The sequence below is a fragment of the Saccostrea cucullata genome, unplaced genomic scaffold (genome assembly GCF_032062105.1).
Source record: "Saccostrea cucullata isolate Sc308-1 unplaced genomic scaffold, CSIRO_AGI_Scuc_v1 ctg293, whole genome shotgun sequence".
Taxonomy (NCBI): domain Eukaryota; kingdom Metazoa; phylum Mollusca; class Bivalvia; order Ostreida; family Ostreidae; genus Saccostrea; species Saccostrea cuccullata.
The window spans coordinates 1-255693 of record NW_026925189.1 but is presented as its reverse complement, the minus strand read 5'-3'; the positions used below and the strand labels follow the sequence as shown (position 1 = coordinate 255693).

The window sequence follows — 255693 nt, the reverse complement described above, 5'->3', positions numbered from 1 at the left end:
GCCCCCAAAACCCCCCTTCAGGGGGAGGTCCCCCCCCGCACCTGCCCCCTTTCGGCGCTTCGATCGCGCCTCAGGAAAGCCTTCGGCTTCATTTTCTAGTGCCTACACAAAAATTTTGAGGCACGCTACGCCACTGCAGTTGTAAGGTTACCTTTGTTGTCTATAGTTTTTTTTTATTGATTGATGTATGACCATAACATGTCAGAATCAAAAAACGTCTCCGTTCATCAGAATTTTTAAAATAAGTTCAGCTTCATCAGAAAAAATCAGATATCATTTGCAGTTTGATATGAAACATATGCTTAATGATTTCAAACTTCAACTCCTTCTAAATTTGGTTTCATTATAACGCAGAACAAAATTCATGTACACTACAGTTTACTTTAATATACAGTGTACATGCTTTCTGCATTTAGGGAACAGTGGTACTACATAAAAACAGAATACATATTTTCTTCCAAACACAACTCTCTTAATTCCTGTCTACTCAGCGTCAGAATAAAGGATTTGAAACTTGTACAATTATGGGAGAAACTCTCTCTCTCCCTCTCTCTCTCTCTCTCTCTCTCTCTCTCTCTCTCTCTCTCTCTCACACACACACACACACACATACACAATAATCACCATTAGAATATTGCACAATATCAAACTATCTAACATTGATTTTCATGTTTTCCCCCCTCCCTCCATTTTGTCCAATCTTCATTAGATGTTTCGAAATTTTCAAAAAAAAAAAGAAATAAATTACCACCAGAAACATTTCTTTCTTTTCCCAAACAGCTCAACAATCCCCCCAAATTTTCTCAATATAAATATAGGAAAGCATGTACATGTACAATGTACATGTGCATTGTTTGAGATAGCTGTCAAAGTAATGTTTCAAGTTCTGATATATTTGATTTGGTAAATATCAATTTGGAATAAAATATTTGTTTTAAACATGGAGACTACATTTTAAATTGTGTATTTTCATATGTTATCTTACAGCCACTCTTCAAGTGAAACTCTAAAGATTCACCTGTTCTAAGTTCCTTTCTACAGCGAAGACACATCACCCCGCTTTTTCTGTTGTGAGAAATCATGTGTTTTTTCAAGAAGCTTTGGTATGGGAACATCTTGTTACAAATTGTACACTTAAAATTAGACTTTAGACCATGGACAGCTGTCATGTGATACTTCAGGGCGTAAAAAGAACTGAATTCACGCCCACAATCCCAACAAAAATCAACCTTTCCATGAAATTTCACTTCTTTAAGGTGACTGGAGAAAGCAGCCTCGTTTAGAAACTGTTCCTTACAAATTAGGCACGATCTTTTCTTTTTTTGCAGATCCCTTCCTCTTCTTTCTGGAATTAAAATTTGAAAATGAATATTTTTCAAATGTTATTTTTCAATGAATCATTGATTTAAAATAGTAGTAAGCTTTTTGCAATGTGTGTATATATATATATATATATATATATATATATATATATATATATATATATATATATATATATATATATATATATATATATATATATATATATATATATATATATATATATATATATATATATATATAAAATCCAAATTCAAATGATAAACTCAAACTTTTATCTAAAGCGCTTTCGCCCCATGCGGGCTCATCAGTAGATTTGGTATATATATATATATACATACATATATCACCATTTGCTTACATGACATATTCATTAGATTTAGTATATATATATATATACATACATATATCACCATTTGCTTACATGACATATTCATTACCAAAACAAATCATGTGAATGGAACAAAAAGTTTACTTTTGAGTAAAAATCATTCTTATATTCGTTGTTGTTCAGCGTCAAAGGAGACTACATTCTATTCCAATAACTTTACTATATGAGTGAAATACATTGCGAGGGATTTAATTCCATCATGTTCACAATTAAAGATATTCCCATTTAATTACCCCTCATATACGATATACATCGTATATTGTCAAAATATCAATGTAGCATTCATTCTTCTATTCACTTTTAAATCCTATTTTGCTATTTCATGACAACTTAAAAAGCAAATATCATGTATTTTTAAACTGATGATAAAATAATGATCAATGTTCATATTATTTAAGGGCTATCATTCTACCCAATCTTGACACGGGGCATACGGCGGGTGGACTAGTACGTAATAGATACTAAGACTAAGTTCATTGCTAAGAAAAGAATCGATTAGAAGCTTTTTTAACATAACTGAAAGAACAACGAATTCTAGATTTTATCCTGGTCAAGAAGTATAGTAATTTCCGAATGAAAAGGGTTTTTTTTTTGCTCGTAAGAATTTTTGACAGTTTTCCTTAAACAGAATACAAATGATAATTATGATATAAACCCTTCAAACAACCACAACAAAGATAAAAAAAAAAACAATTTCAAATACTAAATCTAACAGTTCAGTAGCTATTGCAATAGATTTGGACACTCATGGCAACAAATGAAAAAACCTAAACATTTGCTAAAAGTTCAGCAACAGCAAAGAAATCATAGATAAGTGACCACAAACAACGTAGAATGCACGGTTCATTTTAAACCTTGTTGCCAAAGAGAGCATTTCTTTTAACATTATAGTCTCTCTAAATAATTCAGGAGTTGAAGAGCTACAAGATTAAACCATGTTTTAATACTTGTAATATATAGAGATAACGAAAATTAATTAGATTCAAAGAACCATTAAACAATACTAAATAGGAGCAGAGCAAACAGGGACCTCTAAAAAAATTAGATGTTGGACCAGGTACCATGGAGGAGTGAGCATCCCCTGTCCATCGGTCACATCCTATGTGTGCACCTTGTCATGATCGGGAAATATCGGAAAATCGACAATTCAGTTAATATAACAAACAGTATGAAAAACGTCAGTCAGCATTTGACTCGATGATAACTTGTATTTGCTACAAGATCATTATATCGACCATAGAACGTACGAAATGATGATTTTAAACCAGACGGCTGATATTCTAATTTCCTAAACTTGTTTGTCAATACGTTTTCTCGTTTTACAAATCGTACATACGTAGAGCATGTGTATCGAATCAACTGAGATAATCTCTATATACAATTGATGAAGGTATATTGCTGCATAAGTAAGTGAAGTTGACGATTGAAAAGTTAGTCATTACGTTAATCATAGAGCTTGGTTGTTAGATTACAATTAACATCCTTTTCCGAGTAAAATATCCAAAATATGAAACAGATGTATCAGACTCCGAGGTCTCTTTTACCTCAAGCTCATCGGGATGTATAGACATAAGAAAGGATATTTTAACAATCTTTTAGACAATACGACGTCAATATATTTAAATGTCGAGTTGAAGGCCACAGCAAGTTATTTCTTCCTTTCATGTTTAAAGCCGCTTGGTCCGATTCTACTCGCTAAAAATATATTCGTTTTTCTTCTTGTAAAATAATTGTCCATAAGTTGTTTCACTTTTTGTCAAATCATATCCCGAAAGTCTTTTTCTTTCAACAGATATCAAAATTCAAAAGTTAAAAAAATAATTTTTGTTAGGTCACACAGAAAATAATCCTATGTTGATATCGTGTGAAATCACCTTCGAAAAATTAAATTTATCGCTTACCTGTATATCTAATGAAGAACGAACCTGAGCATTTTTTTTCACATCAAAGTTCTAATACCTGTACAGAGACAATATTTCAGCCTACGTTACTAAATTTACTTTAAAATAAATATCTGATTTTCGTTTATTCTTTAAATATGCATATAAATATAAAAATTACTATGGATAATATTCAGTGACTTAGGCTTCTACTAATGTAAAAAATACCCGGGTTTGAATTATCTTCATAATTAGATAAAACCGATAAATTTATTTTTTTCAAAGATGACTTCACAACAGATCTTTACTTCCTGTCAGGAACTTCTGTTTGTCAATAAGGTTTTTGATCAATGTTTTCCACGTAAGGATTGTTGTAATAAACTATTAAATCAATCTTATAATTTATTTATATATATTATCTATGTAATGGCGTACTTTTATTGTCTAAGATAATATGTGCCTGTTTCGGATTAAGCGGCTTTAAGACTTTGGACAAATTTTGCTTCATATGAATACAAAAATAGATCTGATAATAACGGGCGCAATTGGTACCAATGGGAATTCCAATTTATTGTTGGAAGACCTCTCTGAATACCATATAGATATTGTCTAACAGAGACTAAAGTATCTTTTTGATGTCAACTCCAGAGTACTTGTGTGATCTAAGAATATTTTAACAAAATAAATAATTTTGCAAATGATCAATGAGTAGGTACATGTAAGTAAATTTACGAGTTCCATTTTTTATTGAAAAAACGGCTGTCAATAATATCAAAAAGCCTGGTCTTTGATTCATCGTGATGAATGGTTGTGTATAAAATTGAAAAGTCATAAGTTTTTAAGCTGTTGATTTTGGTTAAATCTTGATATTTTAAATTTACAAAAAGTTCCTTGAAAATTTTAAGCATCCGCATCTGATTTACACCACTTCTCGAATATTTTGTTGCACAGTACTCTTGAAGTTTCTCCTTCACTTCTGTTAATACCTTAGTGAGGAGTTAAGAAAGAGAATTGGTAGAACATTTACCGGAACCCGCTCTTTGTTTGTAAGGATTTTTATGCAGTTTCGGAATCCAGTAAAGATAATTCAAATTCATGTTGGTTGTTTGGGATATTAAAAATATTCAAAACTGACATGTGAGTATAAATAATTTCTTCCTTAGATAGGGGACTGTGAGTAAAAGTTGGATTATCACTTGTAGAATTAAATCCAGTTCCTTCTAAAATAAAATTTATATGAGCCTAACAAACGAAGACAAAGTTGTTACCTGCTTTGTCAGAAGAGACTAGTACGTCCTTATCATGTAATATATCTAATTTTCCACTTCTGGAATATTGAATACAGAACGATAGATGGCTTTCATATAGTCTCTCATCTTTTTCTTATGTGGTGGTAACAAGGATCTGATACATTTAATCAATTCTGACATATTGTCAACGTCTTCCTTTTCATATCTGGCCCATCACCTGGCTTAATCTTGTACAGAATCCATAATATTTATGAAAATTCGACGCATATTGAAGAATTGGGGTTGCCTATATTTAGGACCTTTCAAAATTATTGACCTAAGATTCTAAGATCGATTGCTATTATTAACTTGTTTTCTATTTGCTTAGTCTTTGAATGAAAAATAAATCATTTTAATAACTGAAAACATTCATTGAAAAAGACTATAACAAGAGTATGTATGTATGTATGTATGTATGAAGTATGTATATGCATTTCCTGTTTCAAAACCCTTCCACGTGTGTACCGTTTTATGACGTCTCGATCTTGACTTTAAGGTTAACCCCAGAGACTTTTTCAATTTTTTCTATATTGTTATTAACTTTTGATTGAAGAAATGACTTTCATATTTCGAATGCATTTTCTCAATAACACTGTAGGAAAGCCGATGACCGTAATAGTAATATATAATACAGTCATCAAAACATGTCGGCCGCGGTCATCGGTAAGAATTTTCAGTCAAGATTTCAAACATTTGCTAGCTTATCTGTGTAAATTCTTGCAAAAGAAGTCGGTTCACTTTATGCATAAAATGGCCCTGTAGATATATTAATTAACTGATCAACACTTGATTTTCTATTTGAAGCATTAAAATAAAATAGAGACTTGGTGCTTTTATATCCTATTAAAAAAATTCTTCTAAAAGTCCAGGTTTAAGAGAACTGGCTTTATGAAATTGCAATGTTCTTGAATTTTTAGGTAAACAGGTATAATTTCATTGAAGAAAAATAATATGAGCGCATTCTCTGATCTAAAAAATAAAATATGTCCATCAATCCTCAGAAACAATTCTATCATTTACTAGTTGTATATTTTAGATCAGAGGTTGCGTTCTATATTAAATATAAAAAAATAGCTTTTAAAATTGGCCGTTTTATAGACTTTTTCAGAATATGAGGAAATTGACGCATTTCGTGACGTCATAATGCATTGACTAGCCAGAAATGACGTCATTTTTGATAGATACGCAGTCACCAAAGATCTAAGTGATATTTAATGCATTATTAACTAAAACTTTGCAGTGTCAGTTTTTCAGAAATTCACAGGGCCAAATAAAGCAAAAGTGAACCTTGTTCTTTCAATGCATATGCTCAGATTAAATTCCAAGATTAGATGCTCTTTAAGAATGGGAAAAAGCAATCCTTTTACTGGAGAATAGACTTGAAAAATGGACAGTGGAGATGTTTTTAAAATCCGTAGATGGTACGCACATCCAATCGTTCTTCAAGAAAATTTGGTGCAACCAACTATGGACCCACATCACATTTATGTAAATACATGTAATAGAGTAGCCTGCTGCTCCAAGGGAATTAAGGACGTTGGCAATTCACCAGATGCTTGGTGGAAAGTCGCAAAAAAACGAACAACACGGGGTTATCAATAGAAATTGACTGTAATTTACAAAAAGAAAAAGTAATGAATTTGGACAAACAACTTTTAGTGAGAGAGTGGCAAAAATAATGGAAGAAAATGGGGATTACAATGAAGCAAACTGGTGTCATTTGATAAGAAACTGCTACAACGCTATAGACACAGCTACAGTCTCTCTAAAATTTAGAGTTGAATAACTTTTAGCCATAATGACTCTTGGATCATCTCAATGTTGGACACTTTACTTCCCCATGTGTATTTGTACAAAAAATTATGGGATATCGACAAATGTAGATCAACGGTTACAGATGTATGCAGTTGTTATAGACAGCACATACAACCAACGTGCAGTTACCAGTTTAGATTCTGAAACATTTTTTCGGCATTCAAGGTAACAAAAACACTTAAACACTTTTTACTTAAAGAGTAAATTAATATGTGTTATATGAAATATTATAGGTAACATGTTTAAAATCGCATATTAAGGATTACGATCTAAAAGGAAGCGGTGTGTTGCGACCAAAAGATGTTTCAACAGCCCTTGGATCTGCTGTTTGCATAGTTTCATAGCTCATCAACGCTTAAACCCAACAAGATTAAATATTAAACTATTAAACTGATAAAGACTGTTAATTGTATGTATTCTTCAGAATAAATTTATTATTATTAAATGCTACTCCTAGTTTCTGAGAACAATTCCATTGAATATTGAAAAATACTCAAGCCTTTTGAATTACAGACTGATTCACATGAAACTACTCATAAGAAGAGAGTTTATCCTGTTCACCAGAGGTATTTAGCAACACCATCTCCTCCAGCAGAAAGCACTGAGACTTCGGAAAAGGAAAATCACATCATGCTCGGGTAAATATAATAACAGTATACTAGTTATTATTTCAAACTATTATGCAAATGAGATGTCTGATATTGGTGGTATAAAGACTGCCAATTTAAAGCTCGTCAATTTAGAAATCACATTATTTTGATTTACCTGAAAGAAAATCAACAAGAGGCCCAAGGGCCTTGAATCGCTCTTCTGATAAATTGTACAACCTATCACTTCTATTTGAAGCCTCTAACCCTAAGTATTCTAAGAGCCAAGTTGCATCAACTGACAAAGTTTGATGATTCTTAGCCAATTATAACTGAAGATATTTTAATAAAGCTATAAAAAAAAACCATAAGTAGGTCACAATGACCTACTTTAAGATTGAAGTTTTCTGAGGACTCAAGATGTATTAATAGACAAAGATTGAAGATTCTAAGCCAATAAGTATGTGAGATAGTCAAAAGTAAGTCACTTTGACCTACTTTTTCATCTACATTCTTAGAAAAACCAAAATGCATCAACTGACAAAGTTTGATTATTCCAAGGCAATAAGTACTGGAGATACTTAATTATAGCCATAAAATGTTAAAAGTAGGTCACTGTGACCTAATTTTTAGTAGGCGATTTTCGAAAGGCCAAAATACATCAACTGACAAAGTTTGATGATTCTCAGCCAATATGTATCCGAGATATTCAAAAGTAGGTCACCATGACCTACTTTTTGGTCATCACTCTCTGAAAACCCAAGATGCATCAACCCACAAAGTTTGATGATTCTAAGCTTATAAATACCTAAGATACTTAAATAAAGCTATAAAATGTCAAAAGTAGGTCACCGTGACCTACTTTTTGGTCGTCACTCTCCGAAAACCCAAGATGCATCAACTCACAAAGTTTGATGATTCTAAGCTTATTAATACCTAAGATGCTTAAATAAAGCTATAAAATGTCAAAATTAGGTCACCATGACCTACTTTTTGGTCGTCACTCTCCGAAAACCCAAGATGCATCAACTCACAAAGTTTGATGATTCTAAGCTTATAAATACCTAAGATACTTAAATAAAGCTATAAAATGTCAAAAGTAGGTCACCGTGACCCACTTTTTGGTCGTCACTCTCCGAAAACCCAAGATGCATCAACTCACAAAGTTTGATGATTCTTAGCCAATAAATACCGAAGATACTTAAATAAAGCCATAAAATGTCAAAAGTAGGTCACCGTGACCTACATTTTAGTCAACATTTTTCAAAGTCCCAAGATGCATCTGCTGACCAAGTTTGATGATCGTAGGTCTGAAGGTAATCAAAATATGCTTTTTAAACAATATGAAAACATATGCCTGCAAAATTCAAAAAGTAGGTCACAGTGACCTACTTTTTCATAAATATGTTTTATGGTCCCAAGATGCAGCAATTTACAAGATTTGATGATTTTAACCGTCTCAGTGGCTGCAATAATGGGATTAAATGTTTTAAAAAGGATAAGTCATAAAGTTCAAAAAGTAGGTCAAGGTGACCTACTTTTAAGTTGATGTTGTTCAAGGACCCAAGATACATCAACTAACAAAGTTTGATGATCATAGGCCTTAAAGTGTCCAAAATATGCCTTCAAATCAATTTGAAAACAAATGCCCGCAAAATTAAAAAAAGTAGGTCACTGTGACCTACTTTTGATTTAACATGATGTGAAGTCTTAAGATGCATCAACTTACAAGATTTGATGATCCTAGTCCTTATAGTAAGCAAAATATAAACGTTTTTATCAATTGTAAATTTAGGTCAACTTTGAAGTGATCTTGAGACCACGCCCTTTGCCCCAGGGTCATGCCTTGCATAATTTTAAATTTTGAACATATCCTGATCTTTGTGTATAAGTTTGGTGAAAATCTGCCCGGTGGTTCTGGAGAAGAAGATTTTTTAGCAACCAGTACTTTTGGTTTTGTTTTCCTGATTATCTCCCCTTGTTTAAGGGTCCCAACCCTTATTTTAGTACAAATGGTAGCCCTTGGGCCAAGGATACCCTGTGACAAATTTGACCCTGATTGGCCAAGGCGTTCTTGAGTTATGGCCCATTTTCTAAAAAGTTAACGCACACCGCACGACGCACACCGCACAAATGGCCATAGCATTAGCTCTTTGAGCCTTTGGCTCAGAAGAGCTAAAAATACCTAAACAAAAGAGTGGCCCCATACAACAAATAAAGAAAGGATTTTACCACATATACGAGTCTGCCAAAAGGGTGTCAATATTTTTAATATTTGACGTCTTATTATCAATTATTATATAATAAAAGCATAAACATAAATTAAATCAAAATTGGTTTTCATTGAAAAATGTTTTACGTTTAAAATATTCAAAACCCAAATAAAGAAAAAAGGATTTTAGAATGAGGAAAGACAAACACATATATCCAAAAATAAAAACGATATGGACTTGATGATGATTATGCTTTTTGATCCATAGCCAAAGGAAATTCCAAAAAACAGAAGCTATATAAACCAATAACCACACACAGAGGAGATACTAAAGTGAAAGATTTATTATTTAATACACATGTGACTGTATAATACATATTTATCCCATTGTTTACATATATGCTATATATACGAATTGCACAACTTTTCTATTACATTTCTTCAGCAAAGAACAATTTTTCAGGACTGATTTGAAAAATTATAGCTAAAGTTTGACATTCAACCAGTTGTAAAAAGCAATTTTCTTCCGATTAATCATTAGGCTTCGTCACACATGAATGAACATGACCATTACTGGGAATGTTTCTTCTTTAAGTGTCTCTTGTAGTTACTTTCATATTTAAAATCTTTAGCACAGATCATACATTTATATGACTTACATTCATGAATTGATTTAACATGTCTTCTTAGACTCTTTTCATATTTAAATAATTTGAAACAATCTTTGCATTCAAATTCCTGTTTTAGATGGACAGCTTTCAGATGGATCACTAGGTCTTTCTTGTGTGTAAACTCTCTTGGGCACTTATGACATTCAAACTGTTTGATCTAGAAAAAAAAATACCAACATATAAATTCAATGAAGTCAGTGTAATATGGCTGTCAATTATTTATATTCAGTTGAACCATGAATGACAGTGCTAAAAAAATTAATGAAGTTATTGAACAAATTTATACCTTTTTCATGTTAAAAGAAATAGATAAGACTTATATATATTTTTTGCAGTTGCCTAATGACTATCTGAAATTGTACCAGACCCAAACTTTTTTCAGTTATTCTGAGTTACTTTAAGTTTCCAGGATATTGAAATTCTTTCCTTTTCTGTTTTTGTTTTTTAACCCATTCAAAGACTTTTCGCAAGTGTAGATTATTTATGTTTAGTTCCTTTTTTTTTAGTTATTTGTTATCTAAGAAAAAGTCAAAAAACTTTTTTTTTTTCGAGAAAAAAAAACAATAAAAAAAAAAAAAAAAAAAAATAATAATAAAATAAACATAACAAGAGGCCCATGGGTCATACCGCTCACCTGGGAAGCTTTGACTATGTTGTTCTTTACCAGATTTCCCCCTTGCAAAATCTACACTATCCCAGGATGCTTCCACATAAGTTTCAGCTTTTCTGGCCCAGTGGTTCTTGAGAAGATTTTCAAAAAATTTTTCTATATATTTCTATGTAAAAATTTGATTCCTTATTGTGGCCCCGCCCTACCCCCTGGGGTTAGGATTTTAATACTTTAAATTCTATACTACCCAGGATGCTTCCACATAAGTTTAAGCTTTTCTGGCCCAGTGGTTCTTGAGAAGATGTTTATAAAGATTTTTCCTATATATTTCTATGTAAAACTTTGATTCCCTATTGTGGCCTCGCCCTACCCCTGGGGGTCATGATTTGAACAATTTGAAATCTAAACTACCCCCAGGATGCTTCCACATAAGTTTCAGCCCAGTGGTTTACAAATGGACAGACGGACGGACGACGGACAAAATGTGAACAGAAAAGCTCACTTGAGCCTTCGGCTTAGATGAGCTAAAAGTATATCAACCAAACTACCGGCTAAAAAAATTATAGGTTGATAACTACAAATAAAGATTATTTTCAGTTTGTTCTTACTCACCCCATAATGTTTCAGGATGTGATTTTTGTGCATTGCTTTTTTGAAAAATCCTTTATTACACTGATTACACTTGTAAGGATAGTCTCCAATGTTATGTGCTATTGTCTTGTGCATGACTAGCATTTGGCTGGATTTATACAGTTTACCACATAGGTCACAACAATATCCGCCTAAAAGTATATATAGAAAAATTTAATATGCAATATAATTCCATGTAAGATATCTATACATTATTCATAACATTTCAACTTGAAAAATAATCCTCAACAAAGTTTGGTAACTCTATAAATTTTGCATTTGTATTGAAGATACGAATTTATTTCGTAGTATCTCAAACACTGATATCTCAAGTACTATGAAAATATTACAGGGGATTTGAATTCCCAATGGACAATTCCTTAAATATTACACACAGGATATCTTGAACTCTTGAATATATATCTCGTAGTTGTTTTTACGGTCCTATCATGTTTGAGATAATGGGGCTTGACATTTATATACAGGAATTAGAGTTGATATATGCTCAGTGGTTTTTTGCATTTCAAAAGCAGATCAGATTTATAAATAAGGCAATTTTGTTCTGAGTTTATAAATGTCTAAGTACCATAATAGTAAAAAAAACATTAAAATATATGATGTTTTTGAAGAAAAAATGAAAATTCTTTAATCTAAGTTTTAGTCCTTGAGTTGACAATACATTTAGTACATGTGCTACCTAACATATATTTATATCTAAAATGAATATTGTACCTCCTTTCCTAGGTGCAGTTGTTGCCACTGGTGGGTCCGGATCAAGCTTCAATTCCGAACCATCATTACCAGGTATCTCTGTAAATTATAGCGAAGTTCTGTATGAGAATCACTACCTAGTGCATATTTAAATAATTTTTTTAATTCTTCAATTTAAAAAAAAATCTTAGTTAATTTTTGCTTGAAGTGTAGTGGCAAACAAAGAACTAATTTTATTAACATTATACATGTTAAGTAGTAAAACATCCAATTATTTTCAGTGACTTTCGAAACCTAATGTTTAAAAAATTCAATAATAACACTGATTTTTGTTTATTAGAATACCTCTGCTATAAATTAAAGCCACTGAATGGATGATGTAAGACAATGAAGAGTTCAAGTCTTGTAACACAAGGGTTGTCCGGTAAAATCGTGGAAAAGGCGTTTTTCTCAAAAGTAATGGACTCACTAAGTTGAAACAGTAAATATTTATTTATCATATTTAAGTGCATTATATTTTTTTGGTAATCTATAAACAAAAAATAAAGATTTTATTATGCTTAAATGTGCACATGGTACGGTCTTACGACGCACTGCCAAAAAAAAATCAAGGTTTTATTAGAGAATACAGTACACAAGTATTAATTCGAAATACAAGTTTTAAATGCATAAGATTGGGATAAAAATTATTCCTATTCGATTTCACAATCTATTTTGTCTTTTTAAAATTTTCAGTGCATTTGGTATTTTTTTTGGCAGTTTCCAGAGAATTCGAAATGGGAAAGTGGTAAACACAATACACAAAAGATGGCAACGTTTGATGACGTTACGGCGCATGCACCGATAGCAGTTTAGTTTGATTTGGAGGTTGAAATGACATCCTATTAACGGACAAACTGCTATTGTATTAGCAAAAGACGCTGTCATTGCCGACCTTCGATATGTTCGTCTATTAGTTGGACAATGGTGAGAATATTGTCTGTAACTAACTATTAAATCTTCATATGTGTTGTCAGATTGGTTCCTCAACTGTTTATGTAGACCGAAGTATGTGCATCAATGAAATTCATAAATTTAAAAGGGACTTGTCCAACTTTATTTTTAGCAAAAATGAAACATGGTGCTGCTTTTGACATTATCATCCAAGCGCCATAAGGCGATACAACATATAACATAAAATCTCATAATTTGTTTATTTATGCATATATTTATTTGAAATTTGTTATGTAAATTGATGAAATATGTTCTAAAGAGTAGTGAAAATTTAGGAACACAGTGATGATTATTTTTCACACTACACAGCTTGTCAACGATTTTACCGGACACCCATCAAATATATTGTAAAAAATTTTGTTAGTAAAATAAAGAAATTAAAAATAATTATAATGCGGTTTGGCATAATAAAACTAAATTAAATTAAAAGAAACCTTGTAGACATGTAACAAAATAACAGTATGCCAGAATGTTATATCTAGTGTAGAAAACATTTTGCTTTCATTATAAATAGGAGCTGCAAATTGATTTTCTGAGAAATTAACTCGTGTATAATTCTTCCATTGAATGTCTACTAAATAACTGTCGTTAAATTAACACACACCCTTTTTCTCCCTGTCTCAAATGAATTAAAAAACACTAGATTAACTTATGCCAATTTACCCCTATTAATTATATTTGATGTATCCTGAATTATATAAAAAAACTTATAATAGATTTATTATCATAATTACATAAAATCCACATTCATTGCATGCAGTTGTAACTTGTATGCACAGACATACTTATAAATAGAAACTATTATGAACAGGCATATATACACAGAATGTATAGGCCTATATATATATTTTTTTATCAAATTAACTTTGACAAAACTTCAAAAATATATAATTCAGTACTGACCATTGGCTTATTTCCATCTAAGAGATTAACGACTGTACATGTACATCCAACGAACATGGGTGAAGGTGAAAGTACAAAATAAAATTATTAAATGTCCAATCTTAAAACGTTTTTATTAATTAGGTCTTTTTCAAAAATACTTTATGGATATATAGGTGTTCACAATTTACTTACAAAAATTTAGCAGTGATGTAAAATAAGATATCATGTTTCTTAATGAATGAAACAAAGGTGCATCCAAATGAAACATCAAAACTAATACATTGTAATTCCATTGTCATCATTTTGTTTTAATGTGTTCATTTTATTTTTTTTATTACTGCATTAAAAAAATATATTGCAATTATGATGTTATTTTCTCTGCAAACTGATTGTTAAAAACAAACCTTTTTTTCAGAAATCAGCAATATTTTATATAGATTTGACATTTGAATTGGTCAAGCTGAATAATGTTTACCAAGCAATAAATTAGAATTAAAGAATTTGAGAAGAGAGATCAAAATTTGTGCAAAATTTTGTGTGGAATTATATAACACAGCTAATCAAAGTCTCTTATCTACCTTAACAATTTCTTTATCTTTCAAAGATTTATTATTTATGTCATTTCAAATCAAAATCAGTCAAAAAATATATACCAGTATCAATGTAAAAATTGTTTTTTGTTTGTGTTTCTTTTAGTTATAATAACCAATAGGAAGTTGTTATGAGCGTACATTCAAATTTTGCAAGAATTTACACAGATATCTAGCAACCATATGTTTGAAATCATGAACTTAAAAATTCTTAAAAAACCTGTAAAACCTCGCAAAAAAATTTTGAACCATACTATATATTACGGTCATCAGCTTTCCTACAGTGAATAACAACACCTTTCAGAAAGGTAAACAATCTTTCAGAAAGGTAAACAATCTTTCAATATATGACATTGATCTGTAAATTTTACCTACTTATCACAAATGTAAATTTTGGCCACAATTTTCTATCATGGAACTTTTGTACCCTTTACTTGCAAAAACACCTTTCGGATTGTATTATATCTGACCTTAAGGCCTCGATCTTGAAGTTTGATGCAGTTTTAAGAAGCTTAATCTTAGTCGAATGATTTATTTATTCAATAATTTATAGTTTCTTATGTGATGGACAGTCAAGTCAGGATAAACGAATAAAACAGTTACAATATGCCATAAATACTGTCACCCAGTCATAAATACACCAAAAGCGCGGCGGACCACAACTACAAGTTATTGAAATTTTTTGTGCTCTATGACTACAGATTATTCCGAAATTGTCCAAATTCAAGAAGATATTTTTCTCAAAGAAAATCGTGAAAAGATTGTTTATTAACTCTTCACCAACATACATTTTCATTTCAACTCAGAAATGCTAACTTTACAATATTTTTCAAGTGGTATCCTAAAGATTCCTTTGTTTTAAGTGCCTTTCCACAACGTTTACAAATAAATCCAGCTTTTTCGTTGTGTGAAAGTATGTGTTTTTTCAGAAAACTTTGGTATGGAAACCTTTTGTATATTTCAAAGATAACAGATTGGACACTTGAAGTTGGACTGTTGTCCATGGACAGCTGTCACGTGATACTTGAGGGCGTTCAAATCAAAATCACAGAATATATACCCACAATCCCAACATAAACAAGGTCTTCCGTGATATTTCTCTTCAAAAAGGTGTCTCTTGAAAGCAGACTCGTTTTGAAACTGTTCTTTACATATCATGCAAGATCTGATCTTTTTACCAAACTCTTCTTCTCTTGTTTCTGAAACTAAAAGAAATTAAAAAGAAATCAAAATTTATTCAATTTAATTGTTGCATTTTATAACCAATTAAAAACTCTTTGCTATAAAGATCCCTCTTTTCATATTTTCGAGAAAAAAAATGTTTGAATAATGTGTCCTTAAGTGCGTTCTTTGGTCAATTTTAAGACATATGCTGATCAACATTCCCTGATAATGCCCATCACAAAAATGAACCTAACATGATATGAAGCAAACCTATGAAAATATATCTATTTTTTGGTTTGTTCTGTAACGGTATTTCATTAGGTTACTAGTATTCGAATTTTGTTTAAATAGAACAACACTCTCTTGAAATTTCTGATTTTATTACTTTTGGACGATAGGCATTTCTTTTTCTTGTAACTTTTATCCGTACCAACTTTTTCATTTGATGAAATTCAAGAAAATATATATCATACTTATCAACTAATAATTTAGCAATGAACTTCGTATGCATTTTCCAGGTATTCACTTATAACTTCATTTAAATAAAATATAAAGCAAACAATAAACACTCTACCAATCCAACAAAGCAACTTAAAAAGAAACTCAGAACATGAAATTCTTGAAAATTAGTGACAGTACTTTTTTTCAGAAAACTTGAAAATAACCGTTTGTAACACATATGATCTTCATTTTGGTACAGTATACATGCACGTCATTAAGTTGTTTATAGAGAAATACTGATAAACGAGAATATTTAGCGTACAATTAATTTTAGCGCCTTTGGCGCGATTACGTAATGTCGAAGGGCAGTTGGATTTTAAATATACACTAGCACTGTTCGCTTTCCTTTTGACAATTTTTTTTATCCATATGAAGAGGAGGACTGCAAAAAGTCAAACTCGGCACTGTGAACATTTGAACATTTAGGGATCATTTAATGTAAGCATCGACTACCTTTGAAAATCTAAATAATATTTAAATCCATGAATAAATAACAAATGTGTTTCACTTATATTTTTTTTTTATTGAATTCTAATCGTTTTTAACAAATCTACAGCATTACAACAACCTTTACCAAGAAAAATGAAGATTGAAAGGAATCAAGGAAGATACAAAATTCTCCTTGTAAAATACACTCTTCAAAGAATCTTGGAAGCTTTAACATATATACATACATTCAAAATTACACTCAACACTATAAAAGTACAACATTGAAAAAATAATGTGATCTACATAGAGGCTTACAAGCATTCAAACTGGTTTTCATTACTAGTATTTGGCTTTTTCATATAACATTTACGAATAAGCTAGGTCTATACATGTCCGTAATGGAACCTATTGCCATGAAAACATGCAAACAATGAGATAAACTAGTGCTAATTGTAACGGGGACCGTTACAGATGTTCCCCAAACGCTCCCCAACTCCCTTTTGGTGCCATATTTCCTATAAGCTTCATTAAATAAGACAAACTCTATGCATTTGAGACTTTAACAACGTTTACCCAGAAGTGCACCAATTTCATTCAAATTTTAGTATTGCACGCGTGCGCATGTGAATGCACGTGCGTAATGAGCATATAATCTTGTCTTCACAATCTATAGATTTTAATATACTAAATATCAAAGTATTTAATCCAAAAGTATTAAAAAATATGCTAATTCAAGTGTATTTTTGATTTTACGCACGTGCTCACATGAGCATGGCTACCATACTTTCTTGTAGAAGTCCATTACATCTATCTATGTTCTAAATCCCACCCCGTTTGGTTGAAAACCAAGGGAGTTATAGCTGTTCAAAGTTTCAGCCAATCAGATTGCAGCGCACGTACATGCACGTGTATACATGTGCATGGTGACCATATCTTCTTGTAGAAGTCCATTATATCTATCCATGTTCCAAATCCCATCCTGTTTGGTTGAAACCCAAGGGAGCTATTTAAAGCATAAGCCAATCAGATTGCAGCGCACGTGCATGCACGCGTTTTCATGATAATTGCTATATATCTTATTGTAGGATATCCTAATATATGCCTATGTTTAAAATTTCAAAGGATTTCGTCAAAAAACAAGAAAGATATTGAGACTTTAGTTTCAGCCAATCAGAGAGAAGCGCACGTGCATGCACGTGAGATCTTGCTTTTTTGACCATGTCATCTTGTCTATGCTTCTAATATATACTTCTAAAATGAGTTTTAAAGCATACCATCAATAATTTAAATAGTTACGTCTGTATCAATTATATTGGACATTTCTCATGTTGCACGTGCTAGCTCTTGCAAGCACACGTGCATGCACGTGCTTTCATGATATTTCTTTTATTACGGGCTGTAGATCTCCCTAATGTATGACTATGTTCAAAATTTCAAATAATTTTATCAAAAAACAAGAAAGATATTGAGACTTTAGTTTCAGCCAATCAGAGCGAAGCGCACGTGCTTGCACGTGAGATCTTGCTATTTTGACCATGTCATCTTGTGCATACTACTCATATATCCTTACATTATGAGTTTCAAAATATTTCGTCTAAAAATAGAAAAGTTACGGTTATATCCATTATATATTGGTCATTTCAAGTTTTGCACGTGCGCGCTCTTGCAAGCACGTGCGCGCAAAATGACCTTGATTCCGCAAATCTACATAACATGCCTACTTACCCTAAAAAGGTTTCACCTAAGTTGAATGTGTAGTTTACAAGATCACTTGAGGACAAAATTTTCCCAGGAAGAAAAATAATAATAATAAGAATAACTAGTGCTAATTGTAACGGGAACCGTTACAGATGTTCCCCAAACGCTCCCCAACTCCCTTTCGGTGCCACATTCCCTGTAAGCTTCATTAAATAAGACAAACTCTGTGCATTTTTGACTTTAACTACGTTTTCCCAGAAGAATACCAATTATATTCAATTTTTAGCATTGCACCCAAGCGCATGTGAATGCATGTGCGTTATGACCATATCATCTTGTCTACACTATTTATATATTTCAATATACTATATATTAAAGCATTCAGTCCAAAAGTAATAAAAATCACTCATTCAAGAGTATTTTTATATATATACTCGTTTCAAATGCACGCACGTGCGTGCACGTGCATGATGATCATACCTTCTTGTAGGAGTCCCTTACATCTATCTATGTTCTAAATCCCATCCTGTTTGGTTGAAAAACAAGGGAGTTATAGCCATTTCAAGTTTCAGCCAATCAGATTGCAGCACACGTGCATGCGCGTAATTTCATGATTTTTTATATCATATTGTAGGATATCCTAATGCATGACTATATTTTAAATTTCAAAGAATTTCGTCAAAAAACAAAGGAGAAATAGCCATTTAAAGTTTCAGCCAATCAGATTGCAGCACACGTGCATGCGCGTGATTTCATGATTCTTTTTTCTATATCATTTTGTAGGATATCCTAATGCATGACTATATTTTAAATTTCAAAGAATTTCGTCAAAAAACAAAGGAGATATTGCCATTTAAAATTTCAACCAATCAGCTTGCAGCACGCGCACATGCGCATGCTTTCATGAAACTTCTTATTAATCATGCGGTAGATCTTCATAATGTAGGACTATGTTCAAAATTTCAAAGGATTATGATAAGAAACAAGAAAGTTATTGAGACTTTAGTTTCAGCCAATCAGAGCGAAGCGCACGTGCATGCGCGTGAGATCTTGCTATTTTGACCATGCCATCTTGTCTATACTACTAATATATCCTTACATTATGAGTTTCAAAAAATTTCATCAAAAAATAGAAAAGTTACGGCAATATCCATTATATTGGTAATTTCACCTGTTGCACGTGCGCGCTCTTGCAAGCACGTGCGCGCAAAATGACCTTTGTTTGGCAACTCTACATAACATGCCTACTGACCCTAAAAAGGTTTCACCTAAGTCGGTTGTGTAGTTTACAAGATCACTCGTGGACAAAATTTTCCCAGGAAGAAGAAAAATAATAAGAATAATAATAATAAGAAACAGAGTAAAAACAATATGTTCCCCAACTTCGTTTGGGGAACATAATAATAACTAGTGTTAATTGTAACGGGAACCGTTACAGATGTTCCCCAAACGCTCCCCTAACTTCATTTTGGTGCCTCATTCCCTCTAAGCTTCATCAAATAAACTAAACTCTATGCATCTTAAACTTAAAGCACGTTTTTCCTAAAGTATACCAAGTATATAGCAAATTTTTGCATTGCACGTGTGCACACTTGCATGCATATGCGGAATGACCATATCATTGTATCTACACTATTAATTTATTTTAATGTACTTAATATCAAGGCATTTAATGAAAAAGTATTCGAAAATACGCTAAATCAAGTGCATTTGTAATTATAAGCATTGCACGTGCACGCATGTGGATGCATGTGCATGATGACCATACCTTCTTGTAGGGGTCCATTAAGACTATCTATGTTCTAAATCCCATCCTGTTTGGCTGAAAACCAAGGGAATTATAGCTATTTAAAGTTTAAGCCAATCAGATTGCAGCACACGTGCATGCGCGTGATTTCATGAAAATTATTTTTTATCATATCGTAGGATATCTTAATGCATGACTTTGTTTTAAATTTCAAAGTATTTCGTCAAAAAAACAAATAAGATATTGAGATTTTTGTGTCAGCCAATCAGAGCGAAGCGCACGTGCATGCGCGCGAGTTCATGATAATTTGACCATGTCCCCTTGTCAATAATGCTAATATATTCTTATATTCTGAGTTTCAACACATTTCATCAAAAACAGAAAAGTTACGGCTATATCAATTATATTGGTCATTTTACATGTTGCACGTGCGCGCTCTTGCAAGCACGTGCGCGCAAAATGACCTTGATTCCGCAAATCTACATAACATGTCTACTTACCCTAAAAAGGTTTTACCTACATCAGCTGAATAGTTTACAAGATCATTCGCGGACAAATAAGTACCCAGGAAGAAGAAAAATAATAATAAGAAACCGAGTAAAAACAATATGTTCCCCAACTTCGTTTGGGGAACATAATAAGAAACAGAGTAAAAACAATATGTTCCCCAACTTCGTTTGGGGAACATAAAAATATACCGTCTCCTTGCACTTCAAATTCAAATATATTTATTTTACATATGAATATTTTTACATCAGGCATAACAACTGTCATCAGATGAAAGCAAAATTTCTTGTGGACATTCTAAAATATCACCCATTTTCCAAAAGTCTAAAATATCACCCATTTTCCAAAAGATTGTTATTTTAATTTTTACCAACGAAAAAAAAAAATTGGGTCGTCAATTTAATAACATTTGTGAATCCAAGACAGCATGACACCAAAAACAAAAGCTATTTGGAAACCAAGGGGGCACACTATTGTTGTCAAAAAAAAAAAACAACAGCAAATTAAGTTTAAAATTGATGACGTCACTTCTTCTGGTGTTGTCTTCAGTCTTTATGATAAAATGTGTGTAACGGACAGTGTTCGAGTTCAAAAGTCCATTAAACAATATAAAATTGGAACAGAGAAAATACGGAAAACCAAAACATCTGGTGCCATGGAGAAGTGATCTAAGCTCGAATAAAATTTGGTAAGTCGTAATTATTCTCTTTTTATATAACTTTTTTGGATCCGTCCTCTTTTTCATCTGAATTATCATGTTATTACGTTCGTAAGTCATTATCTTGTCTGTAAATTTGTGATTTTTAATATCAAAATAACATTGACTGATGAATCTATAAAACTGGAACAAATCAACTTTATGTATTCCGCAGTGTTTTAATCATGACACGGCATGAGCTTAAAGGACAACTTGACGTCTAGTTGATGGATAATAATAATGAGAAATGGAGTAAAAAGAGATTTTAAAAAGGTGGTTGATTCCATGTGCGAAGGAGTAGTAATTAATCAAGAAAATACGTTGACATTCAAAGTCCAACGTTGTAACGGTCGTATCTTTGTAAAGCTTTACTAAAATGAATCAGCTTTTATACTTTAAACTCTCTTTAAAAGATAGTTTCATTCACTACTTTTGAATTACATACAAGTACAAACAATTCAAATATGTATTAATCACATGAAAACACTTTACAAACTTCAAGCATCAAGTTTACATCACTTTACAAATCTGAGAGATTTGAAAACATAATTGTAAAACCGATTATTACACACCTTTAGTCCAATATCTATATTTAACTTCAAACAACCTGACATCCATTTCTAATGCCCACAAATCAACCGAAGAATAGAACATATAAACCGGTTTATGCTTAACAGCAATAAGCTATTTTCCCAACGAATTTGATACTAAGTGGTCGGGATTCTTTCTCAAATGTGAGGAGAGATGAGTGTGAGATGGAAATCTTTTCTTGCAGGATTTACATGGATACTTATTGTCACCCACTAAGTGGGTGGTGCCTAAGTGGTATTTGAGGGCGGTTTTGGAGTTGAATGGTTTTCCACACAGGGAGCAGACGAGATCTGCGTCAAAGTTGTGGTAATTTACATCCAGTAGATGTTGGTTAAAGTTGGATTTCTTGAATCCTCTCCGACAGGTATGGCAGATGACCTCGTTTCTTTCTTTTTCTTGGAGATTTTTCTGTTTCGTTTTCTTCTTCTTCTCGGGGTTTACCTTAGACTTAGGCAGGTTGTACACTTCATTTGTTTCAAGGAAATAAACTGAAAAAATAATGGAAGCAATTACAACCAAGCATTTAAAATGCCATAAAATTATTATCTTCTATACTGTTTAAATGAAAAAAAAAGCTAGGGAAATGAAGCCAAAACAGTTAAATAGAGTAAATCTTTTTTTCCGTTCTTATACATGAAAAATTTGATATATTCAGATTCTAATGAAAGCTCGCCGGTATATGGCGAAATACCGGACTCTCGGCGTAAAATAAGAAATCAATCAATCAAAATAAATGCAATACTTTTACAGGAGACTTGTTTCTTTATGTATGAAATGCTACTGATTCACATTACTAAAAGGCGACTGGTGCTTTACATTCGTCTCCACAACAAATTCTTTAAACTTAAACACCCCTTAATATCACAAGCTTTTCGTATTTATCAGTTACAATCTAATGTCAACGAATAATCCTTATTGAATATCCTAATCAAAACATAATAAAGTTAATGTAGAGACAAAAATCCAATTAAAAATACAGAAACAGAAATACTTTGAATTAGTTACCACAAATGGAAGATCACTTAAGCACCAAAAAGAGCCAAACTCTTGATGATGATAACGAGAACCTCGCTGCCCTATATATTTCTAAGTTTTCCATTCACTTAATCAATACCAAGTCAGCTTTTTTTTAAATCAAACTTTCCTTTGAAGCAAATATTGACGTCCAAAAATAAACCATTCCGAATCTAAAGATGACTGTAAATATCATTTTTTTAATTTTCCCCTCTATATAAAACACGCTTTATTCGGTTGAAATTACTGGCTTTTCGAAACAGATCCTGAAAATGCTCAACAGATGGCGCAGGTTGCCCTAGCAGGATTAGAACACACAGGAAACAGATGACACATTTTTCACTTACGGAAAAGACACCAAGTTCACAAACATGGCTAAATAGAGTTGCAAAGAGTACTTATTCATATTAAATTTATCCAAATGAAGAACAATAAGATAAAAGAAGCTATCACTGGATAAATACATTTAATTTATATCTAAAAAGAAAAAAAATCAGACTACACTTTAAGGATCTGAGCTTCCGTTTCTTAAAATTGATTTTGAAGCATCTCTGTATTTAAATATTTATTGTTAAGCTAAAGTCATGAAAGAAAAATTCCATCTTAAATCATGGAGAATAATGAAGAAGAAAAAAACTTTGAGAAAATATGTACAATGAAGCGCATTGAAGTGGTAAAATTTTCCGTTCGAATGGAACGTTTTGAATTTTAAAATGTTTATTGTCATCCAAATTTCTTTAGAAATGGATAAAACGAATTTGTTTATTCGAAACCTGTAGAACAGGTTTTCCATAAATATAATAGCCAATGAAATTGAAGGTCTAAATAAACACTGATTTTTTTAAAACATGTGTTGTGGTAACTTCGATACGATAAGTTCAAAAATATGTACATATTCGTTGCAATTTGTGTTTTACAGAAGCGGAGAGTTTCTCTCTCTTACAATCTTTTTAAAGCTCCATTTCAGTGTAACTCATATTGCTTGTGTGGGATGTCCTAAAACAAACGAATATTTCTTTCTCGTTTCTAAAAATATGGGCGTGTCATTATGTTGTAATTGACGTTCAAAACCTGACTCAGAACGTTTCATCCGAACGGAAAATTTTACCACTTCAATGCGCTTCATTGTACTGAATTAAAAAGAAAATCTAAGGAAAAATCTATTGCAATAGTTGATTTTTTTTTAATATTAACAATCAAAGGGCTTTTTTCAATACCGCATGTGTGACGGTTTGTGTAAAAAAAATTATACATATCGTTTATATTTTCTTGGCATATACAAGGCACTAAAATGGATTGCTTTTAGTAGAACTTTGTCATTGGCAACAATGAAATTTATTTCATTTAGTATACCTTCTATTATAGACTCACTTTTTGAATATATTAACCCACCACCAGTATTTTTATCGAATAGAACATCCTTCTCTTACTTTCTTTCCAGTTTTCCATGTAAACATATCTTAAATAAATGCCCTTATATTACTGGTAAACTTGTACAACCTGGAACATTTTCTACTGGGTCTCTGTATGAATCTTCATGTGGATATTGAGGTGTGTTTTGCTTGGATAACTCTTCCTACATAGGTAACAACAGTGGATTTCTCCTCCCTCATTGTGAACAGTGGAAAGGTGATATTTTAAAGCCGTCTTCGAGTTGTAAGGTTTTCCGCACCTCATACATATGATCTTGTAACCATGGTAATTAACCTTTTCCAAATGTTTCCTGAAAGCATGACGGAATACCTCTTCATCACATTCGTAACACCTTATGCGATCTCCGCTAAATTGACCAGTATTTCCACTAAATTGACCAATATTTCCGGTTATCGTTGCTGTAATAGAAGAGAAAAAAAAGATAAAGACATCATACTACGCCTATAACAAAGTGCAAGGGACAGAAGATTTTGCTTCGTTATAAGTGTAATTCGTTTTATCCGACAAGTTTATTATGAAACATATGGAGATAACAAAAAGTATTCAAGACCAGAATGTCCATAAAAACAATACAAAATAGGAGCAGAGTAAACACAGACCACTAAAACATCAGAGGTGGGATCAGGTGCCATGGAGGAGTGAGCATCCCCTGCCGACCAGTCACACCCCCGTGTGCTCTTTGTCATGATCGGGAAATAACGGGAAAATCCATCGTCAATTCAATGTTTAAATAATGGACTATCAATTTGTAAGAAAATCGTCAGTCAGCATTTGACTCAATGATAAATTGTATTTGCTGACAAGAGTATTGTATCGACCATAGAACTTACGAAATGATGACACTGGGGTCACTGAGAATGAAAATCACGTCGTTGGAAGCGTCAATGCGTTGTAAACGTGTTTGGCATAATCGTGTTCTTCTTAACGTTTATGTCGTGCGTATGTATTTTTCAGGATCGACATTTTGCATTTATCATGAATGAGTAGCACTCTTATTCCCCCAAAATATGCAATTTTAAAGTTTTGATTTACAATAACCTTCCACGGTCCTGTCGGTTACTTATTTTCATGTTATAAAACAGATTATTAACTGTTTTTAAAGAAAATAATAAAAAATATGAAAGAACTCACCAAACGTATAAGAAAAGCTCACAAGAATATTTAATGTAACATTAGAATGTTGTCAATCCCTTAGAGTGGCATACAAAATAAAAATACAAAAGCTTTGTCATGTTTAATTGTATACTGTGAAGTCAACTTCACTATGTTCAGATGATTGTAAGCAAATTTGAATGAAAAGAACACTTTGAATTTGATGTACATTCAAATTTATTTTTGGATGGTATGAACAGCAATACATAACTAATTTACAACATTTATTTATTATACAATACAAATCTAACATTAAAATTTATTCGAACTCTTTTTCACAATGTTCAAGTTTGCAATGTTCTCACATTCCTTTATCCGGAGACTTTCCAAAAAACAAACCGACAGATGAATTCTATCACGTCATTCCATTCACTGCTTATTACATTTATTATATTTCAGATGAACCCCCAGGTTTGATTTATGTTTGTATGACTTTTTACAGTGTGGACATGTGAAGCAAGCCAGGTCGGAATGACTTCGGGAGTGGTCCACAAGATAACTCTTTGTTGGAAAGGTCCGATCACACTTATCACATTTAAAATTGCTGTAAAACGAATGAGCAGTTGAAAGATGATATTTCAGTGCTGATCGAGAATTAAATGGTTTACTGCACTGTAAACACATCTTCTTGTAGCCGTGGAATCGAACACTATGGATGTGTCTTGTCAAACCCTCAATGGATTGAAAATATGTATTACATACATAGCACTGAGGGGGTACGTTGTGTTGGACAGCTGTCCTTTGTACCAAAGGTGAGTCTTCACCTAAGAATAAACGAAGTTTTCATTAAAGTCAGTGAAAATCATATTTTTAAAAACTTGTAACTAAATTATTTTAAGCATTTTTAACTCTTCTGTGGATAATTGATTTTAAGTTGGCGGGTATAAAAATGTTTCATTAATCTTAAATGTTCTCAAATATGTAACCAATACATAATCTACAAACACATATTGCAGAAAAACACAGAGAATTTTATTTAAACTTTATTTTCTAAAATATTGAAGCATATAAAATACAGCTCAACAAACTTTTTAAGCTCACATTGTTTTTCGCACAAATTAAGGTCATATTTTTGTAATAAAAATTACTATTTTCGAAACTCAGAACGATGACATAGCCCTACGTTATATTACATATACAATGTCAAGTATAAATGTCCTTTTAAAGTATTATCTTAAGTTTCTAAAGTGGATGTTTAAGAGGGGAATTTATCAATAGATGGTACGATGTTTCTACTATAGGCCTTTACCATAGGTTTTTTTACAAATAATATAAAACGTGCTTTCTTTGATACAATGTAGTTGAAAATTTCAAATTTTCTTCTTAAAGGTGAGTAACTTTTAGAATTCTTTGCTCATTTACCATACTCATCTGAGTTTTGTCGAAATGTAGCACCGAAAAGGGATAACATTGCAGAGAGAAATCATACTTCATGTACAGGGTAGGATAATGAAGTATTGTTTATTTTTTTTAATAGTAAATTTTTTCTATGATAAGGAAAATTCTTCTGCATTTACGGTTTGAAACGCTAAAATTTTGCTGTGGAATGAATCTTTCATGATTCTAGATTTTTAGAAGGTGACTCTGAAAAATGCCACCTTAATAACATAAAAAGCAGTCAAACAGATCAAATACTATTATCACCCTGCGCTAAAGAGTCAGAATGTACAGAAAATACAAGTTACAGTAGTGTACTGTGCCCGTGTCTATGTTTCTGCAAAGAGCTACTGCTTTCAAAACAACGGATAAAAAAACAGCTGCACTTGGCAAGAAACTACAAAAAATCAAATGGAAATAATTGTTATTTTTCAGCCAAGAATATATTAAAGTTCTAGCAATTGATTTGTATGAATTATGTTTTAGTAAATGAAATAAAACTCAAATAATGTAAACAAATACTTTTAAAATGTATTTTGATGTCTCAACACACACTATTACATTATAACAATGTGACCTTAATTTGTGCGAAAAACCATGTGAGCTTAAAAAGTTTGTTGAGCTGTACATGTAATTGCATCTCAAAATATTTGGGGAAAAAGTTTATATATGTCCAACACATGTTAAAAAAGAAGCAATTCAGCTTAATGAAAAATAAGAGTTCATTCCAGTTCTTTCTTACTACACTAAACAAACTGAAGTCAGTCCATATATGCATATTCCTTATTTTGAATGTTTCAACCTACACGACTTTTCATGACGCAACATTACGTGTTTATGTTTGAATTCTTTTTTACACAAGGAACACTTCCACGGTCTGTGATCAGAATGGACCTTCTTGTGTACCATTAACGCGGACTTTGCAGAAAAACCCTTATTACAAATCTCACAACGTGGACAATCTCTCGTGACTTTGTGTTCTATACGCTGATGCTGCTGATGACCTGTGATGGTCTTAAACCCTTTACCACAAACTTTACATATCACTGCAAATCCATGTTTGTGCGCGAGCTCATAGTGTCTTAATAAGATCTGGGTATTTGGGAAAACTACCAGACAATATTTACAGACAGAATTGTCAAACTGGGCGGGTACATCTGTCCTTACTGACGTTTCTTGTTTTACAAGTATGTCGCGTTTTCCTCTGCCCCGTAGTCCTGTAAATATAGAAAATAACCAAATGTGATCATCATGTATTGAAGGGGATCTTTATTCACAGTATACATACACGTCTTTGAAGTCAAACGGCAATCGTTTTATTTTATATTGAAATTCGATTTTTCGCCTGTACAATTTGTTTTTTAAAATAACCCCCCCCCCCTTTACAAGAGTATTTCGCATCTAATGATTACTGTCTTTTATAATCAAATAATTTCAGGCAGTGGTCTTCTTAGATAACTTCTTTAAAAAAAATTTGAAATATTGAAACTACATACATTTTGTGCTGTTTTTAGAATCGTTATAAGATTCAATATTTTCCCAGACATTTTAGTGTTTAATTTTCACCACTACTCAAATAAATAATGAGAAATGCAATTTTCAAAGCGATGACAATATTTAGAATAAGTACAGTAACATTATAAAAACGACACTTTGTGCAAAAACCCACATTTGACAAACTCTATAAGTTGTTTGAGATGTATTTTTCCGAACACAAAAGCAGATTATAAACAAGCTCTTTAGTCCATATTAAAGTAATTCCAAAACAATAAGACATCATTCAATCCATCATATTGGTTGCAGAACTTTTTTTTTCAAGTGCTATGGCTCTGATTATCGCTATTCAAATATTTAAACATTCGCATCAAAATCTAATCAATTTATAAAATTATAAATCCGTACATGTATATGAATTTATTAGAATCACTTTTAAATCCAACAATATCTCAATCCTTCTTTATACATTTTGAAAGTATACATTTGTACGTCCACAAACGTGCAATTTTTCCCCTTGAAAAGTCCTTTCCATTTTTTAAACACAAAACAGTGTTTCATAAAGGTTAAATCTGATTTCATTTTGTCTTCCTCTGCAGCTGTGAATATTATTGATCCATAAATTAAGATTTCTGAAATTTCTCATTGAAATCAGAATTTGCAAATAAGATCTACTGTTGCTTTTATGACTGCATATTTTACTTTCATAACTGTGTAATACCATCGGGAACTATTTACTAACACTTTACTCATCCACCCCTGTGGCATCCATGCCTGTGATTTTTTTTTACTTTGCAGGATTACTTTTAAAAGCTAGAAGAGGGGAATGGGTCATGTAGTATTTTATAACCCTTTAGTCATCATGATTTTCAACTTTATGTATAGTTTCATGTGGTATCAATAACATTTTAACAATGAGCAATTCTTTACATAAAGACGTTGACATCAAAAAAAAAACATACGGTTTGCACTGCAAATAGGCTACAATATACACCATATAAATGTTTCCTAATGTATTTATATACAATAGTATACATGTATGTTTGATCATGTGATTAACTTAATTATTTGTTGACTGCTGGTTTTGTTTTCTTAAGCACCTTGCTATGTGGTCTTTTAAATTACTTTTATGCTTGAATCCTTCAAAACAATATGAACAAGTAAAATATCTTTGCTCTGAGTGTCTTTTCATATGTCTTGCAAGATGACTCTTGCTTTGATTTGCTTTGCCGCAAATGGAGCATTTGTGTTTTTGGTCGATCATCCGGTTATGATACACATCCCAGTGAACTTGAAAACTATTTATATTTGCGTATCCTTTCACACACACAGGGCATATTTTCGCAAACCCATGATTGTCAACCTCTTCAAAGTGTTTTCGCAGATCCACGGAAGATTTCTCACAATACGGACACCTTGTTGACGCATAGGAAGCTCTCCGTTCTAATCTGTCAAGCTGTTGCACACCTACATTGAGAGAAAACTTGATAAGACTAATTTATCAATAATTATAACTTATCCAACAGGTCATGGGTTTAAGCCCTTAAATTTACAGGAACATCTAAAGTACTTGAAATCATTTGATACTTAAACTTAAAATCAATTCCTAATGAATCTAAAGTACCGACAACAGCAACAACAACAATTATCATAACTTGCACTCGAAAACATCAAAGGCTATGTGTGTAAAAATGTCATTGTATCTTCGTTTAAAGATGTTTAATACATTGTTGAACCACAAATTTTTTTACATTTGAAAAACAAATTCATTCTTGCCTCATCCACCGAATCATTTCATGAATATTTTTCTTCAGGGGGTACCCGTTTGCAGCTTCTTCTGATGTGGTCTTTTAGACTCGATTTGTGCTTGTAAGTTTCACCACAGTAACTGCATACAAAGCTTCTCCTTGTGGAGTGGGTAATCATGTGTCTCCGAAGATGAGCAAAACTTATCTGTGGTTTCCCACATACATTACACACAAATTTTCTGCTTTGTGGGACAACCCTTTGATCCTTTGCATGGTGCTTTTCTTCGTAGTGTTTTACAAGCTCACTCGTTGGCAATGTGATCCGACAATAATGACAAAAAGTTGCGGACGAAGGATCATTTCTCTCAGTGGTGTCTGTAATATACAGTAAAACAGGTGAATAGTCTATTCCTCGTGTATTTCTTTCCTAGTTAAGCGCTATTCAGCCAAAGAGGGAATACTTATTCTTAACGAACGATTATGTACCAAATGTTTAAAGATTTACTAATTTTTCTAACTGCCCAAAACCTTTCTTTCCGCCTTCTCTTAAAGCAAAGTTTTAGAATATGATTAATGAAATGCTAAGATATTAATTGCAAAGAGCTGTGTTCATTATCTTCATATTAGGTACTTAACAAATTTTTTTTTCAATTCAGCCAGGAAAAAGTTTTTTATTTTTATTTTTTGATTATTTTATAACTGCATTCAAGCAAAAAATATAAAGTGTTTATTTTGTTCTCAACACTTAAAACTAGACATGTTTCAAATCACAGCAAAAGTGAACGAAATTTTTTTAAAATTTTTTTTAAAGGTACTGCTATCATCGACAACAAAATATGCATCTACTTTGTGTAATTGCATGAATGAGGCCTTACTCAAATCTGACCATCTTGTTAAATTTGAAGAATAATGCAATAGACTTCTATTTCTCCTGAAAATTGGATATAGAATCATAGTTCTTTTAGAAATTGACCATAGCACCAAATCCTACTGAAACAATAAACAAAATAGAACAAAATATCCCTGTGTGAAAGCTTGATTACAAACAGAAAAACTTATAATACACGACATAATTCCAATATATTAAGCTTTTTTCAGAAAAGTTAATAACTCACTGTTCTGATTAAAAGAAAAAAATATGCTTCCCATCATAAATTTGATTCGATTAAAGTTAGGTATTTCAATTTATGAGTACTTTGCTCTTTGGCCAATCCTTTTCTCTTGAACAATTATGTTGTTCCCCTCTTAACTGAAACAACGTAAGCACTGTCGGACTTCTGAATATAAAACTATTTTATGGAAAACAAGTATTCTGTTTCGATAAGTAACTAGTGCTAATTGTAACGGGGACCGTTACAGATGTTCCCCAAACGCTTCCCAAATCCTTTTTGTGCCTAATTCCTGTAAGACATTTTACGAAATATGATCAGTATCGAAGGATTTCATCAAAGAATTATAAAAGTACAATGATATCAACTATATGTCATTTAACGCATTGTACGCGCACGCACGTGCATGTACATGCACAATGATTACAACATGTTGTCTAAACAATTAACGTATCTATATATCGTGAGAATAAATAAAAAAAATTCTTTACAATATACATTTTAATGTTTTTAAAAGATATTGGCCCTTTTGCGTATTTCGCGTGCGCACGTGCATGAAAGAATGTTCGTGCATTCAATTTTGATAGTACCATTATATAGGAATCCAAATACCTATTCATATTCTAAATTTTATCCCGTTTCGTTGAAAACTAAGAAAGTTACAGACAATTAAATTTTCAGCCAATCAGATTGCAGCACATGTGCATGCGCATGCTTTTCATGATAATTCTTATATACCATGCTGTAGATCTTTATAATGTATAACCATGTTCAAAATTTAAAAGGATTTTGTCGAAAAACAAGAAAGATATTGAGACTTTAGTTTCAGCCAATCAGAGCGCAGCGCACGTGCATGCGCGTGAGATCTTGCTATTTTGACCATGTCGTCTAGTCTATGCTTCTAATATATCCTTATATTATAACTTTCAAAACATTTCATAAAAAATTTAAATAGTTACGTCTATATCAATTATATTGGACATTTCTAGTGTTGCACGTGCGCGCTCTTGCAATCACACGTGCATGCACATTCTTTCATGATAATTCTTTTATATCAGGCTTTAGATCTCCCTAATGTATGACTATATTCAAAATTTCTAAGGATTTTATAAAAAAAAACAAGATATTGAGACATTAATTTCAGCCAATCAGAGCGAAGCGCACGTGCATGCGCGTGAAATCTTGCTATTTTGACCATGTCATCTTGTCTATGTTACTAATATATCCTTATATTATGAGTTTCAAAACATTTCATATAAAATTCAAAAAGTTACGGCAATATTCATTATATTGGTCGTTTCACGCGTTGCACGTGCACGCTCTTGCAAGCATGTGCGCGCAAAATGACCTTTGTTTCGCAAATCTACATAACATGCCTACTGACCGTAAAAAGGTTTCACCTTAGTCAGATGTGTAGTTTACAAGATCACTCGCGGAAAAGATTTTCCCAGGAAGAAGAAAAATAATAAGAAGAAGAATAAGAAACAGAGTAGAAACAATATGTTCCCCAACTTCGTTTGGGGAACATAATAAAGTACACTGATTTAATCTTTTCTTATTGATTCCATCATTGCCCCCCCCCCCTTATTTCCCCGTCAACAACCAACACATATTACATGTAGAACTTGAGAACTTAACAATTAAATCCACTAATCAATAAGCAAATATAGGTACACGTATATTTTACATTGTTTTTCTTAGTTTTCTCGAGAAAATACAATAATGTTAAACATATAATTAAACAATTTTTCCCGATTTAAGCCGCTTTCTTTCCTGAATTTTATCTTATTTTATTTGCACTTATATCAGCATATAATCAATGCATATAAGAACTTTTCTTCTTTAATATATACTGACACGCAAAAGAAACGCAACACCCGACTTTAGGGGAAATAAATATGTAAAGTAAAGAATTTTGTATCTTAAAATTATGAATATCTTCAATTTGTTAAACATCAGTAATTTAACGCTTGAACGACTTTCATACCATAACCGGAAGTCAAGTTTGAGTTCGCTTAACAGAAATTAAAAATTGCAAGTTTAACAAAACATTTGGCAATATTATTGAGTTTTAAGGGTTTTTTACTGTTCATCATAAGTAATGCAGCAATAGTTCAAAAAATAAACTCTCCTTTTGTTTCCCGTAACGATGCTAAGGATACTTAAAAATGGCTTGTGTACGCATTTCCATTGCTCTAGCTGGAAAATTTCAATGTAAAGGTGATGGAGAGTTGCTGATGCGAAATTTCACTACATTACGCCTCAACAGGGTCTTACGTATCATATGCATTAAGGAAAGGCCTTGTACCGGAAGTCCAACACTGCTCTAAATTAGAGAAAAATCGACCTAATCATCTGAAAAACGGGCATTTAAAAATCTCGATATTAATGAACCTATTGTATCGTAGAAATTAAGCTGCAATTGTTGTTTAGGGCAGTCTTGCGCGTTTTACTTGAATGGCTGTGAGGGGGGTGTTTAACAGTCATATTTTACTTAGTAAAGTAAACAGATAAACATTTATGATTTTTATCAAATCTCTGATGTTCTGAAAAGTGAGTTAAGCCTTACTTTATTCGCTTTTGAAAATCATGAGATAAAAAATCAAACATTTGTAGATTACTGCTAGTTGCGTTTCTTTTGCGTGTCAGTATATTTATGAACAATTTTTCATTTCCTTAGTGGTATAGGCTATCTTTGAAAAAATTGTTTGGTTATATCAGGACACGATATTTTTTTCTTTTTATTCCTATGATATCATCCTGTTAACAAATATTTTTGAAATTTTCTGGAAAACAGATTTTCACACTTACCTACCGACCAAATGATTTTACCTTGAGTCGGGAAAGGGCAGTTAAAACTTTAAAGATGACCTTAGATTAAAGTTTATTAAAATTCTTGCCTATGGAAGACAGTAAACTGTATTAACAGCCTTCTTGCGGTAAAAACGAGACTAAATAAGAATAAAACTCAATGTGATTAAGGTAAAACTGGTTTCAAGGGAAAACAGATATGATGAGAATTACCGCCCAGTAGTGTTTCATTTTAAAACAAAAACTGAAAATACGAATGAATACACTTTATTGAAAATTTAAAAATACTCCTTATATACAAACACACCAGACAATCAACTTTTACAACAAAATGACACACATTTAATATAACTATAAAAACGTTCACTTTATGCAAAAAAAAATTCTTTTAAGAATAAAAAGGACGAGCTCAGCTTCCCCTTTGAATGAATAAGTTGTATTAAAAATCCTTCCTAACGAACCTTGCTTTTGCGTGAGTTAACAAGTGACGCTTCATGACATCATTTCTTTTGTATGACTTGTTGCATATTGGACATGTAAAGGGTTTCTCAGAGGAGTGCGTTGTCATGTGCCTTTGAAGATGAGCAAAACTTATCTGAGGTCTCCCACATACATTGCAAGAAAATTTTCTGCTTTGTGAGACACCCTTTTGGTCCATTGCATGGTGTTCTCGATGGTGTTTTTTAATCTCATTTGCTGGAAATGTGATCCGGCAAAGGTGACAGAGGGTTGTAGAAGCTGCATTTAACCTCACAGTTGTGTCTGTAATATACAGTAAAACAGGTGAATAGTATACCCCACTTGTACTGACCGTATTCAATATCAAAACTAATATTTTTTCTCGATATGTTTTTTACACAGAAAACAAAATCAACTAAGTTTTGTCATCACCACTGAACGAATTTATCTTAAAACTGCCTAAATGAAGCCACCATCACATCATCATATCAACAAATCCCTCTATTTAGTCAAAAAGCATTAGAATCACAATAAATAGCACTCTTCCTCTTTCCTACATAATACAAAAAGCACAAGAGAACTATGTCGTCACTATTGAACAATAGATCATTTTTCTTTCTCCTTGTGTGCAAAATAAACATACATAGTTTTGCACTAGGAAATTATTTCTTAACATAAAATAAGTTCTACTTAGCGTAGCACAATACCAGTATTATGAAACAAAGCATCCACCTCCTCATTTCAAATCTAAGAGGATATTTTGTCGTGAATTAACAAATGGCGCTTCAGTACATCGTGCCGTTTGAATGACTTATTACAAAATGGACATGAAAAGGGTTTCTCAGATGAATGCGTTGCCATGTGGCGCTTCATGTTTCCAGAATACTGAAACGATTTAAAGCAGACAGGACAAATGAACTGTTCTGAAGTACAATGTATTTTTTGTATATGTGCATCTAATACTACGCGATTTTGAAAATAATCTCCACATTTGCAGCAATTCAGTACACTCCGAGTATGCTTTTCATGTTCTAGTAGATCATCCACATTGTCGAAAGAGGTTCCACATATGTAGCATTTCACAAAAGAACCGTCGTGAGTCCTCGTCATGTGCTGTTTTGATCCTACGGAAATAAAACAAACGGAAATGGTTCACAAAACACAAATGCACATCAAAGATTAATATGATATTTAATGATATAAATCCGATAATCTACACAACCAAGAACAAAAACACACTTAACCACCAACTGCAAAATTACCATTTCTGATACAAATCGTTACTGAACAAAATAACATTTCACATGCAATCCAATGGCATGGCAATCTACTTGCCATTTAAGCACAGCACATATCCATTTTAACAAAGAAAATGAAGTCGACAAAAACTCTGCATAAAATACTTTTTGAACAACTTGAATAAAAATGGCAAACTGTCTTTAAATGCTCATTCGTCGCAATTCCAAAAAAGTTTTTCAATGTCTGAACACTTTTTGTCCCATGTGATACAGTTCTCCGTCTTTCACTTCAAATTTGTCTTTATTCCGCCAATGTTGTAGGTATGCATTCTGCTGTTCCCTATTCCTCAGCTTTTGGGGAATTCTGAACCTTCCTAACACCAACTCAATTATGGTATCGTAGCGTACACTCCTCAAAAATCGAATTGGGCGTGCTTTTGGCTCATCCAAAACACGAAGCGTATCTGTTAAAATAAAGGCATACTTTGTGTAATTTTTTATAAAATTCACTAGTTACCTTAATTTATCTTTTTTGATCACGTTATTGACTAAGAAAAATGTAGGCTGTATTTTAAATGTGATAAAACCTTCTATTACATCAGGTTGGGTTTTCGTCTAAAATATCGCCGAATCGGCATTAAACCAAATGCATACGATATTGTCCCTAGATAAAATTTCCTGGATCTTCGTACGCTTATAAGCGTATAAGCCTCATATTCTTCAATGATACACATTTATTTAATGTGTGTTTTCTCGAGAATGAGCATAATCTCCAATACCTATACCCTGCTAAAGAGGCTAGTCAACCCTTGAACTTTTGAACAAAGAATCAATTAATTTTTATTCAGTTTATTCTTTTTCTGTAATTTGAAACCTATCGGTAAAATCTTATTGAAATATATTTACAAAAAGTCCATATATTGATATTTAAAATTCACAATATAAAGTATTTCAATACAAATGTGTCTTGAGGTTTTAATTGCAACTTGCTTGTCAAAATGATCAACTTAATTTGCTTTGCCAGAAAGTCTCTCAAATGAACTAAGCACTTCATCTACACAGCATACACATTTTTTAATAAAAACCATCAATGGTGTCACTTGTGAGGCATGCTTGACATCCATCTCTTTACACTGAAAGCACTTTCACAAGAAACATTTATTTTATCATTCATTGCACCATCCCCAACTCCTGATATTCTCTTGTATCAACAAACTTTCGCTTCAGAGAGCGCAAAATCACCTCTCTACTGAATCGTTCGTCCTTTCTAGGAAGTTTGAAAAATAGTACCAGGATGCAGTTTATGCACACCAATAACGTGTTGGTTGAGTATATCTTTACGAGAAAAATTTTTGTCGCAAAATGAACATTTGAACGGTCTCTCAAGCGAATGACGTGCAATGAAATGACGGCGGCAATTTCGAAGATTTTTAAATTCTTTTCCACAGACTGGGCAGTACAATTCCTTTATCTTTTCTGCAACAATTCTTTGAATACTGCTTTCGTCTGTGATTTCAGAATAATCCCCCATGTTTCCTAGAGAAGAAAAGGCACTTTTTAGTAAGAGAAGATAAAGTAATTTGTACTTTATAACAGTTTCATGAAAGTAATTTAAAAGTTTTCTCTTTTGTTCTTTGTCTGTGCACTACACAATAATGCTGTTTCAATACATCCTTTCGTTTGAAAGATTTATCACAAAGAGAACATTCGAAAGGTCTTCTATTTGAATGAATATCACGTATGTGTCGTCTCATATTGCTTCTATTATGAAACAATTTCCCACAAAGAGAGCAACACAGATCCTCATCCGAGACTCCACTCCTCATAGGGACGCCTACAGAAAGAAAACACCACTTTAAAAATATGTTGATTTTATTTAGTCTACTTCTTATTCACATACTCAACAATTTCTTCAACTTGCTTAAAAATGTACATATCACATCTAATAAAAGTCATAGACACTAACGCAGATCCTACAAAAGGTAAACAGTAAGACCTCAAACTAAAAACAAGAGATGTCTGTAAAACATTTATGCCCCTCCCCCAAATAATAAGATTTTTTTCAGTCCAATGAACATAATTCTGTCAAAAATGGTTCGATTGTACCCAAATCAGAACTTGACACAGATATTCTTGTGATAAATCTGTATACTGAATTTCATTTCAGTATGTGCTTCCTATGCAAATAAAATGAACAGAAACTGCATATACATGTACTTGGAATGTTTCTATTGCAAGGAGCGTAACTCTGTCCAAAATGGCTCGATCATACCCAAATCAGAACTTAACCTAAATATTTTTATGATAAAACTGCATACCAAATTTCATTTTAATATGTGCAACCTATGCAAAGAAAATGAACAGACACTGCAAATAAATAGAAAAAATTCGAAGTCCAAGAATCATACATCTGTCCAAAATGGCTCTATCGTGCCAAAAATCAGAAACCTAGACATATTTATCATATGATAAATCTGTTTACCAATTTTTTTTTTCACTATGTGCAACCTCTGCGAAGAAAATGAACGGAAACTGATGGTGGACCAACAAAAATGCCGACCGACTGACAGACGACAACAAAGCAATATTCCACCCTTCTTCAAAGGGTGTATAAATATTTAGATAAAATATTTACACATATATTGTAGATAATAATTAAGTATGTTTTAATTGCATGTACCTATTTCTTTAAATATTTTTTTAATGACAAGAAAACTTAAAAGTCATTGTTTCTTATATCAAACGGCTACATGGACATCTTTCCTCTCTTTATTTTATGCACACAATACAAATGCTGCGTCAACACATCTTTTCGTTTAAATGTTTTTTGACACAATGAGCAACTGTAAGGACGTTGTTCAGAATGCGTAGCTGCCATGTGACGCTTCAAGCTAGTTAGATGCTGAATTCTCTTAAAACATATCGGACACTTGAAGGGGTGCACCTGTCCACCATGATCTGATTTACAATGATGTTCGTATGTTGATATGGATTCAAACCTTCGTCCACATTCACAATTCAAGACATTTGAATCCATGTGCAGACCACTTTCATTCCCAAAGCCTACGAAGAGAAAAGGCAGATATCGTAATTTTATTGCGATTCCAACAAGTTTCATGTTAAAATAGTATATCAAGACAAAACATCGTGATGACAACACTTCCAACCACTGAAATATCACGAACGGCGTCCTTAATCAAACCAATAAATCTCTTCCATTTCTTCCACAACTTTGAGAACATATTAATCAACTGCTGTTCCACAGAAATCAGATACAATCCTTGATAAAAGAACTTTTTCAACTTTATGCCACAAAATTAAAGTGCTGTTTATATTACATATGGCAAATAAGAAAAAAGCTTTTCTTTAAAAAAAAAAAGCATACATGTATGGCATAAGTTGGTATGACATTAACTATGTAGAGTTCTCCAATGGTTTCGTAATGAATCTTTTCTGAAGAAACTTTTGTTACATTTACTGCAATGAAACATTTTCCTTTCAGTGTGAGTTGCCATGTGTCTTCTCATGCTGTGGACATACTCCGAAGTAAGACCACATATGGGGCATTTGTGCAGACTTCGATGCGTCCCATGTTTAACTTTATAATGATATCTATAGGCGTGGGCGCTTTTGAAGAATTTTCCACAAAAACAAACAGAAGTTATTTGATGTTCTGTTCTATAATGAATTTTAAGTTGTTGCTCTGTCGTCATTATTTGACCACAAACTCGGCAAGGGAACTGTTGGGGTGGAATTTCCTCTTTTAGATCTCCTACGAAATAAGAAAAAGGCTGTAAAACTTAATTCCTATCTTGTGCTATGTAAATTTCACATGATGTGAAAGTGTAATATTCTATAATGCGAATAAATACCAGACTACAACAAGAAACTGTGAACTTAACATCATTTATTGAGAACATGAATATTACCAATGACTTGAACATATCAACACAAAAACATTTTAACGTCTAAAATACATTAAATGTATTATCTTATAAAGCTATAGTCTTGTCAAAGAAGTGCAATTCAATTCATAAAGGCTGAATTTGCATTCTTCTTTATGTAATAGAGTTCAAAGACATCGCTGGCAAATGAGAAAAAAAAATTTAAGAAAATGAAGCAAATATGTACGACTTGAACTGATGTGACATTAACTATGCAGAGTCCTCCAGTGGTTTTGAAATGAGTCTTTTCTGAAGAAACTTTTGTTACATTAACTGCAATGAATCATGTTCCTTTCAGTGTGAGTTGCCATGTGTCTTCTCATGCTGTGGAAATACTCCGAAGTGAGACCACATATGGGGCACTTATGCAGTCTTCGATGCGTCCCATGTTTAACTTTATAATGATATTTATAAGCTCGGGTGCTTTTGAAGAGATTTCCACAATAACAAACAGAAGTAATTTGATGTTCTGTTCTATAATGAATTTTAAGTTGCTGCTCTGTAGTCATTATTTGACCACAAACTCGACAAGGGAACTGTTGGGGTGGAATTTCCTCTTTTAGATCTCCTACGAAAAAAGAAAAAAGCTGTCAAACTTAAATCCTATCTTCTGTTACGTAAATTCCACATGATGTGAAATTGCATTATTCTACAATGCAAATAAATACCAGACTACGCCAAGGAATTGTGAACTTAAAATCATTTATTGAGAACATGAACATTACTAACGACTTGAACATGTCAATACATAAACATTTCAACGTCTAAAATACATTGAAATATAGTCTATAGTCTTATAAAGACATATTCTTGTTTGTCAGAAAAGGGCAATTCAACTCTCTTAAAGGCTGAATTTGCATTCTTCTTTATGCATTTGGATCCAAAGACATCAATTCATTCATGTTTGATGCACGGTCATGTGCAATTTTAAATAATCTTTTCTCTTGAAGTATTTTCCACATTCATGACATTGGAATCGTCTGTGAGAGTGGTGTGTGGAGATGTGTCGTATCACGTTACTCATGTATAGAGATGTTCGCCCACACAGAACACACTGGTATCTGTTATCTTCCAATCGAATACACGAATCACTGAATTTCTCAGCATATCCTACATCGAAAATAATTAAAATTGAACATTTTTTAACGTACTTTTAAAATCAACTTACAAGCAATAATATTTAAATGCGTTAATTACATGCAGCAACAAAAGATGTAACATGTGCCATATAATAAGAAATACAACGTCATCCTTGCCCTCCAGTAACTACAGATGTAAACAGTGAAACCCAATGAACAATAGCATCTACCAATAAATTTTTAAATACACACACAAAATATTCAAAGAAAGGACAGCTCCATACAAGCCATTCATTAGAAAATCTCAACAAAAATCCATGGAACAGTTATTTTAAGTCCTTGTACTATCGGTCTTATTTTTGTCGGGGAAATGCAAATACATGTGTTGGGTTAAGTAGTCTTTTCTCTTAAATGACTTTGGACAAAGATTACACTGAAAACGCCGCTTAGTTGAGTGGCATGCAATGTGCCTCTTGACGCTACCACAATATATAGACGTGAAGCCACATATTGGACACTTGTAAGATTGATCTCCGTGAGTTCTTATTGGATTGGGGAATATCTCTTGCTCCATTTGTGGTCCTAAAGAAAAATAAGACGAATTACAATGACGAATATTAAAATTTTTATTACTGAATGTTAAAATCGTACAAATATATTACAACAAAAAATGTTTTTAGGTTGACATGAACCATTTAGTGATAATAAAAGTCCCTTGATAAAATTTAACAAAACAGAGCAAAAATATATGTAAGTATACGCAAAAAGAAGTCTGAACCAACGACGATTTGTACATCAATAGAAATTTACTCGAAAAAAATTAGGTCAGACAGCCCCGGGCTGATACAGAGGATGTGTGACATCCTTATGATATAAAATGTGTTGCTTCAGATAATCCTTTCTTTTGAACGTCTTCAAGCAAAATTCGCACTTGTGTGGTTTATCCTCAGAATGATTGGCCATGTGTCGGGTTAAATTAGTTCTATATAAGGTTCGGAATCCACAAATTAGACAAACACAGTGTTTTTCGGAGTTGAATGAAGTGGTTTGTGGGATTTGGTGCCTGTTCTGTCCTGCAGAAGAGATAACCGGTTATTTTATTATGTTTTAACATGAATACTCTTTCCTTAATATAACATTTTACGCATTATAAAAACTGTAAATAAATATGGTATCTTTGTTCAAACACATCATTCTTTATCATGCTTTTAATAATTTTACTCACAACCCTATTTAAATCACACGTGTACCAAAATGCACATCATTTTAAAATTAAAATACATTTATGTATCTTCAGACAAATGGTCAAATCCTAAAATACACCTCAAGAACTCTTTTTAAGATGCACAGAGTCGACATGTTTCTTTAAATGATCTTGGCGTTTAAAAGTTTTTTCACATAAACTACATTGGTGAGGTCGAGCAGATGAATGCATGACCATGTGTCTCTGATAGTTTCGTTTGGTTTTCAGCACAGTTCCACAAAGTAAACATGTGAAAGAGTACAAAAACGATGTTCTAGATTGTGTCGTGAAGAAGTCCATGCCAGGCTCTCCTACAGAGAAAGAGAAAAAACATATCAGAGATACATGTTTCCCTTCAGTTATTTTTCTTTAAAATAAAATGAACTTTTCTCTAACAGTAGACAAAATTTCAACAACTTCCAAAGCTGTTCCAATGTTGTTATTACCACTGAGTTCCAAATCAATCCAACTCCGTATATAGAATGGTGTTTAAAATATATAGAAAAATAACCAATTTATTTAACACAATCACAATACCAACAAAATTCATCAACGAAATATCTTTTAATTACCAATTAAAAGTGAACATTTTCACAATGTACAAAGATCAGTTCAAAGTTTCAAAAGCTATGAGTAATAGAACATTCATGTTTTTGTTTCGTCAAATTATTATTTTGTTTTCCGATGCGTACGCATGTGCGATTCCAAATAGTCTTTCCTCTTAAACCTCCTATGACATATTGCACAAACATATGGTCTTATGTCGGAATGTTGAATCATATGTCTTTTAAGACTCGCTTTGTGAAGTTGTAATCCACACAATGGGCAAGTGGTGTAGGTGGAAGAGGAAAACTCGGTTACACCTATTTTTCTGTGCATCACCTTTAAAGATCCTACAGAAGACAAAAGATATTTAAATAGTTTCCCCATTACCAATTTATTTGTAAAACAAGATCTAAGAAGGGTTTTTATCAAGCGGGAGTCATGCTTCATTAAATATGTTGATGATGGACATAAGTTTGAATCTATTTCAGGTTAGTGAAATACTTCATACAAAGTATTTCTTGCAAAATGTCAACCCAATTTGGAGAGAGGGGCTTCTGATACCAACAAAAGAAAAACTACTTTCCAATGTTTGTATTCCATGACGTACAATCTCATAATTACTCAATCATACTAGTATTTGACAGCATACTGACTTTAAAACATTACATATTGTCCTTCGTGAGATTTTATATGTCTCTTCAAATTATCTTTCCTTTTAAACGACTTTTGGCAGATATAGCAACTATAGGCTACATCTTTATTATGAATGTCCATATGTCTTTTTAAATTAACTTTCTGTACAGAAACGCCACAAACAGTGCAAGACACAACATCTTCTTTGTACGTTAAAAGACATTTCTCCACATGTTGCCGATCAATAAAGGCAGAGCCTACGAAGAAGAAAAAAGAAATATTTAACGGATTACTTTCCAAGTAACTCGAAAATATAGAAACATAACATCCCAAAAAGTTGTGTCTAAGTTATAATGTATAACCTCCAAACGCATGCAAATTTTTATTCTTCTTTCGGTGACCCCCCCCCCCCCCCAATAATAATCAAACATATACCAAAATAGATATAATTCTTAAAACCATCATGCACCATTTTAATCATTCAAAAGATAATCAGTGGGCATAAGACACCTCTGTATCAATCATTTACAAAAGGCCGCACGAGAAAAACACTTGCGTCAGAATTACTTCGAATTATACAGTCAAATCAGTTTATAGATTGAGATTTTTCTCCGCCGCTATCACTGACACTGAACACCTTGTGAACTGACATAACATGTCTCTGTAAACTGTCTTTCCGTGTGTAAAACCTGCCGCACAAATGACAGACATGATTTTTAATGTTGGAATGACTGTCAAGATGCCTTTTATAACAACGCCTTTGAACTACTATTCCACATAAACCACAGGTCACAGGCTGCTCTTTGGCTGGGCAATCCGTCATCATAGATCCAATTTGCATCTCTGTGGTCAACCCTATCATGAGAAAACGACCAAGGTTAAAGGGTAAGTCCTTTGTTCTTGTATTCCACAATAAATAGTTTATAAAGCTTGTCAAACTAGCATACAGTTGCATCTCCTCAGTTAAAAAAAAACACCCACAGCTATACAACTAACTTTCTAGCAGCCTCTTTCCAGAAATTCATTTCTTACTATAAATTATCTACATGATGGAACATATGCCTGCTTAACCCCTCCTTCTTCGTAAACGAATGTTTACAAATGTGACATTTAAACAGTTTATCGCCAAAATGTTTTCGAATATGTCTGGCTATGTTTTTCTTGTGTGATTTAAATCCACATATGAGACAGGCAACCGCATTCTTATCTCTGTTACTCTCATCTTCATCACACCGAACATACATGGATTGGAATCCTACAGAAGAAAAGGAGGCATGTGTCAGACCATCTCTGTGGTGCACTCCTAAATGTTAGCACAGCATTTGGAATGTTGAAATTTGAAAGTTTTATTTCAACCTCTCAAGTTCTCTTAAAGACGTGCACAACTAAAGTATGTATTTTATTTTTTAAAACCTCTCAGCACAATTGAAAGACGTACACAACTAGAACATATTTATTCTTTCATGACTCTTTTGTTTTGAATTCTTTGCACAATCATTACTAAATTGTCTTCGTGAACTTGCATCAAATATGAGTTCGATGCACCTCGATTTCAACTCTTTGTGTTGTTTCCAATTACTTGCACAATCATTACTAAATTGTTTTCGTGAATTTAAATCAAATATGAGATCGATGCACCTCGATTTCAACTTTTTGGGAATTGACACTGCTCCCTGGTATGTATGGTTTCGTGCCTCGCCAAGTTAAGTTTAGTTTTGAACCCTTTATCACAGATCTTACAACGGAATGCACGAAAATCGGAATGAACATGCATATGTCTAGCAATATTTTTCTTGTTAGTCCAAACTCTGCAGATGGGACACTCTCTCATTTCAGAGGGATCTCGATTCTTACTCCGCCTTGAAAACTGAATGTTCCTCCAGAGGGGCGAGTGACTACTACCTAGAAAAGGGAACAGGAAGTCAAATACGGACGAAAACAAAAAGAGGCCAACAATTACATTTCATTTTTCTGTGTCAAGAGAAATTTGTATTACTTTAACACTTTCCATAATATTTAACATAATGTTTGTTACATATCTTTTTAACAGATTTTGCTAACATTTTTCTCATGATCTGTATTCGTCTTTTTGTATGTTTTTTTTCATGTCAGGTGACTGCCTTTAAACTAGTTAAGAACATTTCATATCTTCCTATCATTCTTCCTACTTGTGTGAGTAGCTTTCCCCTTGTCTCTCATTTAAATATATGACAATACTTTCAATAGGAAAGTATTGAAAATTAAATATTTTTTGTAAGCCCTTATTCAGTAAAATTTTCCTTTTTGTAATATGGAAATGTAGAATAAAATTTTACCAAGAGAAGTACATCAAAATATATCCCAACCAACATGAAAACAACAGAAGTATTCAATGAGAGCAAAGCTCTGCAGACCAAAAAAATGATATAAAGGTACATGTAAACAACTTCTATATCTTTATTTGCATATAACATCTGTTATATTGTAGATTTTATGTACAATGATAAGTAAGAATGCCAAATCTTCATATTTATTGTCATTTATTTCAAATGCTTCTCAAAATATCATGTTGATTACTGAAGGGAAAAAGAAACCAAAGAATCATTTTGAATAAAATACTTCTTTTTCTGAACTTTTTGAAACAATCAGATAAAGAGACACATGAATCAAGTTTTGACGAAAGACAGTAGAAGACCTTTTATCTATAAGAAGTAAAACCAACTCCTAGAAAACTTGACTACTAGTATATCACGACATATCTAGTTGGATACGTCCTCTCCGTGCACAAACATATGCTTTTTCAAACCTTCCTTCCTAGTATACGAATTATTACATAAATGACATTTATATGGTTTATCCCCAAAATGTTGTCGAATATGTCTCGTTATGTTTTTAATGTGAGACTTAAATCCACACATCAGACAAGCAACCATGTTGCTAGACGAATTATCTCCCTTTATATCATCTCCATCACGAGGACAGCGGACATACATGGATTGGAATCCTGAAGAAGAAATGAGGATCCTTTGTCAACCAGTGTATATTTTTGATTTTACCTTTCAACAAACAGATTTATGTTACATTTCCTTTAAGCTATCGATCACCATAAGAAACTGAAGTACCAATTATTATGAATTTGTAATCAAACTTAACAATACCCTAACTTGAGGTATTTAATTTAGAAAACATGATCTTTAACCGACAGGATTTTTCAAGTCCACCTTTCCTCTTAAAGTTCTTTGACATTTTTGTCGACTTTTAAAGAGCGAATTCTAGGTCTTTAAAAAATTAGCTTTCTGTATTAATGCATTACACAAAGACTTCATTTTGGAGGAATCTCTGATTTTTGAGAGGTCTTTATTCTAGAGCTTCTCCAATTGCCAAGAAAAAATACACTCCATCACACAACTATTAGAATTCCCTTTGCAAATCGAAATCCGTGTATAAGCGAAATTCTTTTCGCCAGTTAAAGTAAGATGTAAGCCTGATATTAGACCTAGAGTTACTCCAACTAAAGTGATTGTTTGGGCCTTCGAAAACTAGGATATACACTGGTTCTACATTTCAAATAAATGCAACAAAAATGAGGTACTGTAAAAATATATTATTTCAGCTTTGTTATCAGCATTACATACATAATTTTTACGGTCTGCCAGCAATCACAAATAAAACAAATTTAAAGTTATTTAGATTCTGAATTTTCAGAGTGATGAAACGTAGTGTGACGTTTCCAATAGTCTTTCCTTTTGAAGGACTTGTTGCACACTTGACAAGAAAATGGCCGTGCGTCAGAGTGAGTCTCAATGTGCCGCTTAATACTACTTCTATGACATTTCATTCCACAAATCGGACACGAACGGTATTTGGAAACTTTTTCACCATAACCATCATCCTCAGTAGAGTCAAGTTGATATCTATACGTTCCTACGATAAGAAATAAATAATAATTCATCGGAATGTTTGCAAGCCAGTTTTGAAAACTTCTGAAATATCCCTTATAATTTAGTATACAAAAAAATTAAAACCAAATCTGGCACATTTATACACACTTTTCTCCTGAGGAGTACACAATAAAAATAATCAAGAATTCACTTGGCGATTCACTTTTCCCCATTGTCAGTGCAACTCTTATCCTGATTTGAAAATCTGTCTTTCATAAAATGATACTGCAAATGCTGCTTCATATAATCTTTTCTCTTGAAAGACTTGTGGCAGACTTCACATTGATAAGGCCTTGCTTTTGAGTGATTTGCCATGTGCCTTTTTAAACTACTTTTAAAAGAGGACGTGAGTCCACATATTGGACACATGAAGGTTGGTTTGCTGGACCCCGGATTATCAGCATTTGTATCACAAAATGGCGAAAGAAGAACTGGTCCTAAAGAAACAAGAAAAACAAACATCAATTCATGATCGATTAGTGTTCTCTAGTTTTCCATAACTTTCTCCAGGAATTCATGGTTTTGTCTCCAAGAATTCATGATTTACTGGATTCTAACATTATTTAAACACTTTTGTTAAAGTGCTTCCGATATCGCAGTTTTGTTATGCTCTTGCATATGTCTCATCAAATTATCTTTTCGGGTGTAAGATCGGTGACAAAGTGTACAGTAGAAACGACTCGTGGAAGTTGAATGCCTCATCATATGCCTCTTTAAACTTTTTCTGCACCCCATTATCTGCCCACATGTAATACACGGAAAGCCTGCTTTACTCGACCAAACTTTGTCAGTTTCACCTAAATGAATAAAAATACGAACTTAGGAAAAATGTCAGAATTAAGGTTCTTTTTTCCCCTTCAAAAAATAATTAGGCGTAATTCTTTGGGTTTTTAATTTAATGACATGCAAACAACTAGTATAAGACCTTGCAGAAAAACTATCCATTTCATCAAAAATTGATCTTATTAAAAGAGTGGTCAAAATCTCAATCACCATGCTTATTTAATGTTCACTGCTGCAAATACATATTTTTTACGAGTATGATACATTATCATCAACTGCATATAAAGAATCTTTATTTGAATGTGTTACGTCATTGATCCTAACATCTTAATGTATTCCAGTACAATTTAAATGGCACCAATCCTATAAAAGTCTTTCAGTACGAGATTTTTCTACAAATGGCAATAAAAGACCAGACTAGCGTCACATGAATGTGGAAGAAATTTATTTCACCAAAATGCGACAATGCCTTCTACACTAAAGTACTAGTGGCTGTTAAATCCAAATGTTCCCTCATGTGCCTTTTCAGAGTATCCTCTCGGCTATACGATTTCTTGCAATAATCACAAATATATTTCGGACGGTTTTTGGAATGTGTCCAGATATGTCTGTCGAAATTCTGACGAACGTAGGTGGAATAAACACAATCTGGACATCTTAACAAGGTTCTTGTTCTCTTCAATCCAAATAATGTCGCTTCACAATTTCCACCTAAATTGACAAAGACGATACATTGTAGGTTTTTATTTGGAGAATTTCTCATGCATCTTGGTTAAATCCGATCAAATGATACTCATTTTTAAACATATTATTGTAGTATATGACCAATGAGCTCGTAGAACATGCAAACGTCTATCAAATTATTTTATTCACCAGCTTGATATTTTTTATTTAATTTCAATTAAGTGGTTTTAATTCATCATGTTTATTTATACATGCATGTCTGTTTTAATACATAATTTCTTCTATTTACAACTTGAAAACAAAATTATGTGTCTCTTCATATTTTTTGTGCTGAAAGGTTTATTACATGGGCAATATAATCGGTTTTTTTTCAAAAAGTAAACTGTTAAAATGCCTTATAGTGTTTAACAGACTTTACGCTGAAAGCCTTGTTGGGACAAGGTATTACCATTTTTTATCAAGTGATAATCTGTTCCTCCTGACACTTGACAACTCCATTTTTTTTCTTCATCTAATATTTTTCATCTCTGAATGATAATCCACGACATTAGATATATTTCTGAACAGTATCTGAGGCAGAGCAAAGGAAAATCTTTCTTAGACCCATCGCTTTACATCACCTACCTTTTCCCAACCCATTTCTACTTTTTTTTCTAAATAAAAGCTTCAGATCAATATTTTATACCACAATGCTTTTTTTTACTAAAAAAACACACGTAATGGACCAAACACTGCAACAAATCTGATCTTCTAAAATTTTTCTTAAAATGCCAGAGTTTCACCAAAACCAAACACAGTCTCTCATTCATACACTTAAATTTTCTGACCATAGTTTCTTGGACTCGAGAAAATATCGCACGCCCATGATTAATCAATTCAGTAATGCTTAAGTCGTAATTCAAAAGTCTTCCCAAATAGCCAAATGAAGTAATCAGACAAAATCTGTCACAATATTCCAATAAATTTAAGAGTAATATGATACGTAATTGTTGTGTAATAAATTCACATTTCCAATCACTTACTCTTTGATTATACTTTAAAAGTTAAATGTGTTGATTACTTGATATCAACAAATGCATGTAAATTGATTATCAAGGAATTATAGGCATTTCAGTCTTCCTAGGCAGCTTTTTTGTCTGATAACAGGGAGCGGGACCATAGAAATTAACAGAATCTGTTCAACTTAACAACTTATTTTATGGTATATTCAACCACCACCTCATCGGCGATTCTTTCAATCGTACCTTTGCTATCTACTTTAAAGGTCGTTATGCTCATGATTCAAGCAACACTCTCGTTTCACTTTTATTCATCTGTTATGCTCATGGAATTATAAGCAAAAATCATATGTTGATATTTTACTACTAGTAAAATGCATGCAAATACATAACTGATTGCAAAACAGTGGAACGGAATAGATAATTAAACTTTAATTATAAAAGCATGCATACGACGATCATTTCCTCATTTTACACGAAAGAAGTATATGTCTCTTCAAATGGGGTTTATGCTTGAAACTTGTATTACAAAATGGACAATATAATCGCTTTTCCAAAAAGTGAACAGTTCTTAAATGCCTTATTGCCGTGTTCTTCGATCCAAATATCTTTCCACACACTTTACACTGAAAGCCTTTTTGTGACAATGTATCAATTTTCACTATGTGATGTTCTAAATGACCTGGCATAGAATAACTCCCGTCTGTTTCATCTAATAGTTTCGCTATCTCATCTCCTAACGATAATCCACCAACATAAGAACTATTTTCTGATTGTATCGCATGAAAGGCAATAGAGGGGATGCTTTTCTGGGTATCATCGCTTTGAATGTCCCTCGAAACTTCCACTGATTTTTCCTTCCATCCTGAAGAAAAGAAACAGAGAATTTTCAACCACTACACTTCCCTTAAATGAGCACATTTGATGGACCATATCCAAACAATGATACCAGATTTCTTCCATTTTCCATCACCAAAATGAAAGCCCATCCCTGAGAAAGTACATTCCATATTAAAATCAATATAATTTCTTTGATGTAAAAATTGAAGAAAACGCAATGCACACCTACAGGTTTTCAACTAAGTCAAAGATGTACCAGATGTTCCTTCATATGTCTTTTTAAATTATCCTCTCGAGTATAAGTTCTCTGACAGATCTGGCATGAAAATTTGGGTCGAACTTGAGAGTGAGTCAAAGCATGTCGTTCAAAATTCCGACGAAGGTATGTTGAATAACTGCAATTGTCACACACTAACAGAGTCTTTGTTTTTCGTGATCCAAAACTGTCACTGATATTCCCACCTAAATTGATAACGAATACCGTAGATTATATTTTTATTTTATTTTTACTGAACAATAACAACAAGTACAATAATGTTAAATCCTTAACCAAAAAAATTCATGATGCATCTACAACATCTGTACATTTAAAACACCAATAAACCTTAACAATACCACAAAAATGAAACACATACTGGCATCAGTTTTTTTTTCACCCTTGCTAATCCGATTTCTTGCAAGATAACTCCATATGATTCTTCAGGTGATACTTGTGTTTAAACCCTAAGTTACAGTTTGGACAGTAAGTCCTCTTTGGCACGAAATGGATAGATTTAACATGCCTAATTGCAGTTCCTCTTTGAGAAAAAGTTTTTCCACATATTTTACACATGCTCCCCTTAAACTTTCCACTTTCAACTTTGACAACATTTTGAGTTATTTGAGGGGATGTGACTGGTTTAATGTGTGGTAATGGCAACATTTCTTGTGTTCTTATTTCAGTTACAGCAGACAATGGGAAATTTATCACAGTTAAAGAGCTGGGTCCCAAACTGCTTCCTAGGACTCTGTTCTCTGAGCCTAGAGGGAAAACAAAGGAATAAAACCTGAATTATTCACTTTAATCATTCATGTTTTAAGAATACTCAAAGAATTCTAAACAAAGGCACAATGTCAATCTTATCCAGATGTGGAGATTTCGAAATTTCCACTTTCAGAAAAAAAAAAATATGTAACAAAATCAGACCAACACATCAAAAAGTTTTCCAAAATAATATTCTATCCATGTATATGCTTCTGAAGATGCAGTTTTAAGTGATCGCTTCTCTTAAAAGTTAATTTACAAATTGAGCACATGTAAGGTCGAGCATCGGTGTGTGTGTTTAAATGTCTTGTCATATTGCTTTTGTAAAGAGTTGAAAATGAGCATTGTCTGCACTGAAGCATTTTGGGGTCACTGGATGGTCCTTTTGTCACTTTGGAACTGCTCATCTCAGCAAACACCCCTACATACAAAATAAAAAATAACCAATCAACCTTTTTACCTTAATCCCTTTAAGATTACAGAAAAATCAATTAAACTGAAGCCAGATCAAGACATGACCAATTCCCCAAAAAACATGTAAAAAAGCAAAGAAAGTATGCCTTCTTCACATTCTTCATTTCAAATGATATCAAAAAGTAACAGAGATACCAGGTGATTAGATTTTAGAAAACCCTCAACTTAGAAAGGACACAAGGATGGAAAACAATATGCCGAAAACTATTTCAACCATTATGCAAAACTATCTATTGGGAAAACCAATTCAGTTAGTTTGTGAGGTGAAAGATTTAGTAGTGGTTGCAATAATTTAGATACTAGTTTTCAAGAATGCCAAATATGTAGTCTGAAACACTGAAACATTTGAAAGGTAATTAGGAATTTTACTTCCATCATTGCTTTAACACAAAACGATCGTGTATTGCCAAGTTTTAAACACATCATAAGGAAAACCTTTAATACTTCATGTTTTTAATGCACAGGGTAAGGGTTAAAACTTATCAAGTTTTGTTCTAAGAACAGGTAAGAAGCACTGGTTTTCACTTATTTCACTATACACTGTAATACTATTTGTACTTGCTATATTTATTCAAATATTCAAAAATTATAAAACTAAGGAAATCTTTGAGCATAGACTTCGAAATTAACACCAAGTTGATGGCAACCATGAGCAACAATGAAATACAAGAGCTGATGAAATTATGTTCTGTAATGCACTTGCAATATGGTATCTCTCTTAAGAGAGACCAAATATTTTTTTCAGATTTTAGATGTGTGTTTGTCTTACACATCTTGATCATGAAAGAAAAATTCTTTGATTTTACAAATGAAATCACATCAAAATAAAAGCAATTTTTTACTTGAAAGATTAAACCAGATTTTCATAAATTAACCAATCAGCCAGCAATTAATTCACCTTTTTAAAATGATCATTCTAAAAATCACAGTGAAACAAGATGCCAAAAGACCTTTTAAAGAGCCTTTGAACTAAAGGTTTCAAAACCCATCTTATTCAACAAACATACAACCTTGTCTTAAAACCTTCTTCCAATTACAATCATCACAGTATTTTTGTCTTTGTTTACATTTCTGAATTTATATTTTGTATCTCTTCCTCTTTTTTGATTTTTATTCAAATGACCATTGCATTTGAATAAAGTTTTTGTGAATACAAACTGGAATAATATTTCTACTTCTAAATTGCAGGATATACATGGCTCACTTTGAAGTAAGTGTAGAAATCACAGTAATGCAAACAAAAGACAAAAATATCTGTGAAAAACTTCTTACAACCACTTAACAATTTCAAACAAACTAGAGAAACAATAAAAGCATGTGTAAAGCCTATTATTATCATGTACTACTTTAAAGTGATGAGGTCATCATTTATTGAATTAAATTGCTTTTTTCAACTTTATTTAGTCTAGTATTCATATGCATTATAAAATAATTGTATATAAAAAAAAAATTACTTTTTTGAGTATGTGTAACAATGATTTCTACACTTACTTATGTGGTAATACAGATAAAACAAATATCACATCTTTCTGCATCTTAAACAAAAAATCTGACAAAGTTTAAATTAGAAAATGTATATATTTATTTGTTAAATTTCAAACTTTTAGTGATATTTGTGTAATCAAAATTATTTTTTGTGTTTATTATGCAGCAGATATGATATAATTTAAAACAAATAACAAATATGGAAATTTCATCATTTCAATGTTTCATAAAACTACAAATGTAATCTTATGAACATCTACTTCATGCTACAATCTACATCGTATACCTACCCTAACTTACCTTGTTTTACTGCAGTCATCCAGCATCATGGAAGATGTCCATGTGTGTGTGTGTGTGTGTATGTGTGTCTGTTAGGTGTGTATGCGTGCAAGCGGGTAGCTAAAAATCATCAAATCTACCTTAAGGGGTTTATTTATTGGCATACATAAGTTGTTTTACCAATCCAACTAATCAAATTTTTTTTATAATCGCAATCATAGACACTGTCAATAGATAGTTTTCAGTACGCCAAAATAAACTAGAGTTATTTCCCGTTGACAACCATTGGAGGTAAACATGCTAATATTCCTTCAATCAACTTTTTATACTGGCAAGTGTGTGGCAGAAAGCATTGTTTTTCTGAAAAATATAATTAATTAAAGCCTCCTTTGTCTAATAATTTTTATTCCATAAAGATTTTTTTCCTAATAACCTCTTAAATTTGTAAGGCAAAGAGGAAAAATTACCAGGTTGACCACCAAGATGGCAGCCAAGGGAAATAACTCATAGGGAAAATGTTATATGAAAACTATCTTTAGAAAGTAATGTTTAGCAGTAGCCTTTTGCAATTAAAAAGTTTCTTGAGACTACATCATCCTTCAGTCATGAACTTAACCAATTTGGTCAAAATTAGTAACAAGTCTCAATTTCATGATTACATAATTCCCCTGTTTTGATTTTGAAAACCATTCTCAAAAGTGATTGTAATTTTAACATCTTCAAGTTGTAGGGAATAACTGTTTGAAAGAAATATGGCCACCTTTAAAAAAAATTTTTGTTGCCCTCTCCCAGGAGACAGACTAAAAAGTGTCCCAACTTAAAACTTTATTTACCTCAAAAAAAAAAACAAGAGGCCCATGGGCCACATCGCTCACCTGAGTAACTTGGGTGATGCAGATCTTTACCTGATTCCCCCTCTTGCTATACCTATCATGTCCAACAACTCCCTTCCCTTTTTTATTTTAAAACTTTAGAATCTACACTACTCAAGGATGCTTCCACATAAGTTTCAGCTTTCCTGGCCCAGTGGTTCTTGAGAAGAAGAATTTAAAAGATTTGTTCTATATTTTTCTATGTAAAACTTGGAATTCCCTATTGTGGCCCTCCCTACCCCCGGGGGTCATGATTTTAACAATTTAATATTTGCACTACCCAAGGATGCTTCCACATAAGTTTCAGCTTCCCTGGCCCAGTGGTTTCTAAGAAGAAGATTTTTAAAGATTTGTTCTATATATTTCTATGTAAAACTTGGATTCCCTATTGTGGCCCACCCTACCCCCGGGGGTCATGATTTTAACAATTTAATATCTACACTACCCAAGGATGCTCCCACATAAGTTTCAGCTTTCCTGGCCCAGTGGTTCTTGAGAAGAAGATTTTTAAAGATTTGTTCTTTTTATTTCTATGTAAAACTTGGATTCCCTATTGTGGCCTCGATTTACCCCCAGGGGTCATGATTTTAACAATTTAATATCTACACTACTCAAGGATGCTCCCACATAAGTTTTAGCTTTCCTGGCCCATTGGTTCTTGAGAAGAAGATTTTTAAAGATTTGTTCTATATATTTCTATGTAAAACTTCGATTCCTTATTGTGGCCCCGCCCTTCCCCCGGGGGTCATGATTTTAACAATTTAATATCTACACTACTCCAGGATGCTTCCACATAAGTTTCAGCTTTCCTGGCCCAGTGGTTCTTGAGAAGATTTTTTAGTGACCCCACCCTATTTTTGTCTTTTCTTGATTATCTCCCCTTGTAAGGGGACTTGGCCCTTCATTTTAACAATTTAAACTCCCCTTCACCCAAAGATGCTTTGTACTAAGTTTGCTTAAAATTGGCCCATTGGTTCTTGAGAAGAAGTCGAAAATGTGAAAAGTTTACAGACGGACGGACAGACGGACGGACGATGGACAAAATGTGATCATAAAAGCTCACTTGAGCCTTCGGCTCAGGAGAGCTAAAAAACCCAAGTTTTTTTCTCTTCTAAATTTTTTATTATCCAAAGAATAACTATTTATCATTATATTCCCCAGTATTTTTGAATTATAAAAAATTTCCCCTACCTACCCAGGCAATCTTTAATAGAATGTTTGCTTCCCCTATCCTGACTCAGGGTATCAAAATTATTGGGTCACTAAGTAGGTGGGAAAATCTTTTTTTCCCAGAAAATTTTTTTGATGAAAGGAATAAAAAGAAAAAAGAACATTGTGTCCAGGAATGTAACAGAAATGTTTGAGTCAGGCCATTTTAGTTAGTTGGGCGGGAGAGGGCAACAAATTTTTTTTTAAGATGGCCTGACCCAATATTTTTTAACCCTAGTTGGAAGAGGGTAAGCAAATATTTTTTAAAGATAAAGCCCAAGTAAAAAAAATATTTTACATTACTGTAGATAAAATGTAACACCTCTGATGTTTTGGCAGCCTATGCTTGCTCTACTCCTGATTTGTATTGCTTGGATAGACTTTTGTTCATTACTTCCATATTTTACATATAAGTTAAGGTTTGGTTGCCATGGTTCCCTGAAATGACAGCATTCAATGGCTGAAATCGATATTAGATTTTTCAGGATTTTGGGTTGGGTATGGTACATCAGAATAAGGATTGGATTATAAATAATGCAGGCAAAATTTTGCACTTTTAAATGGCATAGTAGATGTAACCACTGAAGTCAAGAAAACAAAGTCATCGTGGCCATTTTTTAAGAGTAAATTAAGTGATTTTTTTTTTTTTAGGTTTAATTCATGAAATTAAAATATTAGATATAAATATCCAAAATATCCAAACTGAATATTACTGAAAAATAAAAAATTTACTGAACAGACCAACCAAAACACTTTTGGAACCATGACATCCCTAGTTACAGAAGGCAACTGCATACATGATAAATGACAAACAATTTTAGAAAGATTACTTCCTCTTTATTAGAACACATTACAATGTCTAGTTAACACACCATAAAAAATTTTTACTGAGCTTTGCCTGGAGTTGGGGTCTAAAAATTCTTGTAGCTGAATCAACTATTGCTATGTGGACCAAACTCAAAAAATATTTGGGTGTTTGAGTATATTTGCATTCATCCTCAAAGTGACTAGCAGTTCAGAATTGGATTTCTCGAGAAGTTATGAAATTGGTAAAGATAGTGAACAGTGAAATCAACTAACTTTATTCTTTAGTAAAATACTTGTTACTTCCGGGTTTCTACAGCCAGTAATCCACCTTGGTGTGATAAATCTTGAAACAAGAAGATCTGGCATTACAACATAGATTCGCATTACACTTGATGCATTTCATTGTCGTTTTTGTTCGCTTACATGGATTTTCTGAGAGTGTGCAGCCAGGATGGCTGTCTCTGTAAATAGTATGTTTTTTGTTACACACAACACAAACTGTATTGGTGCTTCCAGTAGGACCTGGCCAGTGGCCCTTCTGATCTAGACGATCACCATCAGAGAGATCCTGGGCTCTTGACTGTTTGACTTTCAGAGTTTGCCTCTTTTGTTGGTAATTGCTGACTGGGTGATGGGCAAGATTGAGATCCCTCTCTCCCTTGATAGCAGGGTAATGATCAAGGATTGTGCCCTCTACAACATAGGCAGTGTAGATTGAAATATTCCTCAATTTGGACTCTATATTGCATTGTCAGCAAAGATCTTTTTTTGAATTTGCTCTCTTTTCACAAAGTAACTCTGTCAGCTCAAGTAACAACTTCCAATTATGGATAAAAATAAATTCGAACCAATTTTAACCATGTTTAATCTGATTTTTTTTTTACCATTCAGTGTTGAAATGGTAAGAAGACATAGGAGCAATATAAGAACGCAGTTTGGAACTAATCCAAATGTAATGTACAGGTACATTAAAATAAACTATCAGTTAAAAACAGTAGGATGGGAAGCAGACACCTTACAAATGCATAAGCTATTCTTGTTTATGACCAGAATAGCTGATAAGTAATATATATGCAAAATATATAAATAAACCAGCAAAAAATTTTAAAAGAAGGAAACGAATTTTTTTTTTTAATAAGATTTTATAAAGGGTCGTCGAATTAGCCAGGCACGTGTCTTTAAAAGTGTGGGGGGGGGGGGGGGGGGGCAGCCAAAGAAATATGTTTTTTCTTACCTGGAAAAGTAGACATTGCCCAAGGTGCCATATAACATTGGCATTATTTCCCTTATATAACTTTACTGTAGTATAAACTGTGTGTGTGTTGGGGAGGGGGGGGGGATGGCATTTTCAAGAACATTTTCAATAGAAAAAGTAAAACATGATAACACTTGATGTTTTCCGTTATTATGTGGTTTACCATACCACAAAATGTGTATTTTCCTCGAATATGTTACAATGCTTATGCACTAAAACTTTGATTAAATGCAGCTCAGACTTTATACGACATATGTAACACGAATTCAGGTCGATGCTATTTTAATTAGTTTTATTTTTCTATGGAGTGAATCAATTATTTTTAAAAAATTCTGGAAGAAATAGAATTGTCACCAAATGTTTTTTTTTTATTTTATGACATACAATCGAGCAAAAACACAGTTTCCTGGTATTTTACAAGAAATCCATTTTGCAAATTTACATTTGTTCTCACATTTTGTATAGTGATGATCGATCCACTGAAAATTTTTTTTTTATTTTATGAATATAAATATGTTTTTTTAAATTTGTCACCAATCAGCATTTTATCAGTAATTTGTTTCTTTTCTGTTTTTTGTAGAATTTTTTTTACTACTATACAGGAATTAATTTAAAAAAATAGTCAGTTAAGATTTCTTTTTATTCACAAACACAATAACATTTTTCCATATGACAGAGGCATTACACCATGAACATGTTTACATCAAAATTTTTATTTAAAGCGCATGCGTATTAAACACAGTAAAAGAGTTCCCTTCAGGGGAAATAACTCACCTTTTGAAAATGGGGAATATGCAAAATATATAAATAAACCAGCAACGATAATGACGAACAATAACATACTCTGTGTGTTATGATTGTGTTTACCATACCACAAAATGTGATGATTGGCCCTTATTCTATTAGTTTTATTTTTCTATGGAATCAGTATTTTTATAAGAGATTCATTTTTTTTTTATTTTACAAGAAATCCATTTTGCAAATTTACATCCTCAAATAGTTTCGATCCACTGATATTTTTTTTATTTCATGAATATAAATATGTCCTCAAATTTGTCACATGTAAAGAATTAATTTTCAGGAATTAATTAAATAGTCCCCTATCGGACTAAATATTCAAAAATTTTTAAGTAGAAAACCCCACAGGGAGATATACAGATTGAACAATTACTCTGTGTGTTGTTGTGTTTTGTGATGATTGGTTCTCCAGTAATGTGTTCTTTTTAAAAAACTTTGTCTCTCAAGCACAGATATTTTGTTAAAGTATAGTCTCTTATTATATATTTTGAACTTTTCTCCATTTGAAGAGAGACACATTATGTTCAAGTATCTAGAATTTATGATGAATAGCTGAAATAGTGAAATTGTAACTATTCATGATTTACATTTTTTGTCAAGTTGGAACGAATTGAGGCCTTTATGATAAAATTTGAATAACACACAAAAACACATTTCATGATTCTGTGAAAAACTGCAAGAAATTTAACTTATTTTGGGCTCCTAATCTGTGCTTAATCATACATATTCTCTCATTCTCAAAAAAGATTATGATGTCTGCACAATGTACAATCTTGTTCATGTTAAATTTTATGCGTCTGAAGTAAATCTTAAATTTTAAGGTGTTGATCATGTTCACATACACCTTTTATCTGGTGATTTTTTTTTTGTCTAATTATTAAAAATAGAATGGTGGCATTTGAATTGGGTTGTTTAGCTTAATTCTTTCCCTTTAATCCTTTTAAATTATTTCCGAATCTCTCTTCATGCTCTTCATATAAATTCTACCTGTCTGCAAAAGAATCTTGCCAGAAAGGGGGATAAATTTAATTGTGACAAATTTAGCAATTTTTGCAAGGGAAAAGGGCTAAATCTGAATATTTATTGACTTCATGTGCAGATATCATCAGGACTATATTTAGATGAAGGTGCAACTGAGCTAGAACATCAAAAAGAAATCTGAATCTTAAATTACAAACTGGAAAAAAATGTCAATTACTGATAATTTTTCATTGATGATTGTTTAAAAAAAATGTTCTAACTTGGATGCACATTCCTCTAACAGCAAATGATGAAATTTCCATACTTAATTCACAAGAAACATTAAAAGGCAAAACAAACCCACCTTGAAATGCTCCTTCCTGACCGAGCATGGTTCCGCTTTGATCGCCACTTAAATTGCTGCCTTCGTTGGATTCATCGCGCGTCCATTCGATGGGAATTTCTCCGGTATCCTCTTCACCTTCTTCCTGTCCACTTAAGAGCCCTCCTTTCGCATCATCTGGAATGTCTACATACATGTCTAAGCCACCAGTGTCTGACTCCTCCACTTTGATGAAACTAATATCAGGAGCCAGGTCTGAGGAACTTGTGTCTTTGACACTAAAATAAAAAACCGAAAATCACCTTTAAACACTTATTTTTTTCTTCAGATAAAAACAAAAATATTTCATATCTAAATAATTGAGCAAGTTGAAAGCTTATTATTGATTTTAAAAAATTTCAAAATGAAGGTTTACCCTTGATCTGAAGTTCCTTCGCCAGCCAAGAGCTTCTCAACTATTTGAATTGTCTGTGAATTGGATACATGCTGCTGTACTACTTGGCTGCCTCCACTGGCTCCTTTATTTTGAAACCTGTCTGACGTTCGACTGTCCTGACTAGAGCTGGAACTTGGGCTCTGTTCACCTACAGGCTGCACTGCAGTCAGGGTGCCCGGGATTGGGACTGCTGGTCTAATGGATGAGGGCTGAGGTATGCTGGCGGCCTGCACAGCACTACCAACAGCAAAAGGCTTTGGCTGAAGAGGTGGCATCTTTGATGCGAATGATGACAGAGGAGGAGGATTTATATTTGGCGTTGAATGAGATTGAGGGGGTACTTGAGGACGCTTTGATGAACTTGGTGAATACGATTCTGATGGGCGGGAATGAACAGGTGCTGATGGATGACTTCCAAAATTTGAAATGTCTGAGTATCTCTGCTGGTCACGTCTTGCACTAGGAGATTCAAAGGACACTCTGTCTGATGATGATGATTGTGGATCTCGATGAGGTGATGGTTCATGGCGGGAACTAGAGGAATGTGTAATTATATCTGCTGAAGAACTTGAAGCAAGAGTCTTTGGTTCTCCTTCTTCCACATTCACTATTTGAATGTCATTTGAATTTGTAGAGATTTGACTAGATGCTACAGATATTGATTGTGAAGTTCTAATAGGGGGCAAGTCTGATTCTTTTGGCCATCCTTCGGAATCTCTCAGAGCCGGCTCTTTGTGAACTACTTCCAAACTGTCTTCTACAATTTCTACCACATCGGCTGCTGAAGATCCTCTACCCCTTTCAAAAGGGTCCGAGTTATAGCTGTGGCTCATGGAGGTTCTATCATCCATTCGTTGTGATATCCTTGGTCGCTTTCCACTGGGACTCGCGGAATCAACTGATCTTTTCACGCCGACATCCTGTACCATTTTCTGAAAATCTGATGTCCTCACATGACGAAACTCAACACTGTCCTGGAAATTCATCTGAGGTCCAGATGCCATTTTCATGCCCGTTTTCTCACTTAAACACTTATAAAAGTCTGAGCAACATTTGACAACACTTTCTACTTGTAAGAGCTTTCCCATTTTTTCAATGTCTTTGCAGTTTTCTTCTGTGAGAGTCATAAAGCCCTCATATAGGTAACGCAGGAAAGAAATGACAGAAGACTGCTTGATATCAGCAGCCATTCTGACTTCCAAATGAGATCCGAGTGATGCATTTTCTAGATGCTGCAGCATGGGGCAGGCAGCTATAAGTACAAGTCTGTGGGCCTAGAAGAATAAGAAATGGGGGAAAAAATCATCATAATGAATCATAATGAATCAATACCAACAAAAGGAACAATCTCCTTTGTGCTTTTGATTGAACTGTTTAAAAACTAACATGATTCATTTTGTTTTTACCTTTGTATTGATGGTCCCTGTTTTGATGACTGCATCACACAGAAGCTGATTTTTCCACATGTTTGTCAGATAACTCATGGTGGAGCTTGAGTAGATCTGATTCATGTACATTTTTTGATAACTCATTTTGGAGATGTTTGGTTTCCACTATCTTCTAACGTTAAGTTGCTGAGCTTTAAAATAACCTGGACTTCTGTAAAGGAGGAAAAAATGCTTTAAAGAGAATTTATATTCAAACTTTGATGCCCTATTGTGGCTGCACCCTACGCCCAATGCGACTATGGCATGTGGCACAAGCCCTACTTAGGCTAATCAGTGGTACTAGAAATTTTGATTTTATTAACCATAATATGAAAATCTTTGTTATTTTATCATACATTAAAACACCTGAAAACTAAACACTCCCCCCTACCCCCCAATTAAATGGCATATATTGCAAATAGCATGAGTCAGAAATTTTATCAATAAAGTGAAAATAAATTGCATTGCGCCAAATAGACATAAACTTCGCTTTCGTGATAAATTACGGCAAAGTTTTGAGCCCAAAAGCGACTATATCACCTGAGTCGCCCCCTAGGTTAGTCCTTGGATCATTATATGATAAAAGTATTGGACTGTCCAGTGAAATTTTTTAAACTGTCTGCCCGAATGTCCTGTGATGATTTTTCTTCTTCACAGACTGCCATTGTCCATTCCCATCCTGTTTGCTCGTGAATCTCACTGGTAGTTGTTATGCCTGTTTATCATTTATTTTTGCTTTAGGCCATAATAAAAATATTAGTTGTTATGCCTGTTTATCATTTTTTTTATTTTTGCTTTATTAATAATAATTAATTTCGTTTTACTCCTGATTTTGACAGCTAAAAGATAATTGCTGTAATACATGCGTATATATTTTAAATAAGGGTCTTTGTTAAAATAAAATTATGAACCTTTACCTTGACTTTAAAAACATTGACCAGGTCAACTTTGAAAAAATAAAAAAAAATAATGTCATTTTTAAAAAAAATTTGGATGAGAATCTAGCAATTTATTTATTATGGCCTTATTAATAAAATTAATGACTCCTGTGCATACAGATAGCAGATAAAAAGTTCTTTGTTAAAATAAAATTATGAACTTTACTTAGTTTAAAAAAATGCAACTTACAAAAGTAATGTCAAATTCTCGACAATCCAATTAGAAGAGATAGATCTTAGTAAAAATTCAGAGTAGTACAACTGCTCTCGCTCCAACGCACGCCTCGTCAACATATTTTTTTTATAATATGCCGAATAAATTATCCCCCTTGATAGCTCAATTTCAGGGTCTCGAAAGTGATATATGCAAATCTCATAACAACTACTCTATTAATTGGTAAAAATAATTCATGAATTATTAAAGATTAACCATACGTTCGGTATATACTGACTACACTTATTAATAAATTCTGTCTGGCCTTGCCGACATGGGCATGGCGGCTAGCCGCTAGCTTCCTTATTCCGTTTACGCCTGTTTACAAGTTTATTAAACGTTTGATTGTAATGAAAACACAACATTTTAACCCCTTGAATAACTGTTACACAATGTGTAAGGTGCTAAAATATTTAACCTACCCTTTTCTTTATAAATTTGACTGTTTTGGTATCACGATTTTCTCTTTGTCCTGTCGGCCATTTGCAATCTTTATGGATTAAAAATCACGTGATAGTACGTCACCACCCTGCATGAATATTTTAACACTTTGGCCCTACATTTACAAAATATTTTACATCTACTCACCACACCAATTATTTTTTTTAATTATTTCATATTTAAAAATTTTAAGAGAGAAAACTATCTTTTTCCCACAATGAATAAATGTTTTCGATTTAAACAACCAGTATATATCATATATTTTATGAAAAATGTACGTACGCTTGCACTGTTCTTTTAAAATTAAATGTGTTGATATGGTTAAATAGTAAATGTCATGATTTGTACTTCGACGGCACAAAAAAGGACTTTCAAAGTATAAATAATCAGTTAAATGAATAAATTAAAATTTCATTTTATTTTTTATTAATCCATAAAGCGCATAATTAATTTTAAAATTAATTAAAAGAAACTTAAAAGAATATAGAGAAACAATCGATTAATCGGTATATTTCAGAAATTCATATCTAACAGTTTCCTCACTATTTCAAGAACAGGCTGTTGTTATCAAAATATATATCTACCAAGAGTTGTCCTGTATTTTAAAATCTTAGAAAATAAATCAAAAGGAGTTATAATTACAAATCAATTTAATATTTCATTTATTCAAAACATGTAATTACAATTTTTTTAATGAATTTCATATATACTGTTTTTAGTACAATGAAAAATTATTTAACAATAAAATTCTAAATTTTATAAAATCAAATGGCAAAGATATGGTGAAAACGATTACATTTAAATTTTGGTTTGAAAAAAAGGCATTGAAAACGATTACATTTAAAGTCTGGTTTGAAAATATTAGACACTGATCGATATTTCGTCGAGAAGGGGGTAAAAGTAAATGAAACGTACATGACACGTTGTAAAAAAAAAAAAGATGATTTTTGGATTTACTGTAAATTATTTCGTAACTATTTTAGATATAACACTTTTTTTCCATATTCTTGCGATTTTGTTTTATTTTGTAAATTCCACACAAGAGTCATTTGTGTCATGTAAATTTTACCGGATGACAGGAAATGCAATATTTGCAGGTTGTCATATCGTAAATTTCATAGTCACTGCCGCCGGGTTGATTCAAAATTTACAACATGACACACTGACGCACAAAATGTGAAGAAAAAATAATTTAAGACACGACTTCAGGTTCGAATTCCTTGAAACCTGGATGTCCAAGGCCAGGTTAATATCATGTCATTTACACGGCCAATTCTCTCCGTTTAATGACCATGACTTGTAATATTAGCCCAATATCAAAATCAAATGTATATTAAAAAAAAAATCAACGTGCTCTAAAGTTTCTTCGATTCATCGAATAGAAGTTTAAGAATTTATTTTTTTCTATTCGCCAGAAAAGAAAAATATAGAGACTGGTGTCATTGGTAAAAAATATCCAAGAAAAAGTTTTTATTATTATCCTGGACAATGCATATATGTATATTTAGGTATTTATACTTGGGATAAATTTATCTATATATTTTTATGTTCAAACTTGGAACATTCGCAAGTCACTATAAAACCCTTATTATGACTAAACATGCATGGGTAATGCATCTAGGGATGCACACCACTAAAACACCCATCTGATATTGCATTTTGTTTTATTCGTAAAACATATTCGTCAAGGTGGACTCGTAATGTTGATTACCTCTCTTTTCATTAACTAAAGGTGGAATATTCTCTATTGCCTTTTTTGTTATCTTCCTTTACTACCAAATTCCAAAGAAAAAATGACAACTGCAAATAATATTCATAACAAATGAAACAAATGCACCCTTTTGCGCTTTTTAAGTAGATTCGGCGCGTATATATCTATATATTTTAAATGTAAGTTGTTGTTACTTATTATTTACCCTCAAAATGACGATTATATGGATAATCTAAACGTTGTAAATAATCAAAATACAAAACATATTTAGCAAGCCCAAAATCTACCTTTTATGGACATCACATCTAAAAAAATCGCATTATTTTGCAATAAAAAGGGTATTCATTATCTCCATTGATAACATAAATGATACCAGAATGCATAAAATATTATCACAATAGATAACAACTTTGTCTTTTTTATGTTCATAAATGTGTACATCAAGGATTTTCGAGAAAAAATGTCAACAAAGAGGTATTTATTTCTGGATAATGCTTTGGACAAACTATAATGATACGATTCATAATGACGGACCACTGATTTATGATATTGAATATCTAAGAATTGCCAAAGAAATAAAAAGGAAAAACAAATAAAATATGGCAAGAGATTCAAAAATATGGGGACATCAACGAAAGATTAATCTAATAAAATCCGGATTAATTTTATACAAAGAGATGAAAATGTTAATAAACATTTTATACAAAGAGAAACCTAACAATGATAAATAAATCCGTAAACTATAGGTTTACGATTCGTTAAGTATAGTTTTCATCTTTTTAACTATAGTTTACGTGAAATATAATAAACGTTAACAATAGATTTTATTGATAAATTCATCACATGTACATGTTTCACAAATCGGAAACTATAAAGGTTAGCCTATAGTTTACAAATCGTGAAACTGTATGTATAGTTGAAACAAATGATTGTTTTCGGTAAATAGTTTACGGTTGTGAAACATAGATTATCGCGTTATATATATGTTTACAGTCCGTAAACTATAGTTTACAACAGGTTTATCGACTGTGAAACTATGTTTATCTCATTTTTGTGAACTTGGCGTGCCATATGAATCTTTTCTGGTGAAATACACACGCAGCGTATTCATTACATGTAGGCTAAAAGTTAGCCAGCGTCATGTATGCTTTTATAGTGATCTGTTGACGGGGATGCTTGTTTTTCTGATCACGATTTTGTATAGTTGTTTTAACGATTTTGTGTTGTTTTAATCGGCCTCTAAACTCTCCATTTAATGTACATGAAATGAGTAAGGCATCATCATTGAAGGTACACAACAAATTTACAATTTGGTAATTGAGGGTATATAGGCAAAATGAGGATATGTGTAATACTGCAGACAATTTAGCAAAAGATCTTCTAAGATTGTATTGCAAAATTTCAGGCACGTAGCAACGGGGGGGGGGGGGGGGGGGGGGGGGGGGGGGGGGGGGGGGGGGGGGGGGGGGGGGGGGCTCTTTTCCAGACATAAGTTTTACTATTGAACATGTTCATTGAAATGCTGGATGGCTCCCCCACTTTTTGCTACAGTAAATTGATATAAGGTTTATATAAGGGTAATGTGGTATTGTATGCAAAGAAATTGATACTAAAAGAAGTTGGTATTGGAAAACGTTGGGCCTCTACCCCGTAGTAACCCCCCCCCCCCCCCCCCCCCACTAAATTGGATTTTTTTTGTTCCCTTTTTTCTGGTAAACATTTTTTATGTAAAAAAAAAATCCCTTTTTTAAACGATGCAACGTCACTGCAAATAAAATGAAAAAAATTAATGGTAAAAATTTTAGCTTTTTTTTTAGGTAAGTAAAAAAAAAAATTTCTGTAATTCCATGTACATCCATGATCTTCTATAGCCCCCCAACTTTCAAAAACGATGCTACGTCACTGCAAATAACTGGGTACGATAGACTTTTAAAGTGAGACAAGCTACGTACTGATAAGCTGATGTTACAGGAATTTCATCAGCCTGGTTTAAATCAATTTTATGGTCGTTATATTGACCTTGTTTGACCCAAATATAATCTCTCATTGGATCGTATTTTGGCTGGCTTTTTCCATACCAATTGTCAGAACTTTGTTTTTATACTGAAATGACTATGGATAGTTCCGTCTCCTGGCCAATGCATAGCGGTGGATGTGACCTGTCAACAGGAGATACATTTTAAGGAATCGGTATTGTTTCTTGGATATTCCGGGGACATTATCCTCAGTTAATGTGGGATAATTTGCATTATAACGGACATCGCCATTAAGCAGCAAATTATAAAGAAAAGATAAAATAGATGATTAAGAAGATAATTAATTTTAACTAATAACCACTGTGATGTATCTATATAGTGCGATATTGATTGTGTGCTGAGAACATAATTTAATGTAAATGAATTTTAGATCATGTAAAATGACAATGGTATGTTCGTCCAATGGTCTTAATAAATAAGAGAAGTACAAACTTTGCATGAATCACCGCTTTTGATTCGGTTGGATTTGGTGTCATTTTTTAACGGTGGTCACCGGTTATTTACGTTGCATTTGTAAGTCAACGATTCTAACAATATAATTCATGTAGAGTAATAGTCGGACATAACGTATGATTTATTAAGAATCACTTTTGGCTATGTCAGGACATTAACTTTGAAGAACCCTCTACGGGTCAGTTTTCTACATGTTCAACCTTCAAGAAATTGAACCCCGTTGAAGAAAAAGACCCTTCCCCTACCGAATGATAAAAAAAGTTTGCAAGGGTTTGGTGACGCCAAAATTCGGATTTCAGCGTGTAATTCTTATGCTTTTTAGATCACCTGAGCCGAAGGCTCACGTGAGCTTTTCTGATCACATTTTGTCCGTCGTCCGTCCGTCTGTAAACTTTTCACATTTTCAACTTCTCAAGAACCACTGGGCCAATTTTAACCAAACTTGGTACAAAGCACCCTTGGGTGATGGGGAGTTTGATTGTTAAAATAAAGGGCCAAGTCCCCTTCTAAGGGGAGATAATCAAGAAAAGACAAAAATATGTGGGGTCATTAAAAAATATTCTCAAGAAACAGTAGGCCAGAAAAAGCTGAATCTTATATGGAAGCATTCTGGGGTAGTGTAGATTCTAAATTGTAAACATCATGACCCCAGGGGGTAGGGCGGGGCCACAATAGGGAATCCAAGTTTTATATAGGAATATAAGGGAAAAATCTTATTCTCAAGAACGAGTGGACCAGGAAAGCTGAAATTTATGTGGAAGCATCCTGGGGTAGTGTAGATTCTAAATTGTTAAAACCAAGACGAGGTTGGTGTGGGAGAGGGGGTTAGGGGGCCACAATAGATATAAGAAGAGGGGAAATCTGGTAAAGAACTGCATCACCAAAGTTACTCAGTTGAGCGATGTGGCCCATGGGCCTCTTGTTTCTGTAAAGCATGAATATCCATACAATTAAAATGTCATACAACATTTTATGTTAAGATACTGTTTGTACATAGAAAACACAGATATATTTTGATAGAAATACTGTTGTGACAATGTACCTATACAGACACTCCATGCATTAAAAAATCATTAAAATTAAAAACGCAAACTGTTGCATTGAATTTATACATAGCCAGTATCAATTATGAATCTTTGGCCTGTTTATGTATTTAGACATATAAAAAATGATATTGATCTTTTTTAATCAACATTTTTTATCGTCATTAATTTTTGGAAAGTATAAAAACTAAATTGAATCAGCGGAGTCATGTGAAGGGGGTGTTTTAATTGTCTCTAGTATATAAGTTCCTTATTTTCCCCTGTATATCAGTCGAACTTCATATGCTGGACAAAGAACATCTCTGTCTAGACAAAACACAATTTGTCTATAAACTTCAAAACCATCGAACCATTAGGCAGAGGGTCTATCATTCGAAGTGGTCTGGATTAAAGAAGGGGAAAGGCTCATTATCTAAAAAAAAAGGTAAACTCATTTTTATTCTGTAATAATCTCAGAAACTTTCTTCTTTTTCTTTTTTTTTCTTTTTTGTCATTTTGCTATAATTAAAATGCATAGCTATATAGACATGATAGGATCTTATAAAGAGAACCTCGATTTGTCAAAAAAAAAAATTTGTTCTGTCATCACGTAACAAGGCATTAATATGGCGTATTGAAATAAAAATAATTTGTCCGTAATTTTTTTTTTTAATATTACCTCTCATTTCCTTCAAGTTTTATTTAATTAATTCATGTTGATCACGAGGAACACCGAGTCTTCTAGATTTTGTTTTATTACTAGATAATTTCCGCCCTGCATAATCCAATTTCAAAGGAAACATTTTTATTTTAATATAAAGCTCGCATTCATTTATTTTCAGTAGCTGTAAGACAAAATTATAATTCGAATTTCTCGTGCTGAAGTAGTAAAACGACCTAAGAAAACTTGCAAATTCCTTTAAACTTGAAGTTTTAAGTATATTTCAAAACTAAACAATGTTTTGAGATTTTATGATCCTTTTTCTATCAAAAACTTGGTTTTATTTAGCAATTAATAAATATATACTGTACTTTTCTGATTTAATTTTTATACGTTAGGCCTATTACAAATAACACAAGAAAAAGACAGTTATCAAAGGAAATTGATTGTTTTATTGCCAATTAAATTAGTTGGCTGTTTTTTTTTTTTTTTTACAAAATGATGATGAAAAGGATTTCTTTAAGGACATACGCAACATACTTTACATGTACCTATCTTTCCTTAGACATTCTTATTTCAAGATTGTATTGCTATCATGATCAGATGTTTGAAGACAAAAAAATTAGCATGTATTACCAGTGATTTTGAAAGGATATCATATAATGAAAATTCTTTTATAATGGAAATAAAATACGCAAAAAAATACTAAATATTATATATATTCTAGATGTTTCCAAACTTGTTTAAAAGTGTAGAACAGCAACATCACAATGTAGAACATAGTTCCTTTATGTACTGTTACCGTATTGCAACTCTTCAACTCAAGGGAAAAAGACAATTAAGATGAAACTACGAGGGGTCATCAAAAAGTTCGCGAACTAATTGAATAACTTCCATAAAAGAAACAATATTTGGTTTCAATGTTGATTATATTTTAAATGAATCCTCTCCGATTTTAATGCACATCAACCACCGTTCTGCGCATGCGCGAATCACGTGATATTGACAGTCACATGACCCCCTCCCGTAGCGTTCTGTCACAAAAGTTGAAAGATTTTTCTGAGTTTTATATTTTTTTTTCCATGTGAGTTAATTTTTATGACAAGAACAGTTCATTTGTCAGAAATTGTCAAATCTCTGCATCAGAATGGGTGGATAAGAATATCCTTTCCAAAAAATAAGCATGGCGGCCATTAAAACACAAATCTTCTCTCTCGGGAGAGACCTTTATTCAAGGTAGATAGAGAATGGGTGCCCCCTTTTTATCATATCTAATATGTTAAAAATCTAAAGTAAACGATATCTTAGGTATTTAATAATTATATTATCGTTCAAATATTCAACTATTTTTCAAAGTGTAAATTGGAGGTCTTTGATAGCAAATTGCTTAATTAAAAACACATATCTTTTCAAACTTGCTTACACTGGGCAAGATGACAAGTATCATTTTTAACCATCTGCCTTCCTTCACTAGAACGATCAATCCAATCATTAATTGAATTTATACGAACACATTTATCTTAATAAATTGTGAACAAATTATTATATGATACTGCAGAGGGATTTCTAAGATATACAATAAATTGTACAGTCGTTTGTTGAACGAGTTCGACTGAGACAACCATTCTTCGTCACAAGTGACCTACATAGTGACGTTATTTTCACATTCTGACGTCACAAACAAGGAGAAAAACTTTATTCAGCATATGCTATTTATATACCTTGTGTATGGCTATGTGCGTACCGAATTTCATTCTAATCTGAATTGTGGTCTTGTAGATATAGAGATAGTTCGCGAACTTTTTGATCACCCCTCGTACGTTGCGTATGTCTTATCATAAGTCTGTAAAATCTTTTTAACGAAATTTTTTCTATTGTACATAGAAGAAAGCCTAAATCATGGAGAACTCCACGTCTGATGCATCTCTCCTCTACATCTTTCGACCAAATGTCACCACTCCAGAATATGAGATCACCTTCTGTTCCATCAACGAGTTCACAAATCTCCGAACCTGTTGGTTAATCCCAACATGCACTGTTTTAACAATCATTTCCTTGGCGGGAAACATCGCTACTTTCGTCAACATTCTTCTGAGTCGTCTGTATAAAGATGTAACATACATGTGTATCCTGTTGGTGGCTCTGAGCGACTTTTTCGCCAGTGCTGTAATTTACATGCCCGTCTTTGTTCCCCAGATCAATGAGTTCAATTTCGATGTTGTCGGTTGTATTGCGTCTTTCTGGGCCACCTTTACCCCTATTATGTGGTCGGGTGGTAACCTTGTTCTCATGGCCTACGAACGCTATGCGTTGATCTCAGACCCTCTTCATTTTCATGTTTCTCATACAAGCTGTCGAGTGCTCAAAATTTCTCTCGGTATGCTCTTAATCATGAGTTTTCTCTTCATTTTGTATGCCTGCGTCATTTCTTTTATCAGAGGATGCCCCGACTTCATTTTGTTCATAAACTACTTTACTTACGTTAGTGTACCTATGATTTTAATCATATTTTGTATGTTGCTGTTCTTACATTGTTCCAAATTGATGAAATTGAAGACCCTTCCCAAAGTCTCTCTCAGCGAAGTTAAAAAACGCCAATTTTCAGAACTGACCATTAAAGTTTATCTCATTTGCATAACGTATGTTTTTGGCCAGTTGCCATTCGTGATAAATAACTTGATGGTTCTTCTAATCCAGTACAATGTTATGGATTCTAGACCAAGATTAACACGTACCCTCTATCACATAGGCACGGTCGTCATGCTTGCCAACTACACTGTCAACCCTTTTATATATTTCCTCTCTTTTCACAAAGTCACCTCATTCTGCAAGAAGAAATCGACCAACAATTCTTTTAGAACCAGCATGGCACAAATATCTGATTTGAAATGAAGGGATTTACTTTCAATGACTTCAAAACTATACAGAATAAAGCCTTTTTTTATGTTTAATTCAAGTGAAAAAAAAATTGACATCCCTAGCATACCCAACAAACTAGACATTGATTCCTTATATTTCCATTTCACTGTGAAATGAAATTGTAATTTTAGATTTTTCAAAAAATGTTGTCTAATAGATTTAGATTACAAGAGTGCTTGTTTTCTCATAGTGACACTGTACATTTCTTAAATTTTTGTATAAGCAAAGAATATATACATAGTGGTTAAAAAAACACTTTTTCATTGTAATTTCTATTGTAGTTTGTTTTCATTAAAGATTGAAATAAAACGAATTAATCTAAGAAAACGAAGTGTACATAGGTCTTCTGCTGGTTCTCATGAATGTCATATAGTTATCCTCTACTTTAAATTTTAATACATTCTTATACATTGTATACAGTCTTCAATTAGGTTCAAGAAAGTTAAATTAAATATTGTTATATTTTCTAAAAACATTTTTGATCAAAGGCTAAAGTTACGTCTTGTCTCTATTTCAATGGCATTGCCTTTGCTTTTCCTTTAAATTCTTATGTTTATATACTAGTAATCCACAGTCAATAACAATTACAATGTACTGCATTATTGAGACAGAATAAGTTCATTTTAAATACATATGTAAAGAATTTTTAGTCTTATCAACTGATTGTAATTCTAATATATGTATAGTTTTGTAAAGATGTTTTCAAGTGTATGATTTGTATTATTCAAAATGTGAATGCGAGTGTTGTTGTATTAAAGAATGAAACCAAAGCATGTTGCTTGATTATTTTAAAATTCTGGAAAGTAGTTTCTTTGCTTTGTTTGATGACAAAAAATTAGTTGTGTTCTTTTTTTTTCATATTTATAACGCAATATCTTGTGATATGAAAAGACGAAATCCTTTTTTTGCGCAAACGGGTTTCTTTTTTAATTAGATCCATCAAAGGACTCGAGATTCTAACATGTGAAAAGTAATCTCGATGAAAGTGTAACTTATTCTTTGAATCTCCATGAAAATCATCAGTATTTTTTAAAATTTTCTCCCTGTGAACAATTGACAATTGTTATGCCGATTCTGTATATCTCAAAGAACTTTGAGAAGAAATGACTTCATTATTTCCACCTTCAACTTACTTTATTTATGTAGCCATATTTCACTATCGTCTTCATATGGTGTTATGTCTCCAAACTATTTTCCGATTCTGACAAGCATGATCTAATTCTGATCATTTTTAAACCGAGCCAGGTCTCTGACAGAATTGTCTTTCACTAATTAACAATTTTTAATTGCCAATGAGTACATTATAATTAGTCATGTACTCATTGGCAATTAAAAATCGTTTTAAATTAGTGAAAGACAGAATAATTAATGTGTTACCGGAAATTAAAAAACCTCCTTTATAGGTAAATATTTTGTTAATTTTCATGGTCGTCATAATGGCCATGTTGAAAATATAATATAACCAATCATTGGGTCGTATTTGACTGACATATTTCATACCTATTGTTATATCTTTGTTTTTACATTAAATTGGACTGTAGATTCTTCTGTTAACCTGATTAAGATACAAAGGGCTCACGGCGGTTGTGACCGTCAACAGGGGACGCACACTCATCTAAGGCACCTGATCCCACCTCTCTATCATTTCCAGGGGTCTGTGTTTCATCCGCTACGGTTTACAGATTAGTGCTGTTTGTAGAATTTTTTACATTCTTTATTTGTTTTTCTATCAATTTCATCTTTAAATCCTTTAGAAGCATTTTGAGGCAATGTCAGCAGTTGAATCCGTGTTTTAGTTTTGAAGTTTTTTTACCAGTAAGAATAAACATTAGATTTTTTTTCGTTAGATCCCATAATATAGGACGATTTTACCCTATCTTTGGACTTTCAGTAGGGCGTGACTTTCTCGACGCTACTTGTTTACCGCCTGTCAAATGGTGACGTTGATTCTCATTGGTTGCATCAGCGATGTAGCTGATGACTAGCCCCACCTACGAGCTTCCTGGTTTTTTTTTTTTTTGGTTTTTTTTTTACACTCTATGACATTTGCGCTAGTTTTTGATGTATATTTCTCCTGAGAGAAAAGCAATTGTAAATTTCAGTTCAGAAAAATGTCAGTCGATCTTATGTAATTTGACCGATTTTAATCATAGTGAAATAGTGATCATTTCACACAGTCAATCATTGCAGATATAGCACTAAGAAAAAGAGCAAAATGATTTATGTGTCGAGAAACCCAGGGTTGGGGTTTGAGGAGATATTTGAGTAGAAATAACGATTTTCAATCAGGTTCAATCACTTCAGTGTCTGATAAGTTTTCAACATAACCACTTTAAATTTACTTAATTTCCATGATCTTCCAGTATGTCTTTATATGACCCGAATTACAGGAAGTCCCCGTTTTATTGCAAATCGCTGCTTTTACGACGGTACCCGCTTTTGTTAACTCAGTTACAAATTTTAACGCAATATTTCTACCATAAAGATATTACAGTCATTATGTAAACTGTGAGGAAATGCAAGTGTTGGTTGACCTCTTTTAAATACATGTAGCATCGTTTTTGTGTCAATTATATTTCGTTTGTGGAAATAGAATGGAAACAAAACCATGGATATCGAGAATGATTGTGACATAAAAAAATTAATACTGAGTAATAATATATTTCTTGGATCCCGACGAAAAGTCCTACACTGTATGTACAAATTGCATTATATAATGGTACAAATTGATTCTTTTTTTTTTTTTTTTTGCTATATACATTTAGTGCATGTGTAAACGTGTTGTAAATACACACCATGTATAAATATAGTCATGTGCCTTTTCCCATCCGCACAGAAAAGCACGAAAAGTAATAAGTACATGTAATATTAACAAAGAGCTCTTTACTCCACCGGGTATGTTTCATCTACTATTTAAATGAAGAAAAAATAAATCTCACAACTTTCTGCTGCTTCATTAAGTTGATATACATGTATTTCATAAATGGCTCAAAGGGGGGGGGGGGGTGGTATCATTTGATTTTATTGAAAGGGTGGTCCCAGATTACTAGTATTCCTGTTTTCAATTTACAGTCTCTTTTTGTCCTGAATAACCAATGACAAATGTCCTGAATGACCAATGACAAATTTACAATTTTTTATTCTGGGCACAGTTAACTAAACCTGGAAAAGTTTGAAGAAAAAATGGGGTCGAGAACTTCCCGCACACAAAATCCTTGGGGTGGGGGTGGGAGGTTAATGGACTAGCACCATTTAACTAGATCTGATTATGGGGGGGGGGGGTTGCATGGAGACGTATTTACTTCTCAAGGTTTCAAATTAAATTCAGCTTGCTCCCTTCACAGAATCCAAGGATCGTCCATACGTTTATATCATTATGTAGTTCAACTCTGTACATAACAATGTCAACTTTTTGATGCTTTCGATGTCTGTACTTGGTATAGAAGATGTTTTGGGTTTACTGCGTGTTTTATACGGCAAGTTCAAATTGGCAGATGTTTGAAAGGTGTAATTCAATCCTTTTTGAAGCTAGATCTCGCCCGACACCGGTAGGAAAAATGTAGACATTGATGAAAACTAGAGGTACTGTGAGCAATGAGCTCACTAAATGATACCCCCCGCTTCCCATATGAATATAATGGCAGTGTCCATGTTTTGCTCTGGAAAATCCAAAATATATGTCACATCAAAAAGTAAAATAGGAAGTGCACAATGGCAATATGTGATAAAGATTCTGTGAAAGTTTCATTAAATTTCCTACAGTGGTTTGAGAGGAGTTGCGGATAAGAGATGGGTACCCCAAATCGTAACAGACGGACGGACATACCGATAACTTTATACCCTCCCGCTTTTCAAGCGGGGGTATAATCAAGTGTGAACCGCCTATGATTCTAGATGGCGAGTAGTGCTCCTTTCTTCTTTTTATACAATGTATACAGTCAATATGACATTTTTTAAAACGTGTTAATTTCGGAGAATTTTTTTTTTTATGAGGGTATTCAAAGACACATAGAAAAACACATAATGCACAAAATATACCATCCTGTAACCAAGCGCCTACATATATGTAATCAACAACGACAATTCAAAGCGCCCACCTTGTACCCCAACACAGGGAAACCCGGCGAAACGTATGCTTGAAGAAAACACAATTTTTCCTGTGAAGTTTCCCAACATTAACACTGGTAAGAACATTTCTTATGCTTTCTTTCTTTTTAAATAGAATTAAAACTAGAGGTACTGTGAGCGATGAGCTCACTAAATGATACCCCCGCCTCCATATAGTTATAATGGCAAAGTCCATGTTTTGCTGTGGCCGGGAAACCCAAAATATGTGTCTGATCAAAAAGTAAAATAGGAGGTGCACAATGGCAATATGTAATAAAGATTCTGTGAAAGTTTTATCAAATTTCATTCAGTGGTATGAGAGGAGTTGCGGATAAGAGATGGGTACCCCAAAGCGTAACAGACGGACGGACGGACGGACAGACGGACGGAATTAACGATTACTATATAACCTCCCACTTTTCAAGCGGGGGTATAAAAAAGCAGTCGTTAAATTCCATTTTACATGAATATAAGACCTAAAAATCGATCGATCATTTTATAATAATCGAAAATCAGAGTCCCTTGTTAAAATATATTTACGTCTTTTAAAATATTTAAAACATATTTTGACTGTTTAATTTTTTTTGTAGGATCTCAACATGTTCACAGCGCAACTGCATGTGCCCCCACACGAGGAACTCCGAATTGTTTGTCCATTGCCGCCGAAAAAACGTTAAGAATGCATGTTGATATTGAATCGACTTGAAAATTACAAGTTTTGTAAACTATATGGGATGTCTGATAACACATGGATAGTATTGACTCTCAATTTGTTTGGGGTTTTTTTACTACTTGGATGAAATAATACAATTTTCAAACTACTTTGTGGTGTTATTTTTATTCACGTAGGCAATGCTATGAACATTGATGAGTTTATCTGGCAACCAATGAGAATGAACGTCATCATTTGACAGCCGGTAAACAAGTAGCGTCGAGAAAGTCACGCCCTACTGAAGTCCAAAGATAGGGTAAAATCGTCCTAGTTGTGCTACTGGTCCAATATTGAACCATAGCGGTCGAAAAGTTTGACCCTTAAGTGTGATATTTAAATAATTACAAATATTTGACTAAATACTTGGTATTCAACAGCATTCAAGCTCAAAAGTCCATTAAACAATACAAAATATGAGCGGAGCAAACACGGATCACCAAAACACCAGAGGTGGGATCAAGTGCCATGGAGGAGTGAGCGTCGTGTGCTCCTAGTCATGATTGGGAAATAACGAAAAAATCCGTCGACAATTCAGTGTGTAAATAATGCTATGGCTTAACCTAAGTATGAAAAACAGTAGTCAGCATTTGACTCAGTGATAAATTGTATTTGCTGACAAGGTCATTGTATCAACTATAGAACTTACGAAATGATGACTTTAAACGAGACTGCTGATATTCTTGTTACATCAACTTGTTTGTCAGTAATTTACCTCGGTTTGAAAACTGTTCCTATTACGTAGAACATCTTCTTGCGTATCGAATCAACTGAAAGATATACATGTATATATACCGCTGCATATGTAAGGAAAGTTGACAAATTAAAATTGTCATCTCGTTTGTCATAAAGCTTTGTTGTTAGATTACAATTAACGTCCCTTTCAAGTAAAAGATCTAAATATGAAACAGATGCGTTAGATTCTATGGTATCATAAGAATGGAAATAACCACTGTTAATTGACAATGTACGTCGTCGATATATCTAAATGTCGAGTTAAATGCCACAGCAAGTGATTTCTTCTTTTCACATATAATATTCATATTTTCTTTAGAATATTTTTTTTTTTTTTTTTGATTTTCTGAAAATCTTTAAATGATTTCACATTTTAAAATAAAAAAAATACATGATATATATTTTTGGAATTTCCAAGACATCAAAGTAAAATTTTCCATGTGAATACACCAAATTGTTTCCAAACATTGATTAAATTTCCTTGTTCGACTTTTAACTTTCATTCCAGCGAAAAGTTTGCAACAAAGGTGTAATCTAATATCTGATTCCAAGATTTTTGTTTCAAAGAATTATCAGATACAATTAAGTTAAAAAAATTGGACGGAGCTTATCTTAAAAAAAATGTGTTGATGGAATCCCTAGTTTTTAAAAATATTGAATTGGAAGAACGTGTTTGAATTCTCTTTGAACTATAATTGATGAACTCTTCTTTTTAAAAAAAAAAAAACATCGTAAATTCTTTAAGTTTAATCAGGTGCCTAAAAGGAGAAATTATGCCATTTAAAAAAAATGGGTGCCCAAAAAGCCAAATTCAGGCAGAGTTTTAATTCTCGCGTATGTTTTACGTGCATTTCTTGAATGATAAGTTGAGGGAAATGATAATAGAAGAAAATGTTTCATTTTCACACTTAAAAAAAATTCTTAGCAACACATCATCGAATATGCCAGCACAGCAGAGGCTTAAAATACTTGAATCTTAGCGTATAGAAATAATTTCAGTAAAAATAATATCAATACATAATTTATGTAATCTCTAATCTTAATCGAGATTTCAGGATTAATAAGAATCAAACCTCATTTTCAAGCCATTTTAATTTCGAAGAAAAGTAAAGCCACAAGGATTAAAGTTATCTATAGTTACATTGCATTATACACTTCATGAATATTCATAGAAATTGATTTACTCAACTTAAAAATTCATTACGTTTCCATCGATAATCCCAGGTACACTCAACAGATAATGTTTTTGAAAAGTTAAGGTATGACAATGGGTAGCAGTAACAAAGATTTTTTCCCCACATGAATTCTATAGTAATTAATATGCATATATATCAGCGTTAGACTTTATTTTATTTATATTGATTCTGCATTAATATTTTTCTTTCTGGTAAAATGTGTTGGTAAAAAGTGAATCACAAGAAGGCATACAAACTCCAAGAAGAAATTGTTCAAGCATTACAAACAATGCTAGAAAAATACAAATGTAGGCAATGGCGCTGATCTTTCAATATTTCAACTATTCAATCTTTATTTTCCATCATGCTCGTGTAATTTGCATAATACAGATTTTGCAGTAAATCGAATTATTTAGATTATTTAGTTTTTATCATTAAATGCAATTTCAACATACATGTTTTTACACTTGAATTATTTTTTGGTTAGCTCTCGATCATTGAACCCTCCCATTTTTTTTAAATTTAAAATATTGAAAAATAAAAAAAAAATAAATAAAACCATCAATGTAAGTGGTGTCAAGAAAAATACATGTTTCATATGTAACTTAGTTGTACGTATGTTCTTGATTAAATTTTAATGATCTATTTCAAAGCGTATTAACAATTTTTACTGTGTTTATCATATATAGTTCTTAAAAAAAACAACTTGTTTAGAAAAAAAGCACGTATTTTATATTTTGCATATATTTGCATGATTATGTACAGAAGTGTATTAAATGTTTACTGCATACTAATAATTTCGAATTATTTTTAAGTTTTTTTGTAGGACGAAGTCTTGATTTTAAATATTGCCTTCAGTAATGATTTAAAGGTAACATATATGGGTCATTTTCAAAAAAAAGTTCATTTTTTGAATGACATATTTTTGAAAAATGAAAGTGGTTTTACTATGATTTTTTCAACTTTATTTGAATAATACAGTAATAAACTACTAAAATCCACTGCATTGCAGAAAAGAAAATATTTCTTTTAAAAAATATTGACATTTTATCTGAGATGTATGGAATGCCATATACGACAGCCAACTGCTTACTGCCAACTGCTGACTGCTTACTGCCAACTGCCACACATATTTGAATAAATTTTATTTTAATATTAATATTTATGTAATTAAAAAAAAATGGCGTGGATCTATAGACCATTTCACCAAGAGGGTCACTCTGGTAAAAAAAAAATCCAGCCCAGAAATTTCTTGACAAGAAAAAAATACGTAAAGTCCTTTACTAAATGTGAAAATTTATTTCGGCCGTCCACATTTTCGGTTGGGGAGGGGGAGGGGTCTAAGGTCCCTTTCATTTGATTTATTTTATAAATAACTTTTAGTTGGTTTAGTTTGCGCATTAAATAACATTACAAATTTCAGAGGGGCATTCTGGACCCCTCTCTCTAGATCTATGCATGTAAAACATATTTTATTTGTACAAACAAAGAGATATAAATGTTTGAACGGCGTTTTCTAAGTGGAGGGTCCAAGGTCAGTTATACCAGTGTTTCGTTTAGTTTATTTAACGTATGACTGCATGTACAAATTTTAACCCCCCCCCCCCCCCAGATCTATGCATGTGAAACATTATAACACACAGAGATATACATGTACATCTTTAATTTGAGGAAATTTTTAACTATATATAGAATATAATGGAAAACGGAAATTAATTTTCAAAACATCTTTCTCTGCGAAACGACAAATCTTTTTTATTATTATTATTCTCTCTTCAAAGGTTTTGTTGTCTCCGGGGGAGGGGGGGGCTTCTTTAAAGATTAAAAGCAGAAAATGAGCATTTTATTACCTATTTCAAATAGGAAAACAAATAAAAAAAATAAACAATGTACTTTATTAACCGCACATATTGAATATTACATAAGATAAAACATATTGGTCATTTTATTCAATTCAATTTTACCAAGGTGACCCCCTTGGAAAAAATATCCTGGATCCGAGCCTTTTTTTTCCTTTGTTTTTGTGAAAATTCATATAAATATCAATACAAATATAAAATTTATTCAAATATGTGTGGCAGTTGGCAGTAAGCAGCTGACAGTTGGCAGTAAAACAAAAAGAGATATAAATCTTTGAGAAAAATGTTCAAAGGTTAAAAATTAACGGGAAATTGAAATTCATTTTTAAAATAACTCCCCCGTGAATCAACAACAAATCCCTTTTTTCAGTTTTTATCCTTTCCAAAGATTTTGTTGTCTCATGTGGGGGGGGGGGGGTTAAAAACAGGAAAATGGTCATTTTATAAGATAACAAATAAAAAATAATATATTGAATTTTACATTAAAAAAAACATTAGATGAGATTAAGGAGTCATTTATCCATTTTCAATAGTATTTGAAGATCTGATGATATGTTCAGTCTGATTTCAATTGATAAAATTTTCTACCCCTTATTAAAGGAGTTATACATAAGAACAATTAACTTTTTGTGAATGGTTTTTAGAATAAGTACTTAAAACTGACCTTGGACCCCCCCCCCCCCCCCCGAAAACGCGGATCTGTATTAGGTTAATTTGTATGAAAAGTCATAGATATGAAGATATGGAGCATAACCCACCAACATCGCCAAAATTATTTTTCACGTTTACGAAAGGAGATTACGTTATTTTTCTTGTCAAGAAATTTCTGAGTTCGATTTATTTTTACTGGGGTGGATCACTCCTGGAAAAAATCCTGGATCCATGTTTTTTTTTATTTTGATTTTTTTGACAATTCTCATAAATATCAACGAAATTATGAAAATTTATTCAATTATGTGTGGCAGTTGGCAGTAAGCATCTGACAGTTGGCAGTAAGCAGTTGGCTGTCGTATATGGCATTCCATATCTTAGTCATTTAAACTTTAATGTCCTTCCTGTTACTTTCATAAAAAGAGCTGTGAAATTCTATTTAAAAATTTTCATCAAATACACTGTAAAAAATGATGTTTAACTTGTGTTTAATTTTAAACAGTCGTGTTTTACAATTAAACATGGTACGTTTAAATACAAAACACTTGCGTTTTATATCTAAACACTGATGTTTAAACTGGTGTTCAATAAGTAGGGTGTTTAATCATCCGTCTTAAACACGTAATATTCATATGCATCAAATCAAAAAATAAATTAAGTGTTGCTTCTTAGTACTTGCTGTATGAATTTGTCATGTTACAATGTCTTAATTTACGAAGTAATTCCGCACATAGTATCAGATATTTATCGACACAGAAAAAAATACGAATAGCAAGGCAATATGTTGACTTTAGATCATACCAAACGCATTCACAATTAACATTAATTTTAGTAATTTTGTGCCAAAATTTCAAAATTTTCAGAAACTGTTAAAGAGGAAATAGAAGCAAATATCATGATATTTTCTATAATTGTATCGTTATTTTAATCACCGGTGTTTAACACGAGTGTTCATTTCTTAATCATATATATTTATAAATTAAACACATGGCATTTATATTGAAATTGCAAATTTTATTTCATAAAACTGAAGTAAGGTATAATGATGTATTCTCCCTGGCTTCCGGTAATCCCAGCCTATTTAAAGAAAGAGATCTCGCGAGATCTTCCTTCTTCCGTTTGGCTTCGTTGATATAGCAGACGAAAATTTTTTATCTATTACCTATTTACTTTAATCCTTGTGGATTTTGCGTTTAACCTTAGTATTTTTACTTACTTTGGTGCAGCCTTTTGATTTGGACATGGATAGTCCTGTTTGTAGCCCAGATGGGGCAGATGTGGGCCAAGATGGCAATTCTGCAAATCATGCAGATAAAAAACTCTTGTATGGCCAAGATGGCGACCCCAAAAAGTGGGGAAGTTATAGCATCCCTAAGAAAAGACTGAAAAAGGGAGCGATAGACAAAGATCGTTATGAAGACGACAGTGATTCGTCCGATCCTTATGAAGATGATAGCTCATCAGAAGAGGAGGGCGAAATTGACGATTTCACTTACAAGTCGCCATTGACACAGTCGCATAGCCGTGACGAGCCGCAGGCCGATTCTGGTGATGAACTAGACGCTAAGCGTTTTGATCCGCTCAGTGATGAGACGGAATACATGCTTGATAAAAGTAAAGCAAAGTATGCCAAGAAGTATTTCAAACTTCATTTATCTGAGGAGAAAATTCGCTCCCGCATTTTAGAGGACGCGCCTATACCAGGCAACCAATTTTTGAATCCGCCGGATGTCGACGATTATCTCGAGGACTTGGTGGCGGATCACAAGTCTATGAAGTTCTTGAAAATGCACGATTCTTCACTGAAATTTGTACAGAAACGAGTTTCTCAGTGCATGGGACCCTTATCTAGAATTTGGGACGAAATGGACAAAGCTCATGAGGGCACTACGTCTAGTATGGAAATCGAGGAAGTGGTGAACTTGTTGGAAAAAACTATACTCATGATTGGTCAAGTGAATGTTGCGTATCTTTATGAACGAAGACTGAATTTACTCGCCAAAATTCTCAAAAGTACCAAGAAAGCAAAGAGCATGTTGCGTGAAAACGAGACAAAATTTCAAGACGAGTCGGTCTTGTTTGGGAACGACTTTTACACGACCCTGTACAGGAAGTCGAAAGACAGAAAGCGTGCACGAGAGATGTCGAGGGACATCGCCAGACCTGTCAACAAGAAACCAAGACAGAGTGTTGACCAGCCCTTTCGGCAGGGACCCTCTGGTGATCAGAGAAAGTCCAGAGGGTCGAGCTACTCAAGAGGCACCGGCAGAGGCGCCATTACAAAGAAACAGAGGTATGTTAAGTTTGTCAATGACGTCACATGTAAACATACCGATAGTAGTAGAACAAATGTCAAAAGTTCTGAGGGATCATCACAATCTCCACCCAGGTGTAGAAAAATTAAAATTAAGAGAGATTGTACAAAATCATATTATACCTTACTTCAGTTTTATTCATAAAATTTTAATTTCATTGCATGCGCTAAAGCGCACTTATAAAATTTTTAATTAAACACCAGTGTTTAATACGTTATGATAGAAAATGACGCAGTTGATTATGTCATAACATGCCATTTGAAGCAGAAGATGCAGAATCACGCACATACTGACAAGAAACGCCATATCTAGTAAGGAAATAAGAGGTATATTTATACATTTCTTTACGTAAAATCTTTTAAAAAAGAATGCTGAATACGTTAGAGATCTAAAATGTTTTTCATTTATGAAATGCAGGATTGTTTCCTATAGTTAGTAATCGTCTGAGTGCAATCCGGCCATGCGCAGAGGTAGACAAATAAATGCTTATGTAGTCTTGATATCTAATTTTAAAATTTGCAGGGACATTCATCTGGTACTGTGAATCCTGAGAACGAAGATCATACTTAACCGTGAGAGGTGAGTCTTAAAATAAAAACGCCCCCCCCCCACACACAAACACCATTGGTTCCTGATAAATGAAAATAATCCAATTAGGAACCTACCCTTGCTAATATTTATGCTCCTTAACATGCAACAATACCACATTCGCACATGTACTAGCTGCAGATCTGTAGCGTTATGGTTTTTATGTATTTGCCTTTGACCATAACTAATACATAAAACTATTACGCTACAGATCTGCTGCTAGCGCATCTACCAACAATAATTTCATCTCCAGCCCGTGCATGTATTCTTTAAGGAAACTTTACTTTTTTTGAGGGGGTGTTATACATGATAGAAAATGCCTTGGGACAAGGTAGCCCCCCCCCCCCCCCATTCTCTTAATTTTTGCTGTTGGGTTGCTCCTACAGGTACATGAACATTTATTTTTTTTAGTGTACAGCCTGTACATGTACGCTTATACATGTATGATTTACAGGTATTTGAATTGCAGATTTTTTTTCCAAACTTGTTTCTCAGTATGTATAGTATAATTTAAATTGGCGTGAACAATAACAAACATTTTTTTTCGACATTTATGTGGATCTATTCTTTTACAGATAATTATCTGAATTTGCATAGTGAATATTTTTTTTCATCCATCTTTCAGGATATGAAGAAATTAGAACTACTTGGGGTGAATGCAATTTTGGAGAATGGAAAACTGGAGATCATCATCCGTTGTAGAAGAACCTGAATTTTACCCGCAACCAGAGGAGCTAGACTGTTAGAATATGATATGGATATTGAGTGAGTGATACCCCGGCATCTCTTGTTTAGAAGCAAGAATTGGTCCTTTACAATTCAAAACTGGAAAAATTTCTTTATTTGGTTAAAACTCTGAATAATTGTGAAAGTATAAACTTGTAACATTTACAACTAGATTTATTAGTGTAATACAAGTACATATTATTCATGCTGTACCAAGACAACAAATATCATTTGCAGTTTTTTGTATCATATTTATTCATAATTTTGCTTGTTTTATTTATTAAAAAAGATGTAAAGGATGATTTAACCTTTTTTTTTTAAAAATGTTTTAAATTTTACTGATGAAAAACATTTCATTTTATTAAGCGATTATGTTTTTTTTAATATTTCAAAGACCCACCCCCGCCCTCCCGACACCAATTTATTGGAGTTTAGTTTAAAGATGCAGATTTTACATCTTCATGCTAGTTTATTTTGAGAATGCTATTTTTTTCAACCAAAATTGAATAATGTGTCCATGTGTTGGTAAACGTGTTATTTAATGTTTCAGTTGTTTATAAAGTTTGAACCCTCAATCAACATTAAATCAATTATTAATTAAAAATAGCTTTATGTACAACATTATCAACCGCAGTGTGTTTTGTACTGATTTATATTTGTTTCAAATAAAAATGTTGAAAACTTATAAACACATTTAGGTATTTATTTATTTTGTAAAATAAACACGTTGAAGTGTTTAAAAATTGACCTTTAAACATGTTTAAGTGATTATTATCTGTTGCATCAAATAAACATGTTTAAGTGTTTAAATGTTTAGGTTGAACACGTTTATTAATTAAACATGAAATGTTTAAATTTTAAACACTCACGGTGTTTATGTAGTAAACTCTAAGTGTTTATTCAGTGTTTAATCTTTAAACATTTTGTGTTTTTTAAGTGTTGAATATTAAACCTCATGTGTTTAGAATTTAAACATTCTAACGTGTTTATTTCTTAAACACTTCTTGAGGTGTTTAAATTCTAAACGTGTTGAAGTGTTTATTATCTGTTGCAATATGGTGTTTATTTATAAAACACTTATTTTTTACAGTGTAATCTTTGGTATATTGTTAAAAAATGAAAAAATTATCATTGAATGCCAAGATGTTTGACATTCATCTAATATATGAGCGTTTAAAAGCATTTCAAACTACCATATACCAAGCAGAAGCAAAATCTACGGGGTTCTCTTCATGAAAAACCTTATTGCGGAATGTTTATATACTATAGTTGAAAAAAATAATCTTGCACATTATTTTTGTGATTAGAAGAAACAATTAAAGAAAATTATTTAAACAGGTGCTCTGCCAAAGCAATTTAAACTCGGAAAATATACTGGTAACAGTAAGGACTCGGGTAACAGGAAGGACAAAACAGTAACAGAATGGACAAAACAGTGTAACAGGATGGACAATGAATTCTACAATTTAAATAAAAATGACTTTTTCTAACTTTAATGGTTAAGAAAAGAAAGAGAAATGTAGAATAAAAACATGATTTTGTCAAATCTGGCAAATTCGAGACAATGAAAGACATTTATGTCCATCCTGTTACGAAATTTAACTGTAAAGTGCTATTAAAATATTTATCACTTCATTTTTTGTTTATTAAAGGTACTCTATGCTGTTGCAAAACTAAGAATATTTCATAATTTCAAGAAAAACAAATGATAAAACTTAAATAGGTATATAAATACACGGATAACTTGTCCCTCCGGTTACAATTTCTGTCCATTCTGTTACAAGAGTGCATGTTTAAGTTATAATGGCACTATTTGAAGCACAAACATATTTCAATATGATTTACGAAGTTTTTTAACATGTGTAATTAAACTTTTATTACTTAGAAAAATAAAGGTAATTGTTTTCGTGGTTAAAACTCAAGATATGAAGTCCAGTTTTCCTTACTGTTACCATGTTAATGGTAACAGGAATGACAGTAACAGGATGGACGTTTCTCATATAAATCACCCATTATTTAGTATAATGTACTCTTTATGCATCATCGAGACATTGAAACCATTTCTTTGTAACTTAGTTCATCTAATTGTTTTAGCAGAATAAACAATTTAAAGAGTACTTGCATATTATGAAGGTAACAGATAGGACATATTTTCATTATACACTACCAATAAGACAAACTTATCGACCTTTGAACCCTTTCTTTATTCACTTTCAAATCATGGCGTTCATAAACTTGAGACAACAGAAAATGATGATATATTGAGGATCGTGAAAACAGTTCCTAGGAAAGTGAGATAACTTTTATTTTAACATTTTCTTTTTGGTAACAGGAATAAACTGGTAGGACATGTCACTTCCTGAATGTTAAATGCACAATACTATAGTATTTAGTGGGCGGCATAAGTAAAACACCCATACTAAATTAATCTGTGAACGAATTCAATTAATATGAGGTGCAAAATTTGTACATATCTACACAGGATAATATTTTCCCTATCATTTAACTAAGCGCGTTATAAAATTTCTATTATAATAATAACTTATAAGCTGTATGACCATGTATATTAACCAACGGGAAAAAAAATTTAAAGGATATTTTTCCTATTATTCTGATCAAAAGACAAAAAAGTGAACTTTTTTTGAAAAATGACCCATTTATACTTCGTGCCACATTTAGAAGACCATAATGGAACCGACCATGCTCAGAAATAATCTTCAACAAAATTAGGGTAAGAAGACAGTGAATATCCCGTTTAATTTACCAAAATTATTACTATTAATAGCAATCTCTTTCTCCCTCTTCCTCTCTCCCTATCTCTCCTGCTTAAAATAGACTGTAAAGAGAATTTTCATTGATTTGTAGATTTATTATGCCGAAGGACGACAGTGCCGTTGTTGTAATTCATAATGGATCGGGTGTTTGTAAGGCTGAAATTGCTGGACGGGATTTCCCAAAGTTCGTTTTTCCAATGCTCACAGGAAGACCAAAATTCAAGCTCGATATTTCAAATGTGGCTTGCTATAAAACCTGGCTTGGTCCGTTTGGCCTGGACTGGCTTCAAAGTTGGCTTCAACCCAGATTTTGGCATGATGTCGTAATGGTTTATTTGAAACAAACTAGTAATCTATTTCCATTTAATAATGCTTGATTTAATGTCAATTTAACACGACAACCATTTTTTAGATGGCAGTGGTGGGGATTTGCAACAAGGATTCTTATATTGGGGACGAAACTCAGACTCCACAGGTGGCATGCTAGTAATTTTAAAGTTTGAAGCATGTCAACATTCTATACATAAAAAAAGAATACTTACCATGAATTTAACCCGGTTATTCTTTATCAATTTATAAACAGTTCGCCTCTAGGACAACGTTCTCTTGTCCACTTTTGAATTCTCCCTAAAATTCAGTACATTTTTTTTTTGGTTTAGATTTAGGCGTATCCGAAATCCTTTTTGAAAGGCACATGTTTAAATCCATTTCTGTATTTATCGAACTTTTTTTAATCGTACCCAATCTTTCCTTATTTACAGATAATGTTCGAATGGTTTGACGTTCCCAGGTTGTACGTCAGTGTGTCACCAGTTCTTTCTATGTACGGATGTGGGCGAACGACGGGAATCGTGCTCGAATCTGGAGTTTCTTAAATTCTCCCTATTCATGAAGGCAAGTTCTTCGTATGTAAAGGGTCCTTAGGAAAAACAACATGTAGCACCTCACAATTACTTTAATGCTTCAAAAAATGAGATGAAAATTTTTGTTTTATTATTTTCTACAAGGTACGTGTGCTCTACCGCATGCCATGAAGAGAATTGATCTTGCTGGTAGAGATTTGACAAAAAATTTACAAGAGCAACTTGTAAAAGATGGAAACAACTTAGTTAATTTAAGTAAATTTTCAAATCCATAATCCCCCTAATTTGTCTAGACATCCATTTTCCTTTATTTCCAAAAAAACCTCTCTTTTTTTATTTCAGCCGACCAAGAAATCGTTCGTTGCACTAAGGAGAAGCTCTGTTACGTTACCATGGACTTTGAACAAGAGTTATCTGCCTCAAAACGTTGTTCACGGCAGGAAAACACTTATGAACTCCCAGACGGACAAGTGATCACAATTGGTAACAATTGTTTCAGGTGTCCAGAAATACTATTTCAGCCATCTTTTGTAGGTAAGCCATCCAATATATTTTAAATCCTCCAATATATTTTAAACCTTCCGAACCCTACTGTTGTTGCTGCAACTTTTTAATTATAATGAAATTTTACAGCATTACAGTACACTCCGACTAAAAACAAATCTTAATTTTTATGAAGTACAGAAAAATAATGGGTAAAACTGAAATCTTAGTTTTTTTTTATTATTTCCAGGTTTGGAAGCCAAAGGGATACATAAGCAAATCCTAGACTCCATCTTAGAATGTGACAAAAATATTTGGAAAGACATTTCCAATGTTATCCTTTCCGGTGGATCAACCTTGTTTCCAGGATTTATTGAAAGATTAGAAAAAGAGCTGAAATCAGACCCACCAAACAACATGAAGGTGAAAATCACTTCAAGTACTGCGCATGACCGGGAGTATTTAGCGTGGAAAGGTGGATCCATCTTGGGTTCTCTCTCCACTTTCGAACAAATGTGCATCACTAAACAGGAGTATGATGAAAATGGCCCAACTATCGCACATAAGAAGTGTTCCTAATCCCGATCTATTTATTAGTTACCAAAAGTCTTTAGACATTTACCTCAAGGGCAGCTAGGCATCTCAGCATTTAAAAACTCATGTTTACTATAATTGCAAACAACAGTGCATGCCCTCTCCCCCGAATTGACCTGTCTCCACTAACATGACAACTGAAGCAATTTTGAATATTGCATGCTTAATGATACTTAGTATCAATTTAATGTTTCAATAAGGCTGTTGTCGACATCTGAGGAAAGTTATGAATCACTCTATATCCTTAACTGTTTAAGGAATGGTTGATGTAATTAAACAGCACTCTAAAGGGATGCTGAATTCAGAGTGCTGGCAATTTAGTAAATACATTGTTTTTGTTAAGAACTTGGACCTAATACATCCCTTTGTACATTAAAAAGGTGTTCCAGATTTAAAATTGATAAATTAAAAGTCAGATTTCAGACCAGTGACAGTGATTTTCTTTTGCTTAACAATTGTGTTCCATAGATAAACATACATATTCTATTAAATCAAAGTATGCATACAGAAATAGAACAAAAACATGTAAATATAAGACTTGAACAATTCTTTATAACAGTATTTATTATCTGGAATGTAGTGCACATGTGCAACATATACAATGTCATGTATAATAAAAAAAAGAACTGATTTAAATTGTAAACCCTGTGCTAAAAAGTCATAAATTTTCATGACTGTACATAAAAGCTTAAGTGTTTAAAATATATTTTTTAGTTTTCATTTAAAATGAGTAAAAGCTAAATTAATTTTAAATAAAATGAAGTAAGTCAATTAAATATTTTCTTTTCTTTACAATGTAACATTTTGTTTGTTGCAAGTAAATGTAGACTAATTTTAAAGGACTTTATTCGGTAATAACCAATATTTGCCCCCAAAATCAAACCTTGACAGAGTAATATTTAATTATGTTTTAAAACAGGGGGATACATGCTGACTTCAAAGCACTGAATGTTTTCATTAGCAATGACGTCATATGTTTGAAATGACGTCAGGAAAAGGACGTAAATTTAAAAATTCCATGATTTCTACAGAAAAATGTAAATATTGCATCGATATTTTGAGTAAAAATCACCGAGCGCAGGTCTGATCAGGCTCAATATTTTGATATAATGTGTAGAATGATAATATCAATTAAATATGCAAATATTGTTCCTGAGCAGACCTGCGCTCTATAAATTCTATAGCTAAAATTGTTGAAATTTTGTCCATTTTGTCCTTTTTTCTAAATTATAATGCAAATTCCGACTAGTTTGTGATGTCATAAAAACAAAAATTGTCAATAACCTACTTTGAAACTAGAATATGTTTTGTTAATTTATATTTTTCATACAATTTATACATTTCAACACATTTTAAAAATTTTTCAAAATTTGACTTTAGTGGGGGCAAAGATATGCAGTATACCGAATATAGTTCTTTGCTTTCAGATACCAACTTTTAAATAGTATAAATTTTATAAATACTATAAACAATTTTATATATACATATAGTACAAATTAAAATACATTTCCCACAAGCATCATTAAAACATGCTTTGTATGTAGAATGCTCAATCAACAAATAGAACAGAAGCTACAATGTAGCAGACATCAACATTTATTGCATAGTTCAGGAATGCTTTATGGAATTGTTGTAGTAAAACATGAAACATTGTATGGATACAGTGTAAAAAAAATATTTTGAAATCTGTATACATGTTCTGATCTATGAATCATGAAAATCAGCATTTTTTTTTAAATGCAGGATTATGCGCAGATCATGAATCGAAAGAAATAACGCCAATATGTACACCATTAAAATAATGCAAGTGTTCATAAAATTATTTCCTATAGAGAATAAATAAATAACAACCAAGGATTTATTATTTCCCCATACATAAATTATAAAACATAACTTATGAAATAATGAAACAAGTTTGCAATTGTGTATATCATAAAAATATGAAAATAAAATCTAACATATATTGCACTAAAATAATAATGGATTTCTATAACCAAGGAGATCAGTTATTATGGGATAGTCAGAGGTATATGCAATCAGCATATTTTTAAAAAATAAATAGAATGTTTGTTCTTAGAACACTGAGATCAAAGAAGGGACTTTCCAAGCCAACCACTTTGGATAATGTCTGTAAAATCAAGACACGTACTGGAAGCAGCAAATTTAGAACAGCAGCACTGTTCTGTTTGTGTAAAAATAACATTTCTTATGGATTTACTAACGAGTTATGACATAGTCAACCGAAACCTCACTTTTTCCAGGAAAGAGTTGCTTTGTTCAATGGTAACGATGAGTATTCCTTATTATTATGATGACAAGTTAAATATATCTATCAGCTACAACATCCCCCTTTTTTCTTTTTCTCAGAATCTTCTAAATGTACAGCTTTCTCTATTTCATCGTCTTCCTTTTCTTTTAAAATTCTAAAATGGACAGTATTATCACATTATGTAATTTAATATTACCACATTTTTGTAAAATCGTAAAACACACAACTGTAAAATATATATCAATCAATTTTCATAATTAAAGAAGAATTTAAAACAATAGATACATGTATACATGTATTAAAGTGAGGGAAACTATTAGAAAAAAAAAATTCAGCTTAGGATTGCATGAGTAAGGTTAACACAGTTATAGTACATATTTTCCATTTCACAAACAACAATGATCACCTTGCTAAAGCTTCCATGCATTCCTTGATGTTTGTTCCAGACTTGGCACTGACCTCAAAGAAGGTGGCATCAAATTCCTGAAGAAAAATATTTCCACTTAGTAAAATAACATATTTCTTGAAAATAAAATTCCATTACTAATGATTTCAATTTCTTTTCTTATAATGGATTTTTAATAGCATAATTTGGTTTCAAATTCTAAAATCCAACAGCTCTAAGACTTGAAAATATTCTTCATAATTCAAATTTCACATATTATAGTTTGCAGCTAAGTGTAAAGTTTCACATTAAGTCACGATCTAGTTGACAGCTGCGCTCAAGGTAAATTGTACCGCCTCCTAACCGCAAGCTTTACGACTGGAACTTTCTTCTTATCCCCGATTGGTTGCTCGTGCAACAGACTATTTCCGTGTCAATGTTGATAATTTGAGTTGACCAATTACGAGAATTGTTTACGCTGGATGCATCTGATGAAAAAGATCGTGACGTAATGTAAAACTTTATACTTAACTGCAAACTATAATATATGCAGTGAAGCCTCCAAAACCCTGATGCCAATACATTTACATCTACCAATTATAAAATAATAAAAGATGCATTTCATCTGGATACTTCATTAATCCAGACAATATGATTGGGATAACAAGCACTCAAATTAATCTTAATGAGAATCAACTGCAATAAAATTGTTCCATCTCTAATAGATATACAGAAACAAAACAAGACAGTATAGCAATGTAAACATACAGCAGCGAGTTTGTTCCCGTCCTTAGCTTTGACGGCTCTTCTGTCATCCTCCTCAATCAGATCTGTCTTGTTACCGACGACAACCAGGGCTGTTCCTTCCTCCACCCCCTCTTTTATGCTGGTCATCCAGTTCCTGACATTGGTGAATGTGGCCTCTGTGGTGACATCATACATCAGTATCACACCATCCGCTTTTCTGAAATACTGCTTCGTGATACTTCGAAACCTAGTAACAGATGAGCAAGATTTGGTTTGAAATCACTCATATGTATATTCCTAGTTTTGATTTACAAAAAAAAACTATACAAAAAACTAAACAAACATTGTTTTAAAATTTATCTCAGCTGAAAGAAATGTAAAAAAGATTTAATCACACGGTGACGAAATGCTTAGAAGCAGGCTGCTGATTGACATATTTTAAGACTTTCTGTCCGTGACTTACCGTTCCTGGCCAGCAGTGTCCCAGAGCTGTAGAACAATCACCTGTCCCTCCATCACCAGACTCTTCACCTGGAAGTCCACACCTGGAAATTAATGTAGAAAAGATTATGAACTACCCAAAGAACACAATAAAATTCACTGCAGTTCTGAAATAGCTACTAATACACTCTTTCTTATACAAACTGAAGATGACATTTAAATTTTGCCAAAAAAGCATATAAATTAATTGTGTGTTCAAACTAAAATTTCTATGCCAAATATATTCTGTCCTTACCTATAGTTGCACTAAATGTGGGGTTGAACTGGTCATTACAGAATCTGTGTATGAAACTGCTCTTGCCAACACCTGAGTCTCCCACAAATACGACCTTAAACAGCCTCTGTCTGGGGGGAGGGGTCACCTCCTCATCAGTCTGTATCACAGAAAAATGGCATTAATATACATACACAGCAGTGAATGAAATAGGGTATAGTTATTTTTTTCTTTTAATCAACAGGCTTATCAGATTTATAACACTTCTACAACATATGCTCCACAGTCCAAACATAAATATTTTCATTCAATTGCGAATGTTTTAAAGATACATTCTCTCTCCTAAATTATTTAAATAAAATGAATCAACACCTTTCATTAATAAAACTTAATTGAAAGATTCTATTTTTATGCACCCGGATCGAAAGATCCGAGGCGTATATTGTTTTTGTCCTGTCTGTCTGTCTGTTTATCTGTTTGTCTGCAAACTTTAACCTTCACTATAACTTTTGAACGAAGAAAGATAGAGACTTAATATTTGGCATGCATACTCCACTAATAAAGCTCTTTCAAATGACACCAAGGTCAATGAACTTGTGACCTTGACTGTGACATATAAGCTAAAAATAGTTTTTTCTGCAAACTTTAACCTTTACGATAACTTTTGAACCATTAAAGTTAGAGACTTCATATTTGGTATGCATACACCACTGATGAAGCTCTTTTAAATGTCACCATGGTCAATGACCTTGTGACCTTGACTGTGACCTGTATACTCGATATAGCTTTTTTGTCAGTAAACTTTAACCTTCGCAATAACTTTTGAATGAAGAAAGATAGAGACTTAATATTTCGCATGCCTACTCCACTAATTAAGCCCTTTCACACGACACCAAGGTCAAGGACCTTGTGACCTTGACTGTGTCCTATATGCTAAAAATAGCTTTTTTGAACAATCATCATTACTTTTGAACCACGAGAGATAGATACTTCATATTTGGTATGCATTGTCCACTAATCAATCTCTTTAAAATGACACCATGATCAATGACCTTGTGACCTTGACTGTGACCTACATACTAAAACATGTTTTTTTTTTAACTTTGTTGCCGCCGGGCGCATAGTGTTTCACAAACACATCTTGTTTTCTTAATTATAAGACTAGTCAAAACATACATGTAGAACATACCTTGTCCTCTCCGACAGGCTGTCCTCTGGGAGTTTCAGGGACAATTCCATTTCTGTTTGGTTAGAAATTAAAAATTCATCCTTTCAATACTTTTTTTAAAATAAGTAAAATCATTTAACATGATGTAAATTCTTAAAGTATCAAAATATTTAAATACATCAGCTGATAAATAATAAAACATCATGTACCTAAAAGATGTTTCATTAGTGTCCTCATAATTGTTAGTATCAGTATCATCCCTGTAATTAAATGTTAGTACATGTTGATTAATTTAAATTCAGTTATAAATAACTGCAGGTTTGAATAAAGTACACTAAAATAATGCATAGAAAAGTGAATAAGCAATAATTAAATAAGCCAAATACCAAGCCCAAAAAAGCTCCATAATCACCTGTACTGGAGAGCCGCTACCTACACCCTTCACCACCAGTAAATAAAATAACCCCCCAGGAGAATGACCATAGGCAGAGAAATGTGGAATCATTCCAGGAATATCTGAAGGTCAGGCTGCATAATAACAAGCTCCCTCCTTAAAAGTGCATTCTCAAGGATGCTTTTAAACCATACACAGGTATCATATATGACTGCTCAAAGGAAATTATAGGCCACACCCTCTTTCCAGAATTTCCTCATCATTTTCAGTTAAAGCATCGCCTTCCGTCTTTGGTACGAAGCGTTTTGATTTTTCTTGCTGAATGGAATGTTGATTCAGTCGCTTCATATAGTCCTCTATGGTCTCCACAAAGATGGATTCTCGCCTCTTGCTTCCGCCGAACAAATCCTCGTATGCCGAAGCCACCTGTAGGTCAATGTTGTCGCCGTCTTCCTCGATGTCGTCTCTGAAACAGTTTCCATCACCAGGAACACTAGTATTGTGCACACTAAGCAAAAACCAGTGAGATTAGTGCTCTATTTCTAATAGTACTACAATGGCTAAGAAATAAAATGTTACAAAACATGATATGAATGGTGATTACTTTCTTCTATCAATTAGGATTTTTAAATCTTTTTTCAATACTTGCTGGATGGTTTATATTTTAAAAATTAACCATGTTGAAGTTAACTGATGAAATAATGCTCTATTTTAATTCCATTTCATATGTAACAGCCCCTATAAATTGTTGGCAAAATGCATGTACTGCTTATACATGATTTTTTCAGTTTCATGAAATGGCCCCAAATTGTTGGCAGAATTTACAACCCTTTCAAACACCTTGATAATACATGTATCTTTGTTACTGTATGGTTAGTTTTGTTATTCTGTTACACATTTCACCTCAGCTCTATCTCAGCATTTGTTTTTACCTATTTTCATCAACCACTGCTTTTTGTCCTTTTTTTCTCTGTCTCTTGTGCTGCTTGTGCCTCTGTCTACAAAAAAGACAAAATTCCCAGAATTCCAAAATTACTCAAAAAAGTCTCTGTCCTAATTGATTTATATCATCACATTGACGACTTCTTGATTGTAATCCTACCTAGAACTTCTAACATTTATTTCCCCATCACTGCTTGTAGTTTGATCCCTGTTCTGGCTCTCAGTGACCTGTGAACCCTGCCCACCTATCCCATAATGACTATCTACATGATCAAGTGACTGTGTGTGCTGAGTGGTCATGACATCATCATCGCATTCAATGTCATCAGCGATGTCTGTGATGTCATGAAGTGAATGATGATGTGGCTGCGATTGCTCTAGATCCTCGTCGTTCGAAAACTCCGAGATTGATTCTTGGGTGGAGTCCATTCTGCCTCTGAATGAAAGAAAAATAATATACTGGTACATTATATTTTCAATTTTAAATAATTTGTATATGCAAGGAATAAATTTTTTAAATTTGTTCTTTTATCAATTTTGATCAAAAATTTCTTCCCTCGTTTTTCAAGTAAAGTAAGTACAAGGGGATGTTTTTCTTTTTTGCTGGTGATTCTTTTTTTCACAAATGCATAATTCAATATAATAAACTTATATAAAAAAAATTCAAAACAATTATAATGTATTAAATTTACCAATTTGTAGTGAGATAAGTTTAAGAGTATTTTGTTCATTTTCCCCGTGGTTTTACCTGCTTGGAGGGAAGTAGTTGCCGAGGATGGATCCTCGTTTGGACGGGTCCTGGTTTCTGAAGCATTGCCTCTTCGCATTTGCTTCTGACTCCAAAATCTATAACACGAAAAATCTTAATGAATTCCTTCATTCATAAATTAAGCTGGTAAAATTTTATTTTCAATGTTCTATACCTTGGTAATACTTAAAACTTATTTGTAAAAAATTTAAATGGATAATATTTTTCTCTATAAATCTTTCATAAAAAGAGTACTTTTAAGAAACTACAAATAAAATGTGAGGGAGCTACAACATAAAATCAGCTGTTTGAAGACCACCTCTACAAGACTTCTGCCTCCATGAAATCTACATTTCCCCTTCAAAAATTATTTCATGTAACTTGTGGCTGATTGTGACTGCCAAAATGTCTACATTTTTATTTTTACATGTTTTCTCTCTCTATTTTAAACAACTTGTGCTTAAAACAAATTAATCATTGAACTAACATGCAGGATAAAAACATTTAAGTAAAACAAAAAGAGTGCTAATTTGTGCTTCTTAATCAATTCTTCTTTTTTATGAAAATCAGCTCCATCGTTCATTGCACCATGCATAAATTCTTTTTATACATTACTGTCATGCACTGAAACATTCAATTCAAATTAAGCAATTAAAATAAACAAAGGTATTTTAATAGGAACTACAAAAAAAGAAATGAAATTCCAACAAAGTAGGTCAGTGGGTCAGTGTCATGGTTACCTGGTGTAAATCATCTGACATCTCGGTGTCACTGACGGCACACTGACAAAATGACAAACTTACTGTCAGATTTCTAGGCAATATTTAATGTAATATCCAATTATTATTATCAATGACAGAAGTAGAACTGCTGTTTCTGATTTCTTCTAATGACAACTACATTTTTTAACTTAGCTTATGTTAGATATACGTTTGCCAGATTTTATTTTTTTTTTTACTTATAATTCTGATACACAGTACTTCATCCATTGCATCATATTGCAAAACACTATATTCGGTCATGAAGATAGAGTGAGAGAAAAAATGTTTAGTTTCGTAATGTACAAGCTAGTACTCAGAATTATAATTAAAAGTTAATTAGGCTTAGCCACTGTAATACTCAGGGTCTGAGGAAATTAATTCACTGAGAGATATAAAATGTTCATATAGATGCATTGTTTCTGCTTCCTAATTTATCATTAATTCAGCTTTGTGCTTTTAAATCTCATGGTATATAGATAATAAGGGTCAGATATAAAATATCTATGTACCCGCCTTGTTTCTGCCTCATCCTTGTCATCTCGAAGCTTCTTGTTTACATCTCTGTGGACAGAAAGGAAATCCAAAATTAAATATGTACAACACAATAAACAAATCTCAAACTTTTTCAGAATTAAATTTCAAAAACTACCTGAGTAAATCAAGCTGTTTAACCAAACTTTCTCTTTCCAAAGCAATGTTTTCTGTTAAACGCAATGCTGCCCTGAAAGAGTAAAAGTATATTACATAAATAAATTCCTACATATACATGTACGAGGGTTGTTAGAAAAGTTCGCGGACACATTGAATTACGGAAAATCTATTGTATACTGTGAAGCATGACCTATGTCTGAATAAATACCTGCATTTTGTTTATCTGTATGTAAAAAATCAGGTCCATTTACTACAATCTTGAAAATTTACGACGATTTTTACTATGAGGTCATGGGATTCACGGAGCAATCACTTGACGTAAGGCAACGTGACAGCCAGATTTCAACCCGTTAAGCTTTGTCGCAGTTCATTAAATCTTTCATTTTTTCCATATTTTTTTTATCTTTTTTCTACTCTAAATTTGAATATCTATATCAAGACATGTTACTTTTATACTATAATGTCTTTTGTACTGATTCGGATATTATTGAGATCTTTGGGAAAAAAGTCTATGCAGTAAATCGATCAGGTATGGAAACTATGCAAAACCATAAAGGCACAACGTCAATGCAATAAAGGGGCATTGAAGTATCGATGGGGTTAATCATTCAAAATTTTAATCCTTACATTCTTATAAAGCTACAACCATTTGAAAACTTTTGTCCTTTGTATGTGTAGGAAATTCCCTGCGGCATCTTGCACATTTTAATCTTTTTTTTAGACATTTTCCTGTCTGCATACATAATTTTTACGTAGTGCAGTGCTCCATGACGCTCAATGACGTTCCGATTTTTGGCTGTGTTTTTATGCGTTGATCACTTACAAATGGCTATAAAACAGTTATATACCCTCCAATTTGATCCAAAATTTCTCCCAGTGATGTTTCATGAATACTTTTGCGACAGGTAAAATATCACAAATCTCTTTGCGCTACAAATTTGCAATTTTTAATTTTGATAAAGGGTCTATGTGATGTAAACGTGCCAAAATGTAGCATGCTCCGTTAAGCAAGATTTATCAAAATAAAACACCTGTATATTTTTCACTGAGCACCAGAGAACACCAAAGTTTTGTATATTTATTGGAAAATAGGTTAAGATTTTATCTGAAAAGTTTGACTGGTTTCGTGAAAATAGCGCGCTCACAATAGAACTTGTCCGCGAACTTTTCTAACACCCCTCGTATACACAAATCAAATCTTTTAATTAATCTTAAACACTTCCCTATAAACATATTTCTTCTGTTTCTTAAAAGAAACTGGTGACTAAGAGATTATCTTGAACTTTGACCTCCTACCATAAGGTCCTTGTTCATTTTTCCTCAATTACTTAATTTACTCTTAATCCTTCAAATACAGATTTCCTTAGATTAATTATTTCTCACAGTACTTAAGAGATCTACCACTGTGTTTCTGTAAAATCCTGTATACTGTATACAGGGTTATTTTCGCCCCATGTTATTTTCGCCCTTTTGCACTTGCGAACTATTTTGTCCCGTTTTAAATTCGCCCAGTCATAGTTTTGTTTAAGAAATTATGCTGCGTACTTTGAATTCGCACCGTTTTAAATTCGCCCAATCAGGAAGAGGGCGAAAGGGGCAAAAATAAAACGGGGGCGAAAATTTCCCCGTATACAGTATCTGCATGCAGATGCAATTTTTATGCCCAGTGTATGCAAAAACCCTATCCTTAGAAGTTTAATAGTTGTAATGACCACGATATAATGGACCATTTATCAAAGTTGTACATGACACACATTACATGCTTATCATTAGAAGTGGAATTGCTTGTTCTCCAATTAATGTGTTATTCATTTTTCTATCTTCAAGAGACCCTGTAGGACACATACCTGGCTCTTTCTCGTTTTTCGTCTTTTTGTTGAGACCGTAGCTGACCAATGTATGATTTTGATTCTTCCAGACTCTCTTGAGATTTCTCTAGCATTTCTTCTAAGGCTTCTTTCTCCTGAAAAAAATGTTTTCAAGCTCAACAATTTTCCTCATGTTCTTTGTTACATTTGCTGCATACATTTTTAAAAATAGCACATATCCAAATTTCTTTCACGAAAAGGCATGAAAAAATTTATGAAGTGACTGTATATATTTATACTTAATGATTGCATATACCGGTATATATTGCAATTCAGATAAAGGACTTGTGAAGAATCAACAAACCTTCATTAACTTGTCATTTTCCAGTTTGGTTTCCACCTCTGTTTGGTTTAATTCACTCATTCTTTTTTCCATCTGAAAGGGAAAAAAAGAAAATTTGCTTTCAGTGTCTTTTTATTCTTATGACAAAACAGTCAACAATTTAAATCTAATTTTTAGCTAAACATTTCATTGTTTTTATCATTTTATCATAATGATTCAATTCTGCAGACGAAAGAAAAGTTCTTGAAAAAATCTGTGAGCAAATGCTCACTAGAAATATCCCTGCTCTGATGTGAATATACCCTAGCTTTCATGCTGACAATTATGAACAAAAATGAATCCCACCATATGGCATGCTTACACAAAAAGTGTGCTAAAATTTCAAGCTTCTGCAATGGCTAGTTGCTGAGAAAACTGCCACAAAAATTTATAAGTGGCGGAAACAGAGACACACAGATGGACAGCTAAACAGACAGACAGAAAGACGCACGAGGGTAAAACAGTATGGACCCCTCTCTCCTTTCGAGTTGGGGTATAATTATTGTAAAGCTTGGTGATTTTGTGCTGCTGAGAGGGCAGAAAGTTTATGATGGTGAATGCATGTGACTTAATAACTTTATAATCTTTTTAAAGATATTTCTGTAATACAAATGTGCATTCCTTCTTTTTTTTTTGGACTGTGCTTTTATAATCTTTTTAAAGATATTTCTGTAATACAAATGTGCATTCCTTCTTTTTTTTTGACTGTGCTTTTAGAAAATTATTTGTCTACTGATTTCAATATAATTCCATAATGATTTGATATTTGTTGCTATTATAATCAAATTAAATAAATCCACTAATTTGTAAATGTGTTGTAAAGAATATAAATTCCAATATTATTTTAAAAAATGCCTGACAAAGACTTTTAAATTCAATTATTTAAAAATTCAGATATCGGTCCACACATAATTCTTTTTATAACTGTTTTAACTTCTTTAAAATTAATTTCACTGCTCATTAACAGTATTGTGCAACAATTTTGTTAGTAGTTCTATTTTTCTACTTTTTTACCAATACATCAGTAAAGTCAAGTCTCCAATAAATCTGATAATTTTATGAAAGATAGTTAAAATTTTACTGGCTCAAAAATAGTTTTCTTTTTAATTGTTTAATTAAAACAAAACATTGGTGAGTGATGACTTCATAATTTAGGTATTTAGAAAAGTGATGCACATTCACATATAGTATAAAAAAAATATTATTTTTGCTAATTTAAAAAAGTAAATATTAAAATCGTCACACAAAAATGTACCTCTTGGTGTTTAGCAAGGAGATCCTGTAGCTGCCTGTCTTTTTCTTTTAATTCTTCCTCCATTGCCTCTCTCATCTGTCTCTCTTTCAACTGCTCCTAAAAGTTGGAAACAAAAAGATTTAAGTCTTTTCAACCCAAACCCATTAATTGAAAGATTTTGAATCAATTAAGACAAAGTTTAAATCAAGAACTACATTTCAGGTAATTACAGCTGAAATATTTCTGATACCACTAAGAGGATTTCCAGAGCTTAATTTTAAAGAGATACCTTGAGCTCATTAAAACATAACTGTCCAGGTAAATGATTATCATCCAAATCCATCTTGAAATCTCTTTAAATTCTAGTCACAACAGAAATTAACACAAGGGAACACAGTTACAACTAAAAGAAAAACTCCCAAAATAAATGGCTGCACATTTGTAACAGTTGTCCTGTGTAAGCATACACCTGTGGACAGGTAACGCAGAATAATGGATGACCATTGAAATAAATTCAGATTGTGTGGGTTTAAGCTGGACAAGTGGACATGTCTACATGCTCCGGTTTGCATTAGAAATTTTTCATGGACACCGATGTGATAAACACCTTGTCATCAATTCATCATAGCTCTGCCGTATAACACTTTAATATCAACCTCCTCTTAACCATCACAAACTGTAAACGGCTTTACAACAGCATGTATAGCTATAAAACTTGTGTCTGTATGGAGATATGGAAAATAATTCACTGTGTCATAAATCATGCTAAATCTGATTAAAAATCTTTGGAAGCTTTTGAAGTTTCTTTATAAATCAAATATTTTATGTAAGCTTATTCAAAGCCATATACATCTTCTATACTTCATTGGAAATAAAATCTTCCTATTGATATTTTCTTCAAGTGTCTTGTGGAACACAGAATATGAATACTGTAGCAATAAAATATAGGTATATAAAACTTAACAACAAAGCAAAATGTTGATGACCTGTCATAAACTTTTGTTGTAAATCTGTCATTCTGTTATGCTTTGAACATTTCAAATCTAAAACAAACTGAAACTTCAGCAACAGTTCATTCTTTCTGGACTTAATGCTGCCTTCTATTCTCCAAACCACTCCATCCCTCCATTCAACCTTTATTCTAATCACCACTATTTTTCCATTCTATAACTACCATTCTTTCCCACCTAAACTGGGCATCATTCCATTTTGACCACCAGTCAATTCCCTTTTATTCTGGCAATCTACCCTCTCCCCCCCCCCCCCACCCACTCCCTATTTTATTGACCACCACCCTATCCTCCTTTTTTGTATCCACTATTCCATCCCTAACTCTAGTCACTACTATATCTGCCCTACCTCTGTCAGGATCTTCTGCTTCTCCTGTTTGATCTGATATTCCATTTCTTCATACAGTTTCTGGATTTCCTGGTCGTGAGCCGTGTTTTTACTACGAAAAAAAAATTGAAATCTCATTAATTTTCCACCTCAATGACAGTCATAACACCAAACATACTTAAAAAGCATCAAATCAAATCATTTACCAGTTCAGCTAACATATGTAAAAGTTGTTTTTATACAATCCAATGTTTATAAATCCTTTTTACCTTGCTGTATAACAGGTTTTTATAGGGGACCCACCATAACAAGTATTATTCTTAGTCATTTAAAAATTTCTCCACAGCTTAATAAAATCTTTGTTGAAGTGATTATGTCAAGTCTGAGGGAACTGACGGCTTGTAAAAGAAAGTCCCTGTTGTGTCAATCTGGGTCATTGAATGTCAGACATCAAACATAAAAAGGTTATTATCCCTATATAACTGTAAAATGTTCTGCACTAATTAGAAGTGAATCAAAGTTAAAATATGTGTGCTATCCCTACATCTAAAAACTCATTACAAGATTATGTCACCAACCTACTAATGCATGTACATAGCAATGCCTGTGGGCATTTGACTGATTCTTTTTCTAGTTTTTAGTAATTTTGCAAAATTCACTTGTAAATTATCTCATATTTAAAATCTTACCACTGCTTCATTGAGAACTATAGAAGGTTTCTTAAGTGAACATAACAAATGAACAACATGCAGTGAACCATTTTAAATTACAAATCTTCATTTGTCCCAAATTATTTTCAATTTAACAGAAAATTTCTGATACCCGCTATACAAATAGTTCACATCTACTACCTTAAGTCTGTCACACACATCTAACCATTTGTTTATGCTCATCTCTAATGTCTGTCATCATCATAAACACTTATTTTACACAAAAAAATGTTGAATCAAAAAGTAAAATTTAATCCTAACCTGTTCTTCGAAATCATACACACAATGAACACTAAAAATTCCAAATATTCTCTGAATAAATTAAATATCTAAATTGACAGAGAAAGAATTATGTCACCTTTTTTGTATTCCAGAATCACACAGGTTACGCTAATCCAAATGTCTAATTATCTATGCATTAAAAGTTTAAAAAGCACTGCACCGGGATACTCTAGGTAAATACATCTTTTTAAAAATCAATAAAGTAATGGGAGTTTCCCCTTAAAACGGTTCTTCTTATCAGTATTTTAGGTTTTGTTGTCAGCAACACCCTAAAACAGCCAGGTACCAGGTATGTAATAATATCAGACCCCTGGTGGTCTCATATTGATAAAGGTAGGCTAATAATCAGGTACTTTTACAATGATACTTAGAAATGTAGCACAAGTGACACAAACTATTTACCTCTGACATCTTGTTTGAATGTAATAATTAATCCATTTTTTCTAGAAATATAGTTCTAAACAATTCTTTTTTTTTTAAATCAATTAACATGAAAATTTCAGATGACTATAATCATGAAAAGTTGGGTATGAGGCATTTAGTTCCAGTTTTAACTTTTGAATAAATCTTTTGCTTAATGGATAAGAAGGGTATCATAAGAATATACAAGAACACAGATCAATTTCTCCATTATAGCCAACCATACCAAAGAAAAAAACTGATTATTTTCAGCAACAAGTACAATACATTGGTCCCTATCAAACCATGTACATGTGTAATGTTAACAGTGCATGAACATGACTTGAAATGTGGATGTAATACTAAAATGACTAGAAAACTGACCAGTCAGCAAGGGCCCCGCCATGGGGTAGAATTAATAGGGTGCAGCTTATGGAATGATTGAAAAATGTACGAAGAATAAGCAACAGCAACTGTATTCTTAAAATTTCAAGATAATTCCTGAATATTCAAAAACCTGAAAATAATATCCTTGTATTTACATTAGGCAGTAAAGAACAACTTAAAATTGAATGTATATTTAAACAATTATGAAGCTTGTGTTATATAAAATGCCAGCCTTCAATGAATGCAAATATCATGAAGGCTTGACCTTAACTTCAAACAAACAGCAGTTGCAGACAAAGGTTTTCATTAATCTTAAAGTGACAGATAAAGAAAAGCCTACTAAATTTTCTGCAGCAGGCTAGATAATTAATCCCAAGGGATTAATTGTACCTCTCTCATCATTTTCTTCTTAAGTTACAATAAGAACTTTTTCAGTATTAATGATAGAATGGGGTTTTTACACAACTATCCTAAAAATTAATAATATTCTTGAATTAACATAAAGTGAAAAAAGTAAATCTATTTCTTGTTATTAGAATTCAATGAAATCATAACTATTAAACAAAAATAAATTATAAAAATTTATATTTTATAAATCCACATTTCAGAGTGTTCATAGCATTCCAAATTGACTTAACTTCAAAACAAACTTCATTTGCAGACAGAGGTGGTAATTCATCTCAATTTGACAGATAAAGATAATGCTCTGGATTTTCTTCAGGAGGAAAGCTAATTAATCCCAAGGGACTCATAGCAGCATTCAGTTTACAATGGGAACATCTTCAGCAGTTATCTCTCTTTGCCAATGCTTTCGTATATAAAGTTAAGGAATCTACCCCACCACCCCAGCTCCAAACCAGGGGACATAGAGAACCAAACTTAGCATCAAAATATGTATTTCTGCCTACTGAACTAACATACCAAATTTGTACTTGAATGGGCAACCATAAAAAAGTTGCCCATTCATTCTTATGCATAGTTAAGGAATCTACCCCACCACCCCAGCTCCAAACCAGAAGACATAGAGAACCAAACTTAGCATCAAAATACGTATTTCTGCCTACTGAACTACCATACCAAATTTGAACTTGATTGGGCAACCATAAAAAAAGTTATTAGAAAAAAACAGAAAATTTGTGGACGGAAGAGTGACAGACGGACAGACATTTAGACAGACAGACGGACGGACAGAGTGATTACTATAGGGCACCCGCAAATCCTTGCGGGGCCCTAAATATCACAATATTTCAGTATTTTCCAATGAGGTAATTTAAACTATGTCCATAAACATACGCATGTACCATATTTTGTGTCATATAGACACATCATGTAACAGTATATTGCATGAATGCTTCCTTTCTCCCTTCATCACTAATCATGCTGAAAGTCAATTAAATAATTTGACAATAAGTAAAATAATCCATAACAAATGTCAGTCAATATGTTTTGAAAATTAATTTTCCTATGTAAATGTATAGGCACAAATTACTTTAAAATATTTTATTGTTTTTCCTAGAACACAATGTGTTCTCTCTCTCACCCCCTCTCTCTCTTATGCTTTGACATTAAAATTATTTACACAACATAGGAGAAGGTACCATATGTCACACACTGCTGTTGGTGAATAAAAGTTGATTAACACTGTATTTAAAATGCTCAATAAAAATCTCTCCAATAAATCAGCAGCAGTCTGTATATTTACCTTTTGAGAGCGTTCTCCAGTGACTCAAAGTCCCCCCTGGCTCTCTGGATGTCATTGGACACCTTGTACAGGAAGTCCTCAAAGTTAGACATCAACTCAGGTTCTTCATGTCGAATCTTCATCCACAGAGTCTTCACTGTGGCCTGACTACAACATAAAATAAAGCATGCTTGCTTTATAATTCAATTGACAAATTTATATACACTGTATCTAACCCTAATTGTTGCAACCTTATAATCATGATTTAAAGTTTTCTGAATCAAGTCTCTTTTAATAATCTTGAAAGAATATATGCATGCCTAAAACATGGACCATACTCATTCAGTTTACAGATCTGCTGTGTTATGTTTTTGACAGTGAGTCAAGTCACAAACGTGCCATAACTGTAGGTCCTTTAATTACTGTTTTACATTTCACCACATACATTCACGTTGCTATATATATACTTACTCATCGATGACTTTGTCTGCTCCTATGCTCTCCATCATGTTACAGAACTGTTTTTCCTCCTCTTCTGCCTTGTCCCCCATTTCTTCTTCGTAATGATCACTCAGATTCAGGCTGTCATTGTCGTTAACGGGAGCAGATATTCCCAGATAACTTCCTGTTTCATACATATTTGACACATTAGCCATTGTTTTTCAAAGAAAGATAACTCTTTTTTTGCTTAAAACTGAACATTTTTTATTTTTAAAGATAAGACATGCTTTAGGACATATAGACCTGATCTAGAATAAATCAATATATTTTTTAAAAGTAAAAATATATAGATATCTTTATTACATTTTCAACAGTGAAATACTGTAATTAAAGTAAACATATGCATTGATATGTGTTTTAAAAAATTAACTTTTAAAAATATATGTGATATTTTCCCCAAGAAAAATATTTAAAAATATGGCAAATTAAAGCTTTTTATTTTCTTTAATTCTTTCATGAAAAACATTACTTACAAATATATTCTTTGTCAAGGTAAAGCAATTAAGAGTAATGAAAATATCTTGATGCAGACTAAAATGAAAATCCTTTTAAAGTTGACCTATTCGTTTTTAAAATTAATGTTTTCAATTTTCATCTCTTAATCTCTTAATTACCTCACACACAATATATGTCTCTGCCTTTAACACTATTACTAATGACAGATTTTTCCTAAAAATTCGAAAACCATAAAAATAGAAAAGTCAACATTGTATAGTTAGGTATGGGATCATTATTTTACAAGGAGATGTGATCTTATTTAGATTTACACTTAATATTGAACCTTGCACAAGTGAAAAAAAAATATCCCCAACATATGAAAACTCAACTACAAAACAGTTTTATCCTCCACAATTTTAATTCCATGAATGCATGATTTTCCCTTATAGGGTAATAGTGGCCCAAGTTTGTTATATCCTGATTATAATACTAAGTATAAAAAGATCAAACAACTTACCAAAGCCTGATGTGAACTCCTCTAGCGTTAAATATCCATTTTTATCATCATCCAGAGAATCAAACACGGCCTCTAGCTGCTCTGGGTCAAGGTTCAACTCGGTCTGCAACCTCTGCATGTCACGCTTGGTGATGAAGCCCTTCTCCTCAATGTCACACACTGTGAACAGCTCATGAGCTTTCTGTTTGGCCAGGAACTCCATGTCTTCCTGAACGGAGGGGTCACCTCCTACACTCTGATGCATGATCAAAAGACTTCTGCAAGAGAAAATGAAGGTTTAATTATTACACATCTTTACAGAACGTTAGGGAGGATATTTTGTATCATTTTTGTGCAAAATGGTTTTCACTTCTGCAACTGTTATGGGACAGATTGGCTAATGACACATGGAAGTGTGCAAAACATTTTTTTTGGATCCACAGTCATTGTAGAGGGATGAAGGAAATATTGTAAGGCCTGGCCAAGTTTTTTTTTTTTTTTTTTGGGGGGGGGGGGGGTGGTCAACATAGAGTTTAATCATGATAATATTGACAGACATTTCTCTTAATTTATTGAACCTTTTTGTATTCAGATATTACATATTCACTTGCTTTTTTATGTAATTGTTAGAAGAAACTTGGCCTATTCAATATATATAAATAAGGTGAAAAGGGGGGTAACTCAATTTTCTTTTTCAAGTTCTAAGATCTAAGTGATAGTTGCATTGCTGATGAAATTAAATATGAAATTTTTTTTAACCTCTAATATTGATTAGACTGTTAAAATCAAACATTTTCTAGCCTGCAGACAAGTTTTAACTTTCAAAAATTAATACATGTAGTAACTGCTACAAGTAGAGATGATTTTTGAGCTATAGTTTGATCAACACACTTTAAAAAACAAAGTCTTTAGAAGTACCCGTAATTTAATGTATCCATTAAATCCACATTTATTTTTTAGCTAATTAAAAAGAGAGTGAAAATCATTTGGCTGTAATCATCATTTCATTATAAGCTTGTTTGCTAAATCCTGGTTGACTATACATGTACAGGGTATACCTTTCAGCCAAATATTTTTTGTTTGTATGATTTGACATTTGCCAGGATTTCAGCATGAAAATTTGCAGATCATGGAGGGGGGGGGGATCTTACATTTGATTTTTATCATGAACTGCTAAGATATCATACAAGATAAAAAGATCACCATGCAATGATATAATTCAGTAAAGGTAAGCATGTGAAGACCTATCTTTGCCTTGTCTAAATTCTTACAACCTTATGTTCTGTCTCAAGTGCAGCAAATCAGGATTACATGTACTATCAATTCAAATATAATTTTACATGTTGACACAGCAAGGAATGTTATAACATTACTAATTAATGAACTTTTAACCACTGATTTATACATATAGAATAAAGATATTTGATCATGTCGATAAACCATTTACAAAAATCACACTATTTTCAGTTTTCAAAACATCCCTTCACTTTAAAATGAAGAAAAAATAAATAACAATTAAACAATAGTTATATAGGTAAAAAATATGTTAACTTGATGTATTAATCAAATAACTCAATTTCAGAGGTAGTTGGTACGTGAATTATTGATATATTCTATTAAAATCAATTCAATGTTACAAAACATGTATTTTATTTCATTTTCAACAAAAAAATCAATAAACATATCCATCACACAAAAAGTAAAATGAATGTATATTGTCACATCAAAACAACTAAGCTTAATAAAATTAAGACATTACAAAAATCATGAAAAAATTTCAAAAACCCATTTATTTTGTTACTTTGATGAGTTTTACTTTAAACTTACCTGTACACATTAAAAACCTACAAAATATTCCTCCTCCAATTTCAATGCACCTGCTCACAAATGCACTTCAGAGTTTCCAAGAAAGGTGAAACAGTCCTTCTTAAACTTGAGAACAAGGCAGCATACCTATTGTGATTGCGAATCAAGGCTACATTGAAGTGGGTTATCAGTTTTATGATAGTCTCCCCCACTCTTATTATGTCATTGAGAAGGGTTTGAACGATTGGATATCACCATAGGTATATATAAAAATATATCGATTTTTAAAAGAATCAATCTGTGAGAAACTGAATTTTTACTTCCTCCCAAAAACTCAAACTGATAACAAATGCATCTGTATTTCCTGCCGTCATTGACTGCTCTTGGAAAGGGAGAAAGATTAATTTTATCATTGTGCAATGGTACCTAAAAATGTGGTACATGTACTTATTTCATGACTGCAATTGAAAAAGGAGGCAGTTTGGTTTAACCACTGTGCAATTGTTGCTCAAAATGGAGTACATATATAAAATTTATTTCATGATTGCAATTGAAAAGGAATCGAATCAAAATTTAAAATTAACCACTGTGCAATGGTAGCTCTCAAGTGTTAGTTAGAGATTTGTTTCATGACTGCAGTAGTCAAAGTCTTTTCTAACAAGTTTATTCTGTGCCTCACCTGCAATAAGTTTATACGGTTCGCAATGGTTTGATAATGAACTTTTCAAAAGTTCCTATATAGCCTTGCACACATATATAGCTACATGATGTCCAATCAAAATGATTGATTATAATCTAAAAAGGGTTATCTTACAATCCATTTTAGTTAAAGTAATTAATTCAGAGAAAAAGAATCCAAAAACAAATCTATCTTACATTTTATGATTCAAAGAAATCCATGAATTCTCAGAAAACACCTGAGATTAGAGAAAAATCAAATTATCCAGAATTCTCAGTACTGGTACATTCCTTACATACATTAGTCCTTTAGACCCATGTTGACATTCCAATAATGTCAGCAAGACTCAAAACAAAGAGGGTGGAGACTTCCACATTAAATATTACAAGTTCCTAAACTGTAAATCGTACAGGAACATACAACATCCATGAAAAGTTTATATGTACCGAGAGGATTGTCATAGACATAGCCTGTTGCCCAATCCAATCAAATTTCATGAATAAACATTGTTTAAAGAATAGTTTTTTTATATTAAGCAATTATAAAACTAAAGCAGAGTGTGAACAGTTTCATGGACATGAACTAGCATTTGTCAAATAAACTATCATATATTTATAAAGAAGAAAAAATAATAATCCCTGATTGCTTCATTTCTTGCACATTGGACATTATAATGTTATGACATTATTCATCAGCTGTTTTGTACAATGCTGATATTTCATATGCATGTATGACCATAACTACAAAATATACCTCACCTAACCATGCTGACTTCCCAAACTCAGAAAAGCTCAAAACTTTCACTAAGTATTTAAGTCCCATCCCCACCCCCTTTTTCTTCTTATAAGAGCAAGAATAAAAAAAATCTAAAACATGGCCATACAAAATGAACTAAGACTTTTTTAACAGAAAATGATAGTGTATGTGAGTATATCTTTATCTAAAACAGTAGTTTACATTACATAAGTTATCAAAGTTTATCAAGGTATATCACATAAACCCCTGCTGATTTTAATCAGTAATTTATGTACTCAGTCTTACCTGTAGCTATAGACCAAACTCCCACAAGCATATACATAGGTACACATTTAACATTTGAATTTATGTTAAACTTGCATAAACGAAGTCCTCAAAAGGTATAATTTGTCAATCTCAGTGCACATACATAATGCTTCTATGTAGAATATATAGGCATTTTATTTCAGCAGTTCATATATGCAAATCTAAAACTGGAGAAATTTGTAACATTTATGCTGCATAGGGAAGGAAGACAAAATGCTTGATAAACACATGTAATGATGTACATCAATTCATTTTGAAAGGAAATATTTATAACTATCATAAATACCACATGGTACATTACAAATTTTACTCCAATAAATTGGTATTAACACCAAATTACATACTTTTGATCAATGACCAATATCTTCCTTTGGCCCTACAGACTTCATCTACATAAAATTATTCTTTTTTTAAACATTTTTCACCTAGTACTTACCTGGTCTATATTATCTGTGTTTTATTTGAGTCTCCTTTCTCTAGAACTATGTAACATTATAGTGATAGGTTATGTAAGGTTGCAATGACATAGCCACTAAAGAAAGGTCTTTTCCATTGTGTCCAAGTCATAAAACCACTGACAAATGAAGAGTACTGTCCTATAGTCATTGATATATAAATCCTAGCTCTTTTGCCCTTGGTATTCACAAAGATTTGATCTTTACATGTCTATAACTAAGGGGCTGAAAATAAAAGTTATCAATTTCTAAACTTTATCCATTCTTATGCCTGCCTATCAAAAATAACTGAAACTTCCTGCTCTACATGAAAATAGACAGGGGATCTAAAATTTTTAGATGTGCCCCTGTCAATGAAAAGCCACATATGGAATTTTAGGACACACTGTGCATCATTCCTCAAGATTATTTTTATAATTTTAGAAAAACAGGAAATAATGGAAATGAGCTACAACTAGTAGCTGAGGGGGAAAAGGACTGGTCAGGAGAGTTGCATCGCTCAGCACCAAATCTTATGGTACTTGAGAAAGAAAAGAAAAAAAGGTTATATTAACAAATACTTGAAACAAGTTAGTACCATAATACACAGTACCCATAAAATAAGATATGCTTACCTGAATCTATGAAGCTACATCTGAAGGGATCTCTCTAAAAACTCTGCCATTTGTTGACGGCTCTCACTCTAGGATTTCAGTCTACAAGAGACATATGTCACCTTATTATAACAATTTAGCGGGATATTGTCTCGCTCTACTATAAAGTTCTATTGATTAATTTGATACAGCTGTTCCCACTTTTTTTTTCAAAAACCCTTCAGCATAAATCAATCAAGATTTTACCAAACATTCTGTGTATTTAAATGTGATTCATACCAGTTTGTTTGCTGTAATTTTATAACAGCCTGCAGTAAAGTTTTCATTGAATTTCCATTATTATTTTTTTGTGACTAGCATTTTTATCTCAAATATCTTAAATTGAAAGAAATACTAAGAGAGAACATGTACTGAATCAATAGTTTATGACTGCATTTATATCATATGTGCACTGAGCTATGAGGAAATACATGTACCGTGATGACGTACAAACAAACAAGATGCACTTTTACAATGAGTTTCTATCAAAAGTATTAGATACATTAATTTGATTAAAATATATCTGAATGAATCCCACAATCAAATAATCAAAAAACAAATTATTCTCATAAAAGATTATCATGAGTATTCATTTTGATATTTTATCTGCAATTAAATTCTTAATCTACCATACATGCTCTAAAAGTTGCAAAAATTATGCAAACTAAATCATACACTTACATATTAAAAGACAGCTAGTGAGCAGAAATCTAGAAGATTAACTTTTTCTAACAATCAAAAGCACATAACAACTTATAAGCCACAATCAGAAATTTATTCCTATGTTCATCCATATATATATACCTGTTGTCAATATTTGTTCCTATTGCCTTCTACATATATTCAACATATATGCAACACAAGGTTACCTTATACCAAGCCAAGAAGCTATTAATGTCACCAACCTCAATACAAAGCCTAGGTTTATTGTTGTCCATACATCGATACACAACATATGCAAGCTGGGCTTCAAAGAGCTGGGGCCCATCAACAAAGTGAATTACCTGAATCAGAATCCCTGACGCACAAACTCCTAGGATCCTCCCCGTACGATCGGACGCAAGTGCCGCGGCAGCTGTTCTTTGTGGCGGCCCTTTTGTACGTACAGGTTACAAATAAAATGATGGCTGACTAGACCTGAGGGAGAATAAAACACATCAATATAAATAAAATTCAAATATATTTATCAAACTCGTAAGAAAATGTATTCTATGGGCAAGTGTCCAATATAATTTGTTAACATAAGCAAAATTCAAATGACTGTATATTCATCAAACTCATATTAAGAAAATATATTCTATAGGCAAGAAACCAATGTAATTTGTTAGTTTTAAATATACCATTATTTACACGAGTTTCAAAGATTTTAATCAAAGGCTCCCTTTTAAGTTAAGAGTGTATTCTATCAAAATTGGAAAATAAATTAAATCAAGAATTGTTTGCTTGGATGCAGTCCATAACAAAAGATATAAATCTAGAAATACATTATATTAAATGTACTCTAGCTACCTCAATTTGATTAATAAAGATATATAAAACCCACCTTTCAGCAGAGAATATTAACTCTACTATTAACAGTAGATATCCATACCATCAAAAAACTTATTTCATATACATTTCAATCAACCATGAATCAACAATGAACAATTACTTTAATTCACATACATTTTTAGAGCTATTTCTATTTGTTTTTTCTTCTTTTAAAAGCTTAGCATATAGATCTACACCTGAGTGAGCCCTGGTCAAATTTCACCTGAGAATATACATTATACCTATAACCACCTGAGTGAAAAGTTTAAAGGTATACCTTACCTGTTGGAAAAATATTTGATCAATACAAAACAAATTACTACTACACATAAACCTGTACTTGTCAACTATAATTCACTCAACCATACAAAAGGGACACATATTGGACAATAAAAAATTTAGTTGATCATTTGATTGGATGCATCATACATGCAGAAGAAAAAAAAAACATACACATGTACCTTTCTCTGCCCAATTCAAAATTACAATCTGCCTGGCTATATTCTGCACATTTATAAATTTGTTGACAGGAGCAGTAAATATATAATTTTGCTGGATAGTTGCAAAGAAGTATTACTAGAATACATTTTATGTATTTAATGTGGTACTAACATGCCTAAAATACTGGTATATAGGTACATGTTTAATCTATAGAAACCAAATATCTATTTGAAATTTGTACAAGAAGGAAAGTACTGTTGTTTTTAATTTCTTCTTTAAAACAGTGAGGTTATGGAAAGAGGTTGTTTACCTCACAGTAAATAGGCTCAGAACTATTAAAAGCTCATAATATCACACTTTCAATTAAAGTTTGCTGTAAGTTCAGTGGCTATAAATATTATTACATGTATTGACAAAATATATGAACGATATCACATTACATACAAATGATTCAACATGATTAATAAAAAAAGGTTAAACCTATTATAATACATGTTACTTATACACAAACAAATACAAAATTCTACAGCTAGATTACATGAACCATTACAATTGCATGATTCTTAATACAAAATATTCAAATATCTTCAGAAAATTAATATGAATTACCTTTTCTTTACAAAAAATTCTAAACCACCCATGACAATATGCGATTTCACTTCTGCGTAAATATAAACAAGCTTGAAATTCAACCATATACTAAAATTTTTCCATTTCTAAGAATCTTCGTTCTTTTTTGACTTGATTAAGAATAAGTGCCCGTAAATTACAGACAGAGGTTGGCAGATATTGCAACCCAATTATACCAAGAGATGAAAGATATTGTATTAATTGTCAAAATGTTCTTGAAGACGAATATCATTTTTTATTTGTATGTCCTCTTTATAAACAACTAAGAAGTGAATTTTGTACGCTTTTTAATAATACATGTAAACCTTATGAAATTCTTAATCCAGCAGATGTTAAATCTACAAGAAATATTTGCAACTTCATATGTGATGCATGTAATATAAGAAAATCTATGTGACTATATCTTTTATATATGTTTACTGTATGTATGACTTGCGCCACATGTGGTTTTTTTGGTCAAATTGAATAATAAAATTTTTAAAAAATTATGACAGTACCAAGTTCCACAAAATATTCACTGTAATGTTTGATTGTCAGTAATTTAATTTATTTTTTTTTTGTTATGCATGAACAGTACCATTGACAAGACTGGTTCAAAATTCCTTTTTGTCAGTTTTTATTCAGTATTGGAATGATAGTACATGTACATGCAGTGTATACAATTTGCTACACATCTCTTTACCATTTTGTTTGATATTGAGAAGTTGTTATGTTAGTTAATTGCCAATAAAAAGTGATTTAATTGTACAGGGTGTCCCATAATTATATATGATATCATTTTAAATTATTGTCAGAAAGAGAGGTCTTGACCAATTTCTTTGAAATTTGTCTCATTAAATATTTGAATAAATACAATTTTTAGCAACACATAATTTTAGTTAAAACTTTTCACATAATTGGAATAATGTGGCCACATAATTACATCAAAAATTGCTAAAAATTGCATTTCAAGCAAAATGGATGTATCAAACAAGCTAGGTATACCCTCAGTTCAAAACTAATTATCAAATCCAGTCTTAAGATATTGTAACTAAACCTAAATCTGAATCTCTAATTTATCTAAAAAGGCATATTTCCAATGGAAATCCAGGTTACAACTAAAGAGAAAATGCGCTATTATCCTAGGTTATAAAATTTTGTGCAATGCCTAGACATGATCATTACCCAGATTGGACGTCATTTCGGGGACATAATTTCAAAACGATAGCATTTTTCAAAATGAACTCATTATTTCGTGTGCCATTCAATGTCCATCAAATTGTGTGAATAAAATTGGACAGTATATACAATGTTTATGGAGCAGTAGTCGTAATTCTATATTCATTACATTTTATTTTATATAATCATGAAATGGTATCATATATTATGGGACACCCTGTATTATTACATTGGTAATCATAGAGATAAAACATATAATTTTCAGGGGGGGGGGGGGGGGGGTATGAAATAATTAAATAAGACAATATTGCAGGAGTTATTGATCTTTGTCATCATGCTATTGAGCAAAATAGGCATTATTTTGTCCTGGTATTAAAATACAGCATTAATTGAAAGTATTTATATCATGTATAACGTTGATTCAATTACGTTATAGGCCTAATTGTCAAGCTTTTTTAAATTTCCCTGCAGGGACATATTCGGATTTCCGATGTATGGCTACATATAACTAGATAGTGAAAAACCCAAACTATCTCATTACCTGATTACTTCTGCCAGTTACATTTTTGTCAAACAGATACAAGTGAAAATGGCTGGTAAATCAGACAGGTGAACGTCACAAAGACTGGCAAGAGTTTCGGTCTTGATTCTACTTTCAGTTTGTACTGTTCGTGTAGCGCATGTAGTATATTTACATCTTCTTCATAAATTCCATCATCATCAGTTCATTTTCTTGTTAGATGAGCTGAGCTTTTGACAGATTCTTACTTTTGTTGGGTTATCATCGGGTGATACATGTATTTACAAATTACTGCCATTGAATATTGGCGCCATTTTACAAAAGTTCTTGTTAATCCATACCTCGTCTTATTCGTACAATTGTAGTGCATATATACATCCCATTTGTAGTAAATTTAATCAGAGATCCTTAACCACATTCAAAAGTCTTTCTCTCTTTTCATTTTCCTGTCTTTTATTTTTTTAAAAGAAAAAAATGCATTTTGATATTTTTACCTACAAATCATTTTTCAACCACTGACAGTGCTCTATAGGCTAGTCGGAAAATTTATCAGAATCACTTGCAGAACTTACTTCATTTATCTGGACCCCCTTTTACAAAAGAAGCTGAATTTACGCATATGACCATTTGAAATCAATGTAATTTTGGATTTAAGACTCTTTAAACAAGGATTTATAGGAACATTTTTTGTAGCAACGGAAACATTAATGTTACAAGATTTTACAATCAACCTAAGTTTTTGGCTTTAATTGCAAGTTCTTGTGTAAAACGGACCACAGTTCTCTATTAAAGAATATCAGTTACAGGAATAAATATATTTATTGATTTTAAAATAATCAACCACCACCCGCACCCCACCCCACCCCCAGTTGGCACAGTGCACCTCTCGAGGCTAAGGTGAACGAAATGATCTTCGAATTCGAAGGATGGAAGACATACATGAACGGGTGTACCTGATTATGCACATGGAACCGGTGTTTGGACGTAAAGGTAGACGCAGTCAGGTGTAGAAGAAGACTAGCTGTGAATAGAGCCGCATGACAATTATCGTGGATGATTTTTTAAGTCAGTTTAAGGTGTAGAAGTTTAGACCGAAGCACATATTAATTAATTCTATGTGCTTATGAATGGAGAACCTTTACTATTACTATATATATAGATTGTTACACAGATAGATACCCATGGGGTCGCGCAAGGATGAATGTGTTCTGGATGATTTAACGAGGCCCAATCTAGTTGGATATTACGAAAATGGAATGATAAAAAATTTTGATTTTAGGAAATAAATTTGTATGTATTATGCTAAGAGCAAATAGAATGAAATTTTGTTACCTTGCCTTTATTGTAGTGAAATGGGGGCACTGTCAAGATATGGACCTCTTGTCGTGTTTTTATACACAATTACATACTAAAACTCTTCAATAAACAAAGAAATTTATAAATAAAAAAAAATACATTATGAAATTCTTTGTTTTTCACATATATCATGCAATTTTCATTCTTCTTATAAAAAACGAAAAGAAAATTGGAGGTAGCCTTTATTGCAGTGAAAAGAGGGCATGTCAAAACACAAAATTTGGATTTATTCTATCCAACTACGTATTTTATAGGTCGCAATGGGTTTACATAACACCAACAAACGATTGCAATACTGTATTAATTTCTAAAAAAATAAAGAATTCTTACATTATGAAATAATTTTCTCGCCATGCTTTATTTTTCTCTTAACACGCGACGTTGTTTAACGTGGAGAAAAGGGGTAGAGGGAGGAGGGGGGGTAAAGGCGACAAAATTGCGATTTTTACTAATATCATGTAATATATAGAAAAATAAAATATTTCGGGGGTTCAATTTAAATGATTTATAGATTTATTTTATTTTTTAAAACTGAAGACAATCCATGCATATTTCAAACCGCAATAAAAAGAGTGTGTATAAACACTTCAACATGTTCAAATAGAAAGAATAAAATCGTTTACTTTTAGTTAAAGTGTTTGTTTGTTTTTTTAAACTCACAAATTGAAATAAAACGGGATAAAATTAATGAATCTGTACCAAAAAATTGATCCCTCAAAATAAATTAGGTTCCAAAGTTGTTTATTAATTTAAACATTTAAAAAAATAATAGAAATGCCAGATTTCAATGCATAGTCTATAGAGCAACCATGTAAGCAAGATCAGCGAAACATTTTAGCGCAAATTGACGTCATTTTAATTGTGACGTTATTATGTTCAATTGTGACGGCAGTCCAGGGTACTGTGACGTGCCTGAGTCGACGCTGCGTTAAAACGTATGCGCAGATCAACTAGATCGGGCCTCGTTAAAGGATAGAACATCAGACTGACTATTAGAAGACTTAAAGTGAACTTGAAATTTGGGCTGAAGATAAACATTGGAAAGATTGAAGCTCGCATATTCAGCGACTGAACCAACGACTTGACGATCTGGTAAGACGAAGGGGAGGTATACATGACTTATAGTTAAACCAAGTCACGTGCCAGACAAAAATGAGAGAGCCAAAGAGAGTCTACAACACTATAGAAGAACAGCAAGCTCAGCTAGCCCAAATTGTAGCAGTCAGAACCAGTTACGAAAGCTAAGATCGAGATTAAGTGGACACATAGTTACAAGAGGGCGAAGTTGGAAAGTTGTTTAAAGACGATACCATTTTCAACCCATCATTCACTGTCATTGGCATGCCAGAAACAAAGTTTTGACCAAGGTTAAAGTTTTTAAACGTAGGTCAAACGCTTCGGTCAAAGTCAAAGGGCCAACGTAGTTGGTTTCTAAAGAAAGGTATTGTCACATGGACCACATACATGTACATGTATTTAAAGTATGAAAGCCATAGCTGTAACCGTTTATAAGTTATGGCTAGGGTAAAAGTTTTTAAATGTAGCTCTATTTCCTAGGTCAAGGTCAAAGGGTCAAAGTTGTTGGTATCCTAGGAAAGGTCTTGTCACAAGGATTACATTTGAGAAGACCTTACCGTTAAAAAGTTATCGCCAAGGTTAAAGTTTTTTTAAAAGTAGTTCAATCTACCAAGATCAAAGGGTCAAAGTTGTTGAAAGGCAATGAAAGGTCTTGTCACAAAAAATACATATGAGAAGTATGAAAGTCCAAGCATCCACCGTTTAAAAGTTATGGCCAAAGTAAAAGTGTGGTATTTTTTTGTAAAAGTAGGTCAAACTCCAAGGTAAAGGTCAAGAGGTCAAATTTGGTGGTACCCAAAGAAAGGTCTTGTCACAAGAAATACACCTGTGAGATATGAAATCCAAAGCCCCACCCAATCAAAAGTCATGGGTAAGGTTAAAGTTTTTGCTGTCAAACAGACAGACAAATGGACGGGCCGGACAAAATCTATATACATGTACCCTAGAAACTTTGTTCACGTACGGGGGCATAAAAACGACAAGATTACCTGGTATAGAGAGGACTGTATACAATGTAGGTCTGGGCATATTTGGAATAAAAATTAGGCAACACGAGCGAAGTGAGCGTATACATGACAGAATGAGGATAGAGATCGAGCATCTTGATGCTAAAAATGAGACATCATTAAGGAAGCAGGATCTGCTCGGGCCAGATGATGAAAAACTCAGAGAAATAATGGAAATTCTTGAGAAGGACCACTCAGGACAGAAAGATGAAAAAAGAAAAAGATAAGCAACGATCGAGTAAAGACATGAGCACACCTTACAGCCAATATATTCCAATCTTTAACAATTTAAAAAGCAGAGGATCATAAATGTTTTCATCATCTTTGTAAAAAACCTTCCGTTAATGTAAAAATGTAGTATGACGATACAAAACTTTGAGTGTCTTCGAAATTCCATCTTTGCAATGAAACAGTCCTTGGGTTGGTGCGTGTCAAGAATCGCTTATTGTTCCCTTTTCCATCCGATTCTTACGTGTTTATTTGTCAATCTTAACAGTTCATGAATGCTTTCTATGATATTCCATTGGGTCTTTGTGACAATGCTTTATAGCCTTCATCATGAAATCTTTAGATTCTGACATCTTTGGATCTGTTTCATCAAACAGATGTTTGGTTTGTCTGATTAATTACTTTAACTTCTTAATTACAATCGCCAAAATCCTCGTCTCTTCAAGTATCCTTAAATGTATAGCCTTTTAACTTATGAATTACGTTGTCCAATAGATATATAGAGTTTACAGAATGGAGGAGTTACAGGCATTCTGCAATTGTATATACCAGTGTCCAAGCAAAATTTATCAGGGAGGATGAAAGAGAACTTACAGTGATGTGTTTGGATCTAACCAATGTTTAATTGCAAGCTTCATCATTTCGTCGAACGTGCACTCCAGCGATACCATATAACAAATCAGGTCAAGAAGATGCTTATGAGAAACTTTTACAGTCTGCTGCTATAAAGGTATCAATACCTGAAGGTATATAGAAATAGGCTGTACAGTTTCAGAAATCTTGTTCTTGGCGGATATGTGTTATTGAAGTAGCGATGCTTAGAAATTCAGGCGTACGGATGAGAGTAGAAGCCCCCTGTCAGAGCATTTATAAGGAATATGGGAACAACCAATTTTAAGGCCGTTATCGAATCGAAATAGAAACTAAAGAAAACTATCATTTATAATTTCGGCTTCGGTGAAGATCAATACAAAAGAGACATGTATTGAAGAATGTAAAATTATTCTGAAACATTTGGGGGGGGGGGGCAGTCAAGTGCCTTTTAGAAAAAATACTTTGAATATACTCTGTATGACAAGGAGTACGTCAGTGAAGGCAACAAGCGATAGGAGAATGGTATGGGCACATAGTCAATATTTTTTGACAGGGAAATACAAGGCATGGGTTTACCAACAAGATGTGCAAGAGTCACGGCTTCTCTTTTGTATATTACACCTTGTTGAAAATATTGAAGACAATGGAGCAGGTGCTTAGTTTTTACCCTAGAAGGTGGCTTCAAGTTTCCAGGAACTTTTGTAGCATTGGTTTGTACAGCATGGGAATCAAGCTACAGTTACCAGTGACCATTTATGGATGAGATTAAAATCAACAAGGCCTGATTTTTATTTTTCTGCTAAGAGTTAGATTAGGTGTCATGGTATGATTGATTAATTGCATGTTGTTTAACGTCCTTCTCAAGAATTTTTCCTCATATGGAGACGCCACCACTTGCCGGTGGAGGGCTGCAAATTTTGTCCTATGCTCGACACTCGGGGCCATCGAGCAGGGAGGGATCCTTTTCGTGCCAGCACCCACTGCGGCACAGGGCCTCGGTTTATACGGTCTCATCCGAAGGATCGGTCTCCACGTCCCACAGTGAGATTATCATAGTCTGAGATGCAAGGGTGAAATTCAAAATACACTAAATTGGCCAAAAAGAGACGGTGTTAGAGTCACGCTTGAAGTTTGTTTCACAACGTTCATAAATATCCTGTTTAAAACAACAAGGGAAGTATTTTATCATTTGACAAATAAAGCTAAATTTGAAATATAGACCTGTCCCCAGCGATATGAAATCGTAGAACTTAAAGTTAATGAGAAATATTGAAAACATATACGTGATAATCGAAGACCGGAACTAATTATTAATACAATCCAGACAACATTAAAAGATATTGGAAAAAGTATTACCTGATCATAATTCTTTTGAGACTTCTATCGAAATTGTTGTTAAAATAAGAAGATCAATGCATGAGAGAGTTTATTGCACAAATCTGGAGTGCTTTGAAATAAAAGTATATAGTGCACACATCATTAAAAAGATGCAGCACTGTAATGAAGGAGCTTGATCTATCCAGATGAACATCCCGGAGTTATTTCTAGCCGAAATAGTAGTTTTGGCAGCTATAGCAGATGGCTTTCATTCGCAACGAGAATTTGGTAAGTACATGCTTTAGTACGATAACATGTAACATGGAATACTGATGAAGTTCTTTGCAATTTTAAATTTCAAATTATTTACCTAGTCAAGTAAATACAACACGATGATTTTTTTAAAAGCTGAATCTTCTTCTGACGATCGTTGCTTCAACGTTTCTGTTGTAATGAAGTAAAAAACTTTTTGTGCGGATGCCTTTTTTTTCAAAAAAGGGAGTTCCATATTTATGTAATACGGTGAAGATAAGGAACAGTGATTGATCTAAAACTGAAAACAAAAAACAATGCAAATCTATAAAAAGGGCATAAACACGGACCCCCGGGAAATCCAGGGTTTGGATCGGATGGCTAGGAGGAGAAACCATCCCTATGGACCGCTCACATCCTCCGTGAGCCCTATTTAAATTGAACAAGTAGACTGAACATTGCGTTGTCAAATTATGTGTAAAAAGTCCTAACAATTGAAATGAAACAAATCAACCAAATTACGACCCAATGACAGGTTTTATTTGCTAATGAAGTAATTATAACGAGCTTAGAATTAACAAAATGCTGACATCAAGGAAGCTCCAAACACTTGCAGAAAGTGCTTTTTGGACTTTGAGAAAATATATTATATAAAGGAGTGCATATTGATAATAATGATAATCATTAATAACATACAATACTTGCCTTTCTTTCCGCAGGAAAAATGTTCACAGACAATGGATTATTTATGAACAGAAATCCCTGATGTAATTTAAAATGGGAAAAGTAATGAAGATAACGAATTCAATAACTTATTCTTGGTTTCATATAATACTAAAAATTAAAATTAGAATCTATTACAAATCGTGTAATTAATTGTAAATAACATTTTTTAATCATACTTCTAAGGGCAGATCACTCTATCTGCATAAAACTACCTTATAAGTGGAGCTCTTTAGCGTGCACTTTTAGAGCTTACTTAATCGATATTGTTGAAATCCCTGTAACATCAACTTATCTGTGCGTATCTTGCCTCTTTAAAATGATACTAATCAAACATGTTCCGGCAATTGACCAATAAATATATTACATAAAACGAATAATTAGAAACATGAACATACTATTTTTATGAAATAAATTTAAACAAAAAAAAGATAAATAAACAGTATTCTTTTCTTATTTGCTGATTTGAAAGACTTCTTTATCGCGAATATACAGTCCGTTGTTTACTTACTTTTACATACTAATTGCTAGGTCATTATTTTTGCATTGAACTGTCCGAATTTTTCCGTTTGCCCGACACTCAGAGTGTGACCTCAAAAGAAGATGCTTCATTCTCAAAGGAACCTGATCCTATCTCTGATGTTTTTGATGGTTCATTTTCGTTCTGATGAAATATGTATTGTTTTTAGTGGACCTTTGAATTAATTGCTGCTGGAATTTTAAAAAAATATTTTTATACATTTTCAGAAATCGTTGGAGAAACACATAACAGAACATTGGCAGCGTTAATTTGCAGCAAACAACCCGACTATCGCTTACTGTTTTTTCAGAACTTAAAGGATTTCGACAGCATTGATAAAAAATTAGACAGGTAGGGTAAGAGAGAGGGAGCGGGAGAGAGTACTAATAGTCCACTCCTGTGACGTTTACATATTACAGAATAATATTTGCAGAGATAATCTCAAAATTTCCTCAAACTATGTGATACCGGAAAATTATGCCAAGTAGGATCAAGTCGCTTTGTCTTGATTACTACGAAAACCTAGAACTTTATAAATCTGAAAAATAATCCAGCTTCTGAAACTATTCTGTTAGCGCCCATTCCTAGATCCATCAACCACGTTCTTCTTGCAAGTTCAGGGGATGACAAATCCTACTGCCCGATGCTCGAGGCTAGTGAATTTTAGGGGTGGGCAAGTGAAATTTTATCAACCACTTGCCCGTGAGCAAGTGACTTATCCAAAAGAAAATTAATATGTAAGCCAGAGATTTAAAGCTGGTCATAGGGGCTTGCATGATCTACTCAGTGCAGTATTTGTCTTCCTCTTTATATGAAATATTTATAAATACATTACATGTATTTATGGTAGGGTAAACAACTCTTCAGGTCAGGGCAAATGAATTTTGACCTTGTACTGCACTTGGACAAGTACCTTAAAAATCTATTTGTCAGCCCCCGAAGTTTGATTTTAGGTTGGGATAATATTCGTTTATACATGTATGGAAAAGATTGGTCAAATGCAGCATCTTAGGCAGGTCAGGTAGTGGGCATCCCATATGCATAATTAATGCGAATCCTTAATAGTTTTGTTTAGGTAATGCTAATAGTTTCTTGGCAAATGTGCCCCGAATCAGCTAGCAGATTTTATGATTGATTGTATGTTCTTTAACGTCCCTCTCTCGAGTTTTTCACCCATATGAAGACGCCACCACTTGCTGATGGAGAGTTGGAAATTTTATCCTATACTCGGCACTCAGGACCATTGAGCAGGAAGGGATCTTTTTCGTGCCAGCAACTACTGCGACACGGGACCTCAGTTTAAAGCTCTCATCCGAAAGACCTGTCTCCACGTCCCACAGTGAGATTCGAACCCACGACGTAGGGATCAACTCCGTACATCTCGACTCAAGAGTAGACGCTCTATACCCAATGCGCTACGCGAATTATAATTAGCTGGCAGAAGTTAAAGTAAAGCATTGGAAATTAAGTGGTCTTGAATGTGGCATTCCGCCTCGATCTCATGTCTTTCATTTTCTGTTTTGTTTTCCCTGACCAGAATACGGACATCAACCATGAATAACGTTTCTTCGAGAAATATTCATTCATATTAAGACGCTATTACTTGCCAGTGGAGGACTGCAAATACAGAATATTTCAACAAACATGTCTTGGCTTTTGGATATCTATATTTTTGCCAAATCATAAAATATGATTAAACAAAACTGCATTTGAAAGTAAAGTTTACACCAAGTGTATTAAAATATGAAAGTAAGATACTACGACTCCATAATTACTTATTAAAGCTTTGATGACATCATCAAAAGTTACCTAGTCAGGTACATGTATTTTAAAAATGGAAGATAAAAGAGATCTCTACATTGATAGGGTCAAACTGTTTTACGCAAATGAAAAGTCACCAACACTTGTGAGAAAGATTTTGAAAATGAAGTATCTTGATAAAAAGCTTCTCTCTTGAAAATTAAATTTTTGGTTGTGTCAAAATTTGATCAGTATTGGGATTACTGGCGACAGAAGAAAAGACACGCCTATAAGGCCAAGGACTGAACGGTCAGATAAAAATATTGAAATGGTAAAGGCAATCGTCAAAGAAACATCACAAAGAGTATTTAGGGAATTTGATTCAAACATTATTTCCTCATCAGTTTTTTAAGTCGCCCGCGTGGCGCAGTGGTTAGAGCGTCTGCTCTAGAGTCGCGAAATAAGGAGTCAATCCTTACGTCGCTGATTCGAATCCCACTGTGGGACATGGAGACCGGTCCTTCGGATGAGACCGTATAAACCGAGGTCCCGTGTCGCAGTAGTTGCTGGCACGAAAAAGATCCCTCCCTGCTCAATGGCCCTGAGTGCCGAGTATAGGATAAAATTTGCAGCTCTCCACCGGCAAGTGTGCCACGTCTCCATATGATTGAAAAGTTCTCGAGAGGGACGTTAAACAATGTACAATCAATAATCCTCGTCAGTTTCTACGATTTAAAATTATCACCCTATAAATTCTGATAATGCAGCATCTGAAAGATGCTGATATTTCCTGTCCTGTTTGTTTTGCTTTATATACGGCATATTGTTCTCTCATGATGGATATTTTATACTTGATGGACATGTAAACTAACAAGTAGTCGATTTTTGGAGAATTTCAAAGCCTGACTTCAATAAAGAGAGGCCACTACAGACCCAGAAGGTATCAGTCCGAGCGCCAATGTCAGAGCAGTATCGGTATTAGAGGCCTTTTTTCAATGAAAATGATGGTGAAACTATACAACGGTAACATCTCAACGATACCTGACTATTCTGACAAAAACTTTTCTCCCCGAGCTAATTAGAAGAGAAATAGAAATTAACAAAGTATGGTTTCAGCAGGATTGACCACTCCTCACACCGTAAATATTGTGCTTTAATGGCTTTCTGACAGATTGGAGAAAAGTTTATATCGCTTTGTTCAAATACTGAGTGGCCACTTCATTCACACAATCTTAACCTTTTAGGTTATATTTTTATGTGGATATCTAAAGGGTCGTGTTTATTCACCGCTCTCATAAGATACAAGTGTGCTATAAAAATGGCTATCAAAAGAGAAATGAAAGGTATATCCTTGTACTCTTGCAGAAATGTTATCAGGAACAGAATGAAACTGATGACGTTAAAAAGGAGGACATTTGGGACACGTTATAAAATGATGTCACTTAATTTCGATCTTGTGCAGTAAGGGATCTTTTTGTGCAAGCACCTACTGCTTTGCCGGACCATGGTTTATACTTCTCATCCGAAGGACTCGTCTTCAAGTCTAATTTTTAACACTGTTGTTCGAACACGCAATACATGTTTAATGGATCAATTCCCTACATCATTACTGTAGATCAAACCAATGCACCAAGCAGACGACTTAACTAAAAATAATGAATAGTCCTGGTTCCTTCTGATGAAAAATCAAAAATGTTCCTAACGAAATCGACGATAAACAATGGATATTGGCATCGATCTTACGCACGATTTGACAAATGGAAGGAATAGGTACTTATTTCCTGACCTTTGGAATGAATCTTTTTAACATTGTGAAATTAAATGTACATGTATTAGGATTTCCAATAAAAAAAAATAGCTATATTGTATACAGGGAAATTTTCGCCCCCGTTTTATTTTCGCCCCTTTCGCCCTACTATCATTTGGGCGAAATTAAAACGAGGCGAATTCAAAGAATACAGTATAATTTCTTAAACAAAACTATGACTGGGCAAATTTTAAACGGGGCAAAATTGTTTGCAAGTGTGAAAGGGCGAAAATAAGACGGGGCGAAAATAACCCTGTATACAGTAGTTAGGTCGGTGCCGAATTAGCCGCTTTCGACCGGTTATTCTTCCGAGCATTACCTGTGTCCAGTTAATGGACATAACCGTATAATCAAGAGGGAATGGTTATGTACATCGCAAAAAAAACGCATTTTTGAGTTTCGAACAAAACGCAGACCTGTGGTACCTTAAATGAACTTCTCTCCAACTTAGAGAATAAACTTGGGCGAGCATTGTGACAAGGTATTATAAGCAACTCTATTAAGGTTGCATTGCAAACTGGGTCAGCATTGAGCCAACATCGGACTCTTAACTTTCTTAGAAAACATAGATTAACGTTGGGCCAACTAAAAATCCTGCCATTTTGGTACTAGAGAGATGATTGACTCGGTAAAGTTTGTCCAACATTGGTTCAGAGTTGTTTACCAAGGACACACCATACAACCATTAATCAACGTTGGCCAACGTTATTATTATATCTGAGAAAGGACGTCAAGGTACTTGTAAAAAGAACGGTAAACTACTGGAAGATGTACATGAGTTGATGCAAAAACGATGCCGTTGTTCGTGGATCTTTATGGTACATATGTACATGTATTTGAAATTATACATGATGTGAATTATGGAAAGCTCGCCGAAATTTATAATTCTGAAATACAGACAGGGATGTCAAAATGTTAAAGTACTTATGAATTTATTTTGATGTCACAAATGTTGTTCAAAACATCCTACTAGGATGTTTCCTACTAGACACCACAACTTGACGATGGAGATGTAGACCTGCATTAGGACCTTTGAGAAAAGGGATCGTACCAGCACCTACTGTGACAAGGGAACTCTCAGATTAATCTCTTTACACGGTCTCGTCCATAGGAATGGTATCTGCATACATTCCAACCCAAAACCCAAACTAATGCTTAAACTACTGTGCTGTGGACCAAGTGTAATGCAATGCTGTGAAATCTTCATTGTTCATGGGGAACCAATGTTCACAGGTCACCCTTACCCACAAATTGCCACCCCCACAAACGTGAATTTTAATATGACACCGTTTATTGAATGTGTGTGTAGCGTTGCCTTCCATTATAGGAAATAATGAGACAATTTCACAATTGAAGGTTCCAATTATTTCTTGACAAAGAATGATAATTAATGAAAATGACCTGTTGTGAAAAATGTCTATATTGCGTATCCATGCGGTTATGTCTTGAACCATTACAAATTTGATTATACCCTATAACATTGACACTCAGACAATTAAATTCTGATAATCCCAATTGTAAGAAAAAAAATTACAGACATGGTCTACTTCCCGGTATGGAAACAAAAAAGATTTAATGTCAAATATAAAATCAAATGCTCACTTGTGTTTTTGTACTTATTGTTAGTTCATTATTTACACACTTATTTTTTTTAAACGTTTTTCCCGAACATGACAAGAAGCACACGGCAGATGCGACCGGTCGGCAGGGGATGCTTACTCCTCCAAGGCCCCCGATCCCACCTTTGATGTTTTAGAGCTCCTTGTTTGCCTTGCTCCTGCTTTACACCGTTTGCATGGACGCGTAGACTTGAATTCTTTTCGTTATCTCCATATTTCATTGAGTAGCATTTTTTTCACATTTGAAATGTCAAAACATTAATTGACTGCTTTCCATACAATTTTTATAACGTGCTAAGACGAGTTAGATTTTTGCAGTTCTTACAAGAAAGCATCATAAACATGAAAATCACAAATTTCAGGTTAAACCTCATCAATTCAATGCTTCAATCTTGTATTTCAGGACTATTCCTGAGAAAATAGAGATTTGGACCGATCTAGATGTATTGAATACCACAACGCTAAAAAGCCAAGTCACCGGATCTGAGTACAGCTATCAGTTTTCCTCGCTTTCGTATGTCGTCCTTGTTTGGCATCCCGGGGGACTTTTCTTAAGGAAGTCAAACTGCGAGAATGGCTGTTTATTTATTTGTCGAGGTTAGATAATTTTTTTGTTGAGAAATAACAATTCTGTCTTATGCTTACAATTCATTTCCGTAAATACTCAAGAAAACAAACTATCTATTCACTATGTTAAAAAGTTTTTTTTCTTAATTTTTAGGGAAAAAATCTAGCGATGAAAACAGTAGTTAATACAAGTTATGTAATTAATCGTTTTATGGACATCAATGACATAACTTTATGATTAAAAAATTATCCACTTACTACATGTGCATGTTCAAAAATATCTTGTAATGATTGCATGTTTAAACTGATACATGTATATGTTTTACTAATGGCTTATATATCATTAGATGTTACTAAATGGAACTCAACAATCGTTACCAAGAAAGAGACTATCGACAGATTAGGTAAGTAATTACATGCACAATCAAGTATTCTCAGCGAAGAGTAAGAAGTATTAAAGTAATTACAACATTCAAACAAGTATTCGTCGAAAGCAGAAAACTAGTCCGAAATATGTAACGTTTTCCAGGCGTTTTTCACAGTTTTGATATCTAACACGTTTTCTTTGACCATTAAATATCAAAATTGATTAAAAACGCCTGAAGAAAAAGATTAGATATTTCATTCAAGTAAAAACATGATAAAAGTCGTAGGCAAGTTTTAACAGTTCACTGCTTCACATTAATGTAGTTAGACCACTGTCAAAAAAAAGTATACTAGTATTAATCAAAATTCTTGCAATACTAAATGAGTCAAAGGAAATGATTTAATTATGGTATATGTATTTTTTTTTTATTCATTTATTATTTATTTTGGTAACAATATTCATAATTTACATTAGATACTAGTACAACAAGGTACCCCAATGACGGCAGAGGAAGCCAGACTACGGACAACCCTGCTCAGAATTGTTCAGTCTGCGACTGTAAAACCCGAACTTTTGCCACAATGACGACAGAGGAGGTCCGAGGCGCAGTAAACCGTATTCGAAAAAATCTTACCGTCGTGAAGGCGAATCTTTCGTCTAATATAAGGAAAAGAGTAAGTGCTAGTGACCCCCGAATGTCCAGTCAGATCATCGGAATGACCTTGGGTGTCAGTATTTTGAGCTTTGTAAGCTGTCTGCTTGTTATTCCAGACATCATTACGTTTCTGAAGTTTTTGATTTCAAGAGTATGCTGTTGAAAGACAACCAAGAAGAGAAACGAACCAGTTTTATGCTTAGATTATGATTATGTATTCTACGAGTTTTATGTTTATATTCGGCAGTTAACATGTTTCGTTCATGAAAGGTGTTTTATATTGCGCTATTTGCGCATAAACAGTGTAAATATTATATATATTAAATGACGCGGGTATTGAAGTAATCAAATTCCTTGTAACATCAACTTATTTGTGAGAAACCCGTTTTTATTGTACTCATAAAGGGCAAATTTTAGACTATATTCTTTTTGGGAATTATATGTTAAATAAATTGAATTTACATCAATGGTTATCGTGGAATTGCATAGTAGAAGTGAAATGCAGAAAAAGGTGTATTCCATTTCGAAATAAGCCTGTGAGTGTCCTTCCCCTCTTCTTTCTTATTACCTGTACGTAAAAAGTTTACTCTACACTTCAAGCTATACAATTTTTACATGCAGAAAACTCAAGATGATACTTTTGTACGATCGATTTTTTTTAAATGAAGCAAACCATTAATCAAAATGTTGATACATGTAAAACAAATGTTGATGATTTTTTTCCGCATCCCCAATCATGTCAAGGAGTGCATGGTGTTTTGACCAGAGGAAGCTTACTCCTACATGGAATCTAACTCAAGCCCTGATGTTTCGGGATATCAATATTCTGCTCCCAATTTTGACTTTGACTGTAAATACCGTGTGTTATTTCCATATTTTATAATTTTTTTGTCTTAAAGTAATTTGCAATGTATATAATCTTCATGAAGTCGCGGTTGCCAAACAATTTTAGCATAATAAGGCATACACGTTAATAAACATATGAACGCATAATACAAACTAGAACTAAAATCTCTCCGAAGAAATGTTTGTTGTTTTCAAATTATAAAAGTACCCTTAATTTCTTGTGCTTAAAATAATTGTGCCATAAAGTTTTGAGCGATATTGAAATCTTTTTGAAGAACCGCTATGTAGGCAATAATCTTTGATAAATGTTTTATAAAATATTAATTTTATGTTCAAAGAAGAATTATTTTCGGAAAATCATTAATAAAAGTCATATTAAATATGCCAAAGAACTACAAAATCAATTTCTATTAACATGGAAGGATGAAACATATAATAATACCGCTTATTTCTTAAATTATCTGTAAAATTATCGACAGGAATGACTCGTCTCGATATATTCTCTTTTTATCTACTGCTTGTAAAGAATTGCAAGGGACGAATGATTTAGTTTCGAATCAATATAAGCGTAATTCTTATTTCCTTCAAGTTTACAATACATAATAAATTCACGTAGAATGAAATTCACTTTGCAATTTTTAAAAGTAAAAATTCATTATAAGAGTATCTGCTATAACCGTGTTTTACGGCACATGAATATACCGGTAAGCTTCAGATGGAAGGAAAACGTGAAAACATCGGCGTTTTGTAATGATGGTACCCATGTCCTCTTGTTTACATCTGCCCAGTAGGTCTTCATTTGTAATAAAATCCTAAGTATTTGACGGAGGTACGTAAAATAGAAGAATCGTAATTTGCTAAGATTTGTTTCTGTTATTCTCCAGCATTCCGATCCAGATACACACAGAAAAGTTGATACAAAACAGCTCTGGTAAACTTTGGCTTGGTTCTGGTGATGTACAGTGCAGTGTGGCAACGCACTTTGAAAAAAAAATTTTCAAAGTGCGTTAAGTTGGGACAAAATCACCGCACTTTGAAAAACGTTTTCAAAGTGCGTTAAATTTGGGACATTCAAATTTTTTTACCACATATTTTGCCACGGTGACATTTTACGCACTTTGAAAAAAAATATGTATAAAACAAAAATTTTAGACTTAGATTTTAGTAATTGAGAGAATCAATTTGTAATAATTATATCTTTACATGTACTCATTTAACCTCATTGAGAACAAGGAGAAGACGAGTAGAAGGTCTCTCAGGTTAACATTTTTTCTTGTACATTGTACAAAGCCGTCGGTAGCAAATTGAAAGTGGATCCCCTCCCAAGGTAAGCCCAATTTTCAATACCTATACTATGTGTATCTTTGCAAAACATTTGTGTGCCGAAGGCCCCTCCTCCACCTTCCGGTACCGATGCCTATGTTACACCCAAATATATGTATTTGCATAACTGGTATGACGTTAAAAACTTTCAATAAATTTTAGGTTACATAAAATTCATGAAAAAAAAATAATTACAGTAAAACATTCAGTAAACTGGAAAAATTTACATAGAGTAAAACATTTAAGAGAGAAATCAAAATCGCTCACTTTCACATCCTGAAGTGACCTCATCACCAAAGAGTTATCAAACAGGTTCAATTATTTATCACTCCTAAGATTTGCAAGAATATTGACCAAGCCATACACATTTTTTCAAAGTGCGTTAATATGGTCGATATTAACGCACTCTGAAAAGAAATTTTATTTTTTCAAAGTGTTGATTTGGTCCCAAATTTAACGTACGTGTACTTTGAAAAAATTTTCAAAGTGCGTAATTTTTCAAAGTGCGTTGTAACAGTGCAGACAAGGCCGTAACTAGGCTCAAATTTTTAGTGAGGCAAGGGTGCTGGGCACTAGTCCCAGACGGAGCAACTGTAGTACCTGATGATCAGTGACGGGGGTTTCCAGGGGGAGGGAGGGGGATCCTGAAACTTGGGTACATAAAAGATTTAATCTTAGAAATACGTTTGGAATTGTCGACCGAATGGCACAGTGGTTAGAGCGAACGCTCTAAAGTCGCAGAATAAGGAGTTGATCCTTACATCGCGAGTTCGAATCCCATTGCGGAATAGTCCGGTCCTTCGGATGAGATTAAAAACCGAGGTCCTACGTCCCAGTAAGTGATGGCACAAAAAATATCTCACTGTTTCATCATCTTCAGTGACCCTGAAAGCCTAGTGCAGATGTAAAACTTGCAGCCCTTTACCGACAAGGAGTGATGTCTCCATATGAATGAAAAAAGCTTGGAAGGGATGTTAAACAATCAAACAATTTACAAAACAAACATTTTGGATTATATTTTTCTAAAATTTTACATTCGTTCTAGCTGCAGATCTGTAGCTCTCCGAAAAAAAATATATTGATAGACCGGAGAGCTACAGTGCCACCCATTGAAAAAACTGTATATTTATTGCGCACATAAAAGTGCGCTCGGTTCTCGATTTATTTCTCCATGTTTTCAAACTGTAATCTCAAAATATTACTAACCGTGTGTTCCTAACATATTCTTTCGCTTTTTCCACAACCAAAAATTCCTCATAATTGTTGTTAATAGTCCTCCTGACCATGGTATTGTAATCATCGAACATTTCGCTTATTTATACTGCCATTTTGGTTTCAAAGATAATTCGGTCCAATATGCTTCGTTCGGATGTCAACTAAGAGAGTACTTGATAGAAGATAAAGGAATTTTTTGAAATCTTTCCTTATTTGCAATTGAGGTAAGAATTTGCAAGAATTAATTAAGAACCGAGCGCACTTTTCTGTGCGCAATTAATATACAGTTTATTCAATGGGTGGCACTGTAGCTCTCCGGTCTATCAATATATTTTTTTCGGAGAGCTACAGATCTGCAGCTACATTCGTTCTAAATGACAATGAGGCACCGGGTGAGATGAACGATGTACATATATTGAAACAAAAGTTGAAAATATTAATTTAGTACGAAGACACACATAATTTATAAGTTCAATGTAAAACTTTTTCACTTTTCAAAAAAAAATAAATATCTAAACATTTAGTGAGGCATTTGCCTCACTTGCCTCAATGGTAGTTACGGCCTTGGCAGACCTCCAAGTGTTATATGTTTCTCAAAAATCTCTGCTGGTCTTGCCCAGTCTGCTAGGGACGTCCTCCTTTGTGCCACTCTCTGGATTGATAATTAATGTTACCCAGGTAAATAAAGTTATCCATCTGGCGTGGTTCTTCACCATTTACCTTTTAAAACAGCTTGGAGCCGGTGTAAAGACGAATAATGACCTCCATAAAACTAGAGGTATTGTGAGCGATGAGCTCACTAAATGATACCCCCCGCCTCCATATAGTTATAATTGCAAAGTCCATGTTTTGCTGTGGCTGGGAAACCCAAAATATGTGTCAGATCAAAAAGTTAAATAGGAGGTGCACAATGGCAATATTTAATAAAGATTCTGTGAAAGTTTCATCAAATTTCATTCAGTGGTATGAGAGGAGTTGCGGATAAGAGATGGGTAACCCAAAGCGTAACAGACGGACGGAAGGACAGACAGACGGACGGACGGACAGACGTACAGACGGACGGAATTAACGATTACTATATACCCTCCCGCTTTTCAAGCGGGGGGTATAATAATGACCGGGGGGGGGTCAACAAATTAGGCGTCATTGTCTACGTCTTCTTCGTACTGATGCGTAGCCCCATCTGCTGTCTGTAGGTTTGCAGTCTGTTGATCTTCTCTTGGATATGTTCATGTGTGTTTCATTAGCGCAAGGACATCCGCAAAGTCCAGGCCTGGGGGCCATAAAACTTAGACGAACTCACTTTTTATCTCAGTCTCACTTTTACCAAAGGAATATTAAATGGAAATGTGAGACTGAGATCAAAAGTGAGCTCGTCTAAGTTTTATGGCCCCCAGGCCAGATCCTCCAATTTTGAGAATAGGCTCCAGCGGATCCCGGGAGTCTTCTAGATCTGTTGTCTTCCGTATGAACCAATCGTTGACCAAGTCGAGTTATACTAGTACTTCAGACATTATGCATTCTTGACTGGCTCCGGTTTAAACATAGAAGAGGGTGTCACTGTGTCCTACTGAGCCTCTGAAGTTGTTATAAAATCTCTTTATCATGTGGACCAGTTTGAATAGAATACCATAATGACATATGATGCTCCATGCAAAGGCTCTTTCGGTGCATGCTATCGAATGTCTTTTCAAAGTCCACGAAGTTTACATACAGTTGTCTCTGCCACTTGCTCTGTGCACTGCTCTATGACGTTGCGGAATGCAAAGGTCTGGTTAGTACATCCTCACTGTTTCCTTAATCCTGCTTGTTCTTTCCTCAATACAGCGTCAACAGTATTTGGCATTATTTTGATGATTATCTTGGCCAGGATCTTAATTTTCAAGGACAATAGAGTGATTCCCCTCCATTTGTTGCAATCGCTCACGGTTCTTTTCTTTGCATGGGATCCTGACAATCACTCCTTTTAGCCAGTCATCAGGTACAGCTGTGAACAGTGGTTGGAGGATGTGGCTGCTATTCCAGGGTCTGCTTTAAATAGCTCTGCCTCAAGATCGTCACGCCCTGGTGACTTCCCGTTCTTAAAGGTCTTGACTGCATCCATTATCTCATAGTCGGTGGGTTAGTGGGGACCTCAATGCTAAGGTTGGGAAGGACAGCATCGACTATGAAAGAAAAATGGAAAAGCATGGGGTTAAGACCAGGAACGACAATGGCAAAAAACTGGTGGAGTTCTGTGCTATGAATAACTTAGTGATAGGAGGAACCCTTTCACGTGATATCCACAAGCTGACCTGGAATTCACCAAATGGAAGAGACAAGAACCACACTGACCATCTGATGATCAATGGCATGTGAAAACGCTTTTTATTAGATGTTAGGGTCAAGCGGAGTGCAGACGAAAGCAGCGACCACCACCTGGTGACAGCATTCATTAAGATCAAACTGCGTGAAAAAACTGACGTAAGGTCTAACCTTAAGCGCGTTTTGACATTCAGAGACTGAGGGAAAACACCGTGAAAGCTGTCTTAATTAATCAGCGATTTAAGGAATAGATTCGAAATCTTGCAAGACAGAAACGGATGAAGGTGAGGAAACCATTGTGGACAACACATGAAAACAAAAGGCCCAATTGTACACTGAAAGCAACAAAGAGAAACTAGGCCTTCGCAAGAGAAAAACCAACAGAGACTGTATCTCGCGGTAGACTCTGATTGCTATAGAGGAGAGAACGGAATTCAAGAAAAAGATGCTGCAAATCACATCCCCGCGACTGCGTGAGAGGTAAGATGAGCTGTATAGTGAGACCATCAAAAGAGTCAAGAAGCTTGCACGCCGTGACCAGAGATAAGCAATGGACCTACTTGCAGCTGAGGCAGAGGAAGTCGCAGTACGGGGAGAGCGTACAAGATCACAAAACGAGTGTGTGGTAAATTTAGAGGAAACACAGGAGGATATATCAAGAACAAACACGGAACACTGCTGACAACAGAAAAAGTACAAGAAGAGAGATGGGCTGCTGAACACTTCCGCAAAGTACTTAATCGACCATCATCTGATGAGACAGTTGTCATACCGAAAGCCATAGAGGATCTGGACATTGACATTTTTGCTATATACATGTAACAAAATACGGGAGAATTTAATTTGAATTAGATTGAATAAAATTTAAATTAACGTAGTTAAGAATTCATTATTTCAAATTTTTGTCTTCCGTTTTTTTCTTGTTATTTGTATGTTGTTTATCGTCCCTCTCGAGAATTTTTCACGCATTCTGAATCACCTACACCTGCCGATGGAGAGCTACAAATTTTGTCATATACTCGGGACTTAAGGCCATTGAGGTATTTTTTCCGTGCCATCACCTTCGCAGGACCTCGGTTTATACGGTATCATCCGAAGGACCAATCTCTATGTCCCACAGTGGGATTCGAACCCGCAACGTAAAAATTGACTCCTTACTTCGCAACTCTAGAGCACACGCACCACGCGCAAATAAAACCTTTTTAAACACATTTCCAAATAATGTTAACATAAAAAACAAGTAATGGAATTTGTTGGTACAAATAAAACCTTTGAACCCGAAATAACGAGAAAATTTTTTTTTTTCAATATAAGATTGCTTTATCCCACATCACAGTTGTATATAATTATACATAATAAAGATACATATAAAGTCGAACTCGAAAATGAAAATTATTTCTTTACAGAATCTGCAATTTACCTAATTACCTGGTTCTTGTTGCATCCGGACGCATATAGGGCATGGACTAGGAAATTCCATTCTTCTGTGTTTTTGGCTTTTCTCTCCGCTTCTCCCTAAGTAAGATTCATGACCTGTAGTTCTTTTCCGTCCATGTTTTTATTCTGGTCTGCCTTTTCTCCTTTTCCCTTCTTGTGCCACTTTTGTGATATTGTTGGTTGACTTTCTAATGATATGGCCAATATCCAACTCCATCAAATAAGTTATTTTTCGTTTTTTTTTTTCGTAGATTTTTGTTGGTACGTTTTGCTGAGAAAAAGTCCTCAAGATCTTCCTGAGGCACTTAAGAATACTTGAAAGTTTGTCATCCTCAAGCATTTAGCACTATACGTATTGATGGTATCATCTTGTACTTCAATAATAAATATCTTGCAGGAAAAGAGGACGAAGAATATTTGCTGCTAGAACAGGGTCTGTTTTAAAGATTTCAGCTTGGAAGTTGTCATCCCCAGGTGCTATATTGTTTATTAAGCTCTTAATTACCGTGGCTATTTCTATGTCGATGTATGCTCCCGACATTTCTACTATACTGTTTAGATCTGGGCGGTTCAGTATCTCTTCAAAATGGTGTTTGTTTATTTGTTTGGTTTCTTTTTTTTTTTTTTTTTTTTTTTTTTTTGGTCTTTATTCTTGCTCTTTCTCAAATGTAATCATTTTGCCCTGCTTGTCTCTTACTGACATACATGCATTTCTTTTTTTTTTTGTCCACGTAGCTTCTTGGTGATCTGATAAACATCACCCATCCTCTGTTCTGATGCTGCGTTTTCAGCTTCTTTTGCCATATTTTCAATGAAGTTCTTACGGTACCTTTTTGTGGCCTTCTTTACTTCTCTGTTAAATTTTGCGCATTGCTCTCTCAATTTTTCTTTGATTCTCTGCGAATGTGTGTTACACAATCTCTTCTTTAGTTCTTTTCTGTTGTCCATGTACCTGGTATTATATCCTTTCTTTATACCGGTAATTCTCCTGCTTGCTTTGTTTTACGTATGCTTTACTTTTTAGCTCACCTGAGCCGAAGGCTCAAGTGAGCTTTTCTGATCAAAATTTGTCCGTTGTCTGTTGTCGTCGTTGTCGTCGTTATTGGCGTTGTCGTTGTCGTAAACTTTTCACATTTTCATCTTCTTCTCAAGAACCACTGGGCCAATTTTAACCAAACTTGCCACAAAGTATCCTTAGGTGAAGGGGATTCCAGTTTGTTCAAATGAAGAGCCACATCCTCTTCCAAGGGGAGATAATAATGAATTAGTGAAAAATTAATGGCATTTTTAAAAAATCTTCTCCTCAAGAACCACTGGGCCAAGAAAGGTAAAACTCATATGGGAGCATCCTCAGGTAGTGTAGATTCAAATTTGTTCAAATCATGACCCCCGGGAGTAGGGTGGGGCCAAAATGGCTGATCAAAGTTTTACATAGGAGTACCGGGTATATAGGGAAATCTTTTAAAATCGTCTTCTCAAGTACTTCAAAGCCATGATTAGTTAAATTTATATGGAATCATCTTCATGTAGTGTAGATTGAAGTTTGTTCAAATCATAACCCCCAGGGATTGGGTGTGGTTGCAATTGGGGATCCAAGTTTTAATTAAAATATATTTTTAAAAAATCTCCATCTCAAGAATAGCAAAGACATGATTAGTGAAAGTAGTATTTATATGGAAGTATTTTCGGGTAGTGTAGAAAAATAAAGCCAATTTAATGGGAAAATCCCAAGAAAAGAAAAGCTTTGTTTAGTCATATTGATATGTAAGCCACCTCATGCATTGAAGATTTAAATTATTCAAATCATGGCCCTTTGGGGTAGGGACGGAAACAATGGGGAATCAAATTCAAATTATTATGAAGTTATATATAGGAAGAAAATTAAAAAAAAATCTTTTAATTAAGAAAAGCAAAGCTATATGCTGTATTAATATGAAGGCATTCTCAAGTAGTATTAAAATTCAAGCCCCCACCCCGACCCCCACCCCCCTTCAGTAAACTTTTCAGTTGTGATCTGATTTGTGCTTTTTCCTAGCCGATTTGCTCAGGTGAGCGATGTGGTCCCTGGGCCTCTTGTTGCCACTGTTCGTCTATCTGTTCTTCCTCTATATCACCGCCTTATAATACTAGTACATGTATATGGAAACTGTTTGTTAGCCTAAATCTAAAATCTTGCTAGGTAGTTTGCCAGTGTCAAATCTTTTCCTGTTGTATTTGGGTACTGTTTTTATATCAGCTTAAGTTTAAAATGTCTGCAGGAACTACGTCGTATCATTGCTTATATCTGCGCTTCGTCTTACTCTCACATCCTGAAGAGATCGTTTCCATTAACCATTTATAATAATTTGGTTTATTTAATTAATTCTTGTCTATTCCTCCATTTGATACCCATTTTAGCTTGTGTTCTAGTATTTCTGTTTGTTGGAATAAAGTTCCACCAAGCTATTACCAATTTGTTGTTACTACAAAACTCTGCCCGATGTTCACCATTCTTATACATTGTACATGTACCACAGTCATCATAATTTTCCCATGGCTCTTTTATACCCGGTGTTGTCTTGGCCTACTTTTGCATTAAAAACTTCCACGATGGTAGTTACATAGTGCTTTGGAATATTTTCTAGCTCAGTCTGTGGTGCATCATAGAAGTCGATGTCTGCCTCATTTGTAGGAGAGTAGACTTGTATGATAGATGTTTTCGTAGGTTTCGTGTTGAGTCTTGCTCTTATCATTCTTTCACGAGGACCTGACTTCTGTGCACTTTACTCAGAATAATTGCTATCCCGGCCCTCATGATGTCTACAAGCTTTCCTGCCTGAGTCTGATTGCTTCACAAACATTTGTCATGTTCTTCCCAAAATCCGTCCATTTGCATTCACTTGCTCCCATTATGTGTAGTTTGCTGTTCTTCATCTCTCTTACCACTTGAACCTGCTTTCCTGCCTCGTATATGGTAGAAATATTCCAGAAAGCGATGGTTAGTTGGTTCTCTTGCTCAGTATACACTTCACACTACCAGCTTCCGTTTGACTTTCATTGGTTTTATTCATGTATGCAGATTGCTGCTGGTATGGTGATGCCTCGAGAAAAGATGAAATATCCTGGCACTCGTATTCGTAATCGAGCAGATTTCACGAGGAGGGGTTATGTTCTTGCTCAACCTCGGAGCTGAAGAACCAGGGATTTGTAATCAAGGTTGTCTTCCTCAGCTGATGAAGCCATTCTTTCCAGATTTTTATTCGAGTTTCCTCTCTTAATTATTTTGCCTGGGTTTTTTCCTCTTCGGTTGATTGTGAATTTCCTAAGCCATCGTCAAAGCAGTGAAACTATTTATCTATAGCTGTGAACTACGTTTGCAGGTAGAAGGACATATCCAATCACCGTTGGACAGTGCATACCGTGCATCTAGGGGCCTAGTTTCCTCCAAGACTTTGCGGTTCTGCGTGGGGTCCTAAGGCACCCAATAACCATCTGCAGCCTTGGAGGGGACCCTATCTGGGGAGTCCCATATATCATTACGGGCCACATAGGTCTAACTGTGGAGAAGCTTTAGATACTAAGCATTGAACAATTACAAATTTTGCTTACTCTTTCGCAGCGAACTGCTAGCCAGGAACAGAGCTGAAAGCGAGAGTGACAAGCTCAGAAAGACACACACAGTACGCACATTTAGCATGATTTGCAATGTATTATCCATTAGGTCATCTTTAAAATAAGGTTTGTTTGTCCTCTCCCCCACTCAGAGTAAAATTATTGGGTCGGTAGGTATAGGTGTAAAAAGTCTTTTTTCCAGAAAAATGTTAACATATTTGTTGACGGGATATGAACAATAAAGAGAAAAAACAGCATGTCCTGCAATGTAAAAAATAAGAAGCTTTGAGTCCGGCCATTTTAGTCAGTCATTCGGGAGGGCAACCAAACAATTTTTTAAAGATGGCCTAACATCGATTTCTTTCTCTTCTTAAAACGAAATTATGAATTATGCAGTAAGTTAAAATAAATTTACGTCGTTTTAATAAAGTTTTGCTGATGAAGGGACAAAAAATTGAATTTTCTTGATAAATTAAAATTGTTTAAACACATTAAAAAACTATAATAAAAATATTTGTTTTTTTTTGTTTTTGTTTTGTTTTGTTTGTTTGTTTGTTTTTTTTTGTTTGTTTTTTGCTTTTTTGTTTTTTTTGTTTGTTTTTTTTTTTGTTTTTTAAATTGTCGTTTCAAAACATGTCAAATTTAGAAATATATATTGATAGTTTCTGTATAATTTTCTGTAGGACGCAGCATCATATTTCCTAAATTAAGCTACCAGTATATAATACAGAGGGACAGTGAGCAATGAGCTCACAAATAAAATGTCTAACGTTCTTGTAATGAGTAAAGTGGCAATGTCCATAATTTGCCTTTGCTGTACACTAAATATACATGTAAATAAAAGTCCGATCAAAAGTTTATTAAATAGGAGAAGCACAATGGCACTGTGTAATAAAGATTTTGTTTAAGTCTCCTGAAATTTTACTCAATGATATTGGAGGAGTGAGTTGTGGATTAAAGATGGTATGTACCCCCCAATATTATTTTTTTAAAAATGGCCATTTGAAACCCCAGATAGGTGTCTTACCAAAATGTAAAAAAAAAAGAAAGAAAGAAAGAAAGAAAGAAAAAGGAGGTACACAGGTCTCGGTAACTTTAATTTAATGATAAAGAAAGACTTGAGATGGATACCCGTCAGAATATGAAAGAAAGTGTTCAGTTTTGTTATTGGAAACATCAAATATAATACATGTACTGGTATGTCTCATCAAAATGTAAAATAGGAGATGCAGACACTCACACTATGTAATAAAGATTCTGTGTATGTTTCAAGGAAATAAGGGTAAGACAAAATCATTTTAACTTTTGTATGTTTACTACGTTGTCAATTACCCCCCTCCCCTTCAAAAACGAATGTTTTGTGCATTTTTTTTTTAAAGGAAAACACCCAGTTTAACTGATTCAGCTTGTTAAAAGGAAAATACTTCGATCTTTTCTTACATAAACTTTCGAAGGAAATAATTTTCCGTTGAAGATATATAGATTATTTACACGAAGGCATTTAGGAGAGCATCGTCGGAAACCCACGGTCGATCTGGTTTCCGACGATGTTAGGAGAGGTGTCACTCCAAATGTATGGTAAGAGTTGCTTCTCTTTATATGAGCTTGAAACCAGCATGGAAAATACATGTATATTTTGTCATATACGCATGGAAAAAAGGAAACGAACATAATAAAAACAAAATTATAAATAATTATGTCTTTGATAAAAGCTATTTTCCCCAAATATTTGCATGTATCATGGAATTGCAATTTTGAAACAAATATAAATGAAGAAAGAATGATAAATTTAAAAAAAAATCAAACCCATTATAAGCCTGTTACTTGAACATCATCCGATCGGGCAGCGAAAATTCTCGTGGAATATCAAAGGAAAAATGAATGAAAACTGCTAAGAAATAGATAAAATAAGGTTGTGTGCATTAAAAACGAGAGAGAGAGAGAGTGTGTGTGTGTATGATTCAGTTAGAATATGCCTGACTCATTTTCGCAAGTTAATCTTGAAAGAAGCATTTACAATATAAGAGATATAAATACGGTAAGTTTTTTCTCTCTACTTGGTTTTCACATTTAATAATTGATTCAAGTTTTTAATCATGTTAATTTGAAAAATATATCAGAATTCTAGAGATACTTTCAGAAAACGCTTTTGAAATTTTTATGTTAACTTTGTAAGATATCGTTAAGTTTCTGAAAATTTCACCTGATAAAACAATAAGATGAAGACGTGTGGTTTTTGGTTTTCAGTAGATATTTCGCAGTATTTTTTGTCTTGATGTATGTCTAATGAGAACTTTTGTACGGTGAGTGATTCATGTTGTGCCAATTTAAAGATTACCTTATTTGGTCATCAACTATATTTAAAACAAAAAATAAAATTTTATATATATCTTCTGATTTTGTATCAAATAAAAATAAAATTTACACAAATGCTTTTTAAAAAAAAAAAAAAAGAAAGATTTTCCGTATAAGGTAAGAAGTATTAAAACGGCTTTTGAGGAGCTCTTCTTCCCCTTTTAGGACCTCCCTGACTTCTTCCGCTTGTTATCACGTGACATCACAGTCCCACCCTTACTACTAGAGCACAGACTGAGACAGTCCTAAAACTTTCAAGATGTCGATCCGACAAACTTTAACAATTACAGATGATCAACTGGTCGAGTTAATGGAAACATTTAACACGGTAAGTAACCATTTATTTCGATTGTCACCAGATATCCTTCGTAGCGGCCATGACTGTGTTTTGGAGTTCCCTTGCTCCAGGCCGGTGAAAGGGGGTAGCCATATTTTTTGTTGTCATTCTTGTGATGTCAAACGTAAACTTTGGAAATTCGAGATGGCAAGAAGTTGTGTTTTTACATCATACTGTATTAAACTCAAAGAAACCGTTATCACAACTCATGCCATTTCACCGGTAATGTAATCTGAAAGTACAAATGTTTCAAGTCTGGATTTTATTAATGAATAAAGCATGGAGTTGGTCTTTTGTTGCACACTTGCTGTGAACATTTGCAGATATATATTTTGGCTTTTCCAAAGTGTTTGGGGTTTTCAGTCATCTGGTTTTGGTATCTTATCAGATCTTTCATAATTTGCAGTAACTAACATGCATGTCAAGCAAGAGGCATGACAATGAATAAGTACAGGTGATTTCTGAGAAAAAGAATATTGTATACCCCTTTATGAATTTTAAAGTACTCTATCCTTAATTGCCATTCATTTCTATTTGAAAATGGTGTTAGTTGTATGAGTTGGACTATATTCTCAATTAGACAAGTAACAAAACGCAGATTTGTAAGGTTTGTTACATAATGTTAATCCTTTAAATGTCCATGATTTCTACATATTTTAACTTTGTCCTCATAATCACTAAAACATTGCGTAACTGAATGTAATGTAAAACCCAGTATCTCTTTAAATAATTCAATAATAATAGATTTATGAAAAAGAAACTTCATGGATCATTGATGTTGGGCTAAATATGTGTATATATACAGATAAATGGAAAGTCTATACCTGTCAATAATGATGGATGCTTTTTTGTCAGTAACAAGGTGTAAAGGTGACCCATGCATGTATATGTCTTCTGACTCTGAGAAAACAGATGTACTGTCTACACCAGGGCTAAACACGTACATTAAAAATCTGATCAAGGCAAATAATACATTTATTGTTTATCAAGTGATCTTTCTTGTTAGAGGCAGTTACATTGATTTGCACATGTGTTTTGCGCATCTACATGTACATTTAGTATACTTGCACTATTTGATCAGAGAAAATTATTGTAAAAACTATATTGAATGTCTATGTTTACTGACTTGTTGGATAAACACCATTTCCCTGTAGTTATTTCCCTTTCCCACATTCTGTATTGTATTTTAATTAGCTTATAAGTCCACAAGGAAATGACACACTAAGCTTCTTATTTGTGTGAAGTTAGCAGGCTGAGAGAGGGAAGATAGCTTTACGTAATTATTTTTTCCCTCACAGAATAATAAGTTAATAATCTTCAAGGAAATATTTTTTGTGACAAGGAAAAACAAAATTTCTATGCATCAATATAAACTACTAAAATAGGAAACAGAAACAATGAAATATGTGGAGATCACGAACCGTACTCTAGCTCAAAATCCCATTAAACTTTACAAAACTGGATCAGAGCAAACATGGACCTTCATTATATCAGAGGTGGGATCAGGTGCCATGGAGGAGTGAGCATCCCCTGCAACAAATTTCCATACCATGTTAAGCCAGTTGGAAGGAGGGAGGGGATATTGTTCAGACAAGCTAAAGGAAGAACTTTCCTAAAAGTATCAGAGAGAGGATGTTTGAGTTCATAATAGGTGCTATATTGATGCTTGTGTCAGTGATTTGCCTGCATCCTGATTCCATCCTTATGTGTTAACAACATTGCATTGATTTCCATATTGTATAATAGTTCTATATGATAATTACATCCTGTATTATAATTTATGGATTAATTCGATTGTGAACATGTCCTTCCCATTGTAACATTCTTTACATTTACAAAGTAAAAGCAAACTTTTTCATTGCAATGCATAAAAGTTCAACTCTGACATATATTTATGATATTAGCTTTCTTTCAAAAGCTTGTCATAATTTCATATAAAAGTACGGGTAAACAAATAACGCATGAAACTTTATTTGTCCTTTTAACACCCAATGGAAACCAATTCAGGTAAATCATGAGAGATAGAATTTGTCCAGGCAGCAAATGCAATAAATTCCCCAGACATTCACTCATGGAGTGGTTGTATTGGTGTACTTGGAAGCAAGATGACAGCGGACAAACAGAAGGGTCTCCGAGTGGTAAAAAACATTGACACAAGGTTAGCATGGATCGTAAGATGACCACCGTCAGACAAATGACAGGTAGCCCATCACTTTGTATCGAAGACAGCAATCGTAAACTCGGGGAGGAACAAACTTATTCCAGGAGGTTTGTCTGTTTGGTTTGCCTGCCATTAAGAAGTCGTATGTTTGTCGAGTTTGTCAGTGTAAATTTGGTGAATTCCTATGTGTAGGAGAGGGTACAGTGATGATAGCCTTACCTGTTAAGTAGGTGTGGAGAGAAAAACTCAGAATATGGACATGTTAAAAGGTTGTGAAGATTTAATCAGATACTGGGTCATAGAATCAGTAGAAGTAGAAAGAATTCACTCTTTTACAAAATTAATGAACCACTGCTCTTAATGACAGAATATTTGTGGTCCTATTAATGTGTTAAATCTACAGTTGTCCCAATACACACAAGACAGAAAGTTTACCCATTAGCAAGAGTTGACAGCTATATTAATAAAAAGTCAGAAAGGAAGAGCAGGTTTTTATGTTGTTAGTCAGCCCGCGGGCTGACTAGTTATGGTACGAAGAACTTCAAATGCGCTTGCGCGTTTTGGAATTCTGGGAGGTAGTTCTGCAGCAAATAACTCTAGCTAATTTCATTTCAGTAAAATCAGTATAGATTAAACAAAGAAATCCCTATTTAACACCACGGTAATCTGTAAATTTAAATTCAACTTAAATAAGAAAGTCATTTATGCTTATTTGTTTCTAGAACCTTTCTGTACAATCCTACTTCACAGTTTTTAAAACCTCGTTCGCAGTAATTAAACTGGTTCGCATCTGATCGTGAAATGTGTTCTACGCAGTTAAGCATACAGTTGTATGAATTCATATCGCACAGTGTTTGACGCGTTAATTGAAGGTCTTTTGTAAAGTGTGTTGAAGTTATTTTATTTATGTATTTAAATCTACGACATAAACATTGGTTTAATAGAGATTTTGAAGTTTTTCAGTTTTTATTAATTTTACTTTCGTTTTCATTAATAACATCATTTCGATCCCGATGCAATTTAGTGAACTGACTTGTTAGCGCATACAACGGATACTTCGAGAAGAGACACAACTGGCTGAGCTTGCTCGTTTGTAATGTCCCCCGCTGGAAGTGGAGGATATTATTTTATTTCGGTCTGCCTGTCCTTCCGTGCCCCTGTCTGTAGTTCTGTCTGTAACACTTTCAATTCCTTGAAATATTTCGAGAAGGCCTTGAGCTTTTGTTGTAAAATTTTACACAACTTACTATGGAAAACCCCTCTTGATTTTGAGGTAAAAAAGTCAATGGTCAAGGTAATGAAATCAAAATTATGTCTGTTTGAACACTTTTGTGTCCGTGCAAAATCTCGATAAGCCCTTGAGCTTTAGAAATGAAATTTTCCAGCACAACAACCTATGCTGAAAGGAAGACACCTATAGATTTATTTTGACGTTCAAAGGTCAAGGTAATAAATTCACATCTCTGTGTGAGTGCGTGTAAAACTTTCATTTCCAGTCAATATCAAAAGAAATATTTTTGCGTTTTACAATCAAATTTTATACCATAACTCGATCCACCATATGGCCCCGTGACCAACTCCCACCCCCTCTTTTTTTTTTTTTTCTTTTTTTTTTTAATAGATCTGCGCAATCCATGCTTTTTTTCCTAAGTGGGAGACACAGATTCTCTGAATTAGGTTTGTTTAGTGAACATGGTGAATGAAACTATTTATGTTGTGGCAATCAGATTAATGGATTTATAGTTTTCTTACGTTATAGAGGTTTGATAAATGAATTTCTTTACCAGTCATCGTGTTGTTTATTTTGTTTCAATTCTACTTTTTTTAAGTTTCAAGTTTAAATTCAGCTAGCTAGGTCAAATTAAAGTGGTGATAGTTAACAAACTTAAATAAAAAATACCCGTGTCTTAAATTATGCAAAAATAAGCCTAAACAAAGCTTACATGTTACCTGTTTGAATGAAATTTTTCTAATTCAAAAGTACTAGAAAATGTACGTACTTGTTACATGTATTTAAGTGGCCCTTTATTGATATTCTCAATTAAGGGTTCAGTATGGCTGTTACTTTATCGCAGGGGCAAAGGTGTCTTTGTTGTTTAAACACAGTTGCACTGAGTGATTCAACCTGCAACATGACAACTCTAACAGGGTGATAGTAAAGCTTACGAGGTTTGGTGGCCGCGGGATTGTTAAAACTGCTATGTCCCCTATCCTCATAAATTAAACTCCTTTAGATCCGATGAGATTGGTTTATAATTTCATGGAATTATGTTGTGTGAAATTGAACTTAAATTATTATTACATTAAATCTGCCTTTTGATTAAGAGACCAAACGTGCAATACCGGTATAATGCATTTTTTTCAGTACCGTAGTATTCTTCAAAACATTATCACAGATAAGAAAAATCCACTGGCTGACTCTCTAAGCTTTTTTTAAAAGCTAAACTTGTATACTGTAGTTTTACTGTTTGAGAGAGGAAGATGTATGTAAACATGGAGACAGGATACAGGAAGCTGTACGGTCAGTGGTTTTCCGTTTCCTTTCTGACGCTACTCTGGTCAAGTGGATTCGATTAGGGGGATGCGCATATTGTGTCTTATAGATGGGTCAAGGGTCTGAGTTGTTAGAACTCTTGTTTTCAAGTGTGTGATTTTTTCCTTGTCTTCATCCTCTATTATAAAACTTCCTGTCATATTGTGGGCTAGAGACATAATAAAAGAATGATATATATACACTGCATAACGTAAATATAAACTGATGCACTTTGTCAGAGTTGATTTTAAATCATCTTGTTTTTCTGTTATTTTGATATTACAGTTATAAAGTACACATTTTTTACTTCCATATAACAAAAGTGTTGAGAATAAACCAATTGTAAAATTAAAAGAATCAGCACCTTGAAAATATAAATGCCTTAAATGTGATAATCCACTGGTAAGCAAACTCCAGAGAGTGTATGAAATTTGTCTTATCAGCTTATATTAAATGTTTGTATTGGAATTTTTCCACAGGGAGCAAAGATTTGGGGGTAAATTTTGTGTGGGCCAAGAGTTAAAAAAGAATTTGGATTTAAAGGAGGGGACAAAATGTTCGATTTTGGGCGTTGGAAGGGTTCATGTTTGTATGAGCTCCTGATATATTTGGTGAAGATGGCATTTGTGACACAATAAATGTATGTTCCAATACCCTACGTAGGTGTGTGCAAGCTTTGATGAATGGCACATGGATATGATCGATCGTCTTGGAATTTTAAATAACCTAATCTGGAAGTCTTGTGACAAAATTTAATTCAATTTTTTATGTAGAAGAGATAGAAGTGTATCTTCATTTATTGCTTATTTGGACCCCACCTTCATTTTTTTTATGTTTTATGTAGTAGTGTCTTGGGACATTTACGCTATAAACCCTGCACCATAGTAGATATTCTACTATAGTACATGATTGTAATCCTGTTCATTCATGTGTTAGAGGTGTGATTGGCATATCATTTATTCATTTAAATGCTGTTTCTGAAAAGAGGTGCTGCCCGTAGTAAAAGAGCTTATAAAAATTCCTGAACAAATACTAATAAAAGTTGTCGAATAAGTCTTCTGACAAAGTGAAACACAATTTAAAACATCCCATCATTCCTTAAATTCAGTTATGAGGTCAGAAACGTTACAACCTGTGTACAAACTGTAGTACTATAAACCGTCTAAGCTCTGAAAATATTTTTGCAGTAAAGGTGTGTTATGTCTAATGGCAGTTGTAGGTGATGAAAGGCTTTTAAAGTTGTCAAACAGGTTTTGATTTTGCCTCTCTCGGTCTAAGAAGTAGGACACATAATGTAAGATTGCATGCATAACCCCGATTTGGGTTAACACTCCATTGTGAGATGAGGTCTGTTTGGGATAATACTGAGGACATATGATAATGTGTCAACATATACACCGTAAATAAGTTAACATCTCCAGATAACTGATAAATCTCCTTTAATATTGATTTCAATCATTAAAGGTCCAGGGCACTTAAAACACTGAGCCATTGATTGATATGAAAACCATGCATGCGTGGATGGGCCAAATTTGCAAAATTAAAGATTTCCCTAATGTGAATAGGTTGCAATCTGTTGTGTATTTGGGTTAGATTAAGGTTCATGAATATTTGACACTAGCATCTTATAAACATATTAGGTTACCAGCCCTGAAACTTTAACCTGTTGGTGTAAATGAATGCATCGAAGGGTTGAATAAGGGAGTATAATCAAATGTAGGCAATTAACATATACAGAGGGGTGAAAAAAGAAATTTGTCTATATATAAGCAGTAAGTGCAGAACAGACTCATAAGTACAGGTGGAAAATTACTGCCAGGTATGCATTTTTAAATACAGCAAAGTCAGCAGACGTAGGCATATAGCACTGTTAATTGTAAATCACATAGTCGGCATGCCAAGGTCAGATTGTAAGGTCGATGTAAAACTTACTATCCATATACATGATAATGTGAAGCTTTTTTTTTCCAACGACATGCTAACCATTGTGAAAATTATCGGCACCTCTTGGAGTGAATGAGGTAGTCTTGTACAATCAGAGAGTTTTAGGGTCTAAAAGGACAGATTTTTGTAAGAATGTCATGACCATGTTAGTGGGTGACTGGGTATGTGTCGTTTATTTTTGGAGAGACTTGTTTACTTTGTAGAATAGATCGACCCAATCTATCATGGAGCTGTTGACAGTTGAGAAGACTGCTGCATTTAATCTCTCTATTCATGGAAGAATTAGTTGTGTAAATACTCAGAAAGAATGGTCCCTTGTGTTGTCCAGTAACCATTTAATCAGTCAACACCCAGCAGATGAAATTACCACCAACATCAAAGATTTACCGTAGAAATCATATGTTTAACCAACAAACAAGGCTTTTGCCATTTGTATTTTCACAAGTGCTAAAAAAAATCTTACTGCAGTTCTTTAGTGAAAAAAAATACTTGCACCATCACTTAAAAAGTGACAAGAAGAAGTTAAGAAATGATGGCTTCACATTCCAGCAATCAGGTCTTGCTTCAGATGTTTTATGTACCATTCAGCTATGGCTGCTTTATTATTCATGAAGTCATAAAGACGTTTTATTGACCTTTTTTCGGTGTCATCAACTTATAAACAAACACATCAGGTCTATGGCCCAAGGGACATATGTATTCTTTATCTTCAAGAGTTTATATAGTGTGTACTAATTGGTATTATGGGTTATAAATATAATTTACGTGCAATAGTTTAAGGCATTTGTCGTACATCTGCGGTGTTGATAAAACCTGGGGTTATGTGCTCTGTCCGTCCAATATTTGGTCATCGGTGTTTATAAACCTGGGGTTATGTGCTCCGTCTGTCAAATATTTTGTCATTGGTTTGATCTTATGGTCAAGGAGTGTGTAGGGCTTTAATATGTGGCAAGGATTCAACTTCTGAGTAATCTATTTGACTCACTCGTAAGAGGATCCTAAGTAGCTCGACTCATTGTCCTCGTCTACAATCGACAGGATCTTCTTAATAATAGTTAAAAGTGATATACAGTATCTATGGATGGAGGGGAACAAAAATTGTGAATTTCATGGTCCCTGCCCCCCTGGGGCCTGAGGGGTGGGGCCAAAACCACTAAAATTATTGCAATCTTTAAAAATCTTCTTCTTTACTCCTGGACATCAAGCAGGCAAACTGTTGGCATGAATGTAATGAGCATTGAGTCCTCTACCAAAATTGTGAAATTCATGGCCCCAGGGGTTCTAGTGCTAGGGCGGGGCTCAATAGATTATATAGTGAAAATGCATTATTTCTTTGAAAATCTTCTTTTCTGATCCTGGGTATTAAATATACAAAGTACATAGTTACGATGAGCAAGAGTGCCTCTTCCAAAATTGTGAATTTTATGGTCCCAGGGTTAGGGGTTCTGGTGTTAGGGCGGGGCTCTATTGATTATACAGTGAAAATACATTATTTCTATTGAAAATCTTTTTTTTCTGGGTATAAATAAACTAACTAAGCACATAGTTAAGGTGAGCAAGAGTATCTCTTCCAGATTTGTGAATTTTCTGGCCCCAGGGTCAGGGTTTCTGGTGTTAGGGCGGGGCTTTATAGATTATATAGTGAAAATGCATAAATTTTTTGAAAATCTTCTCTGTTCCTGGATATTTAACAAACTAATCAAGCACATAGTTATAATGAGCAGAGAATCTCTTCCAGATTTGTGAATTTTATGGCCCCAGGGTCAGGGGTTCTTGTTAGGGCGGGGTCATAGATTATATAGTAAAAATGCATTATTTCTTTGAAAATCTTCTTTTCTGCTCCTGGATATTAAATAAACCAACTAAGCACATAGTTATAATGAGCAAGAGTGCCTCTTCCAGATTTGTGAATTTTATGGCCCCAGGGTCAGGGTTTCTGGTGTTAGGGCGGGGCTCTATTGATTATATAGTAAAAATGCATTTATTCTTTGAAAATTTTCTTCTCTGACAGCTGGGTATTAAATAAACTAACTAAGCACATAGTTATGATAAACAACAGTGCCTCTTCCAAAATTGTGAATTTTATGGCCCCAGGGTCAGGGGTTCTGGTGTTAGGGCGGGGCTCTATAGATTATATAGTAAAAATGCATTAATTCTTTGAAAATATTTTCCTTTGCTTCTGGGTTTTCCTTTGCTTCTGGGTTTTGTGACCCAAGTATAGAATTGAAATGGTGTATCTAGCAAAGTGGTTTTTTTATGCCTCCAGAGTCAAGGGGTTGGGGGGGGGGGGGGGTTACATAGTCTGAAAATAAATTAATGCTTTGAAATCTCCTCTTTGGTATTAATCAACCATTTTATGACAACATTTTCAAAATTTTGAAATACTGGTATGTGGCCCATGGATCAGTGGTTCCTTTGGGTGAACACAACTGGGTATAAAATGGAAGTATTTTCTGTGTTACTCTGATCTACCTCTGGGTATTAAGTAAATAGAGTAAGCTAAGTTAATAATTATGATAAGCAATGGTGCCTCTTTCAAAATTGTAGATTGTGAATTGAATTTCATGGCCTCTGGTTTAAAGCACAAACCAAATTTAATTGTTTGAAAGTTGTTACACAATACTCAGGTGACCTATAAGGCCCGTTTATGATGATACAATATACCCTTGTTCAGTTTCCTTGTTTATAAAATTGGTTTTTAAAGTAGTGTTTCCCCTGTTAAACTTGCCATGGTTAAACTTTGAAAACTTCCTCATGGTGTAAACTTATTCTAGAGACAAATATTACATGACCACACATTTAACACACATTTTGCCCCTCCACAATGTACAGATCTATATATTAATATGAACTAAAGGAAGTTTCCATACTATATGCTCTCAACAAATTTAACATTAATTTTTCCGGGGGGCTGCATAGTTCCTTACTGTGTTTGAACAAATTAGTAAATTAAAGTAAAACATTTTGAAAGACAAAATATTCACTTTTTCACATAAACAAAGAGAAAAAATGTACACTCTGTACTTAAATTTACATAATTATGGATAAAAATAACTTTTATTAAGGGACTGAAAAATACATTAGTATATTAGCATTTTGAATTTTAAAAACAATCTCTCATTTGTATGCACCTAACTTCATGTTGAATACAATGAAACAGGGTTATAGGAATATACAAAGGATGAATAAAAATTATATTTTACACCAGGGCAGTACTTTTTTAACTTTTTAACTTGTTATACCATGTCTGGTCAATTAGTCATAATTACCGGTAACAAGTACACTGTGAAAAAATACACTTATATAATAAGCATAAACTCACAGTGAATATTTATATTTATATGCATAAAATTTGTCAGTAACTGTATTGATTTGATTTATTTGTTGTCATATTTTAACATATGCAAAGTTTTTTTTCCCCCTTCACATATTCATTTTCAAGAATTGATATTGAAATGGCATAAAATGCAACAAGTAGAAAGAAAGAATGATAAAATGTATCCTACTATATGGTCAGTAATTAATATTTGACCTAATTTTGACAGATTGACAAAGATGGCAGTGGCTCTATAGAAGTTTCTGAATTACAACATGCTCTAGAACTGTGTGGAATGAAAATCCCCAGCTACCAGGTCCGTGACCTTATAGCCAAATACGACACAAAGGTCAAGGATGGGAAAATCGACATCGACGAATTCAAACAGGTACGGAGTGCCGGGGGTACTTTGTATGTCTAATGCCTTGTGGACTTTGTAATGACTTATGTTTTTCCTTTTAGATAATATTGCATTTTGATAAGTTTAGCTGAAGTAGATTTTCTGTTGATAACTGATAAATATTACAAGTTTTTACTGTCTCTGTGTGCAGTCATTCACATGCATTTTATTTTGTACACAGTTTGTTGTAATATTTCAAATAGAGTTTTAATTTAATTTTCACAAGCATTAAGATGCATTTAACTTGAAATGAACATGATTATTGACATTAAGGCTTTCACACCTTTATTGCAATAAAAAATGGATAAATTCATGCACATTCACATATAACAATAGTGAAACATGGCTTTTAATATGTCAGACTGGAAGGAATTTAAACCACTTCTATTGTGCTGACAACTTTACAGATAGCTTTGAGATAAAGTTGATAATTCAGACGAATTAAGTGCATATTTATGTTTGCAAGTAGATAAAGACAAACAAGTTTTGCAAACAACACGTAAAAAATTTACTGAAGACAACAGAACAGAGGCACATTTAGACCTTGATATCTTGGTCATTACAACTCTTGAAAGAAATATCTGATTGGTTTAGATATTTAGGTTAAAGGTCAAAGTTCATCATAAGGTCATGGCCACCAACAATCCTTGACTTACTCCTTGTATTTGACATATTAGTGTTCAAGTTGTACTTTTTCATTAGAAACAATAAGATCACTTAGTACTGAATCCACTTTAAAATTTCTTAAATTTCTTGAAACAGTAGTGGTGGCCATGGGATTCTAAAAAAAAAAGTAAATCAACAGAAAAATTTTTAATTTTTCTTTGTATAGTTTTGTTTAAATACGAGTGCACTGGTCCGACGAACAAATATTTTTATTGGTGTGGCCTTACAGTAAAATTTTAATTTTTCTTTAGTGTATGATCTTTATCACATCGATATTGCATGATCATTTTTTTCTCTGAGTGAGCCCATTACTAACATGTTGACCATTTTTTTGCTGTGTTACAATAACAATAGATGTATGCTGACTTGAAAGCGGAAAAAGATATCGGAATAACGTTTAAAAAGCAAGTCCAAACTCGTAAAGATGTGGAAACGATGGGAGGGAGTTCCCAGGCCTCAGTGGAGGGTACCACCCACACCGTGAGGAAGGAGGAACAGAAAGCCTTCGCGGACTGGATCAACAGGTAGGGGGTCGTAACACATTGTCTAATAATCCTCGACCATTTTTACAGATCTATGCCGACCTGAAGAGCAAAAACGATCAAAGTGTTCATTGGAAAACCGTGATCAAGTCGCGGAAAAACGTGGAATCACTAGGTGGACTGTCACAAGCTTCCGTAGAAGGCACCACACATAGTGTCAAAAAAGAGGACGAGAAAGCATTTTCTGACTGGATTAATAGGTAGCACACTAGTGTGCTGGTGTGCTGTGCTGAGTGTGCTCTGCAACAAATAATAGAGATCATGTGTGACATATAACCTAGCTTGCTACTGTTTTTTCACATTCACATTTTGATGAACACGTAATTTCCTCTTTTTATTATTTGTTTTTATTTTGCACCTTGATTTTTGTTGTTTTCCAACAAGTGTTAAACTCAACACAAGACTAACTAGTGTGTTCTTAGTTTCAGTAATTTCAGATTTTTTTGTTTGCTTGTTTTGTCTTAATGTCCTGCAAATAGTGACATTTTAATTTCACTAGACTATAATTAATTTTCTTGATGTTAATGATGTAAAAGCAGTAAATTAATGAGTTAAGATTCTAGTACGGTGGTAAATATTTTACCTTTTGAACTGTCCTGACTAGACGAATGTCATTAATGTTGCACTGAGTATAGGAATTATTCGGTGCATTCAAAGGAATTCCCTTTTGCAATTGACAACTTTGAAATTAAGATGTAAGCTATGTTTACTGTTGTAAAAAAGCTAGTAAAGTTTGTCAAATGTAATGGCTAGAAATTGTAGATGTTAGAGAATTTGACAGCGATTATCCCGTAATCATGTCAGATGTAGACTGCAAGTATTTGCTCAAGTACAAAACAGGATTTCTTATGCTGATAAATTAAATGCACTGGAAAGCTACTGATAGGCATTTTTTTTTTACTTAGCTCACCTGAACTGAAGGATCAAATAAGATTTACTAATCACATGTTGACAGTCTGTCTGTCTATTTGTCCATCTGATAAATTTTCACAGTTCTGACCTCTTCTCCAAAACTGCTGGACGAATTTCAACCAATTTGAATGTTATCATAAAGCATCTTTGGGTATAAGGGGGTTAAGATTTGTTCAATTCAAAGGCCACATTTTCTGTAAAGGGGAGATGATTTAAAAAAGGGTAGGGGGAATAGGGTTGATGTCTTAAAAAATCTGAAGAAGAACCACCTGTCTAGAAAGGATTGTTATGGACCGTAGGAGGGTAAGGATTGGGCCACAATGGGGAATCAAAGTTACACTTGTGAATCTATATGGAAAATCTAAATTCCTCCTTCTCAAAAGAAGCAAAGCAATGATTAGTCATATGGATGTGGAAGCATCCTCAGGTAGTGTAGATTTAATTTTGTTGAAGTCATGCCCCAGGTTAGGGTGGGATCATAAAAAGTTATCGAAGTTTCACATAGGATAAGAAATATAAGGTGAAATGCTGATTACTTGGGAGAGCCTTGTGGCTCATGGGTCTCATGTTTTAATTTCTGATTGATTTGTGATTCATTTTTTTCAAATTTTTAACAATTTTTATTCACTTCTTATTTTTGAATACTTTTAATTTTATATGATACACATGTATATGTATCACTTATTTTACCATATTTTATATGAAGTATAAAATTGTATTACATGTATTATGTATATAACAAAATTAAGTTCTGACTTTTTATGGACAGGGCTTTGGCTGATGATCCAGACTGTGCCAAGTACCTCCCTCTGTCCTCCACCGGTGAGGATCTGTACAAAAAGACCCAGGATGGTATCCTTCTGTGGTGAGTAGGAAAAGGGGGTGTGTCACCTTAACCTGAATTTACTCTGTTGTCATATGGTATCCCAATAGGGGGCATGTCACTTTAACCAGAATTTGCTGTGTTATCATAAGGTATCCTTCTGTAGTGAGGAGCTACAGGGGCTGTGTCCCCTCATCCTGAATTTACTCTGTTCTCATTCTTTGTGACAATTAAAAGCTAGTATGCATACTTGCAAAGGAGAAGGCCTGACATTTTTAAAACAGCAAACACCTATATAAAAGGAGAAGATAACCCTCAGGGAAAGTTGTACCTAAGACATGGGGGCCGGGGAGTTTCCCTTGCATAAATCTCTGCCTATAATGACTATCATGTGGCTACTCTTTGTTACCCCCTCAACTTCCTATCAGGGGAGGAACCTCAGACCTCTGTCTACACTTTCAATGTCCCTGCTATTCCAATTTTTAGGAACAGCCCTACCAATGTATTCAAATGTATACATCTTCAGTTTCATTTTATTTTTAAAGCAGTACATGGGCTATTTATCGCCTCTTGTAAATTTGACCTTCTGACCTGTAGAGGGCAATAAGAAATAAATTGATCTTTATTTTCCAATTAAGTTATTTTGGTCTCTTCTTATGAATGTAAACTTCCTTATCAGACTATACAAATATATGTCATATATATAAAAGTTCAAGTGTATTTGAAATCCAAATATATGTATCATGCAATTAAAATCTTTGTCTAAGGATGTTTTTTTTAGTAAGATTTAAACAACTTTCCAGTAAAACTGATATAATATAATGGATATGAGTAATAGTTGATGATTTTGCATCCCTTATATGGCAATATTTTACATTTTCCTTATGTATATAATGTATAATAGCTCGACACCCTACTTAAACTTTTTCAATAAATTTAACGTGCATGGTTAGTGGCCTATATATGTACTCTATTATAATTTTATACAGTTAAAGAGAAAAAATGAACCAGATGCTTGTGAAATATAAAACAGTTGATTGTGAAAAACATTATAAGAGAAAATGCACATTGTGCAGTTCACAGAATAATTAGCAGAATTAGAGGTGTGTCAAAGAATTAACTAAGCATAGCTGATTTCCCACTGTCTCTTCATAGTACGTCAGTGCATTATGTAACCCCAGCAAGAGTGCATCACAACAAAATTTCCTTGTTGTCTGGCCATATGTCACCCTCCACACTTGTACAATCAGCTGTTTAGGAATTGATCCCTACTATTTAGAGCAAATGCTACAAACAGAAACTTGAGTCAAAATCTATTGACCTGTTTTGGTTGAACAAAAGCTAGGGTCACTATGTAATAAGCCGGACAACATTGGATAAATTTAAAGCAACATATTTTTTTCCCAAATAAACTCATTGAACTGTATGTCAGTTGTTAAAAAGTAGCATTGTCTTCCTGTTTATGATATTGAAAATAATTTTCATTCATTCAGTAGTGCTTTTATTGAGTTGGCTCGCGTAGCGAGCTAATCCTTGTCGACATAGCCGTTTCAGAGGGTTAACAGTTTCAGAGCTGTAAAATTTTTCACTTCATCAAGGTGATCCATACGCCAAAGATAATAGTTCTAGCAAAACATGCTTTTTAGAGTGATTTTTTGAGGTAATTTTTTGATACTGTAACATTATTTATACCTTCATGCTTTTAAAGAAATTTTTTATTTAAATATCTGTAAGATGTACAATTACTGCGTATGAATATGTTCAAAAATGTTAGGTGGTCAATCTTCCCATCTTTTATTTACTTTAATTGGAACACAAACACCTGCTGCTCCCTCATTAGCTGCAGCTAGTTGTTGTTGAAAATCTATTTTTAAAGTATTTGCTGTGTCTATAAAATTATTCCATAACACTGACCACTTCAGCTAATGTGCTGAAATTCATTATAGAATCCAGTCAAAATATATTAGTGCCAACCTGTATTTATAAAGGAAAAGCAATGTACACTTTATTTATGAACCGAACATGGATATTTATTTAATCTCTTAAGATGCAAAATAAACTGAATATATGAAGGTATTGTGCCCAGGTGTATGAAAAAGCTCAAATTGACTCGAGCGAGTCAACTCGCAGGCCCTTCAGGCCTTTGATTATATTTGCCATTACAGGAGCCTCTTTTGCTCTAAGCTATTAAGCCATTCAGCTAGAAATGTTACTTGTGAGGGCTTCCTTCTTTTTCATCCCAAAACTTGGTTTGGTTGTGTTACAGTCACTACTTTCAACTTTGATTTGGAAAAAAGCATTGCTCCATGAGAAATGATACAAAGTATTTGTAGAAATTATTAACTGATGAATGATTTGGCCAATTCATCAGCACATATTTGAAATTAAGTTCATTTGATAGTATAGGTCACTACTTGTGTATGTTTCTTCAGTTTCTGATAATTCCCTCCCAATCTACAGATTTTCATAGCATTAATCAAGGATGTGCATCATAATAAAATTTAGTACATATGAGGGTATATTCTGACATTTTTAAGAAGACACAATTTTATGTCTTGAATTACATAAAATTGATTTGATTTGAGTCAAATTTTTTCTTTGCTGGGAATTTTTATTTCAATTTCACAAATTATAACATTCTTTTTCTATGTTACAGTAAACTTATCAACAAATCTGTACCAGACACCATTGATGAACGTGCCATCAACAAGACAAACCTCAGCATTTATCGCAGGGCGGAGAACCACAATTTGGCCCTGATGTCGGCCCAGTCTATCGGCTGTAACATTGTCAACATCGGGGACGACGATCTGGAGAAGTGTAAACCTCATCTTGTTCTCGGCCTCTTGTGGCAAGTCATTAGGGTAGGTGTCCTGGTAGTTCTACCCAATTCTTTAAATTACACAGATGTTTGATGATATTGATAATAGCAATGTTTGATTTATTGTGATGAAATGAGAATTAAACACTTAAAGAGCTAGCATGGTAAATGTTGAAACATTTTACTCATGAGACTCAATTCTCATTAGGAACTGAGATTGACAATTATTGGATAAATATTACATACCTGTGCCTGCAGCAAAAAATAATGAAATTCCAATGCAGTGTAGATAACCAAACATAGTTTACTTAAATTTTAGAAAAAGATTACATATCAATATCTTTCTTATATAAAAAAAATGACCAATTTGTGTAGGCTCTTGATATATTTTTTAATCAAAATGTGACACTTAGTATAAACCAGATTGGATGCATGCATTGTCAAGTCCTTTATCAGTCACTGAAACTTTTACAGTTGTAATGGTTGCAATTTTAGATTGGTCTGCTGAGTGATATTAACTTGGCTAACCACCCTGGTCTTGTCAACCTCCTGGAAGAAGGAGAAACCCCAGAAGACCTTAAGAAACTGTCTCCAGAACAAATCCTCATTCGCTGGGTTAACTACCACCTCAGGAACGCCGGGATCGACCGCAGGATCAATAACTTCCAGAACGACATCAAGGTAAAGTTGAAGCTTGGTCAACAAGTGTGAAAAAATTGACAAATGCATGAGCTGAAAGTTCTCTTGTTTGTAGTTAAATGTATACATGTACAAAAGTTGTAACATAACAGAAAGAAAGGATTAACTGGAAAAAGTGAAGAAAATTGACATAAATGGAAAAAAAACTTGTGTTTCTGCATGTTATAGTTGATGGTTTTCAAACAGTTAGTTATGGATTTTCCTTTGCTGTTTTTTACAGGACTCTGAGGCTTACTGCTATTTACTGGAGCAGATCGCACCAAGAGAAAATGGTGTCATGGCAGGTCCACCTATGTCTGTAAGTACATAATGATGTTGGGCAACAGCAGTCATATTCCCTGTGTCAGATTTTAAACAATCAAATGATGAATTTGCCTGCATTGGAATAAATAATTAAAATTTTGAATTATATTTCAGGAACATAATTTGGAGCAGAGAGCTGAGCTCATGTTACAGGAGGCAGATAAGATCGGCTGTCGCAGCTTCGTGTCGCCTAAAGACGTGACGTCGGGTAACTATAAGTTGAACATGGCCTACGTGGCTAACCTGTTTAACCAGTACCCAGCCCTGGAACCCCCAGAGGACATGGAGATGGACGTCGTAGAAGAAACCAGAGAGGAAAAGAGTAAGTGGACATAAAAGGAGTCATATATGGCCAAAAAAAAGAGAGTAAGAGAAAATGATGAAAGAAAATATGTTAGCAGAAAATTTATACATTTTCCTTAATTTGTGTCAAATCAAGGAACTATAATTTTAAAGAAATTAAAACATAAAGTTTTTTTTTTCAGAAAATTAAAATTTATTTATCTATTTTTCTTTCTTTTTGAAAAAAGCAAGTTTGACTTAATTTTTCTTGTACCTTTCAGCATACAGAAACTGGATGAACAGTCTGGGAGTGCAGCCCTATGTACATTATCTTTACTCCGACCTCCAGGATGGTCTTGTGTATTTCAAATTATATGACATTATCAGACCGGGGGTTGTGAACTGGAAGAAAGTCATTATGAAGTTCAACAAATTAAAAATTAACTTTGAAAAATTAGGTATACCTCATTCATTTCATGCATGTTTTGTAATTTGTTGTTTGTTCATATGAGAAATTATTAATATATGATAGAATTGAGATTTTTATAATTTTTTTTGTTTTTCAGAGAATTGTAACTATGTAGTAGAACTAGGAAAAGAATGTAAGTTTTCCTTGGTGGGCATCAGTGGAGCAGATATTAATGAAGGAAACCCCACACTGACACTTGGTATGTATTCCATCTTAAGGTGCATCATTCCTCTGTTTAGTCCTTAAAAAAGGAATAACAGTCTTTTAGCTCAGTTAGAGTCATCTTTCTTATCAGAGAGTCAATGAACCTTAAGTAAGTTTTTTGAAAAAAAAATTATGAAATGTCATCTTATATAGACTCTTTGGAAATATTATAAGCAGCAAATAAGAAACTTAACCTTTGCAAGTAATGTCATTGCACTTGAAATATTTTGCTGCTCTTGAAAATATTCAACATTAAATGCTATGTATGATTCTACAAACATTGACCCTGGTTTGTACCCTTGTAGGTCTTGTGTGGCAGTTGATGAGGGCGTACACACTAAGTATCCTCAGACAGCTGGCTGGAGGGGATTCTCTTATCAACGATGCAGCCATCATTGAGTGGGCTAATGCCAAGGTAGGTGGGCTGTATATGCCACATACATTGATTTATACTAGTATTGGTTTTTTTGAACATGTTCTTTGTTTTCTTCACAGGATATTGCACCTCTTTTTGTTGGTTGGGAACAAACTAAAAATTAACAAAGCACAAAATCTTGGAGCTATGGATAAAAAGTTGTTGATAAAAATAAGCATGAAATATATGGGAATATTAGTAGTAAACCTGCAACTGAGTGCCCTAAGGGAAATTACTCTTAATGAATTTTTTTTTAAATCTGTCATCAACTCTCTGCCTGGTTACAGTGCAAGTGCTGTTAAAGTATGCAAAAAATTAAAATTTTCTTGATTTTCAGTTGCGAGAGGGAGGTAAGAAGAGCAGCTTCACAGGTTTCAATGATGCCACTTTGTCGGACGGCAAAACGATCATCGACCTCATTGACAGCATCAGGAGAGGAATGATCAACTACGACTTAGTAAAGGATGGACACTCAGAAGAGGTAAAATAGTTTATTCTCTTCAGTGCTCTGGAGTTCTGGTAATTTTAATGAAGGGTTTTCGGGTATGTTTTGTTTAAAATACTCCTTATTTTCACTGAAACATAATACACAAACCTACCAGCTAAATTTTGTTACTGTTATTGGTTATTTTTCCCACATGTTATTTTCATGCTTTCATACAAATTTTGCTCCATTTTAAATATACTTAATGAATTGTTTGAAATCTGCTCCTTGGTATTAATTAAATACTTTTGAAAAGCAAGGATGCCTTTTCAAAAATTGTGCAATGTGTGGATCTAGGCCTAAGAGTCAAGGGTTCATGTGTGGTAGCGGCACTACTGATTATTGCTGAATATTACTGATTTGTTGAAATGCATTTTTTGTTCCCCTACCCTGCCTATGGGTATTAAGTAACCAAACTAAGCAACTGCTAAGTGTATAGTTATGATGATCAAAATTGTAAATGCTATAGCATCTGGCTTAAAACATGGATCAAATTCAATCACTGGAAAGTTGTTGCATAATGCTCAGGTGACCTATAAGCCCAGTCAGTCAAGGGTTCATGTGTGGTAGCGGCACTACTGATTATTGCAGTTCTGTTTAAGAAATACTGTGTTCTTTGAAGAGGCCCAATTCTTAATTAGTCTCTGTGAGCGAAGGGGTGAAAATAAAATTGGGGTCAAAATTTCCCTGTATACTGTATCTTTTTTTAAATTAACTCTTCTTGACCTATTTAACAGGACAAGATGTCCAATGCTAAATATGCCATTTCCATGGCCAGGAAAGCCGGAGCTAAGGTGTACGCTTTGCCTGAGGACATTGTGGACGTTAAACAAAAAATGATTATGACCATTTTCGCCTGTCTTATGGCTAGAGACATGAGAAGCCAACAAAATGGAGAAACATCGTAGAAAACCTTCATAATCAGTATCAGCTTGCATTTTCTGATTGTGCAACAACAAGTCAAAAAATTGCTTCAAATATTTTTTTCTTTATTCACTTAGTTTCAATATATTATATGGAACTGCTAGAAAGGTATAGAACGAATGGATAGATAATTAAATTGGGCGAGCAGATGGAAAAGTGAAAAATCATGGATGATTTTGCAGTATTATGTTTGAAGACAAAAACTTTCCATGTTTTGAAAATAAGAAATTTTATTCCTACGTTTCTTCCAATATATGCAAACATTGTCTTAGCAATAAACTAAAACATATGCTCATGTACTTAATTGTTGGGTGTATAAGATTTCCTGTTTACTGGAAATTTTGAAAAACGTGGACCAAAATGTTCCAACACTATGCAATGGGACCACTTCATATACATTTTTCAGATGTATAGTCAGTAGAAAAGTTTCATAATTTTATTTTTCTAATTTTTGGAAAATAATTTTGTTTTCATATTTATTTTATGAACAATATGAAAGTATACACTTCCTGTATATTTGTTCACCATATTATCTGTGATTTTTTTTATATTACTTTTGAACTATCATGACATTAAACAATCATATATAATGAAAAAACTGAAAGTGATGCATAAACCTGTCTCTGTAGAGTCTAGTTATTAAGTCATGTAACCAGTAGTGTTAGTCAAAAGTTCAGATCTGATGATAAAACATGGTGGATAATTAGGACAAGGAATCGATATAGTGCTGGATTAAGTGGATTAAAATGCTTCCATGTAACATTCCAGTGAGAGACTTTGAAATCTTATTTAGGTCAGAAAAATATCATTTTTTGACTGTTGATTGTTCTTATTGGAACATTTGTTGAAAACTCTGTTAATAGGAGAGAACCTTATTTATATAAGTGTGACCACTTTGAATGGTTTGAACATATGCCTGTAATCATTTTGTATCATTATTATAGAAACATTTCACCATCAACAGAAAATTTATTTTTTATCTTGTCTAATTATTGCTGTTATTGACATATGCTTGAATGAATAAAAGCCTAAAAAATAACCTTTATACATTCTAGATTTATTAATAAAACCAATTTGAAAACAAAACTGTAGTTTTGCTTGCTTACAGAAATGGACTTTACTGTCAGATGGAATAATACTTTATTTAAATAAAATTATATAGATTGTTGAACAATGTACGGGAATAAGAAAAAAGGTTTTTGTTACTTTTCACAGGAAAGCAAAGGCCTTGCACAATTAAGTTCTTTTTTTTTTCATTTAATATTGGAGCAAATGAACTTTGTCTTGGGGCTTTTGGAATGTACCCGGTAATTTGAAGTTATAAAGATTTGCGTTCTGTTTCACAATGAGGACATCATTTAAAACTTGAATTTCCACTTAAATTAATGAAATACAAAGGTACTTCCTTTTGAAAAATTACCTGTTTAACAAGTTTTTAGAGTCATTTGAATGAAACTATACTACCGATAATTGATATTACAATGTGTGATGCAGCATAATTTGGCATGGAAAAAAAAATGCTGACTGGCTATAAGTGTCTAATGCATGTTAAATTTGCCAACCTTCTGCCAGCAAGTTGTGGCATTCCAACATATCTAAATTAGTCTGTTATTTAATTAAAATATTTCATCATTCTTTTAACTATTATAATTGAATATTTGCTAGAGGATTGACAGAGTTATTTCCCTTACCTAGGGGCTTTAGGCTTTAAAAAACCAATAGTATTCTTCAACAATAAAATGCTCTCTTAGGTTGTTACTATGGGCATTAATATCACAGCTATTGCATTTTGGATTTTTTTTGCCATAGCTGCAACTTTAATTCCTGTTCTAACAAAGAAATAAAGATGATATCATATATCATTAAGTGAGAAAAATCATACCTGTGCTTACAGAAACATTGTTCATGTACTTGGCAAATTTTAAATCAAAGAACACTTCACATAAATTATTCATTTTATTGTAACAAACATATGTATGGTATGAGTTACATAATATGAAGGATAAATTGACAGTTCAAGTAGTGGTAAATATACATATGGAAAGTGACATTCACTTCTTGTATACGATTCTAATTAATATGATGCATATCATGTATATATTGGCACTCAAAATTGCAATAAAAGGAAATGAGTTTGATTTTTGCATAATCTCTAATGCATGTTTCTCCCTTTAAAATATTGAAGTAAAATTTACATGTATAATCTAATCAATTCAACAATCTTAAAAAGATTCTGAACAAGACCTAGATGATATTTAATTATTTAAATTGGTGCATATGTGTGCATATTTTTTATGGCATTGTTGTTAACTGGAAATTGTATATTAATGGTATGACATTCAGTTCTAATAGTACATTTTTTAAACATACATACACATTGTATACTACAAGTTCCCTATGCTTTGTTCACTAAAAGGGAGGCAAGATCTGGCACATTGAATACATTCATGAATTATTGATTCTTTTAATTTGGTTGGCAAGTAATACTACAATACTATTGTATTTTACAATATCTGGTTTTCAACTGGTGTAAAAATAAGGGGAGAAAATTAAGTACCGTCTAGAATACTGTAACATATGACTAAAACATTGTCAAAAAAAAAAAACTACATGGCACTATTTTGAAAGCATGTAAAACAAAATATGATAAACTATAAATATATGTATCTACTAAAATACCTGGATCAAACAAAACAATCAACAAATATCTATATATATCACTCAGTTAGGTTTTCTTTCTTAGAATAAAGTCACCAGATAATTGCTGCAAAAACTTCTAATTCTAATTGAAAAAAATAGTTATATTTTACAATTTTAAGCAGTTAAAATTCTGCTTTTTTGCAGTAAACCATAAAAATATACTACAAGTTTATAATAACACATCTATCAACATAATATTTGAACATCTGTTTATTAATGTTAAAATCGCAGATGTAAGTATGTTCCCTTTTTACAAACGTCATATGATATGTAATTATATACAAATATTTTCTTCTTATAGTCGAAAAATTAAATCGGATGAAAACGTGTACATTTTAAAATTGTAGTTCTGTTTGAAATATAGATGGATTTCAAGCAAATTATAAAAGGATATACAAGTAATTAGCTATTTAAGAATATTAAAGAAAAGTCAAAGCAAAGATGATTTTTATATCACAATATCTGGGACATGATATGTTAATCATGATACACGCTGTTAGAAATCCGTTTACGCTGATGACGTAACATCGCTCTCAACGTAAGACCAACGTTTTCCATGTTGTCGGAGGCGTCGCCTGAAAGAAAACAACAAAAAGAAATTTACTCACCTTAAACAATACAATATCCTTAAACAAGAAATGATGACGAAAATCTCTCAAAAAATATTTCTAGAGGAAAAAAGATCTAACTATTAAGAAAAGCAAATTGTTATGTTCATACTTTTGCAAAAAGAAAGAAAAATCACTAGTGTCGGCAAGACAATTTTGAAAACGGATAGAAAAATAAAAAGGTTTTCTGACTATGCTGGAAGTACGGGAAGTTGTTTAGTAATTAAAGTGTCGTTAATGTATTTCATTGGAAATGCTGTATTGCAAGAAAACACCACGCTGTATATGAAAAAGCAAAGCAAATCAAGTGTGTGTTTTTGAATTCAAAAAATCTATTTTTAGCATATTGGTCACAGTCAAGGTCACAAGGTCATGACCTTGGTGTCATTTGAAAGAACTTAATCAGTGTGCATAGTAATTATCTCCTATTGTTCAAAATATATAAAACATAAAAAGCTATTTTTAGGTTAGGTTACAGTGGTCACAAGGTCATTGAATGTATTTCTTTATTAGTGGAGTAAATATGCTGTATCTGGTTCAAAAGTTATGGCGAAGGTTAAAGTCACCACGCAAACAGATATGAAAACACACAAACAGACAACAAAAACAATATACGCCCGAAAAGAAAAATAATCGTTGAACCGTGTGATTAGCTGCACAAAGATGTCTTAATTGTTAGTTGAAGCCCTTATCCATTACTGCGTGGTTTGGTTCTAAATTTAATACTAGATTGTATGTGAATACAAGAAAATAGTTTAACATCGTTATCTCGAAAACGGATATATGATCGAATACCAGTGATATGTCGAAGTCGCTATAAAGTACATATATGATTTTTTTTTTTTTTTGTATTTTTACCTCGTAGTCGAAATCTCGAATCCTCAGATAATTTTTTTTCGGTCCCATCGAGTTCGAGATAACAAAGTTTGACTGTAATAGTGGTATTAATTACAATGTTTAATCTGAAATACAGTCTTATATATACAAAAGTATCTATACAGAAAACCCGGCAATTATTAATGTATAAAGGGCGAAAGCATCACCTTATTCGTAGGGTTCCAACATGTCATTAAAGGCATCTGTTATCTCTTGAACCACTGGAAAAATTACAGGAATCAAATTTATATTACGTAGAGAAAATACTGCAATCAAAACCATTACCTACCATTCACAGGCAAATGACGTCATATCTTTTTAACACAAAAAATACCTCCTGAAGAAATGTTTTTTTTTTTATTAGAAGGGTTAATTATTGACTATTTTACTATCTATTTTTTTTAATTTTTGTGTTAAGAACAAAAATATCGTCAAGTGCCTGTTCTTCTTTATAAATACATGGTGCATAGGAGTTCCAGCATTTGGAAAAGCAGATTTGCCTTAAAGCAATAGTTGTGAAAAATCAAACAGAATTTGCAAATATTGGTATGAATCATTTTTTCATTTTATATCTCGAAGTCGATGTTTTCAAAAATAAAAATATTTTTAACCACAACCCAATACGCCGAAATTTCAACGAACCACTCCACTACAATCACATCTCACTTTGGCGTTTATAAAAGTGACAGTTTATTTAATTTTGACTGTTCTTTCCTTTAGAATTCGTATACAATAATTAGGTTTTCTCAAGGTTTTTTTTTCCTTACAATATGTCCTACAATTTCACTGTTGAGAAAATTAGAAACCTATCTTACATAATGTTCGTGTCAGTTTGAGATTTGATGCTGAAAGAAGTCGTCGAAAGACAATGAACACATCTATAACCAAAGCAGGAGTCTAGCAATTCATCTTCTAAATCTCGTAAAATCAGAGTCAATGCTAAGAAGCAGACAAGCGTGCATCCTACAGGGAGTATGCTGGATGGACTTACTCTCCGAATCTGAATAGTCGGGGGATTCCGGAGCGAACGCCGGATTATCGCCTCCCTTCCGGTCCGCCATTTCCTTCCGCCTGTGAAGAATCGCCTGCAATTCTTTCCCGCCACTACGTGCCGTCTTGTACTGCAATGAACATATTTAACCTTTAACCTTGACGTCAGCTTTCATCATTTCAAATATCTATATAGATCAACATGGATAAATTTTAATCAGTTGCTAGTGAGAACTTTTTATTTTACAATCTTTTTCTGAGTCATTCATGTCCCCACCACATTTCACGACCTCGCAATATTACTTCTTCTTACGATAGCCTTTCTCTCATATACTCTTCCCATAGAAGAAAGAAGGAGCCCTTGTGTTCAGAACTTATACCTTACCCCTTCTTTGTTTTTCTGGACGAGGATTTGACTTTCTAGTCGCTGTGCCTCTTGAGTGCCAATAAGTCTGTCCATTTCTTTCCTTTTCAATCGGAACATGTCTTCTCCATTATATCTTCGTAATACATGGATGCACCTGTAAAAATCAAATAATTTTTTTTACCAATACAGAATTTACAAATATTAAATTTGGGAACAATCAACCAATCAAAAATACCGCACTGCTTACTCTTCAGAAAATCCTTTTGTATCCAGCCAATCACCGACTTCGTCCACGGATGACCTTGCTGTAATGTTTTTGACCTGGGGTCGCTCTCGCTGTGGTTTCTGGGCAGTCTTAGGACCTTGACCTGATTTTGGACCTCGAGACATTCGCTGCTGAAGTTCATCATGAAGATCATCTCTTTTCTTATCAGCTATAAAAATTATTCCATTTTTTACCAATTGCAAGAACCATTGAAGGTTTTTCGCAAGGATAAACTCCAACCCAGAAATGAACTTTTTATTGAAGACAATGTTTTATGGATTTCTAAATTTGTTGCAATAACAAAGCACAAGTAATCATGCACTTTATTTTCAAATAGTATGCTTACTGGTGGTTCTTTGACCCCTTGCTGGAGGAGGTCTAGATGCCGGTGGCGGAGGAGGATCTTTACGTCTTGGTGATGGATCTCTGTATTTTCTTGGCGGATCATCATACCTAGGGGTTGGCGGATCACTATATTTTGAGGGTGGTGACCGCTGCCTTCGTTTGTCGCTCTGTCTGTTAGACCTGTAACTTGTCTGCTCCCTGTCGCTGCTATCTCGGCTCCAACCGTCGCTATCGTCACGTGGGCTTCGTGAGCTGTAAGCTCTATCACTCCTCCGTCTGGTGAGGTAGACGTAACATGTTATAAAACAGTCATTTGGGAACAGCATTTCTTAATTAAAAGGTTTCTTTTCGATCAGAATAATTGTCTCTTTAGTGAGATTTACACTGTATATTATATTTGCTATTTCTAAATTCACACACTGTAAACAAAGCCAAATTAAATGGGGCAAAAATTTCAAAGGTGTTGTAGTCAATACATTATTTGTTCAAAATTATTTTTTCACAAACTAACCCTTATCACTTGCGTATAAGGAATTCGTGTTTTCCAGTTGATTCGATACGCAAATACATATTCTACGTACCAACAATATCTAAAACGAGACAAACTATTGACAAATAAGTTGATGAAACAAGGATATTGACAGTCTCAATGATTTTTTTTAGCTTGATTACAGTGTTTATTTCCATATTTCATTACAAAAAAATCTACAGTTGTTTTCAATTTTTTTCCCAAGGATAAATTACTTACCCACGTGATCGCCGTTCATCATCACTCGCACTTCCACTGCTGTAGTCTTCGCTGTGACGTTGACGTCTGTTGCTGTTTCTACGTTGCTTTTTGTCGTCAATGTCGTCTGCACATAATATTGCAAAACAACATTTCATTGTAAATACAAATAAAGTATATCCTCCGCCAAAAAGGCTTTGCTACTACCAGTATACCCTAACTCAACGGAATTGAAATGACTAGAAATGTGTTTTATTATTACTAGAAAATAAAATTTTACCTTCACTAAAGAGTCATTAATTGTTTTTTTTTTTATAAAGGGAGTCAAAATATTGGAATTACAAACAGATTTAGAGCAAAAATTCAAAGCCTGTTTAGGGCAAACGTTTTCTTTGCTGTATTTTTCTCCTTTATGTACATTTTTCTTATCCCTTTTTCCAAGTTTCAGAATGATGAGTAATAGAGTACAAACCACATATGTTTACATAGTCTTGTCCCATGATCCCTTGCACTTCTTGCACTTCAGTGCAAGGGAATAGAATACAAATCACATATGTCAAGTTTATAAATACTGTCTTGAGAACAAAAAAAAATCATAAGGATAAAAGGTTCTGTTACAGTAGCTCCTTGAGTCTCTGAGTACAACACTACTATTATAACTTTATATGGAAATCTGGAATTTGTAGATAAAAGTCTTTTTTGTACTTTGAAAACTTAATATAAGTTATAACAAGTTTTACTGTATACAAAAATTCTTAATTCAATTTAATAAGTTTTGCAATAATTTTTACAAGATTTACTGCAATTATGGAAATTTTTATTTCGGTATAACAAGTTTTACTGTATAAGGACATTTTAATTTCGTTATAGCAAGTTTAATTTACTGTAAATGGACATTTTAATTTCGTTATAGCAAGTTTTACTGTATATGGGCATTTTGATTTTGTTAAAGCAAGTGTTACTGTAAAGGGACATTTTGATTTCGTTATAGTAAGTTTTACTGTAAAGGGATATTTTAATTTCGTTATAACAAGTTTAACTGTACATGTAAAGGGACATTTTAATTTTGTTATAGCAATTTTTACTGTATATGGACAATTTGATTTCGTTATAGCAAGTTATCCTTTAAATGGACATTTTGATTTTGTTATAGCAAGTTTTACTGTAAAGGGACATTTTGATTTCGTTATAGCAAGTTTTATTGTAAAAAGACATATGACAGTCATATACTGTTTTGGACATTTTTTTTTACTTTATATGGACTTACTGAAATATTACTTAAGGATATACTAGTAATTTGTCACAATAAACCCACACATTACTTATATTCAAGCTATTACCGAAAAGGAGCTTTGGAACTGGAAAGGGATGGGGTGTTGAAGATTTTGTACACTTTTCTTTCCGGATAGAATATATACATATATTTGTATCATTTTATGGATCATTGTAAATATTGACCATGTAATTGATGTTCAACGGCCAAGGCACACTCTGAGATCTAAAGAGGACTGGGTGGTTATAGTCATTTTAGACTACATTATATTGATCTCCTTCAGAAGAAGAGCTCCATATAAAGATGTACAAATGATCAAATTTTAAAACTAAAATGTATGAAATTTTCCCTTGCCAAATGATAATTGACAGCTTAAGATACCATAATATTAAAAAATGAGGTTATATCTGATGGTTGATTTGTTGACGCCAAGCCTCCTTTAAGCATTATGTTTTTCTTCAACAAAGAAAAGGTAAATTCAGAGAATTCGTGTCTCCGCTTCAGGAAAAAATGAGTTTGGACGAACTTCAATTTTCTTTCATATGGAGAAAAAAAATTACAGGTGGAGAAAAAAAGTTATCCTTGACATTTATTTTGCGAATTAAAAGTCAAAAAGAGCCTTTTTGAAGTTTCATGATTTAACGTTTAATTTTGAAATCTTACAGAAACAAGACGTGTTTGTGAAACACTGATGTCCCCGTATGGCAATATTGCGAAGATTAAACTTTTCTTAAATGCAAATTTAATATATTGGTACCCAAAGTAGGGTATTCTCACTGGAAATACAATTGTGAAATATGAAAGTATGCCAGGGTTAAAGTTCTTTCATAGGTATGGAAATCTCCAAGGTCAAAGTCAAAAGGTCAAGGTAATTGATATCCAGTGAAAGGTCTTGCCACAAAAAATAAATATGTGAAGTATGGAAGCCCCAGCTCCAACCCTTCAAAGGTTGTGGCCAAGGTTAAAAATTTAACAAGAGGCCCAGGGGCCACATCGCTCACCTGAACAATTTGCTAGGAAAAAGCACAAATCAGATCAAAACTGAAAGTTTACTGGGGGAGGGGGGGGGGGGGGGCTTGAATTTTAACCCTCCTGGGTGTCATGATTTGAACAATGTACAATCTACACTACCTGAGGATGATTCCATATAAATAGAAAAATATCACTAGTCATTGCTTTGACGTATTTGAAAAGATTTTGAAAGGTTTCCCTGTATATCCTTGTGTACAACTTTGGTCAGCCATTTTGGCCCCAAAACTAGCCCCAGAGGTCATGATTTGAACAAGCTTGAATCTGCACTAACTGAGGATGATTCCACATAAGTTTCGTCTTTCCTGGCCCAAAGGTTCTTGAGAAGAAGATTTTTTAAAAAAATTTTATATACATTCCTATGCAAAACTTTGGTCAGCCATTTTGGCCCAACCCTAGCCCCAGGGGTCATGATTTGAACAAACTTGAATCTACACTACCTGAGGATAATTTCATTTAAGTTTCATATTTCCTTTCTCAATGATTCTTAAGAAGAAGATTTTTTAAAAAGATTTTTCTTAAATATTCCTATGTAAAACTTTGGTTGGCCATTTTGGCCCCACCCTAGCCCCGGGGGTCATGATTTGACCAAACTTGAATCTACACTACCTGAGGATGATTCCACATGAGTTTCATTTTTCCTGGCATAGTGGTTCTTGAGAAGATTTTTAAAAATTTTTTCTATATATTCCTATGTAAAACTTTGGTCAGCCATTTTGGCCCCACCCTAGCCCCAGGGGTCATGATTTGAACAAACTTGAATCTACACTACCTGAGGATAATTTCATTTATTTTCATATTTCCTTTCTCAATGATTCTTAAGAAGAAGATTTTTAAAAGATTTTTCTTATATATTCCTATGTAAAACTTTGGTTGGCCATTTTGGCCCCACCCTAGCCCCGGGGGTCATGATTTGAACAAACTTGAATCTACACTACCTGAGGATGATTCCACATGAGTGTCATTTTTCCAATTCCAGTGGTTCTTGAGAAGAAGATTTTTAAAAGATTTTTCCTATATATTCCTATGTAAAACTTTGGTCGGACATTTTGGCCCTACCCTAGCCCCAGGGGTCATGATTTGAACAAACTTGAATCTACACTACCTGAGGATGATTCTTCATGAGTTTCATTTTTCCTGGCCCAGTGGTTCTTAAGAAGAAGATTTTTAAAGATTTTTCCTAAATATTCCTATGTAAAATTTGGGTCAGCCATTTTGGCCCCACCCTAGCCCCGGGGGTCATGATTTGAACAAACTTGAATCTACACTACCTGAGGATGATTCCACATGAGTTTCATCTTTCCTGGCCCAGTGGTTCTTGAGAAGAAGATTTTTTAAAAATGCTATTAATTTTTCACTAATTCATAATTATCTCCCCTTGGAAGAGGGCGTGGCCCTTCATTTGAACAATCTTGAATCCCCTTCACCCAGGGATAATTTGTGCCAAGTTTGATTGAAATTGGCCCAGTGGTTCTTGAGAAGAAGATGAAAATGTGAAAAGTTTACGACAACGACAACGACAACAACGCCAACGACAACGACAGACGACGGACAAATTTTGATCAGAAAAGTTCACTTGAGCCTTCGGCTCAGGTGAGCTAAAAAGTAGGTCAAACTCCAAAGTCAAGGTCAAAATTCTTGATATCAAATGAAAGGACTTTACACAAGGATTAAATATTTGAAGTATGGAAGCACTAGCCCTAACCCTTTAAAAGTTATGGTCAAGGTTTGCATTTTAAAAGTAGGTCAAACTCCAATGTCAAGGTCCAAGGGTCAAAGTTCTTTGTATCCAATGAAGATCCTTCTCACAAGGATTACATATGTGAAGTATATGAAAGCATTAGTCCTTACCATTCAAAAGTTATTGCCAAGGTTAAAGTTTTTTCATAAGTACAGAAATCTCCAAGGTCAAGGTCAAAGTTCTTGGTATCCAATGAAAGGTTTTCCCACAAAAAATACATATATGAAGTATAAAAGTTCTGGTATCTACTGTTCAAAAGATATGGCCAAACTTGTAGTTTGAAATTTTTGTGTAAAAGTGGGTCAAGCTCCAAGGTCAAGCTCAAATGGTCAAATTTGGTGGTACCCAAGGAAAGGTCTTGTCACAAGGAATACACATGTGAAATATAAAGTCATAGCTCCACCAAATCAAAAGTTATGGGTAGGTTAAAGTTATTGCGGACAAACAGACAGCTAGACAGGCGGACACGACAAAAACTATATACCCCCGAAACTTCGTTTACGGGGGCATAAAAAGAACTCAAATTATCCGAATACTATAACCTGTATGTAATATACGTTTCTGACCTTGACCTTTCCGTTGCGCTTTTAAGGCCATGGGGAGTTGTGGTTTAAAGATTCATTGCAAAACCTGAAAAGCTTTTAAAAATATATTATTGCAGAATGGAAACGCCAACTGGCTCCCTTTCATACTTTTTATGCCCCCGTAATCGAAGATTCAGGGGCATTTAGTTTTTGTTGTGTCTGTCCATTGCTCTGTCTGTCTGTTTGTCCGCAAAAACTTTAACCTTGCCCATAACTTTTGATTTAGTGGAGCTATGACTTTCATGTTTCACATTTTATTCCTTATGACAAGACCTTTCTTTGGGTACCACCAAATTTTACTTTTTTTATTTAAACAATATTTTATTCACTGATGTTATTGTGAATAGGATTGGGCAGCAGGTGCAGCCTATTTTAGCCCTCTCTTTTCCTATTTGACAGAATTTGACAAACTTATACACAAAAATTCCAAACATTTACTTTGATCATAACTTTTGAACAGTAGATATTAGGGTTTTTATATTTCAAACAGGTATTCTTTGTGACAAGACCTTTTATTGGATACCAACAACTTTGACCTCTTGACCTTCAGTTGGAGATTTACGTACTTTTAAAAAACTTTAATATTGGCCACTCTTTTGAACGGGAAGGGCTAGGACACATATGTAATCCTTGTGAAAAGAACTTTCATTTGATACCAACAACTTTGACTCTAACTTTTGAAGGGCTTTCATACTACACATATTTAATCTTTGTGACATTTCATTGGATACCTTGATCTTTGATCTTGGAGTTTGACCTACTTTTTCAAAACTTTAACGTGGTCATAACTTTTGAACAGTTAAGAGTTTTGGCTTTCATACTTTCACATGTGATCCTTGTGGCAAAACTTTTCTTTAGAAACCAACAACTTTTACCCTTTGACCTTGACCCTGGAGTTTGGTTTACCTTTCAAAACTTATCCTTAGCCATAACTTTTGAACAGCTGGTGCTAGGATTTTCATATTTCACGATTGTATTTCTTGTGAGAAGACCTTACTTTGGGTACCAATTATATTTAATTTGCCTTGAAGAAAAGTTTAACTTTTGCTATGTTGCCATACCGGGGCATCAGTGTTTCACAAACACATCTTGTTTAAAGTCAAAATGCACTCTACATGTAAATATATCATTTTCTGGACCATACTCACTTGTACACAAATTTTACAATTGTGTACATAGCTATTCACACTGGCCAACAAATATAGTAAGAAAGGAGACATGCAAGTAAAAAATGTATAGCATCAGATATGAAATCAAACTTAGAATCCCTTTGTTACTAGTCAGGTGCTCTACCACTGAGCAACCCAGGCTAAACTCCAGTGTCTATATGGTCTTTAAAGCCCAAACTTCTACAATATGAAAGTTACAACTTACAGCTCAACCACTGCAGAGAAGCGGCTCAGCTTATGATCAACTCAGGATTGTTTCTAATCTTCTCCAACATCAAGGACTTCAATATCAAAAAGCATGAGACCAATGAGACAGAAATCAGTAGAAACTTATGTTTTGCCTTTCCAAAATTTTACTATGCCTCTTTCAGAAAAAGAATACTGTTCCATCTAGCTTCAATATCTTAAGACTCTAAAATTCATGTCTAATTTATCAATGTTTTACATTCAAAGAGACATTATTTTCATATATTTGTGTTCAACCAATGATCATGCACATAAAAATCACATAATAAAATTTTTTTGTATAGGTATCTTTATTGTCATGTTAGATTATATAAACATAAACATGGTATATTTCATACATTTTTGGTACAAAATGTACCTCACAACCATTTACAGCAATTAACTCAGTGATAAAAGAAAGGTGCACAGGAAAGGAATATGGAACCTAGAAATTTACGCTAGCACTAAATTAAAGCTGGCTTAGAAAAATTCGATTTGGCATCAGCATGCAAACTTACGGAAAATCGCTGCCTGGTTATTTTATCCTCCTGATTTTCATCTTTGATAGTATAAATATTTTTACCCATTCTGTGTTTTTTTAATTACTTCAAAAATGAGGCAAAAAGAGTTTAGTGGTTGTTAATAAATAAAACAAATGTATAGTGCACACTGCAAATCCCATCACCAAACACAAAGGAAAAACCAAACTCTACTTTGTAAATTACATTTAATCAGCTTTTATTCAGATAGGAAACTTTTTTTACTGGTTTGGTAAATAAAACCATTGAGGTAAAAAAAAAAACAATCTTCTAATAAAGGCACATGCAAAACACAGTTGCAGAAGCAATGGAAATGTTTCATGTAAACGTTTTCATGTTTAAGGAATACAAAACATGAATAAAAGCTGGTTTGCAGTAATTTTGCAAAACTACTTCTGAAAACGTCATGCAATTTTTGGTGCAAATCTTTGGTCTACAGTGCAGTGAAAACTGAAAGCTAATTAAGGTTAAATATGAAAAGAAATGCATGCAATTGGTTAGTATAGTGCAAGGAAAACATTCTACATTTTTCTACAGAAAAAGTGACAAATATTGCTGTAAATGTGTGTTAATATTTGAAAATTCCATGTCAGATATAATTTGGTTATATTTGCATTTAAAATCATGCAAACTTCTTTCAACCAATGTAAAATTAATTCGTGCAAATAGTTAATAATCAAACACTAATAAACTAATATCTGAATTCAGTGCATGTCATTAGTAGATTAAAATACAGAGGGTAAAAATTCCAGATGTATATTTCGAACATCAGAGTCAGTTGGGTGTTTTTTGTCTCCTGGATGGTGCATAGACTAGATTTTGACTACTAGTTACACAGACTTCTACAGGTGCGATTATACAACACAAAGGGAAACTCTCAAAAGTCAAGCAACACAAAGTTTAGCCCTGATTAAACCCAAGCCTCGTCAACTGGCCAATAAAAAAACAGTAGCTTTGTCTTTGGGAAATTCCAATTTCCATTCCTGTGTACCTAACTTTTGTACATTGATGTTTTACATATATTACTTCATTGCTGCTAGACATAAACTACTTGATGGGTTTTGATAAATGTTACTCATGACTAATTATGGAAATTAGGTCGTTCAGAAAAATAAAACATTTTCAATTGAATTATCTCAGAAACATATTTCAAAATGTAAGATTTAAAGACACTGCATAGAATCAACACCCACTCCATTGAATATGTAATTAAACAAATAAACTCTCTCATTTGTTAAGGCCTATAAAATCATAAATATATAAGATATAAGGTTTTAGGAATATACACTGTAAATATTTTGTGCATATTAAAAAGGTTTCAAATGTCCTTTCTATACCCCAAACACAAGTCTGAATATTCAATATGATATATAACATGAACTTTTGAATTCAATATGATATATGAATATCTATAAATGAAGATATACAATTCAATTTATATATAAAATAATAGAAAGTTTATTTATAACCTCTTATAATATTTATAAAATTCTTTATGTCACCTGTCTACAGGTAAAAAAAAAAAAAAAAGACAAATCAGTCGTGAACATGAAAAAAAAATTGTCACTTCAGACTTTGATTTCAAATACATAATGCATGCATTTGATTATGATTATGCACTCATTTTTTATATATATACAAGTAAATAAATTCTATATTCATATATATACCTCTGATACTAAACAGATCAAGCTAATTCCGATTTAGATGTGAATTAGATTGATGGAAATCTAGGATGATAATGAGACGTTTAAAAATGAATATAACGATACTCTTTGAACGGTGAAAGACGTACGATGAGTACTCATGAGTATGATATGCAGACCAGCAGAAAAAATTCAAAAAAGCTACTTCAAAAGCCACATTAAGAAAAAGGTCAACAATGAAAAAAATTTTTATCACAGATAAACTTTGAATCAACAACCGAAGAATCAATAATTTATAAAAATTTCAGAAACTTGTTATTTCTGTAAATCTTAATTTCTTTCTAGTATTTTTCACTATAAAGCAAGCTACTATCTAAATATATAGCACTTTGATTCCTTTCATATGAAAAATAAAGTAGCTAAACTGTACACAAATAACATCATTGTCAGCAGTGGGTAAGGTTAATGGAATGTGATATACCATAGCAACCTAATCAAAAAATACTCAACAATATTGCTATCTTTGTTTTATAATGTCTCTGTACAAAAATGATATGTCCCTTAGTGAGTGAAAGAGGGGGAGAGGTCAATGAATTAAAAGTATCTAAAATCACCTTGGCGACGACTCCCACTGGGTGGGGGTGGGGGTGCGGGAGGGGCGGGGGCCCCATTTGTCTGAATGTGGCTGTTATATTCTCCACTTGATCTTCTACCCCTTGTCTGAAAATTGAAAAAAAAAATCAGAATGAGTAAAACCACAATATAAAGTTCATTGTTGATAAAAATCTGACGATGATCACACAGGTTTATAGAACTTCAAATAAATTTTGAACACACAATGCTAGGTTATCTTTCAATATGCAACTTTTGCTTGGCAAATGACTTCCAGAAACAAACATCAAAAACTTTACAAAATAAAATAATTCACACGAGAAATATTCATATAGAAAAAAAATTCACACAGCAAACCTTACTGTAAAGCAATAAATTAATAATCATGCCGGTTAAATCCACACCATTATAAGTATTAAGTTAAAATTTATTCAACCTAAATAACCTCTCCACTTAACACGATTTTCTTATTTTTTAATACACGTTTAAGCATACCCCATGCACACCAGTAATTTAGAATTTGTTCGACCATCTTTCCAATACCTAAGATAATTATCGGACAAAATGTAAAGTTGAAGTTTTTTTCATTCTTTACCTTGGACCATTTTAGTATCAGCTGATATAAATAAAGTACAATGGTATGTAATACAAGTAGATGTATACAAGTTATACTGGGATTGAAAAATTTGGGCATGCCCATAGAAACCCTTGATAGTTATTTGATCTTGCACATTTTTTAACTTATATTTTAGCTATTTTTTTTCATGCAAGACTTTTCAAGAGACCATCTCCAAAAGTTCATTTTTTGATATCATACCCATATATCACTACAAACATATACTATTTTAAGACATATAGACAGGCATATGTATCTACTGTTAATTGAAGTTTTAGACAGAATCCCCAATTATAAAGCCCTGTAATATCTACCAGTATATAATAAATAAAAGTACATGTAGGTACACTGAATATTGTTTTATGCAGTTTTTGTCACACCTTGACCTATTCAATTCGGAGGGACCTCGAGTGTTACAGGTAACAAATACTGGAAGAAAAAAATTACAATTCTATTTGTTACACATAAGGTACAATCTACATTTTCCATGCAAATTGATGTTTTTGTTGTTGATTTTCTTCTGATCAATAAATACTTCGTTTTTAATTCAATTTTTCAAATCAAAAGAATTGCCAAAAAGTTCATCCCATCAAGCAAGTTTTTATTTCTTTCTCTCTTATCATTATTTTTTTGTTGTTGTTGTTGTTTGTTTGTTTGATTTTTGTTTTGTTTAGTTTGTTTTTGTTTTTGACCAAAAACAAGATTTTCTTACCACCCGTCTACCTGTGTACTTCAGAAAAATGTTAACATTAAGATTGAAATGAAAAATTAATGAGGTACAAATAAATGATTTAGAATGTGAAAATTGAAATGGAAATAAGAGGTTTAATTTTCATGGATAAAATGTTACTATAAAAATGAAATAAGAGCATGTGTTAATCTTTTTTTCAGGAAATCTACTGGTGTCGATGGATTTAATTAGACAGACACACAATTTGAAATTTAAACAATACAACATAGCAACTAAGAAACACAATTGAAATCTAGTCACAACACCGTCTATAAATCTATAGTTAGGGTCTCTACGTCACTTTAAACAGCTCATCTAACGATGTTATAACAGGAGCCCCTAGTGAATTCCAAGTCCTACGTCATAATTACCATCAAATGATCCCATGCCCTCTGACAATTAAAGAACAGGTAATTAATCAATTAAAAAATTATCTACAAATTTGGTTTTTCCAAGTTTGCTCTAGATCTGCTCACTAAAGACATATAGGGAGATACACATAAAATTAATATTTATAGATTGGATATGGTAGTAAGGAAAGATGTCAGTAAAATTCATCTTGCTGTTCAATACTGAGCTTGGTGGCCATTTGTTTTCCATAACCTCAATGACAAACAAAAGCGCATATTGCGGTCATATTTCTGCACCCTGACCAATGCATTATAAATTTCCTCAACATTTGTTGGCAAGAGCACATTGACAATAATTTACACAGGAAAGCTCTTCAGATACAATGATTCCCCATGTCTCTGATAAACAATCCCTTAAAAAATGAAGTTAGTAACTGTGTGCAATAATGAAAAATAATTTCCTAAGTGTTAATGTTAGTCTACTTGATCACATGTGCAGACATAAAATATAACATTGAAAAAAAAAATAAATGAAGCTGCTAATTAAACCAACTCTAATTAATAAATGAAATGTTAATGATATAACTGACATCAGCTGACTATGAGGTCCTGTGGGACAAGCTAGATATTGACAGCCGAGTGTTACATTGACTAATACGACTCTCTGGATGATACAGACTACAAGGTTCTTACTGTTGTATAAACACACTCTCCCATACTGGCCAGTTAATGCTGTCTACTAGAGCGTAAACCCTGGCGGAAAAAAATCAGTGATTGGTGGTTCTTGTCAACATATTTTTAAAAATTTTTTCTAATTTTTAAATTTTTTTTCCAGCATGGAAGCACAAACTTTCAAATCAATCAATGCATTCATAACATTAATACAATGGCATGTTACATTATTTTCTGTATAATGAGAAACCGTTTGACAATTGTAAAAATTTCCTCAATCTGAATAAAATGTGATCATTTAATAGTGCAACTATTAGCATGAGAGTCTCTAATGAGAGTAGAAATTATTTTGAAAGCAAATTATTATTCAAACTTTTTTTCACTTCAAACTAAACACTCATTATCACAATTTTTTTTCCCCAAATAATTCAAAAAAAAAAACTTTTTTTGAAGCAATCTTAGTTATACATGTAGTAATGATTATTATTTTGTGAGGCTTATATAATTTCCCTTCCTTTTAAAGAATTCATTAATTAAGGTTGAATTTGATTCCATATGAAGCTTTATCTGTTCAATATCTTTTTTCAAAAACAGAATGTTGTAGACAGAACTGAAATTTTTCTAATATGCAGTACAAGTATTTTCTTGCTTGAAAATGCTGCTGTTTAAGCATTTTGAAGAACTTCTCAGAAATGGCAATTATAATATTTGGTTTCTATCTAATTTTTGCTATTCTGTTAGAGTGCATATAATTATACCTCTGGTCCAAAAAATAAAAATAATCTGAGTAAATTGGGGGTTTATAAGCTGTCTGGAACTATGCCTAAATCCACAATATATTGAACTTTGTTAAATCATTATAACATGACTACTGCAGTAGGGGCTGACAGCTGGGTGGAGTTATCTACCTTGTCCATCTCCATATCTGACACTGCATATTCCTTCAGTATTGTGTAGGGGGCGTAACCGATGTGGCCCTCGTGGTTCTTCAGTTTCCACCAGTTCCTGGAGTCATCTAGGACCTAAAATTTATTTCACTTTATAGCATAGATAGACACAAGCATGTAAAGTCCTTTTTTTCAATTCAAGGAAGCATTTTTTTTTAATTTACAGAATGCACTGAAATTTCTGTTTAGTTGAAGCATTGCAAGTACAATATAATTCATATAATATTATATCTCCTGTTGTTTAGGGATATAATAACATATCAAAGTTTACAAAATTGAACAAACCTTGTATGTTCACTGGGGTTAAAATATTACTTACCTGCAATAAATCTCCCTTTTCTACTGTGATTTCTTTGTTATTTCTTCCCTGACGATCATGGACTGCCTCCATAACCCTGAAATAGCCCAAATGAATGACTTTTTAATTAAAGGAGCAATATTATCATTTATTTAATTTTTGTAAATGTGAAAATTTAATGATAAAACTATTCAAAATTAGTTCAAAGAACTAAAAAACTTTCACTAATGACTTTAAACCTCTTCAGCTTTATAAACCTATTACAGTTTAAGAATCTTTTATAAAAACTTTGACAATAAAAATTCTCTTGGATCGGTTTTGAAAATGTGCAAGAATTCTTAAACAGACAAACATCAGATAAAATAAACTTTCAGTATATCCCCGTTCAGGGAATATTTAAAAGCTATGAGGAAATCCACACTCACTTTCCATTGGATCTCAATATGTCCTGCGCAAACTGAATGTTCTTGTCTTGTCTGGACATGGGACGGGGCTCACTCATTCTGGGCTCGTGAACCTCCCTGTTTCTGTAAATTATACAAACACCTTAGATTTTACTTCTATCCTTCATATGTGCTGGCTGAAGTAATGTTGCATATTTATAAACAAAATGATGTTTTTTATTTCTTTTCGACAGTAGTTTGAAAACTGGTTTGGATAGATGAACTTTCAATTTATTTTTAATCTTTCCACTTTTAAAGAAAGGAAAACAGAAAAGAATTCCAGAAGTCATTGTGTGCATGAGAAATTCAAGAAAAAAGACTGAACATTTCAGGCAGTCAGTAGAACATGCTTGTTACAGAGGAAATTCAGACTAGAGTGTGTTACAAGGTACACATATTTGCAGGGACTATAATCAAACAAACAAGTACATGTACTTGTAAATGAATGATAAACACCATCCAGTCAGACAGTTCTGTGATTGCAGATATAGTAAGACAATGTGTTAGAGGTAATCAGACAAGTTAATTCATTTTATTCCAGGAGATAGGGGACTTGAACCCTTACCCTTTTAAAATATCAGAGTGTAGACTTACCAGTACAGATAATTATATAAATAACAGATAAAAGTACAAATATAGCAACATTAACTAATATACTAGCAGTAAATATGTTACATACATGTAAAGCAATTTTTGTAAGACTGAAACAACTGATAACAATTGAAGCTGCACTTTATGTTTCTTTCTTCTTTTATCTAAAGCGTACATGTATGTAACAACTAGATTTCCAAACATTCAGAGAAAATGACCAAAAGAAATATTGTTTATCATTTTTCTCACAAAAAATAATTTGCTCCCTTGAAATGAATTCAAAATCTACTTTTTTGTTCACCGAATGTTTGTATACAAGAGAGTGTCTGCGAGACAGACCTATTAATGTGTTGCTCAACATGCTCCTGGTACCGTGCAACATTAGGGTTAGTAAAGGGGACCCCAGGAGGGGGGGTGGATGGACGCTTAGTCGACCTTGCGTAGTTGTCCTCAGGGGGTCGGCTGTACTGATCATAACGAGTGGATCGTCCTATGTAATTCCTATCCTCATCTCGAGTTGGTGGGAAGGGCATCACCAATTCACCTCCCTACAAAATTTATCTAATTATCAACAAAGAACTTTTATTCACTACTACACTGTATTTATCTAAGAATAATACTATGTGAGGTAATTTTCAGTTTGGACTTTGTCCGCCTACTGATACATTCAACAGGTACTAAAATCTGCTTTTCTTAATACATATTAAAAGAGCATCTCGTATCAAAAGCTATACATATGACTAGAAGTTTTTAACATATTCAAAGGTGTTTTAAAAAAGCACAATGGGACTGAGCACTGTTGAAAACCATACAACTTCATTATAACACCATATGGCATTGTGTACAGAAGTCTTTAATAAATCTGATGTATATATTCCGCACCTCTCTCCTGACTCTATCCTCAATGTCGCGGTCTCGGATCTGTCTCTCATGGTTCATTAACGCGTCCTCCATCCGACCTCTGTCTAGCCTGTCTACTGGGGCAGACATCGCCGGGGCCCAACCATTGTAGAACCGAGGCATGTAGGTGTCTCCGTAATTATCCCTATAATATCACAGAATCGATAAAATGTCTCCATTATTCTTTTATATTTCAAAATTTATATCCCAGAAAAAAATCACATAATCTGACAAAACAGAATCCATAAATACCAGTATAATAATGTGAATTTTCGTGGGGGTTTAATTTTTGCTGTTTTTCAATGTATAAAGCAACCCACAAATTTATGTCCACCATGAAATGCAATTTTTCACATATATAACAACTGAACAATTCTTCAACCACAATATCAAATCCCCATGAACCAAATAATTTATTTTCCTAAAACCATTAAAATTTGACACCTCGAAAATATGTGATTTCACGGTTTCTCAAAATCAAATCACAAAATAATCTCCATATAAATATCTCAAAATCGATATAAACTCCATAATCTCAAAATCAATACAATTTCTTACAAGTCATTCTGTAATAAATGCATCAAAATATGTATTTAATTTTTTTTCTCTGTTTATTGGGAAAATTCAAACCCTCATCAGTTCTGCAAAATGGTTGAGTACTATACCAGATAAATAACAGTTTCTCTAACACAAAGCCAAAAACCACCCCTGTCATCTCCTTACCTACTGGTTGTCCAGGATTTCCCAAGAGACTGCCACAATTCCAACTCCTTAGAGGTCAAACAGTTCAGTAACAATTGCTTAGCATCCTGTGTAATGGCTGGCCTGGTGGCACTCTCAGCAAGGTCACGACCTCCATGCACGGGGTCACGACTAGCCTCGTATATTAAGCTCAATGGTGTGAATAAAAAGTGAACAAGCTCTGGGGCATTGGGATCATGTATGTGAGCCTTTAGTTTAGCCAACAAGTTAAATGCGAATTTAAATTTTTCAAAAATGTCAATAAAGTCATCCGCTGGTGGTGGTTTTGCTCTCATATTTAGCATGCCATCTGTAAATGAAAGTTTATTAATATTTACTTCATGTTTTGATAATTTACATAAAAGGAAGACTCTTAAAATATCAATTCTATCTACCTCTAATTAAATTTTGAATTCTCAGATGAGCTACATATTAACATAATGTTCATTATGTAAATTATTACAATTGATCAGCATCTGTGTTTTAAATTAATACAATTTAACAGAATTACATGTATTTCAAAATAAAATACTTAGGGTACTAACCTCCGGACTGTCTGCTGGTCTTGGACTTTTTGTTGTTGCGATCTTTTCGTCGCCGTTCTAATTCTTTGTATGCCTCCGCAGCCTGCTGTAGCCTGGATACAAACTTCTCTATGTCATCAAAACAGGCATTCAACAGTTGCTAGAGAGAGAAAAACACAAGTTCAAAATACATCAGGATCAACACTTTGTCGATATCCAGTTTTTTTCTACCAATAGGCAATGGTACCAATACAGTACAGGCAACGCGGATCCCGTATTAGACCGCGTCCCCTCCGCGGTGTATTAATCCTTTCCGCGTTACACCGTCGCGGGTTTCGATCGCGGTGCTACCTGAGACCGTGTTTACACCGCGGCGGGGCCCTCTACCGTTATTCTTCAGCTTAGCTGTTCTTACCTGTAATCGTGTCGAAATGAGGGGGGGGGGGGGGGGGGGTTACGACCACATTAATATTAATAGATTTATACCATTACATGGATTATTTAAAAATTCATTTTTAAGTTTTATCAAATTGTTTAATAAAAAACATCTTTCTTATTTTTTTTACCAATGGTCACTCAAAATTAATTAATTCTCAATAACGTCTGTTAACAGTAATACATGCACAGTATAGGATGAAATAAAGTCGAATAATTTATCGAATATATTAACTTAAAGTTTATTTTCAAAATCAATAATGCCACCCCAAATGATCTTCAAATTGCTAAAAGGGTATAATTAAAATTTAAAGAATGTTATGATATCGCTTCTCTTTAAATGCACTGTAATCCGCTGTTCGTAATTAGCCCGTGCAGTTGCAGTTACTTGTAGCTATGTGTTTATTTATCTGCGAGATTATATCAGTCATTTGGTTTCATTTAGAAAAGTACCGTTACTTCTGTATACATGTCTGTTATAAATAATAGCATGAAAAACGATGATAGATAGTGATACATAACTACAATTAAATTTTAACAAAACACGCGCAAGTGTAGGAATACCGTTGCTCCATTATTATGCGCTACACTGTAACACTATGAACTAAATATCGACCTTTTTTTGGGGGGGGGGGTCTTGTTAATAAAATCACAGGTATTTCTATTCAGAATATCAATAATATCATAGCTAGTATTTGAATGTATTTCTATTTTCTGCTCTTTTCGAAAATTACTAAAATCATGTTTATGAAGATAAACAAATTTCAGATTTCTCCGGTTCAAATAAAACACAAACACAAATATGGGCCCTTAAAATATTTGAACACACAACACAGAAATTAACTTATTTTAATCAGCAAGTTGCCATGCTTCAAGTTTTCTGTGTAACCGTTCGGTTTTCCTCAGGTAAGTTTGGTGTGGAGTGGAGCTTACTCGAAGCGGATGAGAAGCCCCGAGGGAACGACGCTGTCTAGTGTACATACTACCTATATACACAGGATGTTACCTGAGTGTATTACCTGTATGCGTTTTCCTACGGCATTGTAAAACGAAGCCGGTTTTTTTTTTTCATGTGTAGCTCATGAATTGAAATGCAAGAAATAAAGAATGTTTTTGTTGCAGACAGAATCCTTTTTAAATTTTTTGTTTCAAATAAATATTTTCAAGAATTCGACAATTTTGATATACTGTGTTTTTCTTAATCAAATTTTATAGCAAAAATACATTTTATTTTACCACCAAAATCTGTCGTTGTAATCTGGCGACAAAAAGGGAAGTAATTCAAATTACATGTCATGTACATATGCCAAACGAAAGAAGAAAGTGGATCATAAACAAGTCTCTCGATAAATAACAATAAAACTTAGACAAATTCGACAAATAGTCAATAAACTGATAAATCACCGGTAGTTTTATTCGCTAAACTTAAGAAATTGATATACTGATCAAAAAGGAGGAAAAACGATCATGAACGTGCCTTAATACTGTGATATTTTTCTTCTCTCTATCTCCTCTCTCTCTCTTTCAATCTTCTAACTGGTACAGATATAAACAGACACGAAATAACATAGTAATGGATCATTATTTGATTTAATTGATATCAAATACTTCATTAATTTGTTTTAAAAGTTTTTTTTTTTACTTTTATTCTTTTTATACACTCCGTTTAAAAAAAAGCAACAATAATTTGACACAAATTCCAAGGCTAATATCGCATCTGAAAATGATATCGATGAAATAATAATGAAACAATGAATCAAATGTGTTGTTGAATGGCTAGACAACGACGTGCACATCCAGCAAGCGTTACCCAAGGTATACTATAAGACAGGTGTGAAACCCCCAGGGCATATCGTTTCCTGCTCAGGCACTGCTAATCCCTATACACAGGAAATGATCGCGGCTAATACTTAATACACAAAGAAACAGAATTTGTCAAAGAAAACAAAAATATATGAATTTTTGCATTGAATATTTATTAATATAAACTATAATTTCGTCTGTGAAGTTTAACATTACACCTGCACATCCTATCTTATCTATTGAACACGAAAATCGAGAAATATTAAAATTAAAAAGAAAGACATTGTATTAAAAAGTAAAACATGTTAATGTGAAGGTGAAAAACGATATTTTTTCTTGATCTCTTGTATAAAGTTCACGTGCTCAAAGTTAACTCTCGTCATCGAATGCTTTCCGGTCATTTGACAATTTGAGAAAAATGCCTGCACATTTATATAAAAGAGGGAAATACATTAAAGAAAATTAATTAATTAAATTAACTTAATTTGGGAACAGAACATAAACGATGAGAAATAAAGAAGAATAGAACTTTTTTTGATATCTTGGATAAAGAAAATTTAAGTTCACGTGCCCACTACATGTAACTGCAAATGCTCGTCATCGGATGTTTTCCGGTAATTTGACACTTTAAGAAAAAGCCTGTACATTTTATATACAATAAATCGAAATTAATTAATAAACAATATGAAGATGTACATTTTTAAAAAGATGTACATCTTTCTTTTTTTTCAAATGAATGCTGAAAATCGTTCATCGAAACTTAAACAGTCTGAGTTCAACATTTATTACAGTTTGCATATAATATGAAGATTAAAAAAAAAAAACTAATTAAAATTTCTAGTATTTAATTTTGTTTCTTGATAGATTCTTAATAACACAAAATAATTAACCAATTGCAAAGACGTAACAATTTAATAAAATTTTCTATTCAATTTCAAAGATTGATATGTAATTTTAGAAACAAAAATAAACTTATTTTTTCTTAGTTTAAATTCTATTCATAGCAAAATTTATTAACAAATACACGGGTTTTTTTGTTTTTTTTGTTTGTTTGTTTGTTTTTGTTTTTTTTTTTTTTGTTACAGGGAAAATTCGCAAATTACAATTCGGGGAGATAACTCCCGTTTGTTTACGATACTAATTGTCAGTAATTGATCGATGATTTAACCGCGGCGGGGACAGGTAAGTGATGAATTTCCCGCGGAGGGAACGCGGTTTACCTGTCTACCTGGCCAAATACCGCGTTGTGATTATACCGCGGCGGGGACGCGGGAAATACGGGATCCGCGTTGCCTGTACTGTACATGTACAGATTCAATAAGGGAAAACAAATGTGTCAAATAGCGATTTTTCTATCATTTTAACTTATGACATTTAAATAAGCAACTATTCAACAATGTACAGCAAGAATAGTTTTACTAAATTATGAACAACAAGAATTAATGGCTACTAATCAACATTTCTGGTAATTTACCACCACATGAGAATAGGCCAAAATTTATCAAAATTAGTTTATAAGGCTTTGTAACTTACCACATCCCTCTCAAGAATTTCATTCTGGCCACTGTCCATATCTGTGGGCATGTAGGAGGCTCTGTTACTCTGTCCGAACCCACCCCCTGCTCTACTCTGTCTGTAGTCTAAAAATAGAATCAAACCCTGATCTCAGTAACTGTAAAATCACAACAGCTGGTACCTTGTGAATTAATCACAATTCAATAATTATCGGTCATCCAACTCAAACAGGTTAATAAATACATACAATCCTAGTGCGTATAAAATCAATTACAACAGTTACTCCAGATAAATGGCCCAGAAATGCTGAAAAACAAAAATCTGAATGGAGTAAAATTCGGAGCTACAATAATCCCGCAATGACTGGTCAACAGTGACCACTAGGCCTGGGCAGCTTCTATACACTCTGTATACTTCAGCAGTTTTTTGCCTAAAGTGTTTTCGTGAATCTGATCTCCAGATATCTGATCAAGTGACACATTACTTGGGCTATAATTCACTTATCGCCTTTTTATAAATTCATGAATATTGCGTTATCTTCATATTATACTACATAAAGTACATTAGTTACATTTATATACACAATACTAAGATAAATATACCTCCAAGATGCATTCTCGTGTCAAGGCTAAGAATCAAACCCTTTTAAAATCCTTATTTAGTATAATTAGTATGTACACACCTTGCATCATGAATCTACTATGAAATTAAAATCCTTAAAATGGGAAAACATTTTTAATAAAAGGTTAAATATTGCAATAAAAGATGTGACATCTAAAAGTTTAAAGAAAAAGAATTCTATTTAGTATAATGAATATATCATAAACAAGAAATTAAGTGCATATTAATCAAAAGAGTTGAAGAAAATATCAAAATGCTTAAATTGCTAAAAATAAAATTCAATTTCAAATCTGCAAGAATGTGTTAGGCACTGAGAAAGCTTTGCAACACACCCCCTTCAAATTTCTTCCAAATAATAATTTTTCCCTAAATGTTGTTTTACATCATACTTAATATAAATTTACCTATAATACAATAATTAATCTCAACAAGGGCACTGCAAATGCAAACCTTCACAAAAAAATTCTATAATTTAAGGCAGCATTCAACTTTGATCCTGATGCAAATAACATCACTTGTTTTGAACAGGGCAAGCTAACACACACACAAACTAACACACACAAGTACATAACTTTACCCCACCTCTGTTGATTTTTCCGTGAAATTCTGGCTTACGATTGGTTGAAGTCTGTCACGTGAAGGCGGTGGATTACTTATACCCGGTCAGTTGTAAATCCATACCCGGTCAGTAAAATCTATACCCGGTCGATGTATTACGTCACAAACACAAACGTGACGTCATAATAGGCACAGTATAAGCGCGATGAAGCATTTAGCAGAGAAAACCATTTATAAACTACAGATAAAACGTAAATGTTTCATCGGTGGGGTAAATTCGTTACATAGTCATTTAGTGACAGGGTATGGGATGATACTTGGTTAGTAAATTTCATACCTGACTCGGCTCCGCCTCGCCAGGTATGAAATTTACTAACCAGGTATCATCCCATACCCTGTCACTAAAAGACTACGTAACTAATAATATCCCTTCCGACTCTTTTACGAGGGGATAATACAGGGTTAGTAAACAGTTGAATAGATTCACATCTTCATTAACCCTTTGTGTGCTGACTTGTTTTACGTGCTCTGTGACCTCAGGACTGAGTTGTTTTGGAATATCAACAAAGTTATCACATTGGTGTACTAAAATGCAAATATCTAAAATTGTTGACAACCAATTTGCTTGAAATTTGGCAAATATATAGCAAATGTTGCGTTTTTTAATCTATACTATTTTTTTTTTTTAAATCTAATATTTTATGTTGCCATGGAAACCAAATTTTCAAAAAAAATATTTTTAAATGACTTTATAGCATTTTAACTATATTTTTCGGGGAAATATTGCACTTTGATGGAAAAAAAATAATTCAATTGCTTTAAAAATTCAATTTTAGTTTAATATTATGTAAAAAAAAAAAAATAATAATAATAATTTAAACAATAACTCAATGATAAAGTCAATGTTATATATACCGTTATGTTGTAAAAAGTCATTGTATACTTATCTGAGTAAGGGATATATTCATGTAGGTTTAAGTGAATTCTGGATTTAAGTTAATGGATTTTTTTCTTTTTTAACTATGTAGAAAGAGTATAAATTAAAGATTCAATTAGCCTGTAAATATAAAACCAGTGATTATATAATTTTAAGAAATATTGGCAATCATATAAATAAGTATGATCCTCAAAGAATATGCAGTTTTCGAGGTTGGGAAATCTTGGAGCAAATTGGCACAACAATGAACTAATTGCTGTTACTAGTATTCATTTTCAAATTAAAGCAGTCAATATGTTAAATAAATTAAAAAAAAAAAATAAAATAACATTAACACTTAAGTTATAGAGTCTTATTTTCTAATGACTGGTATCTAACAGCCCTAAATATACTCTAGTAATTCTCAGATCTTTTTTTTTATTTTGCTTTTATTGAAGAAAATGCATTTCTCCGTGTTATTTCAACTTATTTGTAAAGTTAACATATTCATCAACTTTCCTCCCACAGTACTTCTCACTCTGTAAGAAATGTGGCATTTATTTTAGAAGTTTTATTCCTAGCTGGCAACAATAATTGCCAGCAGGAAAACTAGTATTTCAAATTTTAGAAATTTAACCACCTTTAACAGTCAATTATAACGTTTTCAAAAATTACGTCGTTCAGTGTGGTCACTGGTGAATAACAGTTTTGATTTTTTTCAATTGATTTTAGTTAATGATGGTTGACAGATATGTACCATAATATCAATCAATATATTATGAAACACTTTTAAGTTTATGCAAGTCTAATGGTATGGGTCATGGATATAGGCCAAGTAAGCTCAGTCAGTAGAGCATCTGACCAGTGATGCAGGGGCCCCTTCTTAGATTCACGGTCCAGCTGTGCATTTTCTCCTTCCTTGTTACAGATTTGATGCTATTGACCCCTCTGGATTTGCAAGTGAAAGTCCTGTCAGGGGCTAATAAGAATTTAGGTTGTGTCTGCAAGGATAAAGATAACTTTAAGGAGGGATATGTAATGGTTGTGCTATGGGTATCAACCTGGGTAGCTCTTTCGGTAGAGCACCTGACTAGTGAAGCAGGGTTCCTGAGTTCAATTCCTGGTCCAACCATTGTTACCATACATTTTCTCCTTTCCTATTACACAAGTTTTGAATGTGCCTGAATTTTTACTTCAAAATAAAATGTTATTCCTAATACTGTATACAGGGAAATTTTCGCCCCCGTTTTATTTTCGCCCCTTTCACCCTCTCCTTGATTGGGCGAATTTAAAATGGGGCGAATTCAAATTACACCTCATAATTTCTTAAAAAGAACTATGACTGGGTGAATTTAAAACGGCAAATTGTTCACAAGTTCAAAAGGGCGAAAATAACACGGGGTGAAAATAACCCTGTATACAGTAAAGAAATTTCTATTTTATTTCCACTATGGGATTTCTTTGTATTCTTAGTAACTATTCACATTTTCATATTTAAAAATAAACATATCTTTGGAGACCAAAATGTAATCTTTGTTGATAAGTAATTGTACAGGAATTTGCATTTTTGAAAAAAAAATTTGACCATCATTAAAAAAAAATTCTCGAAGTAAATCTTAGCTTTTTTACTGTATTCATTCAGGCATATATGATTATCTCTTATATCAAATGTACCTATCTTACTCTTACATATCTAGAAGGGATGGAATGTAGAAGCTTCTTGGGCCTTATAAATTTGTAAACTGGAGGACATATTACATATTAATAGGTAAAACATGTACAATGTGTACTTTTGAGTTTGAGAAGTACAATTCCTACAGTAAAACTCGGTTATAACAAAGTCACTGGGACCTATGAAATCACTTCGCTATATCTGTAATTCGTTATAAAAGTATAAGAAATCAATTAATTTTTTTTTAGCTGGGTATCCAAATTGACTTCGCTATATCCGTAAATTTGCAATATTCGTGTTCGTACTAAACGAGTTTTGCTGTATTACCCAGTCTTCATTGTAATTTATTGAACAGATGTACATGCAAGTCCATACAATTTACAAATTACTCATTCTAAAGACTCTGATCTCCTTCTTATGCCTACAAAAATGACAATTCATCTTAATTTTAAACTGTAGAGTTACCATTTATTTAACCAGTGAATTTTATAATTTTGTGTGTGCATGTATAGGTTGGGGCAGTCTCACTGTTTTTGGTTTTTAATAAAATAGAAATAAAAAGTGGAGGAAATGTGCAATTTAATCCACATGCTTTATTCTGGCAAAAGTCTATTTTAAAGAAAAAGAAAATGTCTCCCTGATACATGTTCTTAAACTTGGTTTTAAAAAAAATTCTGATACATGTAGTACCAATCATTTTCACTTACTAATTAGGTCCCATGCAAATTAGAGTATGTAAATGCCTTGAAGAAATCTAAAAATAATAAGATACATGTAAGATCGTTTTAGAACATATATTGGTTTTGAAATTAATAGAGTCTATATAATACTCATCAAGGAAATAACAATGGTATTTTATTTACTTACTGAAATAAAACAAACACCACAGTTTACACAAATGACAGTCATTTCAGGGAAAATTAGAACTTCAAAATTTGTTCATCACTTTTTACCATTTTCATGTATATGCACATGATCAAATGCATCAATGCATCTTTTCTGATAACTAGCTTACATTTGAAGACACTTTATAGAAAATATCAAGTTTATTTTAAATTTTTAATTGTGCTAAAATTTTTTACAATATATCTGACATATACTGTTATAAAAAAATATTTGAAAGTTTTCCCAAATAGATGGAACATCAAGCAGCTTTAAACCAGAATTTTTAGGTGTAATTAGGGCCACTTAATTGACTCAATGATTGTCAATTATAAAATTCATATTGTGTATATTTCGAATACCTGTATCATGAATTAATTTTGCTTGATCACAAAAATATGTTGATGGATATATATTCTCTATATATATCTTTTGCACTTACTTATTAATGCCATAACTCATTGGAAAATTTTCTACAATGTTCAAGGTCCTCCACATTTATTACTTTTATTAGGTGGAACCTTTTTTATCTTTCAACATTTTTGAAATGGGTTTTTAGATTAAAAAAAAAATGTTTACTTATTTATTTGTTTATTTATTGTTAAAAAAACAAATGCTTTTAATTAACAAGATGCTTCAAATTATTTTTTGCAAACCTTTATTTCAAAGCAAAGCTTGATTTACGTATGTAAACAACGTGCACAGCCACTGTGGAAAAGAAAAACGTCTGTGACTTGCCAGGTTCAATCTCGCGCATTATTGTTTTCATTTAGACGATGTAATGTATGTCTACTTACAAAACACCAAATAAACAAATAATTACCACCGTATGTCCAAAATATAAAACTTTGCCGACCATATAAGCTCTCGATATGCTTCAGACTAAAGTTAAGTAGCATGTGCACCCTACTTTCGTTTTAACAGGAAGAACTTCGCAAGGTTAAGGTCAAGTCAAGTTAACCAGAGTTTTTCTGCTAAAATATCGACAATTTCTAAGTAATTTTATGTCTACTAACACAAATTTATTAGAATTATTGATATTTAACTATTTTTTTGGATTTATTTCTTTATTTTCCTTTATATTAGGGCAAGTTAGTAGATATTTATTACATGCGCGTTTTTTCCCTGTTTCCAAAAATAGCGGACTGACTTTCATCGTAACAAACGCCAAACACCTTCACTTTAAATCACAATTTCACAAATAATTGGCATATTTTCACATCTTAATTACCTATTTTTCAATGTTTTGTAGTTTTATAATACATATTGATAGATTCTTAATAACTCACAACTCATTTATACGTTTTATACTACGTTTTATGTGACGAAGCGGAAATTCCAGACTCAGACCCAATATATTGGGTTCCCGCACGCAAGCGTTTGTGACGTCAGACCCAATATATTGGGTTCCCGCACACAAAGGGTTAAAATTAGTAAACCTGCCCCTTTCTCATACAACACACAATACCACTTCTCAAGAGCCCCCATACCCCCTGAAAAACCACTCAAGCTCTGTTAGTTGGCATAAGCTTTTCACTATTAAAAAAATCTATATTTCAACATTTACAAATTTCTAATGAAAAGAAATATTTTTCTGCACATGGCACATGCTTCATTATCGTTAAATATGCAAGTTTTCAAAAACAATTTCCTGCGGTCCTTCGGTTTTTTCTACCATAACATGCGATTTTGTTAATTCCTATATTACTGCAGTAAAAAAAAAAGGCTAATTTTGCAATGACATGCATCAAGCTTTACGAAAACTCACTAATTTCATCATCTACGAAATTATTGGCTTGGTTGTCTCTACCGCCTTGTTGTGAATAGAAATCACTGCGACCAAGCCCTGCATTCTCTTTCAAGTAAGTTTCTAGAAAAACAAAATTCCCAGTTTGTTCAAAAACTTGCTAAAAATGTGGCCCTTGATCTTCTTTAATAAATATTTCCTATCCTGAGACTGAAAGTAAAAGTTACTGATTTGCACTAAAGTTAAAATACATCAACACTGCATACAAGAAACATGTTCAATTAAAAAATATACATTTAATAGTGCACATCAAAAGTATATATAAATACATAAAATTATATCTGAAGACTCTTACAATACATGCTATATATTGACCAGTACTTAATCCTTCAACCCAAATAACTAAGATGCAATTTAAAATGTGCAACTTTATGAGACAAATGTATCGTATGTACTACATTTTCAACATTATTTTTTCTAATATTTAGACTGTAAAATCAAAGGAAAAAGTGATATATAGGTAGATAGACATTCCTTGTAGGTACATGTACCACTACGTATGTGTTAAATGTATAACATAGAAGTTACAATGCCAAAACAGTGGATTTTTCACATATCAGTCCAATTTTCACATGGGAAAACTATCCAAACACAAGCATTATCATATTTTGTTTACAATATATGAATCCATGCATCCCAGTTTCAGACTTAATTCTTTAATAACAATCCTCAAACCTGCACACCGTAGACTGGTGTACTGACTTTATCTACGAGGTACTAGTCCCTTGTTCTTGCATGCATGATTCAGAAATCACTCACTACTAGGGATATATAGGACTGGTATACAAGGATGGAAAGGGCCTTACCACAATTTAGGAAAGTCATATAAGCATTTTCTGAAGGAGTTGGACTTTTCATCTCTGGAGGGATTAAATATTTATTTATTTTTAATTTCAAAATATTATTAGGAAACATTGAAAGGTAATATTGAGAAAAATTTTTTTTTTTTAAATTTGATGCAAAATTCACTTCATCTTTCAGAACATTCAAAGGAAACAGAAAAAAAACTTGTAGTTCTGTATTACATTACTTGCTACTTTTATTGCATACCTAAACCATATAGATCTATAGACTATACCCTTTCATAAAATACTGAATATATTTCATACATATAACATATCCCTTCCCATTTTTAGGTTTTCATCTGTATAATATATCATACATATATCATATAGATATACAGAAGGCATTCAGAATCCCTCTCCGTTTTACTAAGTGTGAATATATACATTCGGAGCCCCTCTTCTCTCCAGCTTATAATATTAGGACAGACGCGTGACATGGCAGCCAGACATACACAGCGGTGACCTCAGACTTACTTTGGTAGTTCTGGCTGGATTTGATAAATTCCTGATTAAAATCAGCAGAACTGGCCGAAAACTGCCTGCGTGTGACAGTAGGTCTCCCAATGACCCAATGACCAGCTACAGCCATTAGAAAAAAAATCTTTTTACAAAGGTGTACTTTACAATGTAGTGTTTTAGCCCAAACCCTTGAAAAATCGTCCTACCGACACAGGTATTTAAAGAAAAAAATTAAAGGTATTTTTTTTAATAGCTTCATAAAATCAATTTTTAAAAAATAATTTATAAATACCAGCACTACACGATGAGCTCTTGAGTCAGAATTGAATAATATGCAACGTTTCAAACTTCTGAATTTTACATTATATAATTATGCATTGTACATCCAAAAATATTATTCTTGAGTTATGTGAAACATACATATCGCAATGTACATGCAGTATCTTTATCATGCTTAACATCAATCACAAAATTCGAACTACATGATTTCAACAAAATATTCAAATGTCGGTCTTCATTTGCAACATTCTGACCGGAAAATTTCCTAACTCATCCCAAATTCATGCATTGATGTTAAAGGTATTCATGAAATTAATTTTTTACGGAATTCAACTTGCATAGATTAACTTTTCCATACCCCAGTTACAAATTCTAAGGGAGTTTACTCCTATTTACCTTCATCCTGGATGTCCAAATGTTTAAAATGTGTTTCTATATTTTGCTTGCTGTCTGTTTCATCTTTAAAACATAAAATATTACTGACGCCTTTGTACTATTAATTTACTTGCTCCTACATGTACATAACTAAAACATCCTATGTAACTGTATCGATCATTTATCAAGAATAGATAATCAAATGTTTGCTGTTCACAATTTCATGTCATACATGAATGTAGACCAGAAGCTTATGACATTGGTGAAAAAACAATGAAATCTACACATCAAAAAAAAATCATTCCTGATTTTCCTTCTCGTGAGGCAGTATATACATTTCACAAGCACCAAAATCTATGATACTAAAGGAATTACACTGCTTACCTTCTCCAAATCTAGGTGGGTTGGGGGCTGGGCCCATAGGTGGGGGAGGGATTTTCTGCCTGTAACATACACATTAAATTCAAATGTCATTTCACTGATGATTATTTTGCTAGGTATTTTGTTATTACTTAAGACAGATAAATACTTCTATTTTTTATTATTCTTCTACATCTTTTATCAACCCATGAAAATACACTACATGTAAAACATCAGAATGGTAAACACACAATAAATTCATGCTAAGGGCAGACCGATTTTCATTTAAACATTTCAAAAAATTGTCAAGAACAAAATATATAAAAAAGATATGTTTATTACAAATCAATATAGTTTGTCCCTGGCTCTTTTCTTAAGGCAAGTGTTACGGTAATCCTCTGTATACTTACCCAAATGAACTTGAAGGTCTTCCATCTTTTGCTGCCTGTATCTCGTCTACAATTTCCTGTGCCTGGAAGAAAAATTTTATCCTTTAACTATATTATCAGAGGAAGTAAATACACAAAAAATACTCATCTTTGCTTGTCAATATTTCTGATTAAAACCCTTTATCTAATGTGCTAATAATATGTGAAAAGTTTAAGACAATGGCAACAACATACAAATTTCGATCAGAAAAGCTCACATAAGTCTTTGGCTCAGGTGAGCTAAAAAGTGTTTTGAAGGTGGAAATTATTACCAGGAAAAAAAAAAACCTGGAATAAACTTCAGATCTTATGGTATGGAAAATAGAGGAAATTATGCTTCAAATTGTGCTAAGGCTTTTATTTTAGAATTTTAAAAAGCATGAATTTTTTATCATCAGAATTGATGTATTATACTGTGAAATAACTCATTTTGTTGGGGGTTTAATTTTCGTTTTTATTTTCTTCAAGGTATGCAGAGACCCATGAATTCATGATCACCACGAATTATAAAATTTAAAATGCATTACTACTCAACACTTCTCCAACCACAAAATCAAATCACTCATGTATCAATAAATCTTTATCAAACCTCAACCTTCCCCCCCCCCCCCCAAATGTGATTTTACAGTAACTGAAATCAGAAATCTTAGACTATTTCATATGCACTGTTTATAAAAGTACTTTTCGTATTTACATAAAGGAGTTGAATGGTTTTATGAAACTTACTGGGGAAATAATACTCTGGAAAATGTGCATGTCGGCCGGACCATTCCTCCTGCGGATATCATCCACGACTGTAAACAGTATCAGGTTGGTGTAGATTTCCCTTTTGTCATCCTTGAATATGGCTGTAGGTTCATGAACGCTCTCAATTGGAAATCTTTCTAGTTCCTCCTAAATTAGAAAACAAGTGTTGAAAGTTTGATGACCAAATAATTTTTGCAAATGAAATCCAAATTTTTAATACTATTTGAATGCTCTTATTTCTATGATAACCTGTGTTAATTTACTCAAAACATAATGTTTATTAATATACTATGTAAAACTATTCTGAGATTCTAGGACAAGCCTTTTCTTTGAGATTCTTCTGAATGATCAATTTCTATAGCAAAGTTCTTTTGTGCTAACTTCAAAGATTTAAAATTAATGTCACATTTGAGATGTAATACGACTTACCCCATTCCCCTTGTCAATGATCATGAGTGTACTGGTCTGTTTGTCTACAATCATTACACATCTCATGGTCCAGATTCCTGTGGAGCTCTCCATTTGTCGCAGCTTACGAAGTCCATCCTCTGCAGACATAGGACCTGTAAAATAATATGTCAACAGCTTACAAGCAGACGTATACTCATGTAGGTTGCATGCAAGATTCTACAGCACTTCAAAAGACAAACATTTCTTCTTTACTAGGAAAAATCAAATTAACTTTTACAACAAAATCTCATTAATACAGAGTCTTTAGAATTTCCCCACCCATTTTCCAGACACACAATATTTTAATGAAGACATATATATTTACATTGTGTCTGTGTGTGCAATTCCTTTCAGTTTAAAATGAGGAAATAAAGACCCCCCCCTTTAATCTATTGATGTATAGTTTAGTGAGGTTTTACCTGTTCTGGAGGAGAACGTGGCCAGATGGTCCAGCTCAAACTCATTCTCCCTCATGTCTCTCGGGTCAAATCGACCGTCAAAGCTCGATCTGTCTACTGAAAAAGAGACAGCACTTCATTAATCATAATGATCAAAACATTTAACCAATTCATGCTTAATAAGAGATGGTGCAATTTACTTGTAAGCCTTACCTAATAATCAATTTAGAACTTCAAATAAATTCTAAAATCTCAAACCAATTTCACCTCTGATTATTCCATAGATAGGATAAAGTATTGATGAAATTTTATCACTGACTGATGACAATTAATATTTACCATTCCTTAAAATTACTCAAGTGTGACATATTTTGATTTAATCACAGGACTTATCCCCACTTTACACTCCCTTAATACATCACAGACAAAAGTGACTTCATTTCATTTTTTTAAATATGCACAAAAACCTGTGTAAAAAATTTACGACAGCCTTAGACCTGCTGCAACCCTAAAATGACTTGGGGATAATTGTGCAGTTTAATCAATGAAGGTCTTTCATAAACACTATGATGAATATACCCCAAGCTGTTTCATAATAGTTCGAACAGAGAAAAAAGATATACAACCACAAAACTTCCATAATTTGACCAATCATTGATTTACTATTTTTTTCTTCATATTTTGACGTACATTTTAAGTGGGCGGGTAAATTTTGGAACCAATGGAAATAACCAAGTGGTATGGCAAAGGGAAGGTTACTCACTGCAATAATTCACAATTCATGATTGATCTCCATCAATAGAAGGAGTCTACCTGGACACACCTTAAGTTTTATAGGTTCTGTTTTGTAATAGCTCAAGCTACGTAAATATTACAACATTCCCCACAATAGAATCTGTTCCCTTGAGCCGTAGATCAGTGAACTTAACCAGAGATAATTCTCCATTGACCCGAATCCTGCGACTCAGACATTTAAATGCTGGTCCAGTAAAGTGGGTTCTCCCTTCAGTATATCCAGGAAATATAAACATTGAATTGTTTAAAGAAAAATTTACACCTCCAAATCAAAGTACTGTAGTGTGAAAAAAAAAAACCAAATAATTCGGTCACCATACTTCTGATAAAAACAAATATTACATAGCACGAAACTTGGGAGAAATTTTAAGACTTTAAATTAAAGTTCAGTATGATGTCATTCTCAAAATAACATGACAATAAATTTCATTCACATTCCATGTTTTTGAATTTTCAGATGCCTCAAAAATTTGAATTATTACGAATTGTCTCATAAAGGTGTTTTACAACATGCACACAGGTGGAGCCATATAGCCGAAGGCCCTGAAATTAACACATCTAAAACCACTTGTTTCACATAACAAAACTATGATAAATCCTGGCTTACCTTTTAAAGCTGTTACATGTCACAAAAAATGTGTAGAGAAAAAATTCTATCATCCTTAATACACTGAGATACACCAAAAGTGGCCTAAACAAATTAATAGAGTCCCCGGAACATTAAGACCTCTTGTTGATGGGTCCGCGGTTCAATATGGCTTGTAAACAGATCATTATCCTTACAAAATCAGGGCCTACAGGTGTCTTCTGAGAGCCCAGTGGACAGTGTCCATCAAAGTAAAAAAGGCTTGTAAAAATAGAAATCCATTAGGGCTCTCTCTCTTTATGTCAGAGTGTCAGGGCATTGTGTGTGTATATATATAAGGAACAACCCAACACTCTTCTATTATGATTATATTTATGATAATTGTTAGATATATGCTACTAGTATTAATTCAGTTTCTAATATTTCAACTTTCAAATCTGTATACCACTAATCAAGTACATGTACTAGGCAAAACAAAAATATGTGTATTAAGCTACATGTTGAAATAATTTTATTGGCAACAGTAGATCATCGGGCTCATGAACTGTTATGCTGGGAGTAATTTTTGATGTTTTCAGCTATTATTTTGTATTATGTACATTTCTACCTCCAACAAAGATCTGGCATCACCGTGTCAACTTTGAGTAGGTATTGCTTGCCCTGCACCTAAATTTGGGGATTCTCTATTGATTTGAAACATATAATGATACTGAATACAAAGATAACTGTCAAATCAAATTCTTTTGGTTTGTAAATCAATCTCAGATTCTTTGATATTTTTGCAGATATCTCCCTATTTATACACATTATCCTCACTTTCAAAGCAATCTCTTTATCTGTTCCTTCTAACATGTCTAAATGTTATCTACACCAGCCTGAATATGGACATATTTCCTTTCTAGAATGCCTTTCAGTGAATTCCTGATAAAACACACTTTAGCCACTACTTTGTCTCCCAAACTCCATAAATCTTGAGTTGTAATAAAGTAATTAAATGAAATTGTTCAAGTCAATGACATATCAAAAACACAAGTATGTCCCTCATCCTCACAATGTCAAGGGTTTGTGATTTAGGTCGAGTTCCGAAATCACAAACCCTTGAATCACAAACCCTTGACATTGGGAAGATGATACAGTAAAACTTGGTTATAACGAAGTCAGTGGGACCTCTGAAATTTCGTCACTATATCTGTAATTCGTTACATCAGTATAAGACAGAGTTCTTGAAATCTTTCGGTCCTGTCGGCAAGACCGATAAAAAGAACCAAGGACTGATTACTTTGCGTTTTATGTCAGTCCAAATGACCAGTAAGTGTTGACAGAGAAACTTGCGAAAATCCGACTGAATTTCGTACGAATTCCCAATAACCGTCCGCTTGTAATCTTTCAAACGCTTTTCTGTGTTTTGTTATGGCTTCTTCGATGAACGCAAGTGTCAAACTATGATTGGTAAACTGTTAAAACAGCCAGGTGAGAAAATCGAACTAGATTAAACACCTATGAAGAAAACGACCCCCTGAGATAATTCAAAGAAAATCGACGATCAAATCAGAATGAAGTGTGCAGTGTTTATTGACAAAAGGTGCACAATATACTGATAATGAAATGTAAATAAAGTTTTCATCTTTTTATTGAATTTTCTTTGGACTGATAGAAATCTGTCTGGACTGACAAACTTCACATGGCAGTCAGTCCAAATGACTGACACTGAAAAAAAGATTTCAAGAACTCTGTATAAGAATTTCGTTAAATTTATATAACTGGGGATCCAAAATAACTTTGCTATATCCATGAATTCGCAATACTTTAAACCAACTTTTATTCGTGTGCAAGAAATTTTCGTGAAGTTTGCGAGAGCCTCGTCATCGCAAATATTTCTCGCTGCGAACCAGTCCTAAAATTCTCTGGGTCTATTAACAACAGATCAAAAAAGGCTTGATTGTGAAAATTAATCGTCCTGTATGCCCTTATAACCAGTTTCTTTGGGGATAATGGCATATCGCTCGTGGTCTTGTCAACACTTTACACATTTTCCTTGTGGTGAGATGGCTTACCTATATCAGGACCGTATCCATTTCTGTGAGATCTTCCAAATTCATTCCTATCATAGGGGTCATCTCTACAAGAATAATAATCATATTAAAAATCAGGATAAAAATCACTGCATTCTACACATCATTTACTTATAATCTTTCTTGTTAAAACTTCAAAAAATGCTTAATTAATGATTTTAAACATTTGCAGTGACCAAAGAGTTACCATAAGGTGAAATTCAACATTCATTTATTTGAAAATATTCTTATTTTTCATGTGAAGAGAAAAAAGTCTGTCACCACACAGTATCAAATAAAACCCTTGTCAAATGAACATTTTTAGTAGTCAGAAATATAATTATATGATACAGTGCTCAACAGGACATGAAATATATGTAAATGTGATACTGATAGATCAAATGTGGCCTAATTCTCTCTAGTATAAAAGAATTCCCAGAGTTCAACATACACCTGAAGTATCAACACATGAAATAAAACAGCCAGAAAAGTAATGGAAATAGCTTCAATCCCGAGCCCTAAACAGGCAATCCATTTCACAGTCAGCTGTGACAATGACACTTCTGAGGAGTCCTTCACCAGTTTTATCGACCACACCCCCCTTACCTGGCTGTCGACAAGTCAGGTATGCCAAACACTGAGCCCTCATAAATTGAACGTCGAGGACTGTTCAAGTCCATTTCCCTGCGACTGCATAAATTTTTACACCAATTGATTTTTAGATTTTAGCTATGTCATATATTTTTGGACTTGTATTTTAGATGTTATCACATTAATACAGATTTTGACTATTTGTGCTACGTTTAATAAAAAACTGTAAAAGCAGAAATGCATACCAAATGCTGATACATGTACTATGCTAGTATTAATATTTACAGGTTGACAAAATGCTTGAAAATGTTATTTTCCCCATTTCATAGTAAATCATATATATAAATATAATACAGATATATGTAAATTTTTAAGCATATATTCAACTCATTAAGCATGCAGTCCAGGACATCCCTTAACCATGAGAGGTTAACATGCAGAATACCCCCATTTGTAATTTATTATATATCACCATGTTCTGGTGCCAGGAGAATTCTTACCTGTGGTTAAAGGGATCTCCAGAACTGAAAGTAGAACAGAAATATTATAAATTCTGGTTATATATGAAAGCAAGCAGGAAAAAATATATTATTTAAATATTTTGAAGCTTTTCACTTTCATAAAGATATGCATACACGGAGAGCTCACGGAGAAGATAGAAACTCTTAAAATTTTTCCCCTATATCCTATTATTACAAGATAATTACCAAGGTTTCATAACAATGTCATTATTTTTTTTTTTTTAAAAATACCCAAGTGCATGCAAATGAAAATGTTATCTGGACTGTCACTTTGACTCAGAAATGTTTTTTTTATCTATCCAAAATGTATGCAAACCTCTGGAATTTCCTGGATTCTGTCTTTTATGCTAAAGCATTCGCAGAATTGAATTTTTCGTAGTTTTATTATTTTTTCTTTTTTAAGATCAATCACTGTTCGTTATCTTCAACTATTTCATATCCTTCCATACAAACACAAAACAAACTGTCACAAAAAAATCTCAAGGAGTGATCTCAATGGACCAATAGGAATCCAATACAGTTTGTAAGTGATTTCAAAATACAAAATTCCATAAAACTTCTTATAGTATCTCCTGGACCAATACCTTTACATTTTGGTAATACTTCCTCATAAAAATTCCGATCACTGCACACCGCTTCCTAGCAATAGACCTCATAAATAATCCTCTATCATCTTTGACATTGACATATAATCTGCTCAACAGCTTTGCCAGTTTTTGTCTCCAATTACTGTATCAAGTTAATAGCTTTTTTCTTAATTTTAAGCATAAATTGCTAATCCTCGACATCAAAGTCTACACACTAATCCCATAGAAAAATGGTTCCTTCAGGAATTAGGTACCGCCCGTGTCATAAGTAGAAAGTTAATTCAAACAAATGAATGTTCAGCGAATAAGCCTCTTTTTAAATTGTTTGACCATGCATCTTAAGCCAAAGTAATTACGGAAATTAGCCACTGATTTCTACACCTATATTTCTAAAGTATAAAATGAGGGATTTTCTGCACATGTATTTTCATTTTAATAAATCACAAGATCTCATTTAATTTTTTTAAATTGCAATTTGATTTCCATTCAATAATGTATGGGGTGTACTTGGGTCTCCCATGGAGAAGGAATGACCATAAAATCAGGAACTTAATGTAAGGGCTGATTAAAGGTAAACTTCCATAACAAGGGTAACTCTCAACATTAGCTAGTACATGTAAGCCTAAAAGTTGTAATTTACATCCAATTGAGCATAAAGAATCAAGGCCGAAGGGGAATTCAAAAATAAGCCAAATGCCCATGTCCCCTCTGCAGTTATATCTGAAATATCTCATATGTACGAATTTACCCCAGCATTTAAATTTGTACAATACTTGCTCAAATGTTTATATCTAGATATCAGAGTTAAAGATACTAAACTGTCAGTGTTATCTTAACCCCTTTCAATTTGGGATAATGAGGTTTGACTGTAATGAATCAAATTAGTAGTTCTAGCAGCTTAAATATTAAATGGTTTTAGCAATGCTGAACATCTTTTTCATAATTCCTTCTACATCTATAGTTAGATTTTCAGTAGCTACTTCTAAGCCCTTTTACACCGTTTTTATGATCAATATGAAGCTAATAATATAAATTCTCCATTTATCTGGCCAATTACAGAATCAACAAGGTGATCTACAGCCATATGATCACTCCCTTATACAAACAAATGGTTATCATGAACAAGCATAATTCTGCATAATCACGATAATATGACTACCTTGTGAGATGTTTAATATTTAGATAACCTGTGTGAATAAAGTCTGTATCCACAGTCTATAAAGGGGACGTGAACGTCAGAGATTTACGGAAAATATTGACTTTTCTTTTTATAAGATGTCCCTGTCAAGTTTACCTTACTTTTTTGAGGTCTTGAAAATAGTCCGAGTTATTTTCGTTAGGAGAACTTTTCTAAATATAGTACAAGCTATAACTTATAAGATTACCTTTATTTATCAATATTTGTGTATCTGGTTATTTAGCAATATTTGTGTATTTGGATCATCGTCCCCCACCCATGCCAGTGGCTACAGGCCGTCCTAATTATAATAATGAGAAAATACCTTTCTCCTCCTAGTAATATGCAAACACTACGTATGCAGCTGCAATAATTACAATAAATATTATTAAGGTGAGATACATGGAAAATAAATAAATTAATTGAAATTTTTTCCTCTTTTAATTCCTATCTCATAAATGGTTCAACTTTAAATGGTTCTTGATTAATTAACACCATTCATGATTTAATCGTTCCTCTAGATCAATATAGAACTTAAATGTATCACTGTCACTTTGACACCTTTTATTCTCGACCACAATACACTTGTTTACAGTCAGTCACTTTAGGTTATGAAATCCTTTAATTCATTTAAAAATCTTTAAATATCTAAATCCTTTAAAGAAGTAACAACACTGAAACGAAAATAAAAAACCCAGGTATTTATTGTTGTCTTTTTTTCCACGAGGGTCAAAACATTTTACAATAAAACCCTAAATTCAGATTGTCCGTTTAGGTGTAAAATTTTCTAGGGCCAGCATGAAGATTGCTAGGTGCTGACCCAATGCTTGTATAATGATCCATTAATCTTCATCAAGAGCTTTATATACATGTATAGTGACTATAGTCCCCCTATCCTAGAGGATTAGAAATGAATGGCCATGTTAACCTTTAGGTGGATGCACATTCTAAAGCAACGGCTAGTCTTATCTCTTGTTTCTTTTCTCCAGAATTTCTTCACCTGAGTGTTTCATTCAACATTGCCTTTAAACTGACCCAAGATTAAAGTTTACAAAATTTGGACATTTAGACATTCAACAATCATCCTATTTCACCTCTCCTAGCTGACAATACTTTGGGAGGGAAGAATTTAGGTCAATAGAACATAGCATTAATACATATGTATACGTACCGCCCTGCACCTGTGTAAAACTTCATCCTTCATTTGTTTTTAAATAATCCTTTCACTGATCAAAAATCAAAACAAAATCGTAATTCACAAATTTAAATTTATGCACTAAGCTGCAATGTCTTCGAAGGAGTTTCCCACTTGCAGAGTATGATCCACGACTGTTCCGTTTACTACCGAAGACCTGGCATTCTTTAAATCCCACTAAACCAACCATTCATGCTTCTTAAAGTGTCACCCTTGGCAAATCATGCGTGTCTGACCAAACTAGTTTTAAGTTGAACCATTTCGGAAACACCTTCCATATTAACTACATACTGATGTAATGAATACACAACGAAACAAAACACAAAATAACTTAACTTTCATATTACATCTATTTCTACGGTAACAATAAAAGGAATGTCTATACACCCTAATGATAAATTCTTATTATGCAATAACATTTGCATTTCTTAGTTAAAGATGTTTTTTCCAATGTTTATAATAATAATGGTGCGTTAAAATTTCATACATGGTTAATCTTTCATATATTAAAAGTAAATTAAGTAATAAATGTCAAACTGAAGAATAAACTATGAATTAGTTGTTTTAACAAATTATGCATATTTAATGCTGCCATTCTTAATATCAAGAGAGTTAACCCTATCAAGAACCACAGATTAGCCCTATTTATTAGCATTAGGGTTAAAAGATATCACAAATAGAGCTGGGACAGTTGAGAAATTTGTGGAGGTTGTTCTTCAAAGTGGTTCATCTTCACATAATAAATGAGTATATAAGCTTTATATAATTGTTTAACTTATAGATCAACAAAAACTGTGCTCAAAGTATTGGGGGAAAAAGTAACTAATTAAATTATAGAGATATAAAAGTGACCAGATAAAGTTACTTTGATCTACAGTGACTGCTTTTAATAATTTTTGTTGTCTAATTTACACAAAATAAAACTGACAACTCTGAATAAGGCATCAATTCATTTAGACACACCATCTTGACTTAAAATATACCAGTGAATACAGGGAAAATACAACAGCATCTTAAACCACAGAGTTGTAATACAAAGACTACACAAGCTTGACACTATTTTTTATGAACCAACCAGGAGAGACCATGAATTCACTATACTAATTCATATGTCAGTTCACACAAAAAAGAAAGTCTCACAATAAATGTTAAATACAATTATAAATTTATAATGCATACTTGGTGTCAAATTTAAGTCAACTGTTATGTAAAATAACATTCCTGAAAACTCATACATGTAACTGTAGGAGGCTTTCAACAGAGACGACACTAATACAAGTTTCTATTTGAGGACTGAAACTTAATACAACCATCTTCTGCATAATGTTTATAATACAGAAAATTCCCTTCACCAGGCCTGAATTGGTAATTTAACAGTCTTGAATTTTGTATATATTTTTCTACACTATGAATGTAAAAGTAGGTTACTACAGGAATGAGAAATGTCACAATGCATTAAATTAGTAAAAGTAGATCTAGAACAAAAACAATTGGTAATCCTCTTGGCAAAAGCATGGAATGATATATCCTTTACAATTCAGCAAATAGTTTACAAAGTGTTGATGAAGCAGCATGTTTTAAACATCTCTGGTATATATGCATAAGGCTGATCTATTTTTCTATAAATATAGACTTACTTTGTAGGGTGAAATCCGTTCCGTCCGTAGTGATCGTAGCCGTTCATTTCCACACTACGTCACTGCATACCCCACGCCTACAACACACAAAGAACACATCAAAAAATCGTAATCCTTATATATCTACATATAAATTTATGTTCTTTTTATTTACCTTGTTTAGAATTAATGGGCAATTTGTTCTTTAAAATTAAAAAAAATTAAAAACCCCTCGAAAACTCGCATTTAATTATTGCAGACATCATTTATGGAATGTTATTATCCTTTTAACCAAGTTCTCATGCAGGTTTTAATAAGCAGAAACTTTGTCATCCAAATCACAATCATGGTTATTTAATATCAAATTCCTCACAGAAAGTTTACAGCAAACAATACTGGAAATTCTTCTTGCAGTGCATGCAATGTCAAAGGGTCATGTTTAAATAACACGCAAAAGTCAAAACACCCTACATTGCAAGCAACTTTTTTAGAAACACAAAAATTGTTCAACACAAATGTTTGTTTTGCTTTTGCATACACATGATTAGCCCAAGCAAATCAAGAATGCTGCTGGCTATTGCAACATCTTAGGATTTCTCTCAATTCAGTCTCATATTTTATTACTGATATTTTTCATACTTTGGTTCATCACCGGTACATTAGCACTGGGACATAAGCAATTCTTAATAAAAGACTTGATTTGCTGTCCTAACTCCCCTAAAAAAAAGACCCATGGATCACTATGCTCACCTGAGTCTTGGCCCTGCTGTTCATCATAATTTTTTTTTTTAAATATTCTTTCTCTCTTCCTCCTCATTTGAGCCATATTGTGGCCCCACTTAAGCATAAAAGGAGTCGTGACATAACTACCTGAATCCACACAACATTGGGATGTTTGACAGTATCAATAACACTTGTAACATGACCTTGCATATCTGAATAAGATTTCAAGTGAGATTTTTCTTTCCTGTATACTTTTCATCCTCAATTTTCACTACACCCTTAACCCCAAAGTTTATATAATTTAAACATTAAAACAGCTAAATCCATACACTTGAGAATGTTTGGGTTATATGACTACGTGTGGTTTCACTACCTAGTTCCTACCTTTTATCTATTATGAATTTCTTGACGTATATATTCTAAAGTTTAAACTTTGCTGCCCCACCCTTCCCCTTGGGCCCCAAAAAATTCATTTTACTTTATATATAGCGTAAATTGAGTTTATGAATGAGCTACAATGTTCCTAAAATTCTTACTTTGACACGCCTTTTCTTTTTTTATTTACCTTGAACATATATATAATATCAGTATTCATTGCGCAATATGTCTGATTGTACACCTTATCTATAAATCAATGTATATATCTTGAACTTTTCATAAGATAACATTAAGTCTCAACCAGGAAGGTGTTTGGTTCAATTCAAATCAAATCTATACAATTAAAAAAAAGAAAGTGATTTTACACACTGCGCAATCTGTCATCTGTATAAACAGTTGTGTTAATAAATGATACAAAAATATTATAGACATGCATAGAGCAACCCCTTACAGTTTTTAAAAGAATAGAAATTAAAGTTTATGGGTTTTTTTATAACATAAACCCCAGTTAAATTTCAACCATGTTTGGTTCATTTGTATTTAGTAAGCAATGTTAAATTAGTTAAAAGAGACCCTTGTGATTCAGGTACTGTGTATGGATAGACCTTTCCCTATAATATTTAGGATACTGATGCTAAACGCAATTAACTTTAAAATGTTGTTGATAGTGGGTAGAAGGACCAAACAGGGTCCATACAACAAGTACTAAGTAACTGACAATCACTTATTTAACTTAGTATAAATAGGGTTACTGTAGTTGTACCTTTAATTGTTTCATCAAAAATGATAGGAATTATGTCACAAACTTTCAGTATACATGATTTTAAATCATTAAATGAAGGGGGTCATGGGTTTCTTCCCTAAAAGGGGGTTGAGGGGGAATACCAGAGTAACCAGAGGATAGAATCATTATAGGTGGGGGTCCCTGGTTCGATTCCCAGACCTACCATACATTTCCCCCTTTAGTGTTACAATTTCAATTTTTTTTTTCAATTTCAATTCATTTATTGACAACACCATCATACAATGGCATATAGTCATGAACACAACAATTAACATACATAAAATAAAATAGTGTTACAGATATGGTGCTGTTGACCTCCCCCTAGACTTGTAGGAAGTTGTACTGCCAGAAGCAAATAAGAATTTGCTGTCAAAGACAATTTAAGGGGGGGGGGGCGTGGATATTAGCGTGGGTAGCTCAGTCGGTCAAGCATCTGAATATATAGTATACTGGTGTCTCATTATATCGCGGTGCTTAATCCTTTTGTATAAAAAGTGTTATTCCAATTTTTTACTTTTAACTTTCATCAAAAAATATTCATAAACCAATCTATGGACTAACTTTTTAGTGTCAAATTATTTCCTAAGCTTGCATCGTTTAAGTTATTGTCTATCTTTAAAACAGGAAGTCTTATTTACCTCCTAAATTGGAGAGTCTCATTGTATCGCGGTATGGGAAATCATGGAAACTTGTAGATGACATGGACCTCAATTTTTATTTTTGAATTTACGATGTAATTCTACAGGAAGAGTAAACAAATATACAGACTTAAGACCTTTAAAAGATGAACTATGGTATAATTTTTACTAGGTTATAGATTTAATGGTTAAAAATAATAAAAAACGTGACTGGAAATATGTATAATTATGTTTTTTTAAATTTTTTTTTTTCAAACGGATGTTCCATACTTTTTAATCATCAAAAACGTAAACATTCAGACAACAAAAACATATTGTCCATCAGTAAAAAGAATAAAGGCTATGTATCCAAATTTTTGCAACATACCGCGATACAACGAAACCCGCGATATAATGAGAATCGAGTATATAAGATGCAGCTCCCAGGTTCAATTCCCAGTCCTGCCAGACATTTCTCCTTTCCTATTACAACTTTTTATACATTAGTCTGACAGTTCATTGATACTTTATAAATGATATTATATTCATGATATTTTTCACACTATTTCAAAAATGGCCTATACAGAACTGTGAGCAAATGCAATACTTTATCTGACAGATTATTACAAACAGTTATAATGAGTGTTCCAATATTTTCTATTCATTTATATGAAACTCGTCATGTCGGGTAGCTAGAGTCTGCAAGTTTTTTTCTGTCCCATGTGTGACAAAGTTGACAGGACGACTGAAATTCTAGAACATGTACAACATGGCCATGTTTTAATAAATATATTACCTCAGTGATAAAAATATGCACCTTACAATGTCACACAGCAAAACAATTCGCCGTCAGTTCGATTTCAGAACACACATATCAACAAAAAACATGCATCATGGCGCCATTTGCCAACACCAAAACAAATCATGCACCTGGGCGAGGTTCGAAAACGAAAGTGAATCACAACACTTGGGTTATTTTTTCCTATTTCCTCCTAACTTACCCGTTATTTCCTCTTTATCAATGAACTTCAGAAAAAGTAATAAAAGTTTTCACACAAGATTCGGCACACGGCGAATTATAACGTTAGATCAATGTGCTTTGGGCGAGGCTTGTTTAACGCTGTTCCAATCTACGATTTAACACCCTCCTCTCACCTTGGAAAGGTTATTTATCGATATCGCAGGGCAGTAATTTTAGTTTTGATAGCGATTTTTAAATTTTCTGTTTGACTTTCAAGGCAATCTAATTTTTTACTACAATAATTGTCATGGAAATCACTTTAATCAAATTTGTTTGTTGTTTTCACACCTGTGCATGTAAACTATCCCAAATGGAACAGCCAAAAAAGTTACCTGTGATCACATGATTATTCATTCATTTCCCCTTTGACTGAGCAAGGAATAATGCTTTAATAGGAAAATAATAATTTTAAAAAAAGACACTATATATATAAGGCCTATCATATGGCCTACAGGACTGCGACACATCTCTTTGAGTTCCATATAATTTTGACATTTTACTGATTAAATACAACTTTCAACTAAGACCTGTGTTATAAAGGGGATACCTTCAATCAGGTTTTTCATCGTTAACTATCCTAATTTATTTTTAAATATTTCGACATCAACTATATATATAATATAGATATATTGTGCCTCCTAACAGATAGCAATTCCTTAACCGAGACAATCCTCTGACAAATAAGTTGATTTAACAAGGATTTCATTTAATCCCGTTTAACTGTTAAAGACAGCTGTTCTTAAATTTTACGGTCGTACTAATAACCATTGTTTGTAAATTTTACAACCTTTTGTTTGGAAAAAATGCTACCCCCTTGAAAGCACTTGTTCTCAATGAATATACTGAGTACCTCAGTGTGAAATAATTAAAAAACAAACTAGCACTGACCATAAACAGTTATTGTCAAGGTCAAAGTTTTTTGAATGTGGGTCAAACCCCAAGGACAAAGTCTAAGGGTAAAATTAAAGGTACCCAGAGGAATGCCTTGCCATAAAAATATAACCCTAGCACCAACTCGGTGTTCAAAAAATATGGCCAATGTTAACGTTTTTTCAAAAATAAGTCAAACTCCAAGGTCATGGTCAAAAGGTTAAATTTGTTGGTGTCAAAGGGAAGACATTGTGACATGAAAAATTGCACCCTGTGAAATATGAAGGCCCTAATACTAACTGTTCAAAAGTTATGCCTAAGGTTACAGTGTCAAAGTGGGCCAAACTTAAAACGTCAGTTAGCAAGGTCAAAAGATAAAAATATTTACATGCACCTATGCATGGAAAGGCCTTGTCACAATTAATATGCATTTGAAGTATGCAAGCCTCAGCATCAACTGTTCAAAATTTAACAAAGATTAATGTTGCGTCAGATTCTTAAATATTGGGTTAAACCAAAGGTCAAGAGGCCATATATACATGTATGTTGGTACCAAAAGAAAGGCTTTATCACAGGGAATACACATGTGAAATACTGTACATGTATGAGAGTCATGGTTCCAATCAATCAAATTTTATGGATAATGTTAAAGTTTTTGTGGAAAAAAAAACAGATAAACAAACAGACAGACGGACGAACAGTAATAAGAATGTGTTTGTGAAACACTGATCGATGCCCATGACAACTTATGGCGAGGGTTGAAATTTCTCAAATGCAAGTTAAACGTCAGGGTCAAGGTCAAAATTTTTGGTACCCAGAGGAAGGTCTTGTCACAAGGAATACACCTGTGAAATGTGAAAGCCCTAGCTCTAACGCTTCAAAAAATTATGGTCAATGATAATTTTTTTTAAAAGTTGGCCAAACTCTAAGGTCAAAGTCAAAAGGTCAAGTATTTTTATACCCAATGAAAGGTCTTGTCACAGTGAATACATGTGTCAGGTATTTCAACTATTCAAAAGTTATGGCTATGGTTAATGTTCGGAAATTTTTGGTAAAAATGGGTCAAACTCCAAGGTCAAGGTCATGGGGTCAAATTTGGTGGTACCAAAACAAGGAATACACCCGTGAAATATGACAGCCATATGAAATGAATATGAAACCCTGTCAAAAGTTATGGGCAAGGTTTAAAGGCAGATATTTTAAGCCCCGCCTTCAAAAACACAAGCCCTGTCAATCAAGTGCATGAGGGTCCATCATTGGATGCTGGAACTTACTAACAGGTCCTTGTGTATACCCTGTAAATGTTTGGGACTCGTAAATAACCTTCTAATTAACTTTTGATCCTTTGATGTTTACTGAACATGGTATACAGAAACTGTATTACTATGAATTTTTTTTTATTAATATTGATAATATATGAATTTAATATACCTTTAGTATTTGAACAGATTATAATATAATATGCATATTTTAAAAATTAACCTTTAGTACATTTTTTTTTTCAAATGAAATTTCGATATTAATATTAATTTTAATATGCTAAATAGTAAACCTAAAGTGGACATGTTTTTCATAAAGTTCAGAACAGCACTGTGTGAAGTAATTAAATTTTAAAATAATATTTCTAATCATGGGTCACTTATATTTTCCTTTTTTTTTTCAGATGAGAATTTACAAGCAATTTTTTTGGCATGTTTCATGGTGACAAAGTCTTATTAAGGTTTGATTTTTTTTTTAGTGAAAATTCAAATGTAGTTAACACGACTCTCTCTCTTCATTTAATTAATATAGATAGGATCCTGAGGATGAATGAATTAAGTCTAATTTGGTTGTTACAGGAGTTTTTTTTTTTAAACACATACATTAATATCTAAAAGAATCTTTATTTTAATATTTGAGTTTATATATGATATCATAATAATTTTTTTAAATGTTCAGGGATGTTTTCAAACAGTCAAAAATAAATCAATATATAATTGAAAAAAACTTTTTACCACTAATTTTAAAATTGTCTCAAAATCCCCAACACAGATAAAGTTTGACATCTGGGTATTTCACTGTGTATTAAATCAACTTCCTGTGTATAGGGATTAGATAAGGTTGAACAGGTAGTTTTTCTCAGTACTGCTAATCCCCCCAAGGCATTCACACCTGTAATCAAAATAAGCGCCTCCCTCACCTTTATTCCAATTTACAACATGGTAAAAAATCTTGCCTTTAAGTTTTTGCAGCCAAACAGATGTAGACAGACAGACGGACAGGGCAAAAAAAAAACTATACTCGTACATGTATATATCTTCGATGACGGGGGCATAAAAACTTTACATTAATTTCGATCATGAAAAATATTAGGCACGTAGCAACATGCTGGGGGGGGGGGTTTCATAAGTTCATTAAAATTAGTAATTTTTGCCATTCAATACATTTAATAATGTTCATTTAAAGGCTATTTACAGTTAAAACTTATAGTGACACTCAGTTAATTTCAAGGAAAATGTAGTGTTGAAAGCAAGAATTTTTTTTTTTTGTCTGCTTGTCAAATTTTTCAGGTATTGTTCAAAATAATGAATTTTTCTAAATGTACATGCCCCCCCCCCCCCCCCCCCCCCCCCCCCCATTTCAAAAACCTTGCTACGTTTTTACTGATCATGATAATTTTATACTTTTCAAAAATATAATTATAAGTCTGATTCGGAAATGAAAAATGTCGGAAATGAAAACTAGATCTTTTAATTTTGGAAATGATATGCAGGCGATTAAACAAACTTGAAGTACTTAACTAAATTAAAGAAAAAGTCAAAAAGGGGGGGGAACTACGCATATAAAGTATAGTGGGGTATTTTTGTGTGGAATCGCTAATTTTTACATAATCACGATTATTAATATTATTTGATTTGATAATTTTCATAACATATATAGCATGTATAGTACACTGAAAAAATATATTTCATATTTATGCGCCTTTGTGGTCTTTTTTCCTGGTGTGATTAAGGAATAAATAATTTTTTGTTTCCTGATGTGGTCAATCGATTGGTTTGCGTGATAATTTGCATAAACGCCGATAATTTGCATTCAACACCTTTTTCCGTTTTTATCCGTTCGAAGTATTTTTATTATAAAGCACTGAGGTGACTAAGTCAAAGCTACACGTATTTCGTGACGTATTACACAGGAAGTTGCAAGTCTGTGACAGCCTGGCACTGTTTTGACTTTCAGCTTACTGGAAAAAAATAGAAAATGAGAAGAGCTCACGCAAGTATGAATGACAAAACTCACCATTTGTGAACTTTATATACTTTTAATTCCAGTTATGTACTTGTTATGGCCTAAATAGATCTACGAACAAGAATCTGAATGTCACCGGTCTTGTGACAGATGGAAAATAAATAAATGACAGGTAGAATACTGATCATGTTCAACTTAAAGTTTTCTAGATTCAGATAAGTTTTTAAAGGCTGGTACTTTTTCTCTCAGTAGTTGGCATGGTCAATCCCATAAGCCCACTGGTGTGAACTCAGCTAATTAGTCCAAAGCATAACTGAGTGATACACTTTTAGTTTTATTCCAAATTTTTATTGATGAGAAAAGTGTATTTAGTTCCAATTTTAAGTTGTATGCATTTGAATCTTAGAATATGATTTTTAGAAACGTGTTATTTAAAGAGGGTAATCAGCTTTTCATTTAGACTGATAAATTATTTTTTCATAATAGTACATGTATTTTTATCATTGAAAACAAAATAATACATCAAATACATTATTTTTAGACAATGAAGGAGGATATTACCAACCGACAGCTCAAATGCTGGAGTCAGAAAATGATCGCCAAGAGCAGGAGTTGTCTAGCAAAGTCTCAGCCTTAAAATCAGTAATGTCATGCATTGCCATTCAATACATCTTAATAATGAAAAAAATTATTATTTACAGTTAAAACTTAAATGAAAAAAGTAAGATTTCATGCAATTGTAGAGATAAAGAAGACTATTTTTTATTGTTTAAACTCTCTCTTTTGAAATTTAGATATTGTTCCAAGATATGGATGTAATGTGTACTAAATGTACATGTAAAGAAACTTAACTAACATGTACAGAACCTTATCATTGACTGATACATGTAATAATATATCTTTTGCAGTTGACAATTGACATTGGGAATGAAGTCCGAGAGCATAATAAATTCTTAAAAGAAATGGTATGTCTTCTGTGTATTTCAGTGTATTCCAATCATATACCAATAATACTATGTGTATTTTCATAAGGAATATGAATTTATTTACTGATGATGTAATTACTCAACAAAAAGAAATAAACAACACAGTATGGTTATAAAATTTTATACATAATAATAAAAAAAAAGAATTTCATGAACTTTGATATTTTTTTCTGTAATACAGGATGAAGATTACGACAAATCAGGAAACCTTCTTCAGTTCTCCATGGGCCGATTAAAAGCCATCACAAAAGCCGGGGGACCAAAGCTCTGGTGTTACATGTTTACGTTTTGTCTATTTGTCTTCTTCCTTATATGGGTGATTGTTAGATTCAGGTGATCCAGGGTAGATGGTTGACTTGTTGTATTAATTATTGTTGTTGCCAAATCATAAACACAGATGTTTAAACATTTACCGGTTTATATGACTAGTCCAAGTGGATGTGTGAAATGAACTCCTGTTACATTTTCTCTGAAAAAGGCTTTAGTTAAATGTGCTATGAGATCAAACTTTTTTTGAAATACACTTAGAATAATCGAACAACTCTATGGAATATATTATACATTTAACTTTGGTATCATTGATATATCGCATACTGTGGGTATACTGAAGTCAAATGTAAATATAAAAAATTACTTTTTGTCTAACTATGTATTTTATCCTTGATCATTATCTTGAACACATGTAGATACAGTATAAGATGTTGGCAGCGTTTTTTTCTCAAGAAGAAGACAGACTTTTATTCATTGTTCAAGCCAGTGTTTTGTCATATTGAACCCAGCTATAAGATGTTATCTTATTTTTATCTAAAAACATTTTTTTTCCAGCATTTTGTCAGTCATAAAATGTTAGTCATACATTTACACATTGATTTATATTACCCGTATATATTTAATTTTGTGGTAAAATTAACAATTACTGGTATTTGCCATCTCATTCCTTAATTTTTGTAATGGTTTCTCTGGAAATAATATCAAAACATATGACTGTCACACATTTTTCTGAGATATGTATAACAAAGATGTTGTGGACATTATATATAAAATTCGATTATCAGCAGTCGTGCTGTTAAACTTTCAATTTGCATGTAATGTGTTCTCTAATGATGATTTGACATGAGATGTTGAACTTATCTTTCAAATATAGATCACTTATATTGCTGTTTGGACATTGATAATGCATGTAATGTTTTCTCTAATGATGATTCCACATAGTATTTTAATTTTCTTGCAAATATAGTTGATTTTTGAATGTTTCTTGCTGTTTGGACACTGATAATGCATGTAATGTTTTCTCTATAAATGATGATTCCACATAGGATTTTTAATTTCCTTGCAAATATAGTTGATTTTTGAATGTTTCATCTTACTGTTTGGTCAAGCCAATCAATACATTCTGATATTGTACCTTTTAAGATTTCACTATCGCAGATAATTCAGATCGATTTTTTCTTTCAAAGCTACAAATTATCGTAGTTGAACCATCCACTGAGAGACTCGATCATTTTATTTTCTTGGTTGTACTTATTATTTATGTGTGTGATCACTTGCTCTCAATTTCTTTTTTATTCAATTACTTGTGCCATTCCTGATGTCATTGCAGTGCTTATTGATTATACCATTTTCCACTTATTTGAAGTAGCATTTTTGGTCAATTGTGAATACGGCACCTGTTGTTACTATAGAGCGTAGGAAGACCACAAGGGCATCCTATCCACTCTGTACTATATTGCCCATATAATTTATATGAGTAATAGAGAACAGGGTGGATGAAATGCCCTCATAGTTAGACCTTTCAGAATCATTCATCAAGTGATTCCATACTGTTACAGTGTACTATAAATCATAGAAAGAAAAACTAAGTTTTTTTTGTATATTTATGGAGCAATTTTTGCATTTTGGTTTAATTTTCAGAAGTTAACTGCTTCAAAATAGTATTCCTTGAACATGTATTCAAGCATTACATACATCATACCATATATGTCATTATTAAGTAAATTTTTGAGATGTAAATTATGTAAAACACCCAGGCATGTAAAAATGTGCAATAGATGACTTGTAAGATTTATAATATGAAATAATCATTTCAATTATGGCTGTGAACAGTCTCTTTTGTGTGCTAGTGGACTTCTGCGAGGAGCGCTGACTTCTACAGTTGACTGCTTACTTTTACACTAGGACAATGTACAAAAGCTCTATTATGATATAAATTTGTATTTAGCTCAACATTTAATTAAATGAAAATAATGGGCTTTTTTAAAGCAAAAATTTGTTGCTCTTGAAGAAAATGATAACCACCCTACCCTCAGCTAATGGCCTTCACATGTTTATACCCCTAAAACCATACCTATGACCACTAGAAAGGTTTTCTTATCTATTATCAATTCTGTACTTATGATACAGGTTTAAATGTAAAGCATCAGCTGTAAAGGTCATTGCTTCTCGCTAAAATCCAATATAAATATTGCAAGTTTCAGGATTATGTTAAAATGGCAGAGGTTTTTTTTTTTTGCCTTGTACATGTAAAAAAAAAAGTACAAATTTTGAATCTTGTACATATATTTTATTTGATATTGAAAATTAGACAGTGTAAAACAATTTCACTTAGATGGTATTTACAAAGGAAACTTGGATTAGAGTATTTTAAAACTTTTGTTTACTCTGTTTCACCTTTGCATGATTGCAGTGGTGTGATTTTAATTCAAGTGTATTAGCATGTATCATTGTAATAAATGATTTTATGAAATCTTTGAAAAGATTTCTTTAAATTTTTAATGTCTTCTTTCTATTTGCTCACTATCAGGTCTAGCTGATTTATTTGAAGTCAGAATTTTTTTCTCAGACTATAGTATTTGTTGAACATCTGTATCTCATACACCGATATACTGAAATATCTCTGGATATGTTGATGTGATTTTGAAGTTTAAATAATTTTTTATGCCCCTGATATGCAATGACTGGGACATATGCACATGTAATGTTACCTTGTTCCATCATTCCATCATCTTTACTTTCAATTCTTCATCTGCAACTTTTGCACACGTTCAGCTCAAACTAATTGACCTGTTGATAAGTCATTGGGAAATGCAGGTCAGGTTCGAATTTAGTCATGGTTTATAGATGATTTTTGGCAGAGTTATACCGCTTTAACTTAAAACAAAAATAAATTTTCAGTTTCTGCTAACTTTTGTAGGGATGCATGTACTCTGTTAGGTTGAAATTGCATATGCAGGTATTTCAACAGAAAACACAGGTCGAATTGGAATGCAAAAATTTAAAACTAATTAAATTTGGCATTTGAAATTTTGGCTGCCTGCGGGGGCATTCGTTGCGTTATGACATATTTAGTTCTTTATGGATTATATTCAGGATATCTCGAATCCTTGGATATTGTGAAGTTTTTTTTTCCAGTCTCATCAAGTTTGAGATAACGATGTTTGACTGTTCATTTATTTGAGCATGCATAGATTTTATTCACAGGCACTTGTTTCGGAAATATTTTTAGCTCACCTGAGCCGAAGGCTCAAGTGAGCTTTTCTGATCACATTTTGTCCGTCGTCCGTCCGTCCGTCCGTCTGTAAACTTTTCACATTTTCGACTTCTTCTCAAGAACCACTGGGCCAATTTTGACCAAACTTGGTACAAAGCATCCTTGGAAAAAGGGGAATTTAAATTGTTAAAATGATGGGACATATCCCCTCGCAAGGGGAGATAATCAAGAAAAGACAAAAATAGGTGGGGTCATTAAAAAATCTTCTTCTCAAGAACCACTGGGCCAGTAAAGCTGAAACTTATGTGGAAGCATCCCAGGGTAGTGTAGATTCTAAATTGTTCAAATCATGACCCCCGGGGGAAGGGCGGGGCCACAATGGGGAATCAAAGTTTTATATAGAAATATATAGGAAAAATCTTTGAAAATCTTCTTCTCATTTCAACCACTGGGCCAGAAAAGCTGAAACTTATATGGAAGCATCCTGGTATAGTGTAGATTCTAAATTGTTCAAATCATGACCCCCGGGGGAAGGGCGGGGCCACAATGGGGAATCAAAGTTTTACATAGAAATATATAGGAAAAATCTTTGAAAATCTTCTTCTCAAGAACCACTGGGCCAGAAAAGCTGAAACTTATGTGGAAGCATCCTTGTATAATGTAGATTCTAAATTGTTCAAATCATGACCCCCCGGGGGATGGGTGGGGCCACAATGGGGAATCAAAGTTTTACATAGAAATATATAGGAAAAATCTTTGAAAATCTTCTTCTCAAGAACCACTGGGCCAGAAAAGCTGAAACTTATGTGGAAGCATCCTGGTATAGTGTAGATTCTAAATTGTTCAAATCATGACCCCCAGAGGAAGGTGGGGCCACAATGGGGTATCAAAGTTTTACATAGAAATATATAGGAAAAATCTTTGAAAATCTTCTTCTCAAGAACCACTGGGCCAGAAAAGCTGAAACTTATGTGCCCATGGAAGGATCATGGGGTAGTGTATATTTCAAAATGTCTAAATTATGATCAGTGGGGTAGGGTGGGGATGCATTATGTATAACAAGGGTGAAATCTGGTAAAGAACAGAATGGTCAAAGCTTCTCAGGTGAGCGATGTGGCCCATGGGCCTCTTGTTTTAACTCACAGTATATCAATAATAAGTAAGTAAGTAAGTAAATTATACCAGAAGTCTCTGTCAAGACTGAAGCCCTACTGGTTTGTACTCGTAGCAAAGGAAGGGAAAAGTACTTAAGCAGTTGGGAATTGAAACTTTATAAACAGCAATAAATAGAATAATGATCATTGATAAAGTCTCTTTATGTATCTTAGTGTAGTCTACTTGTGTGCCAAGTTATATTGAAATCAGAACAAAACTGTAGGAGGAGTAGCATTTTGAAACAATTTTACAGAAATTTCTATTTTTAGCAACCACGGCAACACCGTTCATCGAAATCAAAAAACCGATATACAAAATTATGTATCTTAGTGTAGTTTACTTGTGTGCCAAGTTATATTGAAATCAGTCCAAAACTGTTGGAGGAGTAGCATTTTGAAACAATTTTACAAAAATTTCTATTTTTAGTTACCACAGCAACACCATTCACCAAAATCAAAAACCGATACAAAAAATTATGTATCTTAGTGTAGTCTACTTGTGTGCCAAGTTATATTGAAATCAGACCAAAACTGTAGGAGGAGTAGCATTTTGGAGTTTCACAGAAATTTCTATTTTTAATAACCACGGCAACACCGTTTATCAAAATCAAAAACCGATATATCGAAATCAGTCCAAAACTGTAGGAGAAGCATTTTGAAAGAATTTCACAGAAATTTCTATTTTTAGTAACCAAGGCAACACCGTTCATCGAAACCAAAAACCGATGCACTATTTTATGTATCTTAGTGTAGTCTTCTTGTGTGCCATGTTATAATTATCGAAATCAGTCCAAAACTGTAGGAGAAGCATTTTGAAAGAATTTCACAGAAATTTCTATTTTTAGTAACCACGGCAACACCATTTATCGAAATCAAAAACCGATACACAGAATTATGTATCTTAGTGTAGTCTACATTTGGGCCATGTTATATTGAAATCAGTCCAAAACTGTAAGAGGAGTTGCATTTTGAAAGAATTTCACAGAAATTTCTATTTTAAGTTACCACGGCAACACCGTTTATTGAAATCAAAAACCGATACACAGAATTATGTATCTTAGTGTAGTACGTCTACTTGTGTGCCAAGTTATATCGAAATCAGTCCAAAACTGTAGGAGGAGTAGCATTTTGAAAAAATTGTTTACAGACAGACGGACAGACGCCGGACGCATTACTATCGCATAAGCTCTTCTGGTCTCTGACCATGATTTCCGGAACAAGTTCCTGTGATTTTACTCCCGGAAGTAATACTCCTAGGTATTAATGTCAGTGTACCAGAAAATGAGGTCCATATCAGAGTGTAACTGAAATTAAAGTCAAGTATGTATATTATTAAAACAAATTTCAGAGAAATATAATATATAATTACACAAAATATAATGACAATGTCAACTGATAAGCTTTGAAACATAAAATATTATGCATATAATATATGTACCTTTTCCTTAAACTCCCCAATTAAATTATCCTCGCAAGCCAATTAAGTGTCCTGAGTCAACACATTGCCGTCTAACGACCCCTGGCTTGTAAGGATGCAATTAAATTGGCATATTTTCAATCTGTCTACTTTCAAGCTGCCTTAAAGCAGTACTAGTCTGTTTGGATATTTCTTACATACTAGTAAATTCAACATCCCATCTTCTTCATGTTCTTGCCAGTTCTTTTTTTTTTGACCTAGAGTACAAGGCCGTAACTAGGCTCAAATTTTTAGTGAGGCAAGGGTGCTGGGCACTAGTCCCAGACGGAGCAACTGTAGTACCTGATGGTCAGTGACGGGGGTTTCCAGGGGGAGGGAGGGGGATCCTGAAACTTGGGTACATAAAAGATTTAATCTTAGAAATACGTTTGGAATTGTCGACCGAATGGCACAGTGGTTAGAGCGAACGCTCTAAAGTCGCAGAATAAGGAGTTGATCCTTACATCGCGAGTTCGAATCCCACTGCGGGATAGTCCGGTTCTTCGGATGAGATTAAAACCCGAGGTCCTACGTCCCAGTAAGTGATGGCACAAAAAATATCTCACTGTTTCATCATCTTCAGTGACCCTGAAAGCCTAGTGCAGATTTAAAACTTGCAGCCCTTTACCGACAAGGAGTGATGTCTCCATATGAATGAAAAAAGCTTGGAAGGGATGTTAAACAATCAAACAATTTACAAAACAAACATTTTGGATTATATTTTTCTAATATTTTACATTCGTTCTAAATGACAATGAGGCACCGGGTGAGATGAACGATTTACATATATTGAAACAAAAGTTGAAAATATTAATTTAGTACGAAGACACGCATAATTTATAAGTTCAATGTTCAATGTAAAACTTTTTCACTTTTCAAAAAAAAAAATATATCTAAACATATAGTGAGGCATTTGTATGGAATGCCATCACTGCCTTATAGCAGAACACTACAATTGCATTCATTTGCCTCACTTGCCTCAATGGTAGTTACGGCCTTGGAGTAGACAGGGATTCTATCTTTCTTCTTCGATATCTTGTTAAAAGAAGTGCAGCCTTTTGTGTCGATATAAGCATAAGGATATGTACTTTACAATTAATTGTTATACAGGGACGTAGCATCCGGGGGGCCAGGGGGGGCCTGGCCCCCCCCACTTTTTTCCCCAACATAACCTTTGCTATAGTAAATGTTCATTGATAGGATGGTTGCCCCCCCCCCAAATCAGACCTTACTTTATAACCATAGTATAGTGATAGCAAGGATTGTAAGGAAAAAATTGGAAGTGATAGTAAGTTGGCTTTGAAAAAGTTGGCCACTAACCCCCCCCCCCCCATCCCCCACGAAAAAGGATTTTCGAGTTTGGGCAACTTTTAATTTTCCTTTTTTTTTTTTTTTCAGGTAAGTAAAAAAAAAATTTTCTCAGGTTGCCCCCCCCCCCCCATTTTCAAAAACGATGCTACGTGCCTGTTATAAAAAAAAAAGATAAGATTTTGGATAGATAAAGAGTCTGTTATCTGTACAAAATATAATTTATCCATTATCCAAAATCGAAAATCCAATTTCGTGAATAGGACAGGTTCCATATATTTATGGCTTTCCGTTTTTAATGTATTATTTTAATAATCAAGTAAATGAATGTTATATGTTATATTCAGGCACGTGACATCAAGGGGGCTCCCCCCCCCCCCCTTACACACGCACAACTATTTTATTACAATTATTGGGGGAGGGGGGTGTCAAGTTTTTCAGTTAAGTTAACTTTGTTCTCGGACTGCTTCCCTTTAAAAATACGATGCTACCTCACTGATACATAGATGATAGAGAATAAAAAGTACTCCTTCAGTTAGATTTCTGTAGGTGACAGGTGCGCGTTCGAACACATTGCTAAGGGCAGGTAACTCTAGCATCGTATTTGAAGAAAGTTGTCTTCCCGAGTGCACTCGTATTCTTAGAGATGAAGTAATACCGAAAAAACGGTAGTGAACAGATACACGTTTTGCTGGGTCTGCATGGTGCAATATGTAATTATTTAAGTACTGTCTATCATCTGCTTATCCATTGCTTTCTTTTGTGCACGTTAAAACGTGCTGGAATGGAGGACTTTTGCAATGGATCAGTTTTATGGGTAAGTGGAGTGGATCAAACAGCTTTATGTATACACATACACATGGTGTAGGGAGCAGACGGTGTTTTAAAACTCTCATTAGTGACTGCTAATATTTACATAGTATACATGGTATAATTGACACTTAACAAAATTGATAGTGGTACATTTTTAGTTCATGTAACTGACAACTGTACAGTTTAGAATGCTTTTAAATTGTGTGTCAAGACAAATTCATACAATAAGGTTAGATTTTCATGTTTTGCAAGGATTGGATGAATAAGAAAATTTTAAAAATGTATTAGGCCTACTATTTTTATTCTTTGATGTAGATCTTAAGTCCAGTAGGCCTTACCAGTGTATTTGATTTCAATTTGCTCTATGCATGGTCATGCACTGATATTTAATATTTTAAAGAAAGGAAAAATCTTCACAGATATAAAGTGTATAATGCACATTAATTCTATGGTTAAATGTTAATCTGAAACATAAGGTTTTGCCTTTGTAAATGATGTAAGTACTGTAGCTGTATGTAACAGCTAGCAGAAAGTTTAAAAGCCAATGTGTTGTATTCCTAGAAATGATGAAATCTGTCTCAAATTTCCCAAAAAAATTCTAGTACATGTATAGGTTGAAAATCTAGGACATACTGGCATTTCCATTAAGTGTTAACAATACATGGTCTGAAGTCATAATAAGACAAATGATGGCCATGCTAGGAGAATGTTTTAAATTAATAGCTGTTTATTTTAATGATATAATAATTGAATTTCATTATAATTGAAAAAAAAAATTGATGATGTTCAATTGAAGAATTATAATTATCATGTTAACTGCATACATCTGTAGCATAGTATAATCTTGTAAAAATAGAAAAAAAACTGTTGACTTGCACTTTCAAATTGATATTATTTCAATACATTGAATAGTGCAAACACTACGAATTCAAGTTATGCTTCATTTAATGTCAGAACACTACATGGTCCAGTGAATTAGGCTAATGTATTCTGAGTTCAGTTATTTCTGATAATTTATCCTATGTGTTAGAATATTTTATACGAGGTAATGTATTAAAAGTATCTGCAGGCCGGGTTATGGTAATGCAGGGGATAGAAGATTTTAACCCCACCACCACCACCACCACCACCACCACTCACCAAAAAAATAGTGAATGATTGGGTCAATGTGTCCTCCTGTCCCCAACACACACAGAACATGTGTAACACTTTATATTGGCATTTTAACTGAGACAAATGTTAAACAGGATATAACTACAGCCATGAGTCAATAGATATATCAATCTTCCTTGAAAGTCTGAATTAACTCACAAATGATCATTTAATCCCCTATGATCTGGTCTGAAAATGACTACAGATATAATTTAAAGATTATTTTTATATGATTTTGAAACACGAGAAAAAAAATCTACTTTATAAAGTATATATTTATAGGTTAAAATAATTTGTCTATAGAATCTTAGCTATTTTAAGACTTGCTTCTCTCCACTGTAAATGTGTACCAAAGGCTGTATGTTTATATCGATGTGAGCTAGATCATATTTTCTTTCCTGTAAACTCTTAGCTTACTATTTCTTTTGTCATCATCTGGACCAATATTTTGAAGTTGTAAAGCATAAATGTTTCTAACTCGTATTTTATGATAAACAATAATTTTACATTTGACATATATAACTTTTTGCCAGATCTATATTTCATTGTATCCATCCATTAAAATGCATGCTGAATTATTACTTTTATTTTATTTCAGAATACCAGCTTAACATGGAGAAACAGCTGGCCAGAGTTCACAGACTGCTTCCAGTTTACTGTGTTGATCTGGGTAGCCAGTGGCTGGCTCTGGATTACCTCCCCTTTTTACGTCTATTACTTGGCAATACAAAAAGACTGTCCCAACCCTGTTACTCTCAAGTTTGTTGCAAAAGTAGTAAGTTACATTTTTATTTGTGATCTTAGTCAAGCAGCATATTTTATATTTTCATTGATTCAGTTTGATTTTAATTTATATATTGTACAATTTAAGCAGATAAGATGATATAAAGTAGTCAAGCAGCACATTTTGTCTTAATTAACAAATTAATAAGAAAATCATTAAATTTAATAAATATTATTATAGAGAGTCATGTGAGTAAAAGAGAAACATACACAGTAGAAGTCTGTAATTCTAGCTAGGTATATTTTTAGGAGAAAATTAAGTTTAGAGTGCTTACAAATAAGTAATACGTTCAGTATTGTATTGCTGTTTGAAACTTAATTGAGAACATACTAATTGTTTTATTTAATGAATAATTACAATGAATATTTGTAATTTTCAGGTGTTAACTGTGTGTTCCCTTACCCCTGTAGTTATAGAAATAGTATCGACGGCTCATGATTTGTCAGCCTCTAAGTCTTATTTTAAAGCCTGGTTGATTGGGCCATGTATAGAAGCAGTTACACTGGTAAGTCCATCTTTGCATAGCTTAGATTTTATAAGTTCATGTTCCAGTAATTATGCGCCCTGATCGATAGATCGGGGTGTACATTGTTCTTGTCCTGTCTGTTTGTCTGTCGTCAACTATAACCTTCAATTCACCATAACTGTTGAACCGTTAGAGATAGAGACTTCATATTTGGTATGCATACTCCACTAGATCAGCTCTTACAAATGAACTAAAGTCAATGACACTGTGACCTTGACTGTGACCTATATGCTAAAACTAGCTTTTATGAGCTTTCACTAGAACTTTTGAACCATGAGAGATAAAGACTTCATATTTGGTATGCATACTCTACTTCCAAGTTCTTTTATAAATGACACCAAGGTCAATGACCCTGTGACCTTGACTTTGACCTATATGCTAAAATATCTTTTTGAATTTTGTTGCCTCTCTGCGCATAGTGTTTCACAAACAAATCTTGTTTTGAAAAAAAATTACAGTGAAAGAACTCTTTTTTTTAAGCTGTACATGTATAAGCATGATAAGTAGTATCTTATCCAATAAATCAGAACACCTGATTTGGATTGACAGTTTTATATTTTTCCTTAAAAAACATTATGCTGTCATTAGAAAATTTTTTCTTTAAAATTATAGTAAGGTAAATTCATGGAAAAACATTTTTTTATTGTGACTTTGGACTGATTTTTTTTTACTGATTTTTGCCTATATCAATATCATCTAATGTCTTCTTTACTTTCTCTATAATCATTTAATTTTTGATGTTCCAGCTTTTAGTTTTGCTATACATATTCCTAGAGAGACAGAAGGGATTTGTGACTTCAGGGGTGCTGTTCATGTATTGGACCATTAACATCATAACATGTATCATTCCATTCTACCATATGATCATCACAAAGGTAAATAAAATGTACATATACATGATATGAATAGTATTAAATGCTTTGTAAATACTTTCTATGTTTAATATGTATACATGTATTGACTTGCAGACATTTTATTGGACATTTCTGTATTTTTATAAGTTGGTGTCTTTTTCAATAGTGTTGAAAAAATTGGACCAAGTTTACTATCATTTATCAAATGAAATCGTTGGCATGTAAAATTATTCATAGTAGTGGATGGATGAATGTGAAATGGATAAATCACAAAATAAAGTTGTTGAAAATAATTCACATTATGAATTGCCCCTGGTCAATCAATTTCGATAAATTATAGAATCTCGTTAGAAATACTCAATGCATTTGACCTGTAACACTGTATTTTCTTCTTTACTACAGGAATACCAGGACAAGCCCCTGAGTTTTAGTGTCTTTAATGTTTATTTTGGTTTGGCCATTCTTCAGTGGATCCTTTACTGTTCTTCAGACAAAACCAGCATCCCAGAAACAGAGGTAGCAGAGTGAACACTTTTACCTATGATAATAACAGAAAACATTTAAAGAACTGGGTACATTATGTATAACAAGGCGGCCCTGTAAAATCTGCAAAAATTAAACGCCCGATAACATTTTTTGAACTGTGTCAATTTATTGTTAAGATTTCCCTTTGTGAAAAATTGGTATCAATTTTCTTCAACTCACATGACCTTTTGTGTATATAACGTTCAAAACCGGTCAAATATTCCGGAAATCACCTATTTTGGACGTTTTGCTCCTCTTCAAGTTTATATTTCGATGTGGCCGCACCCGAGTACATATGCGAAACTTTGCAGAAAGAACAAGTATACTTTGGTAAGTAATGTGCAAAAGAAAAAATTACTGTACAAAAGTGCGGCCACGTCCGTTTTTAAGAAAAACTGTAGTTGAAAATACTTCGTTTTTGGATAGATGTGACTTTTCCTCCTCATTAAAATCTATACTTTTAAAGAAATTAAATGTTGAAGTCTGAATCTGAATGTGTTATTATCTAATCTATACTTTTATAGAAATTTATTGTTTAAATCTGTATCTGAATGTTATGAAAACCACATAAATTTTTCTTCGTAAAATTCATCAAGGGACATTGCATGGAAATCAGTGATGCAATACATTAAAAACATGACGTCACAATGAGCCGGCATATGTTGAATAACCAAATTCTTCAGTCATCCATAATAAAATAATAATATGATAAATGTTCAATCAATATATGCAGTGAAAAACATCAGCCAAACGACATAAGTTTACATTTATACATGTACCTCTTATTTAAACGAGCGTCTCCTTCATATTGGACGTGATATTGACTTTATATTCAGGGAAAGATTTTTTTTAACGTTTTATTGAAAATTATCATGCAGCTTTTCTAAAGTATGATTTAGATTATATATCTATCATGCTGAATGTTGACATCAGTGCTTTCAAGACAGATTTAAATTAAACATGCAATTCAAAGGCGGATCCAGGGCCGTATATATTGTCGAGCCCCCCCCCCCCCCCCCCCCCCCAATCCACAGTTTGATTTTTAAGAATTTGCTTATATTTTGTAAAACAATCTTAAGCATGTAATTAATTATTTTTTGTTACTAGCATTAAACACAAACTTATCAGTAGATCTACACGTATGGTATGAGATAGTCCGAAATATTATTTTACCGCCATTGCAATGTATTCTAAAATTCCTGCAAGGTGACGATTGGTTTTCTAAATCAAAGAGGGGGGGGCACATATTATAGCAGATGTTCGTTCCCCGGACCCTACCAGGAATGTGCTCTCAACCCCCATGGGGCTTCAACGCAGCTCCAGACACCCTGTCCTCTATACCACCCCCACCGTCTCAAGCGACGGTCCAGAGTCCGCATATAGCTCTCTCCTACTGAATGGGAGAGGATCGTACATTTTGACCGTGGTTTGCGACGATGTACCACCCCCTCCCCCTTATTAAATTCCTGAATCCGCAACTGTAATCTATAAGGAGTTTAGATAATGAAATAATATTATTTTGTCAAATGCTACAGTTGCAAGTGTTTTCGGCAATTTCTATGTAATTTTAAAAAGAAACATGATGCAATCAACTATTTATTTGTTTCTGAATAAAGATTAACAGTTCCCAATAGCAATTAACATTTTTTTACACAGACAAGTGAAGGCAATTTTAACATAATTATATGAATCCGCTGTATATTTAAGAAATAAAAACAATTGCATAATTTTTTTACAAGAGACATGCTTTTCCCCTTCCGCTGCATAAACGATGTATTTAGTTCGATTAGGACTTTTTCAGAAATTATTAAGTCATTTATAAGACAATAAATTGCTTTTTAAAATTATCTGTGTTAAAACGAATGTATCAGACAAAATATTGTTAGGATTTAAAAGAATTTCAACAAAATTACCCATAAAATAATACATTAAATATGTCATAGGATATAAATATTGATACAAATGACATTCATAAGGGCTGGGAAGGTGGGGAGGGGTGTCCATTGCATATCACCTTAGTGAAAATGGTACACATCAGATCTGAATTTTAAAGATGTTAACTTCCGTCTGTGATGAAAATTCGTTCCGAAAAAGTATGAAAAGTATTTTAAGAACAAATGACGTAAAACATTGCGAAGGCCCCAGAAAGTTAATGTTTCCAAAGAAAGTGCGACAGGATTGGAATTGAAATTATTATTGTCACTGAAATCTTTTAAATATCTATAAACATTTATATTTAGGAGGTATTGTAAAGCATAATCAATATTAAAAATGTCTATGTTTTAGCAGTTTTTGTCTCAGTAGATGTATAGTCACGTATATTTGCAGGATTAAGTAAAAGTTCTCGGTTAAGAGGATTTACAGATTTCATTTAACGTAACGTTAACATCAGTAACGTCGTGATGACGTCGTTACGTCAAAAGTTGTAATTATTGAAAAAAATGCACCATTTTCCCAAACCTCTGGCGGAAAAACGGTAAGAGATAATTCCAAAAAATAAAATGATTTTGGAAGGACACATCGTGGGCATGTTTGTAAAAAACTTCAATCAGATTTAGAGACAGGGCCGCCTCGTTATACATACCGTACCCAGTTCTTGCCTATGATTTTTTTGATATAATAAAACCGTTTCACCACCTCGGGAAATAGTTACCTCCCTCAGGGAACCACAAATTTTCTATTTCCGTCATACCCATTCCATAACTATGTAATATAGACCTATGATAATAACGGAAGGCATTTGTTGTGAGCTATATAAACCCTGACACTTCAATATTTCTCTGTCTATTTTACAGAAAGAATGTCCAGAACAACGAGCATCATTTCTATCACGAATAACATTTTGGTGGATAAACAGGTCACGAAATTCAGTAATTTCAGATACACCAGAGATACTGAGAATTGTAATCTTAAATTCACCTTTTTGAAATTTATGTTTCACATTCTGTGTCTATTAACAGTTTGATGATTTCTGGCTACAAAACACCAGTGACAGAAGATATATTTTCATTAAATCCAAGAGAACAGTCCAAAACTGTCATACCAAGATTCGAGGCTAAATGGGAGAGAGAGAAGGAAAAATTTAAGCAAGAACAAAAAAATAAGTAAGAGCATGCATATCTGTTATAAAAAAGGTCATAAAATTTTGTATCAGAATCATTTTGAATGGAATACTGTAGAAGTACTTTTTTCCGCGTGGTATTAATTTACGCTATGTACACGGTCACAATTTTTCCGCGGAAATTTGTCCAAGCGTACTTAATGTAAGTGTAAGGCATTTAGTGACGGTCTAAGAAATCAACGGATTAAAAAGAAATTGAGATTCCGCGGAATTATGACCCCGTGGAAAAAAGTACGTCTACAGTATACTAAACATGGATGACAGGAGTTATCTTCGAAGAACTCGATAGCAAATAAAGCATAAAAAAATCAGAGAAAAAAATGCGAGTTGTACATGTAAATGTAGAACAGCTAATATAAATGAAACACTCAGTTTAGATTTAACATTTACTGGGTAATAAGATTTATCTCCCTTTTCCAGAAAGTCCCTTACCGTTTCTGTGGTGCCAGGCCCCACCTCTGAGATGCAGCACTCAAGTAACTATACAAGCATACAAGAGGAGACCTCAGAGAAATCACCACTTCTGCCTAAAAGTGAAGAAGAAAAATCAAAGAGAGAAACCAAAGTTCCAGGGCCCTCTTTGTTAAATGTGCTCTTTAAAACGTTTGGATGGGAACTGCTCCATGCACAGATATTCAAGCTTTTTTATGATGTTCTTGTTTTTGTTCTGCCTCAACTTTTGAAGTAAGTACATGTGATTAGGAGTCACCTAAAATTGGTATACAAAATATCTATTATATAGTGAGTAGGGACATTATAACATTTATGATTATGTGTAATAAAAAAAAAAGGGTTTTAATTCGTCAAATTTTAAGGAAAATATCCTCATTTAGCACTTTATAATTTAAATTTGACAATACATGTACATGTATTATGGCCTTTATTAAAAAAAGTTTAGGTTCTTTAGGGCTCTTAAATTTTACAATGTGGAATAAGGAGAAAAAAATTCTATATACCGTAAATGATTCAGGCATAATTTTTCTTTAAGAGATTATCTGGTCATAATTTTGGAATTTTTTGCACCATACTCAAATTTCATTGAAGACATCATTTTGTCAATCATAGAAATGCCCATAATTTTCTATTCACCGATTATACAGAAAATGTTCTTCTTCGGAAATTATGACCCTTAATTTGGAAAAAAATATGTTTTCAGTATCAAAAAGTGGACTAAGAGTAATCTATTGTTTCAGGTACCTAATCCAGTATTCTAAGAATGACCCCAATGACACCACGTGGAGGGAGAACTGGAAAGGCTATGTGTTGGCGGCTGGCTTTTTCCTGACCGTTCTTCTGCAGTCCGTTTTCTTCCATCAGCTGTTCTACTGGAGTGTGGCATTAGGACTCAGGGTCAGGGCTTGTTTAGTGTCAGCTGTGTATAAAAAGGTAAGGGAATTAAAGCTCTTTTTGTTGGATTTTTGGCAAGATAGCAAATTTCTTTAAAAAACCCACCTTGTATTAAACTTTAAAGTAAGTCCTTCTGTTGTTGTCCAAGCTTGGAGAAAGGAAGGGGTGGGGTGAGGATGGTACATTGTACATGTAGTTGTATTTTTAAAGTGACATTTACTATGCCAAGGCGGTTCATATAATTGGCTAAATCTTAGTTTTAATTTTTTTTTATTAAACCATTGAGTTTAAAAAAATTAAGAAATTAAATATTTTAATGAAGTTCCTAATTTCTTCAATATTTTAGGCTTTAACAATGAACAATGAAGCAAGAAAGGGTTCCACTGTGGGTGAGATAGTGAACTTGATGTCAGTGGACACAGAAAATATTCAACATTTGATCCCTTATCTGTGGTCGGCCTGGTCATCTCTCCTTCAGACAGGTGTCGCCCTCTACTTCCTGTACGACACTTTTAAATACGCCATGTTTGCTGGTCTAGGATTCATTATTCTTTTGTTTCCTTTCAATGGATTCATCATGAGTAAAATGCAAACATTACAGAAAGCCAAAATGAAAGAAAAAGACAATCGTATAAAACTCCTGACAGAAGTTCTGAATGGTATCAAGGTATTATTACATGCATTAAGGAGGTTTACTGTTTTACCCGTTTGTGACTGTCTGTATTCAAATATTTCTCTACACTGCACAATACTGTATGTAATATTTAATCATTTCTTAAAATTATCACAGATGCATGTGTCATCTTTTTTGCCAATAGTAGGATTGATTCAAACACGTAGAACATGTACTGTTAAGAATTAAATCTACCATTTTTCTATTTATAGATTCTGAAATTATATGCTTGGGAAATGTCCTTCAAAGACAAGATAGAGGCAATTCGGAATGTAGAGTTAAGCATCTTAAAAAAGGAGAGCATGATTGGTCTTTTCTTTTGGTTGTCATGGATATTGGCTCCATATATGGTAATCACAACATCCTTCAATATTTCATTTTCGTACAAGGAGATGCAGTATTTACAATCATGTACTTAGGGCAATGATAAAATTTTAATTAACTTGCCATTTTCAAGGACACATTAAATGTTTCTTTTGCTGTAAATCAGTTTTTAATTTGCAAGAACTTTTCACATTGTTATGCGATTGCCTGCCTAATGAAAATTTAATCACTGTGTAATTAAAAAAAAATTCTCATGAATATCTGGTTATTTTCAGTAAGATATGACGAATGTAAGTCGAGTGAGATTTCATCAATAATTTCTGATTATCTTTCATGATAAAGACTTTTTTTGCCAGGTTTCAATGTTAACATTCGGTGTTTATGTGTATACCATCGACACCCATTTCCTGTCTCCTGAGGTAGCCTTTGTGGGAATTACCTTGCTTAATATTCTACGCTTTGCCGTGAATATGGCCCCCTACATAATGACAGAGGTGGTGAAGGCTGTTGTCTCTCTCAATAGACTGAAGAATTTCCTGAATAATCCAGATCTGGACACAGAGTGTGTAACACACAGTCGAATGGGAGGTATATCTTATTGGTTGATAACTTTTTACAATAAAAGTTAGGAGTAATTATAATGAAGTAAAATTAAATATACAATGCAATCATATTTGACTATATGTTTAGTAACATATAATGTATATGGTAAGTGTTTTGTTTCAGATGATGCAATAACCATAAATCAAGGCAGCTTTATGTGGGATCCTGAAGTTGGTGAATGCTTCAGCTTGAAAAAGTAAGATTAAATATTCTGTCACTTTAAACAGTTCACTATGTTCATAAATAAAAAGTGAGGCGCGAGATAAAAAGACATGCATGCATTTAAGTATTGAAACTGTATTTTTAGGTCACCTGAGTAACTCAGGTGACCTATTACTATCCATTTTCGTCCGTCCTTGTGCGTCGTGCGTCGTGCGTCGTGTGTCGTGTGTTAACATTTGAACATTTTCAGCTTCTTCTCTGAAACCACTGAACCAATTTCAACCAAATTTGGTATGCAGCATCTATGGGTGAAGGGGAACAAAAATCCTGAAATTTCATGGTCCCCACCCCCCTGGGGCCTGAGGGGTGGGGCCAAAACCACTAAAATTATTGCAATCTTTAAAAATCTTCTTCTTTACTCCTGGACATCAAGCAGTCAAACTGTTAGCATGAATGTAATGAGCATTGAGTCCTCTACCAAAATTGTGAAATTCATGGCCCCAGGGTCAGGGGTTCTAGTGCTAGGGCGGGGCTCTATAGATTATATAGTGAAAATACATTATTTCTTTGAAAATCTTCTTCTCTGCTCCTGGGTATTAAATAAACTAACTGAGCACATAGTTATGATGAGCAAGAGTGCCTCTTCCAGATTTGTGAATTTGATGGCCCCAGGGTCAGGGGTTCAGGTGTTAGGGTGGGGCTATATAGATTATATAGTGAAAATGCATTTATTCTTTGAAAATCTTCTTCTCTGCTTCTGGGTATTAAATAAACTAACTAAGCACATAGTTATGATGAGCAAGAGTGCCTCTTCCAGATTTGTGAATTTTATGGCCCCAGGGTCAGGGGTTCTGGTGTTAGGGCGGGGCTCTATTGATTATATAGTGAAAATGCATTAATTCTTAGAAAATCTTCTCCTCTGCTTCTGTGTATTAAATAAACTAACTAAGTACATAGTTATGATGAGCAAGAGTGGCTCTTCCAAAATTATGAATTTTATGACCCCAGGGTCAGTGGTTCTGGTTTTAGGTCAGGGCTCTATTGATTATATAGTGAAAATTCATTATTCTTTGAAAATCTTCCTCTCTGCTTCTGGGTATTAAATAAACTAACTAAGCACATAGTTATGATGAACAAGAGTGACTCTTCCAAAATTGTGAATTTTATGGCCCCAGGGTTAGGGGTGCTGATGTTAGGGCGGGGCTATATTGATTATATAGAAAAAATACATTAATTCTTTGAAAATATTTTCCTTTGCTTCTGGGTTTTATCCAAATGATCCAAGTATATATATATATATATATATATATATATATATATATATATATATATATATATATATATATATATATATATATATATATTTATGATTAAGAAAGGTGCATCTAGCAAAGTGTTTTTTTTATGCCCCCAGGGTCAGAGGGGAGGGGGGGTTACATAGTCTGAAAAAAAATAAATGCTTTGAAATCTGCTCTTTGGTATTAATCAACCATTTCATGATAAAATTTGCAAAATTTTGAAATATGTGGCCCATGGGTCAGTGGTTCCTTTAGGGTGAGGTGCACAACTGGGTATAAAGTGGAAGTGCATTTTCTTTGTTACTCTGATCTACCTCTGGGTATTAAGTAAATAGAGTAAGCATGCTAAGTTAATAATTATGATAAGCAATGGTGCCTCTTTCAAAATTGTAAATTGTGAATTTCATGGCCTCTGGTTTAAAACAACAACCAAATTTAATTGTTTGAAAGTTGTTACACAATACTCAGGTGACCTATAAGGCCCGTGGGCCTCTTGTTTCAAATGAGCAGCACAATTTTATGTGAGACATCTTTGATTGATTCCAGCATTGATCTGACTATTGAGGAGGGAAGTCTAGTAGCCATAGTAGGACAGGTGGGATCAGGAAAGTCCTCCATATTATCGGCCATGTTGGGAGAAATGATCAAGGTCAAAGGTCAAGTTAATGTCAGGGTAAGGAAAACTGTATTGAACAAAACTTTTAAATTCCTGAATTTTGGTCTAATTGGTTGTTTTATGTTGTTATATTTGTTCAAAAAGTTTGATAATGACTTTATTCACTCTCTTTACATCAGGGCACTGTGGCGTATGTTCCCCAGCAAGCCTGGATTCAGAACAACAGTGTGCAAAACAACATTTTATTCAGTCGGCCAATGAGATCTGCTTTCTACCAAAAAGTCATCAAAGAGTGTGCTCTACAGCCAGACCTTGACATACTGCCCTCTGGTGACCAGACAGAAATAGGAGAAAATGTAGGCAATTCTTCTGTGAAGTCTTCTTTGATCATTCATGTTGTATCCAATTATTTGGGTCAAATTCAATATTAGGAAAGCGTTATTAATTCATCAGAATTATGAAATTTGGATTATCTTCATTATTTGTTTACACAAAAATTCCATCTACTCCCACATAGAATCTTACCTTTTTCTACCTGATTTTCAAAATGTGGGAATAGGTAGAATGAACCCTTTTAAGGGGAGATAATTAAGAATTAGTGAAAATCTGTTGTAAGAAGTATGATATATACATAAAAATTGTTGAACATTTAGATCATTTTTTGACATGAGAAATGTTTGAAATATTCTTCAGGGAGTTAATCTTAGTGGTGGACAGAAGCAGAGAGTGAGTTTGGCCAGAGCTGTATACCATGACACACACATCTATCTCCTAGATGATCCTCTGTCTGCTGTAGATTCCCATGTTGGCAAACATTTGTTTGATGAAGTAATAGGAAATACAGGGATGCTTAAAAACAAGGTGAACATATAAAGAGGACCCGTAGAGAAAGATTGTCAGAATTTCAATTAAGCACTGACAGAATATGAATTATATTGGTTAATTGTGTTCTCCAGATTCTGTATTATGTAAATTTTTTTTGAAATTCATTCCAACTGGTGCTCATCTTTCTCTTATCATATGTGGTTTCATCACCATTATCAAATGAAAGCATTTTGAAATTCTATAGTGCTTTGAACCATTATCCACATATTAGTCTACGATGAAATGATTATAAATATTTGTAGACAAGAGTTTTGGTCACTCATGGCATACACTGGCTGCCAAAGGTAGACAAGATTGTGGTGCTGGTTAACGGCCATGTATCAGAGGTCGGGTCGTATGAGGAGCTGGTCGACCATGCTGGACCTTTTGCCGAGTTCCTCAGCACATACCTCACCGGGGAGAAAGAAAAAGAAGAGACGGAGGAGGATCCAGAAGGTGTGTGTTTATATGTGTCTACTTGTATATAGGAATTATAGGATTAATTATAAGGTTTATTAAAAAGGTTTAGAAAAATGCTCATGTGTCTTATTTCAAAAGTTTTCTTAAATTCGCATGCATTTGATTGTATGGAACCTGGGGTAGAAATAATTGATTTTTGTGCATCTGTTTGTTTGGCAGTACTGTAATAAATTGTGTGCTAAGCACTATCCTTCATACAGTAGGTTTTACAAACATGATTTATAAATATAATGTCATAAACAGATATAGAAAGTAGCTTTCCTGGTTTCACTCTAGTGAGTTCATCACTAGAAAATATTCAATCAGAGGACAGAGATGAGTATGGTATGAGGTCTTTACATGTACATAATAGATTGAATGTACACAAAGCTAACAAAATGTAATTGCATATAAGTATAATTTTTTATTAAAAGCTGCACAAGCAGTGTTGTGGTTAAACCAAGTCTGCCTCACATTAGCTCACTTTTACCATAAGTTACTATGCAAGAAATGAATACACTAGTCTCAGGCCTTATGTGTGTGTTTTTTTAGACATCCTTAACATATATGTACACTGTAATTTACACTTACAATAATCAGATTGTTATATTTTAGAGTGAAATAATTTATATAGATATGAGAAAGATAAAATTAAAAAAAAAAAATTATAGTAGAAGTAATACTAGAATGTTTTCTTGGTCCTGTGAATTGAAAATTCCCCTCTCTCTCTCTCTTCAAAAAGTATCAAAAATACTCTCAATCAAATATTACAAAAATACTGAAACTTTATCAATACGAAGAAGAAGAGTGTTTTCTTTTGATAAAATAATTCATTTTTTTTTTCAAATTTTACTAGTGCGAGAAGCCAAAGAGAAAATCTTACAGCGACTGATATCTGTGAAGTCATATGACGAGGATTTTGACACAAACTTAACATAACTTTTCTCCATTATATATTATAAAAACATGTGGATCATCTCTGTAAATTAAGATTAGGTTATATTTTAATGGGTCTCATTGTATATATCTGTGTTATGCATTGAAACATGTAACTGAATATTTATCAAGCTGGACTCTGTTTCGATCTTCACCTCCAGTTTGCTAGATGCAGTTCCCCCTAAGCTATCTTTATAACTTCATTTCTTAATTGTGAAAAAAATCCTTATATTTATAGAACTGTTTCCTAATTAGTTAAACAAACGTTCAAATAGTAAATATGTGTGGATAACATTATATTTTAAAATTAATTGCATTTCTTACAGGGAAAAGGTTACTAGTATTTTGTTATACATGTACAAATTTTTCCTTGTCAATGAAAGTAAACAGTCAATGAATTTTGAAAAAGTGAATCTACAAGAGATATTGAATAATTTTAATGGAGGATTTCAAATTTGTTCAGGGTTTCAGAGTCTGAAAGTGAGAAGACAACTTTACTTCGTCAGCGAAGTGTGACACAGAAAGATGAGAAAACCGTAGAGAAAAAGAACAAACAGTCAAAGAACCACAAACTTATAGAAGAGGAAAAGGCTGAAATAGGCAGTGTAAGTATTCAGTACCTAGCTCTGTGGAAAAAAAATTACAAGAAATATGTTTTTCAACATTTTTGTGGTTTGACGACTTATTAAAATATGAATACACTGAAATTAAGTTCTTTATAGAAATTTTAGATGCAAACATGTACTCTCACAATTTTTTCTGTCATTCTTCCACCCAAAACACAAAAATAGGGGGAGGGCTGCAATCCTTGCAGCTGTCAAATTGGCCCTTTTTGATAAAGTGATATCTTCTTACATTATAGATTTATCCCCTACTGTGAAATCGTTAATTGTCATGGGGGTTTAATTTTCATTGTTTTCAAGGTACGAAAAAACCCACAAGGTTATGACCCCCCCCCCCCCCTCATGAAATGTAAAATTGCAGTATAACTGTTAAATATTTTCCAACCATAAAATCAAATCCCCACAAACCATCATTTTCTCCTCAAACCTTGAAAATTTAATCCCATGAAATTATGTGATTTTACAGTATTTGATAAGGTTTTATCTGCTTACATTATGGATTTATCCCCATTGTATATGTAAGAAAATTGTCTTAATAACCCCCTAAAAAAATTTTTGTGCATAGATTTAATATCCCTTAAAAAAGAGAACTTATAAAAGTTACATTGTCAATTCAAACATCCCTTTCTCATGATACTATTTTCTGATTTCAGGTGAAGCTGAGTGTTTTCTTAGAGTACGCCCGAGCCCTAGGAATGCCTTACTTCATAATATATCTAGTGCTGCATGTTGTATTTATTGTCGTTTGTATATTTTCCACGACTTGGATAAGTTACTGGACGGAGGATGCGACTCTGAAGAATTCCTCCGTTCTCGGGAACAGTTCACTGCGCCGGGAGAAGAATGACTTCTACTTCGGTATTTATGGTGGCTTGGGAGGAGTGCAGGGTAATTGTCAAGGGTGTGATGGTAGTTTAATAATAAAAATGGAAAACTTTATTTTAAAATGATAGTGATTGTACAAGCCCTCAAAATAAGTACTTTGTATGTTACATTTTATTTGTGAGGACATATTTTAATGTAACAACGCAAGACTTTTTGCTTATTTCAATCTCACATGAATTCATAATGTTATGCAACACAACCAAAATTTATGAAAATTTTTTCATGCTTATGAATCAGGTGAAGCTTTAGTGTGTATTTTTGAATTCGTTATAACGATTTTTAGAATTCGTTATTATGAATTTAATTTGTTATAACAGATTTATTGAATTTGTTATAATGAATTTAATTTGTTATTACAGATTCATTGAATTCGTTATAACGAATTAAATCTGTTATTACAGATTTGTTGAATTCATTATAACCAATTCAAGAATTTGTTTTAACGAATTTTTGAATTGGTTATAACGAATTCAACAAATCTGTAATAACAGATTGAATTAGTAATAACGAATTCAATAAATCTGTTATATCAAATTAAATTCGATATAACGAATTCAATGATGGTGTTATAACAAATTAATAACGAATTCAAAAAATCTGTTATGACAAATTAAATTCGTTATAACGAATTCTAAAAATCGTTATAACGAATTCAATAATATTTTTGATAGGTCCTAAATGGGCTTCCGTAGAATACCAAGTAATTAACTTATTAAAATAAGTTTTCTAAAAATATGTATAGATCAATGTAGAGTATTTAAAAGAAAAATACAAACTTAAAGCGTATTTTGATCTTCATAAGATATCAAAGTACAGCAAAACTCTGTTATAACGAAGTCACTGGGACCTATGAAATCACTTCACTATATCCGTAATTCATTATAACCGTATCAGAAATTTATTAAATTTATATTGCTGGGGATCCAAGATGACTTCGCTATATCCGTAAATTCGCAATATCCGTGTTCATACTAAACGAGTTTAGCTGTATAATTTGTTTAATAAATGAATTTTTTTTTTCAGCTGTGCTCATTGTCATCCTACAATTTGTCTTTGTGCTTCGCACCATTATCGCCTCAAGAACTCTCCACCAGAAAATGCTATTTAACATTGTGCGCTCACCCATGTCCTTCTTTGATACGACCCCTGTAGGTCGCATAGTAAATAGATTCTCTGATGACATCGGCACCATTGATGGAGAGTTGCCCAATACGTTTTTTATGTTTGCCGACTGCCTGTTGATGGTGGTGGGAGCATTGATTGTCATCTCATTCAGTACCCCTATATTTATGACTGTTATCCTGCCTCTGGGGATTCTTTACTTCCTGGCACAGGTATTCTTGTCTTCACTCTTGGCATAAATGAGCAGCAATTTTTTTTTTCACCATATTCCTGAATTTTATGTGACAAAGTGCAGATACTGCATTCATTGACTTCTTTAATGATAGCAAATTTTAAAAATGCATCAATTTTCTCCAAAGGTTATGAAACTCATAAAGGCATTGATTACATTACATATACACAAATGTTAATTTTCTTTTATTTTTTTTAATTTGGAAATCATCAGGGTAAAGCATGAATTGTGTTCTTAGTAATTTATGTTCTTAATATTACAATGCCCAATGTACTTCACATTGTGGAGTGGCTATGATTTAAAAAATGACATGTTTGGAAGATTATTTTTATCAGGAGTTTCAATGTTCAGGACCAAGCATAATTTGTAACTTGCACACAGACCTCATGGACATTCATTGTGACAAATATATATGTATCTTCTATATTGTTGTTCATTATTTTTTAAAAGGCTGATGAATTCCCTAAATTTTGCAGAGATTTTACATTGCAACTTCCCGCCAGCTAAAACGATTAGAGTCTAAGACGCGTTCTCCCATCTACAGCCATTTTGGTGAGACCGTTACTGGAGCAAGTGTCATCAGAGCCTTTGGATTACAGAATGAGTTTATTCTTGAGTCCCAAAAACGAGTAGATAAAAACCAGGTCTTCACTTTTGCCAGTAACACTGCTAATAGGTAAATCACTATGGATAAGTATTGTTTAAAAAAAAACTTAAATAGTTTTTTTTTACATTTTTCAAAAAAAAATTAGGATGGATAATCAGAGTTATTCAAAAATGATACAAAAATGTTGGTTTCAGTATAATCAGTTATGGAACAATTTGAAGGAGTTCCATATAGTTATTTTTTGTACAACTTCCCTGTGCAAATAAAAAAAATCTTTTATATAGAAACCATAAAATTCTTATAAAACAAGTGAGTAGTGTGACAAAGAATTATGGAAACTTTTTTTGTAGGTGGCTTGGATTCAGGTTGGAACTCCTGGGAAATTTCGTAGTTCTGGCAGCAGCCATCTTTGCCGTTCTGGCCAGAGATACAATACAGGGAGGGATAGTGGGGCTCTCTATTTCCTATGCTCTACAGGTATGGCAGTATCTCATAACTACAGTGAGTAGTAGCCTTGATAAACCACTTCTGAAAGAGTTCTGTAACATTTGTTGAAACCTACTTTTTTACCAGTGGGGGTGCAACTCCTTGAGGAAAAAATCTGTGTTTCTTGGGTAATGAATTATTTATGTATGGTATATGTATCAGGTTCTTTTAAATGAAAAATCAGAAAAGTTGCAGCCAGAAGAACTTGGTCTGTCTATCCTATAAAATTAAAAAAAATTTCATATGTGTCCCCTCATTTTACTGGTAACACACATCAATTAATTCTCTTTATTTGACCTTGACAGGTCACTGACAACCTGAACTGGTTTGTGAGGATGATCTCGGAACTGGAGACTAATGTGGTGGCTGTGGAGAGGGTATCAGAGTACACCAAGACACCAACAGAGGTATGAGGGTCAAGAATGGCGAGTCACATACAGCTAAATTATTTGTACAGTAAAACTTGTTTAGTATGAACACAAATATTGCGGATCCCCAGCTATAGAAGTTTACGAATTTCTTACACCAATATAATGAATTGCAGATAGTGAAGTAATTTCATAGGTCCCAGTGACTTCGTTTTAACCAAGTTTTACTGTAGCATGCAAAACTGTCGAATTCAGGCACTTTAAAAATCATTTCGGAAAGTTTGACTTCAATGTTGTTTGGTGATTCGGGTAAATTAACTTAATACATGTACATTATGGCTAAATGGAAATATTTCACTTTGATTGGAATCATGAAGTCAGATTTGTATTGTGTATCGGTGTTGATAAAAAGATAATGTTATTCAGGCTGACCTTATTAACCCCTATCATCGTCCCTCACACGATTGGCCAACAAAAGGTGTGGTGGAGTTCAGAAACTACTCCACTAAGTACAGAAGTGGCCTTGACCTGGTACTGAAAAATGTCAACTTCAAGGTCAATGTCTCGGAAAAGGTAAGATTTGACTTTGATCTACCAATATTTAATATTTAGTCTTCATTTGCTTTTAATTCTAATAACGAGGAAAATTGAAAAAAATTATATTAATAACAAAGGTTTATTTCTAAGAAAATGGTATGTTAATTTTGAAAAAGGGTCAATTTTACCAATTTGAAAATGGCCTTTTCAGGAAACAATTTTTACATGGAAAATAGCAACCAAAAAAAAAAAAAAAAAAAATCAAAATTTTATCCCATCAATAAATTATTGTAAGTTAAGTTTTACAAAATACCAAAAATGCCTTAAAAACACTTTTCAAGAGTAAGTTCATCAGCATTGTTATTTGAATGTTTAGCTGTGTACTTTGGATTGTAGGTTGGAATCGTGGGAAGAACAGGAGCTGGAAAGTCTTCCCTGACTTTGGCACTTTTCCGCTTAATTGAACCAACATCCGGTTCTATTATCATCGATAAAGAAAATCTCTCTCACATGGGATTGCATGACTCCAGGTCACGATTAACCATCCTTCCACAGGTACATCTTGACTGCCATCTTATTTGAGCTTTCAGAGAATAATTTTTATTTCCCATCATTCATCATGATTGTATAGATCTTTATTTTTGGGTTACATTATTATGTTGATTAGATAAATAAATGTAATAATTTTTGTAACATTATCATTCTATGTTGTTCTTTTTGTTAACAAAACTTGCTTGTAAATGTTTATTATCTGTGCTTTCATTAGGACCCCGTATTATTTTCTGGGACCCTGAGAATGAACCTTGACCCGATGAGTGGGTACACTGACCAGACTTTGTGGGAGGCCCTGGAACATGCTCACCTGAAGGACTTTGTCCAGACACTACCCACAGGTCTGGAGTACGACTGCGGAGAAGGGGGGCAAAATCTCAGGTGAAGAAATACAAAATATTTAAGTCCACAATTATGATATGATATAATTTTTTCTATAATACTAAATTAGATTTCATGTCTCTGAAACATTTCAAAATATTAAAAGTTTCAATGTGTACCAATTACATACATGGACAAATTAAAATTAAGTGTCAGACATTGCTTATGCAGAATTATTCAATATTTAATATAATATTATATTTAATTTGGATATTGTATAATGTACCTTTCAATAAATAGAGAAGAAACATCGTTATAAGAAATAAAATTACAATGAATTTTATGAGGAGATACAATGCAGAATTTGAAAGAACCGTGCGCCCCACCGCCCGAGTTGCATAAATTTCATCACGGGCAAACGTGTACATGTATTGACGCCCGGCTGGACGTGTCAAATTTTCTAAATTGAAATTCAGTTAGTTTATAAAAACCCTCAAATCAACTAATAGTACTGGTGGCAAAGTGTAACAAGCAAATGAGTTGTATATTTATCAGCCTTTAGGTTCAGGATCGAATATTGGTGATCTGGCCCCATTCACAATTTTGCTAAATCAGTTTTTTAAAAGACAATTGTTTTGGTTTTTTGTTTTTGTTTTTAACTTTTTCGGGCTAGTAAATTTTTTACAGGGCTGACAATTTTTACTGGCAGTCAGTCCTGAATGTCTAGCTTAATTTACAGCTAGTTTCAAACACTGTACAACATATTGCATAAAATCTGGACATTAATTGGTTGTAGTGTTGGACAGAAGCAGCTACTCTGTTTAGCTCGGGCACTCTTACGCAAAACCAAAATCCTGATCCTGGATGAAGCTACAGCAGCAGTTGACATGGAAACAGATGAACTCATTCAGAACACCATAAAACAGGAGTTTCGTGATTGTACAGTTCTGACCATCGCACATCGTCTGAACACAGTGATAGATTATGACAGGTAGAAAGTTACAGAAGACAAGTAAACAACAATGGTTATAAATGCCCAAAGATATATAAAAAATGTTTATGTTTATAGTGATATGTTTTCCTGAAACATATTTTTTTTTCAAAACCAAAAACCATTTGAGTGATAAATCATTTTATATCTGTTCTTGGAATACTGATTTAATTCTTTGTTTTAATTTTTGTCTGGTTTAGGATCATGGTACTGGACCAAGGTGTAGTCAGAGAATTTGATAGTCCCCAGGTATTGCTACAAAAAACTGACAGCTTGTTTTATCAGCTGGCAAAGGATGCTAGAATTGTTTGAAACAAGGGATGCTGGGATTGTTTGAGGCAAAGAATGCTGGGATTGTTTGAAGCAAAGGATGCTGGGAATGTTTGAAGCGAAGGATGCTGGGATTTATTTCATCCAGAGTTTTCTAAAAAACTTACAATCTGATATTATATAGGAAATTAACCACAACCAAGAATGGGCATTGTGTTTTTTTTTAGGTCACCTGAGTAAACTCAGGTGACCTATTGCTATCTGTTTTCGTCCGTCGTCGTTCGTCGTACGTCGTACGTCGTACGTCGTACGTCGTTCGTAAACTTTTGAACATTTTCAGCTTCTTCTCTGCAACCACTGAACCAATTTCAACCAAATTTGGCACAAAGCATCTATGGGTGAAAGGGAACAAAAATTGTGAATTTCATGATCCCTGCCCCCCTGGGGCCTGAGGGGTGGGGCCAAAACCACTAAAATTAATGCAATCTTTGAAAATCTTCTTCTTTACTCCTGGACATCAAGCAGTCAAACTGTTTGCATGATTGTAATCAGCATTGAGTCCTCTACCAAAATTGTGAAATTCATGGCCCTGGGGTCAGGGGTTCTAGTGCTAGGGCAGGGCTAAATAAGTAGGTAGTGATAATGCATTATTTCTTTGAAAATCTTCTTCTCTGCTCCTGGGTATTAAATAAACCAACTAAGTAGTTAGTTATGATGAGCAAGAGTGCTTCTACCAAAATTGTGAATTTTATGGTCCCAGGGTCAGGGGTTCTGGTGTTAGGGCGGGGCTCTCTTGATTATATACATTGAAAATACATGATTTCTTTGAAAATCTTCTTCTCTGCCCCTGGGTATTAAATAAACTAACTAAGTGCATAGTTATGATGAGCAAGAGTGCCTTTATCAAAATTGTGAATTTTATGGCCCCAGGGTCAGGGGTTTTGGTAGGGGGGGGGGGCTTTATAGATTAGATAGTAAAAATACATGAATTCTTTGAAAATCTTCTTCTCTGCTCCTAGATATTAAATAAATTAACTAAGTGCATAGTTATGATGAGCATGAGTGCCTCTATCAAAATTGTGAATTTTATGGCCCCAGGGTCAAGGGTTCTGGTAGGGGGGGGGGGCTCTATAGATTATATAGTAAAAATACATGAATTCTTTGAAAATCTTCTTCTCTGCTCCTAGATATAAATAAATTAACTAAGTGCATAGTTATGATGAGCATGAGTGCCTCTACCAAAATTGTGAATTTTATGGCCCCAGGGCCAAGAGTTCTGGTGTTGGGGGGGGGGCTGTATTGAGTATATAGTGAAAATACACAAATTCTTTGAAAATCTCCTTCTATGCTCCTAGGTATTAAATAAACTAACTAAATGCATAGTTATGATGAGCATGAGTGCCTCTACCAAAATTGTGAATTTTATGGCCCCAGGGCCAAGAGTTCTGGTGTTGGGGGGGGGGGGGGGGGGCTCTATTGATTATATAGTGAAAATACACAAATTCTTTGAAAATCTCCTTCTATGCTCCTAGGTATTAAATAAACTAACTAAGTGCATAGTTATGATGAGCAAGAGTGCCTCTACCAAAATTGTGAATAATTTTATGGTCCCTGGGTCAAGGCTTCTGGTGTTGGGGGGGGGGGGGGCTCTACAGATTATATTGTAAAAATACATGAATTCTTTGAAAATCTTCTTCTCTGCTCCTAGGTATTAAATAAACTAACGAAGTGCATAGTTAAGATGAGCAAGAGTGCTTTTACCAAAATTGTGAATTTTATGGTCCCAGGGTCAGGGGTTCTGGTGTTAGGGTGGGGCTCTATTGATTATATAGTAAAAATACATAAATTCTTTGAAATCTTCTTCTCTGCTCCTAGGTATTAAATAAACTAACTAAGTACATAGTTATGATGAGCAAGAGTGCCTCTACCAAAATGTGAATTTTATATATTATGGTGTGGGGGGGGGCTCTGTTGATTATATAGTGAATATACATTAAATCTTTGAAAATTTTCTTCTCTGTCTCTGGGTATGAAGCAGATGAACTACCTAAATAGTTATGATGAGCAAGGGCCCTAATCTTGCAAAATTTTGAATTTCAAGGCCCCAGGGTCAGGGGTGGATGTGGGGCTCTACTTATATACTGAAAATGAATTAATTGTTTGAAATCTGCTCCTTTGTATTTATAAAACATTTATTTATTTTTTGATAGGCAATTTTAACGGTGCCTTTTTAAAATTTGTGCAATGTGTGGACCTAGGGTCAGGGGTTTATTTCACAGTGTTAGGGGCATTACTGATTATTGCTGAATATTACTGATTAGTTGGAATGCATTTTTTTCCCCTACCTTGCGTATGGGTATTCAGTACCCCTGCGAGGTGATCATGAATAATTCATGAATTACCTTGAATTTTTCATGAATTCTATTCATGAAATGTTCATGAAACGTTCATGAAGATCCTATGAACTTATTATTGGGCATATTTAAATCAATAAACCAAGCTAAGCAACTGCTAAGTGTATTGTTATGATGATCAATGGTGCCTCTTTCAAAATTGTGAATGCCATATAGCATCTGGCTTAAAACATGAATCAAATTCAATAACTGGAAAGTTGTTGCAGAATGCTCAGGTGACCTATAAGGCCCGTGGGCCTCTTGTTCTTTTCTTTTGTTCCTTATTTTTTATTCATTTTTTTTAAAGTGACAACAAAGAATGAAAATATTTTTAAGAAATAGAAATAAGACTTGTATTATTATCATAACTTTTGTTACAGTCATTTTCCTTCCCTTTCCTCAACTGAGAAAGTTTGCTGATTTTATCTTTTCAATCAATACAAATTGCATTGGTTGAAAAATAATACTGATAGAGAGGAATCTCAATCATTCTTTTTATGCCCCCCTTCGAAGAAGGGAGGGCATATTGCTTTGCTGCTGTCCGTCGGTCTGTCGGTCAGTCGGTCTGTCGGTCTGTCGGTCCATTTAGTTTCCGTTCATTTTCTTTACAACCGCTGCATATACTGAAATGAAATTTGGTATACAGGTTTATCAGGTAAATATCTAGGTCAAGTTCTGTTTTGGGTACGATCACACCATTTTTGACAGAGTTATGCCCCTTGGACTTAGAAAAATTCCATTTATTTGCAGTTTCCGTTCATTTTCTTTGCAGAGGTTGCACATATTGAAATGAAATTTAGTATACAGATGTTTCAGCTGAATATCTAGGTCGAGTTCTGTTTTGGGTTTGATCGCACCTTTTTTGATAGAGTTATGCCCCTTTGACTTAGAAAAATTCCAATTATTTGCAGTTTCCATTCATTTTCTTTGCAGAGGTTGCACATATTCAAATGAAATTTAGTATACGGATGTTTCAGCTGAATATCTAGGACAAGTTCTGTTTTGGGTTCGATCACAACCTTTTTATCAGAGTTATGCCCCTTTGACTTAGAAAAATTCCAATTATTTGCAGTTTCCGTTCATTTTCTTTGCAGAGGTTGCACATAATGAAATAAAATTTAGTATACAGATTTTTCAGCTGAATATCTAAGTCAACTTTTGTTTTGGGTAGGATTGCACCATTTTAGACAGAGTTATGCACTTTTAGACTTAGGAAAAATCCAATTTGGGGGGAGGGGGGCATAAGTGTTTTACAAACATCTCTTGTTTAAAGTAATTAGTTACCAGTTACATTTTTTCTTATTATTGGCTTATTTGTTAAACTATTGAATTTTTTGAGATGGATAGATGTCCACAAAATAATGCATTGATTATTCATACTGAATGTCACTTGAAAACATTCCTTACATTGTTTTATGTGTCCAATACTATTGCACAGTACAACCATTTTACATTAATCAGGGAATTAAGTAGATCTGTTCTTTGCATTTATATGTAGTTTTTGTTATTTACATGTATCTATGTTATCATTGTTACTTGTATATACATGTATATATATTTTTAAAAAAATCATAGTAAGTTTGTCTCTCAATGTAATATAATAAGGAGTCAAAGTGCCATATTTCTTTGCTACCCTGATGCAGTATATTGAATTCAACATACAGTGGCTTTTTCAGCTGTATTCCTTATATCCTTAAAAAGAAATTAACATTTAAGAATTTACAGTCAAATGCACATAAAGACTCAGTTGGGCAGCTGCATACTATTGAATTTCACTTTCTCAAATACTTGTATCATGTACGATAGAGATCTATCACTGTTCAATGGCCCTGAGTGCCAAGCAAAGTCTAGATTTTAAGCTCTTCACTGGTATATGGTGAGGTCTCAGAAGTGAAACTTTTTCTGAATGGGACCTAAAACAACATACAATCAATCAAACTTTCTCTTTATGATAATATAGCATGCATAATAGGGGTTCTGTCTTTCAATCATTTGCATGTTCAGATTTTATGTTGCATAATCAATAAGCTTTGTATATGTTTCACTTTCAATTGTAGCCATTTTCATTTAGTTACACAGTTCTAAAAGTTTGTTACCTCAAACACTGATATCTCAAATACCAGGGATATGTTAAAGAGAGTTGGCAGTCCCAACCACGTATATTTTTTATATTTTAACCCTGGTTATCTTGAATCATTATATTGCATATCTCAAACTTTGATTTTGGTCCCATGTAGTTCGTGATAACGAGGCGTGACTTTACACTATTTTTTGTGCTTTTGTTTGTATTTTGAAAGAGATTTACTCTTATATGTACACACAAGTATAGAGTTTCTGTATTGGAGTGTATTCTGACCTTGTGCTATTATACAAAAAATAAAAAAAAATATTCTATCCTGTTCTGTGTTTTTATCTATAGAAACTCATTGACATAACATTAACATAAATCAGAATGGTATGATATGCATGGTGCTTCTATACATGAAATTCTGCACCTATATTATAGAACAGATTTGCTTGGTATGGTGCTAAAGTAGTAATGTCGATGTAAATAAGGTTATTTATGGTTAGAAGCTTGAGTTGTAAAACAATAGTAAAGTCCAACATACGATTAGTGTTCTCCATCTAATTCAAAGATATAGTTTTCAAAGATGAAACCAAAAAATCCTTAAAGATGTAGTAAATGGCATACAATATAATTCCTCTGGTATATGATGGAATGTTAATTAGCCATTGTCTATAACCACTTAAACTTCTTTGCCACCATGCATGGTCACCAATTTTGATGAAACTTACCCTGTCTTAGTACTTCAAACAGAAACATATATCAAATAATATTTCGCTGCTATGTGTCTTGGCTGCTAAGATAGGTAGGTCTAGGTAACAACTGGAAAAGTTTTAAAAATTGAGATTTTCTGCAACTTTAAATCTTTATCGAGACTTAATAAAACTAGGAAAAGCAAACAAACCATTCTCATAAACACATGTTACATTGTTGCCACTTATGTTATGGTATAAGCAGTATTATTCCATAAATAATTTTTATCGTTTGAATATCATATATTGATAAAATTTGATGAAGAAACAGCACTACTGCTATGGTTACCAAAAAGGGAAAATTTCGATTTTGTGAATTTTTTATCAATATTAATCCTTATGTGCCAGCTTCTAGCAACCAGTTAGATATTGGATGATAGTCAAAATTAAAAATCAGGTAAGCTGTTCATAAATATAAATCATAAAAGTTTTGGGAATCCACAGTTAATATCTTTAAGCATATATTTTTTTGATTATCTCCATAGTGTGCTCAACGATCTCTTCAAAGAATTTTGATTTGATTTTTTTTTAAATGGGAAAATTAGGTTCACTTCGATACCTTTAAAAATTGATCATCAAATATATAAATGTGCTTTTTAATAAGATAGGATCAGATTTAAACATACAGAATGTAAATTTAAAGGCTCTTTATGGTAAAAAAAAAACCATGGCAAACATTGCCGACCAAAAAGAAATATCACAATTTCTTCATGATATATGTTTTAAGGCTCTTTTCTCTATTATTTGATCACATTTCATCATATAAATGACTGCCGTCATGAGAAAAGGGCCCTTATATTTTGACGTCACAATGCTCAGAAAACGACGTCAAAGTCGCGGTATTGTAAACACTGAAGTAATTTTTGTCGACTGCGTTTCGTTAACTAGAAAAAAAAATTGGATTTCAAAGTGTAACAAAAATTTCAATTTTGAAGCGGACAATTTTTAATAGGTATATGATATTATTACTATTTAGTACGTGAATTTATTCATAATTCTGTTTAAGTACAGTATTTAACTTGATGTTTATATTCGCGACATTGGACATGCGCATTGTCAGGAACGGTGATTAAAACGATGTCCATGCATGACTAAATTAAAAATACAACATATTTGTTTTCTGGGCAATTTACAATTGCTTAAATTGAATTAAAGTTAAGAAGTCTTTATATAAATAGGTATATTCCATACACATGTATATTTTTTTCAGAGAGAGAGAAAAAGAAAAAGCAAGCGAGAGCTCTATGCACATACCGTTCTTATAAGCGCAACTTTTTTCCTGAAAAATATATACCATAATTCAAAATGTTTTTAGCCATTTTAATTTTAATACATGATTAATCATACTGATGTGCCCCGATAGCCAGCCTACAGTGAACTGCCGATATTAAAATGTGTTTAAAAAGAGGGGGTGGGGTCGATAAATAGACAAGCCAAAAAACCTCCGAAAAAAAAAACAACCGGTTAAAGTTCAAGCTACATGTAAAAACACAGCCTCTCTTTGATTAGATATAGATACCAATAACATGGGAGATCCAAACCTACATCAACAATAAATAATTCTATACTAAATCAACAGTAAGAGAATATGCCAAGGAAAAAAGAAAAAAAAAATACGGAGGATGGGGATGCCAAATTTTGCTAAAAATAAATTTTGTTCAAAAAAAATAATTTAAAATGATCAAATAAATACATTTAAAGGAAGTGTATGGTAAAAATTACTATTGCTTCAATTTTCTCAAATTTTCCGAATAAATAAATGATTGAAATCTCACTCGAACCTGTATTGTACTATGTTAAAAACTTAAATAAAGCTATTGTAGACTTTTCCCGAAAGCATTTTACCTAATATCCAAGAAATTAACAATATTACATCGACAGTGATATTATGAATGAGGATATTTATAAACCAGAAGAAAAAACAATGTAGATTAAGCGAAAAGACATACGAATTTGTGGCTAATGTCAAATATGATAATCTTTTGAGAATACATC

The 255693-nt window shown here is 33.2% G+C and overlaps 8 protein-coding genes across 60 annotated transcripts; 5 read left to right on the top strand and 3 right to left on the bottom strand.

Moving 5' to 3' along the window:
- Positions 1 to 10040: 10040 nt before the first annotated feature.
- LOC134268279 (zinc finger and BTB domain-containing protein 34-like) lies at positions 10041 to 63449 on the bottom strand. 37 transcript variants are annotated; one of them, XM_062750480.1, is made up of 7 exons: positions 63368 to 63449; positions 61773 to 61965; positions 60346 to 61640; positions 59952 to 60208; positions 12138 to 12215; positions 11388 to 11557; positions 10041 to 10322 (listed from the first exon to the last, which is right to left on the bottom strand). In XM_062750480.1, the coding sequence occupies exons 2-7, from the start codon at positions 61896 to 61898 to the stop codon at positions 10065 to 10067; spliced, it is 2184 nt and encodes a 727-aa protein (XP_062606464.1). In that variant the 5' UTR covers positions 61899 to 61965; positions 63368 to 63449; the 3' UTR covers positions 10041 to 10064. The 37 variants fall into 37 exon arrangements, 36 of the variants coding, with proteins under 36 accessions (XP_062606464.1, XP_062606469.1, XP_062606478.1 ...); XM_062750494.1 differs by lacking the exons at positions 10041 to 10322; positions 11388 to 11557; positions 12138 to 12215 and adding exons at positions 22277 to 22406; positions 24433 to 24764; XM_062750496.1 differs by lacking the exons at positions 10041 to 10322; positions 11388 to 11557; positions 12138 to 12215 and adding exons at positions 30405 to 30512; positions 34519 to 34819.
- An 18994-nt stretch (positions 63450 to 82443) lies between these two features.
- On the top strand, positions 82444 to 83883 carry LOC134268283 (uncharacterized). Its single transcript, XM_062750518.1, has one exon. It carries the CDS (start codon positions 82666 to 82668, stop codon positions 83881 to 83883), a length of 1218 nt encoding a protein of 405 aa, XP_062606502.1. The 5' UTR covers positions 82444 to 82665.
- A 6501-nt stretch (positions 83884 to 90384) lies between these two features.
- Positions 90385 to 113990, bottom strand: LOC134268276 (EF-hand calcium-binding domain-containing protein 4B-like). 10 transcript variants are annotated; one of them, XM_062750466.1, is made up of 22 exons: positions 113842 to 113990; positions 112820 to 112900; positions 108225 to 108481; positions 107240 to 107393; positions 106790 to 106936; positions 103331 to 103421; positions 101993 to 102088; positions 100720 to 100791; positions 100395 to 100510; positions 98546 to 98617; positions 98406 to 98457; positions 97876 to 97917; positions 97136 to 97233; positions 96548 to 96823; positions 96378 to 96443; positions 95261 to 95311; positions 95073 to 95124; positions 93905 to 94043; positions 93632 to 93713; positions 93190 to 93415; positions 92443 to 92519; positions 90385 to 92190 (listed from the first exon to the last, which is right to left on the bottom strand). In XM_062750466.1, the coding sequence occupies exons 3-22, from the start codon at positions 108466 to 108468 to the stop codon at positions 92100 to 92102; spliced, it is 2244 nt and encodes a 747-aa protein (XP_062606450.1). In that variant the 5' UTR covers positions 108469 to 108481; positions 112820 to 112900; positions 113842 to 113990; the 3' UTR covers positions 90385 to 92099. The 10 variants fall into 10 exon arrangements, 8 of the variants coding, with proteins under 8 accessions (XP_062606450.1, XP_062606454.1, XP_062606446.1 ...); XM_062750470.1 differs by lacking the exons at positions 112820 to 112900; positions 113842 to 113990 and adding an exon at positions 112187 to 112386; XM_062750462.1 differs by lacking the exons at positions 112820 to 112900; positions 113842 to 113990 and adding an exon at positions 111730 to 111865.
- An 8623-nt stretch (positions 113991 to 122613) lies between these two features.
- Positions 122614 to 131353, top strand: LOC134268271 (uncharacterized). Its single transcript, XM_062750458.1, has 5 exons — positions 122614 to 122983; positions 124418 to 124541; positions 129760 to 129953; positions 130271 to 130327; positions 130765 to 131353. The coding sequence occupies exons 1-5, from the start codon at positions 122902 to 122904 to the stop codon at positions 131106 to 131108; spliced, it is 801 nt and encodes a 266-aa protein (XP_062606442.1). The 5' UTR covers positions 122614 to 122901; the 3' UTR covers positions 131109 to 131353.
- A 12831-nt stretch (positions 131354 to 144184) lies between these two features.
- LOC134268275 (plastin-3-like) lies at positions 144185 to 165337 on the top strand. Its single transcript, XM_062750461.1, has 13 exons — positions 144185 to 144344; positions 154537 to 154695; positions 155728 to 155897; positions 157597 to 157692; positions 160307 to 160514; positions 160967 to 161152; positions 161391 to 161468; positions 161588 to 161795; positions 162037 to 162213; positions 162322 to 162423; positions 162734 to 162843; positions 163181 to 163324; positions 164065 to 165337. Exons 1-13 carry the CDS (start codon positions 144276 to 144278, stop codon positions 164233 to 164235), a joined length of 1878 nt encoding a protein of 625 aa, XP_062606445.1. The 5' UTR covers positions 144185 to 144275; the 3' UTR covers positions 164236 to 165337.
- An 857-nt stretch (positions 165338 to 166194) lies between these two features.
- Positions 166195 to 214088, bottom strand: LOC134268277 (epidermal growth factor receptor kinase substrate 8-like). Of its 8 annotated transcripts, XM_062750475.1 has the most exons (27): positions 213932 to 214088; positions 210450 to 210526; positions 205833 to 205856; positions 204745 to 204809; positions 201331 to 201426; positions 200891 to 201024; positions 200441 to 200608; positions 199697 to 199758; positions 199311 to 199369; positions 198288 to 198392; positions 196930 to 197031; positions 190531 to 190637; positions 186781 to 186919; positions 186218 to 186545; positions 185477 to 185639; positions 184934 to 185142; positions 183986 to 184087; positions 183582 to 183657; positions 183224 to 183337; positions 179950 to 180055; positions 171151 to 171256; positions 170404 to 170678; positions 170040 to 170226; positions 169811 to 169946; positions 169427 to 169556; positions 168603 to 168656; positions 166195 to 167526 (listed from the first exon to the last, which is right to left on the bottom strand). In XM_062750475.1, the coding sequence occupies exons 2-26, from the start codon at positions 210494 to 210496 to the stop codon at positions 168604 to 168606; spliced, it is 3093 nt and encodes a 1030-aa protein (XP_062606459.1). In that variant the 5' UTR covers positions 210497 to 210526; positions 213932 to 214088; the 3' UTR covers positions 166195 to 167526; position 168603. The 8 variants fall into 8 exon arrangements, with proteins under 8 accessions (XP_062606459.1, XP_062606455.1, XP_062606460.1 ...); XM_062750471.1 differs by lacking the exon at positions 168603 to 168656; XM_062750476.1 differs by lacking the exon at positions 168603 to 168656 and having other exon boundaries at positions 185030 to 185142.
- A 3852-nt stretch (positions 214089 to 217940) lies between these two features.
- LOC134268274 (BET1 homolog) lies at positions 217941 to 220281 on the top strand. Its single transcript, XM_062750460.1, has 4 exons — positions 217941 to 218077; positions 218588 to 218688; positions 218955 to 219011; positions 219214 to 220281. The coding sequence occupies exons 1-4, from the start codon at positions 218059 to 218061 to the stop codon at positions 219367 to 219369; spliced, it is 333 nt and encodes a 110-aa protein (XP_062606444.1). The 5' UTR covers positions 217941 to 218058; the 3' UTR covers positions 219370 to 220281.
- A 6773-nt stretch (positions 220282 to 227054) lies between these two features.
- On the top strand, positions 227055 to 248708 carry LOC134268272 (multidrug resistance-associated protein 1-like). Its single transcript, XM_062750459.1, has 29 exons — positions 227055 to 227254; positions 229001 to 229177; positions 229566 to 229691; positions 230459 to 230587; positions 230969 to 231082; positions 233887 to 233948; positions 234052 to 234195; positions 234633 to 234896; positions 235406 to 235598; positions 235906 to 236226; positions 236445 to 236582; positions 236913 to 237144; positions 237283 to 237355; positions 239166 to 239292; positions 239415 to 239591; positions 239929 to 240096; positions 240363 to 240555; positions 241415 to 241487; positions 241955 to 242099; positions 242771 to 243005; positions 244026 to 244336; positions 244833 to 245032; positions 245314 to 245440; positions 245755 to 245856; positions 246244 to 246390; positions 246751 to 246909; positions 247121 to 247287; positions 248024 to 248218; positions 248419 to 248708. Exons 1-29 carry the CDS (start codon positions 227222 to 227224, stop codon positions 248528 to 248530), a joined length of 4644 nt encoding a protein of 1547 aa, XP_062606443.1. The 5' UTR covers positions 227055 to 227221; the 3' UTR covers positions 248531 to 248708.
- The last annotated feature ends 6985 nt before the right edge of the window (positions 248709 to 255693 follow it).

Coding starts and splice junctions, on each gene's coding strand:
- LOC134268279 (XM_062750480.1), bottom strand. CDS start 61,898: ATGAGTTATCAAAAAATGTACATGAATCAGATCTACTCAAGCTCCACC. Junction 61,641..61,772: donor CAGGGACCATCAATACAAAG/GTAAAAACAAAA, acceptor TTATTCTTCTAG/GCCCACAGACTTGTACTTAT. Junction 60,209..60,345: donor GAAGGAACTTCAGATCAAGG/GTAAACCTTCAT, acceptor TTTTTATTTTAG/TGTCAAAGACACAAGTTCCT.
- LOC134268276 (XM_062750462.1), bottom strand. CDS start 111,776: ATGTGTACCTATGTATATGCTTGTGGGAGTTTGGTCTATAGCTACAG. Junction 102,089..103,330: donor AGCAGAAGATCCTGACAGAG/GTAGGGCAGATA, acceptor TCCAACTTTTAG/GAGCAGTTGAAAGAGAGACA. Junction 97,234..97,875: donor TGTCAGATGATTTACACCAG/GTAACCATGACA, acceptor TTCGTGTTATAG/ATTTTGGAGTCAGAAGCAAA.
- LOC134268275 (XM_062750461.1), top strand. CDS start 144,276: ATGTCGATCCGACAAACTTTAACAATTACAGATGATCAACTGGTCGAG. Junction 154,696..155,727: donor ACATCGACGAATTCAAACAG/GTACGGAGTGCC, acceptor CAATAACAATAG/ATGTATGCTGACTTGAAAGC. Junction 162,844..163,180: donor TTGAGTGGGCTAATGCCAAG/GTAGGTGGGCTG, acceptor CTTGATTTTCAG/TTGCGAGAGGGAGGTAAGAA.
- LOC134268272 (XM_062750459.1), top strand. CDS start 227,222: ATGGAGGACTTTTGCAATGGATCAGTTTTATGG. Junction 234,196..234,632: donor AAGCAAGAACAAAAAAATAA/GTAAGAGCATGC, acceptor TCCCTTTTCCAG/AAAGTCCCTTACCGTTTCTG. Junction 239,592..239,928: donor AGACAGAAATAGGAGAAAAT/GTAGGCAATTCT, acceptor AATATTCTTCAG/GGAGTTAATCTTAGTGGTGG.
- LOC134268274 (XM_062750460.1), top strand. Junction 218,689..218,954: donor AAGTCTCAGCCTTAAAATCA/GTAATGTCATGC, acceptor TATCTTTTGCAG/TTGACAATTGACATTGGGAA. Junction 219,012..219,213: donor ATAAATTCTTAAAAGAAATG/GTATGTCTTCTG, acceptor TCTGTAATACAG/GATGAAGATTACGACAAATC.
- LOC134268283 (XM_062750518.1), top strand. CDS start 82,666: ATGGATAGTCCTGTTTGTAGCCCAGATGGGGCAGATGTGGGCCAAGAT.
- LOC134268271 (XM_062750458.1), top strand. CDS start 122,902: ATGAACATCCCGGAGTTATTTCTAGCCGAAATAGTAGTTTTGGCAGCT. Junction 122,984..124,417: donor TCATTCGCAACGAGAATTTG/GTAAGTACATGC, acceptor ATACATTTTCAG/AAATCGTTGGAGAAACACAT. Junction 129,954..130,270: donor CTGTTTATTTATTTGTCGAG/GTTAGATAATTT, acceptor ATATATCATTAG/ATGTTACTAAATGGAACTCA.
- LOC134268277 (XM_062750471.1), bottom strand. CDS start 210,496: ATGAACGGCTACGATCACTACGGACGGAACGGATTTCACCCTACAAA. Junction 186,546..186,780: donor GACCAGCAGACAGTCCGGAG/GTTAGTACCCTA, acceptor TTTCATTTACAG/ATGGCATGCTAAATATGAGA. Junction 167,527..169,426: donor CGACTATTCAGATTCGGAGA/GTAAGTCCATCC, acceptor GTTTTCTTTCAG/GCGACGCCTCCGACAACATG.